This window comes from Equus asinus, chromosome 1 (assembly GCF_041296235.1).
Source record: "Equus asinus isolate D_3611 breed Donkey chromosome 1, EquAss-T2T_v2, whole genome shotgun sequence".
Lineage (NCBI taxonomy): Eukaryota > Metazoa > Chordata > Mammalia > Perissodactyla > Equidae > Equus > Equus asinus.
In genome coordinates this window covers 97,995,714-98,284,071 of record NC_091790.1, presented here as the reverse complement: position 1 = coordinate 98,284,071, position 288,358 = coordinate 97,995,714, and the positions used below count along the sequence as shown (strand labels likewise).

Sequence of the window (288,358 nt, the reverse complement as noted above, 5' to 3'; positions counted from 1 at the left end):
TTAGAAAGGGTTATAAACGTTCTTCCCATCTTCTTTCAGCCTATACCTCGGAAATGAATAACTCTCATTGATGATTGCACTAGCCTCTGTCCTCCTGGCTGAGGTTCTGCCAGATTCCCACCAGATCTCCTTTGCTGTTCTCATCTCAGCTTTGCTGTTCCCTCCACCCAGCTGTGGTCCTGCCTGTCAGAAGGTTTCTGAGCAAAGGGCTGGCTGTTGCTCACACATCAGCGTGCTGTCTTCCTATTCCTCTGCTGTTTTCAGAGAGAGAAAAAACTCACTTTAATTAAAGATTTAATTTCCAAGAATATTTAAAACATAAAGTTAACAGACTCTGGCAGAAGAATGTACTGATCCCATCATTTTATGCCTGTTCATAGAAATAAACGCCAGTCTTGAAAGGATGTATAGATTTGTTTCTTTTTGGCAGTTAATGCACAAAGACGTGTGTTTAAGAGACCATCATTCATCATGATGTTTTGACTAGTGGCTTCCACTGTAAAATCTGTGCCTAACTACTGACAATTTGATTAAGCTCTTTATTGGGATGATTTAAAAAATGATTGCTGGAAAAGCATGTGCTTCAAAATTAAAACCAAACCAACCCAAACCCCACAAGTGGCAGCAGCTTGCTCTCTAGCACTGTTCTTCGGAATGCATGCTTTTGTGGAGGACAGTTGGGCTCTGGGGGTCCTATACTCTAACCCCATCACTTGGGGACCTCACCTGAGTGTCACAGGCTGGCCGAGAAGGTGCCAGGTGTTTGCTAGAGAGGGCCTGTTTCAGAGGTGGGACCTCTTGTTAGGTTAGAACACCCCCTGCGATCCTGTGGCCCTTCACAGGGAGCCAGGGCCATTGCCCAGAAGAATTGCTTTGGGCTGGGAAGTTCAAGGAGGAGGAGAACTTGTCCTCTTCGGTGTGAGAGGCTGCACCCTGTGATTGTGGCAGGGAATAACGCGTGTCATACTAAGCCCCGCATATGTGGTTTGTTTCCCTCAGAGCAGAAAAGGCGTCACAGGGTTTTAGAGCTGGAAGGAGCCTCTGTTTAGGTCCAGGCACCGTCCTGAAAGGATTCCAAACAGTCAGCAAAGGGGAGGAGGCGAGAAGGGTCTGCTGGTGCCGGGCGGGCGCACAGAGGGGCTCTGTCCGCGGCCCCCCTCCGCCCGCTGGGCTCTCACGGTTGTCAAAACACAGGAGCATTCCTCAGCTACCCAGGACACAAAGGAGGGTCCTGGGCCTGGAGCAAGTCGCTCGCACATTTTATTAATCCAGGCAAAGTCATAAATCGCCCCCTGGAATGCTGGCCTGCCCCCGCCTCCCCCTCCACCAGCCCAGCCTGAGCCAAGACCAGCTGGCGAGTCCAAGGCAGGCTCATTTTCCTTCATTTTTACAAATGACTTTCCCGTTCACTGGAATATTGATTGTTCATTGTGGAAAATATGGAAAATACTGAAATCAAAGAGCAGAAAATTAAAAAATCATATATAATTATATAGCCACAGGCAAATACTGAGCATCTGTATATGTGTGTATACACTTAAATCTGTATGTATGTATACATATATCAACTCTCTTTACATATATTTGAGTGGGGTGGGGCTAGTGTCTTGTCTACCCTTTATTGTGAAACACAACACACTTACAGAGCATAACACATAAGACGTGCAGTTTGACCAGTAGTTACCAGATGCCTGCCATGCCACAGAAGACCCCGAGACGGTTCCGTCTAGACTGCCGCCCGCGTCTCCCCAGCAGTGGCCACTGTCCTGATTTGGGAGTTACCATCTTTTTTGTTTTTCTTTGTAGTTTACTATCTAAATGTGTGTCCCTGCACAGTTTGGTTAGCTTGTTTTTGAACCGAATATGAGTAAACTCATGTTTATATACCTCTGTTCCTGGCATCTTTTGCTCGGTTTTGTTTTGAAGATGAATTCGCCCACATTGTTGAGGGCAGTTCATGCATTCTTTTGGCTGTGGCGGATACCTTTGCAATAGTATGCCGTTTTTTATTGCTCTCTTTTACTGTTGATGGGCATTTGGGTCCTTCCCAGCACTGGACTTTGAGAAGCAACGTCACCCTGGTTGGTACAGGTTTCCAGTGGCCCACGTGCCTGGGATTCTGGGTCTCAGCCGTGCACGCCTCCGACGAGAAGTGTGGTGTCATAAGGGACCCACAGAAGATGAGGCCAAACTGCTTTTCAAGAGGTTGTGCTGATTTATCTTCTGGATGATCCACATCGTCTCCAGCACGTGTTGGTGGTGTCAGACAGCCGGGAGCTTCTCAGAGTGTCTCATTCTGGCATGCGCAAAAATATCTGACACATGGTAGGCATTCAGTAATGTTTGCAGAGAGAATGTGTGAAGTAAAGAGGTTGGGCCAGATGATCTTTAAGGTCTCTCGCAGCTCTATTGTGAATATAATTAGTTCTGTAATTGCTTACTTATATCTTACATGAAAATGTATGTTATGTAATTATAGTAGAGCCATACATTATTAACTGAACATCTATATGTACTATATTTAACTACATGTAGTTCTATTTGTTAATCAGCTACATATTTGTTATTTGTCAGTTATATGTGTTGGCTTCCTAATTCGATCTTTTTGGTAAGGAAAGCATTTTGGTTAGTACTGACAGCTTCCTTTAACTCTCTGTGCTCTGTTTCTCATTCTAAAATGGGTAAAAATCTCTGCCTGCAGAGTTGTGAGAATTAAATGAGCAACCAGACACGTCTCTGGTACACAGTAAAATGTTAACAAATGCTCATTTTCTTCCTCCTTTCTTTCTCTTAAATAATAATTGTAGAACACCACGAAACGTCTGCCCATCGGAATTTTCTGATTATTTCAATTTTAGATAAGGGCATCCCTCTTACCATTCATGTGCTCCAAACCACTGCAATCTAGGGGATTGTGTAATCTAATTAAAATCCTATTTCTTTTGAAGAAAGCGATATTAACCTGTCTCTTTGTTACTCTAGCTTCAAAACCATTTTTCTTTTTATGTGTGTTCCCGGATAACCCGTAAGTCATCCATCCTTTCTTAGATTGAACATTTGGAGGGGCTGATTTTTAAAACGTGTGAACATTCCAGGATCATGACACCCAAGAATTCTTAATAGCCAGGACCGCAGGCCCCCGGCGTGCGGATTTCCTGAGCTGCACTGAGGGCCTGCAGGCCAGATGGAAATAGCTAGATTTTGCTTTTCATGCGCCATCTTAAAGTGCTTGAAGATTAGCTGGCTTCGCTTGAATCTAATCCTGTTTTATACAGAGCTATTATAACATGAAATATTTCTAAGACAAATGATATAATTATTTTCTTATATCTTTGATTTATAATTTTGAACAGTTAAATATGACCTTTTTGGAATCTTATTAAAAAATAGACTGGTTTATATTAGATACAAGTAGAAAATTTAACTTTTTCCAAGAACAACATCAATTTTTAGTCATACTTTATTCATATTAAACATGTGGTTATTGCATTACTTAAAAATATCTAAATAATTTATAACTTTTGGAAAATCCTCAATGCTGGTCCTTATTTGAAAAAAAAAAAAAACCAGGGCGAAGGTTGGTGGATGGGGTGTTCTTTCATGGTTATTTTTTAGCGTGTTTTATTACAAAAAGCTTGTAAGTAGAAAAGAAATACTTTGTCCTTGAGTCTTACAATACGATTTTCTCTCTCCTTTCAAATTTTGAAGATTTTAACATTACACTGTTTTATTTCTTAATTAAATACTTAAAAATAAAGTCATCAATATTTTTAATTCTCCATTTCGAAGAACTGATGAATTAATATAACTCTGTTTCTTGACTTATGTGTTCTTTCCCCTACGGTGGAATTTGTATTTGGAAAAATGCAAAGATTAAGTCTTGGCAGGCTGAGAGAAGTAGTCTTTGGGAGGGGTCATGCCTAACGCCATAAAGTTCTGGAAGGCGTGCTGGAGAAGAGACAGCCCTGGTGGAAGACCCAAAGACCTGATTAAAGGAGGCACGGCACCAAATCTCTCCCGCGGGGTAGATCAGAAACCCACTGGGTGTCTGTACTTGGTGAGAACACACAGCCAACTTTCAGTTCTCATTGAACCATCTGGAATACGTTTACTCCCTCTGAACACTCTAGTCTTCCTTGATTTCTGGGACTCCAGCCCCACCTTGGTTGTCGCCTGCTTTTTTAGTCACTCCTCTGCTGCCTCTTCCTCTGCTGCCCAAGGCTGGTCCTCCAGCCCCGTGGCTCTCACTCTTCTCACTCGCCCAGGATGATCTCATCAACTCTGAAGGCTGCAGCCATGACCTACTACTCATGTGCACCCCAAAATTTACTCCCAGGCCAGGTTCTTTCCTGAACCTTGGTCCCTGAAGCATCTCCACATTTCCCCATCACCTCACTGGACCAGCTACGCAGCCTAGCTCTCATACTCACTCCACATGCATTCCATGTTAATTTCAGGCAACATGCTTCACCCAGTGGCCTAGACTTGAAGACTTTAGTCTTGTTTGTCTGCTTAGACTCTATCATCGATTCATCCAATTAGTCACTAGTTTTGTTTTATTGATTTTATTGCCTAGATTCTTCTCAAAACCATCCCTTCTTCTCTATCCCAACCCTATTCCTTAGTTCAGACTATTCTCATTATCTCTCACCTTATCTTTTTTTTTTTTTTTAAAGATTTTATTTTTTCATTTTTCTCCCCAAGGCCCCCCGGTACATAGTTGTGTATTCTTCGTTGTGGGTTCTTCTAGTTGTGGCATGTGGGACGCTGCCTCAGCGTGGTCTGACGAGCAGTGCCATGTCCGCGCCCAGGATTCGAACTAACGAAACACTGGGCCGCCTGCAGCGGAGCGCACGAACTTAACCACTCGGCCACGGGGCCAGCCCCTCTCACCTTATCTTTAAAAGAGCTGCTTAACTGCTTTTTCACTCTCCGTTCCTAATCAACAATTGACAGCACAATCGGAGATCCTTCTAAAACACAGGTCCTATCCTGTCTTTCTCCAATTAAAACGGTTCAATGATGCTCCATCTCATTTAAGAAAAGCCCAAGCTTCTTAACACGCTGATCAAAGAAAGTGCCCTGACCAGACTTGGGCCTTTCCCATCTGGCAGGACTGGCCTCTGATGCTGAATCTGGGAGACCTGGGTTAAACCGGCATGTTACCTGCCTGCACCTCTGGGCTCTGAGATTTATGTTCGTGTGTCGGAATTCACAGAGCAGAGTCCCTTACTGAAGACAACCGTGGAGCTGAGTCCATGGGCACATCCTCTGTCCATATGGAGTTTTGTACTAAGAAGTTCAGTAATATTTCTTGTAAAACCGTGGTGGAATGTATTGCCTACTACGAGGAGCAATAAATCCCCGCACGAGTTCCATTCCAGGAAATATTTAGTCTCTACAATCGGAGGCATCTGTTTTCTGTTGTCAGAAATTTAAATCTGCGTAACCTGGGCTCTCTTTTGGTGTGCCAGAAAACTTGGAATCAGATGTATTAGCCAAGAATGCTTAGCTCTGCTGTCAGAGACTCTGAACCCCTATCGCTCCCCTTAAGCGGATTCTTTTCCTTAACCCCTGAATGAAAGACGTTCTTGACTGGTTTGTTCTCTAACAACCTAAGAGACTGCTAGGGAGGAGGACTCAGAACTACGACACATAATGGCTTCTGATAACTTGGTTGTCACCTTCCAGTATTTGCCCACACCTTTTTACAAAGCTGCAATTTTCACTTAACGTGAGAAAGATCGATAAATCCTGTCTGTTCTACCTCCGCTCTGCACCTTCTTGATTCCCATTATTTCTGTCTTGTTCGGACCCCATACTTTCCGCCCAGGATAACCGCAATCTTCTGTTCCAGACTCTGCAGCCAGACTTTCATCTGCCAATCCAGCTTCCAAATTACCACGAGAGCAATCTTTCTAAAATTCATATGGTAAGTCAGCTCTCTGCTGAGTGAGGTTTTGTCATTTATGAGTTTATGTATGCATTCATGTATGAATGTGTGTATGTATGTTTGTATGTTGCATACTTAGGGAAGAGAGCTATTATGTTAAGCCTGGAATTTGCTGATGGAGGTGACGGAAGTGATGATCATCACTTCAAAGATTCTAGAAACCTCCTGGAAGAGATGAGTCGGGGACTCCAATCCCTTCTCTCTGAGATTCTAAGTATAATAAGGGGTTTAAATGAGACTTTCTCTGCTGCCTTGGCATCCAGATAGACACCCCTGCAGGCTGAACACAGTAGATAAAACTTTGTGTATTGTGTGATTTATTTTAAGACTCCTAACTTGTACTCTTCTTCCAGGATTGACAGGACAAATTGCTGGTAAATTTTTTCGGAGGGAATTGTTGGTGTGCTGTGAATTTTGCCTCCCTCTTTGGGGAGGCAAGGAGTACTTCCCCACTTTCAACCTGTCTACTGAGTGAGGGAGGGTTCAAGAGAGACTCTGGGAAAGCTGGACCTGGGGACCGAGGAATTGAGAGCAATCGAGGTCTCATACCTGACTCTCACCCGGAAAGATTTAAGGGTGAGAGGCTGGCTGGAGCATTGAAGAGTCGGTCATAGTAGGAGAATCCTACCTTCCCACAGATCGAGGGGCAAAGATGTGGGTTTCCACGGGCTAGATGTGGAATCAGGGTTGAACCATTTTGACAGGGATCTGACCAAAGAAGGTGGGTGATTGCTTTCCTCCTTCTGGGCACCAGGGAGGTTGCACTGCCCTCACACCATCTGAGGTTGGATATGGCTACCTGACCTGCCTTGGCTGTTAAAACATGGGCAGAAAGGATCTGAGTCCCTTCCATGTAAAAGTTTTAAGGACCAGGGGACAGTTTGCCTCTTTCTCTGTTATGATGGCTTTCAATGAGTATCGGTGGTTGCTCTTTCGGCCTGGGGCCTGGCACGCAGATGACACAGAACAGAGCCCTCAGCCAAACTACAAGGGTCAAGGAACATGGAATAAGCCACCGAGATGTTGGCATTTGTTTCTACAGCTAACTTGGCCTATTCTGACTGATGAAGTTTCTAGAGTTAAGGTGGCCTGAAAGAGTGAACAGTGTGAAGAGAGACGGCCTGGAGCCAGAGGTGAGGAGATCCTTGCCCATCTCAGGCAATGGCTGGTTAGCAAGCCCAGAGGTGGAGGGTTCTGAAGAATCCACAAACCTGCCTCTCTCTCTCTCTCTCTCTCTCTCTCTCTCTCGGACATGTGGCCACCTGCTATAGCCAAGGGGTATGAGCTTCAACCGTGTCACTTAAGTCAAACTTTTCAACCTTTGTCTCTTCTCCTCCCCCCGTCCTCCCTGGAGAAACCAGAAGCAAGAGTAGAAAGGAGGCAGGACAGGGAGAAGGGCAAGGCGGGCGTCTCAGTCAGCTCGGCTGCCATAACAAAGTACCACAGTCTGGGCGGCTTCAGCAGCAGATGTTTATTTCCTCACAGTTCTAGAGGCTGGAAGTCCAAGATCAAGGGTGGTTCCTCCTCAGACCTCTCTCCTTGGTGTGTAGATGGCGTGTAGATCTCCTCACCTGATTTCACCTCCGTGTGTGCAGAGAGAGAGAGAGTGGCCTCTGGAGTCTCTTCCTCTTCTCGTAAGGACACCAGTCCTATCACATCAGGAGCCACCCTGATGACCTCATTTAACCTTCATTATCTCCCTAAAGGCGACATGTCCAAATGCAGTCACACTGAGAGTTAGGACTTCAACACATGAACGTCGGCAGACACAGCTTAGCCCACCATAGTGGGGAGAGAGGGAAGACGTTGATCCTGTCTCCTTTCTCAGGCCAAACTCAGACGCAGCTTGAGGAGGAATGAGAGAACACAGCCTGAGAGGAGACCAGGCCAGACTTTTCAATACCTGGAAACAGCAGAGGTTCTATCATCTGTGTTAAAATCTTGAAACTGAAACAATGAGTTAAAGATCTTGTTTAAAAGGGTGTTAGTGAGAAAAACACAATTGCTGTCTGCTTGGACCTACCCAATACACTTTTTATTACATGAATTGGGTACAAAAGATTTTGAAACCAAATAAGATGAATCAGGTGGTCTTACCCAAGCTCAGTGGGTGGCAAACATGAAGCTAAGACAGAGTCCGGGGTCAAAGTGGTACCTGGCGAGGCCGCCACTGGAGCCAGCCAGCCTTCCTGCGTGTGTTCTGGGGAAGGGGCCATCTGTGTGACCATGCAAAGCAGGAACCTGGGAGCCCAAGGCACTTTTGACGAGCAGCTCCCTCGGCCAAATATCCCTGCTGGACCCGTCACTCGCCCTCCTACTTTAAATATTCCTGAAGCCTGGGAAGTGTCTGCACTGGCTTGAATGGCCAAGGTCCCAGCTGGAGCCTTGGGCGTGAGAGATAGTAATGGGCTATCGCCAGAGGTGAGGGGTGCACTGTGAAGTGAGGATCATCTTAGGTTGGAGGCCACACAAGATGCAACATAATCGGGTGCTGAAAACATTTTTTTGGTAATTTTTTTACTCTTAGCCTGCTGTGTCTAGCTAGGGACAATGATCAGTAACTAGGAGATGACAAAAAATAGGTAAGTGCTACTCTGCAGGTGCCTAGAAAGCATCCATGACAGCTTAGAGGAGGAATTGGCATTGGCACTATTAGAAACTGGCCAAGGAGAAAACTTTGGAAGATCGTTCCTGACTCTGCAAGGACAGAATCACGTCATGCATACAGAGTGTGTGTAGGACACTCGGGATAATTGAAGAGAGTGAGTCTGGAAACGCACAGTGGTGCCAGGTTATGAAGAGCCTCAAATGCTGGGAGAGAGTTTGGCCTTTGAGGGAACAGTTTTCAGCAGGGAACGACGTGGTCAGCTGTGTGTTGAGCCACTGCCTACTGAGTGTGAGGCAATGTGGATCTGGCCAGCAGAGCACTAGAGGGGCAGGGTGTGGGAAGGAAGGAAGCCTACAGCTCAAGTAGGGGAGCTGATGCAGGCTCGTGGGCAGAAGAGTGATGCTGCTCCTTCCCCTAGCAGGCACATCCCCCTTGGCATTGGCAAATCAAAGGGCCCTTCTGTAAATAAACTGAACACCTTCTGTGCAGGGTTGGAGCAGCTGCTATGGAGGTTGACACTGCAGAGCAAAGCCCTGCTCATTTCGGCTCCTTCTAAATTAATCAATGCTTTGCCTACTCCACCTAAAGTGGACCTTGCCAGTTGACAAAGGCAATTCACATCCACAGGTTTTCCCACCCTCTGGTTCCTAGATGTGAACAGACACTTGGGGAAAATCTGAAGCGTGAATCTGACAGACAAGATGAGCAAGGGTAATTCAGGGAAACAGAAAAAATTACCAACAACCACAAGCTTCACGTACCGTCCTTCCAGAACTGCACCTAGAAGGCAAGGGCAGGGTGCTACAGTAAAGGAAAAGTCGGAGAAAGCCTCTTGGAAATTAAAAATAACAATTGCCAAAGAATAAAGTTTAATAATTGAAATTCATCTAAGTCCTACACCCTACCCTTGATGCATTTTGTATATATATATATGTGCGTGTGTATATATTTGTTGTTACTACTCTTGTGTCAATTCCGAGTCCTAGCCACCTTAGGGACAGAAGAGCAGAACCCTGCCTGGTCTTTTTGTGCCACCCTCTCACTTTCTGGAGCTGTGTCGGACAACGCTCTGCTGCTGTTCACAGGGTTTTCACGGCCAGTTTTTTCGGAAGTGAGCAGCCAGTTCCTTCTTCCTAGTCTGACTTAGTCTGGAAGCTCCACTGAAACCTGTCCACCATGGGTGACCCTGCTGGTATTTGAAATACAAGTGGCAGAGCTTTCAGCATCACAGCAACAAGCAGCCGCCACAGTGTGACAACCCAAAGATGGGAAAAGAACCCGGGCTGTGGCAGTGAGAGCACTGAATCTTAACCATGAGACCACCAGAACTGGCTATGTGTATATACACGCAGATATAGATTTAATGTGATTTATTTGAGAGAAAGATTTTGAAAGATGTTTTATTTTTAGATATATGTGTATATATATGTGTATAAAATCTTCACTCAAATTTTTGAGACTGCTATCCTCACTTTATCGTTTCAGGAAGTGAGACCAGCAAGGTCAGCTTGCTCACTTGCTTGCCTGAAGACACAGTGATTAAAGGAAGAAGTGAGATTCAAAGCATGCCTTTCGATTCTAGATTCTGTGATCTCTGCTCCTCCCTGCCCCCTCCTTGGCAGGTCAGCAAGCTGCAGGCCGAGGGTTGACCCTGGAGTAGTCTCCGTGGGGGACAGGAGGTCGGGGGAAACAGCTCACTCCGCTTGTCCCTTGCAGACAAACCAACATGAGCTCTCCACCAACAAGCCTCATCGTTTCCATTACTGGAAGGATTCTTTTGCTCTTGGAAAAATCCAGGAGGGCAGAGATGATTTAATCTCAGGTCAGGTGAGGAAAGACACAGTAATTCTGGCTTTAGCTTTGGGCGCTCTCTGACACGTGGTTTGCGATGGAACCCTGCTGCGACCAGCACAGACATTGCTGTCCTTGCTGCGCAGCAGGAGAAGCCCCAGTGAGTGCAGGAGGGAGTCCTAGATCCCTGGCATGGAGCAGAGAGCCCGCACAGCTGCAGTCTGTGACCCTGCCGGCTTCCAGGGAGGAATGGACTCTGGCCGTGCGACATCAAATGTGAGCGCCACTGCGGATTAGCACCTGAGGAAAGTTTTTTTTTAAACAAAATTTTATGGAAAAAAATGGAGTAGATGTAAAAGGCAACACATAAAACTAGGGTACAAAGTTTTCTTTCTAGGAATAAAAATGGTACCAGATGGAAGCAGAGAGAGAGAAAATAAAAATGAAAGTAGTGGGTAGGGGAGAGGGAGGATGGAGAAGGGAGAGCAGTAAACAGGAGTTGAGAGGGAGAATGTGGGCGAAGAAAGACGACTTGGAAAAGATGGATCTGCAAGAAAAAAAAGAACAAAGCAGATCGGGGAAGAGGCGCTCGGCAGGAACTGAGAGGCACCAGTACGAGTGGTCCACGCGGCTCCACACCGGCCTGCGTGCAGTCTGCTCAAGGCTCAGTGGCAATCTGGCTCTGGAGACTGTTTAAAACATCACCGCATCTGAGCTCAAGATTCCCTGTAAAATACGCCGTTCGACAGAGAGAAGCCCAGCAGTGGGCTTAAACATTCTTTCTTGGGAGCAGGGCGGTGAGAAGCCACCTAGTGAGCAGGGAAGTGATGCAGATGTCTTCAGATGGAAAATTCATAACTCCTCTAGCAGAAGTTGCCCACAGCAACCGTCAGCTGTTGAGGGAAGTTGATCTTCCCATGGGCACTGCCCAGGTGAGGTTTACTGCAGTAATCCTAACGTTTTAATACCTGCTTGCTTTTGTTTCAAGAAAACATGAGCTGCTTTGGGCAGCTAAACACTGACTTGGAGTCACTTTATGGCTTTATTTTTGGAATGGTCCCTTTCCAGGTGCTCGTTCATTTGACACAGACAAGTAAAAAATGAAATCTATTCCTTCTTCCCTAAGGACTTACGTCAACGCAAAATGTGAATAATTCCATTTAAAATTAAGTTTGAGACAATCAAAATATTCACCTTATTAAACGCAACAGCTGTAAATGGCCTAATGATGACAGGGGATTCCTCAGTGCTGCGTCTCTGTGCTTTCATGTAATCGCTGCTGGAGCAGGGCCTGCCCAACCGAGGGCTGAGGAACGAAGGAGAAGGGCTGGAAAGGGCTGTGTTCGAAAATGTCTACCAAGGGCACCGGAAACTGCTGGGAGACATTGCTCAGGGAATCCTGATTTCAATTATGTTCATAAACTTCATAGCCCCCAAACTACCAACGCTCCATCTTGGCTAAATTAACATCTTCAAAGTAAATTCTTTAAAGTAAACATAAAAAGATCATCTTTAAATAGCACAAGAGCTAAAATATTTGAGGTTAAGGGGCCCCCAAATGGATGATATTCCATATATCAATAGGAACGTCATAGTACATTTTCTCTTAAAAATGCTTCCACTTCACTTTCAGTGGATAAGGGTGCAAAGGCTATAACCTGACAATTCTGAAAAATATTTTTAAAAAAGTGTTTTCCTTCAATAATTATTGCAGAAGTTCTACTCTGAACAGATCACCTTAATCTTAGAACGATTTCTCTAATGCTGGTGGTGTTAGCGTGAAAGGGTCACCCTCATAAACAACTGGTTACAGTATAATTTGTGCCAGACATTTTGGGATGCAATGTGGCAACATGTGTCCAAAATCATAAATATATTTATGCTCCTTGGCCCAGTAATCCAAATTCCAAGAATGTGTCCTCGGGAAATATTTCAAAAGAGGGAACAATTTAGAAGTAACACAATGCTCGCTGTAGTTATTTTGTGCCAGAGGGTAAAAGACAATCATGTGTACAGGGGTTGCAAACCATGCCCCGTGTGCCAGATCAGCCCTCTGACTGTTACAGGAAGTCAAGTTTTCCTGGAACACAGCCACTCTCCTGCATCTGTGTGTTGTCTATGGTGCCGCTTTTGTGCTACAGTGGCAGAGGTGAACAGTTGTGACACGGACTATACGGCTCACAAAGCTGAAAAGTATTTACTTCCGGCTTAATTTTTAGTATCGACTTTTTAAAATCCTAGATTATGATATCACTCTCTAGTCATTAAATTGTTCATTTTATATCCTTCTCCAAATCTTAAGTTTAATCCTAGGTATTTTACACTTTTCTTATTATTGTGAATCAAAAATGTTTAACAAATGATGTTCTTTTGCTAATAATGGTTGATATTGAAAAAGCTGTTGATTTTCAAATATTTACATTTTAACCAACCACCCTCTGAATTCTCTTTTTTGGTCAATTAATCTTTACTGGATTCTCTTAAATGCTTCATGTAGATAATCGCATTATCTGGAAGTATTAAGGTAATTTTTGTACCCTTCCTTCAATGTTTATCTTGTATTTTTCTTGTGTTCCTGAGTCACCTAACATTTCTAAGACAGTGTTAGATATTAGTGGTGATGGTGAACATAGTTCCATTAATTCTGAAACAACCTTCACCTAGTTACTCAGAATTCGGGAGCCTTAAGATCTCCCTAAAATTCCCAATTACAAAGAGTTTATGTTCCTGTAAAGAAACCCTGCCCGATCAGCTCACCTTCAAAGAAGACAACTGCAGGCCGAGAACAGCTGAGATGTTCATGCTCTCGCAGGATTTCTTGTCTGGCTTGGAGAAAAACATGACTTCTTTCTACTCCCTAGTCACTGTAGTTTGAGCTGCAATCCTTAAACTTTTTTCTCTCCAGGCACATAAGACAGGTGTGAGGAATACAGGTGTCAAAAGCTAAGCAAACAGAACAATTCTGTCAAAATAAGAGGTTACTACATAAAGTACAGAAGGTGGGAAAATATGTGGATTCTGTGCGGCCTCCCATAAGCTCGTGATGCTGGGCAAAGCTTCTGAGTCTCAGTTTTCTCAATTGTAAAATGAGAAATAATACTGGAGTTGTAGAGTTTTTGTGAGAATGAGAAATAACTCACAAGTAAGGTATGTGAGAGATTTTAGATAAATCCTCACAGAGCAACGGCAATAACAACCAAACCTCTCTCAGCGTTTTGGGCCATTTCCATTGGGCTCTCAAGACATCACCATTCTATGAATGCACGGATTGACCGTGGAGAGGGGCTGTGGTCTTTGATGCTGGCCATTTATAGGGTTTCTCTTTCAGATTCCTTTCCTCACAACCATGCAAACCAACATCCAATATCGTGAGAGCAGACTCAATCCCAGGTCTTTGGTTAAAGTCAGCCCCGGTTTGTTACAGAACAGCCTCATCTTTTCCATTTGTCCTTAGTCACATGGACATTGTTGCAGTAATCAGAGGTCATTGAATGTGACTTTGTCCAAGCACCATGGGTAGCCATTCTGATGTAAGAGGAACTGAATGGGGCAGGTTTTATGGCAATACACATTTCTGAAAAGTATTTGATCATAGACTCAACTAAGAAGTCATTGACCCAGCTGATGACCCCATTACCTATACCCTTCCTCAACATGCTATACTCTCGAGGTCTACCCATTTCATCTCAGCCAGAGTTGTCATAACCTGGGGCCTAAAGCCTCCAGTGTCAAAGGGATCCATGTACAACATTGTCTTCCCTGCTGAAGCAGGAAGGTACTCTCTGGGCTTCCCATCTCTGAGACAAGAAGGCAGAGCTTGCTTCGATTAAATGTGAGGACCACGACTTGCAGCAAAAGGCCCTGGCTGGGCAGCTAGCTCTCCCACTGGAGTGGAGCAGGTCCTGGAGAGGAAGAAGGGGGAGGAGGAGGTGGTGCAGAGGTTGCACCAGCCTACCTTTCTGTCAGTAGATCTCCTCTCAGTCCCCAACTTCGCGTGACCCTTTTGGGCATTGGACTAAGGCCCCTGGAAACCCCCAGGCCACCAAGATCTTCTTTTCCCAACCACCAGGCCATTCTCTGGCCAATCCTTGAACTTGCTGTGAACTTAATGGCGATCACCCTGCTCCCCAGTGGTGGGGCTGTTATAAATAATCAGGATGATGATAATAAAAAGACTTGTGCATGCTGCGGCACGAGGCCAACCAGACTCCCAGACTCGCTGGGGAATGAGGGATGTCACGTCCAGGGGACTGCTCTATGTACTTAGTGTTAATAAATCACAGTAATTAAATACTGGTCCAAGTTATTTGAAATTCTTTCTTGCATCCCATGCAGAATTTACAGGAAGATGAAGAAGATGCCGATTGTCCTCATTATGCACTGTGAGTGCTCGGGCCTGCTGCCTCCTTCCTGTGGCCTCCCCTACAACTTGGCCTTCATCTGGACTCTGAGCTCTCTCTGTCTTCCTCCACATGCACAGATGGTAATGTTGGCCAGGGTGATGGCCTGTGGGCATTGCCAGGGGCCACCTGGAGTCAGAGTGCTCAGAGCTGGGGCTTTGGAGAAATAGCTGCCAACACACGTTTGTCTTCCCCTGGATTAGGCGCCATGCCGAGTTCTCCACCTGTGTGACCTCACTGAGTCCTCACAGCCTCTCTGTGGCAGATAAAGAAGCTGAGGCTTACAGCCTGGTCTTGAATCTTTACTCCTGTCTTCACCAGCATGGGTATTAGTCAGGCTAGGCTGGGCTCTGCTGTGGTAACAAACGTCTCCCAAATCACAGTGGCTTTACACTGAAACAGTTTACCTTTCATGAATGCAAAATCTTGTGTGGGCCTGTGACTTCACAGGGCAGCTGTTCCCATGCAGGGACCCAGTCCTGCAGGCTGCTCCTGTGTCCTGGCTCAGCCATCTCCACGGAAGGTGGCCTTTGCTCTCACTACAAGGCGGGGAAGCACATGGAGATCTTCCACCCTACGTGGATGCTCCTGTCCAGAAATGATGCACACGCTTCTTCTCTCAGCTCAGGATCCAGAAGGAGCCACATGCCCCATCTGATTGCAGGGGTCCGGGGGTGCAGAGTGTCCTGAATGCTGGAGAGGAGAGCGGGATGTGGGGGAGGGCCAGTCCAGTCTCCACCTTGGCTCTGCTGACACCTGCGGCCGGATAAGTCTTTGCTGGGGAGACTGTCCTGTGCATTGTGGGAGGATCATCAGCATCTCTGGCCTCTACCCATAGGTGCTCATAGCAACACTCAGTTATGAAGCCCCAAATGACTCCAGATCTTGTCAAACATCCCCTTGCGGGCAAAATTCCCTCCAGTTGAGAAGCCATGTCTACACCACTGCGTACATACTACTGTGTGTCTGTGGGCAAGTCACTCAACCCTTCCAAAGATTCCTTTACTAATTTGAAGTTTGAATTCCTAGCACCCACCTTCCTGAGAGCCTGTGAGGAGGAGATGTCTTTGACAAGCATGAACGTGCACAGCACTGAATCATATGTCACTGAGGCTGTCCTATTCCTGAGGCTGGCACAAAGAGGCTCTGGGTATTGACCGAGATGGTGGGTGAAGGAATGAATGAATGACCAGGCCTGGTTGAGGGTGGTGCTCAGTGGGGGGCAGTCCCAGCCCATCCCTGATGACCTGTTTAGACACAGATAGGATTTTCTGGAACTTCCAAGGAGAGAGGATCCAAGAGAAGAGAAGGGATGGCCTCTCTGTGTTTCTGCTCCCTGAGCACAGGTGTCTCCTGGCCCCCACCCCTTCCCAGCAGGGCTTTGTTCCCATTGTTCTCACAAGGGCTGGGGGGGCACGCTGTCTCCAGGGCTCCAGTCAGTCTTTCCTGGGAAGGGACCTGGCCACAGCAGTCCTGCCTGAGAGGGTCTCCATGTACAGGGAGTTGTGCTTCTGCTTGGGAGCAACTCACAGTGCTGGACCAAGGACAAGGTGTTGTGCTATGCTGACTCTTGACCTGGGATCAGACAATCCACATGCTCAGCTGCCTTCCTCCTTTGTTATATTTTCTCTCAGGATGGTGGAAACGGTTCCATATCTTGCACGCCTTGGACATTTTCTCTCACGGTTGGGGCTATGCTTTCCCTCTTGCCCTGGTCTCCTTTCCTTAGACCCCTCGGTCTGAGCTCCCCTGCTCAGCTTGCCCCAGGTGCCTCCAGCTCTTGGTGAGATCGCCCTGAGTCTCTGGTGGCCTCTTCTCGCCGCCTGTGCACACAGCACCCCGGGCAGGTGTCTGTCCTCACTGCCGTCTCCTTCCCTGTCCTCTCTGCTCAGCTCCCCGCTCCTCCTGGCCTCTTTTCTGCACACTCTCTGTGGGGACTCAGAAGAGTGCTACGCCCCACTCCTGGGAGGCTGGTGTGGTGGGAAGAGGAGATGCTCAGGAGCCAGGCGGAGCTGGGTAGAACTCCAGCCCGCCTTCCACATTCGGAGTCCTGGGAAATTTAGGAGACCCGTCCAAGCCCCATTCTCCTCAGCTGTGAAGCGACAATAATAATGTTTACCCCAGAATTTGGACAAGATGAGATTAGATGATTAAATAGGTTCCTGTGTGTTTCTTTCCGTAACTCTGCCCACCCCATCCTGCACCGTCTGTTCTTACCACGAAGTTCTGTCTCCAAACCCTCTCCCACTGCACTGCTGCTCTCCTGCTCAATGGCTGGGGACATTTCAACAGGCCAGAACCTTCCAACCCCAAAGTTAATTTTTCATTTCCTCCAATTTTCATTAATTCTGTGCTGGGAATACAGGAGTGACACAGAATTTGAGTGTCAGTTGAAATAAATAATCAGTGCCATTGCAGGGTGATGACAAGCCTGCAATGGAAATGGAAGCACTATGTGGCTGCCCGGATAGCTGCAGCAAGCACTTCCTGCTGTGGGCTGAGAAGGACGGGGAGTCCCAGCCGTGGAGCTGGGGCTGCAGCGTGGAGGAGAGTGGGCAGGACGTCCATCTTCCCAAGCTCTGGGCTTCACTTCTGTCATCTCTTTTTGTGCCCCAGATACAGGATGATATCCTGACTGTAAGGCACTCTGTGATTCCACATATGCATGGAGCCCACGCACTTGGCTTCTGGTCGGTGAATCCTGGTCAAGCCCAGGTGGCCTTGTCTGTGTCATCCAGGAGATGGGTTACCCATCCAGGAGATGGGTTGGTGGGTGCAAAAGCTATTGGAAAATTGCCAGACCCCTACAAGGGTGATGGTCTCTTGTCCTTCTGTCAGTTGCTCCTGCTTTCTGGACCCACTCTCCTGTGTTTACTGGTGTCTCGTGCAGGCCAGGCATGAGGAAGACACTCAAGGCCCTTCAGTCTTGCACACAAGGGCTCCGCTGTCTGTGGTGAGAGGATGCTTACTCTCATCCCTTTACGACAAGGTGGACCCGCACTGGCAGGACGTAGGGACACCCTGTGTCAGCCCAGAGTAGTGGGGTGGTGAAGTCTGCTCTCCTGAAGGTGCCATGTGGGAGTTGGCCCTTTGACATGTGGCACGATGTTGCTCAGGGCGTCAGGGGAGGGGATGGAAGGGGAGAGGAAAGGATCAGAAGCAGATGGAGCAGCATGGGGGGTGGAGTACAAGATCAGGTATGATCAGAAATGACCTGCCTCCCTTCACAACGAGCTACACGCATCCGCACTGCACACAGCGCCTCAAACCTCGGTGCAACTGGTAAGGTCCAGTGTTGAAACCCAGCAGAGCCCATCTGTTTAAAGAGCCTGCTGGCCCTCGACCCAGGGTGGCCCCACGGAATCCTATTAAAGAGTGCTACTCAGAGCATTCAGAGATGAAGTCATCAGGATTCTTTCAATACAGCTTAAATTTCATGTAACTTGAAACTTTGACACAAGTAAGTTTCTTCTACGTTTAAAAAAAAAAAAGCCCAAACCCTTCCTTTCTACTTTCTCTTTGATCTAGTGACAGACAAAAGGGACGCGTTAGCCAATGGAAGCAATGGGATTTAGGTCCTGGGTCTGCCCAGTGTTTACTTTAGAATTTGCAGAAATAAAGTTAAACAGCAGTGCCTGGCTGCAAACTGGGAATGTACAAGAATAAACGAGTTAACACCAGAAGGGAGAGTCTGGGTGCCAATCCAGGTGGTCAGGGCAACCATGGGTGGAGGTTGCTGGTCCTCTCAGGGCCCTGGGGAATCCCTGAATATGATCGTAGAATCTGATGTTACCCGGACATTCTGCTCTGAGATTCCCACTGGGAACAAGGAAGGGTGGGGATGGTGGTCCCACAGGCAGGCAGGAAGCTCACAGCCTCAGTGATGCTCACAGGCCCCGTCTGCCCTCCCTCAGGAACGGGACAATCCCTTTGAGGCCCAGTGCGCGCGGCACACCCTCCTGCCCACCTCTGGGGAATGACCACAAACTACCTGAAAGAAGGAACAAAATGAGAGACCTTAAGAACACAATTGCCCTTGAAGGAGCTCAAAGCCCTGAATCCCTTAGGACCTGATACCTCAGTGTCATTGTGGGGACACATTTGTATTTGATTGGAGAGTGTGGTGGTTAATTTTATGGGCCTGGTACCCAGATATTTGGTCAAACATGATTCTGGATGTTGCTGTGAAAGTATTTTCTAGATGAGATTAGCATTTACACCAGTAGACTTTGGGTAAAGCAGATTACTCTCCCTAGGGTGGGTGGGCCTCATCAAATCAGTTGAAGGACTTAAGAGAAAAGACAGACCTTTCCTGAGCAAGGGTGAATTCTGCCTCCAGACAGCTTTTGGACTTGAACTTCAACATCAGCTCTTCTCTGGCTCTCCAGACTGCTGGCCTATCCTGCAGATTTTGGACTTGCCAACCTTCACATTCATATTGCATGAGCCAATTTCTCAAAATAAATGTCTCCATCTCTTTTCTCTTTCTCTCACTCTCTATCTGTCTCTGTATATGTCTGCCTCCTATTGGTTCTGTTTCTCTGGAGAACCCTGACAGCTCACAGCATGTTGAACTGACACAGAACCATTTTTCTTAATTCAGCAACCATTATTAGGAGTCTCCGTGTGCCAAGGGTTCTCCCTTTGACCTGCCGAGCAGAGAGGGAAAGGCTCTCTGTTCTGTAGTGTGTCCATTTCTATCAGGGATGTTGACTCGACCCCTCCTAGATGATGAATCTGCGTACGAATCTGCCCTCACTCAGCAAAACACTCTGAACCCAGGAATAGAGCCAGGAACTCATTGCTGTCCAATTGTCATCAAAAGTTCTGCTCTGAACACTATAACGTGTGGATTCATGGAGAATTGCATGAAAGTCCATTTCTTCTGAACAGTCTCAATTTCAAATTTGGATTAAAGCAGAGGCAGGAAGCTTGTATTTCAAATGCATTGTAGCTGAAACTCACATGGGCGTTATGTCAACAGCAGTGTTGAGAGATGGTATAATCAAGAGTCAAATAAGGGGCCGGCTCTGTGGCCGAGTGGTTAAGTTCGCGTGCTCTGCTGCAGTGGTCCAGGGTTCGGATCCTGGGCGCAGACATGGCACCGCTCGTCAGGCCACGTTGAGGTTGCATCCCACATCCCACAACTAGAAGGACCTGCAACTAAGATATACAACTGTGTACAGGGTGGGTTGGGGGAGATAAAGGAGAAAAAAAAAAGAAAAAAAGATTGGCAACAGTTGTTAGCCCAGGTGCCAATCTTTAAAAAACAAACAAAAAAAAGAGAAAAATAAAAAAAGAGTCAAAGCATAGATGATATCTCCCATTGGTTAAATGGATGGGCGTTGGTGACAGACAAAACCTGGTGTCTTCTGGCATGTTCCTTTATGTGTCTCTGCCTCAGTTTCCTCACCCATAAACAGGCTTTCTTACCCACTTCATAGGCTGGTTGGAACGATCAGATGAGATGAAGGAGGTAAATACCATGCCCCGTAGAGCAGGTGACCAACAGATGTTAGCCCCTCTGTGCATGTTAGTTGGGAGGTAGGGACCCAGCTGGGTACCTGAAGAAGGTGGGGATGGGAGGAAGCTTGGTGAAGAGGAGGCTGGTACTTTCCAACCAGACTGACTGGCACCAGAACTGCTTCCCGGTTCTGATTTTTACCGAAGAACCCTGCAGCTCTCCCATAAAGCCAACACAGAGCTCCCAACGGGGACTTACTCTTCCTTGCACAATTTAACATCCAGTCAGGCGTGTCTGCAACCCTGAGCCAATTGAAGGCATTCTGGCCGGATGGAGAAGGGCTAAGCCGATTACTCTGCACTGTTCTGTTCTGGTTTGGAAGGATGTAATGATCCCCATTAGTGTGTGTTAGTCAATAGAGAACAGGATTTGAATTAGGAATTCTTGATTGAAAGCCTGACTGTTTTTGAACTCTCCATAACCTGGTAAATTCTTAAATGTCCCATTAGGAGGAAATTAATGCTCTGCTGGACTAGTTATAGATGAGCAATAGGAAATCTTATTATAAAAGCGTTAGGAGATTTCACATTTCCTCAATATTCAGAACAAGCAAGTAACATCAACCTGTTTGACATTAAGCACAGAAACCAAATTTTTATTGTCATTGTAATGAACTTGTTTTTCTCTTCTTCGTGCAATGAATGACTCATTTCTGGATATGGTTGACTTGCCATAAGGGTCTTAAAATGGGACAAATATGCAGGGATACAGATGATCCAAACCAATGGCTCTCCAATGTGAAAATACTTTCTTTGTTTCTTTTTCCCTCTATTTCTCTTTATGCCTGCTTGCCTTTCTTTCTAAACATGTCTTTAGTTATAAAGTTTATTGTGGAAAACACAGTTTTCAAAAGCTATTTCAATTGAGGAATTATTGTGAGGCCATGGGTCATTACTTGGGTGGTAATCTCCATGAGATACACTGGAAACTCACTCTTTGAGGCAGTGGGGGAGGAAGAGAGCTGAGAGGGAGAGGCCAGGGAGGAAATCAGATGACAGCTGCATCTAAACCAGCATCGTGTGCAAGGCACCCTGCGAGGACTTCTGCACGCATGTGGCCAAGGCGTCCTGGGCACGGTACGCAGTAATGGTGGGTGGAGACCTCCCCACCTTCTCCCTTCTAGACTTGCTGTTTTTTAGACTCTATGCATGCATTGGTTAGGGGGAATTCTCTTTTATTCTGATAGATTGTTGGTTGGAAATTTCAGTTTCCTGAGCTATTGATGTTTTCTCAGGAATACTTTTGTGGGAATAATAAAGGAGAAGATGACTTAGGTACTGCCATCTAGAGTCTATCTGAATCTGAAAATCCCCTTTCTGAGTGATAGGTTGAAACTGGATATGTTGTGCGTAATGTAACTGCAGTCTATAAAAGCACCTGACAGCATCTTCTATGATGTCTTTGTGGGGAAAGTGGAGACATGCAGGCCGGGAGGTGAGAACACTGTACCTCATCTAAGTGTCTGCTAGCCACTGCTGACTGATAGACCAAAGACACCCAAAAACATGTATCTTGATCTTGGGACCCTCTCTTTGGTCCCATTACTTTTTGATTGTTGTTGTTACAATTTCTTTATTATATACAGCACCACAGATCAAAAGAAATATAATGTGGGCCACATACATACTTTTTTTTTAGTACCACATCAGCTGCTGTTGTAATTTTTTTTTGTTTTTGGAGGAAGACTGGCCCTGAGCTAACATCTGCGCCCATCTTCCTCCACTTTATATGTGGGACACCTACCACAGCATGGCTTCCAATGGTGCCACGTCCATACCCAGGATCCGAACCAGCGAATCCCAGGCCTCTGAAGCGGAACATGCAAACTTAACCTCTGCTCCATCGGGCCAGCTCTGCTGTTGTAATTTTTGCTTTAAACATCACACATAATTTAGAAAACTCAAGAGAAAAAGGACAGTCTTTTGTATTTACCCATATTTTTACTCTTTCCATTATTATTTTTTCCTTCTTGATGTTCCAATATTCTTCCTCTTGTTGTTTCCTTTTCTGTTTAGAGAACTTCCTTTAGCCAATCCTTTAGGGTAGGTCTGTTGGTAACAAAGTCTCTTAGCTTTCCATCATTTAAAAATATTTTTATTTCATCTTCATTTCTGAAGGATAGTAATTCCCTGGAAGTAGAATTCTGTGTTGACATTTCTTTCAACACTTGAAAAATATTGTGCCACTTTCTTCTGGTCTCCATAGTTTGTGATAAGAAATCTGCTGTTATTTGAATTGTTTTCCCCTCTCCGGAAAGGGCTACTTTCATGATTTTGTCTTTGTCTTTTGTTTTTAGAGGTTTGATTATGTGTCTTGGTGTGGACTGCTTTGATATATTCTATTTGGGATTCACTCAGCCTCTGGAATTTGTAGGTTTATGGCAGGGTTTTTTTTTTTGTGCCAAATGTGGGAAATTTTCAGCCATTGTTTCTTCAAATACTCTTCCAACCTCACTCTCTTTCTCCTACCCTCTCCTTCTGGATTTCTGATGACACGAGTGCTAGATCTTTTGTTATAGTCCCACAGGTCCCTGAGGCTATTTTCTCTGTTCCTCAGATTGGGCAATTTCTATTGTCCCATTTTCAAGTTCACTGATTCTTTCTTCTCCATTCTGTTCTTAAGCCCATCCATTGAATTTTTAATTTTGTTTGTCATATTTTTCAGTTCTAAAATTTTCATTTGGTCTTTGCATCTTTTATTTTCTTCCATGTGACTTTCTATTTTTTTCATTTGTTTCACATGTGTTCATAATTGCTCATTGAAGGCATTTACATGATGACTGCTTTCAAGTCTTTATTTTTCTGTCTTGCTAATCTGCCTTATTCCAGGTCCCTTGGCTATAGAGAATAAGCTCTTTTTTTTTTTCTGTCTGTACCTATTGGCATTTCTGGGCTGTTGGTTTCTCCAATCCCCAGTCTGGAATATATGAAGTAAGAAGGAAACCCAGGGAACTCACCAGTGGGTGGTTACTCAGGTCCTGGGGTTTCCAGCTGGTTTGCCTTCTCTCCACTCTCAGAGTCTTCGTATTTTGTTTTGTATATAGTGTCCAGGAATTTTAGTTGTGTTTAGCAGAAAAAATAGAGAAAAGCATGTCTACTCCATCTTTCCAGAAGAAGAATTTCCCGTGTGTGTGTGTGTGTGTATTGATATTTTAGTCAATGGATGGAGCTATAAGGAAAGTGTGCAAAGAACACTTGGTACAAAGATGAACATGATAGTAGAGAGCAGAGTGCTGGATGACGGACTCAGTCCAAGCATTTCTTAAGAAGCTGTGCACTTGCTTCAAATCAATAGACTGAAATTTAATCAGATCATATTCAAAAGCTGAACTGCAGTAGTAAAGAAAAGAGGAACGTGGGTGTAAGAGGAATTACTGTGAAAAAAGAAAGATTGATTGATTCTAAGCTGAATTTGAGCTGAAAGGATTTCTAGGAGGGATGGTGATCAGAGAAGCAACACTTTGATTCTCCAGCTAAAACAATGGTCCCTCTCTTCCAGCCTTTTAGAAAAGCCCTGGATGCCCATCCGAGCCTGCCCAGAGAGCACATGGGAGAGCTCCTCACACAGGACCCAGGAATCCTTGACTAATGTAGGAAGTGGGAGGTGCTCATGTGCTGAGTGAAGCAAACAGCATATGCCCATGGGAAAGTAGTGGAAAACAAAAAATAAAATCCTGCCAGACCTTCTATTTAAAAGTCAAACAGTCACACTAAAAAATTGTGTTGAATTGCCCCAACGTAGTAACTGATGTTAATGCAGTCCTTTGTAGCTAATGATTTCAAAGTACTCTACATATATTCTCTCTCTCATTCCAATTCTTTCTCTTAATCTCTCACTCTCTCTGTTGCTTTCTAAACATCCTCTCTCTCTCTTTCCCTCTCTCTCACACATACACACACATGAACACACATATATGCGCTTACACACACATACTCATATACAAACCTACAATTAGCACAAGTGAACATATTAAAATTAAATGCTAAGAGAAGCCAAGAATCAGTAAAGAATATTATAAGGCCATAAAACAAAGTCAAATATAAGATACAGCAAGAATTTCTAGTTCAACATCTTCTCTCCAAATGTTAAAGTCAATGAAGAGATCCAATTCCTTTCCTGCCGAAGAATGGCTTTTAAAGAACATGTTATAAAGGCGTTGTTTACGATTAGAAGACCCAGATGTGCTCATGCTTTTAAAAAATGTTAGGACTAAAAATGACTGCCCAAACGAAGGACTCATAATATTCTGTTCATGTGGTTGTAGCTTCGATGAAAAGCAGACTATTTATAATCCTAGGAATATTTTAGTCCTCAAAGTTGGGGTAGACACAAGGTTTTATAAAAGGAATTTTTGAATTTTGGGAAAGTGGGCAGCATAGGACTTTATGCTGTTTTCAAATTATAACTCCAGATTGACAAAATTTTACTGCAATTCCAAGCATTTCATTATCAAGCTCCTTGGCTTTAGAGTTTAAATTCTAGTTTAAAAATGGAATTTTAATAAACATACAGAAAAGCACACCAGGCATGAGTGTACCATTTGAAGAGTTGTCAAGACTGCATATAAATATACCTGTATTGAATTTTTTTTTGAGGAAGATTAGCCCTGAGCTAACATCTGCCACCAATCCTCCTCTTTTTTGCTGAGGAAGGCTGGTCCTGAGCTACATCCGTGCCCATCTTCCTCTACTTTTATTTATATGTGGGATGCCTGCCACAGCATGACTTGACAAGCAGTGGGTAGGTCTGCACCCAGGATCTGAACTGGTGAACCCTGGGCCGCCAAAGAAGAATGTGTGAACTTTGCTGCACCACCGGCCTGGCCCCTAAATATACCTGTATGGCTGTCATCATTCAGCACCCTAGAGCCCTCTCATGACTCCTCCTCCTTTTTACCCTCTGTCCTTCTCTCTTCTTCCCAAAGGTAACCACTATGCTGGCTTCTAATAACATCAATGAGTTTTGCTTATCTTTACACTTTTTATAATGGGAATCATGTATTAGATGTACCTTTGGCTGGGCTTTTTGGGTCAACTTCACATCTGTGTGACATCTGTGTTATTGCATGTAGCATCAATTCATTCACTGTCACTGCAGGATGTCCCATTGTATGAATATACCACAATGTACCCATTCCACTGTTGGGGTACACTGGTTTTCTTTTTTTGTTTGTTTCTGGTTATAACAAACAAAGCCACTGTAAGCATTTCTTTATAGGTTTTTTGATGTACACATGCTTTCATTTCTGTTGGACTTTTACTTGGGAACAAAATTTCTGGGTCATTGGGTATGTGTAATGTTTAGATTTAGCAGATACTATACAAGACTTTTCCCAAGTGGTTGTGCCAATTTTCACTAGCAGTGTATGTGCGCTTCCCCCAGCTCACATCTGGAATTGCACCATCTCCACTCTTCTCCTGAGCCGTGTCCGCTTCAATTCACAAAGAAGCTCCAGGGTGAAGGTACTTATTTTTCTATAGACGAGAATATGATCATTCCTCTTCAATAAACTATAGGACTTCTGCACACTCATTTTCCCTTGACTTTTATTTATTTTAGTGAGCTATAATTCATGTACCATAAACATCACCATTTAATGTGTTAAATTCAATTCAATTCAGTGGTTTTTAGTATTTTCATAAAGTCGTACAACCATCATCACTCTCTAATTACAGAATACTTTCATCACCCCAAAACGAAAATTTATGCACATTCACAGTGAGTCCACATTTCATTTTTTCCCCATACCCTGGCACCCACTAATCTACTTTCTGTCTCTATGGATTTGCCTATTCTGGATTTTTCCTATAAATGGAATCATATAGTATATGGCTTTTTGTATCTCCCTTCATTCACTTAGCATAATGTTTTCAAGGTCGTAGAGGCAGTAGCATTTCATTCCTTTTTGTGGCTGAACAGCATTTGATCATATGGATATAAAGTCGCCCCTCAGTATCTCTGGGGGATTGGTTCCATGACAACCCCCTCCTACCGTAGATACCAAAATCCACAGATGCTCAAGTCCCTTAGTAGGTATCTCGTATCCACGGGTTCTGTATCTGCGATTCAACCAACTGAGGATTGTAAACATGGTGTCATACACAATCCATGGTTGGTTGAATCCGCAAATGCAGAAACCACGGATACCAGAAGGCTGACTGTACCACGTTTTGTTTTTCATTCATGGGTTGATCCAAATTTGGGTTGATTCCACTTTTTGGCTATTGTGAATAATGCTGAACATTCATGTACAAGTCTTTGCGTGGACACACATTTTCAATTCTCTTGGCTGTACATCTAGGAGTGGTATTGCTAGGCCATATGGTAACTCCATGCTAGGTCTATGGCTAACTTTTTGAGGAACCACCAGACTGTTTCCACAGCAGCTGTGTCACTTTCCAATTCTGCCAGCAGTGTACAAGGGTTCCAATCTCTCCACATCCTTGCCAGTGCTTGTTATTGTCTTTTGTTACTATAATTATTATGGCTATCCCAGCAGGTGCACGCTTATTTTGCAACTCATTTTTTTCTGGTAAATTTCTGTAAACTCAGAGAGTCAAGGCCAATTTCCTTCTTTTATTTTCCTGCAGGGAGAGAGGTTTAACACATTCCTTTTTAAAACGGAAATACTCCCAGTTAAAAGTCTTCACTTGTAACCAGCAGGATGGTCAGAATTACACCAGATTTGAAGCTGGTTCTTATAATGGTTGTGGGATGAGGAGAAGGGCTTTTCTATTGTCCTAAAGTCGACAACTAGTCCCTAAATCATGGGACCAAGAGGCATCGAGTACTTTGTGTTCTAAGGAGAATCATATCAAAATGGGAGGCAGATACTGGCTGCAAGTTTTATTAAGAGTTTACCCAACTCTGAAACGTCCATTCATCACCCCCACCCCTGCTTCCCAAACCTGTGCGACACTGCCTGCCGCCTTATCCCTCTGCACTCAGTGAGGTGCACAGCCCCACTGTATCAGCTGCTTCTTCAGGAGCAATGAAATGAGAAAATTCCTCCACTTTTTACTCATGTTTCCATTTCAATGCCTTTGGCATCTGTTCCATTTCCCTTGTGTTGTGGCCTTTCGTTACTCAATTCACAGAGATTTCTCCCAGTTTCCTCCAAGGAGCTTTCCCAACATGTTAGACGTACCTCACTGGCCTCTGTGATGGGTGGTCCTATTCTGTTTGGCCAACAGGCCCTGATGCTTTTAAGGCAAGCCTGGAGTCCCGGCCACCAGCCCTCTGAGTGATGGCCACTCCAAGAAGGTCTCACAGAAGTTTCCACAAACCTAGTGGGGCTCCCCGCCAAAGGTATTTCATGTCCACATGAGGAGTAGTTGGCTGCCAACCCGCTCTGGCTCTTAGGAGACACACCCTAAATGGGAACTGAACTTCTCCCATGATGTCAGCTCTCTTCCCAGCCTCTGCTCTTGAGTAAGTTACACCTGAGGGCTTCCGAGTGGATGCTAACGTGCCCACCCGACTCCTCGCGGAGTGCTCTACTGCTCCGTGCAGAGGGATGCTGTTGTGGGTCAAATCATGTCTCCCCGAAAGATATAGTGATGTTTGAAAATAAATTTATAAGAAATAAAAGTTAGTCAGAATCCTATACTTATGGTGTAGATATCACAGTTTAGTATGTCACAAAAATATGCACTTGATACATTTGAACTATTTTAAATTTTTCTGCTGTATCACAACTGACAAAATGTTAGGAATGCATCTCTGTAAATGGGTGCTAATTGATAATGGAAACCATTTAGTAAGGGACTTTAAATTAGTTATACAAGAAGGCCATTAGACTGAGGGGGTTCTAATGCTGTGGCTATCTGTGTGAGCAAACCAAAATCTGAGCCTGAGAACGCCCCAAGGTTACCTTTGAGGTAGGTTCCTTTGTTAGCCCTTGCGGGAGATGAGGAAATAAGAGTTCAGTGAGTGAATGGATAAAGAAAATGTGAGATACACAAACACGCACACACACACACACACACACGCATAGTGGACTATTACTCAGCCATAAAAAGAATGAAATCTTGCCATTTGTGACAACATGGATGGACCTTGAGGATATTTTCCTGAGTGAATTAATCAGGCAGAGAAAGACAAATACATATGATCTCACTTATGTATGGAATCTAAAAAACAAACACCGAGCTCATGGATGCAAAGAACAGATTGGGGGTTGCCCTGGAGGTGGAGGATGAGGGTGGGAGAAATGAGTGAAGAGGGTCAAAAAGTACAAACTTCCAGTTATTAAATAAGACGTCCTGGGATGCAATGTACAGCGTGGAGACCATAGTTAATAATACTGTGTTGTTTATCCGAAAGTTGCTAAGAGAGCAGATCTGAAAAGTTCTCATCATACGAACAAACAATTCTACAGCTATGCGCGGTGACAGAGGGTAGCTAGAGCTATTGTGGTGATCATTTCACAAGGTACACAAGCATCAAATCATCATGTTGTACATCTGAAACTAGTATAATTTTCTATGTCAATTATGTCTCAATAAAATTAAAAAGAGCTCAACAGGGTTAAGCACTTCTCACAGCTTGTCACTGTAGAGGGCGGGATTTGCACCCGGGACCATGCACTCCACTGGAAATGTGGGAACCCTCTCCGGCCTCTCACCTACTGTCTCCCCTGACATATTGGGGTTGGTGGACAAGATCCATCCCTCACTGCTGGCCTGGATCCCGGCACCCGCCCCTGTAGGCTTTGTTCTGTCTGTGTACACTGTGCCAGAATTCTGTGGAGGCCGTTTCCACAAACACCCTGAGACCTCATTTCCATGTGGACTGAGAAATTAACTCTAGTTTCTAGAGGGTCTGGGCGGGCAAGGCAAGCTTAAGATCTCAGCTCATCCTGAAATCCAGTTTCTGTGAATGAGGCGTTTGTGGGAAAATAATCAAATGCAGAAAGAAGCAGAGATGCAGCGTCGGTCGAGGCCGGGCAGTGTCCTACACCTCCTTGGATATCCGTCCCCTCAAAGGAGAATAGCCTTTCTCCCTCCCCTCCAGCCGGGAAGGCAGGTCAGAGCTGTTTCTCACAGAGAGTGGGTACCAAGTGCCAACCACAGGAGCCCAAGGCCTTGCTGAGGGGTTGTGACGCCCCTGCACGCTGTGGTTCCCAAAGCACATGGCAACTCCATCCCACTTAACTCTTTCACCTTTCTTCTGATATTGTTCTTTCAATTCTTCCATTTTCTTCTCCCCACCTCCAATTTTCATCCCTAAAGAACTAACTGGATAGCATCAATCATACCAGAGATGTGAACATACGACCAAGTCCAGGGGAGGGAAGGCTGGGTCCCCCATCCGCCCAAGCCGAGGCAGCCCCACCCTCCCTCACAGCACCCACGTTCATCTCATCCATTTATGACTGGATGTTGTGCCGTTTGCTGCCAAAGCAAGCTGCATGCCTGGGTCCTTCCCAGACTCCCTGCCCGGGAGCAGGGACAGCATCTCTGCGTAAAGTTGAATGAGCTAAACTGTGCAGCTTCTTTCTAAACCAAAACGTGGTGTAAGATAATTACCACAGTCCCTGGCACCTAGAAAGAGCCAATATTAGTTTATTACTATGATAATTACTGTTCAGTAGAGACATTGCTTTGCAGAACTGAATTTAATTTGATGGTGTGGTGCAAAGCTACCTTACAGTGCCGGGGTCACATAAAGTACCTGAGGCTGTGGGCTGGTCACCACAAACTGACTTTGTCTCGCTGGAGGGAAGTAGCCCCCAGTCCAAAGTGTACTTTGTGTCTGGGCCATGGTGCATGACCCCTAATCGGTCACCAAGTGGTGGACCACGTAACGCTTGCATAACTCCAGCAGAGCCCATGGCCACGTTGGTGGATGTTTCACCCAGGGAACTCTCTAGATGCAGTCAGTCTCTTCCTGAAGGTGGTCACATGATGGAAGATGATGATGACAGATGAGGGAGGGACATCTGGGCTGGAGACAGGGAGCTTTGTCACCTGTCACCTTTCTTCTGGGCGTCTGAATGGTGATGGGGGGGTCTGTGTACACAGCACATTTAGAGGCAAAAGAAACATCCGCTTGGTGCCTTCCACTGGACCTGGCTCCCTGCCACGTCCCCTGTGGGCCCAGGACACAGGCTGGCTGGTGGGCAGGGTGCAGAGAAGGTAATCAGCCACAGATCCTGGCAGCCAGCCTGGCTGTGTCAGGAAGCTCGCCCACCAGCCACCACGGTTGGAATGTGGAGCTGGGTGGCGGTGTGTGTATGGAGACAAGGCCAGTCCATCCACATGCAAATCATTTGTGTCCTGTGAGATTCTAGGTTATTTCTAGTGCATTCTATTCATGTTTTGTTATTCTTAGTATAGGGTCTATCTTTTCCAATATAGCATAGCATTAATTAATCATCCCACTTCTGATATAAATAGCTGATTATTTCCAGTGTTGCTTTACAACTGTGGTCCCACTCAACCTCATCAACAGCCCAAACTACAGACAAGGAGGCTGAGGCCGAAAGAGGTGGCGAGGGGCCCAAACCTCAGGATAGAAGGGCAGGGACTGGGTTTGACTTACCTTGAGTGTTTCCCCATTTAGATACTTTCACACAATGTTATTTCCAGTATGTGCTACCTCCATTAGGATGGCAATTGGCTGCTTTTAACAGAGGCCAGAAAAAATTTAAACAAGGTAAGAGCTTGTTTTTTTCTTTTTCATGAAATCAGTCTGAGGGCAGGGTAGGAGCTATGTGACTCCAAAACCATTCAGGGCCTGGGTCCTTCTCTCTCTCTGCTTTCTGTCCTCAGTGGCTGACTCCCAGTTTACAGCTTCTCAAGGATCAAGATGGCTACTGGAGGGTCAGCTCTCAAATGCTTATTCCAGGCTGAAAGCAGGAGGAAGAGAAATAGACCAAAGGGGCCTGGGCTGGGCTCTGTCCACCTCCTAAGGAACTATTCAAGAAACCTCTCCTAGCAAATTCCACTGACATCTCGTGGCCAGAACTGAGTGGCAAGGCCACCCTAGCTGTAAGGGAGGCTGCAAAATGCAGTTTTCAGCTGCTCTCCTTGAGCTCCCACTTAACACGTAATTCTGCTCCTAAGGAAGAAGAGCGAGTAGATGCTATGAAGGCAACCAGCATCTCGGTCACCTGTGCCCTTTATATTTGGTGGCCTCCATCTGTATCCGTATTTGTTTCTGATAAAGCACATAGTCCCCTTTGTAGGTAAGTGAGGTCACATATTCCCAAGTTCCAGGGTTAGGACATGGACATCTTTGGGGCCATTGTTCTGCTGACCACAGAGGTGTCAAGAGGATTCCCCCCAATTTCTCCTGAGCTCTCTCTCACTCCTCCAGGTTAGCCACTTAAATAATGTGTGCCCAGCAGGGGCTATCAGACCCAGAGGGTGAGGGATGCCAACTGTGAGTCCTGCTCCGAGGAGTGTGAGAGAGGATGGGGGGTGGGAGTGAGGAGCACACTGGTTCCAGGAGGAGTGTCTGTCTCCAGACAGGCCCGAGGCGGGTGGACGTCCCTGCAGGGGGACCACAGTCTCGAACTCCACCCCACTCCCCTTTGCACGCTTGGGGTGCAGGGACCACCCTTGGACTCAATCACCTTTTGACAGCAGGACAGACTGGGCTCAGGTCACTGTGGGCAGAGAGGGTGGTCATGGGGACCAAAAGAGCCTCTGCCGTGAGCCAGGTCTCTCTTTTCTCCTGGGAAACACGACACCTCTGGAGCCATCTCAGTTTCCCTCCTTCAGTCGCTGGCAGTTCCCAGCTCCTCCTGGTTTCCAGGCCCTGAGAGAGATGCTGAGGGTGCAGCTGTGAACATCATCCATGCTGGCCTCATGGGAGCCCACGTGAGTCTGCCCTCCTGCTCTCAAAGATCCGCATCCCCCGTGCCCACAGAACCAGTGTCTGAAGCTCACGTAATCCCTGGTCACCGCTTTGAGAGGTAAACCACACTTTCTATCCCATTGACCTAGTCCAGACCATGCTTCAGAGTGTGGGCCCCAGGCAGCAGCTTCAGCATTGCTGGGGAGCTTGCTGGAGATGCGCAGTCTCAGGCCCACCCCAGACTGACGGGATCTGAATCTTCACCTTATCAAAACCGCTACGTGATGTGTACGAAAATCCAAGTTTGCGAATCTCTGATAGGGCTTTGGAAAAACCAGTTCGTCTCCCCGCCTCTCACTGTCCTCATCTGGTGAGAAAGATGTGGACCGAGCGCCCAGTTTCTTCTCATCTGTGACGTCTTTGGCTCTTCTAAGCGGCTCGGCTTTGCAGGCCAAACCAGCCAAGCCACACACCCACAACTGGGCAATAGTCACACTGAGGGTTGAACTTTGAACATCTAAACATCAGCCTGATTTCTGTTTTACACAACGTGCCATCACGACTGAGCCACATGGTGGCTGTAGGGACCACACTACCTTCCAGGATGGCCCATGCCACACTTTCCCGGTCATCTCAACAGCCTCCTCAGGGGTCTCCTGCCCCTGCCCCACTCCACCCCAAACAAGCACCTCCAGAGCTCCTTCTAAAGCCGATGTCAGACAGAGCAGTCGTCCTAGGTCACTGAGTAAAGCCAAAGCCCCCCAACTGAGACCCCATCCAAGGCCCCCAGACCTTCCTTCTGAGACCTCCCCATACAAGGCTCCCATCTGAGACCCCCATCCACGGCCCCCAGACCCTCCTTCTGAGACCCCCATGCAAGGCCCCCACCTGAGAGCCCCCAGGCCCCTCTCTGAAACTCCCCTCTGAGCACCCTTGTCCAGGCCCCATCACTCACTAGTCTCTGCCTCCAGTTTGGCCTGCCTGCTGGCCTTCCATCTCTGCAGGTCCTCAGGCTTCTGCCTGCACTGTCCTAGCACTGAGACGCCCCCACAGTACCAGCCTCACCCCGTCCCACCTCCCTCGGGGCTCTGAAGTGCCCCTGTCTCAGAGGCCTCTGTCCCCACCTTAGCGAATACTGTAACTTTCCTTGCCTCCCACACCCCACTCCTGGTGGCCTTCACTCCAAGTTTTCCTTTTTCCATAGGAATTCTCACTTCCTAAGACAATCCATGATGTCCTCCCACGATTGTTATTCCTGCTGTCTCCCCTACTGCACGTGGAACCCTTCAAGGACTGGGGTTCTTGTCTGTTTGGTTCACTAGCATTTCCAAGCACAGGCACCCACACTAAATATTTCTGGGAGGAATGAGTGACTCAGCCATTTAAGTCCCATGGGACCCAGGCCTTGAAAGTGTCTCTTATATCCCTAGATGAGGCCTGAAGGGAGCTCAGGACAAAAGAGTGACATTCTCCCGAACCTCCTGACACAGGCGGCAGAAAGGGACAAGAAGTCCTTCAGTGTGGAGATGCCTCCTCCACAAGAGGTGGCCCCAAGGCTCAGAGAACCTCAGACTGCAGAGGGGCTGGTGCCGGGGCTGTCTTTCCGGGCACAGCCAGGCTCTGACCCTCCCAGCTCTCACTGTGACCCTCTTCTGACCCTCAGCCGTTCGGGGCGAGAGGTGTTCTGATTGTTGGAGCTGCTTCTCTGCTCTTGGCTCTTTCTCTGTTCCCGTGGCAGGCAGTTCCTTCTTTCTCCTGAGGACCGTCTGACTTTCTTTCTTCACTGTCAAGAAAGAACCGGGCATCTTAGTGCAATGGACAATCACCCTGGGAAATTGCTTGTGCTTTGGGTGTCTGAACGTCAACCAGGAGGGGTTTGTTTCATTTAATTTTACTTTTTAGTCTACTTCTAAATCTCATCTGTGGTTTGACAGGGAGCAAAGCTGCTGGACAAGAAGGGCCAGGGGCCACTCTGAGTGGATCAGCTGTGGATGCTGCATCACGGTGTCCCAGACTCCCCATGGCGCCGACTCTGGGACCTGTGATTACAAGATTTATTATGTGGGCGCAGTAAGAACATGGCTGAGCAAACGATTTATTTAAAATATGTTTTAATCACAGTTTAGTCAGGGATTTCCATGGATTTTGGTCAACTTTGCGTCCTAAAGAGCTGGAAGCCTCGATGAGGAGAGGCTAACGTGCGGGCACCATCAGAGGAACTCACGAAACCAAAGGAGGCTTGCTGAGGAAATTTCTGGTGTCAAAGGACAGACACACACTTAAAGTAGCTTAAGTAACAAGGGGATTTAGTAGAAGGAATGATCTAGAACCTGGTTATGGGAAGCATAGGCCTCAAGGGGCTGAGCTGGGAACTGCAAGGCCAGACATGGCGTGGCCGCTCTGAAGCTACCCCCTCTGACCCTCCGTGGACACCTGCTTTCCTGTGGCCCTGGGGCGGCTCCACAGCAGCGAGCATGGAGAGGAAACAGGAAGGAGCAAGCTCATCCCACTGTCAGGGACGGCCATCAAGCATCCGACCTCTGGAGAGGCAAGATTGGACAACAGGAGGGTGGGCCAAAGGCCCTGCACGAATGCGGGTACCCAGCAGAGGCCGCCCCCACGGGAGCCACTGCCCACCCCACAACTGCGTCCAGACAGTCTGTGCAGCACAGTCGCTGATATCTGGGGAAGCCAGTCCTATGGCATGGAGGAGAAAGAGAAGTAACCAAAGGGGGAGTGCAGGGTGGGCTGGTTTGGGGACGTGGAATGCAATGGAGACCCAGGTCTCCAGAAAGAAGACAGGATGCATCATGACATCCCAGCGAGAGCTCAAGGAGAAGGGACCAGAAAGGATGGGCACCAGTGGCTCTCAGGAAGGACAGGAATGGTGCTCCCAACACATGGTATGGCCTCATAAATTATTCTCCAGGAAATATACTCATCCTCTTATGTGTAAGCACATCCTGACTAAGTGACAGGGAGACCACAACGGAGAACGGAATGGAGCGTCTAGAAGGCAAGGCAGAAATGGGGGCTTCTGTTTGCTGCTCAGATGCTTGTTCAGTGAAAACCACAGATGGTCTTGAAACTTGAAGATGTGCACGCCCATATCCTAGGGCCCCAAGAAGGTCATGGGCAGATAGAGCCTAAGAGTTTATGGAAAGACTCGTATCATTACAGCCAGAAATAATGTTAAATGAGTATATAATATAGATAAATATATGCATGGAAAAGGTGACCAGGGTCTGAAAACACATCCTGCACACTTGTATCTACAACTCACACACACGTGACGGGGCCTTATGCCATCAGGACAGCCATAAGGTACTTATCAGGATAGGTTCTAATGAGAAAATTAGAAGTGCTGCTCAGAACAATGAACTTTAGAGTCTGAGCAGAAATTTGCAACCTACAAAACCTTTTGTTTTAAAAGTATAATTTAGAGTTTGTATCTTTTTCTCAAGCTATGACCTTTAGAGCAGCCTTGCATTGCTCAAGAATTTGCAGTGTGCACGCTTCCCTGCCTCCCCCTCCCCCGGGAGCCCTTCACTACCCGACACATTAGGTGGTGTTTTGTCTGCTGTCTCTCTGTCCCACTAGAAGGGAAACTCTGTGAGAGTTGGGACTTGCTTTTACTCATTTCTGTACCCCCAGCATTTACGACAGTGCAGCTCCTTACACACAGAAGGTGCTCAGAAAACAATTATCAAATGAATGGAATCTAAAATTTGAACCAAGTGAGTGTTTCTGACAATGTTTATATGTTTTTCTGAGCTGTGGAATGTTTTCAGTGTTTCTATGGAATAAACTTTTGTATTGTTTATTTCATTTGTATTTTTGTCTTATATCCCATTGCTGAAAACAATTTTATATAATAAACACTCGGGCCAAAAGTCAAGAGAAAAAAAGAAAGGAAGGAAGGGGATGGTTTTGGTGGTGAGGCCCAGCGACAGCAGACCGTAGGGGTTTGGGGAGCCTAGATGACATCTGCCACCTTCAGCCAGGTCTTTGCGCAACTCGGGACAAAACAGTACAGAGATGGCATTCTGTGCCTCACCATTGGACACAGGGCAGAATCCACACAGGACCCTCGCCCCATGTTGGTCAAGTTCATCAGTGTTGTTAGTGCGGGTGGCAAAATCAAGGTGTTTTCAGAGCAAAGTGACGCTTTTGCTTTTCAACCAAGGCTAGAAATGTACTATTTATTTTTAAACTCAAGGAGGTAGAAACAATTATCATCTGAACTTTAGGAATCAGACCACCGAGGCTCAGACACCAACAAGGGTGGGCTGGACCCTGGCCTGCCCCTGATCGTCAGATGCTTGCTGATGCGAGGGCGCCTTCTTTTCTTGTACCCGGCGGGGAGACTTGAGTGTCATCCTCCGGACAGTGCGGTCCACGCAGCTTTGTGCCCATGCAGTTTGATCAGCCCGGTTCTATCTATCTGTGAAGTTGTGGGACAATAGACAGCAGGAAGGAGGACAGGCCAGGGGTGTCTGCACGCACTCAAGTGCCTACCCCTCTGCCGTCCTCCAGCCTCCCGGAAAGAGTACCTTCTCCTTGCAATGAATACTTGTGGCGGCACCAGGGCAAAGGGACCAAGTCTTTGTTTTATTAAATGAAAAAGGCATTGTATAACCTCTTCTTTCTCAAGTGCGTATGAAAACAAATTAACCTCAGTTTGCTGCTGGGTGAGCTGTGGTATTGTTTCATGGAAAGACAGTGGATTTGCAGTAAACGTATTTGAATCTGGGATCTGTTGCTTTGGGCGCTGTTTTCTGGGGGAACTACCTAGACCTGTCTGTCTGTCACACAGGAGTGCGGATGGGAGCCCTGCCATCGAGAGGACATGACGGTGTAGGTGCAGGGCTCCTGGGGACCCCGCACGTCCCACGTCTCAGAACTCACTGGGAACTTTCATGTGAGGATTTCTGTCTGACCCTCCACTTCTCCAGCCTTCTCCCCAGGGTCTGCCTGATGACGTGCCTTCAGAATGGCCCCTACGGTGTGTTCCACCAGGGAATTTTCCAGGAGAATCAAGCTTCCTTACAGAAAAGATTTTGGATGAATTTTAACAATCTTTTAGGATCAAATTCAAGCCATGTAAGTAGCTCTTTGCAAGACCTGTTAAAGCTTCTGACCTCTCACTGGTGGCTCATGGCATCTCGCGGCAGCACCTTGGAAACCATCGAGTGCTTCCAGGATGCTTCCCAGCCCCCATTTCCCTATTCCAGCTTCCTGGCCTGGCTGTGTCTGGGGTTCTATGAACATATGCCCCCACTCCCTGGAAGGCCCCTGGGCTGCTCTGAGGCCATCCTTTCATCTGTATGGAGCTACCTTTCAGATATCTTTCAAAGTCTCTAATGCAGGTAAGAAAAATTCTCTTCTTCTTCAAGCACCCAGGCCAATTCCAGGTCTCCCGCCCTCCACTGACCACCCCCAGCCTCAGCGGATGAGCTTCTTCCACTGAGAAAGGATGAGCCATGAGCCATCACCATGCCCTGCCCTGACCCCAACCGCAGCCCCTCTCCTGACTGCGGTCAATCGTTCCTCCTCCTCCACCCTCCAGAATCAAGCGGAGAGGCGTTCCTGTGCCTGTGCCCCCTACCTGAGCTGGGGCCGACCTAGGCCCCTCCTCTGGCTGCTGCTCTGACAAGTGCCCCTGTCTCGGTTCTTAGCTTTGTTCCTCTCCACTGTGAATGTGCCGGGCCAGCACCGAGAGACCTGCTGCTTCCCGGGTGGGCTGCATGGAATACTCCTCGGCAGACAACAGCTGGCTGTAGGGCGTGAGCATCCTCAGTTTCCCTGGATGTTGCCAAACGGCCCTGTGCTGTGGTCCCCTTGATTGACAATCCACCAGCAATGCTGGGGTCTGGAGGAGTTTCAAGGACCTGTGATCATGGATACTGTGGATTCAGCTAACACAGAAATACCGACGTGATCCAGAGGCATGCTCAGGCTCTTAAAGGCGGCCCCGGAAGGAAAGGAAGTAATCCTCTGCACAGCAGTGACAAACGTAAGGAACTCCTTAGTCCGAGGTCATGTGGGTTGACAACGTAAATAGCTCAAGAAAGATTAAGATCCTTTCCCGAATGATAGATGAGCAGTGGGTCATTAGGAAGATCTGAGCTCATCTTTAAGCCTTTGTTTGCTTTTTCCATTAAAAATACATTTTCATTAAAAAAAATCAGAAATGTCCAGTTAGAACTGAAAAATTAAATATGTCCAAGTATCAAAATATGACCACTATTGTTTTCTGTTCTATTTTCTTCCAATCTGTGTCTATGTAAAGGCTTGTTTGTATAATCAAAGCTGTGCTATATAAGCAACTTATGACCTGCTTTATAATCCAACATCATATCATAAATATTTCCATGATGTATTTAAAACTCTTTGCAACCCTTTTTTAAATGTATGCAAAACAGTTCAGGGATATTTAGGTTATTTCCAAACATACAAACATATTTCCAAACAAACATTCCAAACGTGAATAACTTTGTACATAGATTTTGGGCGGTATATTTAGAGTTGTTTCTTTCGGTCATTTTTTTATACACTAAGTGTTTTTCCTTTGGTCAGATTTACTGACATGGATCATTGGTTAAATGATATAAACATCAGGTTGAAATGTATGGATATATTTTATGGTTCTGAATGCCTATTGCCAAACTGCTTTTGAAAATAGTTGTACAATTTATCCATCTGCCAGCATCACGTGAAGTTCCTTGACTTTACCAGCACGAGGTATTATAGTATTTTAAAAGTTTGTGATAATTGGAAAGGCAATGAAAGGCATCTCCTTATTTTCATTTTCGTTTCTTTGATTGCCAGTAGGGCGAACATTTCCCCAATGTGTGTGTTCCCAGATTCCTTTTCTTCTGTTGTGAATTAGTCTGTCACTCACTTGCCTATAGGGAGTTGATTTTCACAACTCGTATGAGCTCTTTGTGTAACAAAAATATCCAGCCTCTGTGGCATTTCCCTGGCCTGAATGCCAATGTTATTGTTCCACAGCAGCCTGTGCGCCCCTACAAATGTGGTTAATGCTGCTGCACGCACCCCTGGCTGAACCAAGGAGAAGTGTCTTGGTCTTATTTCTTTGCTGTCTTCTCTCCCTCTGGATCAGATTCACCCTTTATGAGCAGGGTCATGTTTATTTTACTTTTCACTACAATTTATTAGAATAAGTGAGTCTCTGTTTTTCCTAACTGCCCACTTCCTCCTTCTTCCCCCAAGGAAAACACAGATAATTGGCGTATCTGGTGCTGGAAAGAAGCGTGCACCAGGGCGGCTGCGCCCCGAAGACCCTCCGCAGCCTCGTTAATCAAACCCAAATGAAGCGCACCGGCCCTGACTTGGCCTTTTCCTACAGACAGAATCAGGTTACAGCGACGGCAAGGGCAGCCTCCGCGGGCAAGTCGAATGGAGGAGAGGCCTGTCCACTCTTGTCGGGGAGCTGACGGAAGGGTTGACGAGAGACGTGTGGTTATGGGATGTGCACTGCGCCGTGCCACACTTTGTATGCAGGCCACATACAACCACCACGCAAGGTAGGAATCGTTTGATCCATTGCGTAGACAGAGAAGCCGAGTCTCAGAGAACTGGAGTGCTCTGGCCACCAACTCAGAACCAGAGATGTGCCTAGAGGGGATTCGATCCAGCTCTGCCTTCTCAAGTTACCATGATGTTCCGGTTCCTCAGGTCTTCCAGCAGAAGAGACAAACCTGCATCCAGTAGATGCTCATGTACCTGAGAAGATCCTGCATTTCTGGACCCATCAACACATGAAACCATCTTATAGTTTTAACATCAGAGGAAGACATTGATGCTGTAGCAATCAGACCCTAAAGTGTCCTGGGGGAAATTTCTCCTTTCTAGCCCAACAGATTCGCTCATTTTGATTAGAATGAAACAGAATGACTAAGAAATGCTGGAAGCTGGTCTGATGGCAGATAAATTCAGAGATTCATCTGTGCAGCAAATGGTGATTTTTAAATGACATATCTTAAATTAACGCACAATAATATTGACTTTTTTGTGTGTAATTCTATGAACTTTATACGTGTATAGATTTATGTCACCATCATGACAATCAGGATACAGAGCCATCCCATCATCCCCCAAACTCCCTTACACTACCCCTTTATTGTCACCCCATCCTCTACGCAACTCTTGGCAACGTTGGTCTGTTCTGTCACTATAATTTTGTCTTGTCCAAAATGTCATATAAGTGGAATCATGCCTGTTGGGACGGGCTTCCTTCACTTTGCATAATGTCTTTGAGATTCTTCCTGCTGCATGATCAATAATCCATGTCTTTTGCTGTTGATAGTTTTCCAGTTCTAAAGATGCACCATCCATTCAACTATTGAAGAGCTTGGTTCCAGTTTTTAGTTATTATGAATAAAGCAGTTACAAATATTTGTCTATGGGCTTTTGAATAAACATAAGTTTTCACTTCTTTCTGGTAAATACCCAGTAGTGGGATTGCTAGAGCACGTGGTAAGAGTGTGTTTAACTTTATCAGAATGTGCCCAACTGTTTTGCGGAGTGGCTTTCCCGTTTTGCGTTCCCACTACCAACATGGAGAGACCTGTGATTCCGCGTCCTCACCAGCACTGGTATCGTCAGTATTATCACAGCCATTCCAACACGTAGGTAGTAGTACGCCCTCATGCTTTTAATTTGCAATTCTCTAATGGCTAATTACTTTGAGCATCTTTCTCGTGCTCATTTGCCAACTGTCTGTTCTCTTTGGTGAAGTGTTCAGGTCTTTCCACTAATCTTTAATTGGGTTGTTTCTTTTTTTACTGTTGAGTTTTGAGAGTTCTTTACATATTTTGTAGTCTTTTGTCTGATTTGAAAGATAGATGTTGATTGATGGTTGACAGGTGCCTGACAAGTACGGGGTGCTGAAGCCACAGCCGACGTCAAGACCGCCCCCAGGGGCCTCCAGGCGGCGGGAGGTGGGCAGGCCAGTGAGTCTTCACCACTGAGTGGAGGAAGGGCTTTGGGAGCAGGCAGGACGGCACCTTGTCCAGCCCTGGGTGGTCAGGCATGGCTTTCCAGGTGAAGGTTTCTGAGCTGATTTTTGAAAGGTGGAGGAGCGAGCCAGACTTCTCACACAGTTGTCTGTACTTGCTGTTCCACCTCCTCACCTCCCGTTTCTACTCTCTTTCTCACCTCTAGGTCATCTCAACAAGAACTCTGTCTTCAAATACACAATTACCCAATCGCCTCTCTGAATCTCTGCTTCAACGTGGAATAGGATGACAACTGTGGCAGAGAACTCTCAGTTTTTCCTGTCCAGCCTTCCCCAACGTGCCATAATCTTAGGATCACATGGACTTCTGTCTTCCCTTCACACGCGTATCTAATTCATCCTGTGAGTTCCATTTCCAAAGCATATCCTGAATCAAACCACGGCTTCCACTCTCGTGGGCTGAGATCATCTCCATCTAGGGACCTGCCTGTTCTGGCCTCAGTAGCTCTCCTCCCTCTTATCCTTCCTTCTCCTGTCCCCAAGATCTCTGCGCAGCTGCCTTCTCATCGCTCAGTTTTCTCTTGAGTGTTTCCTCATCCTGATATTATGGCTACCCTTCAGGAACTCTCCATCATATTATCCATTTTATCTTCACAAAACTCACACATTTCTGAAACATCCTGTTGTTTGCTATGTGTCTGCTGTTTGTCTGTCCCTCCTGGAGTGTCTGCCCTGAGAAGGTAGGAGCTCTGCTTTGCTCATGCTGCACCCCGGCTGCTAGTACCAGACCACACGCATGGTAGGTGCTCGGTGCACCTTGTGGGGAGAGAGAGTATGACGCTGGCGAGTCACCAGTAGATTAGTATGGCTGGATCCAGGGCAATAAAGAAGAAAGAGAGCAAAGCCAGGTCCTGCAGGTAGAGGGCTTCAAGCAGACTTTGAACAGTCAGATTTTCATCCCTGAAAATTAACTCTGAGCTTTGACTGGAAAATGGATTGGAGAGTGGAAATACCTGAGCAAGGGAGACAAGATAGGAGGATCCAGAAGAAAGACTGTGATGCTCTAATTGTGGTATTGGAACTAAAGACCCTGATCAGGAAGTGAGGTCAAGAGCTAACAAGGAAAGTAAATCCCTAGGCTATTTTAGATGAGACCTGAGAAGTCAAAGATAACGTCCCGGTGTCAATCCCCGAGAGGGGATGGTTGGAAGAGGAAGAGGATGGGTGAAGACTGGACCAGGTGGAGAACAGCAAGGGAGGCATGGGAAGATGCCCAGTAGGCCCATGGGGCCTGAACCATCAGAGGCATCTCTGCCAGCAGCCCATGACCAGGAGGGCTCCTCTGGGCAACAGACAGTTTGTATATTTGATCTAGCTTGTAGGATATTAAATCTTGTATGTACAGGGGAATTATAATGAACCAGTTTTCTTAGGGGGAAGAATAAATTCCTTAGAAACAGCCTTCTTTCACAATCTTTATTTTTAAGCAGCAGACTGATTTTTTTCTTTAGCCTATTGATGTAATGGATTGTATTAACTGATGTTTGAATGTTGAACCAGCCTTGCCTATCTAGAATAAATCCTACTTGGTCGTGGTGTATAATTCTTTTAATACGTTGTTGGATTGGATTTGTTAATATCTTGTTGAGGATTTTCACATCTATGTTTATGAGAGATATTGGTCTGTAGTCTTCCTTTCTTGTAATGTCTTTGTCTGGTTTTGTTATTAGGATAATGTTGGCCTCACTGGATGTGTTAGGAAGCATTATCTCGGCTTCTATTTTCTGGAGCAGATTGTAGAGAATTGGTATAATTTCTTCCTTAAATGTCTGGTAGAATTCACCAGTGAAACCATCTGGGCCTGATGCTTTCTGTTTTGGAAGGGTATTAATTATGATGAAATTCTTTAATAGATATTGTGTTATCTATCTCTTTTTTAAATGAGATTTGTGGATTGTGTGTTTCAAGAAATTGGTCCATCTGAGTTATCGAGTTTGTCAGCAGTTGTCCATAATATTCTACTATTATCCTTAAAGGTCATGGGTTATAACATTTTTAGAATTATGTCACTAGTTTTGTTCTTTCTTTTTAGGTGCTACGCATTCGTTTGTTCATTTATTTAATAACTATTTATGTATGCTGTGTTCGGGCGCTGGGAACCAGGGGTAATAGCGGGAAACGTTGCTGGCTGGTGGACCTAACATTAGACTGTAGGAGACCATTAAACACATGTGGCATCATTCCTGGCTTTGGTGGGGAAGTAGACCACGGGAGAGGCATTACTCAGAGTTGGTGGTCCAGGAGGTATTCTGGAGATAGGGCTGTGCCTTGGGTAGGGCAAATCTGGATGAGCATTTTTATCCTTGGGTGTGGGGATGAGTATCCTTTTATCCTTTAGTTTTATCACTAGGAGCAGTGGCTGGAGACGCATCAGGGATGTTGCTGGCCATTACTATGTAACTTTGAGACAGTGACAGGATGATGGCTTTAGATCAACATATACAGGGATACTTTGGTTTAATTGCTTAGTAAAACTCAGATGAGCCTATACTTAGAATGCTGGGTAATGGAACTGTTGAAAGGGGTGAGAAGGTTTATCCAATACAACTGAACAGTGTGTTTCTTTGTTGTATCTGTTGTGTTTGTTTGGCTGTGAACGGTAGCCCACCCTGGCCACCTCCAGGGAAATGGGCTCACAGAACAACTTTGGCAGGAGGCTGTGATACTGGGCTGGACGGGCGAGGCCCATCGGCTCTGCATCCTTTCTGGGAGTGAAACTCCAATCGTTTTCAGTCTCTTTGTACTGCTGCTCAAGATTCATGTTTTGGGGATGCTGTATCTATCTGGGGGTGTCCTCACCCCTCATGTAGTTCACTCATTTCTACCCAATGGCAAAGAAGTTCTACTGGATCTATGATTATTTCTTTAGGATGTGTTTTGACAAGTATAATTACTGAATCAAAAGGAAGGTCCATTTAAAATTTTCCCAAGGTTTTGTTGATGGGTGCCTGTCATTTTAGAGTTTCCTGGGGAAGTAGGTTCACCTCCCCCCTCCCCCTCTCTTTTATATATGTGTATATATATATATATGTATGTACATAACCATTTAAAACAGTGGTAGACATGGGTCAGCCCTGGTGGCCTAGTGGTTAAGTTTGACATGCTTTGCTCCCGTGGCCTGTGTTCGGGTCCTGGGCATGGACCTATGCCACTGTCAGTGGCCATACTGTTGTGGCAGCTCACATACAAAAAGGGGAAGATTTGCAACAGATGTTAGCTCAGGGCGAATCTTCCTCCGCAAAAAATAAGTAAAACCTGCCTTCCAATATAAAAGAGGTCCACCTTTTAAAAGAAATAAGTAAAACAGTAGTAGACATAATGACCTTTACCAGCAAATATCTCACCAGAGATAGTCTCCTGTACAGCCATACAGTCATTATCATGCCTGAGAAATTTAATATTGATTAAAATGTTTTTCTTTGTCCACAAAATGTCTTTTAAAGGTTTTTAAAAGCCAAGATCCATGCAGGATCTCACAGTGCATTTGACTGTCCTGTCTCTTTAATCTCCTTTAAGCTAACAGTCGCCACTACATTTTAATATTTCATAATTTTGTTTTTCAATAGTCAAACCGTAAGCCAGTAACAAGGTCAACTCGTTTATGGAAAATCAACTATGTGCTGGAAGTTTTACAAGGCTCGGCATAATTTAATGGTATATTTTAAAATTTACTTCCCGATTGCTTCCCTTCCTAGTTGAGATCCACCAGGACAGGAGTCATGTCCAGGAGCAGACCCTGAAGACCTGCTTGTGGGTAGAATAATTTCATTCGACTCTGTGAATGATATAGTAACACCTAATGTTGAGGGCGACTGCAAGATTTGCCCAAACCACTGAGACCTGGCAAAATAGGCATTGAAATCAGGACCTCTGATTCCAAGCCTAAGTCTGTTCAACTTGGAGGCAGCCTCTCCTTTAGAACTTTAGTTTCCCCGTAGGGAGATTAGGGAATTAAACTATCTCATCTCAGAAATACATCCCAGCTCTTGATGTGCTGAAAGTCAGAATATTTAGGAGCTTCGGCAGGCTTAGGTCTTCAAAGCAGCATGGCTTAGTGGAAGGAGCGCGTTAAGATCCTGGGCTCCAAGCCTGGCTCCCCCACCTACCATCCATGGCCCCGGGCAAGGTGTGGAACCCCTCACAGGCTCCCGGTGGCCTCACGGAGGTAATGAGGTAACAGTATCTGTCTAAGCTGCGAAGGAGAAGAAAGTGAGACAGGGTTGCAAACACCAGGATGGTGCATGGTGCATGGCAAAATGCTCCTTAAACAAGATGGAGTGGGAGAAGTCGTAAAATATGAGAGGGAACAGAGAGCAGGCAAGAGTCGAACAAAAGTCACATCGGATAGAAGCCTAAAACAGTCAACATTTTCTGCTTAATGAAAGCTCTCTGTTTCTCACATCCTTCCCCAAAATAAAGGTCAATGTCCTGCCTCTGGTTATGTACTAAGAACACCAGCCAGGGAGGAAAATGTTAGCATTTGCTCCTTCCTGGGTGACTGCTAACTTCTAGGCGCAGAGTGTCTGAAGAACACAGACAGCACCATTCAGGGCAAATGGAATGAAAACCAGATGTGACCTGGGAGGCTGACGCCATAATTCATCCACACTCTGCCCTCCCAGTGGCTTCAGTCTCTGCCCTGGGTTGTGGCTCAGAAAATGCATTACAAGAAGATATTTGACATAGTTTTGGGATGACCAGGTAGAAGGTTAAAACAGGATTGAAACTTACTTTAATTCTTGTCAATGGATCACTATGCACGTGTCTTCCAAGTTCCAGGCTAAATAAAATAGACCAAAAAAAAAAAAAAAAAAAACCAGCAAAATGTTCTTAGTTGCTAAGGATTTATGTTTGGGTGAAAACCATCCTGGTCTCATAAACTTTAAATTATTTTAGATTTCAGGAAAACACGCTTCATGGGTTTTTTTTTTACTTTTTATTAAGATTATGATCGTTTACAACCTTGTGAAATTTCAGTTGTACATTATTGTTTGTCAGTCGTGTTGCAGGTGCACCCCTTCACCCTTTGTGCCCACCCCATCCCCCTTTCCCCTGGTAACCACTAATCTGTTCTCTTTGTCTACATGTCTAACTTCCACATATGAGAAAACACGCTTTATTTTGATGGTGAGCAAATGGAGATTTCAGACTTGTGCCTCGTGCTGTCCTCATATTCTAGAGAGAAAACCGTCGTGCTTCTTCTGAAGAATGGAGGTGAAGGGGGTCTCTGAAAGCAAAACTGACAGCCGGTGTGCCACGTCATCAACAGGGATCCCAACGATCTTCCCGGCTGGCCTGGAGAGCTCACTGGGCGGAAACCACGAGGATGCTGCTGTAAAAATCCAGGCGGAGAATGAGGTGGCTGCAACAAGATGGTGATAAATGGCAGAGAAGCAGTGTGACAGTTCCAGAGGTCACCTCAAGGGGGCTGATTCCTTGATTGAATGACTGGATGGAGAAGGCGAGCTGAAGGAATTGGGGAATCTAGGAGGAATCCAGGTTTCTGGATTGAACTGTTGGGCGGATGATTGCGCCATTCACTGTAAGAGGAAACTCAAGAATAAGGAACATTGTGAGGAAAATTATCCAGCTTTTCAAACCTTAGTTTCCTCCTCCATAAAATGGAGAAAATATCGTGTATTCTACATGCATTAGAAAAACTGAGAAGTTCTATTAAATATCTAAAAGTGCCTGGAACATAGACTGTGTTTGTGAAATATTCTCTTTCTCCACAACACGTCCTCCTCCAGCCCCCAGGCCCAGTGGTGCTCTGTCTGCCCAAATGAAGCCTTTTCTCTCCCAACCAGGCTTTCTCCCTTCTCCCCTGCACCTTATCAAAGGAGTTCATTTGTGGAGGACCGAATCGCCCTTGGCCGGCTAACATATTGATTAAGGAGATAAATCATGGTCATTCTCATGCGAATGTAAATTGCTGTTGGAGGGCAGTCATTGCACGGTGTGGGGAGATAGTGTTTCATATTTTTTTCAGAAATGGATCAGGTTCTTTTTGCTCTCTGCCATTTCCCTTCCTTGTGCCTCTTTCCCTCTCCTTCGTTCAAGCAAATAGTTGGATCTCCCTTGCCTCTGAGAAAGGATATGCTAGTTGGAAAGCAAAGACGACAATAACAACACTCCTGAGCCCCAGTGTTGATTTCTCAAAGCATATCACCCAGAGAATTAAGATATGAGAAAAATGGGCACACGTACACACAGCCCTCACATCTGTCTCTTCTTTCCATAACCCATGGACGCAAAGGGATATACTCCTCTTTTTTCTTCATAACTCTGCCCAAAGGTTGTGGGCATGTGTGTGTGTGTGTGTGTGTGTGTGTGTGTGTGTGTGTGTGTGTGAGAGAGAGAGAGAGAGAGAGAGACAGAGGCGTGTCTCCTGAGGGACCAGCCCCTGGCTCCTGATCCCTGGGCTGTGATCTAGGGGGTGGCAAGACCTCAGAAACTTCAGTGTGCAGACAACTGACCAACAGAGGAGGAAGCGCCTTCTTTGGTCAGATACTTGGCAGCAGCCAGAGTCAATGCCCACCACTGCACCATGCCCAGGGGTGCAGGTGGCCGGGGAAGCAGGAGGATCCATCACACAGCACCACTGCGTGTGTGGAGCTCCATAGAAGCTGGGAGGAGGGACTGGGCCTGGCACGTCCGTGGGCGTGACCAAGACCCGGATACAGAGGGGTGGAAGTGCATGATGAATTCAGACTTCATCTGGAAAAGGATGAGACACTCCCAAATTGTAAATGGGGCTGATTTGAAATGATCTGTTTTATGAGAATAAATTGATCATAGACTATATTGATCTATAAATAGTTTTACCCTTGATTTCTGAGGGAATAGACACACAGAAGGTTGTGATTGAGTTAAAGTTGACTTTTGTTTTTGAGAAAATGGTATGATAGTTAGTATTCTTTCACAGGCTTGCCCTCTTGGTCCACCAGTGTCCACAGCTGACCGTACCGCTTTTGAGGTGTGTGGAAACAACTCCAGCTCTTTCACCAAGGACAGAGGCAAAGCCAGCCCTGACATGATCATCTGCTTCCTTAAGATCTTTCCACCAAACTCCATCCTATCTTCGTCCTGTGCCTCGTCCATCACAGGTTGATTACTCTTATTAAAACAAAGGGATGATTTGATTTTTCCAGTGAGCTTCATTAGAATGAGAAAAAATTAAATTTACCAAGGAAAGGAGGAAATGGTTGAATAAAAAATACGACAAGTAATTGAATTTTGGGTCCATGAATGCCCCCATGTGATTCAATTCTGACACATGGAACAAGTAATGACAGGATGAAGGCCTCTCCTTCCATGCAGAAACCCGCTAATCCGTATAAATAAGCCTGGTGTTCATGGTCATCTGGTTCCCTTAGTGACATGTGGCTTGTTCACTTCACAAGCAGAATCTGGTCCTTGCAGAGTGGCTTTGGGGCCCATGGACATTACTGAGAACTTTCAACACCCCACAGAGTGTGACATGGTTAACATCCCACTTAATCCTCAAAGCCCAGAGAGGAGGATGATACTGTTTCCATTTGCCTGTGAGATAACAAAGGCCCCATGGGGTTGGAAAAATAATGCATTTAGAAAGTGCCAGAGCTGGGATGTGAATCCTGTACTTCTGACTTTAAACTGCATGTCATTTCTACTACACTCATGGTAACTTCTAGAAGGATGCTTATGTCGAGGTAGAAAAGGACCCAGTAATTCTGTTGGGACCAGTTCATCCACTGACTGAACTTCTTGTATTGGCTATTGTCCTTCCTGGCCTTTCTTACAATTCTAGCCAGTATGAGGGGAGAAATACTCTCATGTTTTGAGAAAGGACTCAAATAGCCAATTCATAGATGGTCGATTTACTCAAGAATAATTATCAGTTTTTAAAACCCATCAATAGGCACATTTTTTTTTTAAAGATAGCACACCCTGGATAGAGAGATTGCAATGAAATGACACCTTAAAACCATGTTGATGAGAGTGTTAATTGCCTTAATTTTTCTAAAAAGTGATTTGGCAACTATTGTGGGTTAGATTATGTTCCTCTAAAATTCATATCGAAGTCCTAGTCCCCAGGTCCTCAGAACGTGACTGTTTTGGAAACACGGTTTTTGCAGATGTAATTAAGTTTAGATGAAGTCACAGTGGAGCATGATGGGCCCCTAATGCTGTGTGACCGTGTCCACATACAAAGGGGAAATTAGGACACAGACACACGGAGAGAAGAGAATGTGACGATACGGGGAGAAGACAGCCATCTACAAACCAAGGAGAGAGGGGAACAGCTCCTTCACAGCCCTCAGACGGAATCAGCCTGTCAACACCTTGATCTTGGCCTTCCAGCCTCAGAACTGTGAGACTATACAGCTCTGTCGTGGCACTTTGTCATACAGCCCAGCAAACCAAGTCAGCAATACACAGTGAAAATCATAAAATTGAGAAATCTTAAGAAAAAAATCTTAAAATTAAAGTCTAAAAATACCGTTTGATGCAAGAAAGACTTGCCTTTGATTGTCTCCTAAGGAATAATGCATATTGACATAGATTCATACACCATATTTATTTATTTAGCTAGCCTTTCCTTCAACCTGCTATTACAGAAGGCCAATTTCAAAGTCCCCTCCACTCTGACTTATTTCTGGAAGTTCTCCAGGAGCTTGAGCATCAGCTACCAAGAGTGCTCTCGTCAGGTTTTTCTCTCCCTATCTGGCCTCCTTTACTGAATCAGCTGGCACTTCATTCTGCTGGACATCACTGTCCCCAGGCACTGCCACTGCCCGCAGCCCTTGCGCTAGATTCTGGTCACAGTCAGAGCTAAAGGTGAGTCTCTCCTCTCAGGCCCAGACCCGAGTGTGCGGGACAGCTGGGCCGGGCCCTTGGGTGGGCAGGTGGCGAGAGATGTCGCAGTGACTTCACAACCACGGAGGACACTTCCTCTCTCACAGCCCAGCCTTTGTGACTGGACCTCCCCTGTGTGCGGTTTTCTCATCTTGCAGACGTGAGTCTCCAGGCTGTCGACCACTGGATTCTGAGCAGTCTGGTCCACCAGACACGTCCTCATCTTGGTGTTGACCACGGCTTGGGCACAGCTCTTGCCTCCTCCACTGTGTGCATATCACGCTCCAGTGAGCTCTCCCAAGTGTTCTCCTCTCACAGCTGATGATCTTTCACCGGGCCTGCTCAAGTCTTGTTGCAGAGAGGTAGCTCCAGCGACCATTGCATTGGACAGTCTGCCCCTTGCAGTGGGCAGACCCTGGACAAATGCCTTTCTTTTTCTGATCTCAACTTACCGGATGTCCTCTGCAGCAAGAGACAGGACAAAAGGTGGGACCCCTCTGATATGTGCCAGTTGACCCCGGTGCTTTGGGAACTTACGCAGGGTGAAAGGAATTCTGATTTTAAACAGCATCTCATTGTGTGGGCTGTTTGCAGAGCCACACAGAGCCAACTGGAGCAGCCCTGTTGACCTCTGACCCTTGGCCTTCTAACCGAAACAAGGTGAGTATTTCTAGGGCGGCTGTGGCCATGGGAGGAGCAGAGAATAAATCTGAACCTATTTACATTCTCTTTCCCTGAAGGTGATGAATGCCCCCCAAGCCCCTCCGGGCTCTTTTATTCGCTGCCCTGGTTTTAAAAAGCAGAGGATGTATTGAGTGCCTTTCAACTGTTTACCAGCAGAAGGGCAGAGATCACATTACCCGCTCAGAGCGATTCATCTTTTCTCCCAAATCAAAGCCTGTGTACACAGAGCCTGTGTCCACATTCGTTCCTTGTACGTCTTCAGTCAGTCAGGAGCAGGCGGCCAGGACAAAGGCCCAGGAGGAGGAGAGATGGAGTAATTAGGCCTGCGGACAGGGAACAGCATGGGCCCTTTTCGTGCCTTCACATTAGGACTTTAATGGAGGTTTTTGTTTTCTGTTTTTGGTTTTTTAACAGAAGTGTCTCTGATTTCCTCACTGTCGGGCTAATTAATGATGTTTTTCCTAGGCTCCTGCTCTAGGAAATGCTTTAATCTGAGAGAAGTTTCCACCACAAAAATATGCATTTACGTTTATAAGCATTAACGTGGCAACTGTGAGGACCAAAATTCATATTTGAAAGAAAATGTGAGGCTGTGCTCTGGGTCTGAGACAGACTGACGCCATCGAAAAATATGGAACATTTCAAACATACAGAGAAGTATAAAGAATGGCATGGTGAACACCTATATGCCCACTCATAAAATTCTAACATTTTGCCATATTTGCGTCAGTTTTCACTAAGAAATAAAACACACAGAGACCATAGAAACCCGTCTGTGCTTCCCCCGCTGTCCTGAAATTGATGTTTCTCACTCCCAGAATGTTACTATACTATTACTATAGAAGAATGCATCCATAAACAGTACAGCAAAGTATTACATTTTTATGTGCATACGTCACTCTGTAACAAGCTTTTTCTCATTCAGTGTTGTTTTTGCTATTTAATAATATTGACAAATTGGCATAATCCATTTAATTTAACTAGTGTATAGCATTTTACTTCATGCATATTGTACACTTGAATCATGGTGATGACGGATATTTAGGTGGCATCTGTCGAGAACTGTGAAGAGTCTGAGATTTCAGTGCTCTTACCAGCTAACAAGTTAGGCTGCCCCGTGAGATTCCCGGGTCAGAGATGAAAGACTTTATTGTCCACAGCCAAAGCAGTAGCCAGTGTGCCAGCATATTTGCACTGGTTCCCCAGCCTCATGCCCACAGGGTGACATGGAGGGCCAGATGACAGCTGCATGTGTATGGGCTGAGTTGCAGGAGAGGACCCCTGAGCTTGCGGATCCTACGGATTTAAAGAAAGCAGCAGGCAAGCTGCTTCTTTGTCCTGGAGTGAGACGTTGCCTCATCCTTTGAGGTTCCTCCAGGCAAATACAGCCCTGAAAAGTGGCCGGGCAAAGGGCAGCCAGCGCTTTGCAGTCTTGGCGCAGCCAGTAAAGCATGCGGGGTAACAGGAAGCCCAAGGAGGATGGTGTCTCCCCAAAGCTTCCAAGTGCTGGCTCTTACAGACGGGCAAACAGTACCTCCACCTGCCTCCTGGTAAAGCATTTGAGAAGCAGATTTGCTTCTCTCCAAATTGTTTTTCACAGCGACTGCAGGAATTGATACTCTCCAGTAGCATACAGAGCTTTTCTTGCTTCTTCATCTCTTGATGGACTCCTGGGTTGTCAGATGTTTTAATGTGTACTAAGCTGATGGGCACAGAATGATAACGCAGGTTGTTGTAATGTGTTTCCTTGTTTACTGACAAGTTTGAGCATCTTTTCATTTGTAGCCTTCACCATTCACTTTCCTCTTCTGTCCTTTGCCTTTCATTCCTTTTGACTATTTTTACAGATTCGCCCTTTTCAAATTGATTTGGAGTTGTTCTTTGTACATCCTGTATATAATTATTTGTCAGTCATGTGTATTAATAATCTCTCTCTTACCCTGTGGCTTGTTTTCTTACTTTGTTTATAGGTTTTTGTTTCAGAGAAAATTTTTAAAGTTTTGAACATGAAAGATGAATTAAGAAAAAAAATTTACAATAGCATCAAAAAGAATAAAATACTTAGGAATAACTTTAACCAAGGAGGTAAAAGATTTGTACAGTGAAAACAAAAAGACATTGATGAAAGAAATTGAAGAAGACACAAATAAATGGAAAGATATTTAGTGTTAATGGATTGGGAGGATTAATACTGTTATGTCCATACTACCCAAAGACATCTGCAGAGTCAATGGAATCCAATGGCATTTTTCACAGAAATAGAAAAAACAATCAAAATTCACCTGGATCTAAACAGTCACAGCACTCTTGAGAAAGAAGGACAAAGCTGGAGGCATCACACTTCCTGATTTCAAACTGTGCTACAGAGCCATAGTAATCAAAACAGTATGGTGTTGACATAAAAACAGACACACTGACCAATGGAACAGAACAGACAGCCCAGAAGTAAACCCATGCGTTATGGTCAACTCATCTTTGACAAGGGCAACAAGAACACACAATGGGGAAAGGATAGTCTCTTCAATAAACTGTGATGGGAAAACTGGACAGCCACAGGCAGAAGAATGAAGTTGGATCCTTATCACCCATCATATATAAAAATCAGCTCAAAGTGGATTAAAGACATAAACATAAAACTGGAAGCTATAACTCTTAGAAAAAAGCTAAATATAGGACTTAGCAATGATTTTTTTTGAATATGATAGAAGCACAGGCAACAAAAGCAAAAATACACAAGTAGGTTTATATCAAACTAAAAAGCTATTGCACAGCAAAGGAAACAGTCAACAAAATAAAAAGCAACGTATAGAAAGGGAGAAAGTATTTGCAAATCTTATATCTGATAAGAGGTTAATATCTAAGAACACTTACAACTAAATAACCACAACAACAAAAATCTGATTAAAAAATGGGCAGAGGATCTGAATAGACATTTTTCCAAAGACATACAAATTCCCAACAGACACATGAAAAGATGCTCAACATCGCTAATCATGAAGGAAATTCAAATCCAAAACCACAATGAAACTGTCACCTCTCACCTGTTAGGATGGCTATTATCAAGACGACAACAGACAAGAGGCGCTGGTGAGGACATGGGGAAAGGGGAAGCCTTGAGCACTCTTGGTGAGAATGTAAATTGGTACAGTCATTATGAAAAACAGTATGGAAGTTCCTCAAAAAATTAAAAATAGACCTACCACGTGAAGCAGCTCCTGGGTATAAAGCCAAGGAAATGAAATCACAGTTTTGAAGACATAGCTGTGCTCCCATGTTTACCGCAACATGCAGTTACCAAGACATGGAAACGATCTAAGCGTCTGTCGAATTGATTAATGGATAAAGAAAATGTGGTACATATATACAATGGAATATTATTCACTCACTTTTAAAAAAGAAGGTAATTCTGCCATTTGCAACAAAATGGAAGAACCTTGAGGACATTATGCTAAGTGAAATAAGCCAGCCACAGAAAGACAAATACTGTATGATCTCACTTACTTGTGGAATCTGAAAAAGTAGAACTCACAGGAACAGGGTAGAATGGTGATTACCAGAGGATGAGGGTGAGGTAAACGGGGTCAAAGGGTCCGAACTTCCTGCTATGAGATGAGTAATTTCTGGAGGTCTACTGTACAGCACGGTGAGTATAGTTAATAATAGTGAAATTTGCTAAGAGAATAGATCTCATGTGTTCTCATTATATACACACACACAAATGGTAACTAGGTGAGGTGATGGGTGGGTTAATTAGCTTTATTTCACAATGTATATGTATATCAAATCATCACATTCTGCACCTTAACTACACATAATTTTCATGTGTAAATTATTCCGCAGTAAAGCTGGAAAACAGTTTTAAATAATAAAGTTTATTTTCAATCTTTTAAATTTTGTTTTAAGGAAACTTTTCCTAAATAAGGCCATGCTATTTTTTCCTGTTTTTCTTTTAAAAGTGTGAAAGTTTTGCTTTTTTTCTTTTAGGTTTTAAACACATAGGGAACTTAATCTTTTGTGTAGTATGAGGTACGAATCTAATTTACTTTTACATGCGGACAACTAGTTGTCTCATCACCATTCAGTGGATTCCTCATGGACATGTCGAATATCCATTCCATCGTGCGTATGTCACTTGACCAGTTGCTCAGGCTGAAAACCCTGGGGTCACGCTGACTCTTGTACCTGACATCCAATCCATTAGCAAATCTGACAGCCTGCCTGAAAACAGAGCTCCCCAAGGCAGCCATTCCTCATCCCCCCAACACAGACACTTGGCGCCAAACCACCCCACTTTGCACCTGCATACTCTATGGCCTCCTAATCATCCTCTTCTTTATCTCTTGCTCCCCTACAGCTTCTTGTCTAAACAACTGCAAAGTTATGTCTTTAAAAACGTTTTTGATCATGCTGTTCCCTGCTCCCACTCAGAATAAAATTCACAATCTCACTGTGTCCACAGGACTCCCCATGATCTGGATGCTGGCTGCTTTCTTCATCTCATTTCCTCCTTCTTTCTCTCTCCTGCAGACACACTTGTTCTTCCTCTCACACTCTGTTCCCACCTCAGGTCCTTTGCACTTGCCATTTCTTCTTCCTGCCATTTTTCTTCCACAGAGAGCTGTACAGTTTGCTTTAACCTCATTCAGGTTCTGATCAAATACCTCTTTATCCTAGCGAGCCTTGCCTGTTCACCCGCTCTAAAATAGACTGCTTCCTATCCACTTACTTGGTTTTTCTTCATAATATTTATCACTACCCACTGTTGTAGCATATTTTATTTGTTTATTGCATGTCCCCTACTAGGAGGTAAGCACCCCGAGGACAGGCATTTTGTTGGTTTCGTTCATTGATCTATTTGCGAAGCCAGGATCAGGGCAGAACAGAGCCTCAAACACATGCAATGAATGAGGAAATGAATGAGTCAAGTTTTCAGCTGGGAAAAATACAACCCTTTCTTTGGTAATAGTCTTACCGAGTTGAGATTTAAGTCCCTCCATTTTATTAACTTTATAAAAATTGCCTTAGCTATTACTCGCCTTGTTTCTCCATTGGAATTTTATGATCAATGTATTAAGTTCCACAAAGACTCGCATTGGTACTTTGGAAATGCGTTAAACATTAATTTGAGGCAAATGTCCCCATTTATTCAGGTTTTCTATACATTAATTTGAAGTGAATGTCCCCATTTATTCAGGTTTTCTTTCAATAATGATTACAAATTTTTCTTAATAAAGGGCATGTGCATATTTTCTTAAATTTGTTATTTGGTATACTCATGCCCCCCCCCCCCACCTCCACACACACATACACACAGTATATCTTTTTCTTTTGCATTTTCTTCTTTTTTTAAATAGTTTTATTGAGACCATACTGGTTTATAACATTGTGTAATTTCGGGTATATATTATTATTTATCAGTTTCTGAACAGACATCACTGTGCTCACCACCGGTAGTCTAATTTTTGTCTGTCACTATACACATGTGCCCCTTTACTCCTTTTGCCCACCCCAGCCCCCTTCCCCTCTGGTAATCACTAATCTGTTCTACTTACCCGTGTATTTGTTATCTTCCACAAATGAGTGAAATCATGCAATATTTGTCTTTCTCTGTCTGGCTTATTTTGCTCAACATCATATCCTCGAGAACTGCCCATGTTGCAAATGGGATGATTTTATCTTTTTTTATGGCTGAGTAGTATTCCATTGTATATATATATATATCACATCTCTTTATCCAAACATCTGTAGAAGGGCACTTAGGTTGCTTCCACATCTTGGCTATTGTGAATAATGCTGCAGTGAACATAGGGGTGCATAAGTCTCTTTGGATCATTGATTTCAAGTTCTTTGGATAAATACCCAGTAGTGGGATAGCTGGATCATATGGTATCTCGATTTTTAATATTTTGAGAAATCTCCATATTGTTTTCCACAGTGGCTGCACCAGGATGCAGTCCCACCATTAGTGCATGAGGCTTCCCTTTTCTCCACATCCTTTCCAACATTTGTTGTTTTTTGTTTTGGTAATTACAGCCATTTTGATTGGTGTAAGGTGATACCTCATTATCGTTTTGATTTGCATTTCCCTAACGATTGATGATGTTGAATATCTTTTCAGGAGTCTGTTGGCCATCTGTAAATCTTCTTTGGAAAAATGTCTATTCATAGCCTCTGCCCATTTTTTTATTGGGTTGTTTTGTTGTTGTTGTTGTTGAGTTGTGTGAGTTCTTTATGTATTTTGGAAATTCATTCCTTGTTGGATATATGACTTGCAAATATTTTCTCCCAGTTGGTGGGTTGTCTTTCCACTTTGTTCATGGTTCCCTTTGCTTTGCAGAAGATTTTTAGTCTGATGTAGTCCCATTTATTAATTTTTTCTTTTCTTTCTCTTGCCTGAGTAGACATGGTATTTGAAAAGATGCTGCCAAGACCAATGTCAAATAGTGTTCTGTCTATATTTTCTCCTAGGAGTTTTATGGTTTCAAGCCTTACATTCAAGTCTTTAATCCATTTTGAGTTAATTTTTGTATATGGTGCAAGATAATGGTCTACTTTCATTCTTTGCATGTGGCTGTCCAGTTTTCCCAATACCATCTATTGAAGAGACTTTCCTTTCTCTATTGTATGTTCTTGGCTCACTTGTTAAAGATTAGCTCTCTATAGATCTGTGGGTTTATTTCTAGGCTCTTGATTCTGTTCCATTGATCTGTGTGTGAGCTTTCGCGCCAGTACTATGCTGTTTTGATTACTATAGCTTAGTAGTATATTTTGAAGTCAGGTATTGTGATGTCTTCAGCTTTGTTCTTTTTTTCTCAGGATTGCTTTGGCTGTTGGAGTTCTTTCATTGTTCCATATAAATTTTAGAATTCTTTGTTCTGTTTCTGTGAAGAACGTCATTGGGATTCTGATTGGTGTTCCATTGAATCTCTAGGTGGCTTTAGGTAGTATGGACATTTTAATTATGTTTGTCCTTCCAACCCATGAACATGGAATATCTTTCCATGTCTTCTTCAGTTTCTTTCAACAATGTCTTATAGTTTTCAGTGTATAAGTCTTCCACCTCTTTGATTAAATTTATTCCTAGATAATTTATTCTTTTGTTTGTGATTGTAAATGGGATTATATTCTTGACTTCTATTTTTCTTAGTTTGTTATCAGTGTATAGAAATGTAACTGATTTTTGTAAGCTGAGTTTGTACCCTGCACCTTTGCTGTAGTTGTTGATTATTTCTAATAGTTTTCTGATGGATTCGTTAGGATTTTCTATATATAGATTCAGAATCATGTCATCTACAAATAGTGGGAATTTCACTTCTTCCTTTCCAATTTGGATTCCTTTTATTTCTTTTTCTTGCCTAGTTGCTCTGGCCAAAATCTCCAGTAGTATATTGAATAGGAGTGGCAAGAGTGGGCACTCTTGTCTTGTTCCTGTTCTCAGAGGGATGGCTTTCCATTTTTCACCATTGAGTGTAATGTTGGCTGTGGGTTTGGCATATATGGCCTTTATTATGTTGAGGCACTTTCCTTCTATACTCATTTTATTGAGAGTTAATCATCAATGGATGTTGGATCTTGTCAGTTGCTTTCTCTTCATCTATTGAGATGATCATGTGATTCTTATTTCTCATTTTGTTAATGTGGTGTATCACATTGATTGATTTGTAGATGTTGAACCATCCCTGTGTCCCTGGAATAAATCCCACTTGCTCATGTTGTATGATCCTTTCAATGTATTGCTGCATTGGGTTTGCCAATATTTTGTTGAGGATTTTTGCATCTATGTTCATCAGTGATATTGGCCTGTAATTTTCCTTCTTTGTATTATCCTTGTCTGGTTTTGGTATCAGGGTGATGTTGGCCTCATAGAATGAGTTAGCAAGCATTCTGTCTTCCTCAATTTTTTGGAATAGTTTGAGAAGGATAGGTATTAAATCTATGAATGTTTGGTAGAATTCTCCAGAGAATCCATCTGGTCCTGGACTTTCTCTTTTTGGGAATTTTTTCACTACTGTTTCAGTCTCTTGTGATTGGTTTATTCAGATTCTCTATTTCTTCTTGATTCAGTTTGGGGAGGTGATATAAGTCTAAGAATTTATCCATTTCTAGGTTATCCAATTTGTAGACATATAGTTTTTCATAGTATTCTCTTATAATCACTTGTATTTCTGTGATATCTGTTGTAATTTCTCTTCTTTCATTTCTAATGTTAATTATTTGAGCCTTCTCCTTTTTTTTCTTGGTGAGTCTGGCTAAGGGTTTGTCAATTTTGTTTATCTTCTCAAGGAATCAGCTCTTAGTTTCATTAATATTTTCTACTTTTTTTTTTAGTCTCTATTTCATTTATTTCTGCTCTAATTTTTATTATTTTCCTCCTTCTGCTGACTTTGGGCTTTGTTTGTTCTTTTTTTTCTAGTTCTCTTATGTTCAGTTTAAGATTACTTATTTGATATTTTTCTTGTTTGTTGAGATGGGCCTATATTGCTATGAATTTTCCTCTTATAACTGCTTTTGTTGCCTCCCATAAGAGTTGGTATATTGTATTTTTATTTTCATTGGTCTCCAGGCATTTTTAAATTTCTCCTTTGATTTCTTCATTGATCCAATGGTTGTTCAGTAGCATGTTGTTTAGTCTCCATGTATTTCTGAATTTCCAAGTTCTTTTTCTTCTAGTTGATTTCTAGTTTCATAGTATTGTGGTCGGAAAAGACACTTGAGATGATTTCATCTTAAATTTATTGACACTTGCCTTGTTCCCAAACATATGGTCTATCTTTGAGAATGATCTGTGTGCACTTGAGAAGAATGTGGATTCTGCTGTTTTTAGAAGGAATGCTCTATATACATCTATTATGTCCATCTGATCAAGTGTTTTGTTTGAATCTAGTATTTCCTTGTTGGCTTTCTGTCTGGATACTCCGTCCACTGATGTAAGTGGGGTGTTCCACCTACTATTATTGTGTTGCTGTTAATTTCTCCCTTTAGGCTGTTAATAGTTGCTTTATGTACTTTGGTGCTCCTGTGTTACGTGCATGTATATTCATAAATGTTATGTCCTCTTGGTGGAATGTCCCTTTTATCGTTATATACTTCACTTCTTTCTCTCTCATTGCCTTTTCAAACTTGAAATCGGCTTTGTCTGAAATAAGAATGGCAATATCTGCTTTCTTTTGTTTGCTGTTAGCTTGGAGTATCATCTTCCACCCCTTCACTCTGAGCCTATATTTGTCTTTAGAGTTGAGATATGTTTCCTGGAGGTAGCATACTGTTGGGTCTTATTTTTTAATCCATCCAGCTACTCTGTGTCTTTTGATTGGAGAATTTAACCTATTTACATTTAGAGTGATTATTGATATATGAAGGCTTAATACTGCCATTTCATGTTTTGTTTTCCAGTTCTTCTATATTTCCACTGTTTCTCTTCCTTTGTATTTCTTTCTTTCTCTCTTTTTCATATTAACTAATTTTTTTGTGTGAGGAAGATTAGCCCTGAGCTAACATCTGTGCCAGTCTTCCTCTACTTTGTATGTGGTATGTCTCCACAGCACAGTTGATGAGTGGAGTAGGTCCACACCCAGGATCTGAGCCCATAAAACCCAGGCTGCTGAAGTGGAGCACACAGAACTTTAACCACTCAGCCTCACGGCTGGCCCCTCTTCCTTTGTATTTCTGACTGCCATTTCATTTTTGTGATTTTCTGTGAAGAATTTCTCAGTTTTCTCTTCATGGCTCTGCTCTGATTTTCTATTTAGTGATTACTGTGAGGTTTGTATAAAAGATCTCATAGATGAAACAGTCCATTTCCTCATAGCCTCTTATCTCCATTAGCCTAAGCAGGTTCCATCCCTTCCCTCTTCCCTTTCTGAGTTATTGTCACAAATTATTCTGTTTTGTGTTGTGAGTTTTGACTAAGTTGAAGTGGTTATAGTTACTTTTGATGCTTTCCCTTCCTTTAAGTTATAATTAAGTATTGCTGCCCTGTTCTGGAAGACAGCTGTGTTTTTTTTATTCTGTCTGTCTATTTATCTCCTTGCTCAAAGTTTTGTAGCCCTTTGCCCTTTTTTTCAAGTATGAGGGCATCCTTGATCAGTTCCTGTAGGGGAGGTTTAGTGGCAATGAACTCCCTCAGCTTTTGTTTATCTGGGAAAGCTTTTATTTCTCCATCATATCTGAAGGAAAGTTTTCACTGGACAGGATATTTTTGGTTGAAAGTTTTTCTAGTTCTTTTATGTTCAGTTTAAGATTACTTATTTGATATTTTTCTTGTTTGTTGAGATGGGCCTATATTGCTATGAATTTTCCTCTTATAACTGCTTTTGTTGCCTCCCATAAGAGTTGGTATATTGTATTTTTATTTTTTATTTTTGTCTTTCAGTATTTTGAATTCAGTATTTTGAATATATCAGTGCATTCTTTCCTAGTTTGTAAAGTTTCTGCCAAGAAATCTGCTGAAAGACTGGTTGGGGTTCCTTTGTAGGTTATTTTCTTCTGCCTTTCTGCCCTTAATATTTTTTCTTTATTGTTGACTTTTACCAGTTTTACTATTATATGCCTTGGAGAATGTCTTTTAACATTGATATAATTAGGTGTTCTATTAACTTCATGTATTTGTAAACCCAGTTCCTTCCCCTGGTTTGAGAAGTTCTCAGCTATTATTTCTTTGAACAAGCTCTCTGTTCTTTTCTCCCTATCTTCTCTCTCTGGAATATCTATAATCCTTATGTCGCTTTTCCTAATTGAGTCAGATATTTCTCGAAAAATTCCATCATTTTTTAAAAATCCTAGTTCTCTCTCCTCCATCTGTAGGATTTCCATATTTCCATCCTCTGACTCACTAATTCTTTCCTCCATATCTTCAGCTCTACTTTTTAAAGATTCTAGATTATTTTTTATTTCATTAATTGTGTTCTTCATATCCAGAATTTCTGCTTGATTGTTTTTTATAGTTTCAGTCTCTTTGGTGATCTATTCCTTCTCATTAATTTTGTTTCTGAGCTCATTGAACTGTCTTTCTGTGCTCTCTTCTAACTCATTGAGTTTCTTTATGACAGCTATTTTGAATTCTCTGCCATTTAAATTGTAAATTCCTGTGCTTTCAGGGTTGGTTTCTGGAGAGTTGTCATTTTCCTTCTAGTCTGAACTGTTGCTATAGTTTCTCATTGTGTTTGGTGAATTAATCTTTTGTTGGTGCATTTGTGGTAATATTAGGTTGCAGATTCCATCTGCTACCACTAAATGGAAGCAGGAGCTGAGCTTCTGATCCCACCCTGTTTTCTGACAGTTGTAGGGGTACTAATGCTGGCCTGGAGAACGTTCAGGTTCATGCATAGACTGTTCTTGGTGGGCAGGGCTTCCTTGTGGGGTCCAAGCCTGGGCTACTCTTTGGGCCACAGGGGCACGGTGGGTTCTCCCACCACTGAGAAAGTGATCAAGAATGGGTTAAGGGCTGCCACTGCCTCTTCCTACAGTTGCCCAGGGTGCGTTCCCACTTTTGTGGCACAGCAGTACTATGGGTGCTTACGCAGGCTGGAAAGTGTTCGGGCATGTGCACAGGCCTGCCAGGGAAGGGCAGGAATGCTCACCCATCTCCACCACCTCCTGGAGGGCCAGTTAATCCACCTTCAGATGTATAGCTGCATGTGTTTCTCAGGCATCCTGTTGTGCTCTGTGAGTTTCCTCCATTGGTCAAAGACTGTCCATTTAGCTGTAGTTCAAAGGGAGAGAGATAAAGGGAACAGCTCACTCCACCATGTTGCTGATGTTACTCTTCTCTTTTGCATTTGCAAATTACTGATGTATAGGGATATTACTCATTTTTGTATATTGATCTTCTACTTGAGAATTCTTTTCAGTTGATGTCTTAATTTGGGGAGTGGGGTAAACAAACATGTCACCTGAAAATGAGGAGTGTTTTTCTTTGTCTCTTATTCTGATACTTTCTACATTTTTTCTTATCTTATTACATTAGTTCTGTCAACAGGACAGAAGTAGACATCCACGTCTTGTCCTGTATTTTAATAGGAATGCTTCTAGTTTGTACTATTAGGTATGATACTTACTATTGGTTTGGAATAGCCATCTAAGTTCTCTTACTACTATCTTGCACAGATTTTATGATGAAATAGTGTTGAATTTTATGGATTACTCTTTCTCATTCAATCTGTAATGTGGTGGGTAACTAATATACTCTCTGATTAAATCATTGTTTCATCTTTAAGATAAACCTTACTTCTCAAATGTATTATTTTTATAATACATTTATACACTGTTGAATTTGATTTTTTTAATATTTTGGATTTTTGAAATGATGTTCATTAGGAAGATTGATCTAAAATTCTCACTTCTTATGATGCTTTTACCCAGATTTTTAAAAATCCATATTATACTAGATTCATAGAACAAGTTGCTTAGGTTTCCCTCCTTTTAAAGTCTCTGCAACAATTTGTATGAAGTCATATCTATTTCTTGAATGTTTCCTAAAACTTGCTTGTGAAAAATGCTCTGGAGTTTTGAGTACCACTAGATTTCTAATTCTACTTCTTTAATGTCTATGATTTAGATTTCCTGTTTTTTCTTAGTTGAATTGATTCCAGTTTTCTAGAAAATATCTAATTCACTTAAGTTTTCAAATACATTGTAATACAGTTGTTCATAGTACCATCTCACTAATTTTTGAGTCTGTATGGTGTCTGAATTTATATCTTTTTATATTCTTCTTATTTATTTGTGATTTTTCTCATTATTTCTATATCAATTCTGTTAGAGATTTGTCTACTTTTAGCATTGTTTTCAAAAAACCATCTTTTGGGCCTGCCCTGTGGCCGAGAGGTTAAGTTCATGTGCTCCGCTGCAGGCGGCCCCGTGTTTCGTTGGTTCGAATCCTGGGCGCGGACATGGCACTGCTCATTGAACCATGCTGAGGTGGCGTCCAACATGCCACAACTAGAAGCACCCACAACTAAAAATATACAACTATGTACTGGGGGCTTTGGGGAGAAAAAGGAAAAAAAAATCTTTAAAAAAAATCTTTTGACTTTGTTGTGTTTCTTTACTGTTTCTTTGTTTTCTATTTCATTAACTTCTGTGCTTGTCTTTTTTATTTTTGTATTTTACATTCTTTATTTTTATTCTATTTATCTTTCTGTAGGTTCTTGAGTTGAACATTAAAATTATTTACTTAAAAATTTTCCTACTTTGTAATAAATGTATTTAAAATATAATTTTTCTTCCAAATACTGCTTGAGATGCATCATAGAAGTTAATTTGCATTATGATTTCCTCTTTAGTCATGAGTTATGTAAGTTATTTTAAGTTTTCAGTCATATGGTTATTTTCAAATAGTTTATCTTTTTATTTTTTAATATAACTAAATGGCTGCATTATGATCAGAGAATGAGCTCTGGACAATATCAACTATTTAGAAATTTGTTGGGACTTCTTTTGCAGCATTTGCACAGTAAACTTTTGTAAAGGATTCACGTGACCTCAAAAATAATGTATACTTCCTTTTGTTGAGTATACAGTTTCATAAAGTCCTATCAGATCGAGATTAATATGTTTATCCAAATCTTTTCTATTTTACTACTATTTTGTATACTTGGTCCTTCTTTTTAAAATGGAGGTAAAGTTGTCATTATATCATTGTAATTCTTCTGACTTTTGCTTCATATAATTCAAGACATTTGTTGGGTGCAAATAAGTTCATTATTGACTATTCTTTTTATATTTCTCCCTTTTAATATTTTTTGCCTCAAATTCTATTTTGTTTGGTATTATTATTGCTTTCTTTTGGTTAACATCTGTATAGCTTTTTTTTTTTTTACTACTTTCAACATTTCTATGTTGTTTTGTTTTAGATGTGCCCTTTATATACAGCACACAATTGAATTTTGTTATTTTAAAATCCAATCTGATAGTTTCTATTAGCAACAAGTTTAATTACTCATATTTCTTGTTATAGGTCACATATTTGGACTTTTTTACAAATTTTATCTTTTGTTTTTCACTTTCTCACTTCTCTGTTTTTCTTTTTAAAACTTCCTTTGTGCCTCTGTTGTACTGAAAATGTTTGTCTCTTCTTTCCCCCTTTTACTGGTTTCTAAGCACACACACGATCTGTTGGTAGCTATCCTTACTTAATATGTAATATAGTATATATGCTAGGTATATAGTATATCCTTACATATACGATATTTCATTAATTCATTATACAATATATATGTGTGTATATACATATAACTTAACTGTGATTCAGTACTACATTCCTCCCCTACACCCAACAGCACACAGCATCTGCTACCACCTGTTGAACATCATCCACCTCACGTGATTATTTTTGTTTAGATTTTTAATTTATCTTTTTAAAAAAAAGTATTTATAAGCCACAGTTTAATTTAATATAATTTGTCAGTCCTGCCCTCACCTTTGGTCTTACATACCATGACTTCTCTCTGGGTTTGCTTTTCTTCTCACCAATGCACAACTTTTCGTAATTCTCTTAGTGAATGTCTGCGGGTAGGAAATTAACATAGTCCTTATGTGTCTGAAATGTCTTCCTCTTGACCACATCCTAGAATGCTAGTTTAGATGGTATTAGATTCTAAATAATTGATATTTTCCCTCAGTACTTTGAAATTATCACTCGAGTGCCTCTGGCCTCTAGTCTTCCTGATGAGAAGTCTGCTGTGGTCTGGCTGACATCTGTTGTATCTTACCTTTTCTCCTTCCTCCGGTAGCTTTTAGCATTTCTCTTTACCTGTGACACCTGAAGCTCCTGTACCAGGTGTCTAGGTTCGGACTCACTGTCATTCAGGCTGCTTCATGTTCAGTGCACTTTTGACCTGAGGACTCATGTATTTCTTCAGTGCCTAAAATTTCTCAGCTATTTTATCTTCAAAATAGATTCCATTCTCTTTGTTCCCTTTTTCTGGAAGTCCACAATATGCCTGGAGCCTCTTGTTGATGTGTTTTATTCTCTCTGCTCTCTGCTAGAGAAATGCTGGGGAAATGCTAGCATTTGATTCACTTTTCTTCTGTCCAGTGGTATCTAATTTAGAGTTTATCTTTCTTGTGTCTTTTTTTATTGTAATGGCGGCACTATACTTTCAATTTCTTAGATTCCTAATTTTTTTAATCACATATGTTTAATTTTCTTCTGACAGTTCCATTTCATAATACCTTGTTTTTTTAAAAAATATTATCTGTAACGAGTTCCTATATTGATTGTGGATTTCATTGTCTTTCTTTCTTAGCTTCAGGCGCTTGGAATTTTTGGTATCATCTCATTTTGAGTGGGAAGTTTTTGTTTAGATTTTTTTCATTATTTTTCCCTCTCTTACTTACTGCTCTCTTTCTAGTGATTTTGGGGTTCCCCACGGGGTCCCCCGGGCAGGGAAGAAGCAGTTCTTCTCATGCTGTTTCAGGAAGGCTGCCCTTGGGGTCATTGCTGGATCTCAGAGCCGGCCCCCTTGCTGGCCATGGATCCGGTGGTGCAGCCCCCGTCCTCCCTGGGCCCACAGGGCTATATTGCTACTCATGCCTCCTTGCACGAAGGGGCTGGAGCTGTGGGGAGCCCGGTTGCTAGGTGGGCGTGCAGCTGTCATGCTGGCTGGCCCCAGGCCCTGTCTCTCCAGTTGCACTTGTGTCCCAGCATCCTGCAGGAAGTGGCCTGCTGCGGGATGTGGAGCCCAACGAGCCTGCTCCCCTTCTGCCCTTCTGACCCCTGGCTGGTCCTGACCTGTAGTTTGGTTTACCCTCCTTACACTTGTCTGTCAGTGCTGTATCTGGAGCAGAGGTGCTTGCATCCGGGGAACCCCCATGCCTCGTGGCATTTTGAATAGAAGAGCAAGAACACATCCCTTAAACATTTGCCTACATTAGGCCCTTGTCCTTTATTAAGGGGCACAGCTGAAGCAATGAAGGTGTGGAAGCTAAGAAAGCACAGGGCTGCCCATCGTCAATCTGCAGTCAACGGGGCCAGTTGAGAGTGGTGCCATCATCATATGTCATTCAGAGCCTCTTCTAGAAGGTTCCACCCTAGAGACTTCTTTCAAAATCAGTGCCCTGGAGACTGTTTTCCTCTGACGTTCTTTCTAACAGCACGGGCTGTGTACCTGCAAGAGCTTCCTCTTCATCGTGGCCACCAGCAGCTGAATTTCAGCATTTTATTTTCCTCCAGGTTGTCATTTGCTTTCCCCTCCATGATATTTATTTCCAATCTGGTTTAATAACTACCTCATAGTATTGACATCCTTCTCTATACACCATGTCAATATCTTTTTTTTAAATAAGGAGAGGTCAGGAATAAAGAGAAACAGAAAAACACAGAGCTCCCTCCTGTATGTGATAAAAAAGTGTTTTTAAAAAAATTCATCTTAAAATTTAGTTTTTTATTGAGATATAATTGACATATAACATATTAGTTTCAGGTATACAAGGTAATGATTTGATATATGTACATACTGTGAAATGATCACCAAAATGACATCCATCATCACATATAGTTACAATTCTTTTTCCTTTTGATAAGAGCTTTTAAGATCTACTCTCTTAGCAACTTTCAAATATGCAATACAATATTATTAACTATGATCACCATGCTGTACATTACATCCAAGGACTTATTTCTTTCAGAGCTGGAAGTTTGTAGTTTTGACCGTTTCGTCGCTCCCACCCCCAGCTCTGGCAACCACCAATCTGTTCTCTTTATCCATGAGCTTGTTTGTTCTTTTTTAGATTCCACATATAAGCGAGATCATACAGTATATGTCTTTCTCTGTCTGACATAGTTCACTTAAAAGCTGTTTTTATAAAAAGAAAAATTAAACCTAGAAGCTATTTTTCCAGTTTTCTCACGTATGACTACACCACCAGATTTACAGAAAAGGCCCCATTTTCCTCGTTCTCTCCTCGCTAGCTGATGACGCTGCCATGAGGTTCCCACCCTGTGACGTGGAAACAGGACCCCAGGTCTAAGGGACAACAGCTCTCAGGGTGCGTGTTAAAACTGGAGGTGAGAGAATCTGATTAGCTTTGCCAAGCAGCACCCCAGAGGGACCCATGCAGCTGGGAGCTCAGCAAGGAAATAATTTAATTAGATATTCTACAGGACGGGGTGAAATGAAAGGCCCTTTTGAGGAAATAACACTGTTTCTCAGATAAGTAGGGAAGTGCCCGTGGGAATAGCATTTTCCAAGCAGCTGGGGCACTCAGCGAATTTCAGAGGTCCCGGGCATCTGGCACCAAGGCCAGGCCATGCCCCTCTGAGCCAGCTCTGACCAAGGAGCTATTGGGACCTTGATGGCTTTCTGGAAAAACAAAATGGTTGCACGTGCAGAATTTCACAGCTAACAAATCCCTTTTGTACAGACGTCCTCCTGTAGCTCTCCTCCTACACTAGCGAGAACATTTCATCGTGTTTATTTAGCAGAGAAGTTTTACATTAGCTCACAGGTTTCCAGTGCCAATTATGAGCCAGAAATGGATAAAAACAAGAAATCCAGCTCCCTCCACCACCTCAGGAGGTAGGAGAGGTGTCTACATTTTACAAATGGGGAAACCATGTCTTCTGGAAATCAGGAGTTGCTGAAGTTTAACACAGTGTGGAGAAAGGGCCTGACCTGGGCCTCTGACCCCACAGCCTCAGTACCTTCCAGGCCCTATGCAACTCTACCTGCCAAAAATGTGCAATATTCCAGAATTCTAAAGCTTCCAACTCAACCAATGATTCCCAACCATTGCTAAAAATCACCATGACCAGCTGGGGTACACGCAGCACACTGGTGCAATAATAGTGCCATTTCTCAAGGTTGTATTGAAAAGTTCCTATAACACCTTCCCCAGGGGTTTGGTTCCCCGATAATTTTACCAACCAGAACCTTCCCCCAGGTCCACTCATCCAGCAGCCATAGAAAGCCCACTAAGGAGTCACATGGACAGTTGTTTGGAGGGCCAGCCCCACCACTTACTAGCTGGGTGACCTTGGGCAAGGTATTTGACCACCCGTGGGCCTCCGGATACTCATCTGTGAATTGGGTGCTGCCTCATGGAGCTGTGACGATTATATGAACTGCATTGTAGCCCTTAGATGATGTGCTGGCTCATAATGGGCGTGCGGTTCCCCTCCTGCTGGAGCTACTTGCCTCCTCTACCCTCTGCTCCCAACAGCTGGGGTTAGTAAAGTGCCCCCGAAGGGTTCCTGTGCAGATTAAAGGACAGAACTCACTGTGGGATGCAGAACGATGGCTCCTCCCAAACACGTCCACATCCTTATTCCGGGGAACCTGTGAGTGCGTCTCCTTACACGGCAAGGAGGGATTAGGGCTGTAGGTGGAGCTTGTTAACCGGGAGACCTCAAAATGGGGAGATGACCCTGGACTATCTGGTGGTCCCAATGGAATCACAAGGGCAACCCCCAGAAGCCAAAAAGATGAAGACAGATTCTCGCTCACAGCCTTGGAGGGAATGCAGCTTGATTTTCACCTGGTGAGACCCAGTTCAGACTTCTGGCCTCCAAAACTGTAAGATAATAAATTTTTGCCATTTTAAGCCACTTAGTTTGCAATAATTTGTTGCAGCAACAATAGGAGACTAATGTACTCACGGAAATGCCTAGCAGGGGTGTTGTCCGGAGAAAGCTTCCACACGTGGTGCCGTCATCTTTTTCATCACTGCATCATCATGGGCGTAGGCATCCAGAAGTTAAAGTGGGGCTTTAATGGCCTCTAACACACCCTCACTTAACTCCCTCTGTCCCCATGTATGGATCGCCTCCTCATCCAAGCCATGCAGGGCAACAGAGAAGAGCCAGCAGGGCCACTCCAGGCACGCTTACTTGCCCTAACCTGTGTCATACGTATCGTGGGCAAGGTGACAGCCTGTCCATCTCTCCTGCTCTGGGACCTGCCCTGGCTGCCTCATCTGAAGCTGTCTGTGGGCTTACCTCCTCCCCTGCTGGAATAGGTGTCCTTCAAAGTGGGCGTGCTCAGGAAATGTTTTTGGAATGAGTGAGTCAGTGAAAAGAAGTCTGTCAAACCATAGCCTGGGGAGTGAAACAAGACGTCATTTAACGAGGATATATTTCATTCATCTCGAGACTTCACTAGGGGAGGGAAGGGTGTCCTCGGGCAACCGACAGACTTTTTCATGTTTCCACATGCCAGGCGACACTGGCGCACCGGGGGTCTCCCAAGTCTGGATGCCCTCTCATAATTCAGAGAGATAAAAATGGGCTATATCCCCCAAGTAAATTAGCCTAACAATCACACATTTTACTCTCAGAGGAGATCTCTGTTTTCTCAAATATACAAACACACACAGAGAACAACGCGCCAGCTTCAGTCAGATCGGCAGCACCGAGTTGCCATTTGCTGTCAGGCGCCGTGCTACGCGCTTTACATGAATTACCATTGAGTCTCATAACATTCCTTGAGGTAGGCTCCACTTCACTCCCACCTTGCCCAGAGGTAATCGTTCTTCAAGGAGGTGGTGCACCTTGCCCAGGGTTCTGTGTAGTAAAGGACAACACTGAAAGTCTCCCCCAGGTGAGCCTGACCCCAGCCCCTCCCAATCTGCAGCCCAGACCTCAGAGGCCACAGCAGCGACTGTGTCTATCCCAATGCCAAAGGCATGTCCACACCATTCACCTGCTCCCACCCTCACTTTTTTTTTTTTTGGTGAGGAAGATTGGCCCTGATCTAACATCTGTTCCAATCTTCCTCTATTTGATGTGGGATGCCACTACAGTGTGGCTTGATGACTGGTGCTAGGTCCATGCCTGGGATCTGAACCTGTGAACCCCGGGCCCCTGAAGCAGAGTGCACGAACTTAACCACTACACCACCAGGCTGGTCCCCTACCCCCCTTTTAATGGACTCTAAACCAGGCATTTTGAAACTATTTAGAATCCAAAAACATCACCCTGCACTCCAAATTCAACAGTCTCCTTAGCAGATTCTGATCTGAGCATGCAGGCTTTTAAATGAGTTCAAAACAGCAGCCCAGCTGACTTCAAAGGGTCGGTTAGAATAACTGTTTCATACTGAATTAGTAAGTCAGGAAAAATGAGAGTTATTAATCTGGCAAGATTCAATTGCTAACTTTACAAAGGAGGAGTTTATTTCAGAAGCCTTATTTAAAAATCAGAATCCTATCTCGGTCCATTTCATTGCATTTATTAGATTTATGCCACAACTTACAGGAACAGAGACTCAATGGAAGAAACAAAAATTCCACAAAATAAGATTTGAGTCTTTTGACACTCAGCCAGATTCAGTAATACGAACAAACAAACAAATACAGTGGTACACAGCTCTAGGGCCACTGGGAAACGAGCCATTTGGGAAAACAGCAGAGCTGGACCCCTATCCCAATCTGAACTGCTGGAATGACCATTTTTAGTGATGGTCTGATGACAGATAACATTGATTTGAAACTTACTTTCCCACTTACTTATGTGAATTGGAACAATTAAGAACTTCTGGGAAACTTGGCTTTTCTCATGTGTAAAACAAGGATGTTTGCTAAAATTGGTTGCTGTGTGAGTTAACTCAAGGAGTGTTGGCGAGCACCTTAGCAGAGTGCCAGGCCATCCTAAGTCCTCAATGCCTGATGGCTAAAAAGAAAGAATGGAAAAATCTTACACTGAAACAAATTCCAAATCAACCCGATATATGTAGCGGAAGGAAAAATAAATCAATATTATATACTAGTCGGATGGGAAAGGCTCCATGAAGCACAGCCCCGGGGGCAGAAGCTGTGAGCAAAGGCAGGAGGTGCATAAGCAATTCAAGTCTGAGACGTCTGTAAAGTGGAAGGTTCTCTTGAGAGACAGGACAGCACAGTGGTTAAATGCTGGTTCCACAACCCAAGTGCCTGGGTTAACATCCCAGCTTCACCACCTCATAGCTGTGTGACCTAGGAATAATTATTGTACCTCTCTGTACCTCACTGTAAATGGAAATCATAATAAAACCTATTTCAGAAGGTTTTCCTATTGCATGATGCTTCAAGAGTTAATATTTGTAAAGAACTTAGAACAGTGCCTGGCATGTGGCAAGCAATAAAAAATATATATAGTTTCTTAGTATTAGCTATCATTGGAAGTAAATTTAAAAGGCAAAAAATGGACTAGGTAGAATATTTAGTATTCTCACTGCTATTTGCTGAATTGCGTCCCCCTCAAAATTCATATGTTTATGTCCTACAGCCACCTCTGAGTCAGTACCTCAGAATGTGACTGTATTTGAAGAGGAGAAAAAAGTAGAATGAGGTCACTAGGGTGAGGCCTTATCCAATGTGACTGGTGTCCTTATGAGAAGAGCTGAAGACACAGACACACACAGAGGGACGATGCAGGGAGAGGCTGGCCGTCTACACAGGCAGGGAGAGGCGGAGAGAGGCCTTGGGAGCAAGGAGCCCTGTGACACCCTGACCTTGGATTGCCAGCCTCCAGAACCAGGAGGAAATAAACTTCTGTCCTTTATGCACCCATCTGCGGCACTTTGCTATGGCAGCCCTAGCAAACTATGACACTTACTAAAGAAAAATCTCTTAAAATCAGACAAAAAGGTAAATATCCCAATTGAAAAATGGGCCAAATACATGAACAGGCAATATACTAAAAAGAAAAAAAGTGGTTAGGGAAATAATCAAAGAAATGTGAATTTTCAACAATGAGCTACTAGTTATCACATCAGACTGACCGAGATGTAGAAGGCAGCTAATCCCCTCCATGGGCCACTGTTGAGAGGAAGGTAGATTGCAGACCTCTCATCATGGGAAAGTAGATTGGACAAATCTTTCTGGAGAACAATTCAACATAGCTATCAAAGTTCCATCTATGAAATATATTTTCTCTGATCTCGCCAATTTTTTATTTGGGTTTTTTCCTAAGAATATAATTCAACAGGTAAGCAACACTTGCTCTGCAGATGTTGGGCCAGGCCCAGAGGCCGTGCTGGCCATCGAGGGGCCGGAGACCACGCGGCCCACGTGGAGGGCACATGGCGAGCACTGCAGGGCAGAGCTTTGGGCTCCCCCCGCCTCAGCGGCCGCTCTTCCAGTTTTGACTTGTAGCCTTCCTTCTTCCGTAGACACAGACATGTGTCCCTGGGTTAAGAATAGGAATCACACCACCAAGTTCGCTCAAGATCACTGTTTTTTAAATAGTTTCTTGAAGTATATTGGACAAACAACAAGCTGTTCATGTTTAGAGGGCACTATTTGATATGTATACACCTGTACAACCATCACTGCCGTCAAGGGAGTGGTGTATCCATCACCCCCAAATGTTTCCTGGCTTCCTCTGACCCCTCCTTCTAGTAGCCTCCCCAGCCCCAGCCCCAGGCAGCCATGGATCTGGCTTCTGTCACTATACATTTCTTTGCATTTCCTAGGATTTTGCATGAATGGAATCACTCTTTTTTTGTCTGGCTCTTTTTGCTCAGCCTAACTATGGCGGGGTTCTTCCTCCACGTTGTAGTGTGTATCAGCAGTCCATCCCTTTTTATCGCTGAGAGGCATTTCATCGTATCTCACAGGTTCTTTATCCATTCACCTGTTGGTGGACAATTGCGTTGTTGGCATTTTGGTGCTATTACAAATAAAGCTGTGATGAAAACCGGTGTGCACATCTTTGTAAGAGCAGATGCTTTCATTTGTCTCGGGTAATTACACAGGAGTGGAATGGCTGGCTCATAACTTCTAATAAACTGCTTCCAGATAAGATGAAGTAACCAAGGCTGGATTTATCCTCCCACCTGAGAAAGACAAAACACAGAAAAAATATATGAACTAGCGGTTATCAAGACACCAGACATTGGTAACAAAGGCCAGTAATCGCTCAGAGACAGGAAACAAGTGTGATAAGCTCAGGATGGTCCAGTTCTTTGTGGAGTTTCCAGGCTGCAGTTCAGGGAAGGGGCACCCAGGCAGACCCAGGAGTCTCCCTGAGCTGGAGGATGGAGATGAGGGTCTGCAGGCCTCGCAGCTAGAGTTTGCAGGAGAGAAGGCCAAAGAGAAAGCTCCAGAGATCTGCAAGGGCCCCATTTGAGTGGTCATCAGGCTACCGATTGGAGAATGCACAAGAGGAAATTTCGCCAGACTGGGGAAAGAGAGGACCAGGAAGGTTAGAACAGTGCCTGGTACTCACACAGGCTGGAATAGAAAACCTCATCGCCCATGAGGTACCACGTAGCATCTTCAGAAGGGTCTAGCCTCCCTAGTGGGAATAATTAGCCTGACATTAAAGCTGCCCATGTCTCGTCTAACACATCTTAAAGCAACGGTCAAATGGCTCAAACTCCTCCTGAGTAACGTGACAGCATCCCAGAACACAGCTCACGAATTTTTTATAGGAATACAAAAATATCTGGTTCTCAACAAGGTAAAATTCACAGGTGTGGTATAAAAAAATATCAAGTATGCAAGGAAACAGAAATGACCATAATGAGGAAAAGTCTCTCAATTAAAGCTGACCCAGAACTGACAGAGATGTTAGAATTGGCAGGTAAGAACACTAAAGGAATTATTACAACTATGTTCCATGTATTCAAAAACTAAGTTAGACACATGAATATGTTTAAAAGAAAAACAAATTGAACTTCTAGAGATGAAAATTGCAATGTGTGAGATTTAAAAAAATATGCTGGATGGGATTCAGGGAAGATTAGACACTGCAGAAGAAAAGATTGGTGAACTTGAGGATACAGCAATTTGAAATATTCAAAATGAAACACAAAGAGAAAAAAAGATTATTTTAAGTGAAAAGGACACCAGTGAGCTGAGGGACAATTTCAAGTGGCCTAATAGACAGGTAGTTGAAGCCAATGAAAGTAAAGGAAGGGGTGCCAGGAAAAATACCCGAAGAAATAATGTCCCCAAATTTTCCAATCTTCATGAAAACTGCAGACTCTCAGATCCCACTTTAAGCAAAAGCCATGCATCATACACGTGAAGAAAATCACACCAAAGAACATTATAATCAAACTGCTCTAAAAGCAGCTAGAAAAAAAGTCACTTTACACACAGAGGAACGAAGATAAAGTGAAGCAGAAACTGATGGAACCGGGAGAAGCAGGCAGCCCCACAGCTGCAGTAGCTGATATCCGTCCCCCGTCTGCTGCTTGATGGGACGAGCAACTGTAGGAGTCTGGAACAACACTGTCAGACATCTTGACCTAGACGGCAGCAGAATAACCTTCTTTACAAGAGCAGTCGACCATTCTAGATCATATTCTGGGCCATAAACCAAGTCTCCGTAACTTTTGTAAGATTCAAGCCATGAGAAGCATGTTCTCTGACCACAACAGAATAAAATTAGAAATCAGTTACATAAGAACATTTGGAAAATCCTCAAATACATATAAACTAAAACTCATGGTTCTAAATAATCTATGGAGTCACAGAAGAAATTGAAAGAGAAATTAGAAAGTATTTTGAACTGAAAAAAAAAGAAAACACATCCTATCGAAATCTGTGGGATGCTGCTAAGCAGCCCTGGAGAGAAAATTGTAGCACTAAATGTCTATGGTAGAAAAGCAGAGGTCTCAAATCAATAACCTCAGCTTCTACCTGAAGAACTATAAAAAAATCAAATTAAACCTGATGTAAGCAGAATAAAGGAAATAATAAAGATCAAGACAGAAATTGATGCCTTGAACAAAGAGAGAAAGTCAATGAAAGCAAAACTGGTTCTTTCAGAAGATCAATAAAATCAACCTCTAGCCAGACTGGTGAGAAGGAAAAACAGATACAATATCCACCACAGAACACATCTTTTCCTAATCATCACATTTCTGGACTACTGATTGTAATCTAGGGGGACAAAAAGTACAAATGGAAGAATCACCAGGCAGGAGAAGAGTCTCAAAGCAGTGTCACAGAGGGATGGTAGGGGTGGGGGCAGCGTCATGTGGGATAATGGGGGTGGGAATAATGTCATATAGGGATGGTGCGGGTGGGGGCAGTGTCGTGTGGGAATGGTGGGGGTGGGGACAATGTCGTATGGGGATATAGGAGTAGAGGTGGAAGGTGGTCAGTTGGGGGAAAGAAGACTCTAGAAGTCTTCTTCTAGAAGACTGGAAGATAGGAGAGAAAATCAAAATTTCCTCAAATATGGCAGAGACTATCTTGTGGAAAAAGATTAAATTGACTAGTTTTGACTCCAGGGCAAAGGACTTGTGTCTGGTGCAATTTGCAGAGCAGGTTATGGCTCGGCATCAGGAGGGGAAAAATAAATTTTAAGAGTTGAAGTTACTTAAGATCAGAGTAAGGAAATACCAATGAGAAATGCAGATGAGATGACACAGACCTGGGGAGTCATCCAAAAATGTTATAGTCTACAGGTTGGGTAAAGATGAAGAAACTATTTCTCTTACAAATAATAAAGCAACTTCTGCCAGTGGATCTGCTCAGTTCTTTCCCTAGGATTCACCAACTTCCAGTGTAGTTAAACCTGGAATAGTGACCAGGGTTTTTAAATGCAATTGTTGTATCACTGATATGTAGGAGATGGACGATTAAAAGAGTTACACTGTCATCCGCATCTTGTAGGATAGAATTCTCAGTCCCATAAGCACTGGCCTTCCCTTGTCACTGTTTTCCCCGATACAGCACACTGCGGAGGGTGGAACCCAGTCCTCCTGCTAACCTCAGAGGCAACTCTGTTCTTGAACCAGACCTATGTGCAATGCAAGGCAAGACGATTTTAGAAGGAGCCCATAGAACAAACAGTGATGGCCTATCTTTTTAAAAAATGAGACTGAGGGGCCGGCCAGATCCATAGTGTAGTGGTTAAGTTTGGTGCACTCTGCTTCTGTGGCCTGGATTCATGGGTTCAGATCCTGGGTGTGGACCTACACAGCTTGCAAGCCATGCTATGAAGGCATCCCACATATAAAGTGGAGGAAGAGTGGCACAGATGTTAGCTCAGGGCTAATCTTCCTCAAGCAAAAAAAGAGGAAGATTGGCAACAGATATTAGCTCAGGACTAATCTTCCTCAAAAAAAAAAAAGAAAAGAAAAAGAGAGACTGAACTAATAAGTTGTTACATTAGTAACTAAATTAGGACTTTTTGTTCTGTAGAGAGAATCTTGACAGTCTTTGAAAATATATTCCTTAATAACCTTAACTCAATTAAGTACCCTATTTGGTCTAAAGAATGCCAGAAGGGCACCATTGTCGCTGCACAGCTCCACGAAGGTTTCCATTTAGTTTTTGGCTGGGGCAGCAACCTTGGATCCAGAAGTGGAAGAAATGAGATGCTGCTGACAGCAGATGTCCTGCCGGTACCTCGGACGGCTGCACGTTCAGTCAAGCGGGCCCATCACGCTAGAGCAGAGATCAATTATGAAGCAGTGCGTGTGGACTGCGTGATTCTTTGGTCCCTGATGGACTCAGTTTTCCTTGTCAATTTCGGTCTGGGATATGATGCTGTTCAAAATACTGCTGTCTTTCATGGCTAAAATATGCTGAATTGCGTTGTTTCTAAAGAGCAACTTGTCAGCTAGCTGAACTCAAACGTCAGGAAGGGTGTTTCACACGTCAGGCAGAGCTTCCGAGCCTCTCTGGCTTGCCCGGATTCTCTGATCATTCTTCCCCCTCATTTCCTCCTGCTGTTCTCTGGAGATACCGGGTTACTGACATAAACATGTTACCCTGACCCCAAATAATCCAGAATTTTTGAGCTTCCAAGAATGACTCTACCTCTGCAGACTCTACCAGGGCCCAGGATCTCCCTCCACCCTCTCTGAGTCTTAGTGCAACAGAAAGTGGAAACAGATGGTGTGGGGCCCAAGACCGCGCTGAATTTCATTAGGCAGAAATCAGAGCGACTCAGGACATCCACCCACTGGAGGGTCTCAGATGGCTTCATGCTCTGGAACTTTCACCCATAAAAGACAATCAGGAAAAAGGATAAACCCGGGGTGGGGCTGAAGGAAGGAGGAGTCAGGCAGCAGCTCATGTCCTAATGCACATTACTGATGGGTTACTCTCTTGTCTGCTAGAAAAATCATTCAATTTTTAATTAACTTTAAGTTAATACCATTTAAATTCACATTAATCTTGCATGTAATAGAAACTTTAAATTATTTTTAAATTAAATATTTTTTACTTTGAGACAACTGTAGATTCATATACAGTTAAAAAAATTATACAAAGATCCCGTGTACCCTTTACCGGTCTTTCCTCAACGGCAACATCTTTCAAAACTACAGGACAAAATTTCAACCAGGATATTGACACTGATACAGTCAAGACACAGAACATTCCATCACCAAAATCCCTTCTGCTGCCCTTCCATAGCCACGCCCCCTCTCCCTCCATCCTTTAGTCTGCTCTCCATGTCTATGATGGTGTCATTTCAAGAACGTTGCACAAACAGAATCACATGGTTTGGAACATTTTGAGCTTGGCTCTTTGAACTCAGCATAATTCTCTGGAGACTCACCCAGGGATTGCCTGCCTCATAGTCTGTTCCTCTTTATTGCTGCATAGTATTTCATGGTGTGATGGCACCTCAGTTTGTTTAACCATCCAATCAGTGAAAGATATTGAAGGTTTCCAGTTCAGGGGTATTACAAATAAAGCTGTGAGGAGCATTCATGCACAGGGTCTTGTGTGCATTTCTCTGGGATAAATGATCAAGGGTATCATTTCTGGGTCATAAATTTTCATGTTTCATTTTATAAGAAATTGCCAAACTATTTTCCAGAGTGGCTGTACCATTTTACATTCCCACCAGTAACGGAGGAGTGATATAGTCCCTGTATCCTCGCCAGCATTTAGTGTCACTGTTTTTAATTTTGGTCATCCTCATAGAAATTTAGTGATTTCTCATCGTGGTCTTGCTCTGCATTTCCCTAGTGGCTAGTGATGTCCACATCTTTTCTGTGTTTCTGTACATTCTCTTCAGTAAAATGTCTATTCGTTTTTTGGTCCATTCTCTAACTGGATTATTTGCATTTTTATTGGTAAGTTCTGAGAGTTCTTTATATATTCTAAATACTGGTCCTTTTTTGAATACATAGTTTGCAAATATTTCCTTCCAGTTTGTAGACTGACCTTTCATCCTCTTAACAGGGGCTTTTGCGGAGCAAAAGTTTTTAATTTTGATGAGGTTCAGTTTATCAATTTTTTCTTCTATGGATCATGCTGATTTTCTTCTTTGTTTTTCAAAAATATTATAGTTTTATGTTTTTCATTTAAGTCCGTGATCCATTTTGAGTTAATTTGTGTATAGGCTGATGTGCAGGTTAGAGTTCTTTTTTCACTTCTGGATGTCCCGTCGCGCCGGCACCATTGTTGACAAGGCTATTCTTCCACCATTGACTTGCTTTTGTGTTTTTGTCAAAAATCAGTTCAGCCTATTTGTGTGGGTCTATTTCTAGATTCCGTGTTCTGTCCCATGATCTCTGTGTCTGACCCTCTGCCACTACCACACTGCTCTGATCACTATTGTCATACAGCATAGCCACCTTCTGGGCAAGCATCAAGGCCCTCCCTCTGCACTCTGACTCAGAATCCAAGAAACCAGCTGTCTAGGAGAATGATAAACTTTGTCATCCACAGCTTCTGAAGAAAAATGCTCACTCTCTGCAGGGCACTGGGCGTTGCTAAGGTCCTTCAAAGTTCAGCTCACATTCCTGAACTTTGATAATCAAGTTTCCTTGCTCCTTGCCTGACAACAGGGCCAGGAAGATGGCAAAAACAATGCAGTAACTTATGAAAGTAGAGACTGCAAGAAGGAAGCCCTGGCAAGCACGAACCTCTGGAAAATGATTCAACACAGACCAACTGCAGAGATGGTTTTTTAAGGTCCCTACGTTTTCAAGACCAAAGGCTAGTATTTTAGTGCTATGTAACCAGTTCCATTATTTGGAAAATCTGTAATAGTGAGAGGCATCAGGGAGAAGTAGGTCAACCTTGGAATATGGTTCTCCAAGCCCCAGAGATTTTCACAGCTTCGCTCTACATTTCCTTGAATTCTGAAGATCCCATCAAATAAATCCACACACTGGTGCATGAGTGGTGACATTCTTGGGTGTGGCACACCCGTGGGTGCTAGCTGTAATTTGGACCCTTTCTCTTTTACCCAAGAAGGATGTAGTGGGAGGCCAAGAAAGGAGCATGCGGTCCAACAGGGAAACTCTTCAATCTGTTCTTCCCCTCCCCTTGGTCTCTCTTAAAACCATTTATTTGCCAAGCCCTTCAACTTCGTGTTGCGTGATAAGTTACTCAGGATACATTTAAAGGTGGCAACATCAACGTATGAACTGCTGCACCAGAATTTACCCAAGACAGACACTTCCAAGGCCCTAGGGAAATGGATTCACTCTTTCACTGAAGGTGTCGTCTTGTTGACCTGGATGAGGGATGTCTCCACGGGATTCTAACGTGGTATTCCCCTTGGGAATGAATTGCACACTCACTGGGGAGGAGGTGGGGAGGAGGTGGGAGGAGCCCCTGACCTCAGAGCCTCCTACAGCATCGTGTCCTACCTCTCAGGAGGGCACTGAGCACACAGACACCCGTGTGGCTTTAGGGGACACCCAATTGTGTTCCTCTTTAAAATTGCTACTTAAAAGGGAAAAAAAGAATTCATTTTTGGTCATTACCTGATCTTTTTCAGAGTCAAAGAACTCAGATGATCCATTTGTTTTTAATTTTTATGGTCATCAACACGTGCTAACACCCAAACGTCATTTCCGTGATAGCCTCCCTGAGTGGAGGTCTACGCAGAGTGAAACAGTGAAAGTTGGGGAAAGTTTTTGTTTTACTTTTGTCAGGTTAGTGGAATTAAGTTTCTCGAAAAGTTGGAATTAATTATAAATCATGTAAGCCTTGTCTTCAGCTGTCTATAGTTGCTTAAACATAGTTGTTAGGGTTGAGTCGTGTCGCCCACAATAGCAATGTTGAAGTGCCAACCCCCAGGACCTGTGAAGGTGACGTTATTTTGCAAATGATCAAATTAAGATGAGGTCATGAGGTCAGATTAAGATAGTCATCCAACATGACTGTTTTCTTATTAAAAGGGGAATTTGGGATGCAGAGACATGCACACAGGGACACATCATGTGAAAACTGGAGTCACGCTGCCACAAACGAAGGAAGATGAGGAGCGGGGAGAGAGGCCTGGGACGGGCCCTCCCCTGGCCCCTTCAGAGGAAGCATGGCCTGGCTTCTAACACCACCATTGTGCAGTCCGGGCCTCCAGAACTGGGAGACGATACCTTCCTGTGGTGGGCTTTGTTGCTGCAGCCCTTGCAAATGAGTCCAGTATTTTACCTTTTTAGGTGAATAATTATAGTTTGTAAGACTCCAAGCTGAAACAGAAACTTTTTCAAAAGGAAGCCAGCTGATAGTGCATTTTAGTTGTTAAGAATTCCACTTTCTTGGCTCCCACTAGGAGAGAATTTGATTCAAGTGAATAAATTATGTCTTCATAGTAACACAGAAGTCCTGGTTTATATCCATAGAGCTTCAAGTGCTATTCTAGCACACATCTAAATAGAAAGGGATTAACGATAATATTTCAACTTTGTCGGAGCTGTGTCTGCCAGGAAGGAATGAATCAGCCACTACAAAAATGTCCCTTCTGGTGAAGTTATCACGAGCAGACTTAACATAATCCATGGAAGCAGAGAAAATTTATCTCAGAAGCCTGTCTGCTTCAACATTTCTGTCTGGTTATTTCCACTTCCAATGTATTAAGCATTTGTAAATCATATCTAAATAGTTCTATGAAATTTAATTAGTTTTTCTTGTGACGTCCATCTAGGGAAAAATTCCAAGATATACTTAGACATATAGAATGCCCTAGAAGAAAACAAGAACCATGAAAACTAATCATGTCTCACAACCGTGACTCTATCATTTTGTCATCTTTCTACTTGCTTAATAATATTATAGCTCCTTCTTAAAAAACTTTCCATTTGGAAATAATTTCAAACTTACAAAAAAGTTGCAAGAATTGTTCAACGAGCTCAACGAGTTCAATATACCCCTTTCTCAGAATCATCTGTTAACATTCTGCTCTATTAACTTTATTTTTTGCCCTCTTTCTAGCCATATACATATTCCAGTGGCTTCTTTTTGCTGAATACTCAATTTACCACGTAAATATTGACATGAATATTTACATACATGTTTACTGAGTCCCAGGCTCTGTGGAAAGCACTGTGGCAGAGAGAGAGTGAATGAGACATACCTCGGCCAACAAGGGCGGGTCAGCATCACTGTCAGTCAAATCCAGGAATCATCTGGTCCTCGCATAGCTAGTGAATCTTGGGAATTAACAGGGATGTGTTCTGCCTGGGCAGCCTCATTTTAATTCAATGTTTGTATCATTAAGGGCCTCTCTCAGCTTCCCACGAAGAAACACATCATACTGCTGATCCAAACGGGCACAAAAGTTGCCCAGAACTTGGCCTGTAATTCTGCGATCTGTATTTACCAAGTTCCAAGAATATTGTGTCTTCTTGGTGGATATGGTTAGTTTCAAGTCAATGTTGCTCATCACTGGACTCCCAGCCCCTGGAATTGTGCCTGGCACAAAAATACTTGATGAATGAATGAATCTTGGAACTCAGTTTTAATAATCATATAAGAAACCCATAGAGAGCTCTTCCTGTGTGCAGGCGCTGACAGGTACTCCTCTCAGTGGCCCGGTGGGAAAGCCTCCACAAGTGTCCTTTTACAGAGGAGGCCACTAAGTTGTGAGGAGGTTAGGTCATTGTCCAAGGTCCACCAGCCAGTGGTTAAAACCAAATCTCACTCAGCAAAATCTCGACCATCAGACCCACTTTCCTCTCTAGGGCAACCGTACTTTCTGCATATTCAGGCCGAGTTGATATTTTTGTCAAACAAACCCTTCGCAGCCTGTATTCTCTTCAAGGATTCAATGTAGTGTGTTCAGAGATCTTGCATCATCAGTTAGAAAAAAATTTTGAGTCACTGAAGATTCAGTAAGTTGGGTCTATAGAACCCAACTATAATTACAAACACTGCTGGAAATGAGCGGGAAGCTCAGCAAATTTCCTTCACAGTCAGGTTTCTATGATGTGGGCTGTCAGACTTACTGAAAGCCAGGTCCTGTAAATCTCCTTCAAGATACCCCACAAACTGGTGAAGTGAAGAGAAGAAGATGAAAGAAAATCCACCTTCTTGATGGCCTCCTGTGTCCTGCATAATAATGACCCACAGGGCTCACAACACAAACCTCTCTGAGACTGAAGGCTGGGGACGTTTGGGGCCACCAGTGCTCTCTGCAGACACACAGCGACTGTCACAGGGACTCTGGATTTTGAAAATGAATGCAGATTTTCCATAGCTAGACAGAAATTCCCAACTGCCCTCCTGGCAGGTGGGTGCTAAGGAATACTTTTTTTTAAAAGGACCAAAATCCGCTCAGGCAGACTGTGTAACCTGAGGTCAGGATGTTCCTGACCTTCTGAAGGCTCCTGCCTTACTCAATCATATTCATAAAAGCAGATCAACAGGAAAATATGTGAGGAAAAGCCATTCTGACATCTCTAAATTGCATTGGCACTCTCAGTGGCCTGGCCTGCTCCAGCAAAGCAGCGCATCCCACGGGGTGGTGATGAGATCTGGGTATCAAAAAGAACCTGGGAAGGGGTCGCCCAGGGGCCACAGTCCTTCTGCTCAGTAAGAAGCACCCACTAGTGTGGAGCTTTTCTCCTGATCCAAATCAACATAGCTGAAAAGAAAGAAAGCCAAGGAACGTTATGGGAGCCGAGCTGGCGAGGGGAGCGGCAGACGCTGGCAGCCCCACAGCATTTCACTCCAGTGAGTCACTCAGAAAACACAAAGCACATTGTGACTTGTAGGTGGTTATAGACACCTCCAGGCATCCAATCCTTCCAGTTTATAAAGATACAAATCTTAATTATTAATGGTTAAGATGAAAAAACAGCTGCCCTGAAGTTAGGAAATTCAAACGCTTGTTTCCTCAGATCACATCACACAAAAGAGGGTCTGTTCCGTGAAGTCCAGTATGCTGGCCTGTTTGCAGGCCAAGAGCCTTCCTGCTTCTGCCCACTCGAGGCAGCCAACCTAACGCTGCAGGAACTTGAGATCCACAGGCCCGGACACACCGGGGCCAGGTGACAGAGGCTCGCCCTGGCAGCACTACACCTGTGACAAATGCCTCGTAAAGTGGTATGCCCAGGAAGAATTGTGTTTCCCATGGTACAAAATTAAGATTAATGATTGCTCTGCTGCTGAACCCTTTCCACATCATAAACAAGAACAGTATGTTGAAAGGGCAAAGACACAATGGCCGTCGGCCTCCATGCCCATTTGAGTGAAACTGTTTTCTAACCCTTAGGAAATGAGGCTAAATGATTATAGGTTGTGATTATACATGGACTCACAGTGGCCTGTGCCATGTACATAAAGGACTACCAACCATATTATAAGTTTAAATTGAAGTTCCTTCCAGCTATGAGCTATTAAATGTATACACAGGATAAGTGTGCTTATGGGAATGAGATGAGATAAATCCCCTAAGAGTGTTGTTGTTATGGGACTTGTGCATCGACAATCTGTCCCTGTCCTTAACTCTGACAATGTTTCGCATATTGTACCATTAGACACGGCACTGGCTTTTAACTTGAGGTATATTCTTGTCTTAAAAAAATTATGTCAGTGCTATTTTCACCGAGTGCATTTTAAAAATTAGGAATGGATTGAATTTCATCAAATGCAGTCATGGAGAAAATCAAATGATAGTTTCCTCCATTTCTTGGTGAAAGTTATTAATATATTCTCTAATATTAAAACATGGGGCCAGCCCTGTGGCTGAGTGGTTAAGTTCACACGCTCCGCTGCGGTGGCCCAGGGTTTTGCTGGTTCGAATCCTGGGCACGGACATGGCACTGCTCATCAGGCCATGCTGAGGCGGCATCCTATATACCACAACTAGAAGGACCCACAACTGAGAATATACAATTGTGTACTGTGGGCCTTTGGGGAGAAAAAGGAAAAAACTGAAATCTTAAAAAAAAAGGGAAAAAATCCCCAAAACGTTGCTATTCCTGATTTAAAACTCATATGACTGTGGCATATTCTTTTAATCTGATGCTGGATTCTATTTGCCAATGTTTTTTTCTTTTGATGCTGAATTCTTTTTAAAAAAAATTTATTTAGGGGCCAGCCTGGTGGTGTAGTGGTTAAGTTGGCACACTCTGCTTCAGCAGCCCAGGGGTCGCCAGTTTGGATCCTGGGCGCGGACCTACACACTGCTCATCAAGCCATGGCGTGTTGGCATCCCACACAGAAGAACTAGAAGGACTTACAACTGGGATATACAACTATGTGCTGGGGCTTTGGGAAGAAAAAAAACCCTTTTATTTAGATATAACTGATATATTAGCTTCAGGTGTACAACATAATGATTCAATATTTGTTTAGATTGTGAAATGATCACATTAGGTTAGTTAACATCCATCACACACATTGTTACAAAATTTTTTTTCTGGTGTTGAGAACTTTTAAGATGTACTGTCTTAGCAACTTTCAAATATACAATGCAGTATGTTTTTTTAAAGATTGGCCCTGAGCTAACATGTGTTGCCAATCTTTTTTTTTTTTCCTCCCCAAAGCCCCCAGTACATAGTTGTGTATCCTAGCTGTAGGTCATTCTAGTTCTTCTGTATGGGACGCCACCTCAGCATGGCTTAATGAGCGGTGCTAGGTCTGTGCCCAGGATCTGACCCACGAAACCCTGGGCTGCTGAAGTGGAGCGTGTGAACTTCACCACCTAGCCATGGGGGCGGCCCCTACAATATAGTATTACTAACTAAAGTCACCATGGTGTATATTACACCCCCATGAATTATTTATTTTATAATTGGAAACTTGTACCTTCTGACTCCCTTAGCCCATTTCTCCCACCCCCAAACCCCGCCTCTGGCAAGCACCAACCTGTTCTCTGTATCTGCGAGCTCAGTTTTTGTTGTTGTTGTTTTGCTTTTAGATTCCACATATAAGTAAAATCAAACAGTGTTTGTCTTTCTCTGTCTGATTTACTTCACTTAGCTTAATGCCCTCGAGGTCCACCCATGTTGCCACAAATGGTAAGACTGTATGCTTAGCTGAGATCATAACCTCCAATGATAACAATATTCTTCTGAGAAGATACTAATACCTGAAGCTCTGTTTCATGATTTCTAGATGCGTATTTCTAAGAAATCAGGATCAACACGCACAAGGCATGATGTTGTAATGTAAACCTGGCTGACCTGCTCATTCATAAACCACTAGCTCTATGAGAGGAGGGACAAGCGTGTTTCATTGCTGTAGTATTTCAGACCATGCAATATGCTCAGCATACTGAGCGTAAATATTAGTTCAATATTTCTTTTTTATTTTGTGAGACTAATCTCTTGATTCAGCCTTTAACTTGCTTCATGTACTTTGGGAATAAACTTGAATTATCTGCTTTTCAATTTCCTCAATGATAAAATAAAGAGGTTAGATGTGACTCAAAGTAACTTTCTGATAGGAGAGAACCATTTGTTCTATTGAATTCTTCGGTAACCCAACATGTGAAGTGTAAAGGACTATTTTGATTGAATCCAGGAGTGGTCATAGCACCTTGATCTCCTGGCACCTTTTCCCTCAATGAAAAAATTAGTAGAATCTGTTCATTCCAACTTACTCCAACATCTACATATCCTCAGGGGAGAGCTCCCTCCTTTGGAGAAGGTCCACCTCCCCCTCACAGGGGTTACGAGAGCCCGTCGACAAACATGAAGACCATGGTGCCACAAGCTTCCCGTCATCCATCTATAGGGGATGGAAGGGTTCCACATTTAGGGCAATACACAGTTCCCTGGTGTCCTCAGTTCCATTAATGGGGGTCAGGTGGGAACTCTTGCCAATGTTTTATTTATTTAGTTTCTTGGTATCAAAATCAACAAGACTGGAATGTAGTTGTTTGGTTTTGTCTTTTTAAATCTGGGATATTTTGGTCCAGTTTTGGTATCAATATACTGCTTTGTTTCATAAAAACACATTTGGAAGGTTTTCTCTGTCCCTATGTGCTGGAACAGATTGAAGAGCATTTTGAACTTACGTATTTCTTATTAGTTTGCTGTTTCTCACCTGTGAAACCAACTGGGTGAACCTGCTCGTGGAGGGTGGGCCTTCACATGCTGTTTAAGATCTCTCTCTCTGCTCAAGTCATTTGGTGTATAAGGAGTATTGATAGCTGTTCTCTCTTTCCAAATGTTTTATTGTTCATTTAACTTCCTTATTTTCGCTTTCTCCTTTTTATTTTGTATATTTGTTGTACTCACTTTTTCCATCATACTTAGCAATATATTAGCTAATAACCTATCTATTTCATTGTTTGTTAAAAGAATCATCTCTTGGGTTAATTCATTTTTGCTGCTGATTTAAATTACACTTTCATCTTACAAATTCCTTTCTTCTGCGTTGCTTAGTTTGTGCGTGTGCATGCGTGCATGCATGCATTGTGCATGTGTATTTTTTCCTCGCCTCCTTGAGTTGAATACATACTTAGTTTATTTCGTTTGTTGTTGCTGCATGACATACACCATAGATTTCCCTCTAAGCACCAATTTAGCAGATACGTTGTCCTTTATTTTCATCCTACAATCTAGAAATAACAATATTAACCTTATGGTATAAATATAAATGCATATAGCGATCTTCCTTCTAAAATAGTTTATTGAAGTTTTTCATTTTTTTTTCATATTACAAAGATAATAAGTGGTACCCTGTCTTTTTTCCCTCTATACAGATTCTTTTTCTTCTAACTTTTCTACACAAATAAACATTATATTTCCTATTCTATAAAAATTGTTTTTCCTATCATTTGCCCAATTTCCTACTGATATGCACATTTAAATAGTTTTTAATAATTTAAGTGGCAATTAATAAATAACCCTTAAGCAATTTTTAATCACTTGGATGTGACGATTTCTTTGAGTATGGAGGGTATCTGGATGTCAATAGGATTCTTTATTTTTTAAGTCCAGTAACTTTATTAGGATTTGTTCTTGTTTTAATAGATTTGAATCTATTTCTTTCTTGGGGTAGAACTACTTTTTGAATATATAGATTCAGGAAAGTTTTCTTAAATTATATCTTTAAGTATTTTTTTCTGTTCGTATTCTCTGGGCTTTCTTTGGGGGTGGAGGCAGACACTAATTGCACATCTTTTTTTGGCTTGTGCATATTCTTCATCTGACTTTCATGCATATAATTTTCCCTAAAATCAATTTTAACTCTGTTTCTTTAGATCTCATTTTGCTGAGTTTTCTCAAATCTGTCATCCATCTCCTTTGCTGTCTTTTCTGTGAATCTATTACTGTTTCTGTCCCTTTGCCTGTATTTCTGGCATCTTTCTTTTTATTTTCCATTTCTTTTCTCAATTCTATCAATTTATTTATTGTCTTTTTAGTTCATCTTTTAGCTCTTTCATCTTGGCTTTGCACTCTTATTTCAAAGAGGTCATTTTTTCACTAGTGTACTTTTGTGTGTAGAGAACATTTTGGTGACAGTCTGACCTACCTATGACATTTGTTTTCAAAGGGCTGATCTTCATCTCCTTCTCTGTTGGTCATTTTTGTTTGATTGGTTTTTCTCCCTAAAGCCCCAGGGCATGGTTGTATATCCTAGTTGTAAGTGCTTCTAGTTCTTCTATGTGAGCCGTCACCACAGCATGGCTACTGACAGAAGGGTGCTGTGGTTCTGTGACCAGGAACCAAATCCAGGCCACTGAGGTGGTGAAAGCACCAAACTTTAACCACTAGGCCCTCAGGGCTGGCTCTCTGTTGGTCATTTTTAACTACCACTTTCTCCTGCAGCATCTTTGCACACACCCAACAGCGACTGCTCACCTCTACAGAGAGAGTTCATCTTTGCCTGAGGGGAGCATCCTTGGTGGTTGTTAGTAGGACCAGAAGGGGCTGGGAGTGAGCCTGAGTAGGAGGCACCCCAGTTCTCATCTTCGCCAGGGAGCAGTCTCACTGCTACCGGAAAGTGTGATAATGAGGGCTCTGGGCTGCAGAGGATCTTTCTGGATCTCAGGGAAGCCCCATTAGAATGCACCTATCACTGGAGACAGGCACTCCTCTCCCTTTCTCACTGTGTACCTAACCCTGGTATGTGGGTCTGCGTGACTCCAGGTCTGTGGGCCACCAACAGACCCTCCTCTGGTGGCCACATCAACAGACCGTTTCTTACAAAGATGGCTTTCCTTCAGTCCTTTGTCCCCAAAAGTCTGTGGAGTTGGGGTTCAGGAAGATTCCTTTAGCTCTTTTGTGTCCTATTCTCTTTTCTTCCAAACCAGGGCCCTTTGGTCAGCCCTCTGTGTGTTCTATTGAGGTCAGAGAATGCTGTGTGCTCTTGGAAGTGGCAGTGTTCTAACGGTCACTGTGTTTGGCTGCCATTCTTGGGATTCTTGGTCATGTTCTGAGTCATAGATATTTCTTAGTGGCTGGGAGGATAGAGTTTCCACTTCTGTTTCTCTTTGTTGATTCCAGGTGCAATCAGAAGTAAGGAAGCAGACAGATGTTTTGCCATCATTTCAAGCTGGAAGTCACATCATACATTTTACATTATTGAGCAGTTCTTCAGTTCTGGCTGGAGCACTTCTCACCACCACCACTACCTACCCTGAGAGAATATTTATGCAAATAGGCCTCATGATTTACAATAGAATTTTTAGGACTTAAAAATCATTTTGCTATAAAAACATGATAAAAAAAATTTTTCATTTGCTTACCCCAGTAAGTTGGTAAGCAGAAACACCCGCCAAGGGACTATCTTCTGACCCGGCCTCCACCGTATCACTGGATTGTTGTTCTAGAAAAGGGGGTTGTAGGCTGTCGGACAAACCAGTAATCTTCAGCAAAAGCTCATCTAACAAATCTGCAAATTCATCGAGGTAATAATTCTGAAGGGAATAAAATTAGATTAGTACGTGCATTCAACAACCTAATTTTTCTTCTTTCCTGATTTTTTGAAGCATTTCGTGGTACCAACTTTAGATGGTATTGCGTTTTGTTAGAAAACACACTGGATCCTGGAGTCAGGGAAGCTGGTGCTGGACCTGAATTTCACACCTTAGTTTCCTCATTCATAATGTCATATATAGGTACGCACATTCATACCTCATTCACGATGTCATATACAGGCATTCATATCTCATTCACAATGTCATATACAGGCATTCATACCTCATTCACGATGTCATATGCAGGCATTCATACCTCATTCACGATGTCATATACAGGCATTCATACCTCATTCACGATGTCCTATGCAGGTATTCATACCTCATTCACAATGTCATATACAGGTATTCATACCTCATTCACAATGTCATATGCAGGTATTCATACCTCATTCACAATGTCATATACAGGCATTCATACCTCATTCACGATGTCATATACAGGTACGCACACTTGTTCCTCATTCATGATGTCATATACAGGTACGCACATAAGTGTTATGGTTTGGAATGCCTATACAAAGGACTATTAAATGGATTTAAAAGAAATAGTGTATGGAAAGTACATGATAAAGAGTGAAGCTCTATAAAATGCACAATATCATGATTCCATGTCCCTGACTTCAGAACTGCACTGGGTGATGCCTGAATATCAGCCATGGACAATAGCTGGGCATTCAGTGTGCCAATACCTGCTTTTACATATTTGCATTCATGTCTGGGGTGACTACACTCAAACACTGTGCCTGTCTTCACATTTTGGTAGAAGTTTCTATACCAGCTCAACACAAGGTTGACATAAGGGAAGCCATATTGTAGAAAAGAAGCCATATTATAACTTTGAATACCTCTGATTAACTAGCCCAGACAAGCTCTGTAGATTTTGTGGGCCCTCCCAGCTGCTTTAAGATGATAACTTTGTTCTTTTGAGTTCTCTAGGAATGTAATGACCTCTGGGCAGAGAGCCTATGCTGATAGCCATCATCAATGACAACAGAAAGATCCTGGTATAGGGGCGTGTTCCATTCTCTGATGTATATCCAGTAAAACAAAGCACTATCAGGACCTGGGACCAGATGTCTACTCCAGCCAGAGACTAGCTGCCTCCCCCACCTGGAGAGAAGCCCCCTATATATCTGGCCTACAGTCTTTGTTTTGTAAGGTGGTTCTTTCGGACATGAGTCAACCACCTTCTCTCTTGCTAGCAAGCTGTAATAAAGTCCTTTCTCTCCTACCACCTTGCCTCCTGACTATTGGCATGTCTTGCGGTGAGCAGACGACCCTCCTTGGGCAGTAACAGTTTGGGTTTAGTAGCAGAAACCAAAAGCAAATGACTAACTCTATAAGGACAGAGTTGGGGGTGTGTGTGTGTTTGTTGTAAATTCCATCTTTCCAACTTTAGAGGGGCATCTAAGGATATAAGGAGTTACTGGAAGAGAATGTGCTTGGTAATCTGCAAAGTGCTTTAGAATTTCAAGTAGGTGCTGGCTCTGTGGCCGAGTGGTTAAGTTCGCGTGCTCCGCTGTGGCGGCCCAGGGTTCGGATCCTGGGTGCGGACATGGCACCACTCGTCAGGTCATGTTGAGGCGGCATCCCACATCCCACAACTAGAAGGACCCACAACTAAGATATACAACTATGTACCAGGGGTGTTCGGGAAATAAAGCAGAAAAAAAAAAAAAAGGTTGGCAACAGTTGTTAGCCCAGGTGTCAATCCTTAAAAAAAAGGAAGATTGGCAACAGTTGTTAGCCCAGGTGCCAATCTTTAAAAAAAAAAAAGAATTTCAAGTAAAAATTCTATGGCTTTGCAATGATATTTGGCACAGAATCACAATCATGCTTCAGTAACTGAAAGCAAAAGTCTGCAATGAAACCATCATCTTGAATGTGCTACTGCGCTCAGTAATCCAAGATCCAGGGCTTACATGGTTCTCCACCATCTCAGTCTCGTCCAACTTTGGCCTTTCCAGCCCCAGAAGGGTGAGGGTCTTCCCCACCATGTGGGCAGTCATGTCTTTAAGCCTCACAAGAGATTTGCTTTGAAAAGATTTTCTTTTTCGGCCAAGAGTCATGAGGAAACCTCTCAGCTAGGGAGAAGAAAAACAGAGACAAGTTTCATGTTACCAGACAAAAAAAAAGCTTTGTTAATTTGACAGACTATAAAATGGAGATTACGTCCGATGACGCTATTTTATGACCTTTCAGTAAGACAGTAATTGCTTAGCAAAAAATCAGGAAAGTATCTTTCATGAATTGAACTAAATTACAGCAAGATGAATTCAGCAAAGGAAATTAATCTTATTATAAAGGAGATTTTCAATATCTAAAAGTTGAGGCCGAAGATTATTAACATGATGTGCATTTCCATACGTAAAATCTGCGTCTCAGTTTCGGGGTCCTCTGGCAAAGCCCGCAGGGTTGTGGGTGGGCCCGGAGAGTGCATTATATAAATGATCCCCAGGTTGTTTGTTTCTTCACTGCAGGCTGAGATCTGTTGGCTCCAAAAGCCTGGGGGCACCAGACTCAAAATTGTACACATTGAATTTTTTAAAAAATAGCCCCAACAATCAAAGTTTTAGCCATGTAGAGCCTGCTTTGCATACCTTGCAAGACCTCACCTGTTACCCATTGGTAAGAGAGGGCCTTGCAGTTACAAGACCCCAAAATGCTGCTGCCCTTGGGAGCTCTCCGACCCAGGGACCTCCTGCGTGTTGCCAGGTGACAGACGTTCCCTGCACACGTAAGACCCCTCTCTGGCCTCCTCCCCAAGATCTCCCTCGCGCTTCTCCCCTTCTTGGTGATGGCCCCGCAGTGCAACCTCTGGACGTTCCCATGATGTGTCCTAGTTGGAAAGAGAGTAGGCTTTTCCAACCCAGAGTCTTCAACAGGAACACCTGGAGGGGTTTCGGAAAATCAGGATGCCAGGCTGCACCGCCAAGATGTGGATGCAGCAAACCCGAGGTAGGACCTGAGGAGGAGCTGGCTGAGGAGCACTGGAGCAGGTGGCAGAGGAGGAGAAAGCTGAGGTGGGCAGGGTCGCCAGATAAAATACAGGCTGCTCACTTACATTTTAATTTCAGGAAAACAACAAAAAACTGTTAAACATAGGTATGTCTGAACTACTGCAGGAACATACTAATACTAAAAAATTATTCATCATTTACTGAAATTTGACTGTAACTGGATATCCTGTATTTTTATTTGCTAAATCTATTATCCCCACGAAGGGGCGACAGGGGCAGGTCAAGCAGAACCTCTTCCTCCATTGAAGGAATTTAAGGTGGTGTGTGTGTGTGTGTGTGTGTGTGTGTGAGACATGACTAGGTCTGCAAGTGTCAGATCCGTAGGAGGGCCGGAACCAGGGAGCCCCATTCCTAACTCAGCCCCCAGAGCTGAGAACACGTCCAGTGAAGGCTGACTGATGGAGCGAACCTTTCATAAAATGGAAAGATTGCGATAACAAGGCCAGAGAGAGCCTGCGGCAGCAGCAGCGTGAGACTGTGTCAAATCAGGTTCAGAGAGAGAGAGGGTGTGGCTCGGTGCCGTGGGGGCTGCGGAGGCTCCCTGGAGGAGGCGGCACTCTAGAGTGGCTGATTGTCCTGCTGGAGCTGTTCCAGGCCACGAGAAGTCCAGGCGACTGTGTTAAGCTCCTGCCCAGTGCAGGACAGATGGGCAGGGAGTCATGACCGTGAAGACTGGCCTGCAGCGTGAACCAAAGAGCTTTTGACCCTGACAGCATTTGAAACCTTTAACAATCCCTGACTTCGAAATCTGGAATGTGAGCACGTACCATTCCAAACCACAGAGTGGTCACTGCTATCAAAAAGGCCCCGTAGCAACAAGCCATGTCCCGCCTGTCAGACTTGGAAAGGCCAAAGAATGTGTCTCTTTGGCTTCTTCCTGGAAAATGAAACAGCAGCCCGTGGAAGGAGTCTGAGAAGGCGCCAGAAGGGAGAGCCCAAGCCGAGAGCAGAAATCCACGCAGGTGGGTGTGGGCAGCCAGCATCAGGACCCCCGCCAGCTGCAGGGAGAAAAACCAGTGACAACTGACATTCTGGGCACCGGTTTACGGGAGGCTAAAATAACGAAAAGCTTGGAGTAGCAGTTTTTGGAGTGTTGATCACGTCAACCAGATTTAAGAACTAATCCCCAAAACGCCCGTCTCTGTCTGGCGCACCCTCTCTGCAGCCCTGCTCCCGCTCCTCCCCACTCAGATGCTCAGGAGTCCAGTGTCCTCCTCTCCTCCTCTGCCTTCCACCACCAGCATCCCCTCTTCCCTGCCCTCTGCACCCCTAGTTCCTGGAGGCTCAGTAAAATAAACCACTTAAGAAATGCCGGGAAAGGGTAATTTTGAGTTAACTTGAGTTCAGGTGAGGCTTTGTGGTCTGTTGTTGTAACAGACTGGGACTTGTCTCGGAGTGTCAGGGCTGTATCACAGCCCCAGGATATACATGATGCTCCCTCCATCCACCCAAACAAGCACTGGTGCTGACCACCATTTTCTCGCCTGCACAGCAGACCATCAGCCAGTTGTTAGAGGTCCATATGGGTCTGCACTGCATGTGGACCAGCCATCACAGGGTCCCCCACCAGGCTGCAGCTACCGCCATGCGCTGAGTCCCACAGAGATGCCCGCTGGCCTCCACTGCCCCTGCTCCCCACTCTGGCCCTGCACCCCAGACCTCCCTACAAACACACTAGAACTCACTTTAGTATTATTTATTCCCCAAGTGGAACTGCGTACCATCAATGGGACTCAGAAGCAAGAAAACGCAACCCATGAGTCTGTCATCTAGACTAGTCAAACTGTGTGGCTCCCCGTCCTCCTTTTAGCCCCATCCGTACGCATGCATAATTTCTGAACTGTTGGAATGCTGCTGCTTAATTTGGACACAGTCTATTCATATTCCAGGCTTTTTTCTTAACAGAGACATTTTTGCATATTGCTAAGTGATATAATAACGACCAGTTTAACAGCCAGATAAATTCCACATACACATAATCTCTAAGCCCCGCAGTAACTTGCCAGCCACATACCTTAGATTCGTAACTGGCCCATGGTTGTGACAGTGGGTACAGCCGGGGCCCGAACCCAGGTCTCTCTGACTCCTTGCTCTGCTCTTTCTGCCCTGGTTTGCTGAGTCTGTCCCACCAAGCCTAAGGCCAGCAGAGTTTGGGGATCTGTGCTTGGTTCCCGTGTGCTTTGTGAGAACCAGAGCCTCCAAATCAGGCACCCAGCCAGACCCTCCCTCTGCCCTGATGACCAGGCGCTCTGGAGGGGGCACAGGGCCGCACTGGGGCCTGCCAGGCTGAAGCAAGCTCTTTCCCCACGGGGGCCGGGTCAGACTCGCCACACCCCAGGAGCTTTGTCAGGGCCGCAAGCAGGACTCTGGCCCTCCTGATTCTGGACTTCACCCACCTGAGCAGACTTAAGGGCCAGCCCTGGCCTGCCCTGGGCCCCCAGGGATGGAGTTAGGCTTCCCAAGAGCCTGTGCCCACAGGTAAGCACCTGTATATCTGCTTTTGTTTTGTTTTTCCTGACTGCGTTGTCTTTCCTCTGGGTCCCACTGATGGTGTGCAATTCCACTTGGGGAGTAAATATACTAAAGTGAGTTCCAGCGTATTCGTAGGGATGTCTTGGGTGCAGGGCCAGAATTAGGAGCAGGGGCGATGGAAGCCAGCAGGAGCCTGTATGGGACGCAGTGTGTGAGGGAGAACCGGTGCTTTGGGGCCCAAGGCAAGCCTTGTCACTGCTCTCAGCTCCTCACTCCTTCCTCTGAGAAAGAGTCAAGACTTCCCTCAGCGGGGTTAGGGTAACTAACTGAGGTAATAAAAGAGGCCACACGCGCCCTTCCGGGCACTAAGATAAAGCTCAGCAGGTGACAACTACTTACGTTAGTAATAATAATATGCCATGGGAAAGTATAGAACAGACCAGGTGTTCAATCAATCGTGGCTACTGTTGTCATGGCCATAACTCATTATATAACGACTGATATCAGTGACCTAAAACCACCCCGGAACGGTAAAAGGCTGGAATCCTAGATGCTGTTTCACCTTGAGAAGGGGCTAAGTGAAGAGAACGCACTGGTTGCATCCGTTTACTGGGGAGGGCACTTGGAAAGGGGAGGATTCTTACCCCCGGAGCAAAGATGCTGGAGAGCGAGCGGCGCACAGTGAACGAGCAGGACGCCATGGTGTTTCGAATGCCAGGGAGATAAATGCATTTCAGTATCAAGAGGAATGAAAGGATTCCCTGGAGCCATCGCGCCCTCTGAGACAGAAAAACATAGCAGTTCAGGGTATCATACCAACCATAAAGGTACACAGACGTATTCACACCTGTGGGCCATGCGTGAGGGAAATGGGCCACAGGTGTGCATTGGATGTGACTAAGTCCTACAGACGACAAACCTCCGAGGGCAGGTCAGTGTCGGATGTCTGCAGAGGAGGCTGAGTTGGAACTAGGAGTAAGTACAAGTTATAATGCATTTTCAGAAAGGCCTTACTGACCTTACTGTGTCTGTAAAGATCAGGACAGCTCAGGCCTGCATTCCCTTTGTCTGAGCCTCAGTTTACTGAGCTGTAAAAAAACAGCCCCCACAGAGGGGACATGGAAAACACTCAGTGCTGTTGGTTCCTTCCCCTCCTTTAGATGCACAGAATATGTTACCACTTAACAACGCTCTTCATGCATGTATTTTTTAACTTAATCTTTATAAAAACCAAAAGCACTCCCATTTTCTACCTATTGAGTTTATGGCTCAGAAAAACAAGATGATAAAAGGAAAGCCACCTCACTGGAGAAACAGCAGATCGGTTGATACCTGGCCTCCTAGGTTCACACCCAGCCTCCCAACTCCGTGTCCCACATGCCCCTCCACACCCCCACGGGGCCTCCTCTATGAAGGCCACTTACCTATCTACAAGTGGGCTCACTGGAAAAGCACTTTTGGGTGTATGCTCTCATCTATTCTCACCAAGATTATAAGTCAAAGAGAAAGAAATGCAAGCTGGATGTTTTAAAATCTACATGGGCAAAGGATCAAGGCTTTTTATTTTGTTTTCTCACTAATTGGTGCAAGGTCAACAACGGCCTCTGACAACCAAAACCCAGACAGGCTGTCTGTGCTGTTGCACCCCTGGTTCCCTGCAGAGCGGGCGGGCACGGCCGAGCCTGGGAAACTGGCATGCACCGGCTGTAGCCAGCACTGAGCAAGACAGACACCGTTCGAGCTACAGGTGGAATGGGAAATTTTCCAGTTGCGACATTTAAAAAAATAATGAAATTTGTTTCATAACGTATTTTATTTCTGAAACGTAATTTCTAAAACATTATAATTTCAACATATTCAGTGTAACAGTTATTAATGAGATATTTTAAATTCTTAATTTTCATACTAAGTTTATAGTATCCAGTGAGTGTTTCACACTTTCGGCACACCTCAATTTGGACCAGCCACATTTCCAGTTCCCAGGAGCCTCATGTAGCTAGTGGCCACCGCACTGAACAGCTGGACAGCAGAGTCCCATGTGCACCATGGAAAGGTTCCCTTTCCTGCCATCACTTGATTTGAGGCCTGCCATAAAGACTGCTTAAGTATTGTCATTATTATGACTTTCATTTACAGAACACTCACCAGTGCCATGCTCTGTGCTTAAGGGATGTGTATGTATGTCCATGTTTGGACAAATACACACACACTCAGATCCTAACAGAGCACTGCCGGTTGTGTATCGCAGCCCCATCTTATAAAGGCCTAGAGAAGGTTAAGTAATTTGCCCCAGGGCATGAGGCTAAGAGGAGCTAGGATGAGGTTTCAGGTCGGCTGGCTCCGGAACCTGTGTATTTCCCCATCAACTGCCTCAAATTTGTAGCCTCTGTCCTGTGTGTACGACTCTAGCATTTGAAAATCACTGGTTTTGTCATGAGCTGCCTGGAAGACAGCTTCAGTGAACTTAAGACAGAGCTAAAGTCCCTCTGACTGCCTCTGTGGGGGTCAGTTTGATAACCTTGGGGGAGGTGCCCGCAGAAGTGGAGTCAAGAGGGAGAGCTGCAGTGGGGCAGGCCCAAGATGCCAGCATGGAGAGGGGCTAACCATCTACATGGCACACTTCCTGAGGGCCGGCCCTGAACGCACAACAACATAGCAGCAGAACTGAATGGCTCAAGCCACAGGCTTCAGCCTTGCACATCCCTGGGCCAAGACACAGTGGACAGTGTCCTCCTAGAGTACGTCCACTGCATTAGAGCTCAGAGGCTTAGGCATGTGGTTACTCAGGTCCCTGAGACCATGGCCAAGCGGAACCAGCTAGTAGGAAGAGGGCAGACACGGAGTGAAGGGTGGAGCAGGAAGCCCCCCATCCACCTCAGAGAGTCATGCTCACGGACAGTTAGGAAGCGGGTCATCCACCTCTATCCCTCTTGGAGCTTCCAGCCTTGCAGGGGCCCATTCCCTGGGCAAGGGAAATGCAAAACTTTTAAGCCCAACTGTCCCCATGGTGGGACCCAGGCCTCCCCTGAGCCTCAGGATCTTCACTTGTACAGAGGCGCTAATACCACCTGCATCTAGGACTGTTGAAGAGAGAAGACAGACATGATGCATCTAAGGAAGTCCATGCTAGTTCTTCCTTTATGTCACCTCAAAACCTGCTTCCTTCTGCCACTTAGGGCCACGCAGAGTCGTGGGAGTGATGCCCTGTTCTTGAGTTCTCCCACAGATTACATACGCCTCCAACTTGCAACACATGTCTTAAGGATTCCAGGCCCTTCTCTGTCCAGGTCACCTTCGTCTGCAAGCTCAGAGCATTATCGCTCAATATGCAACAAAGCCCTCATGTTGAACCTTGTACAATGTGTGTGGCCTCCTTTGGGAAGCATCACAGAGCATGGCCCTTGTTTGTATTGCCCTGAGCAGCCTGCCATACCTGATTCCATGCTGCCAGATGACTGAGGTCTGTAAACTCTTGGAAAAGTCCTCTGTGGAACTGGTCGGTCACCTCCCCAGCAAGAGTACCCAGGTGTCCGGAGGCTGCGGAGTAGGTGAGAGCTGCTCCGACTATGGAGAGCTGCAACATTGGAGAGAGAGGCCATCAGATAGGGGCCAAGGATGGGCTCACATGGCTCCCCTGTGATGTGGAGTGCAAATTAACTGCACAAGCTCTAAATGGACACTGATCTCAAGTGCGATTTTGGCCTTAACAGGACCAAGGGAGAAAAGTGTAATGAGGTTGGAATTAGCTAATGTATAATCAATTTCCCATTAAAATTTTTTTGATTTTCAGATAAGTATTTTACTATTATTATTTTTCGTGAAGAAAATGACACGAGAGGCTACCTCCAGCCAGCTTCTCGGTTTTCGCCAATAGTTGCGGACGCCCTTCTCCGTCATGCCGTAGAGTTGAAAGCAGAGGTGAATGAGGTTGAGCACCAGGAAGAGCAGCTGATGGAGGGAACGTCAAGAAACAACATAAACACAAATACTGATAAATTGTTTTCTGAAGGTCTAAACTCCTGGCTGGCGCCCCTGCCAATCACCTTCTGAGTAGATAGGATGCAAGCTAACTCCTTGCTCCACACAGCTCTGCTGATGAACTTGCTTTCTGCAGGCTGCTGGGGCATCTGTACCTTTTCAGGCCACAAGCTCTCATAGAGACCCCACCCCCAATGAGCTCGCAATGCGCCCCTCAGGCACTGAAACCCTGGAGTGGGAATATGGCACAGCCACCCAGCAGGTCTCCTAACCTCCATGCCAGCCCCTCCCAGTCCTTCCTTGCAATGCAAGAAGGAAGGAATTTTCGTCTATTTGTGAAATATACAAAATATGAAATATATATATTATCAGTTTCCTCAGCCAAGTAAAACCTTTAAAAGATCCTGTATAAGGAATTTCTTCAAGTTCTGTTTGTGGTTCTTTCACCATTGATGAGTTACCCATTCATTCATGCCTTCATTCATCATTGAGAACAAGGAGGGAAGTGACGCTCAGTAATAGTGGGAACTAAACCCGTCTGAGGTCAAGGCAGGCTCCCAGAGCTCCTGTGGACCCTTCAAATTAACACTTTAAAGCTAAAAAAGGCTCTTTCGGGATCCTCCTCCCTCCCACCCTCCAGGAGTGGTGCTGGCACCTACTAACATTTATCCCAAAGCAAAGAAAGAGGAGGGCACACTGAGAGCCCAGCACGCGTCAGGCACTGCCTCCCCGGGCCATGCCAAGCACAGAATGGAGGATCTACTTCCCAGAGCATGGTCTGAAATGAGATCACGTGTGTGGAAAGCATTTTATAACCACAACCACGCCGTAAACACTGATCTTAGGTTTAAACAACCGAGACTACTCCGGGTGCGTCCAACCTTCCTGCTCCCACTACCCCAGCTCACTATAAGGCGCTTTGTGCCTCTTTGACAATCACGAGCCCAAACTCAGATTTGTCATGAACTTAAGAGGGACTGAAGCACGCCAGCAGGGGCTTCAGACACGGTCCTGTCTGTCCTCTTTAGGAGTCATGGGCAGTTTAGGAGTCTGAAAGGCCCGCTGTCAGAAGCTACAAACACAGTCAGAGCAAAGCCCGTTGGTAGAGGTCAACAAGAAGGTGTCAGCAGTAGCACTGGGCCAGGCCACACTGGAGCCTGGGGCAAAAGGAAACGCCAGTAACACTGATCCTGCCTTTGCTCAAAATTCTGATATTTTGTCCATCACGAATTTTTTTGCATGAATTCTGATTTTCAAAAGTATTGCACTACAACATTATTTATCTTGCTGACTGTTCTGATGCCCCTAAATTCGGTGCCCGAGGTGAGTGCCTCCCCTGCGGAGTGGCCGACTCTCCTCACCTCCCCCTCCCTTCCCGCCACCCACACCAGCTCTGAGGCTCTGCTCACAGCCCCAATCCAACTGTGTCACTCAACAGCCCTAGAGTCTAAGACCCCACACCATCCCCCCTCCACTCCCAAGGCAAATTGTGTTCCACCTGGAGTGTCAGCAGGTCTTAGCTCTTCATAGCAGAATAGTGAAATATAGGCAGAAGCCAGCAAAGTTGCTGAGGAAAAGTTCAGAGTGACTTTTCTTGAAAAAATGACTTTCATTTCTCAGTGAAGCTACAGGGGTATATTCCATCTTACCAAGACCCATGGTACTGAAGGTTTGTGCCCCCAAAATCCATATGTTGAAGCCCCAACCCCCAGTGGGATGCTATTTGGAAGTGGAGTCATCTTTGGGAGGTGGCTGGGGTTAGATGAGGTCATGAGGGTGGGCCCCATGGTGGGATTAGTGTCCTTATAAGAAGAGGAAGAGAGACCAGAGCTCTTTCTCTCTCCCCGTGTGAGGACACCATGAGAAGGCGGCCATCTGCCAGGCAGGAAGAGAGCCCTCACCAGCACCCCACCATGCTGGCACCTTAATCTCAGCCTCTCAGCCTCCAGAACTGTGAGAAATACCCAGAGCATGTATTTACTTATGGCAGCCTAGCTAAGACCTCTGGGAAGGCTCTGGATCCCAATCCTCCTACGGTGAATTTGCACATGGAGATAGCTCTGTATCTGCACTAGCCACGTATATGTGTCAGGTCCCCACCAGGGTCTTCTTCCTCTTGTGCCCACAGCTAGTGGGCCGCTGGCCACATGATAGGGTCATAGCAGGCATGTGGGTGGAGGGCGGGTGGGCAGGTAGGCACGAGGCCTGTCTGGTGGAGGGTGCCCAGACCCGAGGGAAGTCCCCGTGCTGTGCAAGCAGGCCTAGGGGCTGGTGAACTCACCTCAGGAAGCATGAGGTGGTACCTCGCTGAGTTGCTGTAGAAGATGTGGAAGGACTCCACCAGGGAGGAGAGGGCGAGCCCCCCTGTGGGGAGCATGTTGGCGTTCAGGGACACACTCGAGAAGAGTTGAGTTGGAGGGTTATAGAGGGTGAAGTGCACCAACACGGCCCTGGTGCTGCAGTCGATCCATCTGCTGGCCCTGAGCCTGGTCAGCGCTGCTCGGGCTGCAGGCCTGCAAAGCGGTGCAAGTCAGAGCAGGGAAGGCCTCTCACAGAAGCCTCCAGCCCAAGGCCCCACGCCGGGACGCCTGATGCAACCCTTGGGTTCACAGGGCTGGACAAGGGACCTCTCTGTGTCTTCCAACCCCTCGACAGTCCTCTGTCCCTCTCTCCTTGCCTGGGACCCTGGCAGAGGGGATTCTGGAGAAAGGAGGCAGGCAGTTTCCCAGGGGTACCTCACGGGGAGAGGTGCCCATCTCTCTGTGCAAACTCTAGAATTTTTTTTTTTGCGATGGACTCCATTATTGGAAAGAAGCTGCCTTCTACCAATCTGCATTTAGTAAAAATTCAATCATTTGCCTTTTTTGTTGTTAGTATTACTCAGACGCACACATTATTGTAACTGTTGTAGGGCTCCCTATCGGTCTGATAATCTGTGTCACCGCTGGTGTTAGCACAATCCCACACCAACGCGGGCTGTGTGCTGCACCTGCTAACCAGGGAGGTGGTGAGGGGGACAGTGCCACTGGCAGGACGGACCAGGCTGGCTGACCGCAGACCGTGGCTGCGCTGTGGGTGCCGGCTCTGCTTGGGTCTCTGTTCCTCATCTGCATGGTGCAGGACAGGAGCGGGGCTGGCCCTACTTCATAGAGTGCCATGAGGACTAAATGAGGCCCTATAAACACCCTGCTTAGCACACGACAAATGTCCATTAGGTTCGTGAACTTCAGACCTTCTAGCAAATTCCGAAGGAATGTTCGGCTTTGTCTCTTCTCATGCACATAGAGACTGAAGGCCTGAGTTTGCATTTTACTTCTGTTGTGACTTAACTACCTGGCCCCGGGCAAGCGACTCCCATCATCTCACAGTAGTAATAGGCCTTGCTCCAGCCTTGGCCCTGGCGTGCCGCCTCTTGTCCATGCACCAGCTCCGTGCTGGAGTGGACAACTGGCAAGTGTGGATGGAGCTCACCCCCTGAGCCACACTGACCTTGTCCTGCCCAGGCTGAGCACACAGTCCTCCCTGCAGCCCCCAGGGCCACTCAGGGCCACTCTTTGGATCTCTGGATCTATCACAGAGGGACATTCAGGGCTTCCAACCGTGGGGCTATGTGTAGGAAGAGAGTCTTCGATGTGCGCTGATGGCGGGCTGGGAAGCTGTAGGAGAAACCACGGATTGAAGAATCAGATGCATATTCCAAAGTCTGCCCTGCATCCTGGGGTTTCCAAGCCCTGGCACACACGGGTACATATGCCGTCCTGAAACATGGCCCCCTGCTCCCTTCAGAGGCCCCTCGTGGTCCCCAGGCTCTAGGCTGCACCAGAAGGATCACGGCTCCACCATGGTGGCCGCACCTGTGGCGCCCGCCAGCCTTGGGCTGGGATGTCAGCAGGGTTTCTGTCACCGGGTGGTACAGGTAAGTGCTCCTCTTCACATACCCCGTCCCCGTTTGGAAAAGGTATGTGACAGTCTATTTTAGATATTTCAGATAGAAATGTCCTGGTTCTGCACAGACAGCCAGGACAGGAAGAGGATTTGGGGAAGAGTTTGGCGAGAGGAGAAGGGAAGGAAGGCGAAGGCCGGCTCTCCCCGCGTGGCTGACGGTCCCCGTCACAGCCAGGCTCTCTCCCAGGAGAGTAAAATGGTCTGCTGGGCTCCTGCCCAACGTCTCCTAGACTTTCCTAATTCAATTTATTTTTAGAAGTAAAAAGGAAGAGAGCATCTCACCTCACATAAACTGCCAGGAGGAACTTTCATCTGTTTAATGACCGAAGGGCCTGTTAGGTAGAACTTTCCTCCAAAGGCTCCGGGCTGGAAGAAGAAGAAAAATGAAGGTGGCTGGCTGTCCTGTAGACCCGGAACATCGCGACCAGCAGCGCTAACAAGTGGTGTGCTCTGGCCAGCTTCAGCGCCCAGACCAGAGGCCAGGCTTCACTTTCCTTTTAAAACACTCTAAGGACTTAACAACGTTCTCAGGAAGACGCAGCTTCCTCCCTAATCTTTGCATTAACTCAGAACATCTTTCTATCTTTTTCTAATGTTTCTCCAGTGTCATCCAATGCAATTACCGAGAATACAACAAAAATAGAATTAGCACTGAAGTGTTTGAGGAATGCAGAACAAAGTCATTTTATTATTTGTTTTTTAAAGTGGATAATAAAAGATAAGCAAGGAATGGGGTTAGCACACAAAATGCATATTCACTGAGAACTTTTGTTCGGAATTTGGGAAAAGACTTGCCTCCTTCTGGAAGCTTCCTGGATGCTGCCATCTTAGCTGTTTGCTCCTTCTCTGCTGTCCCTGCGTCACAGCATATTGCATAGTGAACGAGCCTTCCAACTGCACCGGCCCAAGAGCTCCTGTGGACCCGCCACACCTGTGCACCCAGCTCTGGCCTGGCAGGTGCAGGAAGGTAGAGAAGCTTGTGCAGCTAAGGGGGTGGAGCAAAGGCATGTGGGGCCCAGAAAGGAACAGGAGCTCTGGTGTGACGTGCACCCAAGCGGACAGCTGCTGGCCTTGCAACCTAGCAATCATTCAAGAAACCACACAGTGTTGCAGGTTGAGTATTTTTTTATTATTTTGCCCCACTGTGACATGGCTTTCCTTTGACGTCTCTGTGGAGAGCAGATGGAACCCACCTGAGCGCCCGGTGCGCCGGCTGTGACGGAGCTTTCCCGGTACAGGCTGTCCAGCAGTGTGGTCAGGCTCCAGTCCCACCAGTCATCCACGCTTCTCAGGCTACTGAAGGAGCTCCTGGCACTTCTTAAGGCAAGGCCAGCAATAAATAGTTATTTTCCTCTAGTATAAATTTCAGATACTCTGCAGGAATTAAACCAAAGTCATCTGCAGTGTGAGGTACAAAACCCTGGGATGCACTTTGCTCCTTAGTAGCAGGTGAGCAGATGCAATAGGGGATTCATTCCACTAACAGTTCATCCACTCAACAGACGTTATTGTGCAATGACTATGTGCCGGCCGCTCTTCTAGGCACTGGGGAAATAGACAATCAGATCCCTGCCTCCTTTTGGACAAACAAACAAGAAACAACAAGCAAAACATATGCTATGTTAGTAATAAACGTTAAGGAGACAAAACTAAGCAGGAGAGACAGAAATGGTGGGTGGGCAGGCGGAAATTTTAAAAGTTCAGGAGGTTATGGAACAATTTAGCACGAGATGGTGTTTCAGCAAAGACCTGAAGGCAATGAAAGGTGAGCCACAAGGACAATTGAGAGAGGGTGTTCCAGGTGGGGGGGCAGGAGACGGTGAGGCAAAGGCCTGGACGGCACGTGCCTGGGAGCGAAGGAAGGGGGTGGAGGCCGGTGTATCGTGAGCGCTGGGAGAGGAGCAGAGAGCCAGGAGCTGGGACCCACAGGTGGACACAGTCCTCTCTCTACACTACTGCCTGCTGGGCATGGCATTTGTCCTTCCTTTCCCCAGCCAAAAAAAAAAAAAGCCCAGAACAACAGCAAACTCCTGTCTCCCAAGACGGCTGTGAGTGTTAGGGGAGAAGGCACAGACCAAGGGCTGCGTTGGCTCATCGTAGGGAGTCAACCAGAGTAGTCTGTTTCTTTCCAATTAACTTACTTATTATGCCTGTCAAATATTGGTTTCGTTTGCCAACCAGGCACTGATCTAAAGGAGCACTGAAATCATTTCAAACTGACTAGATTGATCATTTGAGCTTGCTCAGACAGTGCGAGAAAGCCACACGCATGGGCCGGAGCTGCACAGAGCAGCATTCGGAGCATAGGGATTTGGCTCCAAGCTGCGGACAAAGGGAAAAGGAAAAAATAAATTTCCTCAGAGAAAGTCAAGTACTTCTCATATAGCTCTAAAAGTCTTCCTCGCTTGTGGCTTTGCGCTAAGGGACACCAAGTAAAGGCAAGGATAGCGCGCTCATCAACACCCCACAGCAAAGAGAAGGGGGTCTGATGTGGCTCTTTCATCCTGGCCTCTCTCCATGGAATAGGAAGGCGACCAAAGTACTTCCCAGGGAAAGCAATACTGTTGGAAAGTGAGAAGGAGTTCGAAAAGGATATAAACTCAAGTCATCCAAGTACAGATTTTAACTGTCCTGTCTGTGCCAGCACCCAAATCTAGACCACATCAAACAATGAACCGGCTGTGAGTTCTCCAAGTGGCACGGTGGTTTGGTTAACTAGACTGGAGAGCAAAGTGGAGCTATCCTCAGTGGGGTGCCGGAGCCAGCTCCAACCAACTCCAATCGGCTTCAACCAGCTCCAGTCAGCTCCAACCGGCTCCAACCAGTTCCTGAGAGTCAGCTGTGCGCATCTCTTCCCAGCTCTGTGCTCAGTGACGTCCCGCTGGTGGTGTGAACCAGACCACGGTGGGAGTATTTACACCACAGGGAGTGGCGGGCAGATGCTACAGATCAGTGCTTTTGTTCCCGTCGAGCCAGCTGTTAAACCTTTTCCAGCAGACCATGGAGACTATGTTACGGGCAAGCGTGGGCAGCAGATACTCAAGATACTCATTGCTGACTGAGGGCCGATTATGGAGATAAATTAGAAGTGTTTTAAAACCTGATAGCCATTATAGTTGATAACACTGTATTGTGTAATTGAAATTTACTAACAGAGTAGAACTTCAATGTTCTCACCAAAAAAAAGAGATAAATATGTGAGGTAAGTGAGGCGATGGATGTGTTAACTAGTTGGGAGGAGTCGTTTCACAATGTTTACCTATATCAAACCATCACGATGTACACTTTAAATATCTCACAATGCTATTCATCAGTGAAACCTCAATAAAGCTCAAAAAACCCTGATATTTGTGACAAAAACTGGACAATATAAAAGGGAAAGAAATCAAAGACAAAGAAATATTATGTTAGTGATATGTTAACAATATGTCATTACTGTATAGATTAATAGAGAAGCAAATAATCTTAACCACCAATTTATATATATTGTAAATATATTAAACACTGTCCACAGCATATGGAAATAAAAGTGTGGTGAGCTAACTTATCTTACTGGTCTTATTTCTGCTTCCTTACAGAGGCATCATCTCCCATCCTTTCACGACCTTGAGTTTTCACTGGTGTACACATTTTTACGCATTCCTTTACTGGGTGCTTGTTATCAACTTTCCACATCACTCAGAAACCTTGGTCAAACTATGTGTCAAATTCAGAGAAAGCTGGAGACCTGCCAGAGCATCCGGAGGGTGGGGTAAGGAAAGAGGCACTCAGGAAGGAGAATACACGAGAACATGGAGATGGGCGGCATGACGGAAGTAGACATAACCCCATGAATATTCACAAACTCATTCAGGGGAAAGATAAGAATGGATGAATCAGAGGGGCAAAGAGAGTGGGAGCCAAGGAAGAGAGAGGAGAGAGGTGAAGGTGGTGGCCGATTTTCAACAGTCTTAATGATCTGCTCTGGGAAGCAAGACTATTTGACAGACAAACTGTACATTTATAATGTGCTCCATAGTCTGCACTTTAAAAAAATATAGAAGTATAGACCTTTAAAGCCATGTTGATTCTGCACAATTTGGGGGGAAATATTATCGCTTTGCAACACTTGCTCCCTGTTTGGGATGACATTAAAGAAACGAAGTCAAGAAAGACTTGAATGTGACCCAGAGACAGGCATCCCACACTCAGATTGTGTGCATCTCACATCTCGTTTATGACACGCTTGAAGTGCAGGAGTGAACCAAACCATCCAAGAATATTCTCCTGCTCTGTTAATCAGAGCATTCAATAAAACAGGCCTACAAAACTAGCTCAACAATGCAGATCATAAAGTCAGCAGTTGTTTTCCGTTTATGGCTCTTGGATAGTGTGACTATTTCATTTATCTGTGCTTTATTTGGTGGTTTATTTTTGTTTTACTTGGAATTTCATGAAGACTTTATTGAGTTCAGAAAGACTTCAAGTAAAACTTAGAGACAGAATCCAGTAGCATGATAATTTTTTGTTAAGACACAGGAAATCAAGCAGCCCAACCGCCTCACTTTATGGCTGAAGATACCAAGGCCAGAGTCAGAGGACTTGCCAAAAGTCTCCTGGTGACTGGATTGGAGCTAGAAGCCCAGCCCCTGATTTGACTTAATCCATTTCCTACTGTGCTTTAGCTCTATCTAGGATGCCGGCAAGTATTAAACCCTAAGGAGTTGCTCATGGTTCAGGATCAGGTCCTGGGGGAGGGGAGAGGGTCAGCTTTGAACAACCCATTATAAACCAGGACACATAAATATCCCTGCCCGGTGGACAGAGTGTCTAGAAGTAGTGAGATTTTGATTCCTGGGGAAACACTGGTCTACGCAAACCAGCGGGGAGTCAGCCTCTGAGCCATTAACCCAAGCAAATCTACTGCTCGGCACATGAGACACCACACAAATATTATCTCAGCTGCAATATTTCTGATTTGAGTATCAAGAGGCAAAAATTCATATGAGAAATACATCAAGTAATGCTGACTTACAAAATGTGAAATAAAAAATAAACTGGCAAAGCCAGAAATTTTTCAGGTTTAGAGTCTCATTTCCGGAGAGAACCACCCAAACGGTCACTTTGTCTTGCACACAGCGCCACCTGCCGGCACAAACTGTGCACCTGCACAGGTGGGAGAGGTGAGAAGTTGGCCATTAACAGAAAGAGCTGCTTGCTCTTTTTGCAAATGAGGAGGCAGAAAATACCACTTCATTTTACTGCCAGAATGTTCATTAGTAAAAAGTTGGATTACTGAGTTATGGAGAGTCCAGACTCGTGAACAAGAACTTACAGCTCCTACTTTACTAGTGGATCCGAAATCTACACTTGCTCACCATTATCTGGGTGGGTATCAGTCATCTTCTCTCTTGTAGAAGATAGAAATAAACATGTCCTTAAATAACAGATAATATTAAATAGATTTGCTGGCCACCTACCCATGCCAAAAAAATTCAGCAAAAATAATTTACGTAAGATTAAATTACTTAGTCAAAGGCAACATCTTCACAGGAAAACTGCAGGAATGTGTTTTTAAATATTCTCCAGAGAAAGTAAACTTTGGAACACATTATTTTATTTCCTGCCTCTGAAACTATAGTAAAGAGTTAATATGACTTCACATCATGCACTTCACTGCTTTGAAAGAACTATCAGACTGACTATTTTTGACAGGTGAAAATAAAGTCTGACCATTGATTGAATAACAACTTTCAATAACAAAGGAATGCTGTACTAAATGTACGCATGGATCATAGCTCGCCACCCAATTTCAGAAACACTGACGTGGAGAAGAAATAGGACACAACACAATGTTGTCAGTGCTTGCCTCTGGGTGCTACTATGTTGAAAATTTTTCTGCTTTCTAATTTTCAGTTCTTCCATGTTTACCTATGATGAACATTACTACTCTATAAAGTAAGAAGAAACAGATGATTTTATTCTTTTTGTTGCTATTGTAAATGGGATTGTATTCTTGATTTCTATTTCTGCTACTTCATTGTTAGTGTATAGGAATGCAACTAATTTTTTAAAATTGATTTTGTACCCTGCAACTTTGCTGTAGTGGTTGATTATTTCTAATAGGTTTCTGGTGGATTCTTCAGGGTTTTCTGTATATAGAATGATGTTATCTGCAAATAGCAAAAGTTTCACTTCTTCCTTTCCAATTTGTAATCCTTTTATTTCTTTCTCTTGCCTAATTGCTCTGGCCAATACCTCCAGTACTATGCTGAATAGGAGTGGCGGGAGTGAGCACCCTTGTGGAGGTGAAAGATCTGTACACTGAAAACTATGACATTATTGAAAGAAATTGAAGAAGACATAAAGAAATGGAAGGATATTCCATCTTCACTGGTGGGAAGAATAAACATAGTTAAAATGTCCATACTATCTAAAGCAATCTACAGAGTCAATGCAATCCCAATCAGAATCCCAATGTCATTCTTCACGGAAATAGAACAAAGAATCCAAAAATTTATATGGAACAACAAAAGACCTCAAATAGCCAAAGCAATCCTGAGAACAAAAAAACAAGCCTGGAGGCATCACAATCCCTGACTTCAAAACATACTACAAAGCTATAGTAATCAAAACAGCATGGCACTGGCACAAAAACAGACAAACAGATCAATAGATCAGATTTGAAAGCCCAGAAATAAAACCACACATCTATGGACAGTTAATGTTTGACAGAGGAGCCAAGAACGTACAATGGAGAAAAAAAAGTCTCTTCAATAAATGGTGTTGGAAAAACTGGACAGCCACATGCAAAAGAATGAAAGTAGACCATTATCTTGCACCATACACAAAATTTACCTCAAAATGTATTAAAGATTTGAATTTAAGACCTGAAACCATAAAACTCCTAGAAGAAAATATAGACAGTACACTCTTTGACATTGGTCTTAACAGCATCTTTTTGAATACCATGTCTACTCAGGCAAGGGAAACAAAAGACAAAGTTAACAAATGGGACTACATCAGACTGAAAAGCTTCTGCAAAGCAAAGGGAACCATGAACAAAATGGAAAGACAACCCACCAACTGGGAGAAAATATTTGCAAATCATTATCAGACAAGGGGTTTATCTCCAAAATATATAAAGAACTCATACAAATCAACATAAAAACCCCAAACAACCTGACAAAAAATGGGCAGAATATATGAACAGACATTTTTCCAAGGAAGATATACAGATGACCAACAGACACATGAGACGATGCTCAACATGTCTAATTATTAGGGAAATCCAAATCAAAACTACAATGAGATATCACCTTACAAGTGTCAGATGGCTATAATTACCAAGAAAAAAACCAGCAAATATTGGAGACGATGAGGAGAAAAGGGAACCCTCATACACTGATGGTGGGAGTGCAACCTGGTACAGCCACTATGGAAAGCAGTATGGAGATTTCTGAAAAAATTAAAAATAGAAAAGCCATCTAGCTATCCCACTACTGGGTATTTATCCAAAGAACTTGAAATCAGTGATCCAAAGAGATTTATGCACCCCTAGGTTCATTGCAGCATTATTCACAATAGCCAAGATGTGGAAGCAACCCAAGTACACTTCTATAGATGGATGCATATAGAAGATGTGGTATATATATATATATATATATATATATATATATACAATGGAATACTACTCAGCCATAAAAAAGACAAAATTGTCCCATTTGCAAGAACATGGATGGGCCTTGAGGGTATGATGTTAAGCGAAATAAGCCAGACAGAGAAAGACAAATACTGCATGATTTCACTCATATGTGGAAGATAACAAATACATGGATAAAGAGAAAAGATTAGTGGTTACCAGAGGGGAAGGGGGCTGGGGGTGTGTGAAAGGGATAAAGGGGCACATATGTATGGTGATGGATAAAAATTAGACTACTAGGTGTGAGCACGATGAAGTGTATTCAGGAATTGATAAATAATAATGTACACCCAAAATTACACAATGTTATAAACCATTATAATCCCAATAAAACTACTTGGAAAAAAAGAAAGCAAAGACTTTAAAAAGTCCTGAAAATAAAAAAAATTAAAAAAAAGAAACAAAAGAACTCTTGAGAAATGCTAGAGAACTAGAGGGAGTATTACAACTGTTTGAAATTGGGTGTCATTGATTGCGAATTGCAATAACATCCTTTGACTGAAGAACTCGGATGTCTTCAGCAAAAAAGAAATCATGATACCCCATTTTGGCACAGCATCTAGGTTCCCCCACCTTAAAGTACTTTTGAAATATCATTGTTTCACTATTTACCAAAATGAGATGCTATGAACATGCCCGAAGTCTGCAAATGGAGGTCTTCTATTAACACTGGGAAAACAGTGTCCCCGACTCAGTCTGACAACCTTTTCCACGTTTCCTGTGAGGGACAGTAGAGAAGGGTCTTCTCTGGGCCTCCGTCTTGCAAAGGTGAACTGTCCCAAGGGAGTGATTGCACGGTCTGCAGGGTCCCTTCCTGACAGTCTGTCTGTATTAGCAAAGATACGACTTGCTTAGAGTCACCCTCGCTCTGGAACCCTGAGCTCTGGGCCCCCATGGGCATACGCTCGCCATGGACACATCATTCCTTGTGCAGTGGCCCCAGGACCAGACAGGTTTGCCAAAACTTCTTACCTTGTAAATTCATTTTGGATGGCTCGATTGAGAGAATATTCATCCCCAGAGAATTTCCCGTGAATTATAAACAAATGCAGGAGCAGCATGAGGGTGTACATGCAAGTGTCTCTACAAGAAAGAAATTTTAAAGTTAGCATCCTCACAGACCTGGCAAAACATTTTTAATGGAAGTGGGTTTTTAAATGTCCAGGTGGAAATTTTTGTATAAAGTGTGAGATATGTGTGTATGTGCAAATAACATCCAATTTTCTAGCACCATTTTTTTTTTTTATTTTTTTATTTTTTTATTAATGTTATGATAGATTACAACCTTTTGAGATTTCAGTTGTACATTTTTGTTAGTCATATTGTGGGTACACCACTTCCCCCTCCGTACCCTCCCCCCACCCCCCCTTTTCCCTGGTAACCACCGATCAGATCTCCTTTCTAGCACCATTTTTGAAGAACCCTCCTCTTTCTCCATTGGGTTGCCTCTGTGCCTTTTAGAATGAGCAAATTTGTATGGTCTATTTCTGGCTCTCTATTCTGTTCCCGATCTACGTGTCTGTTGTGTCGCTAATTCCATACTGTCTTCATTACTGTCGCTTTGTAGTAAGTCCCGTAGTCGGGTAGTGTCAGTCCTTCCACTTTGTTCTTCCCTTTCAAAATTGCTTTGGTTAGTCTAGTTCCTTTGTTTTCCACGTAAATTTTAGAATCAGCTTGTCAATACCTATAAAAAAGCTTGCAGGATTTTTGTTAGGGTTGCATTGAATCTGCAGATCAAATTGGAAAGAACTGACACCTTGACACTTCAGCCATGCACCGCATAATGATGTTCCGTCAACCACGGACCATCAAATTAGTCCCATATAGCCTAGGTCTGTAGTAGGCTATACTATGTAGGTTTGTGTAGACACGCTCTATGATGTTTGCACAATGACAAAGTTGCCTAAGGACACATTTCTCAGAATGGAGCCCTGTTGTTAAGGAAAGAGTTACTGGATGTATTGAGTGTTCCAATCAATGAACACCGTATCTCTCTCCATTTAATAGGATCTTCTTAGATTTATTTTGTTAGCGCTTTGTGGTTTTCAGGATACACATTCTGCATGTTTTCTTAGGTTTATATCTATGTACTTCATGTCTTTGGTGCTATTGTAAATGACATTGCTTTTTAAATTTTAAATTCCAGTCATTCATTGCTGGTATATAGGAACATGATTGACTTTACGTTGACTTTTATCCTGCAACCTTTCTAAATTTACCTTTTAGTTCTTGGAGCCTTTTTCATAGATTATTTGGGATTTTCTGCATAGACTATTCACGTCATCTGCCAATGAACTTCTTTATTTTTTCCTTTCAAATCTGTAAGCTTTTAATTTCTTTTCCTTCCCTAGTGCACTGCTTAGGACTTCCACTATGAGGTTTAGTAGGAGTGGTGAGAGAGGACAAGCTTGCCTTGTTTCTGATCTTAAAAAGCACTCGCTGTCTCGCCATTCAGTCTGAGGCGAGGTGTAGGGTTTTCATAGACACCTTTTATTAGTTTAGGGGAGCTCCCTTCTATTCCTACTTTGCTGAGAGCTAAGGTTTCTTTTTTCACGACCGAATGTCCAATTTTGTCAATTGCTTTTTTTCTGCATCTCTTGAGATGATCATACGATTTTTTAAACTTCATCTGTTAACATGGTGGATTACATTAACTATTTTCTTCTCATGTCTCTTTTACTCTATAGGTAGCATTTCCATCTCTTTTTGATTTCTTTGCAGTTTCTTTGTTGAGAAAACTGGCTCTTTGTGCTGTAGATCTCTCACAGGCTTGTTTCCCGTGAGGACCTGCTGAGTGTGCTCTCACTGAAAACTGCCAGTGGGCACAAAAGCTCGATCGGATGAAGACCGGGCTGTTTTGAGCAGGTTACCCCATAGGTGATGTATGTTTTCGATCAGGAGACACACAATGCCTGATTGCCTCTCTCTTTTTTATATTGGCTGTTGTTGATAAATTAATGCTTAGACTCATTCATTCATTAAAGGTTGCAAAAATGGTCAGGTTCTAATTCGATCATTTTGGCTTCGTCCATTAGCTGGAATATCTCTATAATGAGAAATACCCCCTCTCCTTTACGCGATTTCCCGGGGGGCGTATTTGCATAGGAAAGATGGGGTTGATACTTCATCACCAGTTTTTTTAAAGTTGGTTCCTGAACATCCGCCAACACTGATCAATTACATTTTTGGCATCATCACAAACTCATCGCTTTATGTACATTTGATGTTCGTTACAGTTCCAATTCGTTACAGTTACTGTTCCTGATTGGATGTCAAATTACCCCGTCTTTGACCCAAGTGAACCTCTACAAATTGGCTTCTGACTCCAGTAGTCATTAACTGCTTCCTTGCTTAAGAAATATTCCAGACTTATCTTCTACATTTTCTATCACAGACTTGAAATCAGGAATTCCAATGATTCCTAGTTCTTTTTGGTGGAAAATGGTATTTGTGGACCAGGGGGTGCCCACTGCTCCTGGGTTGTTTTTAGACCTTTTCTTAGCAGACACACCTGGAAAAACATTTTTTTCCTTAAAAAAAAAATATGATTTTGTACTTATAATTTCAGTTCAAATTCAGGACTACAGGGTTTTAACTCTTTTGAACTCAAGTCTGTATCTCCTTTCTCCCACACCAAGAATCCCACTTTCAAGGTTACCAGGAACGGCAGAATTAGAAAGTCACAGAATTCCTCATTTGTTTTATCTCACAATGAATCAATAATCAGAATAAAGATACCAACTCTCCCCTAACAATACAGCTAGTAAAAATACCTGTACAACTTTTTTCCCTGGGTGTTTTTTTTTACGTCCTTAGGGACTAGACTTTTAAAGTCAAATTTTTAAATTTTAACACAAAGTTTTGAAAATTATATTCCTTCCCTCCCCCTATAAGTAACTATTTTCTAAAGTGGTACGGGCTCTCTCTCCTTGTTTGTTTTATTTAGGATAAGTGGATGCACATGAATTAGATGTCTATCTTCTTCCACTAAGGGTTGGCAGCACCTGCACCTTCCTCTCCACCCTGCCTCTCTCCTGGAGCAGACTCCGGAGAGTTCTCCCCAAGTGTGCACAGATGGTCCTCGTACGTTTTTATAGCTGAGCAATGCTCCACTGCGTTCTGGTCCCCTCAGAAGAGATCTGGGTTATTTCTAGGCTATTCCTATTATAACAGGTCCTGCACCACTTGTCTTGTGCCTGGGTCCTCTCGTGTTTTTGCTAATTTAAGAGTGATCCCTAAAAGTGGGCATGCTGGGTGAAGGGTGAATGCTCCTATAACTGTGTTGGAGATTTCCAAATTCGCCCACAGGGGCGCTACCATTTTACCTTCACACCAGCACTGCGGGATGGCACCTGTTTTCCACAAGCTCACCAACCAGAGAACGTGGTCAAATTTTGGATTTTCAGTTTTAATTGGCACTTCTCTTCCTGTAAGTGGAGGTGCCATTTGCATTTCTTTTTTTCTGTGAACTGTCTATTCACTTCTCGAGCCCATTTTTTGTTCTGAAGAGTTGTTGGTCCTTTTCATTTTTTGAACCTTTTTATATACTCAGATGAGACCTTTGTTACAAATATTTTCTCCTTGTCATTATCTTTACTTTGCACAGTATCATTTGCCACCGTTTGGTTTTCTTTCTTCTTCAAGTTTTATGTCACCAACTTATTTTTCTTTTCCCTTTTTGTTTCTGGATTTTTAGTCATATGGAAGTTTTTCTTTTTTTTTCTTTTAAAGATTGGCACTTGAGCTAACAACTGTTGCCAATCTTTTTTTTTTCCTTCTGCTTTATCTCTCCAAACCCCCCGCCTCCCCCCCCCCCCCCCGCACACAGTTGTATATCTTAGTTGTGGGTCCTTCTAGTTGTGGCATGTGGGACGCCGCCTCAATGTGACCTGACGAGCAGTGCCATGTCCGCGCCCAGGATCTGAACCCTGGGCCGTCGCAGTGGAGCGCGCGAACTTAACCACTCGGCCACCGAGCTGGCCCTGGAAGTTTTTCTCACTCACAGGTCACAGAGGAACTTACTCATGCTTTCTTCTAGAACTTGTATGGTTTTGCTTTTTACATTTAAAGCTTTATCCAGTTGGACTTTACCTGTGTATGGTGTGATGAAGCATCCAATTTTATTGTTTTCCATATGAGTATTCAGTTATCCCAATTCCACTTATGAAAAATTCCACCTTCTACAAAGGGTAGAAGGTTTGCGATGCCACCTTATCACGTATTCACTTTGGCATTCGTGTCTGGGTTTCCTCTTCTGCTGCATGGAGCTGTTGTTATTCAAGTGCCCAAGGCCCCTCTCCTGGAGCAGAGGCCTGCAGCCCACTTTACTGTCATCGAGCAGAGCTAGCCTCACCTCCTTGCTCTGCCTGGTCAGGGTTTCCTGGCTGGCTATTCGTGTTTGTTCTTCCAAAGTAACTTTATAATTGAGCAGAACTAGGAAAAAAAATCTGATGGCATTTTATTGGGATTGTATTAAATTCATAAATGGATTTTAGAGAGAACTTAGGAAGACATGACATTGTGTCTTCCTAGTCAAGAACATGGAGCGTGTTTCCTTTGTTTTTGTCTATATTTGTGTTTTTCAGGTCTTCCTATATAAGTATTGTACATTTCTTCTTAAGATCATGCCTAAGTGCTTTCACTGTATTTTATTTATTTGCTGCGTTGAATGGAGTCTCTGTTGCATCTTTTCCTGGCTTGCACTTGGGTACAGAAGGATACTGGGTTTTGTATTTTAATTTTATAACCTGCTTCTTTACTAAATTTCCTTACTGTCTATAGTATTTTGTTTGTTTTTGTGCGATTTTCCATAATTTATTGCTGTCATAGGCAAAAAGGCTGGTTTGCCTCTCTCCCAGTCTGCCGTCTCCCACAGCTCTCGCTGGGCCTGCCTGTCCTGCTGGGTCTGGGCGCTGCCCCAGTGTCTTCCCCTCCCTCTGTGTGAGGCGGGGCCTGGGCATAGCCGGGCTTGGTTAATTTCTAGGGCTCAGCTGGCTGGCTGGCTCCAGACTTGCAGGCTTGCCCTCACCTGGGAGTGGGAGTCTCAGAGGAACCCCCCACATTGCCCATGAATAATGCCTGTGGTGCCTTGGGTCCTCCAGTTCTCAGGCTGTCAGCACCCCAGCACTTCCTTCTGCCTGGTTCTGTAGAATGCCCAGCTACAGGTCTCCGGGCGCTCACTGGTTTGTCCCACTTGCCTTTGGGGGCCTGTGGAGGACAACTCCTCATCTCGTTTTGTTAAAATGCATGTGTTCTGTGGGTTTTGTTCTGCTATCTAATTGCTTCATTTTTGTGGGGAGATTTGGCAAGATTAAAACCCTTGCCACAGCTCCACTTCCTCTTCTTCCATCCTCTCCCACTCTCCTTTGAACGTGACATTCTAATGGTGCCCCCACACTGTACTGAAGGAATCTTTAAGAAGACAGCTGGAGGTAGTTCCATTGCACGCTTTAACTAAACTACATTTGGAAAAATATCAGGAATTCCCAAATCCTTGACCAACTACATCAGAAGGATTTGAGACACACCAAATAATGTTTGGAATTCAGAAAAAGTTTCAGCTAGTGTGTATATAAGGCTCCTTACAGTAGTTCAACCCAACATCCACCATGGATGAGGCGGGAGAATGGGTACCATTGAGAGAAACGGGTCTGAGGTCTAAGCTGCAGAGGTTTGTCATGAGCGTGATATTTCTTAAGTTTTGTGTTTTATCTAAAAAAAATCAAGCAGATTTCGCCTTGAGTACCATAATGTATCTGTGTGTATTTTAACATTAAACTATTTTATAAATATTTGTCATTGGGCTAAACTGATGCCCCAGGAAGAGGTGTTTAATTTTTCTTATGTCTTCCTGCACCCGTGTGTACCCTAGTTGGACAAGCAGAAGTCCCCAGCAGCATGCTAAGTATAGATATGGTGGGGATCAAATCTGATTATGTGCGTGAACATCTGCATTGATAAGGGAGCTGAGGCCCAGAGGGGTAAATTTCTTAACCAGTTTCTCAGCACTGCTACTGGCAGAACCAAGCAGTTCAGTTTCTCCGCATCCCACGCACTGGAGGGCTCGGTGGTCCAGCTGAAATGGTGGCATTGGGGCCAGCAAGGCTTCCCACCTGTGCTCCCGACTCCCAGATGCTGATGGCCCTCCCTTTGAAAGGGGAGCTGGACCAGAGCAGCCATCGCAGGCCTCCACCCACCTCAGCTCCTCTCGAGTTCGCATTTCTCTTCTCATCCTCTCCCTGGTGACTCTGAGCTGGGCTGGGGACGGCGGACATGCCCAGCGCAGGCGGCGTGCTCGTTGTCGGGCAGCCAAGACCTGTGGGGATGAGGGACCCCTGAGCCTGGGGCTGCGGGGAAGGGAGAGAGGCCCTGGCATTCCCGCCAGGCCAAGCAAGGGCAGCATTGCTACCTTTGCACTGGGACCAGGGTTTGAGGACAGCGTTACTTTGTGCGGATCCCATATACCAGGTTGTTGGGCAGCAGGTCGGGGAAAGGAGTGAATCCGTTACAAACTCTGCTCCCGTCCTGGGCCAGCCTGTTGGCGGGGGTCCCAACTGCCCCATCACACACAGTGGCTGCACCTGAGGGGCCTGTTTGCCACCGTCAATCACAGGGGACATTCTTTTGGCATTTGCATGGTATGTTCTCTTAGAGATGCTCAGGGTGGAAAAGCCACTTTCAAGTATGGTCTTAGCAAGAAATGACCTCTGTTTTCCTTTTTTTAAAAAGCACCATTACTTTCATATTAAATTTGTGTCTGGTGAGGGCATGGCAGCAGCCAGGGAAGGTATTCATTTGTTTATTTCTCACTCATTCAATCAACACACGTCTCCTGAGCCAGGCACTGGGTCGGGTACTTGGGACAGCTCAGAAATCAGGGGCAGTCTTTTCTCTCAGAAATGTATGGCAAGTTCACAAACAATGAAGATTAAATTGGGAAGTTACATGTGCAGAACCTTCCGGAGTCCTGAGGAAGGACAGGGCAGGGCTGCTGGACACCTTGGGAAGTCAGGCGGGGCACCAGCACCGGATCAGGGCTGCATTCATGGGAGGGTCTTACCCCCGAGGCTGAGACTATAGACAGAGAAGGAGTAGACGGCAGCACAGCAGGCGCAGCGGCACACGAGACAGAAAAGGAAAGAGAGTCTCTGAAGAAGACGGGAAAGTCCAGATCCGAAAGGTGGAGGGAAACCAGGACAATGCGGCTTCTCAAATGCCACTGGGCTGAGGGTGCAGGAGAAAGGGGTGAGATGGACCGAGGTTTGGAGCCCAGACTCGAACTTACTGCTCATGAGCCTTAGTCTAGCTACTTGACGCCTCCAGGCTTCAATTTTACTCATCTTCAAAAGGGGGTGCAACACTGCTCCCACTTTGTAAGGTGTTGCAAGGAATAAATGACGCCATAAGCGTAAACAAAGTGTGTGAGAGAAGCTGAGCGCAGAGTTGACACTCACCGCACATTTATAATCAGCATCAGGCGTCCCGGGTAAGGCTGGGAGTTACAGGGGAGGAAGCCTTCGGACAGGTCACCACAGCAGCCATTTGGCCAGTAGGAGCTCATGGTCTCCTCTGAGAGGATGGGAGTAGGGATGGGGAGCCGTGGGGATGAGGTCTGTCCCTGAGTGACCTGGGACTGTGTCCTTGGTCAGAGCCGACTACTAGTCATTCCACACAAGTACACAATGCCTACTGCAGGTCATTGCCCTAGGTTAGCAACAAGCCCGTGCACTTATTTGTGAGGGCCCAGAGACCTTTCACTTCCTTCACGGCATCCACACTGTGCAGGAGAACTCCACACACACAACAGGAAAGACTGACTTTCGGAAAGAAGTAAGGAAGGAGGGAGGGAGGAAGGAGTAACTTTTCCCTGTGTCCACCGAAATGCATATGACTTAAAAATTCTCCAAAATCATGGCCAAGAATTACATGTCCCATTTGCTTCAATACTTTAAAGTAAGCTCATGTTCTGGGTGCTCCGATTTCTCTGGGATTAGGGTAAGGGTAAGGAAATAGATCCTACGTGCTTGCTATCACATAGCATATGCAAAGCAGCATAAGGAATTAAAATGCATCCACGCATCTCCCAGAACACAACCGAATTTGAATTCAAGAATGAGTTCAGATACGCACGATGGGGACATAAGGCAGTTCAGTAAAGCCCGGTTAACATGCACAGACTGTATCCTCACTTTTTCAACCTCACTTGCACAGTCAGGAGTGCTGCAGCCTGAAGAAAGGGGCAAGCGGGTCCTGGAAAGTTCTTCCAGTTCAGAGTCCAGACCCTTGGTAGCTTCACGTAAAGACTCAGTGAAGAAGTGCTTGTCGTCTTTCCTTCTCCAAGCAAAGCCCAATGCCGCGAGGCCGATCTGGAAGGAGACAGCGACACACGGAGTCACCGCACCACGTCTGTGCGCCCCAGAGCTGCCCTTGTTTCCTGGTGGGACGGGACTCTGGGCCTAGCTTAAACACACACTAGTGTGTCACCTGCGTTGGTTCTGACCCACTCACTCCCCAGGCGAGGCCTTGGGCCAGAGCCTCTGCTCCCCAAGTCTCAGGGTCCCAATGAAAGACGGGGGGTGAAGAGGCTCCCTCCCGCCGGGATCTGCCTGAGGACTAGCTGAGAGGCCCACATGCGGCTCCACGCAGGGCCTGGCTCCCAGTTTTTCCCCAACACACCTTAGTCAAGCTGTGAAGAAAAGCAATACGTCACCAAAACGGAGCCGCCATCCCCCTTCCAGGCCCCAGTTGATGGAAAGCGACTCCAATCTGGAGGGCGCTGCTCACCATAAGCGGCTGGGTGATGAAAACACAGCACGCCACCGAGAGGGCCAGCAGGTGCAGCCACTGCAGACACTGCGTGGGGCTAAACCTGTCCCCAGGAAGAGAGCCGCCGTCAGCACCCTATCTAAGCACAGGGACACAGGCTGGAGGGCCCACACCCTCGTGACAGTGTGACGGGGGCAGGAGTGGGGCTGCAGTGGGGAAGGGGCAGTGCGGGTGGGCATCGTGCTGTTCTGCCCAACAGAGGGGAGTCTCTTCCTGCAGAGAGGGGACGTCACCTGCCCTGAAGCTGCTGAGTGGGAAGGAGAAATCCCACACACAGAGCGCAGAGAGGGGACGCGGAGGAGAATGGGCGGATGCTAATAACAGTGAACTTCGCACCTGCTGAGCACTGAGCGGGGCAGGCGCTGTGCTAACAGCATTGCACTGAGGGCTTCATCTGCTCCCCCTAAGACCCTGTGAACTGGGCGCTAGGAATATTCCTGTTTCACAGATGAGCAAACTGAGGGGGTTTTAAGTAAGTTGCCCATCATCACAGTGATTCAGTATATGCAATTGGGAGAAAGGAGAGTTGGGAGGAAAGCGTCTTGGTTTTGCGGTTACTCTTCACAGTTTAGGTCGGTGTGGGTCCACGGGAGCCACACTGAATATCCTGGGGTCCTGACGGTGGACCCAGCAGCCCAGGAACCAGATCAAGAGGCAGCGGCTGTGGTGGGACAGAAATGGAATCTATGAAATACGCGCCACAATCTCTGCCTCGCAGGGTCTGCTTTTTCAAGTGACGGGGACCATTAAGGACATGCTCTTTGCCTGTGTACCCGGCTCAAAGCCGGCCCTCTAGGGAGCTCCATAGCTGGGTTCCCTCCTTCCTGAGTGAGGGTCCTGCAGCTTCTTGCAACATCTGAGACTCCATCCAGGCCGGGCTGCCATCCTAGAGTGGGCCAGGCGCATATGTTTCTCTTCACCCCCAGGGCGGTGGAGCCGGGAGGAGAGAGAAATGAAGCCTACATCGGCAACAGCCACATCTGGGCTTGCATTTTCTGAGTTGCCAGAAACACAGGGATTTCCTTATAAATGCCAGACTTTCCACCCAAAGACCTGAGGATATTTGAAAACCTCTATGGCTCACCTGTATCCTAGAAATCCTGTCCCTAAGCCACAGGCCACAGACACCATCCCGCAAAGGACCCACGCTGCAGAGCCAGACCAAGGCAGAGGTGCCCTTGGCCACCGGGGAACGGTGAGTTCTTCAAACCCACCACCAGGGCCTAAGAAAGAATAGGCAGAGGCACACACGTTAACAGATCTCATCATTTCCCTGCACCCAAGGGCAGTCGCTAATTTTATGTGTCAACTAGACTAGGCCATGGGGGTGCCCAGACATGTTGTCAAACATTATTCTGGGTGTTTCTGGATGAGATTAACGTCTGACTGAGTAAAGCAGATGGCTCTCCCCAATGTGGGTGGGCCCCATCCAATCAGGTGAAGGCCTGAATAGAACAAAAAGGCTGACCTTCCCTGAGTAAGAGAGAATTCGTGGGCCTGACTGCCTTCAGAGTGGGACATCGGCTTTTTCCAGTTGTAGGATGTGAACTAGAACATCATTTCTCCTGGGTCTCCAGGCTGCCGACTGCACACCTTGGGACTTGTCAGCCTCCATGATTACGTGAGCCTGTTCCTTACAGTAAATCCCTTTCTATACAGACATACACATATCCTATTGGTTCTCACTCTCTGGGGGACCCTGACTAACACCCAGAGATTCCTAATTTTATTGCAGTGGGGTCTTTACTCTCTTCCCATTTCTGTCTCATCTGACAAGCCCAACATTCCGCCATCCCTCTGCCTTCTTCACAGATAACAGGCCTCCTGTACTTTTAACATTGTCTTCACAAGTTTCATAGTTTATGGAATTTGCATTTCTGCCTAGAGTTGCTGGGTCTACGTGGTAGACCAATGCATTTAGTAACCGTCCTCTCCAGCCTGGGTGAAAACATGCGATCATTCTCAAAGCCAACTGCTGTGTACAATCAGCATGGTCCATCCAGATTACGCCACTGTCTGGGCTATTCTCTGTTGCTCTATCTGCCCCACAATTTGTATTTTTCACTATGCGTAGCAAGGAGGCGGGGGAAGGGGCAGGAAGGAGGGCAGGGGCCAGGGCAGAGGAGGGGGCCTGTCCCAGGCGAGCATCGACTCCCGTTCACGATTGTGTAATTTCCCAGGAGCTGAGCACGTAATCAGAGTTGCCCCCATACATTTCTTTGTCTCTGAGTGGAGGTGTCTGGAGCCCCATTTTCTCAGGTGATTGCTTACAGGTAACCCCACTCAGGGCACAGCCAGAGGCAGAGGCAATGTTACTCCAGGGCAACCCGACACAGAGAGTTTAGGGGGACTGAGGAGCGCCCGCCCGTCGGGAAGCTGGCGTTAGGCAGACGAGGGACACTCGCTGCACGTAAAACAAGACATGTTGAAAACAAGACAAGAGGCCCCAGATGGAGTCGCTTATGCTAAACTCCACGTCATCAAACAGAGACTCGACTTAATTACAGTTCTGGCTCTCCCAGAAGTGGAATCTTAAACCAGTCAGTCAGGAATCGCCTGGTCAGCACTAGTGAGGTCATCTGCCCGACAGCCCCTGTCGCCCCTAAGGAAAGCAACTTTGCCACAACCAATCTACCTTTTGCCTGATACGACTTCCCCGTTCCCGCTCCCTTCTGCCTGTCTGTCTTTCATTTGGCACAGCTGCTTTCTACCTGCTGGATGGGATGCTGCCTGGTTCATGAAGCATTGAATAAAGCCAACAAGATCTTTACGATTTACTCTGTTGAATTTTGTTTTTTAACAGCTGGAAGGCAGAGCAGTCCTGAGCCGTACGTGTGTACGTACTTTCTAGATACCTCATCTGTATCTGGTCTGTCAGGGGTGAGTCTTTGTACTCCTGCACCTGCCCTCCTGGCCCTGTGCTCATGTCGAGCTGTCGTGTAAGGCTAGTGTCCTTGGGCTGAGTTTGCCCTCCAATTCCCAGCTGGTACTGGCGCCTGCACCAACGGCTCACCCACCTACCTGAGGGCCCAGCCACTTGTGGAAACCAAATTTTTTATGCCTCCTCAGAGTGAAGGGTGATGTGCGTGTGGGCCCAACCAGACCAGGCCTCCTTGGGCTGCAGGCATGGGCCTTGCCAACCCTGTGCCATAGAGCAGCATTCACAGCTAGCGCCCGAACCCAGTGCTCGAGGACCTGGGTGACCACGAGCCGCGAGAATTCCCTGTTCCTTCACCACACCACCCTGGGCCCTGCAGCCATGTCCTGTAGCCACGTGCCCCTGCCAGGCCAGCCCTGACACAGACCCCTTTGGACAGTACTGAGCAGGTATGTGGCTGCCCTCCTGGGACCCAGCTTGCAGAGGGTCAGCTTCTGTGCACACAGCCCCTTTTGATCCTGCAGTTCCACTTCCACTGGCTCATTGCTGAGCTTTCAGCTATGGTCATTATTCACTCTAATTTGCATCAAAAAAATGCCAAGCTTCAAATTTCTTAACTTAAAGAAAAGCTAAGATACTATTACTGAGTTTTTAAGATATGACCAAACTCATGTAAGTATATGGCAGAAATCACCAGGACTTTAGAGCAAAGCTGCAGCCTCAGTTTCAGATGGGCCTGGGGTAGATGTGACCAGAACATTCAGTCACACTTGACCCGACTCCCGCTCCGCACACCCTGCCTCTCCGGACGAGCTGCAGGTTGGGCTCCATACCTAGCACTAACTCACCCTGTAAACTGAGAGTGCAGGGGTCACTCTCCTCCCTCGGAGCCGGCTGGCTGAGGTCAGCCCTGTTGGCCTCTGGTTCAGGGGGGGAACAGCCTGAACCATCACTGCTTGCCGCCCTCCTCGGGGCCCCGCCATTCTCTGAAAGAACGTTATGCTAGAAAAGGCAAGGTGAGGATGAGGTTAATGTCTCAATACACAGGGTTTTCCATATAGTAATGCAGTTTGTGAGCCCCCTCAGGATTTGAGCACAGCCCAGCCGACTTTGTCAAGCCTCAGGCCTGGAGATGGGTTCTGGGGAGGAAGCACAGGCAGTCCCGGGTGCCAGCTCCTTAGCACCCTGCACAGCCTACGAAGGAGTACCAACAGGCTCCGCACAGCCAAGAGCAACTGTGCAGCTGCCCGCTGGGAGGCCGACCTGGACCCGGGCAGAGCAGAGATCAGCCCAGAGCAGTGGATGGGGTGAGGTTCAAGGCAGAAGGACAGAGAGCCAGCCTGGGCTCAGGGAGTGGACACGCTTCGAGAAGGAGAGCGGAGGGGAGAGCGGGCCTGGAACGCAGGCTTGGGGACGGAGCGCCACGCTCAGGAATGGCTCTGAACAGGGAGTCAGAGCTCGGACAGCATAGGAATCACATGCATCCTGAAACACTTCCACAGAGAAGAGTCCACTTAAGCTAAAGGCACATCCTGCAGATCCAGCGAGCTGAAGTGGAGAACTACTTAGAAACTGCCTTCAACTCGCCCTGTGTCACAGGCGGGGTCTGTGCACGTGGGACCTGGAATGGAGTGCACCCAGCATGGGGGTAGCTTCTCCTGTCCCTACCTCACGGGGGTCTGAGGAGCAGCCGAGCCAACACCCGGGGCTCTGCCTCACAGCATCTCTCCCACTGGATCTGCCAATGGCCCCTGTCAGGCCCAGCTTCTAAAATGTCACTGTCAAGCCAGCCCGTGGCCTAGTGGTTAAGTGTGGCGTGCTCCACTTTGGTGGCCCAGGTATGGTTCCCAGGCACAGACCTATACCACTTATCAATGGCCATGCTGGCAACGGCTCATATACAAAAAAAGAGGAAGATTGGTAACAGATGTTAGCTTTAGGGTGAATCTTCCTCAGGAAAAAATAAAAGTCACTGTCTGTACATACATGGCTTTGCAAATTCTGCAGGCTGCACCCCTGCCCATCTGGCCTCTCCTAAGATTCCTGGACAGCTGCCCCCATGGCCTGCCTCCTGGGAAACGACCTTCTGTCTTCACAGGACCCGCCACTGCTCACTGGCCCCAATGGGCACGACGGGTTCCTGCATATCTTTCCCTCATCTCCATCCACCCTTGCTCTGACCATCCGTGGCCAGACCACAGCCAAGAGAGGATGCCAGAAAAACCTAATTGTTAGAATTTTATGCCAGAGAATTAGCTGCTGTGTGTAATTATATTTACCTTGTATGTCTTCTGTGCGTCTGGCATCCTTCTACTCGAATTAAGGCCTGATTAAAAAGAAATCAAATTTATGATGTGAAACCAGGGATTAAGGGTTCCTGAGGAGAGCACTTTCTTTAGGAAATACTCTTGCCTCCGACTCCACCAGGACGGGCCTTCCTGAGACACAGATGTGGCTGCAAGGAGGACTTTCAACATCGCCATCCTGCTGTCGCCTGGACAACCCATCGAAATGGCTTTTAAACATGAAATGAAGCTCAATTTTCCTCGTAATGAGCACAATGCAATGGCGAGTAGGACATGCAATGTCTGTCCAGTAGACTGGCCAAAAAAGATCAGCTGCGATGGGCAAGCGTCTTGAACTCTCGCCTTCCAGACTTCATCATTTTCCTGTTGCTGTGTTTTTAGAACAAACAAAATCACCTTTTAAACTTTTTTAAGTGCACACTTACCCTGAGCTGCCTCTGTCCTCACTGCTCTCAGGGGCAGGCGTGGCTCTTCTCCGGGAGGCCCTCTGGCTCCCTGCAGAGGTATGGAGGTTGTTCAGAGAGGGCATCGGGCAATGAGGGCACCGCCCAGGAGAACAGGGTCATGCAGACCAGTTGCTGGTACCTGGCTGAGCCTGAAGAACAGCGACAAGAGCTGCGCCCCCGGAGAAGCCAGAAGGGTGCACAGGAAACCCGTCCAGAAGGATCCAAGAGTGACCTCAGTGGGGCCGACATCCAACATGAGCTGCAATAACCCAACGGCAGCAATCACATCGCCCGAAATGAGTCCGACTTAAAACATATGGTCATTTTGTAATCACAAAGGTATTTAATGCGATAGCTACTTTATACTTAACCAAAGTTCGCTCTCCCTGAATCTTTGACCTTCTACCTCAGGAGTGAAAAAGAAGAAAAAAACAGGTCATAAGAAATGTTTCGAGGGCACCGGCCCCGTGGCTGAGTGGTTAAGTTCGCGTGCTCTGCTTCAGTGGCCCAGGGTTTCGCCAGTTCGAATCCTGGGCACCGACATGGCACTGCTCATCAGGCCATTGCTGAGGCGGCATCCTACATGCCACAACTAGAAGGACCCACAACTAAAAATACACAACTATGTACCGGGGGGCTTTGGGGAAAAAAGAAAAAAAAAAAAGAAATCCTTTGGTTTTTCTCCCGTACAAATCTTTTGGACTGAACAAATGTCTGTGGAACGCCCACTTTATGCCAGGCACACCACATGCTCAGCTGACTTAATCCTCACTACAACTGGACAAAGAGAATCAATACCCCCGATGTACTGATGAGCACAAAGACAACTGGTCGACCTCAGAGGACAGAGCACCCTGAGGTTTCCTGACTGCAGGCCCCGTTCTTCAGGAAGCTGTTCCCTTCCTGCTACTTGATGATATTTCTTCGTCATCTTCTTACAAATGCCACACGTATGTCACTTTAGTAAAAAAATCCTGCCATTTCATTACTGTTATTGCATGAACTCCAAATACTTGTGCTCTCTGGTGGATGCACCTCCTGAGCCCCACCTCTGAGATGGACCCCTCAGCACATTCCCAGCCACTGGGGGCCCATGAATGGCCATGAGGTTGTCATAAGAAGCAAATCTGACCGTTTGCCCTCACCCCAACAGTCATACTGTAATTTTTGCCTCAGGAGAGGCAGGGCCTCCATTCTAACTGCTTGTGCTGATTTAGAATTAATCTCCACATCTCGTGAGGGTCCGTTAGACCAGAAACACCAAAAGGCATCCCAAGGGCAAATGTGGCTATCAGAACTGTTCTCTTTTTCAGTCAGAGGATGTTTAATTTGAATTAATTGCCAGCCTCATAAAATGATTCAAGAGCACTCTCATCAGACACTCCAGGCTGCTGACACCTGTGGAGAAGCCATGCTCTGTGGCACGGGGGTCACAGGTTCACACAGGGAGCAGTCAGCTGAGGCAGGCTTGCGCCTGCTTCCCCCGGAGCCCACTGCCCTGCAGACCCCTCCTGATTCCTTCCAGGCCCACGGGTCTCTTCCCCTGCATAAGCCTCTCCCTGAGGACTGTGCATTTTGCTAATTCCTGAGTCAAGAAGGCACCACACTGTAGGTCTGGGAGTGGGAGGCTGGAGCCTACCTGCTCCTGTCCCACAGTGGTGAGCAGGGCAGTGAGGCCTGCGTAGGCGCAGAGCATGGCGAAGGCCACGGTGAGGCGCGGGGTGTGCAGGAGGCCACTGCCCGAGGGCCGGCTGAGTACAGAGGTCCAGACGTGGAAGTCCTCCAGATACTCCGTGAACTTCCAATACCAAAGCTGAAACCAACCAAACAAGAGAGACGCTCAGCGACATCGGGCATTCATACAAACAGCATGAAATCTCGGTTGACAATCAACCATTTTCCGCATGGAGACGCCACAGTCTCATGGCCCTCCGATCCCAGTTCGTTAGCCCCAGGCCCTTTGCAGCTGGCTCCAGCCTTCCAGCCTTGTCTGCAGCCCCTCTCTCTGACCTTCCGCTGGGACCCCCGGAGCTTTGAGACAAACTGTCCCTTGGCCGCCATGCTTGTGTCACCTTTGAATGCCTTCACACCCTTCTCTCTGGAGCCTCTGTTTATAAACCCTCACCTGGTGGAATTGATCACATCTTTCCTTGTGTTCCTAAGAGATGGTTAAAAACCCTCCATTCCTAGCATGTTCCCCTGCAACACGGTGAACTTTGCTGGGCTTCAAGCACACTGCGGGCTGGGAGCGCGCTCACCCACCTCTGTGCCCTGAGCAGCCCTGCAGGGTTGGCTGCAGTGGGCAACATGCTGCCTTTGGAACTGCACCGAGCTCAAAAGGTTCAGTTCAACTCCAATAACGCTCAGTGCTCAATGCTGTTCTAGAAGAAACAGGATGACCAGCAGCAGAACATAGAAGCAAATATCAGCAAAACAGCTTCAATGGGATGAGAATATATTTTTATATAAATGGACTGGCCAACAAAGGTACAGCATTGATTCATAGCCCACAGCCACATGTGCATCCATATGACTAAACTAATAAGTCTACGTTTCTCTCAGAAAGTTCTCAGACAAAACAGCTGGAGAACAAACAAAGTGACAATATTTAGTTATAATTACTTAGAAATAATTGTCAAAAGGAAAGTCCCGGTTGAATCAGGCCTTCAGTGTTAAGCGCTGAAGAATTTCCATATGCTGCGGCTGATTAAAAGTTCTATTTCAAATTCATTGTGATCATTTTTCTTACTAAATTAGCAGCGTCAAGACTGAAAATGCCAAAGTGGTGAGCCTGGCCCTCTCTTCCATGGCAGGTGGCGATAAGGACACATTAGAAAGAAAGGTCCAGTGAAACGGGAGGACATCAGCACCCACTGGCCGCCTATCTCTATCTGAGACAGCCTAGGACACTGTGCACCAGAAACACAAGGTCACATGGGAAGGTGTTTTCTATTATGAAAATAAACAGAAGAAAACTGTAAATGTCGAATAGGTGGATACTTGAGCAAAGACTAGCGCAGTGATGATTTTTTAAAGAAAATTCATGATGAAATTTGCTCTAAATGTTAAATTAGTAGAAAAATGCACAAGCATTATTATTACAGCTATTGAAAACATATTCATGTATAGGGAAAGACTGGAATACGCAAAGATCAAGTTTCACGGTTGGTTTGTGAGATTATAGGGGATTTTGTCTTTTTTCAGGATCCCCAGCCACGCTGCCCCCATTATGCCTGTATTCTGTTCATCGGTTATCTCGATGTCAGGATATACACAGTGCACTCAAAAGTCTTTACTTAGTGGCCCCTTGGACACCACAGACCACAGGCAACCATGAAGTCTGTAAGTGTTATTATAGTTACAACTAAAAGAAGAAAAACATTGCTACGATAATTAATAAGTGGCAAGGTAACTACTCCAGGCTTGAATGGCCACTTGATGCATCGTTTAAGACACGGTTATCTTGATATTAACTAAGAAAAGAATGAACACGCCTAACTTTAGAGACATTAAGTAAACAACTGCCCAGAGAAGCAGAGCTGGGCATTCTGCCAGTTGGCCAGGGATGCCACCCACCTTCCGGAAGCCCGGGCCCCGGCACAGGCAGGCCAGCTCCCGCTCCACGCGGCCGTCCCACCTGCTCACTGCCAACCAGCATTCGGCGGGGAAAAGCCAGCTCTGTCCCTGTCCTGCACACAGCTCCTTCACCATCACGTGGCTCACATACCAGGCGGGAGAGTGTCCACGGCTGTCGTGCCAGAGGCGGATCTTCCGGATCGGGCCCAGAGGAGCTGGAGCACTGAGGACACACAGCGGCTCATCAGGCAAGGCTGCGGGGCAGTGGGGCCCGGGGTGCAGCACCAGCCCTGGTTCTCACCCTCAGGGGGTAGATGAGACATGTTAACAAATAAGCTTTATGCAGAGCAACATACAAATCCCCCTGGGAACCCAGGAGAGCGGACGGTGAATTCCCACAGGCCCCTCTCGTCACTCAATAGCAGATGTTCCTGGTTGTGCGGAGCCCAGTGGTGGCACGCAGAGCTCTTCAACGCCTCCCATTCTCTGTGCTCAATGCACTCAAAGCTCATTCATGTATTAGTGACTGGTGTGGAGCAGTCTGAAGCTAACCTCCTCTCTCTAAACGAAGACATAATACTCCAAACCAACAAATATCATAAATGGAACTTCCCAGGAGAAAAAATATTTAGTTCAGTTCTTTTGTATTTTCTGAGAACGTCAGGTGCTCGTACTCCTGGCTTGATAAATTATCCCTCTTCATCCAACCCCACCATCTCTGCATTGCCAGGTGTCCTTGCTCTTCCAAATTTGGGAAGAATCTAATTAATTTAAACAGGTTCAGTGACATGGAGAAACACTGTGGTTGGGAACCTGACTAGCGTGTAACATCAATAAATCCGACTGCCCCTGCCTCCTCCTTCCTTCCTGCACACACATAGTGTTTAACCTACTTCAGATAACAAACTGCAAGCCCTTTACGAAATTGTTCCTACGTAAAGTGACGCTCCCTGTCAGAAGATAATGTTCTGTATTCCCACTTTACGGATTGTGAGAAGTGTACGCCAGGTCTGACCAGCCTCCTTTTCTCAAATTGTGCAGTCAGAATATTTCAGATACCTCAGGATAAAAGTGTGTCTGGAATTCCTTTCAAACAGGGGCTTCTCCGGGCAGTAGAGTTCTTTGGGTTCTGAAAGTCCATTTTCACCACATAAAACAATGTAAACCTCAAAACAAAGACACAGGGGTAAGAGTTCATGATATGGACCCTACAACACTAACATGCTGGGCAGGGGATTCTGTACCCCTCCTCTCAGCTCCCCATTCTTCCAAGACCATCCTGGAAGGCCAAGCGCCCCAGCGAGGACCCAGGGGGCCCAGGGAGCGCAGCCTGTGGCCTTCACGCCCCCCTGCCCCCAGTTAGGAGAGGTGCTAGAATGTGAAGAGAACACAGCAGGGGACTCCCCAGCAGGTATCCAGGCACATTTTGAAGCTGGAGTAGCTGAGACAGTGCTGTCAGAGGGACCAACAGGTGCCTGGGATGGACTCTGGTAATTCTCTTACATTCTTGCATTCTCTTCCACAGGAATTTTAGAATCAGTTTTTCAAGTTCCACAAAACACTTTCCTGGAATTTTTATTGTATTTCATTGAATTTAACCTCTCCATGTTTTAGTTTTTATCTGTAAAATGGGTATATTGACAGAACTTAATTCAAAGAGTTTTTTGAGGTTTTAGGGGAGTAACAAATGACACATTGCAAAGTGTCAGTTCACATAAGCTGCTGTTACTATTATTAATGTTATTGATTAGTTTGGGAGAAATGACAAGGAAAATGAGTTTTCCCATCCATGAACAAATATCGCTCTTTATTTAGAACTTTTGTGCATATTGTGCAGATTTTCTCCATGACGGTCTTGAATGTGTTTGGTGGATTTCCTTCCAGGTATGTCACCATTTTGTGACCGTGATGAGGAAGATCGCGTTTTCAAGTACGTGTTATAAACGGTACTGCTGTTCTCTAGAGACGCCTTTGATGGTTTTTTCTTAATCATGTATCCAGCAATTTTGCTTTTTTATTACTTCTAGTTTTTTGACTCAAGAGTCTTTTGCATTTTCTATTTAATAATCATATCAGCAGCAAATAACAATTCTTCTCTCTCCCCTTCCAAATCTTATTTTCTTGTTTTGGTTCTTATTTTATTGTCTCCCCTGGAGTTTCCAGTGGTAGAGACAGTAGCAGACGTTGTCTCAAGTTTCACGATTAAATGTAGTGTTTGCTGTAGGGAGACAGCCTCTGTTAGGTTAAGGGGATCCTCTTCGACGTGCTATGTATTGTCTGTGAGAGTGTATATCTATCTGGTAGACTATGTAAACATATAGTGAGAGACTAAGGGCTGATAGTGGGCAAGGATCACACAAGCTTTAAAACACATGTCGTGCCCCGATCTGTTCCGACACTGCTGCACCCTTCTCCCTCGCTCTCCTCTCCCTCTTCCTCCCCTACCTTGTCCAGACTGAGCCAGCTTGTTTTCTCACTATGGGTTCCACAAAGCAGCCTGGCTCCCTGGAGAAGTGCGGGTGAATTCCAGGCCCAGGGGGATCCCTCCTGTGGGATCCATGCAAGCACACACCTGCGCTCACACAGCCGGCTGGATGGGCTTGGGTTCTGCCTGCAGCCTCACCTCTACAGCCCCGCCTGGGCACACGGCCTCCACGCGGCCAGTGACAGACCGTCTCTCTCCACCTCCTGCACTTTACCTCGCTCCTCATCCATCCCCTCCTGCCCTTCCTCCATCAGCAACTCTGCGGAGACTGTCTTTACCCCAAGCTCCCAGCCAGCCTCGTCCCTGCCAGTCCCCAAAGTCAGTCTGGAGTTCTCCCCCTTTCTCCTGCGATCTCCCTCTGGGTGGTGGTAAGGGTTCACACCCACTAGAAGAGCACAGTTTGGTTCTCAGAGTCTCGATGTGCCACTCAGAGACACAAGTGGCTCTGCGCTGCTTTCCTCAGTGAAGGTGGAAAGGGGAAAAGGGGTTGAGGGCAGTCTGCATCTCACTCTTACAGATGCGCGTGGCCAGGGAGAGCCCAGAGGAAGGGCAGACAAGCCTCCCGAGAAGTAAGATGGGGCCAGCTGTGATGGGTGACAGGTGATAGACAGGACGGCCAAATCATCAAACCATCACTCATACCCGTCCACACCCTTCCACACCACAAGGTGTGTCTCCCAGGATGACCTGCTTACCTTTGCAGTAAGGTGGGCCGGAGCCCGGAAGCCTGTGTCCACGACAACTGCGTACAGCTGGTGGTCCGGCGGAACGTTTTCTTGCAGAAAAATGTAACCAGTTTTCTTTTTTTCGTGACGATCTACACGTCTGCTTTTAGTAACCAAAAGTGCATAAAGAATTGTAAAAACCACAATAAAAATAGTGGGAAGTAGGTTTTCCGGATGTCTGTAAATAAAAGGACAGAAGTAAACAGTGAGTTACTCAGGAATATAAATATTTAGACAAAGACTGATGAGTGCCCCCCACACTGGTTAACGCAGACACGAACGCACACATATAAGACTAACACCTGTATACACATGTACGCAGACATGTGCCCCTACTGGTCTTCACTGATTTGTTTTTAAACATTTGCTTTGTAACTGGGAGGAGAAAGTAGATTTTTATTAGGGAAAGTGGCCGAGAAGGGAAAGTTGGAGGGGTGGAGTGGTTTCTGCCATCTCTGGGTGTTAGGACGGATCTGAGCCCCTTAGGGGAGAAGCTGCTTGAGGCTGAATCAAGAGGCTCCTGAAGGCACAGAGCTGCCTCGTGTTCCAATGACTAGCACCCCATGAGCATGGACTCTGGACAAAGAAGCCTTGTGATGACCAGCTTCTGCATCTGAAAAGCTGCACCATGTCAGCGACTCACATCCTCTCTCTGAGGAATTTTCTTCATGAAATATGGGTAAGAATGCCAATCTCGCTGTTATCATGAAGAGTAAGTAATAAGACACATATCAAATGCTTCAACATGTAGGTGTGATGAATGTTCCCTCCCTCCAGCAGAACAAGGAGGAGATGCTCCTGTACCTGCCCATCCCAGCTGCCCCTGTGGGTGGGGCTGCTTGCTCCCCACCTGCACCTCACACTCCCCTCCTGTTCCCAGGCTCCAGTGCTGGCTGAGGGAGAACACTGAACCCCGCAGACCCACGGAGTGGAGTCCACATCAGGGCACTCATGCAGGACCCTAACCTGATAAGGTGTTCTGCCTGGACTCGAGTCTTACAGACCCCTGACGGGGTTTCAAAGGGTCAGCACGAGGTCCATGCTGCAGGAGATGTCATCCTCCCACTCCCATCACTGCACTTTGACCCTGTCTGAGGGTAGAGGTTCTGCTCCTGGTTTCTCTGCCGGACACTCTCCTCCTCGCCAGAACGGAGACTTGTTCTGAGCCTATGCCATCAGCTCAGCAGGAGCTCATGGCTCTCTGGTTCCAGCCTGTCCTTCCTACGCCTGGACTACACCCAGAACCTCCCGGATTCTGCCCCCGCACGGCCTCAGGTGTGGTTTTCCTCTAGACATCGCCCAGGGCTGCCCCTCCCCAGATGGACCCCCTGCCCCCAGTGCTGTCAGAAACTGCAATTGAGCCTGCTCTCTGAGTCCTGATCACTGAGTCCTGATGACCCTCACAGTGACCAGCATCTGTAGCATACCTAACTAATGGATCCACCTACTTGTCTGCAAAGTAATCAACTGTTTGATGATTGATTACATAATACAGTAAGTAGCATTCCCTATTACATAAACACAAGGGAGACAAACGTAACACCCAACACTTGCCAGAAAATGCAGACTCTGCCATCAATACTCATTCAGCAAATATTTACTCAGGTCCTGCTATGGGCCAGCCTGTTCTCAGTGTGGGGCGACTTTGACGAATGAGACAGAGAAGGTTCCTGCCGGAACGAGTTTACCCTCTACCTACCTATATTTCAGAACCTGAACGTATTTGTTCTATAAAACAATGGCTATAAAAATAGGGTGAATTTTAAATTTATCATTTAAAATGGGACACCTTTGAAGAGGAAGAGGGCGCTATTATTAGACTATGACAACAAGCATAAACCAGGACAAGCAAATCTGACAGAATTGTCACTATAAATACTGACCCATTCGATCACAACTGACCAGAGTCACACTGAACTAAAGCTAAACTCAGAAGTAAGAAAAGTGTTTTGACTTTCTTGCGTTTATACATCTCCTGTCAGTGAATGTTTTTTGGGGTTTTTTTGTTTTTTGTTTTTTGAGGAAGATTAGCCCTGAGCTAACTGCTGCAAATCCTCCTCTTTTTGCTGAGGAAGACTGGGCTAACACCCATGCCCATCTTCCTCTACTTTATATGTGAGATGCCTACCGCAGCATGGCTTTGCCAAATGGTACCATGTCCTCACCCCGGATCTGAACCAGCGAACTCTGGGTCTCTGAAGCGGAACGTGCGCACTTAACCTTTGTGCCATCAGACTGACCCCAGTGAATGTAAGTATAGACAGACAGACATAGATAACTATATAGTATTGCTAATATGCAGATTCCAAAAAGCAAAATGGTACTAAGTAACATGGATTTCCAGCATCTGCTGAATTATACGTGAGCATCCTGCATTGGGCATTAGTGTAAATAAAATTTTGTCTTGATTTAGAAAACAGAACTTACCCCTGTAACTGGGAAATGTCACTCGTTTCAAAACTGGCATTCAGCCTTCTTCTTGCGACAGAGAATGCTGCGAGGCGGTCATAGCTAGAGGGGAGATGGGGGTTAGGCCTCCAAATGTGTGGTGAGAGCAGGGTTTACAGTGTGATGGTGAGCGAGTTAAAGGAAGGACATAAAGGATGACGAGCTCCAACAACTCCAGCTTTATGATTTAGATCCGGTTTAACATATTCAGCTAAAACCCAAGTTAGAATGAGGGACTCTGTTCTGAGGATACACCAGATGCCTTCACATCCGAGGCTTGAGCACACAGCCGCCGCGTCAGCCCTGGGACATGAGCTGTCCTCACTGTGGACTTGGGAGTCTGTTGGGGACATCTTGATGACGACAGCCCCCTACAGTCAACTCAAGGCCAAAGACTGTGAGGGTCAAGTCACAGCCCAGTTGTGGACCAACAACTGGGAAACCCATCAGACTCTGTGCGCCTGTCCCTGAACGCCAGTCCTAGCGTTACAGGTGTCCTATCACTGGGACTCTGGCCATGACAACCATCATCAACACTCACTTTTCTTAAAAATAAAATCTCTCTCCCTCATTGTCTTCCAGGCAGGTCCCATGTTGTATTCATTTTTGTCCCTGTAGCAGCGAGTAGGATGTAACGGAGAATAAACATTGTTCATTCATAATATTCGTAACACTGTTGTTCAATAAGTTTGATGTGTTCCTAGCAATGGCATCATATAAATTAAAGAGTGCGACATAAGAAAAGCAAACAATGGCTGATGAATCGCACTGATACGTGGTAAAATCTGGACATACTCACCTCCTAAAAGGCAGCCACAAAATGCACTTTTTATGACAACTTTTCTTAAGAAGGAAATGACTATTCCTATTTTTAAATGTGCCTAATAATTGTTTATTCTCTATTCTTTTTTTTTTATTTGAAGATTGGCACCTGAGCTGACAACTGTTGCCAATCTTCTTCTTTTTTTTTTCTTTCTGCTTTTTCTCCCCAAATCCCCCCAGTACATAGTTGAATATTGTAGTTGTGGGTCCCTCTAGTAGCGTGGCCTGATGAGCAGTGCCATGTCCGCTCCCAGGATCCAAACTGGGGAAACCCTGAGCCTCCGCAGGGGAGCACACGAACTTAACCACTCGGCCACGGGGTCGGCCCCCTATTCTCTATGCTAATAAAAAGGCAACAACAAAAGCCTCTGACAGAATTGTCAGTTCTGCAGCTAGAGGATAAAAAATTTCTAGTTTAGTGACATGACGGGCAGACCCAAAACTCCTGAGGAGGCTGCTCCTGGTCTGTGTAGAGACTCTCCCTGCATCACAAAGTTCACCTTCACACCTGTGCTGGGAGGGACGCGTCTGTGGATGGGGGGATGGGCGCACAAGTCACAGGGCGGGGAGCTGAGCCAGTGGATGCCGGCTGCCTGACTACCGAGGCACCCGGAGACCATCGGACGTCTACCAGAACAGCCGATCAACACGGGTACTACCATTCACTCATCGACCATCTCTCCAGCAACATTTGCTGATCACCTACTCCATGCTGGTCACCTTCGGGAGGGGCGGGGACAAAGAGAACCGGAAAACCAGACCCTGCTCTTCCGGAGGTGCAATATCGCAGGGCCCAGGCTGACATGGAAGGTGGAGGAGGCATGTGCCGACAGAGTCGACAAACAAGACTGCTCCAGTCCTTACAGGTGGACAAGGCCAGGGAGGCCTCCAGGCGCTGCGCCAAGCACGGGAGGAAAGGCAGTCGCTTACAAAAAATCTCAAATCCTTTCTCAATAGTGTGTCTTTACCTGCAGTTCACTTTTTCTGGAGAAGTTCCTGGTTGTGGAGAGAAACTTTCAGATTTCCACTCTCTTGTGTCCCAAAACAGGCATCGGATCCACTGGAAATGCACGGCATAATTCACTGACTTGGCCAAATATTTGTTCAGAGGTTTTCTGTCATAGTCAGCATCTAGTAAGGATAAATATCCCAAGTTGGTGTCTAAAAAGAGAAAAAGATAAATTAAGAAATACAACCTAAAGTTTGCAAAAAGGCATAACTCATTCCAAATACAGATGGAGCAGAAGACAGTTGGACAAGGAGTGGGAGCTGGGTGGGGCCTGGGAGAGCAGGTGAGTGCCGGCCGCTTCTTCTCCCCAGCACTTAAACCCTGAACTAAATGCGTCCAGTCGAAGCTCTGGCGTGCTGGTTTTCATCTTGGGGCGAGGGGGGGCGGGGAGCAGAGTGTTGGGAACGCTTCCCTATGTCCTGAGTCCCTCCGGACATGCTGAACGGGTCACCCCACTGCCCTGGGGGCACAAGAGAGTGAAGTCAGCTTCTCCACCTCCCACCCAGACCCCTTCCTTGCTTCTCATCGGCTCCATCAGCCAGCCTGCCAAATATTTGCATGTCCTATGTCTGCAGCCACCCTGGTGAGGACACAATAACCATGTGGTTTTAGCCTATCATTTTTGGATAATTTTTATGTTTAGAAGCAAAAATATTTAACATTATATCTATTTAAAATGTATCCCTAAAGCTTTTTAATAAATGATGTTGGGACAACTAGATATTAGCCATTTGTAAAAGTGTGATATTAGATCCATATTTCATGCCACATACAGTAAAAAACACCAACCAGAGATTTAAATGTAAAAGAGTGGAAGGGTAAAGGTACTAAAAGAAAATATAAACATGAAGGACTTCTTTTATAAGCTGGGTATAAGGAAGGAATTCTAACATGACTCAAAATCTAGGAGTAATAAAAAAAAGTAATAAAAATAGATAAATTTTGCCATTAAAAAAAAAACTTTTGAAAGGCAAAAATCCCAATAAAAACAAAGCCAAAAAATTATATGAATCAAGAAAAACCAAACTCAGTGGAAAAATGGGTATATATGAACAGTTCACCAAAAAAAAAGTAGATAATGGCCTTCAAACATATGAGAAATGCTCAATTCATAATATCAAATGCATATTAAAACTACTATTTCTCAATTTTCCAACTGGCAATATTCAAATGCTTGAAAATATACTCGGTTGGCCAAGCTGTGGGGAACAGGCCCTCTTCCACACAGCTAAAGGGGAATTTGCAATACTTCCCCACACTGCACACGCATCCCCCTTTGACCCAGAAATGCCATGGCTTGGAACGTACCTTGCAGATCACTCCTACCCCGAGTACATTACAGTATCTGCACAAGCGTGCCCCGTGCATACACGGGAGCTGGTTGAATAAACATGTGCAGTGGAGAGGCTGCAGCAGTAAGAAATAACCAGGGGATTGATGAATGAATATGTATGGAGTGATTTCCAGATGAATAATTTAAGTAAGAAAAGCACAACACAAAAGAATGTAAGAAACAGGAGAAATAAGAATGTGTGTGTGCGAATGTAGGCATATTTTCCCCAAAAGAAACACATGCACGCACATGCAGTTATTGAATCTATATGCTGAACTGGCTTAGAAACAATGACATTTGGTGCATATGTCTTCTATCCTACATGCCATTCCCTATCAAGAAACTGAGGTTTGTGAAGAAATGCCTGGTTAGAGGAAGGGCAGGCAAGGTGTGGATATGCCTGGAGTGCCCTGGTGTTCCCAAAGGCAAGGAAGCACCTGAAAACTCCTGACATCATGTCAAAAATATTCAGGAAGCATCTTGAGGGAGCTCCCACTGGAACAATCTGAGCATCAAAAAGTAAAGTGATGTAGTGGGCTGGTCTCATGGCATAGCGGTTAAGTCCAGTGTGCTCTCCTTCAGTGGCCCAGGTTCATGTGTTCAGATCCTGGGTGCAGACATACACCACTTGAAAGCCATGCTGTGACAGTGACCCATATACAAAATAAAGGAAGACTGGCACAGATGTTAGCTCAGGGTGAACCTTCCTCAAGCCAAAAAAAAGAGGAAGATTGGCAACAGATGTTAGCTCAGAGCAAATCTTCCTCACCCAAAAAAAAAAAAAAAAACCCACTAAAATGATGGAAATGAACTAAATACACTGATTTTAAAAAATCTGTGCATTCATCAAGACAAGAAAGCAAGAGTGAGAGAGTGAGACAGGAGCTGTTCTTTACTGAAGAATGCCAGCTAAATTAGTTATGAAATCAGAAAATCACCATTGAAACCTGCGTTGCATCACGAGTGGAGGCCCAAACCACAGGGTTAAAGGTTCCAGGGAAAGGAGGTACCACCCAATTAACCACAAAGGGAAAATGTTCTATTACAATGGATAGATGGGTGGTTATCTCCTTAACCCAATTACCAGACTTGGCATCGCCTATGGGTTATCCACCAAACAGCCGGGAGCTGAATTTAATCATGAGGAGACAGAAGGAGTCCAGAATATGAGACATTCAAAACATAACTGACTTGGGCTCATGAAAAAGTCAGTGTCATGAAAAAAAGACATAAAATGGGGGAGATATTCTAGATTTTAAAAGGATCACAAGCACATGGCAATGAAGTGCGCTCACGAACTTTGACTTAATTCTGAATCGCAAATATAAAGAGCTATAGAAGGCATTGGGGGTCAACTGCAAAAATTTCACTGTGGACCACAGAGCAGATAAGGGTCTTGAACTGACACTGATTCTTTTAGTGGAGTGGAGTCGAGCTGAGTAGGAGAATGTCTTCCTTTTTCTGTGATGCATGTTGAAGGCTGGAGGGACGTGGTGTCTAAAACTTTCTCTCCCCAAAGAGCTGCACCCCCCCTTACACATGCACACACACACACACACAGATACAGTAAACGTGGCAAAACGCCAACAAGTGGCGAATCTAGATGAAACAGATGCAAGTGTTTGTGTTCATTTTTTCCCCACTTTTCTGTCAGTTTGAGATTTCTCACAATAAAATACTGTGGGAAAGGAAACATCAAATGCAAAATTTTTTAAATTGCCATTGATAATTTGAATTTGCTTAACAACAATGTTTGGTCTATTTTTAAAAGAAACAAATAGCAGTGAAGACTGGTTCTGAGAGGAAAATAATCATATCCCATAAAAACGTAGCACATGGAGAGGACGGGACAGCCCGTGCACCTGACTGTCAATGCTCCATGCTAAGGCCACAGTGTGCAGGCCCAGTCTGAAGCGTGTTTATAGTCCAGTGTGGATTCATTCAGCACTTTGAGCCTCAATTTCTTGCCCTTCAGAGGAGGACAGAGACTCAGAAGCCGAAGAAACCAGGGGCCACCCATTAGGGGGTGAGCCCAGAACCAATTCACACAGCCACCTCAGGGTGTAGGGGCATGCTCTGTGCCCACCACTGGTGTGCACTGACAGAGGGGTCCTGCAAGCTGCAGAGAGAGCCTCAGGGTCACAGTCCCTGACACTGGGGGAGGCAGAGCAGCCAACAGGAGAGGCAAGCTCAAGGTGCCATAGGAACAGCACAGGCAGATACGCCCTGGGGTCAAGGACAGTCCACCAGGAGAGGTGACAGGAGAATGTTGAAGTGAGCAGAGGTCGGTAGGAGGTGAGGAAGGGGAGGCTCTGCAGGCACAGATGATGGAGCAGCACATGCAGCTTGGTGAGGAGGAGGAGTAGCCAAGAGGGAACTCAGCTCATGGGGACTGCAAGAGTCCTGGCGATGGGCAGCCTGTCCCACACGGCTGCAGAACCAGCCGGGTCAGACTGCGTTCAGGTGTGTTCTTCCTCTGAAACAGCTTGACACTTTTGTCATGAACAAAATCAAGCCCCGCTCTGCAAACGTATCTCCTAGCAGGTGTTTTCATCTCAGAGTGACAGGAGAGCTTGTCCACCAACCTTTCAGTGACACAGCAGGCATGTAAATGTGCACGATTTGCTCATCCCAGAAGTAGATCTGTTTCACAAGAAAATCAGAAGGAGTAGGTTTCTCAGAGAACCTATGAGACAAAAGCAAAGCAACGATGTCTAGTTTTGTGTTGTTTTTTTCCCCTCAAAGACTTTTATCAGACAATTTTGTGCCAACATCCTTTTCACTACAAGGAGGCCGACTGGGACTAAATGCTTATTCCACGGCACCCCTGGGTCTTTCAGTGAGAACTCCATGGCACTTTCATTTCTCATTTCACTAAAAAATAAAAATTTCAGTACAAAACAAAAACCGTAACCAGCCCAGCTTGCAGGAGTAAACAGCACAGCCTCCAGGTGGTTGGAGAGGCGGGCCCTGCAGCCCAGATGTGACCTCTTCCCGGGAACGGTTAGTAGTCAGGAAGTGACAAACGAAGGAGAGCAAGCACAGGGTTGTGAGACTGAGAAACTGGTTGGAACCAATTCATCTTTTTTGTGTGGGACCTAAAGAATTAAGTTAAAATCCAAACTCTTCAAGCAAATAGTCATGTTTTGGACGCTTAATGGCTTTGCTCCTATGGTGGAATGAGAGTCGAGCCAACAAGTTTACACTGAACCCCGTGCTGAGCGCTGTGTGGCTATCTGCCCGCCTAGGATACACCTGGCTGACGTGCCCCCGGAAAAGATGAAATCCTTCTCATGTGGCCGAAATAGGTGGGGACTCAGAGGAGAGAATACGCTCTCCAACAGAATCCTTTGCCCATCCGGACCTGCTACAAACTCTAAAAACTGCTGGTTTCTGCTAGCGTTGTTACCGCATGATTCCAAAGAAGCTTTTCAACACTCATTTTCGTGTTCCTGTGTAACTCAGTCATAAAATGGGGCCTACCCATTTCACAGGCTCAACCTCACCAAGAGAGATGACTCATTTATCAAGTCTCCTCAGAAATATCAGTTTGAACACAGTTTTTTCTTTTGGAAAAAATAAAAGAAATAAAAAATAAGAGAATTCTGGCCCAGGTCTACACTATGAGAGAGAATTAGATTCCCAAACGAGGCCATCTGTGTTATCACTGACAATTCAGTTATTTCTCACTCCAATAAACTTAGCAGGCAGGAAACCAATCTCAAAAAAAAGAAGTAGGGAAGCTTATTCCCTCAACAGTAGACTATATAACATAATTTCTTTGGATAATTAGCCTCATGACTGCTTTAAAATGCAGTTTCATTCCCTAATCTTTTCATAAGACATTCGCAAGGGCGACGTCTCCTTCTCCAGCCTGGTTACCACGGTAGCCACAACGCACCTTACCAGCAACATGACCGGGAAAGCTCTTGTAACAGGCTTAGAAAATTCTATTCTTATCTGTAGAGATTCCTGGGGGTCTTCAGAAGGCCCAGCGAACTGATGAAAATTCACTTTATCCCGAAGCAAAACAAATGTGCTGCTATTTCTCCTGTTATCCTGTCATCAAATGAAAAACAAGTAAGGAAAATTTGCCTTTGGAAAAATAAGTGCGTTAAAAATCAGCCAGCGCAGCTGAAATGCAGCAGAGATGACTGGCAAAGGCTCTCCTTACCGGGCCACCTTCCTCCTCGAACTCCAGGGTCACGGGTTTCCTCAGCCGATGTCTGCTGAAGGGTCTTCTGCTGGAGCAGTTGTACAGAGAGAGGTGGAGGACTCTGCCCATCTGGGGAGACAAAGACCGCCTCAGAGAGGTGACAGCCAGCCGTCAATGTCAGTGAGAGAATCAGGAGACCACGTCTAGCGATGCTGCTGTTACAGTAGCAGAGATTATGGTCCTGATGTTGGGGATAACGCAGAAAAATACAGCTAGTTTTACCAGTTAGAATGGCAGGATCTGGGGACAATGTAATGCCTCATTACTGCTACTCTTATTAAAATTAATAATTTTTGAAGTTTTTAAAAGTATTTTTTAGTTTTTACCTTAAAAGCTCATACAGAAAGAAGTATCTGCCAATGTAGATACTCAGGAAGGCATATAGGAGAGTAAAGTGTAGCTGGCTATAATACCACGGCTCAGAGAAAGCCTATCTGGAGATGTCACACTTGAAATTTTTCTATGCGCTGAGTACATACTGAGCAATTTAGTGCTCTACATTTTTTTTGCATAAAATCTTCCAAAGTCACTAAAATTCCCTGGTTGACATAATTCTAACTGGCTATATATGGATTAGCATAATTCATTTAAATAACCGGTAAACTGTACCCCTCTATTGAACATTTAGGTATATTTCTATTCGGGTTATCATAAATAATGTTGTTTTGAATAAATAAATAAAACAAAACATCTTCCTTTGAATAAATCTTTTCTCATTTCCATGGTGCAGATTCCTACAAGTGTAATGATGGGGTCCGGGTATTTGAAGCTCCTGGTGCCTGTGACAAAGTGCTTCTCACAAAGCTTACAGAGTAGACACCCTGGCTCTCTCACTCACTACACTCCACAGAGGTCAGCCTTTTTAAAGAACTACACTTTTGTAAGTTAAAAAAGTCATTTTAATTTGTTTCTTTATTGCTTGTTAGTTTGAATTATTTTCATATGCTGATTGGCCATTTCTAGCTCCCTGAAAAAAAAAAAAGGTAAATGTTTTATACAATGAGCAATTTTTTTTTGGTGAGGAAGACTGGCCCTGAGCTAACATCTGTGCCAATCTTCCTCTATTTTATATGGTTTAATGAGCGGTATGTAGGTCCTTGCCTAGGATCCAAACCAGTGAACGCCAGCCTGCCAAAGCAGAGGGCACGAACTTAACCACTACGCCACTCAGCTGGCTCCATGATGAGCATTTTTGACCAAAATAAGATGTGTATCATGAATTTGTACACTCATTCCTCAGGAATTTATCAGGTGCCCAGATGAGCCAGGTACTGGAGAACACCTGGCGGTACAGAAAATACACACAATGCTGGCTCCCTGCCCTCCCAGCTCCTGGCGAATCTGGGATCATTCATGTGGTTTCCGATGTTCACAGGATCACCAAGTGAACAAAGTCCTCCCAACTTCCCCATTCTCACACCCCCTCTGACTCTGGGCCCTTCTTCTGCCCTACCTCCCAGGGACCCAGCAGCCACCCTGGCTGGTCCAGCCTAGATGGACCTGTCATCTGAGCATGGAAGAAAAGAGGTAGGTTCCAGCAGGTCCACAGTAGCCCCTTCTCAAGTTTCATTCGAGCTACTCTTTATTTGATTTCAGAACGAGTAAACCAGGAGATTACTGACTGCAATGCCTGGCACAGTCGCTGTGCCCCATACTCTACCCCACTCAGGCCTTTGACTCCTTGACAATGGGTTACAATGGCCCCACAGGAACTACTCATGGGCCCAGTTACCCACACACCAGAGAAACCTAGTTTGGCTAAGATTCTCTGGAGAAACTGTGATCTTCCAGGATACGCAGAAATAGCAGCTCGTTCTAAGTGGCCCCTCTCTTGGAACTGAAAAACAGGTGCAATGTGCCACCCTGGTCCGTCTCTTCATCATCAAAGCACAATTACTGCACATGTCAGGTGGTCATTAGAAGGGACCAGTCAGCTGTTGTGTTGTACCTCGCCAGCTCGTCCCCCTGGATACGGATTCTTCTTGAAGAGCATGAGCTGGCTAACGTAGCATGGGCTCTGCATTCCAGGCCCAGCAAGACTCTGCCCAGCCAGGTCTCCGGGTAAATGCACCTGGATGGGGCCCAGGCTCTGCACGGAGCCCTGTGGCTCATGATGAAGAAGCGTGAGGATCTCCATCTGCCCAGTGCTAATGTGGAGCTGACGCTCGCTGTTTGAAGACAGGCGGTCCTGAAACAGAGCAGGGAGAGTCCCACATGTAAAGTGCACTCGAGGAAGCCATCTTGAGTCCAGAACAAGGGAGAGGCGGAAAATAACTGAAAAGGTAGCCCTTCTTCTCAAGGTCGTTTGGATTCATTGCCTGAGCAAAGATTTGGGTATAAGGACGTGAATGCCAGAGAACAGTAAAGCACAATTGTCTCCTTTTGTTTCAACATTTTATTCATTTTGCAACAACTCCTATGCTCCTTGGGATCTCTTAGCCCACCCAAAGGGAGTCTGGATACCGTGATTATTTTAGTACCATATGGACTTGACCATAACTTTGAGTGCAGTGCCTTGGGGCCTAGGGCAGGGTGGGTGCTGGGTGTGCAGCAAATATTTCCAAATGTATTAATTGCTAATCATGGTTGCTATTACTAGGTTCAGACAGAGCATTTATCAACTCTCTAATTTCCCAGATATTACACTAACTATCAGTTAAATAAACCAGAAGGTCTGTGTGGGAGGAAAGATAAATGGGGAGGAGAGGAGAGACAAAAGGTGCCTATTAACTTCTGCCTCTTGAAAGCACTGGCGGTTTCCTACAGTGAAAAAACCCTGTGATCCCTGAGACAATGCCCATAGTTACCGTGGCAGAAATAAATGAAATAAATGTTGGTGGGTTTTTTTTTTAGCGGTTATGTGTCAGCAGGGCCGCTTTTTAAATTAATGCATGTTAGAAATCATTTGCATTACTTCACTTCCTTCCTCAAAGAACAGAAAGTGTCCTGAGAAGTGATGTTGCTAAGTCAAACACCATCCCAAACATCCCAAATGAAAACCAAAACCGAAAAAATAGAACAGAAGCAAAGTGTCGTTGAAACGTGATAATATTCATATTCCCATGAAACACTTAAAATTCAAAGTGAAACTTTCCAAATACCAAACTACCACCCAGAATAATAAACACAGCACCTCAGGAACCAATTATACTTTTGCTTTCTAGAAACAGCTGCAAATACAGGCTAACACCCTGGGGAAGGGAAACAGTTGCATTGTCACCAATGAAGAAAAAGTCTGACTTACCAACAATAAGTCCGAGATGACCTTAATTCCTTCGTCTTGTAGGTAGTCTGCATTCCTCGATTTTTCTCGGTCCAAGGCTTCTAAGACCCCGGAGACAAGAAGGATGAGCTCGAGCATCTGCTCTTTGTCCACCACAAAACTCCCCAAGAACGGGCTTCGAGCGTGGAGCACCCGGGCATACTTGATGATGAGCGCTGCGCTTGTGAAGCTTAGCTATGTGAAAAGAAAAGATGTCAATGAAATGTTTCACGGCACATGACGCGTACACTCTTGCCCCCTTCATTACTACTGGAAATTAAAATCACTGAACTAGGGCTCAAGAGAACTGGACGCAAGTCCAGGTCTGGCGTCTAGCCAATTACTGGCCAACTTCACAAGTAACAATTCACTTTTTGATACTGTTTTCTGACCCATAAAATGAGCAAAGAAAAATAAATGTTCTTTAACAGCCTTTATGCTAAGGTGCTATTTAGTCTGAACCCCAACAACCACTTCACAAATCCCTTGATGACCTGGTCCCATCTCCCTCTGCAGCATCCTCTCCTCCCACTGCCTGTGGACATGCTGTTCCCAAGCCACACACCCTTTTCCGCCTCCCAAATACTCTAGGCCTTTACCTGATAGCATATAATCCCCTCTCTGCAATGCTCTCAGCCCTGTCCTTGCTAGCAAAATCTTACTTCTCTCTCTCTTTTTCTAACTAATATGGATATTTTCAAACATACATGGAAGTAGAGAGAACAGTGTAGTAGTACAACATGCCCATCACTCAGCTATAACAAGCATCCTTCAATGGCAATATTTTTTCTTCTATCATCCACTCAACATCTAAAAAAATATTTAACAGCAAGTCTCAGGTATTTCTATCAATGAACACTTTAGTATACACTGCTAATAGATAAGAACTCTTCCTAGACACATGGCCACAATGCCATCACCATGCAGAACAGAATTAATGATTCTTTCCTACTTATCTTTTAAAAACAATTTCAAATGTCCACCAGACAAAATGGGCTGCACCGATGCCTGTGTTTCTGCAGAATTTTGTCATTCTCCTAATGAGAGGACTTGGCCCATTATTGAAGTCTATCTGTTTCCACATCTAGCTTCATCCATCAGTGCCTGAGAGACGGGACTAAAGCTTTTCCTTCTTTGTGCCTCAGCAGCTCCTAGAATTGCTAAATAAATGCATATCCAATGAACTGAAATTAAGATTCTACTTTGTGATAGTCATGCTTGTTTAAGCAAAATATGCCTTAGAAATTCTTCCTAAAATCAAACTCTTTCATCAATAATAAAATTAAACTAGTCTGGAAATACATTGAAACTACTATTAAATGCCCCATATATCCAGATGGCATCATCAAAATAGACTCAAAATAGAAAGAACAATCTTTTATGTAAACTAAAACAATTGCAATAAAGAACACATCATGTTCTTTAAAACCACATGTTAAAGAAACCCCAGTGTGGTTTTTATTTTTTTTGAGGAAGATTAGCCCTGAGCTAACATCTGCCACCAGTCCACTCCTTTATGCTGAGGAAGCCTGGCACTGAGCTGACATCCATGCCCATCTTCCTCTATTTTATGTGGGACGTCTACCACAGCACGGCTTGCCAAGCGGTGCCATGTCTGCACCCTGGATTTGAACCAGCGAATCCCGGGCCACCGAAGCAGAACCGTGAGAACTTAACCGCTGTGCCACTGGCCCGGGCCCCCTGGTGTGGTTTTTATACTGGCCATTTTTTTAACAAAAAATATCAGAAATGGTTACTTTGGGAATGATAATCATGTTCAGTTTTCTCCACCACTCTGAGCTAAGAACTGTGGGCAGCTCCTGGGTGCACAGAGGGCAAGAGAGGGGCCTGTGCAGAGATGTTTGGTTTCCACCAGATTCATCTCCCTGACCCTCGTGCAGGGTCATTTTGGGAAGTCATTCCATTTCCCAGGCCTCTGGGATCCAAGTGTGGCCTTGAGTTGGGTTCTCACCAAGGGATGAGAGGAGAGTGAGGTACGGTGCCTCCAAGCAAGATCATCAAGTGGTGCACCTTCTCCACGCCCTACTTGCTGATGTAGGAAGCCAGAGCGGAGGTGCTGGTGGCAGGAGATGAAAGGAGCTGGCATCCTTGAATCACCACGGGAAGACCACCTGATCAACACATGCCAAGGAATGTGTGTGGAGGGGGAATAGACTTCCATTGGGTTAAGTCATTGAGATTTCAGGGCTTATCTGTTACAGCTGTGAACACTTCTTTACCGAATATAGCTTGTGACCTTAGCAGGCTAAGCAGTCTAGATTTGGAAGACAGGTGTGCAAGAAATAATTACAAATCAAACTATAACAAAGTATACTCCAATTGTGCTATAACAAAGTCATGCACAAATTTGTCCAGAATAAAACAAATTCTGCCTTCAGGACTCTGAAGATTTCATGGAGAAGGTGAGAAGCTGGTATGTGAATCTAGCCTAGAGGAGAAAATACTGCTTTCCCAGGGGAAGGGGGCAGGATCATTGCAGGTTAAGGGAAAACACACTATTCCAGGGACGTAAGGAACATCCAGTGACTGGAACTTGGAGGGTGGATACCCGGAGAGATGTGCAAGGTGAAGGGCAGAGAGTAAGTTGGAGCCACATAATGTCCTGGCATGAGATGTGGTAGAACTGGGTTTTATCCTGAAAGTACTGGGAAGCCATCAACGTTTTAAGGCAAATGAGCGACATGAGCTGAGGTGTTTTTATGAAGATAGCTCTGGCACAAGTATGAGACTGTGTTGCCACAGGAAGGTCAGCCCTCCTATCCAGTATCTTGGTCACTGTAGTTGAGCAATTCAAGATGATGACACTGTGACTCAGGCAGGAGGGATGGGAAGAAGTGACAGCGTCATCCGTATCATTCATTCATTCATTCATTCCCCATCTGTCTTCTGAGCTGCACTAGTGTCACGGCTGTAGTCATGGTGAATGGGAATGAAAGGTCCCGCCATCGTGGGATTTATGCTCCAGAGAGGGCAGTGAGGCAGCAGACAAATGAATAAGACAGCTGGCGACTGTGAAAGTCCTGAGGGAGGCGAATCAGGCAAGAGGAGGAGGGTGACTTCAGGTTGAAGATCAAGGAGGACTTCTTCAGGGATGTGACATGCGAGCGGAGAACTCGAATGAAAGCTCTCTGTTGTTCAGGGCCAAGGACAGGGCATGGAGCAACTGCACGGGCCCTGAGCTAAACACACCTGATGGGTGGTTAGGGGGAAAAACTAAGAGAGGAGAAGGGAAAGGTCAGAAGGAGTGGAACAGCTCAGGCGAGGTGTCTAGATCTGATTACATGGTAATGAGAGTCACACAGAGCTTTAAAGAAGGGGAGTGGCATTCACTGATTCAGGCTGTTAAAATGATCCTTTGGCTGCTGTGTGTGGAGAGAGCAGTAAGGTGACAAGAGAGGAAGCAGACAGAACAGTCAGAGACTGTCAGCCAGCGTGAGAAGTGACGTTTGCTTAGATTAGAGTGGGAAGTAGTGGCAATGAGAGAGGTAGGAAAATTCTAGGCATGTTTCTGAGGAAGAACTGACAAGACTTAACTACAAGTGATGGATGAGGAACAGGGGGGAGTCTTTGATGGCACCTGGGGTTTTGACTTGAGATTGGGGGGTGGAAGGTGCTGCTCTCTCTGGAACGGGGAAAGTAGGATGAGTGGGGCAGGAAGGAGACGGGGCGAGGAGTGGAGGAAGGAGCTCTGTTGCCCACGCTGGTTGTGAGGTGCACACCCATGGCCATGTGGAAATGGTAGGCAGTTATGTGGATGAGTCTGGAGCTCTTGGGAGAAGGTTGGGTTGGAGATATAAAGTGCAGAGTCATCATCACCTGGATTTAATGTAGAAGGATGTGATGAGACCCCCCCAGGGAGAAAGTGGAGACAGAGAAGTGTCTGGGGTTCAGAACACAACCCTGAGGCACCGAACAAGTAAAGTAGACAGGGAGGAGCCAACAGTGGCCAAAGAGACTGTGCCCAAAAGGAGGTGCGCTTCCCACAGAACGTCGCTGACAGAGAAGAAAATCGAGCAAGGAGGGCATGCATGGATTTGGCAGCACCAAGGTTTTCAGGCACTTGCACAGAGCTGTTTCGCTGTTGAAGTGGAGATGGCAGCCAGATTTTGGTAGCTTAAAAATCCATGAGTGACAGCAAGTAGAGAACACAGCAAGGCAGAACTCACTTTCTGCTGTAAGGAGGAGCATGGAAATGACGTGGTGGCTGGGAGACAGTATAATTGCACCAGAGGCACTTCTCTTTTGGTGAGGAAGATTAGCCCTGAGCTAACCTTTGTGACAATATTCCTCTATTTTTTGTATGTGGGATGCCTCCACAGCATGGCTGACGAGTGGACTAGGTCTGCACCTGGGATCCAAACCCGTGAACCTGGGCTGTCGTAGCAGAGCATGTGGAACTTCAACCACCCGGCCATGGCGTGGCCCCCAGGTGGACTTTTTTTTTTAAGTAAGTGAGACTCTAAGCACGTTCGGGACCATCCAGCAGAGAAGGAGAAAAGGAAAAAGCAGTAAAGTAAAGGTGATAAATCCCAGAGAAGGCAAAAGGGGAGGCAGGACTGTCAACTGAAGCCACACGGGGCCCTGAACAACTCCAGGGGGTGCCAGTCCCAAGATTGACACAAGGGGCCATGACGTGGCCCTAGATGGGATTCTGAGCACAAAAAAGGGGTGAGCCCCTAATGGGAGTAGGGACCTCCATGCCATGGTGACCGAGGGGGGCCTGGAAGACAGGCCAGGCCGTGACTGGATTTGCAGGGTGGTGGAGACAGGGATTCTATGGGCTCTCTTCTCACCTGCCAACATCAGTGCAGTGAGGACCTCAGCGAGAGCGGGGAGAGGGCGCTGGAGATTTGAGAGGAAGAGAAGTGGCGAGGATGGGAAAACCCAACACCGCAGATTAATAATAAATAACAACCTCCTTCCCCAAAGTATGTGTGGCATGGATAACGCTGGTTTTAATCCACTTCTGTTTTGGGTTTTCAAATTTCTGTATTAAGAGAGAAGGTTTTTTTTTTTCTATTATACAATCTTTATTCCAGAAGACACTGATGTTTCTATTACTAGGATAATGAAGCCCAAATTTCATGATTGTTCTGTTTGGGTTTTTTTAAAGTAATTTTATTGGGATTGTAATGGTTTATAACATTGTATAATTTCAGGTGTACATTATTTTTTATCAATTTCTGAATACCCTTCATCGTGCTCACCCCCAGGAGTCTAATTTTTATCCATCACCATACACATGTGCCTCTTTGTCCCTTTCACCTATCCCCTAAGCCTCTTCCCCTCTGGTAACCACTAATCTGTTCTCTTTATCCATGTATTTGTTATCTTCCACATATGAGTGAAATCACGCAGCGTTTGTCTTTCTGTCTCTGGCTATTTCACTTAACATCACACTCTCCAGGTCCATCCATGTTGTTGCAAATCAAAACTACAATGAGATATCACCTTATACCGGTCAGAATGGCTCTAATCACCAAGACAAAAACCAACAAATGTTGGAGAGGATGTGGAGAGAAGGGAACGCTCATACACTGCTGGTGGGAATGCAAACTGGTGCAGCCACTATGGAGATCAGTATGGAGATTTCTCAAAAAATTAAAAATAGAAATACCATACGATCCAGCTATCCCACTACTGGGTGTTTATCCAAAGAACTTGAAGTCAACAATTCAAAGAGATATATGCACCCCTATGTTCACTGCAGCACAATTCACAATAGCCAGGAGGTGGAAACAACCCAAGTGCCCTTCTACACATGAATGGATAAAGAGGATGTGGTGTATATATATATATATATATATATATATATATATATACACATGTATACACACACACACACAATGGAATACTACTCAGCCACAAAAAAGGACAAAATTGTCCAATTTGCAACAACATGGATGGACCTGGAAGCAAGAAGTTTTTCACCAATGATTTGAGGTGGGCAATGCTATTCAAATAAATTCTTAGGGAAAGTCATGCTTCTAATTTAAGTGTCAAAAATAACTCTACCCAGTATATTCTTGAAGAACTGATCAAGGTCCTCATACTTATGTGAAAAAGTAGGAAAACACACCTGGAAAGAAATAGCACTCACCTTGTTAGGGAAGTGTATGAGGTCCCTCAACACAAGAACAGAATCATTCATTTCTTCCTGACCAGGAGAAACAAGCGAACAGACGAACAAACAAACAAACAAAAAAAAAAAAAAAAAGGAGAGGGAAGAGGCATTAGGTCATCTGGTCTAAAGCTGCACAATTCAGGTTCCTGATGTAGAAACAGAGCAGATCCATGTTTGAGCTAAGAGACCAAGAGATGCCAACATTCTTTGGAGAGACCACTACCTTGCTGTCACATTTTTCCTCCTAGTGACCAAGTGCAGCATCTCCCCTCTGGGTGTCTGCTGTCCCCCCTGCCCAGGAAAGCACCATGAGGAAAGAGCAACTAGGGAGACAGCACCCAGTGAAACTTTGGAGAAGCATAAGAGAGAAAGATGGAGGAGGAAAATACATTAGTTCAAGTGAAAGTGTCATGATTACCATGAAATAAGGTGTATTCTTAGATGCGAACATTCTTAGTGACAATGATATGACAGGAGTTGCAGAAACACTGTCAGCCAGGACAGTAACATGAATATATGGTCATTTCCTCAGAGTTGCACATAATCATCAACTTAATTCTCTGGTATATGATTGCCGACAAAACAAAATCAGATTAGATTAACATAATTTTTATTTACAGAATTATCAGTAGTAATGATCGGCTTATATCAGTCTTTCTTTTATAAACCAGCAGCATTCATTTGTGTGGCACATGAGCAGGGAAGAGAGGCCACAGCCATGCATCAGAGCCACGCTGCCTGGTGCCCCTGGTCTCGTTGTTTGACTGTGTTTCATAAGCAGGACTACTTGCTGGTGAGCCAACCAGTCATAGGCCCTTCTACACTGAAACAGACTTACACACACTGAACTCGCCCTGCTCTGGGCCATACCTGATCTGCGAAAGCTAATCTGCACACTGAAGAAATTAATGCCTCCTGTATTCGTGACCACTGGCCACACAAGGGACTTCTGTCCTCCTTAGCCCAGCGACTCAGCACCCTGGTGATCATGGTGACATAATTCCTGATTTCCGTGTAACTCCCCATCAGCTGCAGAGTAGACAGGGTTTTCAGGCTGGAATTATATCTGAAGGAGACAGAAGAGTTATCCCAATTGTTCCAACACACTGCAAAACTCTTCAGCCTGCCTACCTAGAGCAGAATGGCATTTGTTATAGAAACACTTCTTGGGTGGGTCAGAGCAGAAACAGAATGACTCAAAGGAGAGTTGTCTGTGCCGGGGGAATTCTAAAAAGACACGGTGAGGCAGAATATCAAGATTTTATAAAACACCTTTATCAGAAATGAAATAGGTACAAGATGCCAAAAAGAATGATACAGAAATATCCTGGTAAATGAAGGAATATGGTGCGTAGCTAGACAAAGACACCACATGGCTGGAGCTGGTTGTAGGTTCACGAGCATCCTAATAAGTAGAGTCAGCAGTTAGTACCCAAACCCACAGTGGAGTGGACACTGGCACTGCACTCGGATGACACACCATGGCCAAATGGGGTCTAGCCCAGTGGGGTCTATCACACAAGAGTGATTCAAGAACGAAAATCAATCAACGTAATATACCATATTAATAGACTAAAGGACAAATCTATTGATCATCTCAATAGATCTAGCAAAATCATATGACAAAATCCAACACCCTTTCATGATAAAAACACCCAAAAAACGGGGCTGGCCCCGTGGCCGAGTGGTTAAGTTCGCGCGCTCCGCTGCAGGTGGCTCAGTGTTTCGTTGGTTCGAATCCTGGGCGCGGACATGGCACTGCTCATCAAACCATGCTGAGGCAGCGTCCCACGTGCCACAACTAGAAGGACCCACAACGAAGAATATACAACTATGTACCTGGGGGCTTTGGGGAGAAAAAGGAAAAAAATAAAATCTTTAAAAAAAAAATAAAATAAAAAAATAAAAAAAAAAGAACACCCAAAAAACTAGGAATACAAGGGAACTTCTTCAACCTCACAAAGGACATGTACAGAAAACCTATAGCTAACATTACACTGAATGCTTTCACATCTAGACTAGAAACAAGACCAGAATTTCCGTGTTTGCCATGTCTATTTATCACTGAACTGGAGGTTCTAGTCAGGGCAATTAAACAAGAAAAAGAAATAAAACATATCCAGATTGGAAAGGAAGAAGTAAAACTCTATTCACAGATGACACGATTTTATGCACAGAAAATCCCAAGGGGTGCACTAAAAAACTGTTAGAACTAATAAATGAGTTCAGCAAGGTTGTAGGATAAAGATCAATGTATAAAAACCAACTGTATATCTATATGCTAGCAAGAAAAATTAAAAAAAAAGAAGGAAACAATTCCATTTACAATAGCATTCAAAAGAATAAAATACTTATGATTAAATTTAACAAAAAAGTTCAGCACTTATGCACTGGAAACTATAAAACATCGCTGAAAGAAATTAAAGTCTAAATAAATGGAAAAACTTTGTTCAAGTGTTGGAAGACTTCATATTGTCAAGATAGTAGTACCTCCCAAAGTGATGTGACAGTTCCTCAAAATGCTAAACATGGAAATACCACATGGCCCAGCAATTCCACTCCTAGGTAAACACTCAAGAAAAAGGAAAACGTATGTCCACACCTATGTTCATAACCGTGTTATTTCTTTTTATTTTTATTTTCAGGAAGATTAGCCCTGAGCTAACATCTGCTGCCAATCCTCCTCTTTTTGCTGAGGAAGGCTGGCCCTGAGCTAATATCTGTGCCCATCTTCCTCTACTTTATATGTGGGACGGCTACCACAGCATGGTTTGCCAAGCGGTGCCATGTTCGCACTCAGGATCCGAACTGGCGAACCCTGGGCTGCCAAAGTGGAACATGCTCACTTAACCTCTGCACCACAAGGCTGGCCCCTATAACAGCATTATTTCTAACAGCCAAAAGTGAAAACATGCCACATTCCCATCAACTGATGCATGGATAAACAAAATGTGGCATATCCATAATAAAACATTATCTAGCCATAAAAAGGAATGCAGTGCTGACACAGGTAACAACACGGTGAACCTCAAAAATGTTACACGAAGTAAACAAAGCCAGTCATAGAAGACCACACAAGGTGTCATCTATTTGCATACAGTGTCCAGAGTCAATAAATCTGTGCATAGAAAGCAGACTAGCGGTTGTCTGGGGCTGGGAGTTGGGGGTAAGGGAGGCGACTGCTAATGAGTACAAGGTGTTGGGGGAAAGATAGAAATGTTCTAAACCTCGGTCATGATGATGGTTGCACAGCTCTGTAAGTGTACTAAAATCCAAGGGACTGTACACTTTAAATAGGTGAACTCTATGGTGTGTAAATGATGTCTCAATAAAACCATTTAAAAAACAGAAGAAAGTGCTCTCCAGGCTCCGAGGCACGTGCACAGACAGCATTCGGATCTGAGTTAGGATTGTCACGGCAGAGCTCTGGCTATTTCTTTTGCCCATCCTGAGAAGATGAGTTTCCAGGAGCCACTATTTACTCCACCTTGTTGCCAACTTGGGGGAAGGCCATCTCCCAGGGAACAGGGACCTGCACTAGAGTGTCTGTGAGGCGTTACTCACACGTCCTCGCCGGGGCAGTGATTCCCTTGGAAACGGGGCAGCACAGTCACTGCCACAGTGCAGGGCTGTACCTGGGAGCCTTCACCGTCTGTGATCTCCGTGGACACCAAGACTGAAATGGAACATGACAGAGGAGGGTCAGCCTGGACAATGGCCACAGGGATGTTTCTGTGCATGCCGACAGCAACTGAATGATGGAAGATGGGCTCAGTGCTGGCTCAGGAGGAGATGAAATTGCAAGCTAGCTTCCCTCTCCAGTTGCTGACACTGTGGCCATCAACAATTCAATAATCAGAGTCTTTGTTGGGCTGATCTATGTGCCTAGGATGGTGATAGGTGCTCCAGGGGGTACCAATATAAGGCAAGGAGATGGAACTGAACTTGAGGCTCTTCCATCCTTCTGGGGAGGCCCAACGTTCCAACATAAAGCACAGCACAGGGCAATGAGTGCCAGAGAGACAGGGAATACAGGAGTGCTGACAAGAGCGGAGAAGCAGAAGTGACCACCGTGCACCGGAGGAGTTAGGAAATGATTCATTCATTCACATGCTGTCCCACACTATTCATTTGACCTGCAAGCATCGTGCATCTGCAACAGTAGAAGAGGCCACAGGTGAACAGGACTGGTCCCTGCCTCAAGCATCTCCCTGACTGTTCAGGGTTACAGACATGTCAAAAATGTGATGACTGCTGAAACAGAGGTAAAAGTGGGGGCCGTGGGAAGCCCAGAGAGAAACACCAACTCCAGGATGGACGGTCAAGGGGTGGGGTAATATTTTAATCAGCTCCTAAGTGATATACAGAAATATGACAGGTCTAGAAAAAGCTGAAGAAGAATTCTGACTGAGGGGAAGTTTGTGTGAAGGAGCATGGCAGGACATGGCCTTTTTGGGGACTCTAGAACTCCTTCCTGTGACATGGGCGCTGGTTTGTGGTGAGGAGACCTGCAGATGGCGGCCAATGGTGAAGGGCCACAGGTCCAGTTGTGTGAACCACCCAGGAAAAGCAAAACACAGATGCATCCTGTGTCTCTGTAAAGCATGCTCAACTTGAAGCACAAGGCCAAGGATTTGGGACGTAATTTTGTAGGTCGGTTCTTCCCAAGATGTGGTCCATGAACACTCACGTCCCAATTGCCAATACAGGCAAATTCTGGGCTCCACCGTCTCCCCAGGATTCTGAATTAGTAGATGTTGTGTGGGCTCCAATTTTAACTGCAAAAAAAGCTGCAACTTTACAAAGTACTCCAGTGATTCCACTGCAGGTAACAGTGGGTCCTCTGAATTGAGATTGAGAATGTAAGAGAAGGAGAAGAGTTCAGGCAAGACTCAAATCTGACACCTCAGGTTGGAGCTGTCCATGTAAACTTCATGAAAGAGATGGGACAAGATGTGATTAAGTATCCATTAAAATATATTTATTTTGCTTATATTTACCCTCTTATAAATCTTGAATTCAGATATTCATAGAAGTTGACCATTTTGATCTTGACAATTACAACTCATTGTGGACTCATTTGGAACGATCTGAGTGACGTCACTCACCCTGACACTGCTGTGTGACTGTGGCCTGAAATTTGGTTCTACAAGTTTATTCTAAGAAATCCTTTCTTCTAATACAGAGCTGAAGCCCTGCCCTAAGGTCCTTCTATTTGGATGTCCACCCAGCCCTGTGGTCTGCAGATCCTGTGGACAGGGGTCACATACGCCCCTGCAGGCTGAAGTTTGGCAAGGGCCCTCCCTGGTCTGAATAGAAGCGGCTGCCTCGAGAAGGATACCCTCGTGGTTTTGGCTTCCTCCCCTCTAAGGGTGAGTCCTTTCTGACCCAGCTCTCAGGACAGAGCTGCATGTCCAACACCAAGAAGTGGGGGAGCCTGGGGTGAGCACCCACTTTGAGGGAAATTTCCAGAAGACAGAGGGTGAGTGCAATTTCAATCTTGAAGAGCTTATGAGACAGGCCTGTGAAAACCACCTCCAACCATCAAGCAACATGTCCTGTGCTCGCTGTGACACCAAGTGGACGTGCCCGCCCTAAACAGTTACGAAGTGTCCTCCTCAAAACGTCTCTGCTCAATTTCACTGATCTGCACCCGGAAGAAGGTACAAGTGTTTCTAACTGGGGGTCAGGCAAGGTGTCAGGAAAAAGGAAACATCTTAGCTGGGCTTAAGGGAGACGTGAGATTTAAATAAATCAGGTGGATGAACTAGTTCAGACTTCAGGCTGAAATAATCTCACTAGCTCAAGTCAAAGAAATTTCTAGATCAGTGACTCTCAACCTTGCCTCCACATTGGAATCATCTAGAAGTTTAAAAAGAAAACACCTCTCACTTCCAGAGATTCTGGGCTGGGTTCTACAGACCCAGATGCCTTCCTAAATGGCTGTGCCTCGAATGTGCTCAGTTGAGGCAGTTTCTGGGGCTGGTTTAGGACTGGAAGGGGCCGTAGGGATGGCGGTCAGAGGAGAAAGCTGTCAACACTAAGGACTTCACTTTGTTCTGAGAGTAGCACATGCTAACCCAACACTCCCCACTCTCCGCCGCAGCTTCCTCTTCCACCTCGATTTGGCTTAGTCTATGACTAACGCAAGATGCACCAGACACGACAAATTTCATGAGTAAATGAGGGACAGCTTGGTCTCAAATATTTAATTCATATATACAAGACATTCTTTGGCATTTATCATTCACATTATATTTCAGTTATAATTTAAGACATAAAAACTTAATTTTATTTATAATATTACTAATGTTCTTTCTGCTAAAAAGTAGGTAATCAACCTAAACTAAAAAGCATTAAACTTATTAAGATGAATAAATAAGAATTTTCTTTTCTGGAGACATAGTTTTAACAATTTTTAGTTTTTGGAACCAGGGGAAAAGGTTTAGGACTGTAAGTAAGCGTAGTCAGTGACACAAATCCACCAGGACTTACCTTTATAATCGTCCAAGGGCTCACCAGCAGGCAGTGCAAAATAATACTGACTGTCTCTCCCGTGGTACAAAGTGCGTTTGGCGGCATTTCCTATCTGGTAACTAAATTCATAACGAAAGTCCTACGATTCGTTCCATAGAGAGCAAAAAAGAGCAGAGATCAACAAACTGAATTACAGCCCCAATAAACGCATACCTGCATCTGTCACTCCACCTGAGGACGTTGTTTAGACAGGCACAGGGCAGATAACAGCTAAGAGTCCCCAAATACACACCCACGTGGGGTGACCTCCCACCTCCAGGGCCCCCCTTTCCACAAAGCCCCAAGGATTCCAAACAACAGCTGTGTCTGTCACTCAGGGTTGTGTGCTCTCTGGGCCAGGGACCCCCAACAATCATGGAAGCACAGACCCTCTGGGCCTCCTCCAGGTGAAAGGGATGTGGCTACACCTCCGATTTCCATTGGGAGCACAACAGACAGGACACAGGAGGGGGGCGCTCTGCCAAACGTCTTGGTGATAGAGCAGGGCATCTGAACCGGGATTTGAATGAGGATGCATGTGGGTTTCTGAGAGAAGGAGCAGCCTGGGCAGGACCTGGGGCAGGAACAGATCAGGTGTCTACACCAAGAGGATGGAGAGCCAGGTCGTTGCACTCCTGCCTGACCCCAGGGTTGAGCTCTGCATCCCACAGCATTTCATCCAGAGACTGGCCACAGCCTCTGAGGTTTTGCAGGGCTGCAGCTGCCTCCAGTCCTTTAAGACAGATGCAGGGCTGCCAACCTTACCGGTCTCCCTGACATGCAGAAGACGCTAAAGATGGTGTGTGCCTCGAGGCCACGATGGGGCTGCACCTGACAGGCCACGTCTCGAGGAGCTTGGTTGGTGGTCAAGTACAGCTGAGCTTTCCCTAGAAAACTGTGCTTCGAAGCTACAGAAAAAATGAAACGGGGATTAAAGCCATGATGGACATTTACAGCAGCATCGGATCCCATTTTTATAGCACAAACCTCATAAGGTTGTCAAGGTGTGGGCCGCAGACTAGCAGCATCAGCATCCCCTGGGCCTCACCCCAGACCTGCTGGGTTGGAAACCAGGGGGTGGCACCCAGCGATCTATGTTAACACATCTTCCAGGGGACTCTGATGTACACTGGAGGTGAGGACCCCTGCCATGAAGCATCCGCTAATATACACATATTCACTGGGCGCTCACTACACAGGGCAGCCACAAGCCCAGGTAGGGGGAGATGGAGTGGATGAGACACACCAATTTCCCACCTGGGAGTGAGACACCAGCCAAACCGACAGAAATCAGTCTAGAGCCGAAGACACTAAAGAACACAGCACTCCAGCAAATCAAACCCTCCCCACTCCATGCGTTCTCCTAAAGCTTCTTCCATAAACACATGTAAGTATAACTTAGTTGAATTTATAGTACTAATACAATTTAATATTTTGTTTTTATTAACTGCCTTAATATTGTAAATATTTTCCATGTTGTCAAGTAGTGTTCAAAATCACTGTCGTAAATAGCTATTATAAATATACTTTAGTATGCATAACCCTCATTCCCCAACAATTAAACATTTTATTTTCTAATTTCTGCTATTATTAATCACTTTATAATGACTAGTCTCATATATAAAGTTTTTGGTTTTTACTTTTGATGTCTTTTTCTTGAGATAAATTATAGGAGTAAGATGTATATGTTGAAATTGTTTAAAATTCTGATGATGTTATGATGAGGAGGAGGAGGAATCATTTGCTGAGCCTCTGCTCCACACCAGGCACTGGGCTAGATACTGTTCATATATTATCTTATTCAATAGGCACCTCAATCATGGAAGACAGATCCTGTATGAGTGTAAGCTCAAAAAGGAAGGAGTGACTACTTCTGAGCTGACCAGAGACATCCTCACAGCAGGAGACCCACTGAGCAGTCTTAGCATGTGAGTCGTACTGGATTAGGACAGGGATGTGGGGAAAGAATGGACATTCCCATTGAAACAACCACGGGCAAGACCTGGAGCCATGGAGGGCCTGGGGTGAGCAGGAGGGTGACAGGAGGAGAGCGCTGCCAGTGAGGGTGGGCACAAGGAGACAAGGGCTGGCGCCAGGGCTGCACTGGGATGGTCTGGTGGCAGCAGAGGGGCTCTCAGTCTCCTCCCCCAGCGTCAAATATGACGGATCCGAGAGAAAGGCGTTTACACATGTTACTTGGACAAACTTCAGAGGCAAAAGAGAGCGAGGTCTTGCTTTGGCAAAAGGCATTTGTGGAAACAAAAGGAAATGTGGTCCCTCTTGTGGCAAACATAGGACCTAGGGTTTAGTTTCTAAATGCACCATGGGAGGCAGGAGGATGTTCATAAAGATGTCAACAAAAACAGTGAGGATCAAACCTCGGGGGCCTTATTGAGCTCCACTGCCATGCTTTCAATCAAAAGTTAACCTTGGGTTTCTTCCTTGAGAGAAACCAGAGTCAGTGTGGAATGCAAAACTGGAAATGCATGAAGGGTTTCAATTAGTGCAAAAACGTGGACACTGAACCAAACTCATCTGTAGATGAAATCTGTTGAATGCTTTGTGCTTGTCATATGGAATTGGAAGCCTCTAGAAATGGGGCAAGATGTCTAGAAACTACCCAAAAAGAAGATGTCAGATTGAGTCATGGAAACGCCAGAAAGAACATAGAGCAGTGGTGAATTTCAGCAACACTGACTCTGTAGAATGACAGGAACAACACCTGGCTGGGTTTTAAATATATGTAGAAGTTATCGACTAGTTTGCAGGGAAGGAGTGAACTCACGCAATTGTCTAGGACAAATAAAACACATGTGTAATTAAAAAAAAAAGACAGCCGTCTCAACCTTTACCGTGATCTGAACATCCACGTGATCCCTTAAGGAAGAGTAAACTTACAGGGGCACACCCGGATCTCCTTCCCCCATCCTCTAACATCAGGAAGTAACAATGAGCAGTGAAGTGACAGTGAGGAAGGAGGGGAGCGTCAGGACAATCTGGAACAAGAGCCCAGGACTGTCAGATGTGACTGCAATTCCCAGGAGAAACATATGAATATAGCACAGCCTTATCATCCCCCACACCAGATCTGGCTGACAACTTAACATACCCACAGAGGCTTGTAGGACATACGTCTCCCCAGGGCTCAGTGAGTACGGCTTTATGGTCACAGTTTGCTCCGTGATACCTATGGGAAAGGAAGGGCCACATGGAAACAACCGTCAGTGACTCTGAAGGACAGGAGGTCAGACAAAACCCTTGGCACAGGTTTCACCCTCACTCCAGAGGTGAAGGGGAAATAGTACCAGTTAAACATGCTTCTTGCTACCTGGACATGCCCGTGGTTTGTTCACCATCTGCCCTCTTTACAGAGGGAAGAGCTCATCCCCTGCCCAACAGAAGCAACACTGAGCAGGGACCAGTGTGCCCTGGCTCAGGAAAGACACTCACCTCCCTGGCAAAAGAGAATGCTGGTAAGAGCTTATTTTATATATTTATAACTAGGTTCTGTGTTTAATTTGACTATTGTATAAATGTAGTTTATCCATAAAGTATGATTAACTTATTTCAAAGCAATTTCTAAATCTTTGCAGGATATTGGTTGTGAAATCTGGGTGTGACAGTGGACCAATGGTGACTGCATGACTTCCTTAGCAGGGAGAGGCTGACCCTGTACTGCCTACCCTGAAAACAGGAGATCCACAATGCAACACTGATGAGCTGAACACGGACAGTTTAAACATCACAATTTAAATCCGCGTTTCCTGAAATTCTTCAGGGGGAGGGTGAGGAGGCAATCATTTCACAATAGTGTGATACCTAGAGCCTCAGCTGAGGGATGACATCATTGTACGTGTTACCATGAAAGGCATCCATGCAATAAATTGAGCAGAACCAAAAGTCTGCACTGGCAAATGGTTAAAATTCAACTGCTCTGCAGGAACAGCATCATTGTGCTCAACTGTGGGAGCACTCGTCCCCATCATGAAATGCCCTAACAGAATATGTGCACAAAGGTGTCTGGGCACCAGTACTCTGGGCCCTCCAATCATGTCAGTTTAGCAGGCTCTTCCTCTCAGTCTGCAAACAGGAGGCTCCTGGCAGGCACCAATTCTACCTTTGATAAAAGAGCTCTGTGGTCCAGAGAGGTACAAACACAAGCTGAGAAGGTACCATGACCCCAAACACTTCTCTAGTAAAAGGAAAAGTTGCAGAAGAAATTGAGAGGCTGGAATCCAAGCCCTTATGAAACAGCTGTAAATTCTAAGACACAAAGAGGGTGTTCATACCAGATGAGGTGTAGCCGTGGAAGACAGCTCGGCGAACCAGGGACTTGGGCCAGTCCACCACGAGCACAGGCCTGGCACTAACAGTGGGGAGGAACGGGCCCAGCAGGTTGTCCCCATCACCGTGGCTCTCATCAGCATTCACATTTGGTCCTGATCCTGGGAGGTTGATGTTGGTCCCTAAGAAGATAAACCAAACCAATGGATGGTGAAGAAAAAAGTTGTAATGATCCTCTTTTCATTTCACTCTCTTCATGTTCAAAGTCGGTATCGAGAACTATTTCCATTATTGCTGGATACTGCATATCTAAAATTGTCTTTAGCAACTGAACATATTCAAGAGAAGAACTTCCTCATCATATGATTAGTGGTATAACTACATATTCCTTCCTTCCTCCCTTCATTTATTCAACAAATATTTATTCTGGTCTACTAAGCCCAGGTACCAGTCTAGGGACTGGAGATGCAGCAGTAAACCAGAGGAACAGAGTCCCTGGAATTCTATGGTGAGCAAGTCAGAAAAAGAACCAAGAAAATACTCACAAAAGTACTACAAAGCCAGGTAATGATAGCGCCGTGAGGATAAAGCAGGACATGTGGGATGAGAGAGAGAGAGAAAGGATCGGGAAGGGGCTGTTTTAGAGATGGTGGTCAAGGAGGAACCCCCTCTGGGAGGGGCTCAGAACACAGACTTGAATAAGCTCTTTGAAGGAACTACAGTGGGAATGATCTGCAATATGGGTGGAGGGAGTGAGTAAGGGGAAGAGGGCAGAAATGAGACAGAAGAAATTGCCAAGGCCCTGGCTGCCGCCCCGAGTGTGGCATAAGGCCACAGGAGGGATTGGCCAGGAGGGACGTTCTGGTTTGTGGTCCTAAAAGTGCTCTGGCTGTGCAGGCAGATGACTACAGGCAGCAAGATAGAAGCAGAGACAATGAAAGATTCCTGCACGGGCGAGGCAAGAGATGAGGCTGGACTTTGCTTAGGGAAGGCTGATTTGAGACTTCAAGTAAAGGTCATTGAAACGAGATATAATGACAAAGGGCATCAATGTTGGGGGATTAGAATGGATGCTCAACTGTCAGGAGGAGTAATTTTATGAATGCAATGTTTTTTCTTCATTTAGTATTATTTACTAAGCACCTGCTGGGAATGTAAAAGCGAGCCCCCAAAACAGATGTGTATGGCAAACAGGAAGGGGCACAGAGGCTGCAGAGACCATGGCTCTGGAGGCAGTTGAGGACTGTGTAAGAACACACTGAGTAAATTAGGTAAAGAAATTGCTCACTGCTCAATCATCTATTCATTTCACAAACAATCATTCACTGATCATCCATGTATTCCTTCCATAGATAAATCAGTCATTCACTGATCATTCATTATTCATTAGATAAATAAATCATTCATTGATCATCTATTCATTAGATAAACAAATTATTCACTGCTTATCCATCTACTCATTCAATAGATAAACTGTTCATAGATCATCCATCTATTCATTCCAGATACAAATAAATCATTCACTGACCATTCATTATTCATCAGATAAACAAATTGTTCACTGATCGTCCATCTATTCATTTGATAATAAATCATTCACTGACCATCCGTCTATTCACTCGATAACACGCTCATTGCATGCTAATATGCCAGGCTCTGTGACAGGTCTGGGGACGCAAGTATAAACTTGCCATGGAAGCTTTCCTTGGCGATCTCAGAGTGGGAGAGACAGACATAGAAAGTCAATGAGTACAACATGCCACCTGCTTTAAACAGGTGGGAATAATACACTGCACTGCTGGCGGGGAGTGTCACAAGACAAGAAGGAGGGGGACTTCCCAGAAAGAGGGAAATGGAAGCCTAGCAGAAAGGAGGAAGCTCTCCAAGATGACTACCTGGGAAGGACACTGAGGGAGGCGTTTCTGGTAGATGACCCACCATGGATCAAGGGATAGGAGAGAGACAGTGTCTACCTGGGCCTGGGGCTAGTCTTGGGTAGGGTACCAGAAGCACAGGGGACCCGAAGTACAGAAGTATGTGAGTTAGAAATAAAGGTTTGGGTCAGATCGTGCTGTGCAGAGGAGCTTGAACTTTTCCCTTTGACTCTGGGGCTCTCTGTGGTCTTGGTAAGGGAGTGGTGTGGTAAACGTAGATTTCAAAAGAGGGCGTGGAGGGACTAGAGTGAAGGGACATGGACACAGGGGGCTCCAGAAAGAGGCACCAGTCATAGACTTACAGTCACCCGGCTGTCTCCCTTTGGATGGCATTGCTTCTTGGATATCACTGTAATAGGCTTCAAAATCTACATGAAAGGACAAAATCATAACGTTTCATTTAAAACCACACACTCCCCTGAAATTAATACTGACTCTCCTGATGGATCACTAACATTGCCCCTGGTCTGTTTCTGGAATCTGCATACTGTTTTGTGAATTACAAAGTCCCTAAAAGGTAGTATTTCACCACATCATCATGACAGCTGGGGGAGACAGGTGTCATTGTCCCCAGGGTCCCCAAGAGGAGCTGGCATTCCCAGTAGGTGTGTGGCTTCCTAAAGATAACCTGGCTAGTAGGTGTAGGGAAGAAGGCCCAGATGCTCTCTTCAAGCGTGCTTCCACTGTTCTTTCAGAGAACGCTTGGTACTCTTTTCTCTCAGAGGGAGAGAAATAGACATAAGAGCATCCTGCTGCAAATGTCAATTTTCTGTCCCCTCAGCCCTTCTCTCTCGAGGTCTGAAGATTTCACAGAGGTCCCCCCACTAGCTAATCCTTCTCTTCCGAAGTCTGAGGATTTCACAGAGGTCCCCCACTAGCTAATCTGAGGCTGGGAGCCCTGGGGTGTGGCGGCCAAGTGCACAGGGCAAAGAAGGCACCATCCCCTGACTGTGAGTAGCCAAATCAAATGGCGTCACTGAGAAGGGACAATAAGGGGGATGGTAGATGCTGGGCCAGAACCTTTCTCACTGACAGTGAACTTTTCTCTTAATTTTTTAGGCACAAAGATAGTTTCTTTCCAACCTGAAAACCAATGGTAAAGTGAACCAGTCGATCACTAGGGGAGAAGTGAAAGGTGAGCAAGCTGACGTGGATGGATCACCTACTGCAGCCCAGACTCTACGTGTTTTCCAGGTTAGAGAGGAGGAAACAGACTCCACGAGCATCACACACAAGTTGTGCGTGTGAGGTCAAGGCCCATGTGGGTGTGATTTCACACCTAGACCACCAGGGACAGGCACTTACCAGGGAGGTGAGGGGCTGGGCTCTGTGGGGGCGAACTTCTCCCAGAGGGGCTGGGCCTCGGGGACCCCTCATGCTGAGGAGTCCCCCGTGGGGCTGCAGGGCTACCAGCAGTGGAGCCCCGATACACGCTGACCAGGGACTCCGTGGAAGTTCTCCTCAAGGCTGAAAGGGCAGGCTGGCTCGGGGTCTTGGGCCATGGCTTCCATGAGGATGGGGTGGTTGTTACATAGGGAGCTGCCCTGCGTGGCTCCGGGGACAGCAGATCAGACCCTGACACCTTCGAAATGGCTCCAAATCTTGAGGATCCAAGGAGCCCCACTGTTCGACAAAAGGGAACTTAAAAAAACATTTAACAGTGTTAAAAATGGAGACAAAAAACCCACTTGGCTTAAAAAGCTCTGTAGATTATATCAGAAGGCTTGTTTTAAACAAATCTGACACAAATGCCATGGAGCAGCTGTTTTCACCTGGTGGCGTGCAGAACAACAGTAGGAAGCAGACATATGGAGCAGGACGCCGGCTCGCACGACCATTGCTCCTGGGACCTGCTCTCCCTCAGTCCCTGTGTGAACTGAGAGGGGCCTGCCCCATCCGTGTGCCCCGGCATGGGTTATTCGTGCATGTTCTAGAAGCAGTCTGGGCACATGGAGTCTCTCCTAATCCTTTATCACCTGTCAGTGTCTAGTATAACAATTCTAAAAGTTATCGGTAAAGGATCAATAACAAAGAAAAAAATTTCCGAGGATGTAAAAAGCAATGTCTCAATAAAGTAAGCATTCACTTTCCCATGAGAGAGCAAGATTCTTTGGCAATAAAGGTTGAGATACACCAGTCTAGGGACAATCCTTTGCTTTGCTGCAAAGTTTAACCACTGGCTGCGTTTCCACTGCAAGCTCTTCTAGCACATTCAGCACAGGCTCTGATTCAGAAATTCAATTTACCTAAAGAATGTGGGAAGGCCCCCCTGCAAAGAAGGGCACAATCGCCTCTATGTCTTCAGGTCCCTTCAGCCGCTGAGGTCAGCTCTGCTCAGAGCTCTACATACGGGCGCTTTGTACGGCCCCATTGAACGGATAAAAAATAAATAAATGTGGGTCTCTGAGGGCTTGGCACAAGCTTCGGTTGTAGGAGCCAGCCGTGTCCAGCTCAGAAATAAAAGCTCCTCTGTTTGCCGTTCACAAATACCACCAGTGAGAACTCACTTCACTCCTGGTTCTAACCCAGGAGCTGACGCACCTAGAGGTCCACATCCGGCACCAGGGCCCGGGTGTCTTCACACACGATTTTATTCAACCTTGCCACCGCCCTGTTTAGAGTTATGATCCACATTTTTCACCCAAGAAAATTGGGTCTTGGAGAAGTGCTTGAAGTCTCAGCTAGCGGTGCTGGAGCGAGGAGCGGCCCCAGGCTTTCCTGCCACTCCTCTGCTCAATCCCAGTGTGGCCGCCCCAGGGGACAAGTGAGGGCTGGAAGGACAGAGGCCCTGGAGGGGTGAGCATGTCATGAGTCATTTCAAATAGCCATGACTGCCTCCATGAGTATGGAGTCCAGTCTCCTTCCGGCTACAAGGCTGAGAAGCAGCATTTGAACACTTCTCTTCTGTGCTGTCACAGCATCCACACGAGTGTAAAAGAAGAGGAAGTGCGGATGCAATGAAGTGGTGAGCAAGACCACAACACTGCTTCAAATGAATCAGATTTTGCAAAGTTTTAGCAATCTCAAAGTAACTCTGAGTTTTTCCTCAGATAACAAAATAAAGCCAACAATCATCTTTACCTTTTACATTGTGCTTTTCTGTTGCGTTGACTAAAAAGAGCTCCCAGGAGTAAGAGAGAGTGGATATCGCACCACACCCTTCACACTCAGCTTGAAGAGAAAGTTCTTCATTCCAGTTAACAAAGATGTCTCTAAAGTTGACCCAGGAAATGTGGACAAATCTGGAACATGCAAATCAGGTTTGAGATTTTAGGAAATTAACTGAAGTTTCTTTGGCCGCGTTCATTCATGTCTGGCATGTTCAAATCGCTACCCATTGAGCCTGTATTTCATGAATGCAATAGCAGTATCACAGCCAACACGACCGAGCATCCACATGTAGCCACGCCTGCGCCAAACTTGACCCAGCCATACCTCACGCGACACTGGCCAGGTCCTAGGAGGCTATGCACTGAGCTCAGAGAGGCTTTGCCACTTCCTCCAGGTCACACAGAGCTCAGGGGAGAGCCAGGACCAAGTAGCTCCAGGCCTGGCTCTGGCCAAGCTCTCCACACAAGGCAGCCTGCGTTGTCTCCTCACCTCACCTCGGGCTTGCTTCTACCACTCCGAGTGAGGCGGGACTCGGCCACAAACCCAGCCTCACCTGGACACCCCCACGGCTGTGCACATTTGTCATTCCCACTGGGCCTTGGGAGCTCAGAGGGAAAGATACCACCTTGCCACAAGGCCCTGCCTCCTCCCTTCACGGGCCCTTGGTCATGCGGTGCCCCACACCCCACACACAAAGCCCCACGTCCACTTCCCTTGGGCCTGCATCCCTGCGGCTCCTCCTAACTCCTTCTCTAGTCTCTTTGGCTGACCCAGCCCTCTCCAAAGTGCACTGTGAGGAATATGGCTCTTTAGGACATCACATGGGGTCTGGGATTGTTGTGTTGGGTTGATTCAAGGGATTTCTTTCCTGCGGAATGTGGGGAGCCTTTAGAAGGCCAAGGCAGGGAGGGACCCTCTGAGAGGGTGTGTGGTGCAGGCATCTCCCACGTGAAGGTACCAGGCCCTGGACGCGTCTCAGACTGCTGCCTGCACATGTAGCTCCCAGCCAGGAGACCAGGGAGGGCATACATGTCATCGCCTGGCCCTGGGCCAGCCTGTCCGTGTATGTGTCTCTGTGCAGGTGTGTGTTTCTCTGTGTGAGTCCGTGTGTGTGCATGTATGTGTGTGTTTCTCTGTGTGTGCGTGTGCATGTCTCTCTTCATGCATGGTGTGTGCGGGTGTGGTGGGGTAGGGTAGGGAGGGGATGAGGTGGACACGGCCAAGGAGAGGCCCAGCTGGCCTGAGATCCCCCCAGGGACATTGTCAACAGGGGCCAGATAATTTCTGATGGGACTGACAGATGTTCACCCAACAACTTTATACATGGTAAATGAACATTTTAAAATAAATTCCGTAATTATTTTGTGAGCTGCTACGATGGGAGGGGCACCTCCTACTCGGAGCCCCTAATGTCAGCGTTAGCCTAGCGAGCTCCACCCAGAGGCCAGCCCGAGAGCAGGGTCACTCCTTGCCCCTTCTGACCAGTCTCCCCCCTCCTGAGCAGCAGGGATGCTGCGTGGCTCCAAGCGCAACCCCTGTATGCACAGCAGGTTTCTGTGGCCACTCTCAACACCAGCCGGGTGCAGGGTGCAGGAGGGCAAACCCCGCGGATCTGCACTGTGGTGGTTGCAGTGCAGGTGGTACCTGAGTGCTGAGTCGGGGCGTGTGGACAGGAACACCTGTGCCTCTGAAGAGTTCCGGCCGTGGCTGGACACTATCAGCGTCACTAGAAACTGGTCATAGGTGTCGCTGAGAGAGTTGGCTGCAAAGGAAAGCGTGGGAGCTGAGGCGTGCAGGCCATGTGGAGAGGAGGACGGGAAGCAGAGGCGCCCAGGGGCGCTGGCTGCGGTGCATTTCCAGTGATACCTGTGGGAGAGGCATTGATGGGCTGAAGGCGACTGCTCTGGCCAGTCAGAGGACAATGTTGTTGCCAAGTGGGCTTTCCCCGGGGCTGCAAAAGGGAGCATGTGGGCTGGGGAGATAGGATGTTTCCCTTACTGTCTGGTGTAAGCGGGGTGGGAGGTTCCAAAAGTGGGAACAGAACCACCAAGTCAGGGGTCCCGGCCCAGCCTCACCAAGCTCACTTGCTCAGAGCCCTGGAGACCTCGCATGTGGCCCTGCTCCCCGGTCCCTGAGTGCTTCCCATCCCCTGGACAGCCATGTGCCCTGGTCATCCCCTCCTTCCACCCTGCCCTGCACGGAGGCTGCCTCCCACCTCCATCACATCTCTGCACCCCACCAAGCCGCGCTTCACAAACTGCCTCTGAGCCCACAGCTCCACAGGGCAGACAGGCAGGCCGCATCCTCCCAGCTTTTGGGAGAAAATGCGTTCCGAGGGCCTAAGGGGAATAGCCCAGTCCCAGAAGTTCTAGTGACAGGAGACTGCAGACGCCTCACCTCCCAATCTCACCATCCTCTGCAATGTGACATTGCTGAGTTCAACAATCAGAAAGACAGCACCATCCCCACCCTTCAGCGGGTCTTACTCTAGCAGGGGACACACACTGAAACAAAGAGCCCCACCTAGGGAGAGAGGCAAGAATGGACGTGCGTGCCTGGAGGGGAGGTCTGTATGACCCCGCAGCAGTGAGCCCCGCACAGGTGCTCCCTGAGTCTCTGAAGTGCTGTTCACCTGTCAAAGTGCCATTTCCTCATCTGGACTGTAAGTGATCTGAACCTGGAACTAGTTCTACACCTCTCTTTCCAACGCCTGCACGAGGCGGCAGCATCGCAAAGTTCCGTTCATCCCTCAGCTGGCAGGAGCTCAGCCCCGCTCAGCTGGCGGGTCCAGCGCACACGCACTGCGGAGCATGGTCCTCCAGGGTTCAGCTGGAGTATTCTTCACTCCCAGGGAGCAGATTCAGCTCATTGCAGTAGACACACGCTGAGCTCTTGTCTTCGGGCGCCCTACTGGGTTCTAGGGGGAGGGGTGCAGAGATGAACAAGACCCAGTTCTGTCTCCTGAGGCTGGGGGAGGGGAGGTACACAGCCAGCTGTGTGCTTTGTCCGAAACACGTGCTTGAGAACAGCTAGGGGACAGAATTGGCCAGTCCAAGAGGATGCCTCTCACCTCCACCAGGCTTACAACACACCAAAGCCCCCAGTTGGAATGTAGCAAATGTGTGTGTGGTCATAGGAGTTAAGGGAATAAAGAGGCTTCTCTATTTATTTATGAATGTTCATTGAGTACCTGCCATGTGCCAGGAACAGGGGATATAGCAAACCGGAGCCCTGTCCTCCTGGAGCTAATATTCCAGAGGGGGCAGAAAATTAACAGTGATCATAAAAAGTGAGCAAATGATCGGATGTTAGAGGAGAAGATTGCTTATGGAAAAAGAAACAGCAGAATCAGGATAGGATTCTTGCCAATTTTTTTTTAAATATATCACTTTTTTTGGTGAGGAAGATTGGCCCTGAACTAACATCTGTTGCCAATCTTCCTCTTTTTTTTTCTCCCCAAAGTCCCCTAGTACATAGTTGTATATCCTAGTTGTAGGTTCTTGTAGTTCTTCTATGTGGGATGCTGCCACAGCATGGTTTGATGAGCAATGCTAGGTCCATGCCCAGGATCTGAACCGGTGAACCCCAGGCTGCCATAGCAGGGCATGCAAACTTAACCACTGGGCCAAGGGGCCGGCCCCCTCTTGTCACTTTAAATGGGGTCATGGGGGTGCTCACTGGGAAGGTGACTGAGCTCAAATGCAAGGAAGCAAAGTGGTAACAGATGTCAGTGCACTGAAGGAGGAGATGCAGAAGGCACCTCCCTGCAGAGGTGCTGAGGGAGAAGCAGGCCCCCGGATGTCAGAGGTGGGCAGGGGCACCAGCTGTCTGAGAGAGAGAGAGCAGGAGCAGGAGGAGAGAAAGTCCAAGGGTAAGAGGTGGGGGCAGGTCACCATGGGCTTCACAGGCGTTGCAAAGACTTGGCTTTCACTGAGTGAAAGGGCAGCACTGGAGGGTTTGGAGCAGTGAAATGACATATTCTGATGTGTTTTATTTTTTATTTATTGACTTTTTTTTTTTTGCTGAGGAAGATTGGCCCTGAGCTAACATCTGTGCCAACCTTATTCTGTTTTGTATGTGTGTCACCACCACAGCATGGCTGACGAGCAGCATAGGTCCATGCCCAGGAGCCGAACCAGGGCTGCCAAAGTGGAGTACATTAAACTTAACCACTACGCCACTGGGCTGGCCCATAAAAGACTCTGTCCACCTGCTCTGTGGAGAATGGACTGAAAGGGGTGGGTGGAAGCATGGAGACTGGTGAGGAGACCTTATGGAAATAAGCCCAAGGTGGTGACGGCTCAGACCAGGGAGGAACCAACAAGATTTCCTGACAGACTGGACGAAACAGGAGAGAAAAAGAGAAGCCAACAATGCTGCTCAGGTTTCTGTCCTGAGCAACTAGAAAGATCCTTCCCTCAGCAGAGACAGGAAGGCTGCAGGGTAGAAAGCGGGTCTTGTGGCTGATATTTCTCTCTAGGCACATGGGAGAGGATGCCGAAGAGATGATGGGATCTCCAGAGAGTGGGGAGTGCTCTGGAAGGAGGGAGTGTGCTCGAGGTAATTGGTGCATGGATGGTGTCCATGGCGGATGTGTGTTCCAGGTTATCTGCACATGCATGGTGTCCATGGAGGATGTGCGCTTGAGGTTACTGGTGAGTGGATATAGCTACAGCAGGACACTGGAAGAGGCCACCTGGGGAGGGGTGTGGCTGGAGAAGACCAGCACCTGAGCCATGGGCCTCTAATATCAAGGGACTCACCCATTTAGAGAGGTGCAACACTTAGAAATCAAGCTTCCTATGCACCAAATGCACCTTACAAACCAAAATTTTTAATAATAACCTATTTGCTATGGACTAAATGTTTGTACTCGCTCAAAGTTCATCTGTTGAAGTCCTATTTCCCAAGGTGATGGTCTTAGGAGGTGGGCCTTTGGGCGGTGCTTAGGTCGTGAGAGTTGCGCCCCCATGAATGGGATTTGTGCTTTTACAAAAGAGACCAGAGACCCTCTCACCCCTGCACAGAGGGAGGATGGTCATCTATGAACCAGGAAGCAGGTCTCATAAGATACTGAACCTGCCGGCACCTTGATCTTAGACTTTTAGCCTCCAGAATTGTAAGAAATAGCTATCTGTTGTTTATAAGCGTCCCAGTCTATGGTATTTTGTTACAGCAGCCTGAACTAAGACAATATTTAAATCTCACATCCCAAAATACCAACTTACAAAGCTACTCCTGTTTATTTCCACCCCTTTCCTAAATTCCCTGATATTTTGACATTACGTGAAACATCAGTTCAGCTAATAAAATTTGAGGTACTTAAAATTTTTAATTATTATGGCAGAATTCTAAGACCAGCTCTCCCAACATTCTGGTGCCCAATTTTGGAGAGGGCAGAGGAGGAAGAGAAAGGCCTTGAGGAGAGTGAGCAATTGCACCCAGTCCTTTAGTGCTCACCTGAGAGGTGCCCCAGGCTTGTCCGGGTCGTAGGACAGGAATCCCCTGAGGATGATGGTGGTCGAGGGGGTCCTCGAGACAAACAGGTGTGTGCCCTCGGAGATCACGCTGACAGGGGCCCGGGCTCGCACCTCCACCCCCACGCAGTAGTTACTGTGTACCGCACTGCCTTCCACCTGAACCTGGAACACCAATGACAGGGACGTCACTCAGGGGATCGGGCTCGGGCAGGATGCCCACAGGAGGCACATGCTTGTCTTAAAATTAGAAGGAAACTGGTGAGTCTAAATGCAGCATCAGCTCCAACTAGAGGCTTCGAGCACTGCACAGAAAGACAATTATTTTCAACTCCCAATCAAACTAAACATTCCACTGTGTGCCCATTGGAGACAAAGTGGCTGGAGCCAATGAGAGTAGGAACATTTTCCTAACCAAGCCTGTATCAACACACAAAGCTGGGGTTTCCCTAGGTTTGTGACCGTAACAACACCTTAGATAACAACTCCCCAAGTGTGCACATATTTCAGATTTCAAACCTGCTCCGCCAGCAGTAAATTTTCCCATGGTCTCAGATTTCATTTATTTACTTTCTTTAAGCTGCCTTTTCAACCCCCAAACATATTATGGACTTAAAGAAATATAGATGAAATTTAAGACAAATACGTTTAAGCTCAGGAATAGTGGAACCTTTTATAAATACTGCATTCAAAAGCATTTTTTTAAAAGTTTGATGCAATTTGAAAAACTACAGTCTAGCACATGCTTTTCTTTCACTGGTCTCGGCCTTGCTCCTTTGTGATTTCCTTCATGAAGATCCTCATGGTTCCCTGCTGGTGGTTCCCCTGCGTGGGTGCCATGGCCGTCTAAAGATTGTGTGACAAAATTCCCACATGCCTCCAACCTCTGCTTGCTCAGCTCCTCCAGCCCAAGGAACCATTGAGAACGTCCAAGTCTGTGAAGGATGGAGGAAGTGCGGGCATGAGCTACGTGTCAGGATGGCAGCATGGTGGGAGCTCTGGACATCTGCAGCTGTGACCACTGAATGCAATATGTGGCGGCGAGCTCAGATAGCAGCAACGGCGCCTTACCAAATCTGATCTCCAAGACCTGGAGAAAGACACAGCCTGGGCCCACTCAAGGGCAGTGATGTGGCTAATGAGGAAGTGTGCCAACCAACAGAGCCATTGAGCACAGAAGCTTCAATCTCAACTTGAACCTTTCTCACATGGCCAGGGGAGGGGTGCCTGCAAACCTACTATCTACGGTCTAGGGAAAATGAACTATCACCAGCTGGACGCACCAGGCTCCCAGTGCTCGGTCTTACAACCATTGCAATGCCCATCTTATGCACCTTATCCAACAGCACACATGCTCTCAGAGCTGGTGGATGGAGAGGAGCTCCCTTGGCTCCACTGTTCTGTCCCTTTCTCTTCTTGCCAGGTCATGTAGCACTCTCTTGTGACCTTATACAGTGTAAACCAGCCCCTGCAAGAATGACCATTTTTTCCTAACGTGAAAACAGTATTTGTGGTCTTCAGAGTTGAGGGCCAGACCACAGGTGGTTGGATGCCCGCGTGAGGCCTCCTGGGAGGCTGGCCAGACAGCCTGTCTTGGGACCATCCTCCACCCCATTCACCTTCAACTGGACACCAAGAAGGTAAGGTCGGTGGAATACACCCCATACGATGACCTCACAGGGTCTGTTCCCGGACCACTTCAGTGTGGCTTAAATCTACTGTCATAGGAATTGCTTCCCAGGAACCTCGGTGCCAAAGTGACTCCACGATTAATCATAGAAACAGAACACCTACTTGCCCTTATCAATGTGATAGTGGGCAGTAAAAATTATAAATTGAGATGAACCAAGAAAGAATACAGACTGAATCAGGAGCAAGTGATTTTTTTAAAGAACATAACTAATAACACATTTCTACTATTTTAAAATTAAACTTAAGTAACTCTGGTAGAAGGGATCCTTATGATGCTTATTACAGAGATGCCAAAACCTTGCCTCCTTTTCAAGCTCTTTCCCCGTCCCCTGAGGACACTAGCTGCTGGCCGGGCACTCCTCACGTTCCCTCCCCAGGCCCCAGCAGGAGGCTGCGCTCCCTGCCTTGCTTCGCCTCCTTTGCTTCTCCACTCTGCACAGACAGCTCCAAACAGCTCCGCCCAGCTCCCGCCCTTGACCCCACCTCTTTGCTGGACACGCCGCCTGAACATCCTCCTAACAACGCCAACATGACTCACTGAACACTGAAGCCATGACCGTACCCTATATCCCAACAGTCTGCCTTCCTATCGTCTTCAGAAGAAACCCCCAGCATGTTGTCAGCCTCATGTCCCACCAATCACCCCCACAAATGGTACCTGCTTCAGCCTGATAGGACCACTGCCCCCGCCATCATGGAACACTTCCCCCAACCTTCAACACTCCAATTACCAAACATGGCTAACCCTTCCTCGGAGCTCCCTTGTCATGTGGCCTGTCTCACATCGTCTATAGTTTGTTGGGTTCCACCTACCTCCCCCACTGGATGATGGGCTCACCTGTGCAAAGGTCTTATTTATCTTTGCACCCCTCCCTGGCACAGAACCAGACACAAATAGATGCTTATTTTCATTAGGAAAATGAAGAGCGGCCTCATTCTCCTCTACTCCTGCAGTCTTACAGACTTTTCTCTGATTTTCCCATTTCATCCTTACAATTAGTCACCATGGCAGGTCAATTGCTCCCACCCATCCTGAAATCCACCCTATATTTACCTGCTCTGTGCTTTATTCCCACTGCCTCTATCCTGTTTCAGCCTCTAATTGTCTCTTGACTTCACTATTAGAATACTCTAGAGTTTAGCATTAACAGAGTAAAAGTGAGTACTCTAGAGTATTAGTATTAGCAGGTTCGAGAGTAATAGTGAGTACTCCGGAGTTTAGTATTAGCAGATTCTCTAGAGTAATAGAGAGCACTCTAGAGTATTAGCATTAGCAGACTCCAGAGCAACATGAGCACTCTAGCACATTAGCATTAGCAGACTCTAGAGTAACCATGATTATTCTAGAGTATCACTATGAACAGATTCTAGAGTAACAGTGAACACTCTAGAGTATTAGTAACCGCATACTTTAACAGTAAGTACTCTAGAGAGCATTTTAATGGTGAAGTCCCATGCTTCAATCTGTTTCCAACTCTTTCCCAATTATTATTTCCAAAGGAGAGTATGGATCATGCTCTGTTGCCTCTGAATTTTTCTATTACCTTCATCCGAAACAGTGCTACTCAAAGCATGGTCTGCAGCCCTCTGTCACCTGGCCCATTGTTACAGGCCTGGCGCACAATGAGATAAGAACAGAAATTGAGAGGAAGCATTTGGAAACCCTTACCACAGTTCAGCACTGCTGCGACATCCAAGTACCTCATCAGTGCTTCCTGGAGCAAGGTCTGGGCCAGCCTGGGTGTTGATGAACTCCTGTGTGAGCCATGTGACTGGGAGCTGGCACTGGTGCACACTGTAGGCCCACGTGTCCACGGATTAAAGAACAAAGCTCCCTCGCTGGAGCGTTTGGGCGGCACTGCACTGGTCTGGTCTCAGGTCCACCTCCCCAGCCTGGCCTTTACCACCTGGCAATCTGATCTCAGATTCTCCCTTCAGGGTCCACTCCCTACCTGCTCCACTGAGCTCACACCCCAGCACAGAGCCGTGGTCTCCTTCCCGGCCTTGGCCAAGCTGCTGCCCCCTCCACACACTTTATATGCCTATGAACAGACTCTCCTGCAGGAAGCCGGCTTCTAAAATGAACTTCTTGATCGTCTAAGCCACATATTTTCACTATTTTTCCAGCACTAATGCACCGAGCACGTGCAGAGGGTCACCAGGGATGCCCTCTCCTGGCCCCGCTCTCTGACGAACATCCCGTTTCCTTTCCAGGCAATGAGCTCCTTGATGACACAAATATTCATCTGAGATCCTGGGACCATTGCAGTGATATATCAAAGCAGGTGCACGGGAAAGTTTTGTTAAATAAATAAGAAGGAGTTTTTAATTGATTACTTTGCCAGCATTTGAACATAAAATCTGTTCTCTCAAAGAAATTAAACATTTCTCTTGAAATCCTAGCCACAGTTTTTTCAAGAACCCCCCTCTCTGAGACAGAACAGGTTTGGAGCTATAGGTGTTGATCTCCTGCTCAAAGGCGGGTGGAAAGGAACAGTTTCGTTGTGCAAGTGGAAGTGTAAGCTGGCCAGCCCACCTTGGCAAGTGCAGTGTAGTTCCCGGGTTCCAGAAAGTAGCTGGGGACAGTGATGGTCTGTTCATGAGTGTTCACAGCAGGGGGCAGGGGCACCTGCGATCCTGCAGAGTTTGTGAAGCTCCAGGTGTAGGAAAGGCCTTGGGAGATGTCACAGAGAATGGCAGCTTCAAAGGTCACTCCCAGTTTCACAGGCTGAGACCGCCACACCTGCATAGGAAAGGGCAAAGATGCCTCATTAACACTCTCATTACGCCTAATACCAGAGGAAATCATGAAAAATTCACTCTCGGCATAGAACTCCAATTATTGTCTGTCTAATCACAGGATGGGATTCTCAGAGCTGGAATTTAAAGCACTAATAAGAAATAGTACAGGGGCCAGCTTAGTGACATAGTGGTTAAGTTTGCGTGCTTCGCATCAGCAGCCTGGGGTTTGCAGGTTTGAATCCCGGGTGTGGACCTACATACTGCTTGTCAAGCCATGCTATGGCAGCATCCCACATACAAGATAGAGGAAGATTGGCATAGATGTTAGCTCAGCAACAGTCTTCCTCAAGCAAAAAGGGGAAGACTGACACAGATGTTAGCTCAGGGCCAATCTTCCTCACACAGACACACATACACACAAATACTACATCTATTTTATAGACAAAAATAAAAAGTCAAAATATAAAAATAATGAGAAGAAAGAACAAGTATTTATACTTATATACTCATAATGAGAAAAGAAACCCTTCTAAGCATAAAATTGATGGGGAAATATGAAAGGAAAAGATTAATAGATTTGATAAAAATTTTTAACTTCTAAATGTCAACAACATAAATAATTTTAAAAAGCAATTTTAAAAAATCAGAGAACAAAGAGAATTATTTGCAAAATATACAATAGAATTAATGTCATTTAAAATCAACAAGAAATTTTCAAAGTCTCCAACAGGAAAATGAACAAAGACATGAATAAATGAATTAGAAAATAAAATATAAATTAATACTTTACTATAAGATTTGGACTACAAAATCATGCAAATGTTTCATATATCAGAAAATTAAATTAAAACAAAAAAACTCCAATCTGATAACTGGAAACAAACTGAAAGAAAGGAATATAACAATATTTCAAGCAAGTTAATAGAAGAAAGATGTATTTAAAATGACTTTAATATACACTATTTTGAGGATATATTCTAAGGGCAAAAAGAACTACAGATAAATCTGAAAGCTTACTAAGAAATTTCATTTCTGGTGGTAATACTAAAATACTTACTTTGAAAGTATTTCACGTATTTATTAGGAAAAATGCTAATAAATAATGATGTTAAAGTCATATAAACTAAGATTTTAATATGAGAGAATTCAAGTATAAAATTTTCTTATTGTAAATTGTATATAAGTAATGTTTTTGAATGTGAAACATCAGGTGAAATCATTATTTTACTCGAATTTGCATGTCCCACGAGTAGCTTCCATGCAATGACAGCCCAGGAGCAGTGAGCGCCCTCAGTGCCAGATTTCTGTGTCTAATCGCCCCTCAGAAGGCCCAGGGCTGCACGGTGAGAGGCCGCTTCCAGAGCTGAAGCAGTTGTCAGCCAGAAGGGAAGGAAGCTTTCTAAGACTAGCGGAGGGGTGTGGCAGAAGGCCCCAGACCCAGGCCCCAAACGGATCACTTGGAGCATCTAAAGATCATCTCTATAATTGATTGACTAAAATTAACAACATATCGACAATGCTAGAAGAGAGAGAAGCTTCCCCTGTCCCTCCACACAACACACACAACTCATCAGTCAGCATCGGAAGCAGCTAGTGCCCCGACGTTGTACTATGAACACTGGGAATAAAGGGAAAAAATCTAGCATTTATTCTTGCTGTCCTGAGCAATCATATTTTAGGAAACGTTACAGATCTAGTTGAAGAGGAAAAGCTTTTTAAGTTTTTTCTTTTTTCTTTCTCTCTCTTTTTTTAAACAAAAGAAGTTTATGAATCCCAAGTCAAACAACTGCATAAAAATATTTTGGAGACAGAGAAATTTGATTATGAGCTAGATTTAGATTATATTAAGAAATCATTGGTAATTGTTGAGATAGCATTATGTTTATGTAAGAAAATGCCCTTAAGTTTCTAGAGATATATATTGAAGCATTTAGGGGTTAAATGTCATATCTAAGAAGAATTTCAGAATATTTCAGCAAAGAAAAGAATAGAGAAAACAAATATGGTGAAATTTTAATGATTGTTCAACATAGGTGATGAGCTCATCACACTATTATTTCTCCTTTTATTTATACTTGAAAATCTCCATAATAAAATCTTTTACATGTAGTTCATAAATATACAAAAACATATTTGCTAACATTAATAAGCCAAAAAGGACAATGATGCAGGTGGAAATATTAGTGCCTGAGTCCACAGCCCCACCCCTCCCAGCCACTCTGCCTTTTCCAAGCCCTCTCCACTCTCCCCCGTCCTCTGAGAAGGCGCCTGCCCATCCCACCCTGCGAGCCTGATGGCAATCTGTGAGGACGGAGGAGCGAGGACGGCTCAGGGACCGGGGTGGATATTCTGCCCGGCCACCTCCTACTCTGGGGCAGATGATGGTGCCAGGGCTCCCCCTGGAGGACAGTTTGATGAAGGTCTCCCATAAAAACTGGAAAGGGCAAAGACATGTAGGAGCTGGGAGGTGAGATTTGAAGACACACTGGTATTTGTTATAAACGGAATTTCATTTTCGGCTTTCTTTAAGTGACTTTAGTCATGATTTAAATTGTGTTTTAACTATCTTTATTGTTTCTACTCTGAATATGATACCAGTCTAGAATTTGTCACAAAACTGCCCAGATTTATATCAGTTATAGCAAATGGTAACACTGAGGTGCCAACTTTTAACCCATTAATAATAACAAACACACAAAATTATGAAATGCCTGGGGGATGAGCCCTGGTTCTAGGATGCTGACACGTGTGTTGCCACAGGAGGATTTCTGGCAAAGCTTATCCAGGTCCTAAAATGTGTTATGTCCTGTGGTTCAGTAATTTGTAGAAATTAATCCTATGGAAATGCCATAGACAAGCAGAAAGATGTGTATACAGACCATCGTCTCCAGTTATTTGTAGTGCTGCAAAATTGGAGACAGCAGATATTCAATGACAAGGACACTGTTAAAGGATGAATAATTTGTACGTATGGTTTAACGTTACGCCACCATTAAACTCATGTAATCAAAGACTACTTAACAACAAGAGAAAACGGTCACACCATAACCCAGTGATACCGATTCTGTGATAACACACATCCACACGCACACACACGCACACACATGCACACATGCAACTCACAGACATGTACATGCTTGCACAAGCACACAGGCGCGCACACACATATGTACCACACATAGAAAACCTTAGAAAAACACAGGAAATACAGTATTTTTAACCTAGGAAGAGGCTGTGTCCCACGGTTCAACAGAGAGCAGAGTCAGGACTGAAACCCAGACCCCTCTCCCCGAGGTCCGTGCTTCTGTCAGCCTCCCCCGTTAGCTCTGGTATTCTTGACTGTTGCCCTTCTCCCAGCCCCAGATAGCCCACTGCCCCGGCGCACAGAGCTGCCTGACAGCATGGGTGCCCGCTGGCCTGCTGGCCGGCCCTGGACGTGGGCTTCCCAGGGACCACCGGGCCTTGCCCTAGAGACTTTTTGTGTGCCCCTGATCTCCACTGCCACATCTGGGCGGGGAGGTGCCCCAGCCTGAGATTCACAGGGGCCCAGCAACTGACCTCTGGGGCTATAAAGCCACAGAACGCATTCTGGCAAAGAGCTAAGTCACAGATTTTAATTTCCATGTGTCATTTGAGCACTTTTGCCTTGAAAAGCGAAATTGCTCTAAATCAGAGGCCTCAAAGGAATAAAAGAGATAAAAAAGCAATTCCATTTTTCGTAACCCATAGTAGGTGCTAAACAAGTAACTGATTATTTCCTTTGATTTTTATATCACATATATTCAAATACTCCTTTCTCCCGAAAATGCTATAGTTCTTTGCACAAGCAATTTTAAAAAAGCTCCTCGAAGAGGGCTGTGCTGAATGGCAGAGTAACAGAGGCGAATAAAGAACCGATTCAAGCCGGAAAGCAGGCTTTCCCTCCGGTCTCAGGCTGGGTTGGGCTCTCTCCGCTCCAGGACGTTCAGGAGCCCTCACAGGAGCTCCTTTGTGTCAAATGCAGCTGTATAAACGCGACAAAGCCGCGCTTCATTCCCCAAACCTCTGCCCTTCCTAACTTTTCCTAACATTGGTGCCAACTAGGAGGAAACGCTGGAATGAGCCTGGTAAACGAGCCCTACCTGCACCTTCCCGGGCCCCATGTTCTTCACTGGGGGTGGCTGGCAGGGCTGGCGCACGATGAAAAGTTGCTTTTTGAGGGAGGCAGAGCTGACGTTATTGAAGGCAAGGACCTGCACGGTAAACTCTCCTTCACTGGAAGGGCAACAAGGCACAGAAACAAAGACATTGATTCTGCCACGTGTCAGTCTTTCCTGAATTCCCCATAGCCATCCTACAACTGTATAATTACAGGATTTGATGGTCAGACAGCCCACGAACGGGAACAGAGGAGACTCAGGTCATGAGGTTGATTTCCACAGAGGCCATGTGTTGTCCAGTGAATAGACTGGCTGCCCACCCAGCGCAGGGCAGGACAGGCGCCCAACACCCAGACTGATGCCATCTGTTGTACGAGAGACAATCATCCACTTAAGCACCCGCGCCTCCCTCCCTGAACTCTCCCAGCAGCCATGACCTGCCCCTCTGTCCAGCACGGGGTAATTCTCGGGTTCCCTGCATGATGGGCACCCCAGACCCGTGACTGGGGATCTTTGGGCACAAGCTTCCTGTTCTGTTCCCTACCCCATGGATCAGTCTTCCTGAAAACCCCGGAGGCCCAGGATGCACCCCACAGCCTGGAGATGAGGCCAGCCCAAGGAGGTCCAGAGGGTCTGGCTGCGGGGAGATGCAAGACAGGGAAGGAATGTGCCAGGCAGTTCCTGACCAGCAGGCCGTGTTTTACTAAAGAAATGCACACAGGTTTTACAAATGATGCAGGATGGACCACCATTCAAGACTTCTCAATTTGAAGCAGAATAGTCTCCATCAGAGGACCAAAATTTGAGCATGCAAGGACAAGAGTGTCGCTTGCGATCCTGGAGCTTCAGGAAAAAAGGCAGGTCCTACTGACCAGAGTGAAGGCTGTGAGATCCCTCTCAGGTTCCAGGTGGATGGAGAGCCCCCACAACTCTAGAGAGGACGGTGGAGGCCCGGAGCTGCCTATGTCCATTTCTATAGGCAAGAAAATGCTCCTGGGCTGCAGAGCCCATTCCCGGGCGCCCAGGGCCCCCAGGTGCCCACCTGGGTCTACCTGGGCACTATTGCTCAATTCCTTTCTTATGGGAAAAGCGATTTCCAGTGGAGAAGTCAAAAATCGGAAGCTAGTGATGGGGCCATCCAGGTGTCCCCTAAAGCAAGGAGAGGCCACGGGGTGGGTTCTCATGGAAGCCCTGCACTGAAGGAGGTCTGCAATCTTCCCCTGATGCCACCAGCCCACACACGCTTAGTTTTCTGGATACATCTACACATTTTGAGATTTTATTACACCAGCGCAAAAGGCTCCATGCCAGCCTGAGGCTCAGTTCTGCCACACTTACATCTCCACAGCTGTGGCAATGGGCACCCACTGGTAGACCTTGCCCACTCTGGGTCCAGGATAATCCTGACCCTTCATCAGGGAACAAGAGCCAAGAGGCTGGACTGGGGATGAGTGGCCCTGGTTGGTCTGCACTTCATCACTCTCTTAACCTTGAGACGTGGCAATCCTGCAGTCTGCCCCTGTGGTTTCATGTGGGCATGCCCACCTCCCCCAAGAAACGCTCCATCTATCTTGGACAAAGGCAGGCACACCTCTTTCCTGGATGTCCACAATACTTTGTTCCAGGTAAACAGGGGATGCCCAGTAAACACGGAATCAAAAGATATTGCCCAGGCTCTTCTGGATGGCAGTGAGGCCCTTTACAATCCTTCCTGAGGATTTGCTATCTTTATCTGCCCACTTCCCCACGTCCCATCTGAGATCCTGCCAGCACTGTATGCCTCTCCATGTCCTGACCCGGCTGCCCCAGGGTCCTCCCCTTGTCCCTCTCCCCAGGCTTTCACTTGTCCCTTTGGCAAATACCTGCTCAAGATTTAACGTTCAGATCATATACAAACATGACTGTGAGCCGGCAAACACAACTGTGAGCCGGTTCTCCAGTTTTCCAAAGAAGAATGAGCTGCCCCCACACCTCCTCGGGCCCCCTTTGTAGCACTCAACTCCTGTGCTCAAAGAGTCCATTCTTCTCTTGTCTTCCCATGGGCCATGAGCCCGTTGGAGGCAATAGCTGGGTTTTAATTTGTCTCTCTTCAAAATCGGTCCACTGCATTGACTGAAAGGCAGGTTGGTTGTGGAGACCCCAATGGCTGGTGCCTTGAAATGTCCTGTGCCGGGGCGGCTTACCTACTGTACATGTGACTGGCAGAGCTGTTCCCCAGGCCAACGGCACCATCCCCAAAGTTCCACAGGTAAGCAACATCGGTGCCAAAGTTGATTCTGCACTCAAAGGTCACACTGGCATTCACCAGAGCTGAGCTAGTGGATGTGAGCCGATTGGCGACAATTCTCCTCTGCACCCTGATGCGGTGGGGCTCTGAGGCCAAGCTGCTGATCCCGTTGGAAGCTGTAACCATCACGTGATACCTGTGAGGTGGGGCCAGGCGGGCAGGAAAGACAGATGGGAAGACAAGAACAAGGTCAGAGGTAGAGAGAATCTCCACATTACTTCAAGAGAAAGGCAGAAGCGTGGCATTTAATTCGTAGGAATGATCACAGCCCCCATGATTTCCATCTTACTGGGGAAAAGGGGGAGTGACACTTTTTGACCTCTCATTCTTCATTAATTAATTCACCTTTCCAAGGGATGGAGTAACACTGTTACCTTTTCTTAGATGAGGAATTTGCTTAGGTCTCACTGGTTGGATGTGGAGACGGGATCTGAACCTAGAATGGTCTGATTTCAAAGCCCCACCCCTTTCCTCCTAGTTCAGACTGAAGGAAAGGAAGTCCTGTTTCCTTTAAATTTACATTTGGCTCAATTCATAGAAGTGCTTAAGTGGCACTAAGTGCGAATGTCACACTCTTAATAATATTTTAGTCATTTTAGTAGCAAGACAATAATCTCCAGACTGAGTTAAGGCTGCATCATGAGCAGCCACCAATTGTGAGGACCATTTTTACAGACCACTGGGGAAGGCTGAGTCTTTTCTTAACGCTTCTGGAAGTTGTCCTCATGGGTGGATCTTCTCCAAAATACCACACAAACTCCAGGGGAGTTGTTTCCTTGGTAACAGCTACAAAAGTGATATCGGTGTCTGTGGCGAACACAGTTCCATTTGTGTAGACAGAGACAGCTGTGACAAAGGAAAGGGAGGTGCAGATGCTTCATCACAGAAGGGCTGGAGTCTTTCCAGAGAAGTTAGCATCCTCACCTTCCCACTTAATCATGGCCATGACTGATGGGAAAGGAGCCTGCAGGTATGAATGTAGGACTGAGCACAGGGACGCAGCAGGAAGAACCCAGCAGGCAATATGAGCCCGAGTTCAAGGCCATCAAAGTAATAGCTCATAAAATGATATGGCCAATTCCTGTGGAATTCTACTGGAAAGGGTGTGGTACGGGGAAGTTAGCAGATGATTCTGCATGATAACCCACCTTCTCATACCTCTAGATTGAAGCCTTAGTGTCTGTGGTTTCTAGAAAAGTCATAGAACAAACTGCAGGTGAACAGAGCTCGTTCAAGGGCAAATGGGGACCTCAGCAGCACTAATCACAGAACCCGTGCTATCTGTGGCCTCTGTGATCACCACTGATTGCATGAGGAAGGTTGTGTTGAATCTAGAATCAGAATCAAAACGTACGTTGCATCTGATACCAAACAGAGATGCTGGCCCAAGCCTGGTTGTCTCCCACGTGGGTCCGAGAAGTAAAGGACACATTATATGAGGAAAAGGATGGAAAACAATGCATAACCACAGTGCCTGGAATGAGAAAGAAAGAGGTAAGGGGAAAACAGTCTTAAAATTAATTCACTCATCTCACACAACACATGGTCAATATTTTCACTTTTTTACTTTCTTCCTTTGAATTCCAATAAATTTCAAAATTCAAAGCATGTGTTTGGAATGAGACAGACCTGAGAAACATGAACTTTGTCACAAAATTTCTCTCATTAAAATTTTCTTTAAGTGTTTTCTCTATCTCTCCTGAGAATGCCTTACATAGAAGTAACTACATTAATTCCTTTGAAATAAGTTAATTACTTCTCTAGATGGTTGTTTTTAAAGCATTTCTCCAATGTGTACACTAAGCAGTCTTTCACTTCACAGTAGTTCTTAAACGGGGTCCACAGGGAAGTCTTGGGCTTTCAAACTCTCTGAGATGAATGCAAACTGTTGCTTACATGTGTATACGTCACCCACACACACATAAACACACACACACGTGTGTAAGTACTAGGAGGACAGATACCAAACGTCTTGTCAGGTTCTAAAAGAGGACCATGATGTCTAGGAAGATTTAGAACAGCTCATTTATCAGAAAGGGATGTTAAGAAAGGAGGTGGGTATTTTTAAAAACATTATTGTTGCTCTGTATAGTATTTCTCTTTATAAAGAGAAAATGCTTATTTATAATAGTGATACAGTGAAATGGATATTTCGTTCTTCATCAGTGCATTAGAATTTCTGAAAAAAAACTATCCCATGACTAAGAATGACATCAACTCATTAACAATGGCTGAAACTTAATTCTGAGCAGAGTCTGGTAGTCAGCAGTGCGAGGAAAGCACCAGATCACCCAGTTAGCGATCTGTGCCAGCACTTCCATCCTAACTCGAAGGATAGGTTCCTGGCATGGAACTGATGAAGGGCTTGTCAAGATTGTAGTTTCACACCAGCTATACAGGCTGCTTATTTATTTAATAAAGTTTAGACAAGACTGGTCAGTACGAATGACTAAAACCCTCCTCTAGGTGTAATGTAATTTCTTGGACAGAGTTGCTCACAAGGCTAAATGTCTGGATAACATACAGTCAGTGTGTGGAACGAGTTATAAAGACTATCATAAGAATGACTTCATTGAGACACGTCCCCTACTGGCTTCTCTCTTTTCCTTTTTCTGGAAAATTTAACCAGTAACTCCACCTACTTAGGCTGAACGCTCTGGGGTTATCTTTGACTGGCAGCCACACTGGCCCTGCTAAACATGGTGGGACGCTTCCTTCCACATATTACTGACATTTGGTGGAATCCTCCATTCCCACCCCACTGGCCTCCAAGCTTCGGGTTCCTCTTCTATAAAACTGAGATGAAAGGGAGCCCACCTCACAAGTAGCCGTGGGGATACAGCAAGGTGATGCAAGTGGAGCATTAGCAGAGCGCCTGGCACCCTGCGAGGGCGCAGTGAACTCCAGCACCTGCTGGGTCTCGTCTCTGTGCTTTGACTTATTGCCACGTTGTTGGCCCAAAATGCTCTCCCACACCCATTTCTTCACGGCTCGTTCAAGGCTCATCATGGATGCCAACTCCCTGCCCCACCCCCAGTTACACACAACTCCCCTCTGGGAAATCTCCCAGCCCTTAGCCGTGTCCTTCTTAAGGCATGTTTAAGTCCTAGCTTATATTTTCATAGGCATATCTTAATGCCTTTACTAGATTATAAATTCCTCAAGACCAGGACACATATGACTTCATCTTCATGTCCCCTCAGAGCACAGATTTGTGCATAAATATCTTCTGAATGAGGGAAGAGTAAGTGAAGAATATTGTGTCTGACTGGGGCACTGTTAACTTGAACATGCAGCTCCAGCAGAGTCATGCCTCATCCGGAGCTGAGGTCGGGGGCTCAGCCTCCAATGTAGGTCTTACTTTTCTGATCCGTGTGGGAGCTGGCAAAGACCAGAAGTTCATCCTTGTGGACACTGCTGGAATTCATGAACACGGACATGGCCTCGTGGCCAACTTCCACATAATAAGGCCCAAGCTCCACTTCAGTTCCGTAAAACTCACTGTAAATAACCGCCCTGAGCATATAGACTCCTTCTGGAAAAAGAAGAATGGCCGTTTAATGACTTGTTAAAAGCATGCACAATTTGACATTTGTAAAATGGTGATGATGGGTGACTAATGCTGGAACTGACAAAGCAAAGGTGACTTTTCTTCTCCTTGTAGCAGTAGGGCCATTTCATGGGCGTGAGACCCCTGCAGACGCACAGGGCCCCACAGTCAACAGGGCTCAGCATGTGGTGTAATGATCTGTTGTCTTGAAATTCTTAAGAATTTTTTCAATAAAATGTGCTGCATTTCATTTTGCCCTGGGCCCTGAGAATTATGCAGGCAATCCTGTGCAACAGCAAATATTCGCAAGAATGAAAATAGATATTGGTCATCCCACAGCTAGACAAAAAAACACTTAAATAGTCAAATGGAAATACATCAAAGAAGTATTATGGCAGATTACAAAAATGGCCCCAAATTCTCACCCTGTTTTCACATTCTTATAATACAACTATGACGTGATTTTGCAGCTCCTTCCAACAAGTGGTGGGGCCTACTTCTCCACCTCTAGAATTGGCGTTGGTCTTATGGCCAATGGATTTGAAAAGCGCTCGTGCGTATGCTCTCACTTGCTTGTCTCGGGACTCCTGTTATCGCTCCACTTGAACAAGGCTGGGGAGGCCGCTGAATGATGGCATACCCAGGAGTCACCCCCTTCAAGCTACTGAGCTGACTGGCAGCTGGCTGCAGATCCACAGATGTACCCGTCTGAGACCAGCCCAGGCTCGAAGGACTCCCAGCAGAACCATGGGTTAAACACTCAGTTGTGTTCTAAGGGACTAAGTTTGGGGTGGCTTGCTACATACCAATAGATTACTGACACAGCTCCACTGGACTGAAAAGCCCTTTAGCAATTCTTTAATCCTAATTGCCCACACAGTATTTTTCCATTGGTCATTTGATCCCCGAACTTTAAAATGTTAGGAGATTCCTAATGTATCCCAGGATAAAATCCTCAGCTGGGCCCTTCACCCTTAGCTGAGCCGGTCCCACTTGCCCTCTCTGGCTCCCTCATGTACACACCTGACTCTTCACCCCTGCAGAGCTAGGCCCCATTCTCTATCACTCATCTGCACCCATGCACAACCTTTCTCTCTGCTTACAATGTTCCTCTTCACACCTCTATTTGGCCAACTTGCACCTACCTTGAGCCTTGTTGGATGACCCAGGGAGAAGGAGTGGCTCCACCCGGCATTTGACCACAGAACTTGGGTTGTGCTTCCCTCTCAGGACTCCCCACACTGTCTGTCTTCTTTGTCCCACAACCTCAGCACAAAGCACTTAGTAGACAAACAATGAATGTTGACCAAATGACCAATCAAGTTTTTCAGAATGGAAAACTGAAGCTCAAAGAGGTTAAATAATTTGTCCAAGGCATGGAGTATGCAATTATTTCTTAGGAATTAAGATAGTCTTTCCTCTGTTCACTTTCTGCATCTAAATTATATGGAGTTAATATATAGATCTAGGGAAAGCTGCAAGTACTAGTGCACTAAGAAGCTGAAAAGAGGGAATGACTTTAAAGAGCAAAGCATATCAATGAGGAAGAGCAATAAATGTGACGATATACAGAAGATTTTGGACTACACACTGTGACGAGCCAAGGCCAGATAGAAGGGCATCCCATACTATGCATGGGTCAAGAGAACATACATGAGAAGTGGGGACACTTTCCCAAAATGTAATCTCTCTTGGAAGCTACATCTTAAATGCCAAGACATCATTTATAGAATTATTCCAGCTGTCTTATAACACCGCTTCTCATAGTTGCGTCCAGACAAATTCTGCACATGGATTTTGATGATAAGGAGAAAGTGAAATGGACACCATGCAGTTCACCATGCCCATGGGGATCAGCATTTAATAAAGAGCTGTGCTCTGTGTAAATCAATAAATTGCTCATGGTTCATTTTAAAAGACAGAGTTCATGACTGTGAGTTAGGAAAGGCAATTTATGTACCAGCTGAGAGAACTCTGTGGGCTCAGATGAATTTGGCATTGGAACCTCATCTCTACATTGCAACCAAATCTTGGGCATTCTTGAACCACAGGTTGACTTTAGACTTAACTGCTACTGGGAGTTGTGACACCAATTCCTTATTTTAAAGCAACAAAGAAAATAATTAATATGCATTAAAGTTGTAGATGCTTAAAATTAATCGGACATTTTGATTTGAATGTGGAAGTATAGTCAGCATTCCACTGCATCTTCTGGGAATTAATCCCGAAGCAAAACAGAAAACAGCAAACAAAATGCAATTTTTTTTTTTTTTTTTTTTAGTGAAACTAGGAGGTAACTAGCATGTTCAGAATCCAAAATAGATGTAAGAGCTGCTACAAGCAGCAAAAATCAAGCATGATGAACAGGAATCCTGCAGGAGGGAGAAAAGAGAGAAAGCCCTGGAGTGAGAGCTCAGTAGCAAGAGGACTCAGTGGCTGTGAATATCAGAACACATACATGCACAAGCACACACACATGTGCACACTCACACTGCCCTTCTGTAAAGTGAGCCGCACACCATTTGGGGCACAGCGGGGGTGGAGCTGAGCTGGCTGAGATGAAGAGTCTCTCTGGACTTGGTCTGGTTCTGAGGGGAGGGGAGGGAAGAATCGTACAGATGAACCATATTTGTGAGAAGCACTCTGCTTCTGTGGGAGAAGAGGGGAGGAGAGTCTGCATGGCAGAAAAACCACCTACTGCCTACCTCCATTAGCTAGAGGAAAGACAGGTTATGTAAACACAAATCCCTGTTTTATCAAAAGTCTCAATTAGTCTGTAACACAGCCTTGACACACACATGTGCTTACACACACATACACACACGCCACCTGCAAACAGCTAGTTCGAGAAAAAAGCAACTCTTTTAATTATGAACAATACTATGAAGGAAGGAAGGGAAAGATGGAGGGAAACAGGAAGAAAGAAAAGAGGAAAGAAAGAAGGAAGGAAAAAAAGAAAGAGAGAGAGGGGCCGGGCCTGTGGCCGAGTTGTTAAGTTTGCGCACTCCGCTTCAGCAGCCCAGGGTTTCGCTGGTTCAGATCCTGGGGGCGGACATGGCACCACTCATCAGGTCATGTTGAGGCGGCGTCCCATATAGCACAACCAGAGGCACTCACAACTAGAATATACCACTAGGTACCAGGGGGGCTTTGGGGAGAAGAAGAAAAATAAAGAGACTGGCAACAGATGTTAGCGCAGGTGCCAATCTTTAAAAAACAAAAACAAAAAAAGAAAAGAAAGAGTGAGAGAGGGAGGAAGACCATTTAGGATACACAAGATACTATAAGAGTCAATATGGGAAATTTAGGAGATATTCATAATAGGTTAAGATCATTTATCCATTTATCCCAAAACATTACCCATGGGAAGATAAAGGGATTTAACTTAAGGAATTAGTAGCTTCTATGCTGCAAGACCATAGAGCAGAAATGCAAGAAATGAAGGCAACATTTCAGAGAATAATGGAAAATAGAAACTATAGACCACAAAAGAAGAGGTATAGGGAAAAAATGAGAAGTGCAAGCAAGATGAAATAAAAACAAAGAACAAAAAGGATTACAAAAGACAAAAGATCTAACACATGCATGACCAGAACCTTCCAAAGAAGAAAGCTCAAATACTGGAACAGAAAAATATCTATAGTAATAAGATATAACTAAATAAATCATCTCTGAAACAAAAGAAAACAATACATATCTACATAGGAAATGTATACTGCGTGCCAGAGAAAGCTGACCCAGAACGGTCAACACTGAGACATGTTCTGGTAAAGCTATGGGACTTCAAATATAAACAAATAATTATTTTGAGCCAGACAAAGGCATCAAGTCATCTACCAAGGGAAAAACAGAAGCTGGCCTTAGACTCCTCACAGCGTGGGGATGCACGGAGAGTTACACTGAGAGCTTCTGAAAGCACAGATTCCTAGGACCCACCCCCTGGGTTTCTGCTTCAGGACGTGTAGGGTGGAGTCCGAGAATCTGTGTTTCACACACATCTCAGGTGATACTGACAATGCCGGTCCAAGGACCACACTTGAACAACCACTGCTATATGCCAGAATAGAGCAAAGAAACAACACACTTCCTCAAGAAAAGAACGTGAGACCAAGGATTGAAAAGCCAGCAAATTGTCATTCAAATATAATAAAATTTTGATACTGCTAAAGGACTTTTATCCAAAATATACAAAGAACTCTTCAAACTCAACAACAGGAAATCACACAACCCAATTAAAAAATGGACCAAAGACCTTAACAGATACCTCACCAAGGAAGATATACAGATGTCAAGTTAGGCTATGAAAAGATGCTCTACATCACATGTCATCAGGGAAAGGCAAATTAGAACAACTATGAGATTTCATTACATACCTATTAGAATGGTCAAAATTTGAATCCTGACCATACCAAATTCTGTGAGGATGTGGAGCAACAGGAACACTCCTTCACAGCTGGCGGGGATGCAAAAGGGTACGCCGCTTTGGAAGACAGTTGGATGGTTTCTTACACAACTAAATATACTCCATGATCCAGCAACCACGCTTCACAGTATTTACCCAAATGAGTTGAAAATGTATGTCCACACACAAAGCTGCACATGGATAGTTAGAGCCGCTTTATTCATAATTGCCAAAACTTGGAAGCAACTGAGATGTCCTTCAGTAGGTGAGTGGATAAATAAACTGTTGTATATCCAGACAACAAAATATTATTCAATGTTAAGAAGAAATGAGCTATCAAATCATGAAAAGACATGGAGGAAGCCTAAATGTATATTACTAAGGGAAAGAAGCCCATCTGAAAAGCCTGCATAAAATTCCAACGATACAATATTCTGAAAAAGGCAAAACTATAAAGATAGTAAGAAGATCTGTGGTTGCCAGGAGTTGTGAGGAGAGGGGAGGGATAAATAGGCAAAGCAGAGAGCATTTTTAGGACAGTGAAAGCACTCTGTAAGATACCATAATAATGGATGCGTATTTGTCCAAACCCACAGAATGTAAAACACCAAGCGTGAACCCTAACATCAATTACAGCCTGCGGGGGATGATACGTGTCAATGCAGGTTCATCAGTTGTTGACAGACATCCTCTCCTGGGGAGGGGGATATTGACAATGGGGGAGGCTGCGCATGTGGGGAGCAGGGTATGTGGGTAATTTGTGCGCTTTCCTCTCAATTTTGCTGTGAACCTAAAACTGTTCTAAAAAATAAAGACTTTATATTAAAAAAAAATCTACTAGTGGGCAAACTTCAAATGGGAAAACTATGGCAAAAGGACTAAGGGTGAGAACTGAATCAATTTAACTATAGAAATAGAACTAAAACAAATGTGGGGAAGTAGTTGACAAAGAATGTAGGTATCATGTGTCTGACCATGGAGAAATTATACAACAAACCCAAATGGGAAGGGAAAGCCAGCAAGAGGTGGGAGGTTGTGGAAATGCAGACTGCCTCATATGTAATGCTGGAAAGTAGAAGGCATTGTCCACACACTTAACAAAACAATTAACAAAGGTATAAGCATATTTAAGAGTACAAAGGAAAATACTAATAAAGATGATTTAAATGATTAAACTTGGGTGATGAAGAAGTCAGGGGCAGGGAGGGGAAGAAAGAGAGAACCCACGAATTTCATCATTGCGTGGAGTGGGTAAAGAATGGATACTGTGAAACAGAAGGATGAGGACCTTGATGGAGTTATAAATAAAAGCATCAACTAAAACAAGGGTGCAAGCCTCCCGAATTTCAGAACACTAACTCAGACAAATATTTAATGAAATATATCTTAAAATGTGTACAGAGCCCATAACGTAAAGGATAACAGAGCTAAGACCAGATATCTGTCATTTCAGTCAAGACAAATTCACTAAACTCACCTATTAAAATAAGACTACCAGAATGGATCACACACAGCAAAGTCAACTCCCCCGTAGACGAAAGAAATACTGAAAACAGTGATTCTAAAAGGTGGGAAATGAAAGAATGACCAAAACTGTAACAGGCTGCTGTGAGGAGTGCAGAATGTGCCCGAGACTGCAGGAGCCTGAGAATGGAACAGAACACACTGCTTTCATCACACACTTATTAAAGAAACTGGGGGCACAGTCGAAGGAAGGGCAAAGAGGGCAGGGTTATCTACTTAGGGCAGGGTGCTGCCTCATGGGAGGATCGCCCTGAACCCTGCCTTAGGCAAGGTCCTCCCCTCTCCCTCTCCCTCTGTCTCTGTCTCTCTCTATTACCTCTCTCTCTCTCTCACACACACACACACTCACACATGCCTTCCCAGGATCAGAGCTGAGGGTGAGCACAGGGCTCAGCAGATGGAAGGTGCCCGGAGCCAACAGCCTTGGGGTTGAGGGACACAGGGCTGGGACTCTCCTATAACCCGCTGTCTGTCATGATTTTCATTTCTAACACTGACCACATTTTAAGCCACAAAGACAACGTCAGAACTTAAAAAATTAAAGAGGGCACAAGAGTGGAGAAAATATTTGCTTATCATGATAGAATAGTACTGTAATAGTGAAACCAGCACACAAAAAAGCCCATATGACATGCAGAAATTTTAAAATTTAAACAATAGTAAATAACTTAAGTATCTAACTCAAAATGGCAAACAAGAACAAAAACAGTTTAAAGATAAAAGCAGAAATTAATGGGGCCTGCCCCATGGCAGAATGGTTAGGTTCAGCACGCTCCGCATCGGCAGCCCAGATTTGTGAGTTTGGAACCCAGGCATGGACCTACACCACTGGTCAGCCATACTGTGGCAGCGATCCATATACAAAATAAAGGAAGACTGGCACAGATGTTAGCTGAGGGCAAATCTTCCTCAAGTAAAAAGAGGAAGATTGGAGGCAGGTGTTAGTTCAGGGAGTCAATCTTCCTTTTAAAAAAACAAAGCAGAAATTAATAAACTTATGGGAAAAAATGTAATTAACAAAATTCAAAAGCTTGTTCTTTAAATAAACTAGTGAAAATTTATCCAATTTAATCAAGAAAAAGAGAAGAGGAGAACACATAAAACAGAAAATAAGAAATGACAGAAAGGAAATAACATAGAGACTGACCTAATTTAAAGAAATATAGGAGCCTGTTTTGTTCACTTCCATGCAAATAAATGTGAAAACCTAGACTAAATGGATACTTTTCTAAGAAACTATGACTTTAAAGAACTAACTACAAGAGAAACAGAAGATCTCAACAGATGAATTTCTATAGAAGAAATAGAAGAAGATATCATAGAAGAAATAGAGTTAACAAGAAAAATGTACCAGTCTCAGATGGTTATAGGCAAATTCTCCAAAATAGAACAACTATTTCCAACGCTATTTAAACTATTTCAGGACAAATGAAAAATAAAGACAATCTCTAAATAACATTGAGACCGGTCCCGTTTATGATTACCAGTGAAGAATCATAGTAAAATGTTAGAAAAATGAACTCAGTAGCACATTCATAGAAGAATACACCAAAATCAAGTGAGTATTTCCCTCCTAGGACTTCAAAGATGATTCAATATTAAGATATTAGTTAATATTTGTAGCTCTAAAGAGGAAAAAAGATCATAAGATCAGCTCCACAGATGTTGAAAAGGATTTAACAAATTCAGCAACTTTTGATTTTTAAAAAAGTCCTCAATAAAGGAGGAAAGATGAAATCTTCCTTAATCTGATAAATTACATCCACCCCAAATCCTGTATCAATGTTAATGGGAAAAGACTAGAAATATCTCAAGACAAAGATGCCCACTATCATCTCTCCTATTTAACCTTGTTTTGGAAGTACCAGCCAATGCAATTAAATAAGAGAAAGACACTAAAGCTGCAACATTGGCAGTGTGAGGCTGACAAATCACCATGTGTAAATATGTTTACGTAACTGAAACACTAAAGAATAAACTTCACGATGACTAAAACAATATGAGAATTCAGTACAATTGGAGGGTAAAAAATTAATAGCAAATATCGTCAACTTTTCTACACCCCAATGACAACCAATTTGAAGATAAAATGAAAGAAAAGATCTCACAACAGCACAAAAATAAAATATCTTACAGAAAATATATAAATTCCACATGGAGAAATTTTTAAATGCTTCTAAAGACACAAGGAAGAAATGAAAAGAGAGGGCATTTTCATGAAGGGGGAGACACTTCAGCATAAATATTCCATATAAATTAATTTAGAAATTTAACATTATTCAAATTAAAATGCCAATTAGATATTTTTATACTAGTCAGTGTGAGTCTAAACGCCACATGGAAAAATGAAGAAATGAAAATAACCAGGATGATTTTAGAAAAGATGAGTAACAAAGGGGAAGAAACCCTAGATGGAGCAGAACAGAACCTTAGATCAAAATTGCCTGAGAGCTCAAGGAAATTAGGCGATACCAGGGGCGCCCTCCGAAGCAATGAGGGGTCAGGAGGCAATGGGTGGACGCTCAGAAAAATAAATAGAATCTACACCTCAGACTTTATGCTAGAATATACAAATGTATCAAATATTGAAATGTCCAAAACGGAATTATAAAAATACTAGAAGAAAAGAGAAGAGAATTATTTTATAAACGCGGAGTAAAGAAAGCCTTCCTACCTATGACATAAAACTCAAAAATCATAGAAGAAAGGATTGATAAAGTACACTTAATAAAAATTAAAATTTTTCCATGAAAAGGAAAAAACTAGAAGCAAAGCCAAAACACAAACAACAACTTGAGAAAAGAATACAATATTTGCAACTATATAGTAGTGGGAGGACTAACTTTCGTAATTACTAAAAGCGTTCATACAAACACTATATCAGGTTGAACCACGAAAGTGCTCTTTTTCTTGGTAAAATATGGTCAAATGTTGGCAATTTCACATAGTTGAACCTAGAAGACGCAAATTAAAACCGGGGAAAGATAAGTTTTCACCTTTCATATTGACGTTGGCACTCCTCACAGGAGTCTAAACTAGACGATCCTCATTGAGAGCGGCTTAGCAACGACTATCAAGTTACAAACGTACATAGCATCTGAGGCAATAATCCCTCTTTCCTATGAAATGGTATATACATGCGATTATTCACCACAATGTTGTTTGTAACATTGGAAGATTCAAAAAAATCTCAACATCTGCCAAGAAAACAAAATGTTAAGGAGATTTGGCCCATTAAATTGATGGAATATTCTGCAACTACACAAAAGAACAGGGAAGCTCCTTCTGTGCAGATATGGAAATACCTCTAGGATGTGGAAGCACATCTAAGTGAGCAGGGAGCAGGAATCTGTATGCAGGAGACTTCCATCTCTGTCCAAGAGGGAAAGATCACATTCGTACTCGCTTATAAATACATTAAAGATACAAGAAACAGAAGCAGTGCTGCGTGTGGGGAGAGACCTGGACAGTTAGCAGGAAGAGGACCTTTTACCAAGTATCTTTCTACAATGTGGGGATTTGAACCTTGAGAATGTGCCACGTTCAAAGAATGATTCAAAAAAACAAAAAGAAAGAAAAAAGTTAAATTCTGCTGGTAGGCAGGAAAGCATCTGAATTCTCCACACGTTCCACACCATCAGCTCTGTGGACTTAGCAGTTGTCTAAGCAGAATGGTTCCAATGCTGAAATGTTTGTATTAGGACTTTTTTTCCTCACTGTGGTCTAAATGCAAAGTATTCAAAATTTTAACGTAAAAGATTTAGTGCGCAATGTTGTGTGCCCGTGTGTGTTGCACTTGAAGGACAATATAAGTGATTGACAACAGCAGCTTAGAAGTTTCTCTCTGTAGGGGAAGTAACTAGGCTGCATTAGCTGTGTGACCTCAGGACAAACCCCTTGCCCCTTCCAGCCTTCGTGTGCTCCTCTAAATGGAGACCCTGATCTACCCCCAGGGTTGACAGGAGGATTAAATGAAAGTACATGAACAGCAGGCACAGGGCAAGTTCCTCGAGCCTTTGTTATCAGAACAGGGAAGGTGCAGATGGGTCTAGAGCAGCAGAAGGCTCCCAGCACTGAGGTCTCACCATATTCAGCATTTCCTTCCCGTGTTCCTGATACTGAAACCATGAACCCTACCTTTCCCATACTGGTGGTAGGCAGTAACTGCCATTTCCTCAGACACATTGCAGATCCTCATTCGAACCCCAGAACTGTCTCCAAAATCCACCACGAGACACAGAGCCCCTTTGGAAGCCATTTGAACCCGGAACCCCAGACTCTGAGGTGCCTGAGTGTCAGTTTCTGTTGAGCGATGGATGACAGGATCCACTTGGTCAGCAGGACCTTGCACTGGGATGACTTCAGGATGACACTGAGTGAGGGGACAGGGCTGCTTGGGACCAGGTTGGGATGCTGAGAGGCTGCGGGTGCAGTGAGCTCCAGGAGGAAGGCCGTCGGAGCTGTGGGAAGAGAGGCAGAGCACTTCAGACATCACAACAGTCTGACAAATCCCTGGAACCTGTCACCAGGAGGGACAGGTAGCAGGAGAGAGCAGCCACTCTGGAGGCCATTCAGCTGAAAGTAAGGTTTGTGGAACCTGATGACAAAGATTACTTTTGCTGGTTCCCAAAGTGGGGTCCCAGGGCCAGCAGCGCCAGCATCACCTGGCACTTGTGAGTGATGCTAGTTCTCATGCTGCACCCCAGCCCACTGAGTCACCCCAGCCCAGAGTCAGAAGCCTGGGGTGGGCCAGCAAGCTCCCAGGACACTAAAATCTGAGAACCACTGTTCTAGCTGCATTAATCGCAGCAATAATGTAAATATTTCCCCTCATCACTGAAGTAATGGACATGAAAAGTATTTCCCCCAAAAGGCACTACCTTTGATGTTTTTGTAAAAACTCTCTATGTGGGTTGGGTGCCATCATTTCTATGTGCAGCTCTTTGTGCTGTGAATAAGTTGAGGAGTCAGAAATAGTCTAGATGACTCCACCTTCAGCTTCCAATAATATAGGACTTCTGTGATCCTCCAATATTTGTTAAAATCTGTTCAGGGTGATGCCTGTGGTGTTGGCACAGTCAGGTAGCCAACAGCATAAACTAGAGGATAGAAAAACCTTAACATAGAGAGAAAACTTTCATGGAATTGGGAATGATTTAAGTATCTTAATGATCAATCTCCATGCTCCCTGGGATGTCCCTCCTTTGCACGTGCTGTGCATGTCCCATTAGAAATACACATATACACTGTATGATCTCACTTAGAGGTAGAATCTAAAAAAACTCAAGCTCATAGATCCAGAGAATAGATTGGTAGTTGCCAGAGGTGGGGTTGAGGAGGGATGAAATGGGTGAAGGGGGTCAAAGGGGACAAACTTCCAGTTATAATATAAGTGAGTCCTGGGATATAATGTACAGCATGGTGATTATAGTTATTAATGCTCTGTTGCATATTCGAAAGCTGCTAAGAGAATAGATCTTAAAACTTCTCATCACTAGAGAAAAAATTTATAACTATGTGTGGTGACAGATGCTAACTAGACTTATCAAATCACGTTGTGCATCTAAAACTAATACAATGTTATATGTTGATTATATCTCACTAAAAAAATACACATGAGTCTTTAGTCTGGATATATGACTGTGTGGGGGACTGGCATTGGCCACCCCAAGATATGTCTCTTTGGCATGAGGATTATTTGGGGCTGGTTACTTTTAATAAACTGCAGACTGGAAGGAGGCTCTGAGGAGTGAAACTTGCTTGCCCTTTGTTAGGAGACATTTACATTGTAAAGGAAATCTCCATCTGTAAAGGTGCCTCCCTCTCTGTACCAGGAAGAAGCGGGGAATGACCTTATCTCTAGAAACTCTTAATCAATGCCAAAGGGAAGGACTTAAATCTGCATTTGTTTACTGTACTTGTGTGGTAATCTCCCATGATCGACTCCCCCTCCACCCCCAACATCCTCCTTTGTCGTTAGCTGAAGATGATATTTAAAGTGGGGGCTTCAGCCATTTTGGCGAGTTGCTCAGCTTGCCTGAGCCTCTCCCATGTATACATGTTATAAAGCTTATTTAATTTTCTCCTGTTATTCTGTGTCATGTGAATTTAATTTGTTCTCTGGCCAGAAGAACCCACAGTGGGTAGAGGAAATGTCTTCCTCCCCTACAACTGATTCGAAAAATAAAAGAAACCAAGTAACATGGGCTCCAATGGGAAACAGTGGCCAACTGCATGGTCACTCGCTACAAAGGCAACTGCCACTGAAAAGAACAAGGAAGATATTACTATCTTCATAGCTGATTGAGCAGGGCTCCTAGATCTGGGTCTGGAGGGGACACTGGCCTTCATACCACACTGACGCTACCTGCTGGGCAAGGTGAGAGAAGGTGAAATCTGGGGGCTGATCTGAGCAGATGCAGCCACTCTGATGTCACCCATCGTGACAGTGGTCGATGTGACGTCAGTCCCAGGAAGCAGCTCTGCAGCCACGTCCTCTGCAGAGTGCAGTGGTCCCATGGCACAGGAAGGAATTTCCACTTTCAAGCTACAGGGGCCCGCCGCAGGACAGGTACACTGGAATTTAAAAATTTGATGACAGTGAGGGGTTAGGACACACCCAAGTTTGCCATCAGTACTAGTGTTTCTCCAAGGTCAGAAAACCAACTAATAAGGAGCCTCAGTGAAGCTGAGGGCTCCCTTATTTGAGTGGGTTACTACAAACTGGCCCCATGCATTGGTAAGACATTGAGGAGGAGACAATTCCTACTTTCCAGCAGATCAGCCAAGAGAGCACTCAGCTGGTGCCAGCTGGAACTACAAGGCATGTTTTATCTGGCAAGGATTCTAGGGAAAGATTATTATCAGAAGTTCACGCTGCTCCCCCAGCTAAGCTAATAGAAAACGACCTATTTTATAGGGTCAGCTACAAATTGAAGTGGACAGCTGAGAGACGATGCTCTTGCAAACAGAAAAAATGTGACATATATTTTCCCTTATTGCAGAGACAAATTTTAGTTATGCTTTCAAACTGCCTGAGCAGTATCCAAAGGACTAGAAGTTCAAAATATTGTTACCAACAAACCCCGAGGGCCGCCTGCACCCACCCGCAGCTCTCTGATGAGACTCGACCTCGTGGGTCAGACACCAACCTGGAGCAGATCACAGAATGCACTGTTTGCTTTCCCAACTGCACACATCCATCGGCCATGGGGCCTGCAGCCACTGCTGTTCCAGAAGCTCATGATTCTAACAGAAGTTTCCTGGGGGCTTCTGAATATGAAGGGAAAAGGCAAAAAGAGCAGGAAAGCTGGCAGCGCCTCACTCACTCACTTGGCACATCTGATTACTACTTCCACCCCAGCTTTCCTGGAAAGGCTAGCACTGTGCCAGGTGCCTGTGTATGGATGGGCCGGGTGATGCTCAGGGGTGTGACGCACTTAGAAACTGAACCAGCAAGTGCTGCCCAAGCATTTGGTGAGAAGTTTCACTGAGGAGTGGGGCATTTTTAAAGCTATTTAGCAAAATCTGTGCCCAACTCGGACCCTGCTTCAGAGTGTTCACCCAAAGAGCAGGTCACTGAACATGCTCTGCCATCCAGGGTCTGCAGCCTGGGCTCAGGGAACACTGAGCCATGCGTGCTCCCTGTGGCAGAGGGGGCTTTGACAGAATCGATCTGTGACTAGGGTTGCAGAGGGAGGCCTGGCAGCTGCTCCCAGGTCGTGGAAACTGCTTGCCAGTCTGGTGCATTTAAAGGTTCAAAGTCTGGCTGGGAATGGGATGCAATGGGCATGACCACAGCCAGCAAGGATGAGGACCACTTAGAGGGTCCCCTACGTGTCCCATTGTCATAGGACCCTGAATGACAGCCAATGTCATAGGCTGAAGAGCCGAGGTGGGCCCTACACGAGGGATGCGCCAAGGCCCATCAGGCCTAAGGCACTCAGATGTCGCCCCCTGACCGGGTGGCGATTCTAGGTGCTGTGTCCTCAGGGTCCCTCCTTTGGCAAGACCAGCCTCACTCCCTACCCCTCACTGAGGCAGGTGAAGCTGAGCATCTCACCCCAGGCTGTTCTAACCGTGGGCAGGCTCACTTGGCCTTCAGGGTGTGGTCATGAGTCAGAGGGGGTGGACGCAGGCCCTGAAGAGGCTCAGAGACCTCAGGTGGGCTGCCTGGTGCCTCGGAGCCCCATCCACATAACAGTGATGGTTCTATTGCCTGCTGTCTGGATTTCAGCCTAGCTAACATCTACTACCAGTGTCTGAAACGTGCTGGAAGCTCTGAAGACAAGAAGCTTGCCCTCGTGAAGAGGATGAAATACTAAATGTGGAAAATGCTCGGTTAGCTTCAGAATGCAGCACAAATGCCACAGGCCCTGTGAGCTCACTGTCCCCGGACAGCTGCCCGGGCCAAGCCCTCCCCGGGTCTGTCCCCAGGCTCTGTCTTCACCATGGCCTCACTTCCCCATTCTGGAGCTCTTGGCACAGGGACACCCCATCTCCATACTCTATCAACCAAACCAGCTCCAGTTGCTTTCAACGGCCGTGTCCCCCAGAAGTGACAGCCTCAGTTACTGTAGCCATTCCTAATGTGACATGTTTCCTAAGGATCTGTTCATCATCCAGACTTGCTTGCTTCCTGCTTTTTTCTTTATCTTCCTTTAGTTCTTAATTCAGTAATGTTCTCAAAAAGGATCCCACGGTCTTCGCTGAGCTCCAGGAGGAAAGGGAGGGGCCATGTGTGCCCGCCAGGTTAAAACATAAAGGACTCAGCAAGGAGCTGGCGCGGGAGGGGGGTGGGGTTACACTGCAAACTTCCAGGGACAGACAAGGAGAACCTCCTCCAACGGTTTTATTCAAGCCTCAGTTTCCCGTGTTTTCGGGGAGGAAGGCCCCCCTCAACCCAAGCACATCAGCCTATGGTTGCCCCCTCAACAACCTCTGCTTTGCTGCAGCTGAGGACCAAGGATGGACGGCACCAGCGGGGCAGCGTGGGCCATGGGGCAGACGAGCTCCAGCACGGGCAGAACCCCAGACCTGCTCTCATCTACCTTGTTCATTCGCAGGCCCTGATTTCGCTCACAGGCCAGGGCAGAGAGAAAATAATTACATTTTGCATGGTGGTACACAAGTAATGTTAATTCCAGTTGGGCTTTTCTCTTTAACTGAACACATTTACTTACACATTGGCTAAGTTTCTAAATCATTTCTCAAAAATAAACCAGGGAATTCTTCACTGATTTGCCCTAGCGGTGGAGAAAGAGTGAGTTTTCAGTTGGGGCCCCAGAGGACGCCACAATCTACCCAGTAGGATCAGAGAGGGGCAGGGATTTCACACTGAGGCACCACCCTGAAATGTATGCTGCAAAGAGGACAGACACCCAGAAAGGCCTGAGCTATCAAACCCCCGAGGCATGAAAGGAAGGCTATCGCTAGCATGTAGACTCCAGAAACAACAGCCCTGGGCCCACATGTCCAGGGCACTGGCCCACAAGGTCACCTCGTGGGGTCTCATTCTCCCCAACATTGTTGTGAGCAAAGATGAGGAGGCTGGAAGAGCAGGGGATGGGGGCAGGTATGCGGAGTGGGTGGCCCTCATTCATGTTTCTTTTCCTGAATTTCCTTGCAGTGACTGAGCGGGTTTGTTCCCATGGTCACAAGTGAGACCAGGCCTTGGTCTCTGAGCACATGTGCTGCCGTGTTTGTGTTCTGCTAGATTTGCTCCCCTCCTCCACCCCGGTACCCCAGTCTGCTCTCTGCACTGTTAGGGGAGCAGAGAAGGACATGTGCCTCTGCTTTGTGCTTTACTCCCTCTTCCGTGCTTGCTGTGCAAGAACAAAACATAAACCTGACCCTGTCACCTCTGAAGCCTGCATGCCTACAAGTGCAGAGCAGAAACTGCAGCACGGCTCCCAGCTCCAGAAAACACGCCCGCCCCATCTCTCCTGCCTAGCTTCCCTCCCTGTCCAGTCTCCCCCACCCGACAGGTAGACTGAGTCATGGGCCCCAGCCTCTGCAGTGACTCGTGGCATTCCTAGGAGAGGCTGATTCAAGGATTCAAGGGCCATCATGAGGTGCCGCCCTTGCTTTTTCTCTGCCCAAGACAGGTGGGGTGCATCTGCACCCAGGGCGCTCCTTCAGCTGGGTCCCAGAAGGAAGTGGTCATGCGCAGAGCCGCATCTGGGCCCCACGGACGTGGAAATGAGCCTCTGCTTCTGTTGTATAAGCCTTTGTTATCTGGTGTTATAAACCACTGGGACCGAGTGCTTTGTCCCTGCAGCACAACCCAGCGGAGGTGGCTGATACACACAGCAATTTACCCGCTTTCCCCAACTGGCCACTGGCTTCCACAGGCCTGCTGTCCTTGTGTTTGCTGGGATGACTCCCTCCCTGCTCCACCTAACTGAGCCCCACCTAACCCTGCGGCCCAATTCCAAGCCCTCCGTGCCTCGGCGACAGCCCAATGCCCCCGAATGGACCCCCAACGGTTTGGAGGCCCTGGCACGGCTTCATTCACCATGTGGATGACAGCTGTCTCTTGCCCCAAATTTGGGGTCCCTGAAGGGGGACTGGATCTTATTTACTATTACTAGTGACCAATAATAACACATAACATAGAATCTACCATCTCGATCATTCTGAAGTGTACACTTCAGCAGTGTTAAGTGTATTCACATGTTGTGAAACGTCCCCAGGACGTTTCTGTCTCGCAAATCTGAAACTCTGTCCCCATTAACCACCAACTCCTCCTGACCCTCCGCAGTCTCTGACATCTACTTTTCTACTTTCTCTCCCTGGGGACTTGACTACTCAGGCGCCTCATGTGAGTGGGATCACACGGTGTTTGTCTTTTTGTGACTGGCTTATTTCACTAAGCATCGCGCGCTCAAGGTCCATCTAATGCTACTGTTTTAAAGTCTATGGGTTTCCCACCATGAAATAACCAATTCTTATAGTATGTAGCACTTGTACCCTGGTAAGTCTCACTATGTTCCCAGATTTCACAACTGTGAGATGACAAAATGTTATATGGCGCCATCTTGTATGGCTTCCAACATTTCGGGTTAAGTTGGTCATATTGCCTGACATAGTTCTATCAACTAGCTTCAAATACCATTCATTTTTCCATCACAGTTAAGCATTCTGCACATTCTTTTTAATCTTCTGCACCCCTGAGGTGCACTTTCTAACTCACCCTGGCCTGGGTAGGTGTCTTTGCAAGCCCATGTGCGCGTCCAAAACAGCAGGGTCTCAATTGTGGTTTATTAACATACCTGTGGGCATGGTTACCCCGATCCAGAGCTGCTTGTGTTCTCCCATTAACAACACTTAACACTGCTTCACTAGTTGTTTCCAAAATGCTCTGTGGGGGAAAAAAAATTTGAGCACTGCTTATAAAGACCTCAAAAATTTGGCAAAGTAACATTATTTCATTCGGAAAATCACAGTTGGCCCCTACTACGTGCCAGGCTCTGCGCTGGGCTCCAGAGAACCAGCAGCGAAGAGAGCAGACAAGCCCCTCTTCTCATGTTCTTGGGGATGTCAGGGAGGCCTGTTGGCTGCAGCTGCACGCATGGGCGCCAAAAAAGCAGGGAGGTGATGTGCGAGTTAGGGAGGTCAGATGGGGTCTTCAGACCACAGGGACTCTGAATTTCATTCTGAGTGAGATGGAGGTTTGAGCACAAAAGTGGCATAATCTGACCTATGTTTTGGAGGCATTAGTCTGGCTGCTATATTGAAAAATGATTGTGGGAGGCAAGAGTCTCAAGGAAGCCTTTTCTGAATTGGTTCTCCAATCTGATTGGAGTTAAAGACACTAATGGCTCTATTTCTGGTAGTAAGAGAGCACTGATGGTCCATGATGCGATGTGGCAATAGAGATGTGCAAAACATCACCACTGGATACCCCTAATCAAATACTTACTAGAGGCAAGGCACCTCAGAACACTTCTGTCAAACCAGCGAGTACAGTGAGACTGGCTGGTTGTCCGTAACAGCACTGGACAAAGCAGGTAAGGAAAGGGGGAGCTCAGGGATGGGATTCCCAGCTCAGGCGCTGCATAAATGATCTATGTCTGCCCCAATGAAATCCTCTCTCCTGTAGCCGCAGGGCTGAGACTGCTGAAAATCAAACCCAGAGGCTCATCCTTGGGGTATGCAGCCATGAGGGAAAGAATGCGGGCACTGGAAGCTGGGGGAGGCACAAATTTCCCCCTGGAGCATCCCAGGGGGTGACCCGGCCCATCCTGATTTCGGCCCAGGGAAACTGATCATACAGAATACATTTCTGCGGCATTAAACCACCTGGATTGTAGTGATTTGTTACAGCAGCCCTGGGAAGCCAGACCAGGGCCACTGGATCAGACATGGTGGCCACGATGAGGGGGTAGTGGCGGAGCCAATGAGGAGGAGTCAGTTCTGGACACCTGTAGAAGCCAAAAGCTAGGATAGGCTGCTGGACTGGAAGCAGGATTGAGCAGAAGGAACTCAAAGATAAACCAAGGGTTGGCCTGGGCAGGTTCAAGGCTTGGGTAGGGGTAGGGGCGTTGAGAGGCAGGCACCAGGCACCTGGAGCAGACCAGTGCCATGATGCTTTATTGAGCAGCTTCCTGCGAAAAAAACACAATTCCCAGGCTAAAACAGCAAGGAGGAGCAGGAGGAGGGGGGAGGGGTGTCTTAGACCTTTCCCAGACTTGCCACCTCACTGTCCCCCACACACAAAGCCCTGGCCCTCAGACAGTGATCCCCTATAGATATGTATAAAAAAGTAGCCACCATCCCCAGATTAGGGGCCTAAGCTTCGTTTTGCCTCTTGACATAATTTTCACGGGAAGTAGTTTCAGTCGATTAATAAGTTGGGACCTAATAACCAACAGCCCTTCCCCCTCTCTAGGACCAAAGGCCGCTCCCCTCTCTGAGAGTGCTCCTTGAACTGTCTGCGTTGCTCTCTACCTGCAGGCCTCTCGCACTGTGACTGCAGGACACAAGATGTTTCAGCTCCCCAGAGAAAACCACACCAAGCTGTAGAGAAGGCCAAGGCGAAAGCTGACAGATACCGGGAACTCTGGCCCTCTGCACCCCCACCCGCCCCCCAGTGTGGGCGGCACAGGGGAGCCCATGCCACCTGCCAGTCTGCACATGACTAGGGGAGGGTCCTGCCCTTTCTCGAGGATATTAAACGCCAGATTGAGGCAGCTTCCCTTCCTGAGAGCCCTGGAAGGGGCCAGTGAGCTGCTGCCGGTGAGCAGCCAGAGGGAAAGGGAGCGGGGATGGAGCCAGGAGTCCTGGCCACGATGGAATCCCTGCTGCCACCAGCTCCTGGGCCTCCCCTTAAAGCTCCATCTGCAGTTCCCAGAGTCCAGAGTCCTTTCCAGAAATTCTACTCTTGAGCTGAAGTCAGTCTCTAATAATACAATTTTAAAGCCAAGGACTTCATTTCCAACTCTAGTTACTTACATGAAATATCCAGAGTAAGCAAGTCCATAGAGACAGCAGATTAGCTGTTGCCAGATTAGCTGTTGGAAGAAACACGCTGAATGGGATTGGTGTTTCCTTTTGGGGGGACAAAAAAGCTCTGGAACTAGATAGTGGTAACGATAGCACAACAGTGTGAATGTACTAAATGCCACTGAATTGCACACTTTAAAACGGTTTAAATAGTAAAAAAAAAAAAAAAAAGGGAAAAAGAACAGGAAAAAAGCCATGTTTCATATTAAATAAGAACACTGGCTATGGGAATCTTTATAAACCCTCTGAGAATTATACAGTTCTTATTACATCTAAGCAAGATTACAGCCTCGTAAATTTAGCACAAGTCTTTTAATCTATCCCCGCCTATCTTTCAACTTCACTTCCGTCCTTCACCCACCACATATTTCACTAACACCATTTATTTACTACTTGTAGATCCTCCAAAACATCATGCTACTTTTTGCACATAATGCCTTTTCTGAGTTCTTCTGTGACCTAACCCTGGATCAGCACAGTGGCTCCTGGAAAGGTGCTCCATGCCACCCAGCCAGGCTTCATACTCTCAGGCACGCAGCCGGGCACTGTGCAGCCCCAGAGCAGAGGCCCTGACAGGACAGCATTCCATGAGCTCTGTGCTTTCCTCCCTCCCTAGGCCATGAGCTCCTGGAGGGCAGACCCTTGTCATTGTCACTCTCAGGATCTGTGGGCCTCCATTGTACAGAGTGTACGCGCATCTGTGCTGGTTTCTGAATCAATACACAGAAAGCCAGTGCTCCGCATCAGCTGGTGCTCAAGCTCAGAACTAGTGAGTTTCTTACCTTCAGGATACAATAAGGATGCTTGTGTTTTCAACAGAAACAGAACTCAGAAAGTGGAGGCCCACAGGCAATGCTGCGCTGCACAGGCCCAAGTGGATGGGGCCGGGCTTCGCAGACCGCCGTCAGGAGTCTGCAGCATTAAGACCACTCAGGAAGCGAGGGCTGAGTGTCCCTAACGTCTGACCACAGGGAGCTGCCATAGGAAATAACACTGTCAGCCTTCAAACACACAGACAAAGGGAGAATTCCACTTTTTCTTTTTCTTTTGGTCTTCCATGTGCAGCTCATACTTCTGAGAAAAGAGTAATATAGTGCATCCAGGAAAATGGAGCTCCACTTGATGAAACTCAGGAAGTAACATTCTAGAAAGTTTGTCAGACTTGCTAAAGGTATGCATTTGGGTAACTGGGTAAAGGGTGGAATTTGGGGGGGCAGTGACAGTGCGTGTGCTTTGTGTTACACAGCACGACCCGCCTCAGGATGTGAGCCTCTCTCCAGGGAGGGACATTAGGTCAAAGAACTCTCAAGAAGAACCTCAGAAAAATTTGTCTAGGTAGCTACAAAGGTATAAAAGTATACTTACAAAGGTTGAATTCTACATTTATACACATTTTATATTTACAGCACCCATCAAATTATACCAATATATCACAAAATAATTCAGCAAGTGCAACTTTAAAAAACCGTTTGTCTTTGAAAAGCTTGAAATGTCTAGACACCTTCTGGTTGTCAGCAGGGGCCACACATCCCAGCTCGCCTGGGAAAGCCCTGACCGCGCCTCCCGCTCTCCGAAGCGTGCGGGCCCAGCAATAGTTTACACGGCACGCTCTCCCTGGATAGGAAGGGTTTTCCGACCAGGACTAAAGAGTTGTTAGCAGACTACGTTGTTGGAACAGTTGTGCTAAAGGCAAACTTGAAGAAGCCCAAAACAGAGAACCCCAAGAGAACAACAGACAATGGGGGAGGACGCATTCAGGCTGGTCATCGAGACGGCACTGTGCGGGGAGGGGTGGCCGTCCACGCTCCTCTTTGACATTGCAACACTCGCACGCCTGAACCACAGGCCCCGTGGCTGCAGGGGGCAGTGATGATTACTGTGGAAATGTTATTAAAGGTACCAAATATTTTTGATCCAGTATTAATGAAAATTCAATTCAGATCAGGGGCCACAAGCTTCAACGGGAGCAACAGTTTTTAAGAGAACAGGAAACTCTGAGAATGGAAAGCACTAACCCAGCCCATATCATTTTGTCCGGAAGATGAGAAAGAAGGCCAGGGGGGTGTTAGCCATCACTACCCGAAAGACCCTGGAATGTACTGAGAGTCAGCGCGGGTGAGGGCCGTCTCAGGCATGCCTGTGCTGTCTGTCCTGTCATCCTAAGCCCAAGACCTGTTTCAAGGGAGTTGTTCCTCATCTTCTACCCAAACCACGGCAGTTTGTTCTATAGCCTGAACCGGGATACTTACTTTCAGTAAGAAATGTGTTTAGTATCAGACTTCTCCTTATTGGAAAATAAATATAATCTTCGAATTTAACAATAAAAAAGAGGGGCTGGCCCGGTGGCGCAGCAGTTAAGTGTGCACACTCCACTTCAGCGGCCCAGGGTTCTCCGGTTCAGATCCCGGGTGAGGAGATGGCACTGCTTGGCATGCCATACTGTGGCAGGCGTCCCACATATAAAGTAGAGGAAGATGAGCACAGATGCTAGCTCAGGGCCAGGCTTCCTCAGCAAAAAGAGGAGCACTGGCAGCAGATGTTAGCTCAGGGTTAATCTTCCTCAAAAAAAAAATAAATAAATAATAAAAAGAAAAAAGAAACTTCACTTACTCATTTTATGTTTGTTCTGGAAAGCTGAATTTTATTATTAACCCTATATGTAACATTTAACCTACTATGACTTTTACCTAATCTTGTTATAATCAACTCCACCAATAGAAAATACTCTTTGTATCCTGCTGAAGTTAGAGAGCCATCTCTGTATTTCCCCTTGCAGCAAAAGCAATTTACAAACTCCATGCAGAATCTCAACCTTGCACAACCCTATGGTACAACAACACCTAACTATCAAACGGGTCCAGGGCCTTGGTTCACAGGCCCAAGTGGCCATCGCTTGACCATATTTGACCCTGGCTTGGTCCTACTCCACCGGGGTTCTTGGGGGCAAAGTTGTCAGGTGCATGTAGCAGTGAGCTCAAGGTTGACTGGAAGCACAGAACCACGGAGACCCCCATGGCACAATCAGCAGGACCAAGCCTTTTGGGACACGACGGCTGAACTCTTATGGCATCTGTTGTGAAGAAAGCAGAGCTTCTGGGCTGGCCGCACAGGAGAGTCACCTGGGCAGGTGCGGGGAGTAGGAAGAGGTAGGTAATGAGCACACCTCTCGGGACAAGCCAGGCTGACTTTATTAGCATCCTCAGAGGCAGGCATGGGGCACCGTTTGTTCGTTAAGCGATTTTGTGTGGCAGCTCTGCAGCGGTGCAAGAAGCTGAGGTCACTTGTGTCTGGAGGCAGGAGGGGAAGGTGGCTGAGAACCTTGGGCAAGTCTGCGTGTGGCTATGGACCCTGTGTAATATGGGGAACAAGTAATCTCACCTAAAATCAAAACTGTGCCGACCTCCTGCTCTTAGATTATTAGAAATCCATCTTTGCCAACATCGTTTCTTGTTAACCTGAACACACCCCTTTGAACTCTCCTTTCCCAAAGCGGCAGCTGAGCGTGGAAGCTCCAGACAGAAACACGATGGGCTGAGAGGATGTTAACTTTCAGACACAAAGGCTGTCTGAGGCACTGTGAGCCTGGGGAAGGGCATGCGATGTGACCTCCTTGAGGAACACTGCAATCGAACTGCAGGATGACCTCTGCCAAGGTTGTGGAGGTTCCAGGAGCTTCTGGAGAACAGGCTCCTTTGAAGTAGAACATCAAATGCAAGACTCTGGGCTGACTGCATTTGTCTGTTTGGAGTCAGAGCTCACTCTCCGCAAAAAGAACGTCACACATGGGTCGTTTTGTGCTGCAGGCACCACACCGCACTTACTCGCTAAGACACTTCCTTGCTTCTCTTCTTGCACCACGGAGATACCTGCCCCCTTCCCAGCCCTTCACAGCCCCACCTCCCTCCGTTGGCCATTCTGATAACCAGATGTAAGTGCTCATACCTCTGAGTAGCCCAGTCTTATCCACAGAGGCCTACAAAGAGCCCCTCATGGAAAAATAACAGGGTTTCTGTCCTTCGGGCAGCTGCAGGAAGCCTTGCTGAGGTGGAGCCCTCTGGGGTGCATCCTATCAGCGCGCCCTGTCTCCGGACAGTATCCAGGTTTGTCACAACAAAATCAAGGTTTTACAGCTTAACCTTGCTTCACTGACACAACACACGTAATAGGAAACCATGTCTGATCCACCACTGCAGAACCCTGGAGGCTTTCCTGCACTGCGCTGGACACGTATGTGCGCTGTTTTGGGAGGAAAAACTTGATTTCTCCAACATGGAAGTACTCGCACTCAGGAATACCTTCTCCCATGAAGCTGACGAGGTCGGGTTCTCTACTTCCACGTCGTCTTCCGTCCCTGTCGCAATGCCTGGAGGACAGCTCAATGTCCAGTCACTCACAAAACGCGCATGATCAACGCGGACCTCTAGAGAAAAAAGAAACAAGGTCTGAGGAGTGCAATGGGGGGCGCAGAGAAGAGGCTCAACTCTTCATGCTTATAAACAGAACACGAAGACACCAGCCCACGAGGCTAAGGCCACGTGGCTTCTAACAGGCCAGTTACGGAACCCTGTGCCTCCGGGGCGCTGCTGCGTCCTGCATCACATCTTTTCTTTTTTCCCTTGCTTCCTCCAGTGTCCTGGATATAAGCATATACCAGGCAATGTCAGGAACTCATGCAACCGGGGTCTACACTCCGGAGAGGCACACTCTGGCCCTCACCCAGCGGCGGTGCTGAAATGATGAGGGCTCAGGTCCCAAGTCAGGGAAATGTGTGTGAGCGGGAAAGGAACCACAGTCCAAAGGGCCAGCTGGGGATTTGCTGGGCAAACATCACGAGGAACAGACACCTCAAAGTTTAAAAGCTAGGATGTCCTGAACGGGCCATCTAGACACTCCCAGAGGAAGCCCCCTCCCCATCTCTGAGGCCCAGCGAGGCCACATTCCCTCTGCACACATCTGAGGGGAGCAGATGAAATAAGAATTGCGCACGGGTGAAGACTGTTGAAGCTGATGACAGGTTCAAGGGTATTCACGACGCCATTCTTTCTACTCGTGTAGACATTTGAAAATGTCTGTAATCAAAAGTTAATGAAAATACTTCCACTGAGCCCTGGCCCTGCACAGAGCCGTGAGAGCAACAAGCTGAGCAGCTGCCTTTGGCACAAGAGCCCCTTTGCTGCAGCCCCACCCTCTACCCAAAGCACCTGCAGCTGGCGGGGCCCCTTCGTGGAAAGTCCCTAATCCCCAGAACGAGGGCACTGCCACGATGGAACGGAGGCGGGTGCACTGGTTTTCTGTCTGACGTGAAGCCGCTTCTGTCTAAGCTCCTTCAACACCCAGTCTCTGGTTTCAGCCAGCTTCACTCCCAGCGGGAGGCCTGCCAGCAGCCAAGAGCAGCAGTGGGCTGGGCCGTCTAACAGAGGACGTGTCTCAGACTTTATTCAATCAACACCAGCACCACCCAAGCAGGAATATGGGCCTTTGACTCCCCCCAATTTTCCAGGACAATATGGAATTCAAATTAAATATTTTGATTCAATGCTACTATTTACTCTCAAGAGTCCAGTGTATTAAGGGGCTGGCCTGGTGGGGCAGCCATTAAGTTTGCATGTTCCACTTTGGTGACCTGGGGTTCGCCAGTTCAGATCCCGGGTACGGACATGGCACTGCTGCTTGGCAAGCCATACTGTGGCAGGCGTCCCACATATAAAGTAGAGGACGATGAGCACAGATGTTAGCTCAGGGCCAGTCTTCCTCAGCAAAAAGAGGAGGATTGGTAGCAGATGTTAGCTCAGGGTTAATCTTCCTCAAAAAACAAAAAGAATAAAAAAATAAATTAAAACAAAAAGAAAGAGTCCAGTATATTAATATCTTGTGCTAATAAAAGCTGAAGAAAATTAGTCTAAGGCCATGTTCCTGAGCATTGTCTAAAGTATGTTACAGGGGCCAGCCCTGTGGCCGAGTGGTTGAGTTCGCGAGCTCCACTTCGGCGGCCCAGGGTTTCGCCGGTTCAGATCCTGGGTGTGGACATGACACAGCTCATCAAGCCATGCTGAGGCGGCGTCCCACATGCCACAACTAGAAGGACCCACAACTAAAAATATACAACTGTGTACCCGGGGGCTTTGGGGAGAAAAAGGAAAAATAAAATAAAGTGTGTTACGAGCGTAATTGAGCTGCCAACCACAGGCTAATATACCAACTTAGGTATAATTTCCCCAACTGGATGTGTCCATGAAGAAGAAATATTTAGAAAATTTTTGTGAATAATAAAAAGTGACTTCTGTTTCTCTGAAACCAATCAATTATCAGAGTTACTGTGGCCAAATTATCTGAAGAAAAAACGTCTGATTCCCTAAAACATGCTAAAATATCCCTGAACAGGAAAATTACATTAAAAACTATAAAAACATAAAATCATAAGTTACGTAAAAATAAATCACTGAAGATAAATAAATTAAATGAATGAAATTAATTCCACATGCTGTACACATAAGAATCCCCAAAGAGTTGTTCTGCATTGTTTTGAACACTGATGCCAGGGCACCCACGCACACCATTTAAATCCGTCTCTGTAGTATTTTTTAGTTCCTCGGATCTATCAGATGTGTAGCCTGAGTTGAGGACTCTCTTGAGTTTGGGAATCCCAGGAGAAGAGGGTAAGGAAGCAGGCTTTGAGTTCAGACAGGGGTTCCTAATCCCAGTGCTGTCACCTTCTAGGGAGCGTGGGGCAAGCTGTCTGGCCTCTTTTATTCTCTATTTCCGCATCTGGAAACTGAGCTAGGAGTCCCTCTTTAGAGGGTGTGGGTGGGGATGAACTCAGCACGTGTGGACTTTGCTGGACACCAGCCCAGGGGAGCCCCTGTGAGTGGGCTCTGACACCAGTGTTCCTTCCAAAGGCCTTACCGACTCGCACTCCTTCGGGGGGAGGACTGAGGCTCTGGCTACAGAGTCGAAGGCCTCCACTTTCCTCAGCTCTCACAGACGCTGTGCTCTTCAAGGAAGGGGCGCAGGCCGTCCAGACACACCTAACAGGGGTGGTAACAACGGGAGGGATGAGTGAATCAAGCGCCATCATTTTATCCGTGACCATCTTGTGACGGATTTTCTATCCATATCCACATTTCTTTCATTAACTAAGCACACAGTTGACTCCCACACCAATGAAGAGAAAGCTGTTTCTGTGGTTTTTTAACTTTGTGTTTTCCAAATTTGGGGCCTGTTTTCAAACGCGAACTGAAACAGAGTCCTCATCTTACTATGAAAATAGTCTCACTGCCTCCCCCACTGCTCCTTCCAGGCCTTCCACGCTCAGGTGCAGAGGGCAGAAGCTGTCATGTCAGTGCCTGAAAGCCTGGGCCTCCGGGTGGCGGATGGGGCTCTCCTGCCACTCCACCCCTGCTCCAGCTGTTCGCACTCAGCTCCTGAGACCCCAACTGCAGACCATGTCCTTTCACCCCTGCGTGGACCTGACACACTGTGGAAAGAAGAACGTGGAACCAGCTGTTACAAGACTGTGGACGGCCTGACAGACACGAAGCAGGCACTCCATCAGGCCTTTCCGGTTTAATCTCCACCACACATCTGGGAGGGGAAGTGCAATTACTTTTTAAGATGAAATCAATCACGGAGACCCTAGAAGACAAGGCAGCTTGGCAAAGCAGCACGAGTGTTTAAAGCTGAATGCCTCCAGAGCTGAGGCCAATTCCACTGCTCCTTCCTGCATGTGCTCCCTAGAGCAGACCCCTGCAGAGTTCCAGATGCAACTCCGCAGCCCCCGCGCCATCTCCCGCGGCACAGTGGTGTGCATGTTCTTTCTGGGATCCCTAGGCCTCTGCTCTGATGCTCAGCAGCTGGCGTCTGGCCACTTCCCTACATGCTGTGGCTCCTCAGGGCCAAGGGTACCTGGGCCTGTGTCCACTAGGCCACTGGCAATCTAGAAAGATCTGTATGCAGCAAACTAAATAGCCCTAAACCGAGGTGTGGGGACTGGGATCTGGTCTTTACTCTACCAGGCAGGGGTGGCATGATTTGGGTATCTCATCCACACCCAGCCCCCACCACAGGCTCTCCCACCTCCTGTTGTGGCCACGGGGCCAGGCTCTGACACACCCCTTCCTAGACAGACTTGAGGTGTCTCCTCCTTCTTCTCTGTAAGACAGGAATGGCACGCTGGCACCTACTTCAGGGGATAGCCTCCAGGACTGTCCCCCACCAGGAAGGGCTGCCTTGTGCTGAGCACTCCTTGACTGGCAGGTGTTCATCTCACTCCTAGAGACGGGGTTTCATCTCTCCCATGAAAATGCACTCAGCCTGGTATCATGCTTTTTACCTCTCCTGGGTGTCTGTGAAATCTGGAGGACATATATTTTCATTTAAACAAGGCTTCCACTAAGAGAAAAGCCTATTTTTACACACCTGGTTCTAGATGCAATGACCAAGAAGCTGTCACCAGAGGGCAGACGAGGACACTATTTAAGGAGAATTGGGGAAAATTGGTGGGGGGTGGTGCCGGTGCAAGGCTCTATTTTGACAAATGAAGGTGGTCCCTGGGCAAAAGGTCTCCGTTAAGCTATTGAGTAATTCCAAGAATTTCCTTTCTACCCATCACCACACTTGTCTTCCAGAGACCAGGGAAATGAGGAAATGAAAAAATACAAACGGGACAACTCCAGAACCAGGCACATCACACTGCAACACTTAAAGGAATTTCTGCCAAGATCTGGGGGCAGATCACATGGGGGAAAGGGCCGTCCTAGCCTCTGCCACTGCCAGGGACCCCACAGCTCACAGCTGCCGGCGCCCACCAACTGCCGGCCCGGCACAAGGTCACGGGACCCTGGTGCAGAGCTCCAACGTGGGCATGACTTCCAAGAGCTAACAGGGAGCCAGCTGCCACAAAGGACCCCCTCCCTCTGAAAGGGAGCATGAGAATGCCAGCAGCTGTGCCCTCACAGGATGCATCAGGATCCCCTGGGCTCGTCCTTGAGTTCTAAAATCTTTTCAAATAACACAATGAGGGGGGGGTGAAAATTTAATTTAAATACACCCCCATCAGTGAGGAGGATCTGGACCCCAGGCTCTGGCCATTTCCAAAGAGGGACCTCTGCGAATTAATCTGCACCCTCAGCTGAGGACAGCAGTGCTGCTGGCGGTTCACACGTTCTCCTCCGGGGCATCTTGAAAGCCACTAGACTCTTTCAATTATGTTATCAATCTTTAAAAATTGCCCTGCGAGTGAGCATTTCTGAGCGGCAGCGGAGGACGAAAGCATTTCGCTCTCTCAAGAGTAGAGCTGAGCACTCATCTTGAAGGAGCGAGCGCAGGCTCCAGCCCCTGTCCCACGTGGCTGCCTCTCCTCCTAGGAGGCGGAGGCCCCCTCTGCCCTGCCTGGCCTGCCCATTCTCCAGGGCATAAGGGCTTAGCTCTGCAGGGGGACTGCCGTGACTCGGCTGCCCCAGGATGGTCTTCCTCAGTGCCTACTCGTCTCATTAGAAGTTGATATGGGGGAACATGTTTGCTGACCTCCATTACTAAGTCAAACATTAACAAGCCTGAAGCCACAGAGACCTCACATTCAAACAGATTTAAAACAAACTAGGCAGGTAAGCAGAAAACTGTCATCTTTCTCGGTGTCTACTGTGGGAATCTGCCATCAAGCCCTCAGATGGAATCTTGAATGGCAACTTGCATGATGGCTTCCTTCTGTTCTTTTCATTTGTTTATTCTTTTTATTGCCTCAACTAATTGTTTACACTGAGCATTGTTACTCTGGGTTTTTTTTTTTTCTGCTGAGAAAGATTTGCCCTGAGCTAACATCTGCCCCAATCTTCCTCTGTTTTGAATGTGAGATGCCACTACGGCATGGCCGCTGACGGGTGGTGCAGGTCTGTGCCCAGGAACTGAACCTGGGCTGCCAAATCTGATGCACCAAACTAAACCACTAGGCCACGGGGCTGGCCCCATGGGAATTGTACTTACTAAGGTCCTTCAGCAGCATTTCAACTCCCCATCACATCTCCACAGTAAAGTTTATATACTGTGAGATCCTCAGGGGACACTGGAAGTCTGATGCCTCTGGCTTAGAGATGAGGGAATGTGCACATTCTGGTTAGACCATTCTGGCTGTAAATGGGGGTCATACCACGGAAGAAGGTGGGCTTGGAAGGAGATAAAAGAAGAGCGCACACACACTCTCATACAACTTCACACACACAGTCACAAAACATGCACACAAAGACACATACACAAACATACATACACTCGCACGTGTATACACATGTAAATACACAAACAGATATGGTACATTCATACCCAAGCTGACACACATGGCATACACACTCACGTATACACAAAATCACACATACACACATTTTAAGCCTAACTCCACGGTATGGTGGGCATAGTATAACCAATGAAACCTCTTCTACTCCTGCAAATCAGACCAGCCACTCCACCTTAATAACTCAGGAGACCCCAAAAGGCCACAACTTCAGAAATGGCCTCTTCATACCCATCACAATGGTTACTGCATCCATGAACCTATTTTTCTCTGCAATGTTAGAAATATATAGGTAAAAAATTATGATAAAGTCGATGACTCCCCCTCCTCGATTTATCTTTTCCCTTCTTCCTAAGGAAAAAGGGGTAATTCCTTGCCAACCGATAACAGTGACGTGTGTGTATCAAATAGTGCCAACACCAAGGCTTTGGGAGTTGGCAGGGGCTGGGGCATTTAGAATAAAAGAAAAACGAGGTAATAGAAAAATCAAGGAGGCAAATCTGTAGCCCAAATCAGCCAATTTCTGGCAGCAGTGACATGACACAACACAAAGAACTTTCCCACCACGATACAGCAGGCCCATCAGCGTGCGGCCTGAATGTTCCCGGCCCAGCCACCATCTGTAAACAGACACAGGCAGCCATGACAGGCGGAAATGCCCACACAAACACTGACGACGGGAAAGATCTCCTTTCATCTTCACAAGGACCCTGTGGAGTGGGCACATGAGAAAGCTGGGGTGCTCGGATTCTCAGGATGGGAGGCCCGGGTGTAAGGAGAAGAAGTGACACGCCAAGGTCCCCAGCTAGGTCACGGGGGCACATTCAGTCCCAGGCAGTGTGACTCAGAGCTTGCAGCAGCCACTCATCCACAGGAGACCAGGTCTGCAGGCTCGGGAATCCCCATCCCAGAGGCAGGTCACCTCACTGAGCCTGGGGCCTGGGGAGGGGTGTGGAAGGGGCTGTGCCACATAACACAGCCAGCAGGCACTGGATGGCAGAACTTATGGTGTCACACTGCCTCAACACAACATGTGTGTGCTGGCGGATGCAGAGCATGGAGAGGGAGGGTTAGAAGTAAGATCTGTGGTCCCTGTGATGTCTCACTTGTGTTGGGTTCCACACCAGGGACTTGACAGTAGAAAGACAGCTTGACTCTGGCCGCTGCCAGGCAGCAGGAGGTTCTGGGAACTCTGAGCCACCCTCCATTTGCAGAAGAGTGAAGGGCACTTCTCAGGGATGAAGGCAGCCCTTGGAGGAGTCCCAAAAAGACCTTCAGGATAAATCCATTCTTGGCACAGAGTCCCATCTCAGAGCTCACCTCCAGACAGTCGGCGCCTGCTCCCTCAGGGTCTACTTCGGAAACTGGCCCCAAGATCCAGGAGCTGTCACCTCCCTCACCAGAGCTTGTCCAGAGTCCCCAAATAAACGTGAGTGTCACTCAGGAGATGACTGCTCCAGCAGTGACCTTAAGAGCTCGCGTGATACCAGATTGCCAGGTCTGAGCCGATACCCTTTCACGGCAGCACAGTGGAAAAGTGGTAGACTCAGGATTTGCCTAAATTAACGAAGACTGTCAGTGTCTGGAGTTAGTCTTTGCTACATCACAGGCCAGGCCTGGAGGCCAAAGTCAGGGGCACTCTCCCAGCCTCAATAGGAGGACATCAGTTGGGTTAAAACTTAATTCTGCATACAGTTCTTTAATCTGGGCAACTCCTTGAAAAATCATCATTTCTTTCTCCACTAAAGTAAAAGTGGAATATTCCTTTTGAAAGAAAAATTCCTGAATGTATACCGTAAAATACAGCTTATCAGAGTCCCTGAGAACAGTGGCAGCTTACCTTTCCCGCTCACGAGAAATGCCTTTAGCTGAGACCCGGGACCTGGGCACCGAGGACTTTCCCAGAGTCTGTCGGTCACAACCACTGCAGTCAGCGAGCCGGCCTCCTCCTAAATCCCCTAGAAGACAGAGAAATGGAGGAGCTTAACGCTTCCAACTTCTGCGCCATGAGCACCTCCTATCAGGACACACGTCACACACAGGGAAAACACCAAAACTGCCGATAATATTTTCCTGATCAAAAATAGCTTTTTTCCTAATACTTTCAGAAAGCTCCTCTTATTGAGCTTTAAGTAGGGGTGTTTCTGTGTCTGCCTGAAATAGACCCAAGGGAGAGAGTGCAAACGGAAGCTGAGAAGGTCTGACCACGGATCTTATTCTAAACCTCTCTCTCCATGCTCTGTGTCCACCAGCACACACATGTTGTGTTGAGGCAGCATGACATCATAAGCTCTGCCATCGACTGCCTGCTGGCAGCGTGACATGGCACAGCCTCTTCCACAAAGCCGTAACTGTAGACAACGACATTAGGGAACAGGCCACCTTCCAGAAAAGTTTTCACAAGAAAGACTAACAGGGGGCATGTAGCTGGCCCTCCGCTCCTGGTATGTCCTGAGCCTTCTCTCTCCACCCACCTCCACCCCTCCTGTGGGACCAAAGAAATGAGCTGCCTCCCACCCCCTGGCCTGTCTCCTCCTTTGCAATTTGGAGAGCTGGACGGAGTCCTCTCCATGATAAAATATTCTTTCTTTCCTTTTTAAGTTTTTGTTAGTTCCTGTAATTCTTTATATCCACATTTTAACAACAAAGATATTACAAAACTTCGTTTTATTTTGTGTTTTACCTAGAAAACTAGATCGTTTTTCCCTCTACTCCAGAATTGTTTATGAATGAATCTATAACTGGAGAAGAAAGTGACACCAAGCAGTGGGAGTGTTTGCTGGCACATGCTGGTTCCCAGGCGGGAGCACGGAAGGGTCCCGGAAGGATGACTGAACAGCCTGCGGGGGCTCGGGCTCAGGCAAATTTGTCTGAATCCCGTGTTTTCTAGACGTTTGCTGCAGGCCTGCAGACAGGCCATGAGCAAGCAGAGCCTCTGCCTGGTGAGTGTAAGGGCAGTTGCTGTTGGGCCAGCACACAGGTCCTGCACACACGGGCCTGCTTGCTCCCTCCAGCGCCGCAAGTCTCCTCAGCCATCCACGCCAGCACCTCTGGGTTCCTTCCTGCTGTGCTTTATGGGGGTAAATCTCAGAGATCTGGGGAAACATGTACTGTCCTATTTTACCAGTGACAGAAAGAAGGATGTGCAATCAAATACCCACAAGCTAGCAAACAAAGGCCCCTTACAAAAGTCTGAGGTTTCTTCTGACTCCAAGGAAGTCCATTTGTCACCTTTCTGTCAAATAGGAAGCCCCACTTCCAAGTCACCCACCCTGCTGAGCTGGCACCCACACCCAAGCCCGTAGCTTGCTCTCTAGCCTTTTCCTTCAAGGGGTGGGGGCTGGGAAAAGGAACACACATATTCATAACAATGGCCCAGGGTGCAAGTTTGTAAGGCCACAGAACTGACCCAAGATGCTAGGAAATGATAAGGGACAAAGAAGTGACATGACTGAAGCAAAAAATACCCCTATGCAGTCCAATGTGCTAGCCATAACCACATGGGGCTACGTGAGTTTAATTAAAATTAAGAAAGATTAACAATTTGTTTCTCCATCCCATAGCCATATTCCAAGGACTCAGTGTCTGGATACAGAACATCCATCATCATAGAATGTTCTAGTGGCCAGTGCTGGTGCAGGCAGAGCTGACAGCATCCAGTCCCCAGGACCCATCATGGTCCTTGAGGGGCTATGAGGCTGGGGCAGCATTCCTGCTCTGCCACATCCTTGGGCCTGACCCCCACGACCTGGGGTGTGCCTTGCACTTCATCTGCATGGCAAGAGCATGGACCAAACCTAGCTCCCTGCATCGCTGTGAGGATGGAGGGATATGCCAGAAGGCAAGACTGGGATAGACACTCTAAAGCAAACTGGTCAATGTCATGTGGAGTATTTCAAGCTACTTTAAGTACAAATATTCCGAATGAAATTAGTTAAATGGCTTCCTTTAAAAAATTACCATCTAAGCTCCTTATTAGGAACTGTCCAAGATGCACCAGGATTTTATCAGTCCTTGATGAAGGGAGAAAGGACAGGAGAAAAACTGTTTCTCTGCATGAAGTCACTGAGCCAGAACAGAGCCCCTGGCTGGCAGGAGCCCTGGGAGAGCCTTCCAGAAGGAAAAGCACAGAATACAACTATTCACCTCTTCTTTGTTTTTGCTAAGTTTTGATGAATAAAAGCCACCTATTTAGAATTTTTTTTCCTGAGGAAGATTGGCCCTGAGCTAACATTTGCTGCCAGTCCTCTTTTTGCTGAGGAAGATTGGCCCTGAGCTAACATCTGTGCCCATCTTCCTCTACTTTATATGTGGGACACCTGCCACAGCATGGCTTGATAAGCAGTGCGTAAATCCACACCCGGGATCCAAACCAGCAAACGCCAGGCCGCTGAAGCCAAGCATGCGAACTTAACCACTGTGCCACTGGGCCAGCCCCGAGAAAAGTTTTTTTAACCAGCAACTGTATTTCAGATTTAGTACTCAATTTTTGGTACTGCTCCTGAGGTAACAGTTTACTAAATAAGTCCTGCCTTTCTCCACAAAAGATTTAAGTACTTAGGATGTACATAGTTCAAAAGAAAAAAACAGCTACTTGAAAGTGGGTAACAGTTGTCTGAAGAGTTTCAACAATCAAAGCAGAAAGGCAACCACAGCTATTCACACAATTCACAGCATGAAAATGGCAGGGACAGCTGCTGTGTCAACAGGGTTCTTCCTGAGGGGAAACCTGAGGAATTGTTCTCCTCTGGGGCCTCAGGTCATGAAGTGCCAGGTGGCATTTAAATGGTGTGTAGTTTCAGATTTGGGGGAGCATTACATTTGCAACTCAGACAAGTGTATACGTAAAATATACAGTGCAAAACAATTCTAGAATGATATTTATCAGGAGTAATCAACTTACTTCTCAGCTCTCAATGCATATCCAGGTTCTAACCGTTATTACTTCCTGACCTTCATGTCTCACTTTCCTCACCTCTAAATGGAGCTTACATGGGGAAGCACCGGGCAGGCCAGCATTGTGTGACTTTCTCATTGCATGAGCAATTGCTATGCCTGACATTTCCCTTCTTAGATAGCAAAACTGCCAGTCACTTTCATGTCCACTCTGCTCCTAGAGGCATCTTGGAGACACTTCCTCATTTTCTATCTTTAGATGCTCTAACTCTCCTGTATCACCCACCCCACTCCACCCCTGCCAACACTCCCCATCCCAACGCACACAGAGCATCAAACAGTGCATGGGCAAATTTTGGTAACTAATTAAATTGTGGCAAAAATAGGGGAAATTGCTAAGATCTTGGTAAATATCAACTTACCTTCCTTTGAGCTGATCCCAGGAATGGGCTGCACCCAGACCAGAAGGGGCAGGGCTCCGATTAGCACCCTCCACCCTGGTCCCACACAGGCTCCCATGAGGCCTCCTGCTTAGCACCCCAGATCAGAGCACATCAGGCAAACAAGAGCAGGTGGGAGAACACCCACAAATGGCCCTAAGCCACAGGGAAAGCCCTTCCTCAGTCCCAGGAGGGGCAATGAACCTCCCACCCCAAGATTAGCACCTTGACAATTGGCCAATCATGAGCGTCCCCGGAGAAACACGCCTCCTCCCAAAAGAGCCACTCCCACATGCTCCGGGCTGCTTCTGGGCTGATGGGTATGTCCTAAACAGTGTTAATCTGCAGGGAAAGTATGTAAGCCATCTGTGAGTCCCAGTAGCAGCTCCACTAAAGTAAGCACAGTTGTTAAAATATGGTGACTGCGTGACATATCGTGGGGCACTCTGTCATTCGTAATGGAGGGCCATCACAGGACACTTTTAAAGCCATTTTTCAAGCTGGAGAAAACACAAATTTGCTATACCTGGGACTAAAAGTAGGAACTTTTGTCTTATACAACTTGTAAATAATTGTTAAATTAATAAATGGAAGCTATCTCTTCTACAATCTCCCATTTTCCCCATTGGCTTCGAAATAAAATTAAATATCCATAGGTCGGTATTCAAACTTCTTGATAAGTTGACTCCAAATGCCTTTGGTCCTTTGGCCACTTGAAGTGTAGGAGATGATATCCATTCTCCAGTCTCTCCCTCCCTCCTCCTTCTCCTTCCTCTCCCCCCCCCTCCCCCGTTGTTCCCTCCCTCCCTCCCTCCCTCTCCCCTACTCCCCCTCCCCTTCCTTGGCCCCTCCTCTTCCTCTCTTCTCTGTAGCAATCCCACTGAAGGGATACAATGATTGTAATAATGGAATTGATTTTTCTGCACTCAAGGGTTTGATGATCATTTTGATTATTCTCTCTCAAAAATGCATTATGAGCAGGAAATTAACATAACCACTTTTGCTTTAATCGTGTGCCAATGCAATTATTAAGCAAAGCTCAACATACGTAATCTATGGGGGAATTGATTAGGCTCTAGAATACGTGTCTTTAAATTTGAGTAGCAGATGATTGTCAGTATCATCTCAGCCCCATCCCATGCCCACCCCTAACCGCCAGCCTTGCTTTCAACCTTTATCCTTTATCTGGAGTAGTTTCTCTCCTAAAGCCACACCAACTAAAAATGTTATTTGATACAGATAACCGATATCATAAAATATGAATAAAATCATCTTTAGAAACCTTTGCTATTTATGTCAATCTAGATCATGCGATGTAAATCAAATACTGCATTTGCCGTGCAAGGCAGATTCAGGACAAGGCCACGGTCCCTGGCCAGACAGCCTCTCTAAGCTCCCCTACGGAGGTGAGCTGGAGCCACCAGTTTCTCCTGTTTATTTCAGAGGCGCCCAATGTGAAAGGAGGTCCACCTATGTCATTTAGGAACAGATGAGCCACCAAACACTCAAAAATCACACTGAGCATTACACTGTGTGCTCTAGACTCTGGCGAAGACCAATGGAGGGCTGCTTGGGGGCCAGTGAGGGAAGGCGCTTGTCTCCCTGGGGCGAGGGTTAGCGGGGCTCCTGCCCCACCTCCCCTGCTGCCCCCCATGCCCCAGGTCCTCGGCAGGTTTATTCAAACACTGAAAGAAGGAAGAGGAAAGTGAACAGCCTTAGGTGAAGCCCTAGACCTGGTCTTGTCTGCTCCTCCACTTCTCTTCCTGTGAGGGGAGGAAACCCACTCGGAAAACCTGACTTGGGCTTCCCTCCCTCAAGAAGCCACCTAAGTGTTTTCTAAGAGCCTACATGTTGAACTCTCCGTCTGCTGGAACCACAGGGCTGTCCTGACCTGGTGCTGGGAAGCACTGACCAAGCCTGCCTGGGTGCCACTGGCCATGGCAGCCACCGGGTGGCAGCCCAGACTCACTAGGACAGCCCCATTTCTCATGGTTTTACTGTACTTCACAATTCAGAAAAGTGCCCGGGCCTGCACTGCCTGGACCTCTCCCGACCGCCGGTGGGGAGCAGCGTTAGTCACAGGTACAGACGCCGGCTCTCTAAGACCCAGGATTAGGATGCTAGAAAGGGCCAGCGTCTCCCCGACATGTGGAATCAGGGCCCTTTCTGTGCCGAGCACAGTTAATTCAGCTCAGTCAGGGGAGCGTGACAGCAGAGAGGACAGGATCTCAGGAAGGTTGCTTCTGTTCTTCGTGCTACTGCTGGGGTCATCTTTCTTGTCATTGAGTGACCGGTGAAGTCCCTGGTCTACCGTGTCTCCCTGAGTCCCCTAGCCTGTAACCTAGTAACTGGTCATTCTCCCCTCACTACAAAGACTTCGGTACACACGCTGACTCGGCCTCATTCACCCTGGGGCTCAGAGAAATTATTTCACGATGCAATGTTACCTGATTGATCCAGACTCAGTATTTTGAACCTGTTATAATTTCAACATGACTAATAAAAGTTTAGTTTCTACTTATGAAAATAAGGATGTGCTGTGGAAATTAAGAGTCTAAAGTTCAATGTTCAGGGAACTGTAACTGCCCGTTGATTATGTACTGCATTCAAATAATAAATATTACTCAGTCTCTTAAAAAATAATTTATTTTTTGTTACAAAGCTGATTATAAAACTTTTACAAAATACTTAAGTTTACAAAGATTGAAATAAAACATCCAGAAATAATCAAGTTTAAATATTGCTGTATATTTTCCCAATCTTTTTTATCACACATATATTATTATTCTCCAAACTGGGATCAGACAATATATACTAATGTCTGACCTGCTTTTTAAAATTTATGTAAGTCATAAACATCTTGCCATATCAGTACATTTTTCCCTGTAACATTATTTGAGTATGAAATATGTGTCAAATCATAGATTATTTAAACAATCCCCTTTCAGGTTTTGTCAGTGTAATAGTACTAGAATATCTTTGATTATTCTCTTTTGTAAATTCCTATAAGCAGAAGTATTGGTTCAAAGGGTAAATGCTTTCCATTTATAATAAATACCAAACTGGACTCCTGAAAAGTGATGTATCAATTCACACTCCCACCAGCAGTGCCTGAGGGGCCTCATGTATTTCCCTAATTATCTCGGGGATTACTGGTCATAACAAGTGATTCTTACCTCCTGTTTCAAAGGCTGCACTGAGCAGAAGCTATAAAAACCCAGAGATGCTCAAGCTTCCTTTTAGACCCTCATTAGAATCCATATGTAAGGACAAAACTGCATCTCTTCGGGGGCCGGCCCCATGGCCCAGTGCTTAAGTCTGCACGCCTTGGGCGGCCCAGGGTTTCACTGGTTTGGCTCCTGGGCATGGATATGGCACAGCTCATCAAGCCATGTTGAGGCGGCGTCCCACACAGCACAACCAGAGGCACTCACAACTAGAACAGACAACTCTGTACTGGGTCTTTGGGGAGAAGGAAAAAAAAAAAAATTGGCAACAGATGTTAGCTCAGGTGCCAATCTTTAAAAAAAAAAATTGCAGCTCTTCACAATGATGCTCTGCTCATTTGGCAACGTCCACCATGAATGTTACTAAACACCTTCAGTGCCTGCAGCAGAGCCAAAATCCCAACCCAGGACTAATGCTGAGGCCACATTCCAGGTCCCCAACAGTGGGGTCCCCCATGGGACCATTGTGGTTAAGCAGTTCCCTGCAGGGAGGATGACAGGCACACAGATGTTAGTCATGAGCTGCTGGATCAGAGACTCTTAAAGATCCCTGTCCCGGCACAGGATGGTTCCAACACTTAGCTTCTGACGTGGCTCCCGAAGGAAGGCGGGCCTCAGCACAGCACCTGTGACAGTCCTCCACACAGCAGACTCTTGCACCACTACGGCCAGCAAAGTGTGTCTCCCAAACCCAGAAAGCTATTTTAAAAAGACCTCAACACTTTGAGATGCTGGTCGTGAAATAAGTTAATTCTTCAAATTATGTTCATTCCTCTAAATGGACTAAATTGCTATTTCTTAACCTAACAAAAACTTTGCCTTGGTATACTATTCGATAAAGCAGCGCTGTCCATTCCAGACATCTGTGGTTTCTAGTAGCCCCTCGGGCACCGGAGGAAAGATCCACCTGTGTGTGTTTGAGGCTCTCTGAGAGGCAGAGGCGGTCCTGCCGAGAGCAAGAAACAGACCCAGGCTCCTGACTCCTGAGGAAGGCCCCTTTGGCCACACCCACACAGAGAAAAATCTTGAACCATCCATACAGTCATCAAAATTAGGTATTACTTAAATAAACACTATACAGACCTGAGGGAAAGTACATCTGGTTTCAAGTTTTAAAAATTGCATGTAAACCTACTTTACTACAAGCAGATTTAAAACTAAGACACTCTTTCCAGATTCATAAAATGATTGGTGAATGCTAACTTTGAAAAGTAGGATTCGTTATTCTGGTCACTTAGCAGGAGAGCGTGGGAAAGAGTTATTGGTCAGAATTACCGATTCTAATCCCATCCCTGCCACTGGCTGTGTGGCCTGGGGCAGGTCACCTAACCTCCTCTGCCAAATAAAGAAGCCACACTGCAGAATCTCAGAATGGCTGAGGTGCTCTGATGTGCACAGGTCCTGCCCAGGAGTCTTTCTAAGGACCACCCAATAACAGAAAGCCAACATATGCATGTTAAAGTCTTGTGAAAAGAAAACCAAGGGCATTTTGTGTAATGCAGATGAAGACATATGTTCTTTACTATAAACTTACACTACAAAATAGTATTTTATTTTCATTATACATTAAAAAATCATCATTTAAATAATCAGAAGTAACCAATTTTCCAGATTGGTTAGTCACTAACAGACTTTCTTTAACAGAAATCTAAGTTTCATAAAACTGTTTTCAGGTATTGCTTCGACGTGCATCATGATTTTTAAATTTTATCATGGCAGCGGGAATTACTTTTCATATAAGCCAAAGAAAGGAGAGAGGCTTCAAAATTAAAATGACATTCTGATTTTATAGTGTTAGTTTAACAAAATATTATATCCCATCTGAACTAACAGTAAGCATCAGAAGAGTCATCCCAATGCACTGGTTTTACCAAATAGTAGGAAAAAGCCATAAAAGAATTTTTCAGTTTTGCTGATTTCTCATTTCTTCCTCTCATCCTAAGCAACTGCCTCATTTCTCAACTTTGTAACGTGACATTAAGACAATGTTTATGATGTCCACCTCCACAGGACATGAGAGATTCAATCATAACAGGAAATATGATGGAATATGCCCCAGGGAGAATGAGAAAGCAGATCCACTAGGACCCGAAACAACTGGGACATATAACAGGAATGTGGTCCCCTCACTGAACACAGATACTAACTGAGAAGTCTTGTTTGTTCCTCCTCTAAAGACATGGGTGTTCCCTCCAGAATGACAGACCCAACACACTGAGGAAGCAAGAAGTATAGGGATTACAATCTGGGACCAACACCAGCCTCAGGGAGATGCTGGGAGCTGGGTTGGCTGCGCCGAAGGGGGAGCTCTCGTCTTCGCCGAAGGGGGAGCTCTCGTCTTCAAGGGCATCACAATAAGGCTCCACAAGCTGCAGAGGACACCCCACGACGCTCTCAGCAACCAAGGTGGCAGAAGGGCTGTCCTTGTCTTATCAGGCTCCAAGGGACGGAGCCAGGTGAGGTAAGCACAGGGAAACCTAAGTTCTCAGGTCTGTGTCTGCAAAAACTGACTATCCACTACAATACACCGAGTTGGAGATAGGGCCTTGGGGAAAAAAGTGCTCAACAAACTTTTACAAATTTTGACTACTACATCAATTCTAAATACAGGAGGATTTTCACAACTTTAATAAGAAAGTGCTATTTCAAGTCTGGATAAATTCTTTCTTCTCTTTTCAATGTCTTAAAAGCAAAACAAAACAGACATGAGAACAATGAAGTAACATGAAGTAATATGTTTATCCAATATGTTTACATGTGTTTCATTAACTCAATTTTTAGTTAAAATATTATAGAGGGAAAAATAAGTAAAATGTGTAGGATTTGTGCTGTAAGGACACAGACAAGTGACTTAGAACACGTCACCCTCCTGCCTCTCCCGTCATGACCAAGGTCCCTGAGCTCCCAAATCCAGAAAGTGGTGCTATGACAACGCAGGGATGAAATACTGCAGGGAAACATCTTCATGCAGCAAATCAAAATGCACAATCTTGTTATTCACAATATCTAGGAAGAGAAGAAAACCCATGACTGTAAAGACCCCTTCCAGCACACACTCCACCCCAACATGTGAGACCAGCTGTTCCCCCTGGGCAACCATCAAAGGTGTCTTAATGGTGCTCTGTCCTCTCCCTGAGCACCGGGTTCTCCGGAGGCGAATGGTTTGTGGTCTCTGCTCTCCCCCATTACAGCTTAGTTCCTGCTGAATGACGGCCTTGCTCAGACGGGTTCAACCACAGCCAGTGGCGAGAGGAAGAGTGAAGCTGGGTGCCAAGCCTTTGGTGAAAAACCCACAAGGCAGACATCTTGGCAATCACATTTACTCAAATCAGCGTCCTTCCAGGAAAAAGCAGCTTCTCGCCGGTGAGTGACCTAAGTGTGCTGAGAAAAGCCTAGAACCCGGCTGTGCCGCAGAGAGCCCAGTCATGGGAGAATGGAAGGTGAGGACAGGACCACAGAGGACCAGCGGGAAGACAGACTCCCCAGGAGAGGCACTGGACACAGAGGCGGTAGGTGGAGTGAGGGTATCAGGGAGAGGACCCCAGAGGCGGAACACCTAGAGGATGCCACCCACAGAGACAGAAACGACGGGCAGAAAAGGAGGTTTGAGGGACTAACAAAAAGGTAGGAGAGATTCAATTTTTGCTATGTCACTATTTGCTGGTCCGCCTCTCTGCTACATTCGGGTACACCAAAGCCACCTTTCCCAGAGCACAGGTGGCTCAGTCGGCTGCCTCGCTGATAACAAACAACTCCTCTGTCTCCTGGCCACAATGTGCTCAAGGTCTGACACAGTGCAGCTGGGGCTGCAGCCCCCACGGTCCGTGATCCATGATGCAGACGGGAGGGTAGCCGACACTCTTGCTACTCAAACCGTGGCTGCCAGGCCCAAGAGCACAGCACCAGCAGGAGTCTGTTAGCAATGCAGAGCTGGGCATACGCACCTGCACTCAGCAAGATCCCCAGGGACTGCTATGCACGCTGGCGTTTTGAGAAGCCCTGTCTTAAATCTGTAAGGACCCTGCGCTGAAGCATGGCTCCCACCACTCGCAGCCATAGAAATGTGCCACAGTCCATGCCAACGTTTCTCAAGATGCAGCACGGGCAGACACTGGTACCTCCCCCTAAGAGTGCCCCGAACGCAGCCATTCCAGCTCCTCATTCCCTATCCCTGGCCCATTGTCCTCTGCACCACCTCCTCCTCTGCCCTATCCCCTATCTAATGCCTTTCCAAAGCAGTAAATGCCTTCCTATGGTATCTCCTCTCTGGTCTCCTCTGCTTCTCTGCGTGTCTCTCGTTCTAAAGGACTGTCATTCCTTGAAGAGCCCTAGAATTCTCTATTCCTTCTCCACAGAGTGCTGACGATCTGATGATTATTAGGTATACCTCTGGGCCACCCTTCTCAGCTCTGTCCACTGGTGGCTGAGAGTAGTCATATAAAAGGTGTCAAGGCCACGGCTCCCTTTCAGTTGCTGTGATCTTAGTAGCAGAGACAGACAGAGCCTTGAAAAATTCTTGCCAAGTGAGTCCCGCCTCATGTGCAGGCAATGAATGAAGGGTGCTAAGGAGGTGTGAGGCTGAGAAACACAGGCCAACCAGAATCAAGAGACTCGCTGAAAGCCAGGAGTGGAGAGGAAGCACAGACACTGAGATATGGGACAACTGTAGAAACTGCTCAGGCTTAGACACGGGGAGGCAACAAAGCATCATGCTGGGAACTTCAACCCAAGCCAAACGGCATGAGGGACTCCACGTGCATGAGGTTAGAGTACCATGGCAGGACCGGGACGTCAGCACCCATGCTCCCAAAGTTTCTTTCCAGGCACAGACCCACACAGGACGGCCAGTGAAGCAGCCCAGACCCGTCTGCCAGGCCCACACAGCTCCAGGCTGCCAGGAGCCAAGCGCCCGCAGCTGTTTCTTACTGCACCTCTAGGTACTTCTGAATCTGGGAAAACCCAAAACACCTGACTGCCCTAGAAACCTGGAGCCCATGTGACTGAGCTGTATTTTGCATTCGCAAGACTGTATACAATGGGTGAGGCTATGGCGGATTAAAATATATGAAAGCTGAAAAGCAAATGGAAATGCAAACTCACTGCATACGGCCTTTGTAGGATTTGCTTGTTGTCCAGCAAGAAACTGCAGGAGCTTCCTAATGTCTATGTGCACTTCAGCCATTTGTTCTGGGTTTCTAGCTTGGGAAGCATTTTCAGAGGCTAAAACGACAAGAACGACATTTTAAAATACAAAGTCTTCAGAAGTAATGGAACCCAGAGATAGCACAATGACCATTTACTTAAATAAATGATTTACACTACCACTGATTTCAGCAGCCTGGAGAAATACAGCAAGATGTAAATGTAGTCATTCATTAAGCCCTGACTCTAAAAATATCCTGCTAATTTCCAGGGAATCTCCATTTACAAGGACCTGAAATACGACCCAGTCTCTCCCTTTAGGTAAAAAAAAAATGTATCAATTAGTCCTCTCAAACATATTTAAAATATGAAATGCACAGAGCTAATGTAAGGCCTCTCTTCTAAAGGGGAATGAAAAGAAAACGTACTTTAATCTTCTGAGAAAGTATTAAAGGTAAGACCCTCTCTATATTTAATAAAATAAGCAAAACAAGCAACACCAAAATCAGTCATTGCACAACTTATCAAAGCCTTGATCATACAGACTGATTTTGCTGCAAGGGTACGCCCATCACTATAAAGTAAAAACCTTTCATATGCTATGCTAAAATGTGTCTGTAATAAGCAAACTGGTAGTAATAAATTTTAATTCTACAGTGGCAAGGGCCTATTACACCTGTTTTGGAACACGTGCACGTCTAAACCGGTTTTCACGTTATTAGCGAACACTCTTCCTGGTCCTTCACCTCGCTCCGGGCTCGAGCATCTCTCCAACTGCACTGCCCACCGCTGGGAGCTCTGAAGCACTCGATTCTAACCCCCTGAACTAATGCGGTCAATCACCCTATCGGCCACTGCTTACTGAACTGATTCTGTAGTCCCTTATCACCTTGTATGAGACAAAAATTTGATCACGTGAGAAAAGTTTGTATTTGCTAATCTAATTTTGTAAGTATTAAAGAGACCAATGTAGGAGAAAATAAGAAATGTGGTCTACCTTTCTGAGCACATTCCAGGTAAGAAACCAAAATCTTTAGTAGCAGAAACAGGAATTTAAGAGCTGAAAGGGCTCTTGGAGATTATTTAGCTGGTGCCCATTTTCACAGACCCTGAGCCAGTCCCTCAGCTGCTCAGCGGCAGGCACAGCTCCTTATGCCCAGGAGGCTAGTCTTCCACTGGCTGCACTGGCAGATCTCCAGTCTCAATTCTTGGTTCTCTCCCCAAGTGTGAAATACAGTCAACCAAATTTGAACCTTTTCTCATTAGAAACTTCAGTAAGGTGTGTCAGCTGAAACAATTTATCAAAAGCAAAACATAACCCACCAGAAAACTTACCTAATGGAGGATTTCCAAGATCTTTAAAATGAGTTGTAACACACACTAGTTCAGTTTCTATTTTCAAGTTCAATTCTCCATTTAGGTTTGCTTCAATAATCTGCAAATTGAGTATTTTACACAATCTTAAAAAAGAAAAGGAAAGCAAAAAAAGAAAACAATGGATATCACCTTCCACCAAACCAGGGACAAGGAAGTCCCACAAAACCCTACAATACTTCCAATGGCACCAAGACCCATGCAGCATCAGCAACAGAGAGAAGACAAGGCCTGGGAAACAGGAACTCAGAAATCTCCAAAAGTCTCCAAAGGAGAAGGGCCCCTCAGAGTGGAGAACTCAGCAGGGAGAGCTGAACACAGGTGGAGCTGGGGGAACTCTGTCTGCCAGGAGACTGACAAGGGGGCATCAGGGGAGACCTGGCCCCTGGGCTCCTGGGAAGAGCCAGAGGGAGCTAAGAGGAAATCTCGGGAGCAAAAGCCCCAGGTGAACAGGATGGGCACCTGGGGTTGAGACGGAGGGAGGGGGAAGAGGGCGAGGGCTCAGCCAGTCCTGGAGAGGCGGCTGTGGAAGAGACTCGGTGCTTTCACAGTCTGTGGTGACGACGGAATCAAGAACCCCAGAGTTATGAAGCCAGACTAGCCTGGTCCACTCCCACAGCTGAAACGAAAACTCCTCCTAAAAGGGGATTCCTAAAAGGACTGTGGTCAAACCCCAAACCAAGATATTTTGAAACGAGACAGAAATAACACTGGCCAAAGAGCACACTTGGAGACAAGAGAGCCACGCACAAAGCAGATGCAAAGTGTAACTCAGGATTCCAGAAGGAGCTGGAAGAAACTAAGAACAACGGAAGCTGCGAAAGGACAGGTAAGTCAGAGTTAGAGAAGCTCAAGAAATGAGATGACCAGCCTGCGTGCAGACCAGCCTGCATGAAGAACTGACAGAGCTCAGGAAATAAGTGGAAATACAAGGGAAAATGTCAGAAGCAGAAACTAAACTAGAAGGAAGACATGTGCACGCACACACCACAGCGAGCACAGGAAGAGAAAATGAGGTGGAGAGGCGAAAAACAACAATCACCAAACCGAATCAGAGAGAAAAAGGATCTGAAGGAAAACAACAGATAAGATAGTGAAGAAGAGCCCAGCGCAATAGGAGTTCCAGAAGAAAAGCACAGCACAGGAACACAATTCATGCTAACGACTATCCAGGAGCCTTCCGCACGGGGAGGAGACTTGGACAGACGTGGGGAAGGATACCACACATGGGGAAAATGAACCCGGAATGGCCAAACAACTGGATGCCAAAGGAAAGGGAAAAATCCCCCGGGGATCTATCAATGCCTCCTTCCCCCATGAATAAATCCAAGCCATTCACAAGTGAGACCGAATCAGAATGGAATCGTTCTCAGACAGCAACACTCCATACTGGAGACAATGGGGCACGGGGAAAGAAAGCGTGAGCCCAAGACTTCATGTCCAGCCATACTGACATGGTGAAGCCGTGAAAACGAACGAACCACTATTCCCATAAAGCCCTCTGGAGCAATCTGCTGGAGTATAGCTTTGGAAGACATGTGTGAGAGTTATCTTCCCCTGTGCAGCCAAAACCAAATGGTGGGAGTTGAGGGGGCAGAATAACATGTAATTATTATATGCTCTGACAAGGTAGACATTATGCAACTATTACAAAATGGGAGGGGGGAGAATGGAGAGAAAGTGGAAATTAGAATAAGCTCGCCGATTGCTTTAATTTTATAAATGGGCCAAACTGTTTGCTATAACTACAAATTTAATATAGCCATGAAGTCTCTAGAATTTCATGAGAACATAACCTTTTATTTAAAAAATAAACTCGGGGCTCAGCCTGGTGGCGTAGTGGTTAGGATTGCGCACTCCGCTTCAGCGGCCTGGAGTTTGCAAGTTCGGATGCAGACCTACACACCGCTCCTCAAGCCATGCTGTGGTGATGTCCCACATACAAAATAGAGGAAGACTGGCACAGATGCTGGCTCAGGGCCAATCTTCCTCACCAAAAATAAATGAATAAATAAAAATAAAACATAAACTCAGATACTAAAAAGTGAGATTTCCAAATTCAGAAAGATCTAGAGATGCTGTCAGGTCTCCAGCACTTCAACAAACTGCAGTGTCATGTCGCCAGTGCACTCTCTGTACTGACAGTACAACTGGCTTGCTGACTGATACCAGCCCCTCCCAACTCCACACCTCCCACACTCCCCAGGCTCTCTCCACCCCTCATATCTCCTCTAACAGCGTCCGCCTCCTACTCTGCTCTCCCTTGCCTGCGACTTCTCCACAGATCACAGAGGGGCCCTTTCTTTTCAAGCTCTGCGCTCCACTACCAACCCATGGGTTCTTTCAACTGGACAGAATCTAGAAATGAAGTTCAGGGAAAGATACCTATACTACTAACATGGTTTAAGATTTGGCTAATCTGCCAATGGCATACTACATTTCTCTTTTTAATGTTGGTATCTGCCCATTTCTAAAGCCTGGTAAATGTTTGGAAAGCCCATGCAGCAGTTTGCAATTCCCTTTTTGCTCAACTAGTAACACAGGCCTGCCACCCAGCCACTGGAGAGATAAAGGCAGTCGTCCCAATTGGTAGGAGCCAAGCCAAAGGTGCAGCAAGGAGACATGGGGGCTGGGAGACAGTGGAGGATGCCCTGCTCTGCACACTCTGCTGCAGCTAAGTCTGTCTATACTGAGCGAGGAGAACTGAAGATTCCTCATTCTTGTTCCTTAAAATTGGTGAACTGCATATTTCTCATTCTAGAAACAAAACCAAAAATTTTTTTAACTTGGGTGAGCTCTTATTTCTGAGGTTTTTGACATTAAATAGAAAAAGAGCCCCCCTAACTTACTTGCTATATAATCTACTAAATGTACCTTTGAATGGGAAGTATTCATTGTCAGCCTTATTCTTTCAAGACCCACAAATATACTGTTGTATTCCTAAGTCCACTCTCCTATAATCCAGAAACAATCCTTGACTGAAATAAAATATATACAACAATCCTTGTGAATATTCTGGACTGCTTACTGGGGCTCTGTAAAGTTAAACACAATGTATGCCCATGTGTCTCAAATGAGCACACATTCAATATCTACCTGTAAATTCTCGTTGCTTTTGAAAAACAGTGGTTTTATCTAAGTAAAGATTTATTCAAGAAAGCAGCCTGCGACTGTCCTAGACTGACTTCAGGCTTAAATGTTCTTATGTTTTCTTCAAATTCCTAAAAGTTTGATTCCTGAGCAATCAAACATCAGATTCCATCTCCCCTGACCGTACACAGTGTCTGGTACACGGCAGCATTCAATCAAAACTCACTGAAGGAATTAACAAACAACTAATTCTTGAAACCCTAGTCACTCATGTCTATTTTGTGATTGTTACCCAGAACATTACTCGCACTAACATCCTCTATTTCTTAAGAATCTGGATAAGATCTTACTTCTTTCAATGATTTCCTTAATGATAATTTTCTACCATTTATGGAATACTGACTAAACGTACTGGGCATCTAACATAGATTACCTCTCAATTTACAAAAGGAGCAAAGCCTCTGTGCTGGCTGCACTCTCCTCCCCACTTTGGGGAACACCCAGCACCAGGGCACACACAGCTGAGTGGGGTGGCTGGGAGTGACTCCAGGCTCTGAGGCTAACTTTCATCCCAGGCCCATGCAACAATGCTTACTACCTACTGAGTGGCAGTCCCACCGTGGGGGGCTGGAATGAAAGACGGTTAAGACAGAGTTTCCCTTTTCAAGAAGCAGGTAGTTCAGGAGGGGTTCCAAGACATTACCAGGTAATTTATCATGCAGCACGGAACAGAGTAGCTCAGTGGAGAAGGGTCTCATAGCCAGGGCGGTGGGGAGAAGGTCTGGGAGTTACGGAGTGTCTGTGTGGCTCCAAGGACTCACCTTGGCTACTACATCATGGTGCCTCTCACCCATACACCTGGATTCCCTTGTTTTACCCACCAGGCTGATCCTGTGACACTCTGAGGCAGTGTTTCTGAGACAATATTTAAGGTATAACATAGCACAGCTCTTATTACAAAGCACTGCTACCCAATGTGGTGCAAAGCCAGGCAGGGTCAGCATCTCTGAACCTGTCAGAAACTCAGTCTCCCGCCCAGCCCAGGGGGTTCCCATGCACGTTAGTATTTAAGAAGCAATTTCTTAAAACATGATGTAGATTCCCAGTGTCTGTGCTCACTTTTCCTGCTGCTACATGAGTCACACACACAGCCCACCCTCATCAGTCACATCTCATTAAAGGAAGTAAGGGAAAGAATGAGAGTCTCAACGAGGGTGGCTTGAGCATCTCCCACAGGATGGTGGATACTTTTAATGTGTTGAGTCCCACCCATTTTCCTTAATTCTCTGTAATCTTCAAACACAGCATTCTGGTTACCCAGGGAGATCTCATTATGCACTTGGCTACTCTAACTTTCTCTACATTTGATAACTTTCCATTTAGTATTCCAGATTGCAGTAGCCACTCTACAAAATTTTTATTTGTTTTTAAGCACTCCAGAGAGAAGAAAAATACCTCTGATGACTTTATCTATCTAAGCTACTTTGCTGACTCATTTCTATTGTACTGAAAGAACAAACAATTAGATCCTTGGATTAATTGCCCTGACTTTTCTCTCCTGGGCCTCTCTGAACCTCTCTGAAGGTCCTCACGCAATCCCCAGAGGAAGCGTTCAGGCTGACAACTGGATCAACATCAAGGCAGTCACAGGAGAATGCCAATGTCAGCAGAGCGCACACTGCTTCATGGGAAGCTGATTGTAAATTAAAATGAAATCCATAAAGATTAAGTTATGAAAGAAAATTAACTCTTAAGTGAGCACAACTGTGGAGACAAAACGGCCCATAAATATTTCCCAGGCTTCAGAAAACTGCTCTAATTCCAAAGATCTCTTGAAGCTAAACTTCATCCCAGGCCCATGCAACAACACTTACTACCTACCTACTGAGTGGCAGTCCCACCGTAGGGGGATGGAATGAAAGACGGTTAAGACAGAGTTTCCCTCTTCAAGAAGCGGGCAGTTCACGAGGGGTTCCAAGATATTACCAGGTAACTCATCATGCAACACTGAGCAAAGCAGCTCAGCGGAGGAGGGTCTCACAGCCAGGGCGGTGGGGAGGAGACCTGGCAGTTACGACAAACAGTGAGAATGGCTAAGTGCTTTCCAGGGGAAGATGGGAGAGAAGAAACTGAGTGTGAGTGGGAGAGACAGAACCTGGAAAGAACTGACGTCGTGGGGAAGGATCGAGTCCAGAAAGGTTCTGCAGGGAGGGTGTGGCTATGTGACAGGAGACAAGGCCTGGCAGATGGTGAAGATTGAATGTCTACACTTCATGAGGTGGACAGTGGTTTTTAAAAGACTCAAGGACATCATCAAATGCGTTTTTGAGGGGTGAGTGAAGAAAGAATTCAGGAGAACCCAAGCTGTGAATGAGGATTATCCATACAATTCACCGTCAGTCACATACTGTAGCATTTCATGACATTGGCAGACCTCCACAAAAGTAAAGAGAGAAATAAACGTGCCTGCCTACTTGGCATGAGAGCTGCTTAGAGTTAAGATGGGTGTGGTCTGGGGGATCTTTGTCCTGGGCTCGCTGAGACATTTGGCAAATAGAGAGGACACGCAACTCACGGCCACTATCAGTCATAAAAAAATACACATTAGCAGATAAAACGTGTAATCTTCTGTCCAAAACATAAGGAAAGAAAGCCGGAACTGTCAAACATATTCTTAAAATACTACAAATGTAAATTTAAGGGATCAAGGCAAATACAAAAGCTTTTCCCAGTGAAGGAGAGTTGGAAAGCACTAGAACAGGCTTCTAAGGGCATCTGTAAAACTGCAGACTCTCAACAACAGGCCAGGACCCCAGAGCAGGCCTCAGTGAGGGGACCCTGCACACCTGTGCGCACCACATGGCAGCATCCACACCTTGGGCAGGCAAGGTTTCCTCTCAGGACACACAGCTTAAACCAAATACTTCAAAGCTCTTTTCTAAAGAAATAACAACTTACAAGATGATTGCTGATGTTTTTCATTTTTTCCACAACGCTCTTCATGGTCTTCAAGACTGGTAAATAAATACTAACCTACACAACCAATGAGAAAAATCAGAAGTATTCAAAACATTAATATGGTCAAGTACTGACAGGCGCTTACTACCTATGTTTGGACTCTGTGTATGCTTAGAAGTTCCAGAATCCTATGTTTTTAAATTGTCTCAATAAATTTTTTTTTAAATATGAGATGAAAAACAATTTTACACTTTCACTAACTCATGCCTGCCTGTGGTTACCTCGGTGACAATGGCCGTGTGGGCATTCTCTGGTTCCAGGACTGCAGTCCTTCCGCTGAGATGCCCCCATATACCCTGAGGAGAATAAGACTCAAGCACCGGTGGGAGGCCTTCCTCTGAGGGATGCACACCCACTCAGGGGCCTTTCTCTCCTCTGAAGAGGCACTGTGAGAATGCCCTGCATCAGCACTCAGAGCAGGCTGTAACAGTGCTTGATATGATGCTGGCTTTATCCCAGGGTAGACGTCTTTTAGTAAAAGTCAAGGAAATATTCTATCCAGTATATTTTCATAATTTCTTCTTCAATAAATTACGAGCAAGAGGCAAAGGACCCTGTGGCATCATTTTTGTTTTCGGTGGCTCCAAGATTCCCGTAGTAGGACTAAAGCAGACTTTCCTCTTGGCTCTTACACACATCCCGGACATGGCTCCTTACAGGACGAGGAAAATCAAGGTCTGTGAGACCCAAACTGGTGCCTAAGGCCATCACTCCCGATAGAAATGACTATCGTCCAAAGTACTACTTTAGTTTTGCTGTATTTAAGCACTACTAGTAAGCAAGACACTCTCCTATCAGTAAAGAGTATGGTGTTTCTATGATATGCAGCACTGTTTTAAGATGTTTTATGTAAAGAGGAAAAGGCAAGTATACCAATTTTTTTCTGGAGTATCCTTTAAATATGAGTATCACTTTCTTTACACATACAATGGAACTGTCAAACAAAATATACTCTAAGATTGTAACTAAAACCAGAAAATTCAAATCACACCATTTAACATGTGATGAACAACAGAACTCCAGGCATCACTCACATCAGAGTCTGGGACTGTAGGTTCTTGCAAATCCTTCCATAATCTTCTAGGAATAACCTTTACGGGAATGTCGTGTGTCACGATGCGACTACTGCTCGACACAGATAACTGCCAAGGGAAGAATTAAAAAATATTTTTATAACATCAATATTAAAAGAAAACAGAACTGAAGGACAAAAAAAGTTGATATCAAATCTAAATGGGATGTTCTCAGTTCATTCATAAAAGTCCATTCAACAAATATATGGCATGCCTGTTCTGCGCTGGGTCCTTTTAGGAGCTGGGAAGCGTGATGAATAAGCCAAGGTCCTCAACATTTCAGTGGTACAAATGGATCAATAAGCAAGAAAACAAACACATGAAACTGAGCTACATACAATACACAAAATTGTGATGGCCTTGAGGAAAAGCAAACAGCAACCAGGTGAGCACGTGAGAGGGTCTTAGACTGGGAGGTCAGGAAAGGCTTCTCTGAGAGGTGACATTTCACATCGTACCAGAACAAGGAGGAGCAGGCAGGCACAGGAAGATGGGGACTAGAGGGACAGTGTCCCAGGCAAGGGGAATAGCACATGTGAAGTCATGAGGCAAAAGAAAACTTGCTATGTTGAAGGAACTTCAACACAGAAGAGACTATTCTGTGTGCACAGGACATTCAGCGTGCTGCATCTCCACAGTGCTGAAAGGATAAAACTATCTATATCTAGGTCCAGGGGCTTCTATGAGACTCATAATAAACCAAAGCATCCTGTACTCTTAGATAGAAAAGCATTATATGTGACTGTCATGCTTTTCCTTAAGCAATTGAAGAAACACACCAAACTTACATTGTGACATGAAATGCTATGATTAGCTCTAAGAACTGCCTGTCTGCAGAGTTATGAAGTTGTGAAGAAAAGCTGAGGACCCCTCTTCCACAGAGACCGTTAAACTGAACACAAGGCTCACACGTAAGATGGCTACAGTACACACAACACATACAGGAGGGGAGGCCAAGATGAGGGAAGGCCAGGGAGGAGGCAGTGCTGGCACTGAGCACTAAAAGAAGATAAGGCTTCAAACAGCGATAAGGAGAGAGATTCCCAGTGGAAGCCCCAGCATCACTCGAAGCCCCAGCATCACTCAAAGCCTGGGAGGTGGAAAAGAATGGGACACAGCCAGGGAACCACTCAGAGGGTAGTAGTTGGCAATTTGGCTTCAAGATAGACTGGGCCATAGGTGAAGGGCTTTGACGTTATGTTAAGAAACATGAACTTCAGTCTGTGAGCAGCGAGAGCCTGTGGGGGGTGTTCTGAGGAGAGCTGTGCATTAAGTTCCTCTGGGAGTAGTGTGGAAGACAGATATGCCACTCGAGAACAAGAGGTCAGGGAAAGGCCTTACAGTAGATGTGGAGGGGGGACACTCCAAAGGTGAAAATGGATAGAAACCATGATTTTTAACTAGGTGACAATACCCCTAAAAGAAACGGAGATGCTGGGATATGGAGATTGAGAAGAAAGATACAGAAGTATTACTGTGTAGGAAAAGACAGCAACCTGGTTGAATGTTATATGATCACAATGCCATTTAAATATGAGGAGGAACCGAATCCAATGGAAATTTTCATAAAATTTAATTTAAATAAAATAAATTTTAAGAAACTTTATATTAAACATTTTAAATAAAAATTTTAATAAAATTAAGTTAAATAAAATAAAATTTCATTCTGATAAAACCAATTAGCTTTCCACATACTGTTAAAAAGCCTAGGCTGATACCCACTTCTACGCCTTCAGGGAAGTTTCACAAACGCCCCCTCCTACTCACCAGCTCTATAGAGACTGTGAGACAGGGATAGTGTTTATTAGTCAGCTTTATTTTCAAGGCTCTGGCATTCTGGGCAGTTTTCAAGGCTCGAGATAAATTCTCCGATGTTAGCTCTAAATATATCTCATTGTTAGCTGCGGAGATACCTTCCATTTGAAATTCGCTGAAAAAGTTCTCCTAAAGGGAGAAAAAGCAGGGACATCAGCGTCCTTCCCAGCGCGTTCGGGAGAAGTCCGCAGGCCCCTGGGGAGCTTCGGCTCACCTGCTCCAGCTCACACCACATGCTCACCCCTCCACTGGCCAACTTGTCCGAGAGGATGAAATTCAGCTTATCGGGGCTGATGCGGAGAGTGCAGATTTTGGCAAGCTTGGCTATCATGTTACTGACTCCTACAGCAGGGGCACAAAGGAAGGATTTACTAAGAAGCACATCCAGTGTCCCCGGGGCCAACTTAGTTTGCAGAAGTAGTTCAACACGGTGCAACTTCCCGGTGGAAAGAGAACGGTTTACAGTGACATCCACTGGACAGCACTTTAATACCGCTGAAGTCATGTCAGCCTCCCAACAGCCCTGCGAGGGACGGGGCACACACCATCAGTGCTGGAACAAGGAAACCAAGGGAACCTAGTGGACGGACTCCCTCGTTCGCCACTCGCTTGTGGCCCACCGGGCGCTGTGGCACAGAGGCCAGCGCAAGGCTAGGCGCAGTCGGGCGAGGACCAAGGGGGCCGGACCGTGAGCGGGTGCCTGCGCCACATAACGGTGTCTCCTGGGCCAGCGGCCGGTTTAAGAAGCAAAGCCAGGAGATCCGAGTCAGGTTTCAGAACAACCCTCGGGACCTGCTCTCCGGCCCGCGAGTCGCCACCCGCGCCCACCCCATCCTCCGCGGCCCCGCGCCGCCCCGCCCCGAACGCCCCACCGCGCGCGCCGCCTCCTTTCGGTCCCCCCGCCCTTCCGTCCTCCTGTGCACCGCCCAGGGCCGCGCTCACGCGTGAAGTGGTTCAGACAGGCCGCGTCCACGATCTTGGCTCGAAACTTCATGACGGGACACGGGCCCGCTCGGGACCTCCGTTGGTGGCGGACTCGGCTCCCGCCCTAAGCGTCCCGCCGGAAACGCCTCGGCGCGCCCATTGGTTCCGCCCGGCTCAGCCCGGCCGGACACGTGGGCTGGGGTCACGCCCCGGGGGGAGGCGGAGTTACGGGTCACGCCCCGGGGGAGGCGGGATCCAAGGTCCCTTCCCTGTAGGAGGTGGTGTCCCTGGGTCATGCCCCAGGAGAGGTGAGGTCCCGGGTCACGTCCCTTGAGGAGGCGGGGCAGGGGGGCGGGGTCCCAGTATTACGCCCCAGGAGAAGCAGGGTCCCAGGTCACGCCACCCGAGGGAGAGTGGGTCCTCGGATCCCGCCCCAGGGGAAGCAGGGTGACAGTTCACGTGCCGAGAGGAGGCAGTGTCCCCGGATCACTGCCTAGGGGAGGCGAGGTCCCGGGTTACTCTTCGAGTCACGTCCCCGGGGTAGGTGGACTCCTCAGGCACGTCGCAGGGGAAGCGGGGGAGGGGTCCCTGGGTCACACTCGGGGTTGACGGTGGGGTTCCTGGGTCACGCTCCGGGGTGACGGTGGCATCAACTTTTAGTGATGCGAGAGTCCTCAAGCCCCACGTATGGAGATTGATTCTGAAGATCTCCATACATTTTGAAAGAACTTTGTGACACCCATTTCTGATTGTGTTTTAAAACATCAAAAACAAAATCAATCAGGGCTGGCCCCGTGGCCGAGTGGTTAGGTTCGCGCGCTCTGCTGCAGGCGGCCCAGTGTTTCGTCGGTTCGAATCCTGGGGGCGGACATGGCACTACTCGTCAAATCACGCTGAGGCGGCATCCCACATGCCACAACTAGAAGGACCCACAACGAAGAATATACAACTATGTATTGGGGGGCTTTGGGGAGAAAAAGGAAAAAAAAAATCAATCTATTTATAAAGAATTAAATAAAATTATCACTTAAATGTACACCTCAGAAAGCTTTAGAACCCTCTCTTCGCTCAAATGGTACTACTGGTACCTCAGTAGTGTAGCGCCATGTTGGATTATGGTTCTAAATTTACATTTTTTAATTGTAAAGACAGGATGCTTAAAGAACATTGATGGTAAGTGATAATTCTGCAACTTTGTCTCAAGGTAAACTTTACCAGCTCCTGTTAGAATTCTAATAGCATAAACGATATAAATAATATAGAATTTTAAAAAGCAATGGGAAATAGAATAATTGTATACAACTGAGTTTTCCATGACAAGATTATCCATGTTAAGAATGTGTTATCTTTAATGTGCTTTGCATATAGGAACCTACAACCTTGCTTTTAACTTGATGTAGAATCAAGATATGAGAAATAACCGATTATTTTAAAAGTGCAAAATACAAAAATTACAATTTTGCCTATTTTAAGACTACCATGAACCTAAATTCTAGTCTACATTGTTACATACAAGTGTTTGCCAAGCCAAATAGGATACAATGCCAATTTAAATTTTTTTGCTAACAAAACCTGCTTTTTTATTGCTTTACTAATTAATTTTAAAATAGATAAATTATTAAATGAGGTGGTTGCTATGGAGATCATGAATATGATTAAAGAATGTATCTGGGGGCCCACCCCATGGCCAAGTGGTTACGATTGCGCTTTCCACTTGGTAGCCCAGGGTTTCACCAGTTCTGATCCTGGGCGCAGACCTACCACCGCTCATCAAGCCATGCTGAGGCGGCGTCCCCCATAGCACAAGCAGAGGCGCAACTAGAATATACAACTATGTAGTGGGGGGCTTTGGGGAGAAGAAGAAAAGCTAACAGACCTTAGCTCAAGGCCAATCTTTACCCCCCAAAATGAATGTATCTAAATAAGCTTAGTAAGCAATGTTTCATAATATATTGATCTTTACTTTGAATCTTTTAATTTTATGTGATCAAAAAACAATTTTTAAAAACTTTCTTAGAAGACTTGTGTGATTATCCATTCTGCCCAGATAATATAGGGAGTTTTGACCCAACAAATATAAAATTAAGCTACAATGTTCTTTTCTTGAAAGAGAAAAGAAATCTTATGTACTCTTTCCGTTTTCTTAAACTAAATAGGTTTAGCAAATTAATAATAATAATTTCAGTATTGATAATTAAATATATTGACACTGCTTCCCCACATTTTTTCCAAGTGGTTTTGAGACAAGAAACAAGATCACCAGAGATTTCTGGAATCCCCGGGCTACTGAGTTTTCTAATGTGATGTATATTCACATTGCTGTCAGCCTAGCTAGTAAATAGCCTTCTGATTTAAAAAAACACCAAACCTCGGGTGTTAGTAATTCAGTCACAGGGTGACCTGGGGAACAGTGTTGATGCTGTTCATTATATGTGTTTATTGTGCGAGGAAACACCCTCATCTCGTCTTAGAAACTGACATATAATTAGAGTGAAACGTATAAAAAAGCAGTCAGGATGTGGAGTTGGAAGGAAGGGCACTAACCTGTTTATAGCTGCAGAGGCAGTTAATTCTACCTAGATAAGTAAGATGCATTTACTAGCTGTCACCCAAAGCTGCATCTGCCCCGCGTCTGTCGGGTGCTTGCTTGTCTTCCCCGGTCCCTGGGGGAGGACTATTTGCAGTCCTGTTGTTACCAGTTAATGTTGGAAAAATTACCCAAGAGGAAAGACACCGGCATAGCTCAGAGGTTCTGCATCAAAGTAGACAGACAACATTTACCCTTTTTTTTCTTTTGCATGAGAAAACTGTAAAATGAGGGTAAGCGCACTGTCGAGGTAGCATGAGTAAATGTCTGAGAATTGTGCTAGTTTAAGGGATGGGTTTTGCTTAAGCAGCTCTTCAAAGACTTCTCAGTTTTTAGATGGAAGAATACTTCAATAAGTTTCATAAGTATTTTTTAAACTAACATCTATGGAGCCCATGAGAAATATCAGGCATAGTGCCGAGAGTGGGGCTCTGAGAAGGGCACACCCACCACCCAGGAGGAGGGAGACCAGCGATTGTTGGGTACTTACTGTGTTTCACTTACGAAGTCCTGTTTAAATATTATCCATCAGCAGGGTGAGGTAGATAGCTACCACTTGTATAGCACTTTACACTGATATTATCACTTTGACGACAAACACCCATAAGGTCAGTGCTATTATCCCTATTTTAAAGATGGGGAAGAGAGAATTAGAAATGTCCTACCACACGCCCTTTATGGGAATCTGTGTCACAGGTTGTGAGTGGACAGTGACCCGTGCCCTACTGCTGACTGGACAGCGGTATACTTGACCTGCAGGAGAGCAATTGATAGTGTGGGAATAAATGAAGACCACCCCAGTGAGAAGAGGCAAGGCTGTTTGTTCAGGATCAGCCACCATCACTTGCAGTTTAGCAGAGACTCAAAGGCGGCCGAGGAGAGGGAAAGATTTATTGTGGAAAAAGGGGAGGCGGAGGTGTGCCCTGGTGGGACTGTGGGCCTGGGGAAGCTGGAGTGGCTGCTAGAAGTGGGGTGTCTCATGGGATTGGTTAGGGGAGCATATTTGGCTCTCTCTGTTGGTCCAAAGTTGGAAGTGGGGCCAAAACTTAGTGAAGCTGTCAGTTGTTGATCACATCCTGGTCACTGGGGGCCAACTGTTACAGGGGGCATTGTTTGGCTTCCTCATCTGATTGCTAGAGACAGTGAGCTGACTTGTAGAGAGCAGGCTGGTGCCCAGGCTGGTTACTGGAGATGATGGGTTGGTTTCCTAGGCAGGTTGCTGCAGGCTGTGGGTCAGAGTTCTATCTTTCTGGTCCAACCATCGTCTGTTTGTACATTCAGACTCTCATTAGACTGCCAGCACTTAATTAATAAAGAGAGCTCTGCTATTTTGGAGTCCTCTTTCAGGAACTGGGACTGACATGCTGAGAATTTGTAGCAACCTAGAAATGGAGAGTATGTCAGTTACGTAGTAGTGTGTAAGAAACTACCCCAAAGGTTGTGGCTTCAACAACAGAGATGCATGGTGTCTCACAATTCTGTATGTTGCTGGGCAGTTCTGCTGCCTCCATCTGGGTGTCCTCATGAGGCTGCATTCAGCTAAAGGTCTGCTGGGCTGGAAGGCCCCAGGTGGCCTCACCCACACGCCTGACAGTTGGTGCCAGGTGTTGCCCGGGGCACCTCATTCTCCTCCCCGTGGCCTCTCATCCTCCTGATGCCTGCTCAGCTTGACAAGGTGATTCTGGACAATGGTCCAAGGAGATGGTGGAAGTTGCAAGTCTCCTGCGGCTTAGGCTCCAGAATTCTTATAGCATCACGTCTGTCACATTCTATTGGTCAAGGCAAGTCATAGGCCAACCTGGACACAAGAGGGCAGAGAAACACACCTCTTCTGGCTGGGAGGAGCAGCAAAGTTGCATTGTCAAGGGGCATACATACCAAATGCAGACAGAGGAATCTGTGCCCATTAAACAGCCTAGTCCCAGGAGCCTGGCTGGCGTTGGAGCAGCTGTACTGGCCACGTATAAGGCTGCAAAGAACACCTTCAGCTCCAGGCTGGTTCCTGTCCTCATGAGGTCTGGCTACATTTCATTTTCTCTCCTTGTGTTTCATGACCTTCTGGTAACTTTAGAATAATTCTCTCCCACTTTTACTGCACTCCTTGTAAGACTTTTCTCTTATAACCAAAAATGTCTTTACTGGAACACAAAGTCACAGCACTTGTTAGCTTTGAAAGTGATCATGAACCTGCATCTCCCGATTTCAACCATGCACTCTATAATTTATATCACCCTAAGGAATTAGTATTCAGCAGTTGAAAGAGAATTCTATACTCTTCCCTAACCTGGGGAGGGCCTTGGGAGCACAAAGGGATGCCAACGATGCCAACATCATTACTGCCCAGACTAATTGCTGGGAGCAGGCTAGTTCAACTGCCCTAAAATACTCTCTCAAACCAACTTCCACTTTGGTAGCTTGGAAGTGACTGCATCATTTACTCCATGAGAGCAGTAACCACTTGTGACTCAGAATGGATTCCATCCTAAATGACCCACTGACCTCTTCCATTGTTTCCATTCTCTTATCTCCTCTCTCAGTTCTGTTCATTTCCCTCCATCCTGCTGTTCCACACACAACTGTAATCCTCATCCTGGACAATGGCTGCTCTGGTCCATCTCCTGATGGTGCTGGACTGACATGTCTAAACTCAGATTTGATCCTCAATGGCTACAAATGCATCTCACTCCTCAGATAAAGTCTGCAAGCTTTCATCTGTTGTCTAGCTCCATCTCATGTCACTGTAGCAAAGCTCTTGAAGTTCTTTATTTCCTCAAAATGCCACACACGTGTGGCTTATTATGGCAACAAGACCATCTCTCACGCTGCTCCCCCAGTCCTCCTTGCCCCCCTCCACCACCGCCCGACATGGCTGGCTCCTACATGGCTTTCATGGTTTCATCTATGAATGGATGTGCCATGTTTCAGGTGGGCAATCTAATGGCTGGTAGGAAACACACACATCCACAGAGTATTGTTTACCGAAGCTTCTGATTCATTTAGCAAAGGGACAGAAACAGCTATAGCTGGGTGGCAATGTTCACAGGAGACTAGAGCGTCTCATGACCCTGAGCAAGTGGACCCTATGCTCAAGGGAGGGCTTGGAGTGGAGGACCTGAATGTTGTGCTGAAACATTGCTTTTCTGTGGTGAAATGGAGGGCTGATGTTACAGTGCCTCAGTAAAAAGCCCCCAGGCCCTTTCTGTTTTTACACCACCCCCATCTTTGCCACGTCCTCAAGTTCAGAGAATGTGTAGAGAGATCCCTGGTGTCTCTGACTTCTCTACTTCTGTCTTTCTGGCTCTCTGCTGTTTCAGAAGGCCTGTGGACTTCCCTCTTGTGATGGGGTAATTCTGACAGAGTCCAGTCTGAGGACCCCATCACAAGTCTCTTCCTTGCCAGGAGCTTCCCTACTCCCCTGGCTGAGACCCCTGGTTTTCTGTGTCCATGTCTTTCTTTTTTTTTTTCCCAGCAGTTGGTGTACCAGTTCTCTATTGCTGCAAACCCATTTCTTGTATTTTGTTTTCATAACTTGTGTCACTCTTTACTTATTTAATATCTACTTTTCCCCCTTGACCATTGTGAAATAAAAGAAAATACATATATTGGTCTCTGCACCTCCCTTCCTGGCCCCGATCTCCTAAATCCCTCGGAATTTCCTGAGTGGTAGGAATGCCTTTTGTTTAATAAAGCAGCTCTGGGTGGACTCCTGAATGGGGGCTGGTCACCAGAAAGACCCAGTGATGATGAGAAGCTTGGAATTTTCAGCCCCATCCCCACTCTCCAGACAGGGGCTAGAAATGGAGTTAATGGTCCATCGTGCCTACATAAGGAAGTCCTCATAAAAATCCCAATAGGGCTGGTTCGGACAGCTTCTGGGTTGGTGAGCACACCCAGATACCTGGAGAGTGATGCACCCGAACTCCACGGGGACAGAAGCTTCTGTGCTTGGGACCTTTCCAAACCTCACCCTATGTATCTCTGTGTCTGGCTATTCATCTGTATCCTTTATCGTAACTTTTATTACATAATAAACTGGTGAATATAAGTACTTCCCTGAGTTCTGTGAGCTGTTTTAGCAAATAATTGAATCCGGGATGGGGGAGGTGGGTCATGGGAATCTCCAATTTGTAGTGAAGTCAGGCAGAAGTCGTGGGTAACCTGGGGACCCACTACTTGTGTCTGAAGTGGGGACAGTCTCATGGGACTGAGCCCTTAACTGTGGGGTCTGAGCTCACTCTGGGAAATCAGTGTCAGAATTGAATTAAATTCTAGGACACCCAGCTGGTGTCACAGAATTGTTAATGTGGGAAAAATTCACACATCTGGTGTCAAAAATGTTGTTGAGTGTGGGAGTCAGGTGAGAGTAGAGGAGAAACATGCAGGAGAAGCGAATTTTTTCTTTACAACCATTATGTAAGAAAACAAGAGACTATGTCTTATAAAAAATGTTTAATGGCTGAAGAGGTGATACTTTCACTTGGCTTGAAAACAAAATATTATACAGTAAACCATTTTGCTCCCACCTATATGGGAGCCTCTCCTGCCCATTTCTCACCTCATTTATTCCCTTTCCTCCTGGTAAACACTGCAGATGAGTAACTTTTTGTGTGTGTGTGCTGAGGAATATTCACCTTGAGCTAGCATCTGTGCCAATCTTCCTCTGTCTTTTAGTATGTGGGCCACCAGCACAGCATGACCACTAACAGAGCAGTGTAGATCCATGCCCAGGAACTGAACCTAGGCCGCTGATGTGGAGCACCCTGAACATAACCACTAGGCCACCAGGGCTAGCCCCGGATGAAATAGCTATTTATATGTGGTATTCTGTACATGACAAGTTGTTGAGTGGAAGGGTATATGCATCTCTAATTTTGATAGATTTTGCCAAGTTCCCGCCACAATGGTTGTACCTATTTGCATTTTCACCTGCGGTGTGTGAGAGAGCCTCTTTCCCCAAGGCCTCACTAATAAAATGTTATCAAACTTCGATTTTTCTAATTTCATTCATGAAACATAGTACCACCATGTCATTTTTGCCATCTTTCTTAAAATAAATAAGCTTGAGTACCTTTTCATATGTTTCTGTGAACAATTTGTTCATACTCTTTGCCATTTTTCTGTAGAGTTATTGATATTATTATTGCTTTCTTGAAACTCTTTACATATTGGAAGGATTGGTCCTTATAATATCAATGCCAAATACTTTTTTCTATTTCATGTAAGGTTTCATTGGTCATGCAGAGGTTTGTTTCTTTTTATGTAGTAGAATTTATTTATTTTCCTTTTGTGGCTTCTGAAGTTTGAGTCATATTTAGTCATATTTCTTTATCCAAAGCCATGCAGGAATTATCCCAAGTTTTCTTATATTTTTATGCTTTCATTACCTACCTATAAATCTGTTATCATATTTGGAGTTTGTCATGTTGTAAAGTGAGAAATACGGATGCAATTTTATTTTCTTAATGAATAGGTAATTATCCCAGGCCATTGTTTTGTTTTTCCCATCCCCTTTTGAGATGCCACTTTTGTCATATATACTATATTCCCACATAGCTATGAATCTATTTCTGACATATCAGAAACAGGCTTTTTTGTCTGTCCCATTGGTCTGTCAATGTTCCAGTATCACACAGTTTTAGTTATTGTTTTATATCTGTGTCATTAAGGATTCTGGGATACCAATTCCAATATGTGGGTTTTTCTCCACATCAAGCATTCCCCAACATTAACTGGGTGTCCTATAATTCAACTCAGTTCTGACACTATCTATCTGGAGAGAGCATCAGATCCCACAGGTTAAGGGCTGACAAGAGATGTTCACATATTGAGGTATATAGGGCAACTATTCATGTTCAAAACTTATTAGACTTGAACTAAAGAAGACTAGGGGGTCCAGCCAAATGGCCTAGTGGCTAAGTTCAGCACATTCTGCTTTGGAGGCCTGGGTTCATGGGTTCAGATCCCAGGTGTGGACCTACAATACTCATCAGCCATGCTGTGGCAGCAACCCACATATAAAGTGGAGGAAGATGGGCACAGTTGTTAGCTCAGGGCTAATCTTCTTCAGCAAAAAAAAAAAAAGAAGAAGAAGAAGAAGAAGAAGCAGCAGCAGCAGCCCCAGCCGGACTTATGGCCTATCAGACATACATTGTGTATCTGCTTTAACTAAGAATGTATACTTCCCCTCCTACACCCTATTGGTAATACCCTATTGGTAACACAGCCCATATTGGTCCCTTTCCTGACATCAGGGCCCTGTTGACCTGCTAATTTGCAACTAAATACCTCTTTGAAACTTTGACGAAAATGTATCCTGGGTGTGTTTAATGTATGCTCTTTGTTCTAACAAGATGGAAGACTGTACTGAAAACCGTGTTTCTCTGGAACACTTTCTAAGGCCTTCCCGGGTTATAATCCTCACTCTGCTCAGTAAACGCATCTTATTTTTCTTATCTATAGGATGGTTATTGGTTATTTGACGTCAGCAGGGCTCAGTCCCACAAGACTGCCCTCTCCCCCACTCCAGATGCCAATCACCAGTCCAGGTTGTCACCGGTGCTTCCGACTGACCCGCTATAAACTGGGCCTCCCACGATCCTCTCTTTGAGTTCTATTAATTTGCTAGAGTAGCTCACAGAACTCAGAGAAACATTTTACTACTAGATTGCTGGTTTATTATAAAAGGACGTAACTCAGGAACAGCCAGAGGGAAGTGATGTGAAACTGGTAAGCAGTTGGCCAGTGATGATTAGGTAGGCAGTAATTAATTTTTTTCTTTTTTGCAATTACTGATTATAGTTTTTAGTTCTTCCCCTGCCCATTAACTGTGCTGCTGAGGCAATATGCTATCTGACTCCCACTAGCTTCCTATAGATAACATCTCCCTGGTGCCTGGGTCACCATGGTAATGGGTGCTTGAGCTGTTTTTCAGGAATTAGGACCCCTTGTCCAGTTCAGGCCAGTTGAGACCAGCAACACATCCACTGGGCCCATGCAGATGCATGGTAAGTGACCTTTTCACATCAAGAGGCTAAAACCTCCACCCTCAGATCATGCTAATGCCGCCATTTTGTGAACAAGCATCCTGTGAAGAGGCATGAAGCCTGGCTACACTTTTGCAGATCATCAATGACCTCACCTCTCCTCACCTCCAATCACCTCTCTCCACACTTCAGACCACTTTGCCCTCTACCCCATAAGTATCCCTGAGTCCCCATTTTCCTGGAGGTGGATTTGAGACTCATTCTCCTGTTTCCAAACTTGGCTGCCTTGTGATTAAACCCTCTCTCTGCTGCAATCTTGTCTTCTCAGTGTTTGACTTTCTGGGTAACTGGCAAAAATGAACCTGGTTCCATAACAGTTGCATAGGGCAAGGTATTAGGAAAGGGCCTGGACTTTCCATGCGCTCACCAGGAGCCACTCTCCCCGAATCTCCACATGTTCACCAACCCGGAAGATCTTTGAACTCCATCCTCTTGGGTTTTTAATGGAGGCTTCATTATGTAAGCATTATTGATTTAATCATTGGCCATAGTCGATTGATTCAACATCCAGCCCCTCCCTCCTCCCCAGAGGTTGAGGGTTGGCAGGGTAGGGGGGTCCAGTGATGGGGGGCTGAAAGTTCCAACCATCTCATCACAGGGTTGGTTCTCCTGGCAACCAGGCCCCCATCCTTAGGTGAGGTCAAAAAGTCACCTTATTAACATAACAAAAGACACGTTTATCATTCCCATCCCTTAAAAAATTCCAAGGGGGGCCCGCCCCGTGGCTGAGTGGTTAAGTTCGTGCACTCCGCTGAGGTGGCCCAGGGTTTCGCTGGTTTGGATCCTGGGCGCGTACCTGGCATCACTCCTCAGGCCATGCTGAGGCGGCATCCCATGTACCACAACTAGAAGGACCTACAACTAAAATATACAACTATGTACTGGGAGGATTTGGGGAGAAAAAGCAGAAAGAAAATAAAAAAAAGGAGATTGGCAACAGTTGTTAGCTCAGGTGCCAATCTTTAAAAAAAAAAAAAACTGTTAAAAAAATATTCCAAGGGTTTTAGCTCTGTAGCAGAAATAGGGACAAAGACCAAATATATATTTCTTATTATAAACCACAATATCACAGTCATAGAACTGTTTCCCTTTGTTGATTGTCTTCTTTTTCCGGAGCTTTCCTGGCTTGCTACAAAGTTCATATTTCCATACGAACTTTAGAATCAATTTGGTTTAAAACACAACTCTTTTGGTTTCTTATGTATATTTGTGTTTTAATCTTTTAAAACCTTTCTAAAATTGAAAATATCAAACATATATAAATGTAGACAGAATAGTGTAAGTGAGCCTTCGTGGATCCCCACCAACTTCAACGATCATTTTATAGCCAATCTTTTTCATCGATCCTCCCACTCATTCTCTCCTCTTATATTATTTTGAAACATATCTCAGATACATCATTTCACCTGTAAATATTTAAACATATAAGTCTAAATGATAGGAATTATTTTTTGCAACAAAATCACAATACCATTATCCCACAGGCACCTAAACATTCTTTTTAACAATAATTCCTTACTATTCCATAATAGTCTCATAAATACCCTAATTTTTTTCTGGTTTTTAATTGAGATCAAACTGAATTTGTAGATTAACTTGCAGAGGACTGACATCTTGACTGGAGTCTTTGCGTCCACAGATAAGTTAAGCCTTTCCATTAGTTGAAGTCTTCTCTTAGTCATCCATGCCGTTTAGGTGTTTCTTCATACAGGTGGTTTAATTCTTTTGATTTTTTTTTCATCTTTGTTGTGGCTTTTGTAAATTATATCCTCTAACTGGTCCTTGGTTGTATTTATGAATGATGTTGTTTTATATGTGATCATTTTTATACACTAACTTGCTGTGGTTTCTCCTAGTTTGTAATGGATTTTTAAATTGACTTGATTGCATTTCAAGGAATTCATCTAATTATCTGCAAATAGTCATGGTCAGAGTTCCTCACTCATTTTCACCTCTAATTTCTTTTGCTTACCTAATTGCATTGACCAGTGACTCCAGATCAGTGTTAAATAATAATAAGAACAGTGGACATCCATACCTGGTATGGGTGAACGAATAAATGAAGACAAAGATGCTGTTATGAGAAAGACTGTTGAATAACACCATCTTCTTTTAAATACAAATTCACTGTTCAATGCTCCAACAACATAATTCATCCTCAGAAGCTAAACTACCACAAGGAGATTGAATTCACTTTCCTACTTTTTATTGGTAAAATTCATCCACTTTTTACTGGTAAGTATGAAACATTGTAAGCCTTCCCTCCCACTCTCAGTTTTCGATTCCCATGGGTGTGGGAAATCTAAGAGGATGGGAATACTTGAATATTCTGGACCTGTGGTCACGGCCTTCTGCACCAGTTCTCTAGGTGTCATCTCCTGGGGTGCCATGGACCCTGAATCTATATAAACAAGTATACTTCAGGTGTCCCCAGTTGCTGAGGATTTTCAGTTTCACACATAATAAAGATTCAGGAACTTTATGCTGAAAGTAAAGAAAAGGTAAAATTAATGCCTTATAGAGAAATCATTTCAAAGAATATCAAGGAATGCTGATCCGATGGAAAATTAAAACCCTTCTTTCCTTCCTAACACGAGTAGTTTCAAATACTGATTTCATGGATGAGAAAATGAGGTACTGTGAGTAACAAGCTCACAAGAAGATAAACAGAAGGGAGGAAGATAATATGGCGGTCTAGACACCCAAGTGCCTCTCACTGCCCAGTCATGCCCCACAGTGCTCCTGGTTGGCTGTGCCAGGGAGGGAGGGAGGCAGAGACGGCATATACAATCAAACATGAAACTCTACAAGTACATTCATTTCTAACACATATATTGTTTTCAGCTTAGATGTTCTCACCATTGGCCAAGAAGTATCATAAAAAAGCTAATGAGAAATAATGGAATGCATATACCCTAATAACTTTCAGGGGATTATATGTTAACAGCTGCTATTTTTTTCCCATTGAGTTAGGAAGAGAAGTTTTACTTGTATTATCTGGTGTTGAATATTTATTCCATCTTCCTCTGAGTTCCTCTCTGCCTCCAACTGTCTCATACCGCACTGTCAGCCCCATCCCCTTTACCCGAGGAAGGTGAGAGAGGGACTATCCAACCTAATAGTATCAAGGGAACCGAATAGGTAAGATAAGGACTGAGCAAGTGAATATATTTTTAAAAAGTGATAGCAAATAATGAAGAATTACTCTTAGAAATTGCTTTTGTATTTGCCTGTCTTTTTCAATAAAATCCATGCAAGCACTGGGAGCTAAGAATTGAAGTACAGATAAGCCTTGCTTACTCATACTTTTATCATCATTATTCCCACACCACTTTGCACCAAGCAACCACAGCAAACCCATCCCAGGGATGAACCACTCATATCCTAACCAGGGATTTCATTACCTGGAGCTCAAATGTTTGAATGGTGGCTCCTGTTCTGTTATATACAAACTGACCTAGGAAAATTTCTTCTCCTTCACATTGTTTCGACATGCCCTATAAAGAAAGCAACAGACATGGAGGTTGTAATAATGCACGCTTGGTGAAAATAAGTGGAGACAGTTGTCTGTTCAAGTAGCAACAATTCGCCACACATTTTTGGGTGTCCACCAAGGGCAGAGTGCTGTGTTAGGTGTTTAGGCATTTAACTCAGGGGGTTGTGAGGCAAGAGACAGGCTGATCACAGGGTTGACTAGATAGATAGGTAGGTAGATAGATAGTAGATACACGATAGATAGATACACAGATACATAGACAGATGGTTGGACAGACGGCAAATTCCAGCATTAACTCTGGCCAAATAAGTGTATTTGCTATACTTCAAATAAAATGAACCAAAAATGAGTCCCCGTGTTGACCCAATGTTTTCCAAAATGAGATAAACTTAACCCAATTGCCAGAAATTGATCACACAGATAATTCTGTTCCCAAAGTAAACTTTTGTTGACTGAAAGAAACTATTCATATTTGTATGCAATTTCTCTTCTCCATCATTCAAATTGAAGATTTTTGAGAGGAGAGTGCACTGGTGGAAATTAGTTTATTTTGTGAATCTAAAGTTTCCTATTAGGTTCCTTAAATCATAGTAACACAACAAAATAGTTTATTAGACCAATCATTTTATAATGAAAATATTAATATTGAAACCATTTATACAATTTTATTAAAATAATTAGATAAATGATGATTAAAAATGCACCCACAATTATATAAATATAAGTATATATATATATGTATATAAAACTCAAGCCTCATATAGTTCCATTAGCCTAACATAGGAGTGCTAATTTTATTGCCACCTTCTTTATCACCTGTTTTAATTTCACTTGGTTCATAAATTTACTAATATAAGAGAAAAATGATGAGAAGTACTTTTTATTACTAAAATGATTCTAGCCTGAAGCGTTCACCCATAATTCCTCTGTAATGAGCAACAGTATGCACCTTTCTGAGGTGGTGTTTGATCTGCCCCAATGCAACCTAACTCAACCTAATCTAACTCAACTACAGGTGTCAGCAGACACCTATTGTGGGTGGCAGCAGGTTTGCATCAAAGGATAGTGGTCTTCTTCCTGTTTCATAACCGCAGAATCGTGGCATTTAGAGGCATTTGAGTGATGCACAAGGTTGGCTAAGCACCATGTTTAACTCTGAGCCCTCCTCCAGAAAGGAACACCAAGAGATCCAAGTAAGGCATACCTACAAGGAAAGCATGGGTGCAGACACTAAGACAAAAAAAATCTGGTTTAGTGGCCTGGAGAAAACACAAACTACCCTGACTGGAGGAGGGACCAGCAGCACACTGACCCCAGTGTACACTCCAAGTCTGCGGAAAGGGCCAGAGATGAGGCCATGGGGTAGAGGCGGAGCATGGGGCTGCAGGGGTCCCCAAATGCTAGGGGGCGCTGACAGCCTTTTCAAGAAGCAGTTAGACTCCCAGTCCCTGGCTAGTCATCACTGCTGTCCTGGCCCAGCAGAGGATTATCTTCTTCCTCCCAGCTCTGGGACACCGGCCTCGGGAGCACCTGGCAGAGACAAGAGGTGAAGGCATGCTCTACACACTGAACGGTGGCCCACGCACTCTTCTCCCAGCAGCGCCCGGCATGTTGTTGGCCAAGTGAAACCTCCTTGGCACAAAGTTACAGGATTCCTCCCAGAATCAACCTGCATGATCCCACATTCTGGGTCTCCAGAAGAAATGGCCCAGCCAGACCACTCACCCCTGAAGCTCCCTGTCCACGTGCCCCACCCTGTGTACAAATTTTCAGCCAGCTTTTTACCCTTGAACTGTTAAATGCAACTGATAAGCATCATCAGACACTTGAGAAAAGCACCTAACAAGAAAGACAGAGCCCCAATCAACAGGGGAGGGAGCAGAAGTACATGAAGCAGAACTGCAATTAATACACGTTAATATCTTCTGAGACTTAAGAGAAGACATTGCATCCATGGAGGATGAAATTTACACTCTAAAAAAGAGAATATTTACAGAAAAAAAAAGCCTTAGAATAAATGTGACAGCAGAAATAAAAACTTCAACATAGGGGTTAAAATATAACCCCTGAGAAAATCTTTCAGAAAGTAGAACAAAAAACGAAGAAGGAAAACAGGAAAGAAAAATATTTTAAATAATAGATTAGAAGACCAGTCAAATCTTCAGCATGTGGAAATGAAATCGCCTGGTACCAGTTGTGCATCAGACCTAACTAGCAACCAGGCAGATTGAAGCAGATGGGCAGAGTGCTCCAGAGGGATGGCTCAAAAGAAAAAAGAAAAGCAAAGAAAAGAAATTTATAAGTTATCTGAATGAATGAACATAATAGGAAGAAATGTACACATATGAAGAAGAGGTTGGGAATGTGTTAGGAATATAGGAAATTAAGCAAATTAAAAAAAATGAGACGATTATTATCCTCAAGAACATCAAAAATTTTACACAAAGAAAATAGTATTCAAGTACACTATAAGGGTAACTGAGTACAGTATTGTCCACAAACACCAATGAAAATATTAAATATTTATTGAAACTAACAGTAAGATACACAGTCTTTCTAGCAGTGCCCCAAACATGAAACATAGAGTTCCCATGTGATCTAGCAATTCCTCTCCTGCTATAGATGCAAGAGAAATGAAAACCCATGTCCACCCAAAAACTTGTACACAAATGTTCATAGCAGTAGCATTCATAATAGCCAAAGAAGTGGAAACAACTCCAATGTCCATCAACTAAAGAATGGATAAATAAAATGTGGCCTATCCATTCAATGAAATATTAATCAACAATTTAAAAAAAGGAGTACTTACACATGTTCTAACATAGATGAACCTTGAAAACACTAAGCTAAGTGAAAGAAGCCATTCACGAGAGACCACACATGCGATTCCATTTATATGAAATATCTGGAATAAGCCAATCTATAGAGACAAAGTAGATTAGCGGTTGCCTAGGGCTGGGTGAGGGGAATAGGGGGATAGGAGATGACAGCTAAAAGGGACAGGGTTTTTGGGGGGAGTAATAAGAATGTTCTAAAATTGATCATAATGATGGAGCACAACTCTGTGAATATACTAAAAGCCAGTGAAGGGCACACTTTAAATGAGTGAATTGCGTGCGGTGTGAATTGTATCTCCATAAACCTGTTTTGAAAAAGAAGGTAAACATAAGCATTTTGGGATTATGGAAAACCATAGAAGAGAGCTAATCATTTTCCATCAAAGGATGTCAGTAGATAACCAAAACTGAAAAATCAACAAATAAAACTGAAAGGAAATATGACAGCAAGTACCCAAATAAGCAGCTAAAACTGTAGCAAGTGGAAGCTTCCAGAGAGTAAAAATCAAGGGTAGGAGAAGTGGGATGAGGAAAAGCTGTGTTTCATTATAAACGTATGGAAATGTTTGACTTTTTAATTGTACATGTAAAACTTTGATGAAAGTAAAAAGGAAGATTAAGTAATAGAAATCATCTGGTCCAATTCTCTCACCTTGTAGATGACAAAGCAGAGCCCAGTAAATAAGTGACTTACTCACAGTGATACAAATGGTTCGCTGCACAGTTCAGATGAGATCCCAGCTCCTAATTCCTAGCCAACCACCTTCTATCGCAACCCACTCAGAACAAAGATTTAGACAGCTTCTCACATAGACAGAAAATTCCTTGGGTGCACTGGAGATGTCTCCTGAGGGAGACACCTTCTCTGAGATGTGCTCCATGGTGACAGCAGTTGGTATGATCTTCATGGCAAGCTTGATTAGGGCATGACCTTGGGAACCTGGAAAGGCCCAGCACTTTCCAGGGTGGACATCTGGCTGGAAAGAAAACACTGAGTTAACCTCTTATCTGGTTATATAAATCCACCCCTACAATATTGGTCAGCTAATCACTATTGATCACAGATCTCAGTTATGCCTATAATTTGAAGGCATTGTGTGGGATACATATCAAACAGGAAAACTTCCAAGATACCCATAGATTTGGTTATTCCTTCACAGCACGTTACGTTTATATCAATCAGAGCCCTTTATTATATGAGTATTTTTTTTTTCATTGCTCTAACTAGACTGTAAGCTGCTAGAGGCAGCTAGTTGGTACGAGTGGTGATGGTGTGTTGATGGTGCTAATGGAGGAGAAGATAGTGAAGGTGGTAGTAGTGAGATGGTAGTGGTGATCATTGTGGTATGGTGATGGTGGTAATAGTGGTGATGGTGGTGGTGGAAGAGGTAATGGTGATTATGGTGTTGGTGGTGATAGTGATAGTGGCGATGACAGTGGTGGGTGTGGAGATGGTGATGATGTGGCGGTGGTGGCAGCAGTGATGGTGGTGGTGGTGATGGTGTGATAGTGGTTATGGAGGTATAGGTGGTGCTAGTGGGGATGGTGGTGGTGATGGAAATGACAATGGTGGTGATAGTGATGGTGATGCTGTTGCTGGTGGTAAACAAGAAAAATGATGTTTACCATTTTTTAGACCTAGACTACACTCTGGAATGTGATCCATATGTTTGCCCCTGAAGGTATTTCTAAATTGGAAATGTGTGTAGACTATAGTTAAGAAGGCTCTACTATCTGTGGAAGTGTAGTGTCTTTTGACTTGAACTGAAATGTTAGTGGAAACCGTATTTGGAAATTTCTTCTGTTATAATTGGACTTTATAAGAAGGTGTTGACCTGAATAGCAGGTAGCACAGTACTGGCACTTAGGAGGCATGATCTTTCAATAAATGTGTATTGAGTGACTGAAGTTTTCAATGAAAAAGGGAAGCCAAAGACTCAACTTAAAGATATGGAATTTGTATGTTCTATTTGAGAAGTAAATTCTAATTTACTGATCTTAAAATAATTAATTATCAATTAATTAACCATAACTTACTGACCATAAAGTATGAAATAGTTCGTGTAATTTGATAACTACAAAAATGCAAGGAGATGGTTTCAGGTTCTGTGACAAGTTCAGAGGCTCTTATATTGCCTCCATTTTATTTTATTTTATTTATTTATTTTTTTAAAGCTTATTCCCTTTTTTTTTGAGGAAGATTAGCCCTGAGCTAACTGCTGCCAATCCTTCTCTCTCTCTCTTTTTTGTTTTTTTTTGCTGAGGAAGTCTGGCCCTGAGCTAACATCCATGCCCATCTTCCTCTACTTTATATGTGGGATGCCTACCACAGCATGGCCTAGTCAAGCGGTGCCATGTCCACACCCAAGATCCGAACCGGCGAACCCCGGGCCGCTGAGAATCGGAACATGCGCACTTAACTGCTACACCACAGGCCGGTCCCTATTGCCTCCCTTTTAGACATTAATATTTTCATGAGAAATAATTGGAACAAAATCCTAAAATATAAACAAGTTACTCTTAATCCAACTTTTACCTGAAGAATAATATCTGGAGGCATTTCATAATTTAAGAACCCAATCCCGTGCCAGTACAGTTTTGCTTTACTATTTTTGTAACTTTCCGAGGTCCCAGCTTCAATGATGGAGGCTCCTAAAATTATAAAATAATTGTCAAAATAAAAATTTACCCAACTCAAAACACATCATTTAGATTTTAATAATGTTGTTGGAAAACTACTACTGGAGAAATCAGGAATAAGGTAAAATTCATATTTGGGAATTAGTAGGAAAAGTCTGACATTCAGTTTTTAGTACCACTGAAATTTTGTCACTTTGAGAAAACCATGCTTGCTCTGTGTAGTTTCACAAAATTTCTGAAACTGGTATTATGACAAAAAATTGACTTCTGGAGCAATTGATTTAGAGATGGATATATTATGTGGATTGTGTTTATTACCTAAAGAGACTCATAGACCTCCATATTGTAACAGTTCCTGTGATAAACGAGACTTTCATGTCAGCCCAATTCACTCGAAAACGAAAAAGCAGAAAAAAGTCATAAATATAGTAACAAGTTATATTTATAATAGCAATTCTGCAGATTCGCTGAGCTTTAATTATAATCAGAAATATGAAATATACTCATCAAATATTATCCCTTTACCTTACTTCATTTTAAAAGTAAAATGTATTTTTACATAAGAAATAAGGAAAGTGCACGTCACTTCCTCAAATTCTATCTGGATATCACAATACAACATCACAAAGACACTTGCCTGACTGAATAGCCAATTACCAGTGCTTTTTCTAAGATGTCACAATTTGAAATAGCGCACGTGTACCTAGGGTAGCCAGATTGAGCAGGCAAAAATACAAGACTTCCAGTTAAATTTGAATTTCAGATAAACAAGGAAAATTTTTTTTTAATACTAATAAGTCCCATAGAATATTTCGAACATGTTTATATTAAAAAATTATTTGGTGTTAGCCTGAAATTTAAATGTAACTGGGCCTCCTTTCTTTTACCTGGCAATGCTGTGTGTACCTTGTTTTGAGTGCTGGAACTGTCTGCTCAATCAACCAATGGTCCTACTCAACAGACTGGACAGGGACTAAACTTTCACATGCTAATGTAAGAGCCAACTCCAGCTCCCCCATAATCTATTCAAGAAAGGATTTAAATTGGGGTATGTAGAGTTTTTTAAACTCATTCATATTTGTTCACTTTTTTATTCATTTGTTGTTTTATTTTTTTAATCAGCTTTATTGAGATATAAATCACACACTATGCAATTCACCCATTTAAAGTGTACAATTTATTGTTTTTTAGTATATTCACAGAGTTGTGCAACTAAGATCACAATATTAGATATTTTCAATCAGCCAAAAAGAAACCCATAGCACCTACCAGCCACTCTTCCTTTCCCGCCAACCTCCCACGCCAGCCCTGGGCAATCACTAATCTACAGGCTATCACTATAGATCTGCCTATTCTGGACCTTTCCTGGGTGTTGTAACGAGTACCCATAGTTCATTTCTTTTTATTGCTGAGCCGTATTCCACTTTATGGATATATCACAACTAGCTATGCGTTCATCTGTTCACGGACATTTGGGCTATTTCTGGTTTTGGTGATTATGAGTAAAATGGCTATAGATATTCTCATATGATAGATATTCAGATATTCTCATACTATAGATGTTGTGAAAATAAATCTAAATTTCCCTTAAGTAAATATCTAGAGGTGGGATTGCTGGGTCAAAGGTAAGTGTTATATTGAACTTCATAGGAAATCGTCAAACACTTTTCCAAGATGGGCGTAGCATGTTACATTCTCACAGCAGTGTATGAGAGTTACGGTTGCTTCCCATTATTCCCAGAACTTCCTATGTCAGTTGCTGTCAGTTTGTTTGCTGTTCTAATAGGTATGTAGTGGTATATCATTCTGATTTTAATTTACATTTCACTAATGTACTTTTTTTAATAGTCATATATTTTCTTGGATAAAGCGACTTTAAACTCTTTTGCCCATTTTTTATTGGGTTGGCTGTTTTCTTATTATTGAAGTTTGAGAGCATTTATAAATTCTGGATACATTCCTTTCTCAAATATGTGATTTGCAAACAGTCTCTCCCAGCCTGTGACTTTTCTTTTCACTCTCACTTTTCACTGTCTTTTGCAGAGCAGAAGGTTTTAATTTTGATAAAGTCCAAATTATCTGTTCTTTTCTTTTTATGGATCATGTTTTTGTTGTCATATCTAAGAAATCTTTTCCCAATTCAAAGTAACAATGATTTTCTTTTATTTTTTCTTCTAGAAGTTTTATACCTTTAAGCTTTATGTTTAGGTCTATGACTAATTTCCAGCTGAGTTTTATAAGGTGGGAGTGATAAGTCAAGGTTTAGTTTTGCATTTGAATGTCCAGCTTCTCTAGCACCCTGACTTGCCTTTTCTCTTTTGTCAAAAATCAGTTCATTGGCCTGGCGCCATGGCCTAGTTGTTAAGTTCTCTCAATCTGCTTTGGCAGCCCAGGGCTCACCAATTTGGATGCTGGGTGTGGACCTAGCACCGCTCATCAAGCCATAGTGAGGTGGCATCCCACACAGAACTAGAAGGACTTACAACTAGGATATAAAGCTATGTACTGGGGGCCTTTGGGGAGAAAAAAAAAAAGAGGAAGATTGGCAATAGATGTTAGCTCAGGGCCAATCTTTCTAAAAAAAATCAATTCACCATGTATGTGTGGGATTATTTCTGGACTTTCTATTCTGTTCCACTGATGTTACCAATACCACACTCTCTTGATTACTGTAGCTTCAGAGTAAGCTTTAAAATCGGGTAGTGTGAGTCCTTCAACTTTGTTCTTCCTTTTCAAAATTGTTTTGGCTATTCTGGTTCCTCTGCCTTTCCACATACATTTTAGAAACAGCCTGTAGATTTCCAAGCAATTCTGCTGGAATTTCAATTGGGATTATATTGGATTAATAGACTACTTAGGGAAAGTTGCCCTCTTAACATCTGTTATCGCCAAAAAAGGAGGTTCTTCTACTCGCCACAAGAAAAGCCAACAGTCAAGAGGCAAGATGGTGGGAGAGAAGGGGCATTTATTAAGCAATAAACTAGCAAATCGGAAGATACGGTGACTAGCATCCTAAAGAACCATCTTACAGAACAAAGACTATAGGCCAGTTATATAAGGGCTGCTTTCCAGGTGGGGCAGACTTCTGCTCTGCAGGTGGGGCAGACGTCTCATTTCCAGGTGGAGCAGACATCTTGTCTCCAGGTGGGGCAGACTTCTGCTCTGCAGGTGGGGCAGACTTCTGCTCTGCAGGTGGGGCAGACATCTTGTCTCCAGGTGGGGCAGACTTCTGCTCTGCAGGTGGGGCAGACGTCTCATTTCCAGGTGGAGCAGACATCTTGTCTCCAGGTGGGGTAGACTTCTGGTCTTACTTCCTGATAATCTTTGTTTTACTGGATATGCATCAGAGACCAGAACAACGCCCTATACCCTGATTTAGCTTAAAGATAATAACAATAAAATCTTTAATACGTACAGTAAAGATTACTGTTTACATGAGTGGCACCAAAATATTGATGCTTCAAATCTGCAAACGTGGTATATACCTGTCCGCTTACTTAGGTCTTCTTTTATTTCTTTCATTCGTGGTTTTTCTTTTTAGTTTTTAGCACACAGATCCTGTGCATATTTTGTTGGATTTATACCTAAGTATTTCACATTTTTTATTGCTGTTGTGAATAATACTGTTTTTTAAAATTTCTTTTTCCAACTTTGTTTTTGGTGAGGAAGATTTGTCCTGAACTAACATCTGTTGCCAATCCTCCTTTTTTTCGCTTGAGAAAGATTAGCCCTGAGCTAACATCTGTGCTAATCTTCCTCTACTTTATATGTGGGGTGTCTCCACAGCATGGCTGATGAGTGGAGTGGGTCCACACCCGGGATCCAAACCTGTGAGGCCAGGCCACCAAAGCAGAGTGCACAGAACTTTAACCACTAGGCTACGGGGCCAGCCCCCTCTTTTTCCAAATTTTTATTACTAGTATCTAAAAATTGTACATACACAACTAAACTTAACTTCACATATTAGTTCTGTTATATTTTTTGATGACTTTCTCTCTAAATAATCCTGTTACCTGTGAATAGAGACTTTTTGTTTCTTCTTTTCCATTTTGCGTGCTTTTTTTCTCTCCTCCTTATCCTGCCTCCTCCTCCTCATCATCTTCTTTCTCCTCCTCCTCCCCTCTTCCTCCTCCGTCTCCTCCTCTTCCTTCTCTCTCACTTCCTCTATTTCTTTGATTCTTGTCTTATCTTGCTGGTTAGGAGTTCTATTACAGTACTGAATAGGAATTACGAAAGTGAACATCCTTAGCTGTTTCTGATCTTAGAGTCGAGCATTTAGTCCTGCACCAATAAGTGTGAAGTTAGCTGGAGGAATCTTGCAGGCATCTTTTATCAGGTTGAGGAAATTCTTTTTAGTTTGCTGAGAGTTTTTTTTTTTATCACAAATGTGTGTTGAATTCTGTTCACTGATTTTAGTGTATCTAATTTGAGGATCATATGGCTTTTCTTCTTAAGTTTGGTCTGTTGAGATCACAAATGACATTGATTTATTTACAAATGATAAACCAGCCCTGCCTTTTCAGGATAAACCTGACTTAGTCATGTTGTATTATCACTTTTATGTATTACTAGATTTGATTACCTAATATTTTGTTGAGGGACATTACATAATGGTGAAGAGGGTAATTCATCAGCAAAAATAATAATCCTAAATGTGGTTACATCTAAAAGAGCTTCAAAATAGGTGCAGCGAAGTCCTCGGTTCGTGAGGTATACTGGCCTATATACTTCCTTTCTTATAATGTCCTTGTCTAGTTTTGGTATCCAGATAACGATGGCCTCATAGATAGTTCCCTTCCTCTCCTACTTTATATTTGTGTCCTAATACTATGCTTTCTTAAACGTTTGGTAGATGTCATCAGTGAGGCCATCTTGAGCTTGGAATTTTCTTTTTAAGAAGATTTATAACTCTAAATTCAATTTATGTAATAACTATAAGTTATCTACTTTGTGTTGAGTCAGCTTTGATAATTTGTGTCGTCCAAGAAATTAGTCCATTTCCTCTAAATTGTCAAATTCGGGGGCATGAAGTTGTCCTGTTCATTTACTATCTTTTCAATCCTACAGCGTCAATAATGATGCCTGCTCTCTCATTCCTGATGTCAGTAACTCATGTCTTCTCTCTTCTGTTTTCCCCCCGTTGGTTGGTCACGCTAAAATTTTATCAACTTTTCTTCAAAGAACTGATTTCTTGTTTAATTGTTTTTCTCTATTTAAATTTTATTGATTTCTATTCTTCATTATTTACTTCCTTTTCCTCACTGTAGGTCCTACTACCTTAAGGTGGAAATTTAGCCCATTGACTTGAGAACTTTCTTATTTTTTAGTATAAATGTTTGTTGCTATAAATTTCACTCTAGGTTCTTCTTTAGCTGCTAACCATAAATTTTTTTTTTTTTTTTAAAGATTGGCACCTGAGCTAACAACTGTTGCCAATCTTTTTTTTTTTATTTTTCTGCTTTATCTCCCCAAATCCCCGCCTTGAACATAGTTGTATATCTTCGTTGCAGGTCCTTCTAGTTGTGGCATATGGGACGCCGCCTCAGCGTGGCCTGACAAGCGGTGCCGTGTCCGTGCTCAGGATCCGAACCAGAGAAACCCTGGGCCGCTGCAGCAGAGCACGTGAACTTAACCCCTCGGCCACAGGGCCGGCCCCCCAACCATAAATTTTGATATTTTATGTTTTCATTTTAATTTACTTTAAAATATTTTCTCATTTCTGTTGTAACTTCCTCTCTGACTTGGGAGTAATTTAGAAATGTAATTTAATTTCCAAATATTTGGGTGTTTTCTAGATATCTTTTAGTTATCGATTTCTAGTTTGTATTTCCATTATAGTCCGAGAACGTACTCTATATGATTTCAATTATTTTAAATTTATTTTTGCCTTATGGTCCAGAATATAATTTATCTTTGTGAAAGCTCCATGTGCACTTACAAAGAAGGTATATGTTGACGTTTTTTGGTGGAATATTCTATAAATGTCAATTAGATCAATCTTTTGATAATGTTTAGATATTCTATATTCTGACTGATTTTCTATCTTCTTTTTCTATTAATAAGAGAGAAGAGTGTTGAAGTCTCCAACTAAAATTGTGGATTTGTGTATCTATTTTGATGCAATCACACTTAGGATTGCTGTGTCTTCTTAGTGAATTGCCCTTTTTATCGTTATATAATGATAGGATAATATTTTATTACAGTATAATAATAATAATATTCTGTATCCTAAAGCTTACTCAGTCTGTTATTAATATAACCACTCCACTTTGTAAAAAATTATGTTTTGCATGATTATATCTTTTTCCATTATTTTACTTTTAACCAATTTACATCGTTATAATTAAAGCTGATTTCTTGCAGACAGCATATATTTGAGTCTCGCTTTTTGTCCAATCTGCTGATGTCCTTTAATTGGCATGTTTCAGCCATGTACATTTAACATGCTTACTCATATGTTTGGAATTACATGCTTTCTTTGGTCTCCTCTGGTTTTCTTCATCTAATGTCTCTTTCCTGCCTTCTTTTACATTAGCTGACTTTTGAAAATTCCGTTTTAATTTATTCATGGGATTTTGGATATCTCTGCATTTCTTTTTAGAGGTTGCCCTAGCCATTATAATACATACCTAACTCAAAACCAGTCTATTTTGAGTTAATATTTTACCATTTTGTGTAAAATATAAAGTCTTTAAACCATAGAGGTCCCTTTAACTTCACCATTAGCCTTTCCTCTGGAGCTGTCACATGTATTATATCTTCATATGTTAAAACCTCACCAGATAAGGTTATAATTTTTCCTTTCAACAGTCATACATATTTTAAAGAACTTAGAAGGAAATCATCATTGAATATTTACTCAGATATTTATCTTGTCTGTTGCTCTCTCTTCATTCTTGAAGTTCTGTTTCATTTTCTTTAAGCCTGAAGAACTTCCTTTAGCAGATCTTTTAGCAAAAAATCCTGTTTTCCTTCATGATGAATGACTTCATTTCACTTTCATTTTTAAAGGATGTATTTGCTGGATCTAGAATCCTGCGTTGGCATTTCCTTTACCTCAGCACTTTGTGATGTAGTTCCTTCCTCTTCTGGTGTCATTGACCCTGACAAGAAATCTGCAGTCCTGTGTGTCACTATTCTCCTTTACGTAATGTGCCTGTGTGTTTTCTCTAGCTGCTGTCAAGGTTTTTTCTTCATCTTTGATTTTAGGCAATTTAATTATGATATGTCTGGATGTAGTTTTCCTAGAGTTTAACTTGTTTCTGATTTTCTGAGTTTCCTGAATCTGTCCATTTATGTTTTAAACCAAATTTAGGATATTTTCAGCCATTATTTCTTCAAATTATTTTTCTGCATTGATGTCTTATCTCCTGAGACTATGAGAACAAGAATATAGGCCTTTTTATATTGTCTGATAGGTTTCTGAAGCTTTGTTCATTTTTTTTTTTCAAAATTATCTCCCTTTCTGGTCCATTCTTCAGATTGGATAATTTCTATTGATCTTTCTTCAGTTTCACTAATTCTTTTCTCTGTCATTTTCCTTCTATTATTAAGCCTATAGTGAATTTTTTCTCAGATACTGTATTTTTTAGTTTCAAAATTTTCATCTGGTTCTTTTCTATAGTTTCTATCTCTTGGCTGAGAACTTGTATCTTTTCCTTCATTTCAAGTGTGCTTACCTTCACCACATGAAGCACAGTTACACTAGCAGCTTCAAAGTTTTTGCATAATTCCAACATCTGTGTCGTTACAGGTTGGCATCTGTTGATTTCTTTTCCCTTGGAAATTGGTCGCGTTTTCCTAGGACTTTTTATGTCAAGTAATTTTTTTTTTTAAAGATTTTATTTTTTTCCTTTTTCTCCCCAAAGCTCCCCAGTACATAGTTGTATATTCTTCGTTGTGGGTCCTTCTAGTTGTGGCATGTGGGACGCTGCCTCAGCGTGGTTTGATGAGTAGTGCCATGTCCGCGCCCAGGATTCGAACCAATGAATCACTGGGCCGCCTGCAGCGGATCGCGCTAACTTAACCACTCGGCCACGGGGCCAGCCCCTATGTCAAGTAATTTTAAATTGAACCTTAAACATATTGAATATTATACTTGAGACTCTGAATCCTATAATAATGTTTGTTTGTTTCATCAGACAATCAACCCAGAAATCTTCAGACCACCAGTGCTCCCCCCTTTCCTGTGGGTGGTGATTCCAATCTCAGTTCAGTTTTCAGAACCTTTGCTCTAGGTCTCTTCTGCCCAGGTGGTCAGTCTAAGACTTGAACCATGGCTTAAATCTTTGGCAAATTTTCAGTCTTTGCCATGCTGCTGTGGGGCTGTCCTCAGGAATGAGCAGCTAGGAGGTAAGCCCAGAAATTGGCCACATACATACATGAGAGCAGGGCATCTCCTCTCTAGCTCTGTCTTCTCTGGTTTTCACTACACACTGTCTGGCCCACAGGACTATTTTGTTCTGGTCATTTCTAGAAAGCTGGAATTTCTCTCACAATTTTGGCCGCCCACCCCACTGCCACTGCTTTGCTCCTCTGTGACTGCAGCTGGCCTCAACTCAAGCTGCGGGAGAAAAGACAGCTAGTAAATTCCCCCCACACAGGCCACTTTTCCAGGTTTTGATTCCTCCACAATCTTTGTGCTTTTGTTTATACTTCATAATATTCAGGATGTTGCTTTTCATATTTTGTCCAAACCTTTTTGTTGTAATCAGCGGGGAAGAGGGACTGACATGGGCTTTCTCCATCTTGGCCCAACCAGGAGCTGATATTGTGTTTCATGCTGAAATTTATTGAGGACCGTAGCATTTTCTGCTTTTCCTTGTTCTACCTGGGATGTCCCTTGACCTACATTTGTCATCATAGCTTTTTCAAAATGGAAGTAATGAATACGTTCAATAGAAAAGAAGGAAGAAGCACAAAAAGTGTAAAAGAAAGCCAAGACTAAACAAATGAAAAAAACACTCTATAAATTTGGCTTTGTCAATTGATACAAATTAGTGTTTCTGTGTGTGCTTCATAATTTGTCTCTCCATCTCTTATATCCTTTCTGCCTCCATCTCTCCTTCCACATTGTTCACTGAACACAAACCATATGTAGACGGTTGGAGGCAAGGCCTTGTAGAGAATATTAACGTTAATGAGTCATAGTCTAAGCCCTTAAAAATTAATTTTAATTGGAGGATATTAAGACTATATACACAGTCTTTAAATACTATAGTTTAATCACTAATAATACCTTTAGATTAGTTATTATCAGTGATTTTAGGATGTAAAATATAAAATGTTATAATGCTTGTGATGCTTAAGCTATTTTCTGCATCCCCAACATCACTGTGGTGTGTCAGCTCTCTCTGTGGTCCTATGCGATGCATACTAATGAAGCTGCACAGTTTTTGCTTCCTTTCAGATTTGTACCCAGACAGCAATCAACTACGACCATTTCTATTCTCTTCTTTATTGTCTAGATTTGGTCCTTTTTCCTCCATCTCAAGTTACCAGATAAATATGTTTTCCTAATAAAGAAATACAGAGAATAGAGACACTGGCCTTTTCAACTTCTTTACTCACCTGCTGACTTAAGGGCATAATCAGCCGTCTGGACTTGGTCTTCTCTCAACTTTTTAAGTACATAATTTACCAAATTTGATATTTCCTGTACAAATTTAAAACAGAGTTTTCTGTTAACAGTCTCTGCCAACTGCTTGAGTTTTGACAATTTACTTTGTTGATTTGAACCTAAATTCCCAAATCTGCAAAATAATAATGGTGAACATTTACCACGCTGCATTGCACAGATTTCTGATATGACCTTCTCGGGCAGCTGAGGTCACTCAGCTGAGGTGTGTTGAGTCCCTCCCCAAGGTCGGAGAGCAGAGTCAGACCTAAGACCCCTTCCAAAGCCCCCAGCGATTTCTCCATTGTGCTCTGGCAGGGAGGCAGTCAAATGAGGCTGTGTGCATCCTGCTGTGTCCCCTCCTTCATTAGTGTCTCTGCTTAGTAATAAAGACTTGGATGTTCTACAGGTATTTGGGGATCAGGGCAGTTTACATAGACACCTGATGGCTTATATTAGAAATTATTCACCCCTTTGAACTTTTTTTTTTTTTTTTTTTTAAGATTTTATTTTTTTCCTTTTTCTCCCCAAAGCCCCCGGTACATAGTTGTATATTCTTCGTTGTGGGTCCTTCTAGTTGTGGCATGTGGGACGCTGCCTCAGCGTGGTTTGATGAGCAGTGCCATGTCCGCGCCCAGGATTCGAACCAACGAAACACTGGGCCGCCTGCAGCGGAGCGCGCGAACTTAACCACTCGGCCACGGGGCCAGCCCCTGAACTTTGAAGGACGTTCTAAAACTGCAAGTGTCCTAGAGGACATAACAGTTGGAGTCCCAAGTGACACAGCACTTTGTCCCAGGGGACAAAATAAGCCAGGAAGGCAGGAGTGGTCAGTGTCACATTTTTGTGCCTCTCACAAAACAGAGGAAAGGAAAGAGCTCGAGCTAGTGGAGGGAGAAGAGAAGCAAAACCAGACTCATGGATGTTCATCACAGTGTTGCCTAATCTGGTGTGGAGTAGATAAAATACACAAGCTGTAGGTCCATGAATAAAAATACTTTGTTATTTAGGTATTTGTGTATAGACATTCAGAGACTGCCATTTCTCAATGATCTTGTTTTTGTTTTACTGGAAATTAAAATAGAATTATTTATTTTGGTGGGGAGTAAGTCCCATTGCAACACAAAGTCTTCTCTGTGACACAGCAGTTAGGAAAAAAGTGGTTTTCCAGGAGCAAGTTTTAGTGAAAGTAGATGAAAGTAATGTCAGGGAAGAATTTTGAAGGGGAAGACACGAGCCATGTATCAGTCAGCACTCCATTTCTCCATGCAAAGAAGCCATGGAATGTGACACCAGAAGGAAAAGTTAACCACACTCCCTGCCACGCCCCCGACCCACCTTACCTCATCCATGACCTCTGTGTGGTTCTGAACCTCAGTGGGGTCTCCGTCAGGGTTCCAGCTGTAACTGTGCAGACCATTCTGCATATCTCTCAGTAATGCCTTCAGAACATCTATTTGTTCAATTAAAAATAGAATTTCACGAAAGTTGTTCTCCAAAGTCCGGCTTTCCTTCCTGTAAATGGAGACCCCCTAATGTGAGTGGAGGAAGGTATGGGCTCCTGGCATCAGCTGGTGCTGGGCTTGGAGGCAGCAAAGCAAAGAGGCACTTTATGTTGGAGAAGAAATAAACTCTTGCATGAGGAGAGCTCCAGAAACACCCGGTTGTGTAGAACACTGCATTTCACCACACTTGCAAAGCAAAGACATTCGGAAGCTGACCTGAGGGCATCCTAGGGCTTGAAGTGTGCTCTGCGCAGGCAAGTGGGCTTAGCCAACCTTGCACTCAAGTAACCTGACATATCCCTCGTCCCTCGGGGGCTCTGCTGCCCTGACCTGAGGGTGGGTGACTTCACAGTGGGAATCCTAAATCCTGGCTCTCGTCTGCTTCAAATCAGAACACCTTCATTTCAAGCATGGTATGAGCCGTGATTTTCACACTGAGCCCTGAGGCGCTGTGGACGAGCCCTGAGCAGAGGGGGGCTGGAGGAGCAGCCGGGACGGCAGCCCGTCACCTGTTTGACGGCATGGGGTTGCCAGAGTTTAGTTTGGAAAAATAGATTCTGCTACTTTTACAGTTTGAAAATTACTGATAGAGAGAATATGAAAATGTCAAGCCAATAAGTATTTTTTTATGTTGAAAAAATGTAAGCACTACTTATCTAGTATTTTTTCCCAATTTGTAAAGCAAAACATGTTCACAATTTGAAAAATACAAAAAAAAAGAAACTGTTAAATTCTGGTGTGTTTATAGTAGTTTTTATTCTATGCAAAAAACTTTGTAACAAAATAGAGATAGTATTTATAATTTTGTGTCCCACTGCAATTCCGAAATCATTAAGTATATTTTAGAATTATTCTAATGGCTTCAGAATTCTCCGTTACATGGATATACTCCAGTGTATTTGACCTTTGGCTTGTTTTTCTTATCTAGGTCATTTTCCCTTTTTAAATTGTAAGTAATATTGAAAACACCTCCTAGTGTCTATGTCCTTAAAGCATGATCCATAGAAATAAAAATGATTTTGTTTTAAAATTTTGCAGTTTGGAAACACATCAGAAAATTGCACATATCGGAAAATCTCACTTACTTTAAAAGTTCCGCTTGTTCTTTTGGCATACGACGTCTGGCCTGAAAAAAAAAGACAAATCATTCTGAATCCACCTATTGAAGTAGAGTTATTCTTGTTGGTGAAGGGGAAAGAAATCACACTGACACCCTTGATATACACGTGTGACGGGTGGGACACAGGAGCACGCTCTCAGATGCCTCCCTCTTTTTCAGCCTTTCCTGTACACAGTGCTCATCTTGGGAGGAGATGAGGTAACAGCCAAACCCATTTAGTGACGTGTAACATTGTAGTGGAGCTCTAAGATGGGTGTAACATTCCCTGTTTCATAAGGTTGTGAGAGAGCTAAACGCCTTCTGAGGACACCAAAAGGAGGGAGAAGGGGCAGAAGGAATGGACTCAAAGGTCTGGAAGCCTGGAGGCAGCGGGTGCAGGGGTGGGGGGGGGCATAAGGGAGGGGAGTGAGGGAGGCAGGGGATAAGGAGGGAGGGGGAAGAAGAGGGGTAAGGAGGGGAATGCGGAGGGGGGAGGGAGAAAGAGGTAGGAAGAGGGCAGAGGGAGCACATCTTCACATCAGAGGGCCCTCCTGAGGCCTTAGGCTCCTCCCTGTAGTCAGTGAGGGCATCCTCTTTCTACAAAAAGGACCCGATTACTGGATTCCATTAGCAATAACATCACTGGATTCAAAGACTTGCAGACATTTACCTAACGCTAACAAGCAATCTGGAAAGGACCATCTTGTGTTTGAATGGTGGCTCCTGAGCAATGCTGAGAATGACCAGGGCACTAAAGCTGCTGATAAGGATATGCAGGGCCACAGGTGGGGGCATCAGTGAGGTGGTCAACACAGGGCACAGGAGACAGCTGCCACATACCGCGCTTCCTCTGCTTGGCCCTCATCTCCTTTGTGCCCTCAGCTTCACATTCTGCTTGGGTTCCAAGCTCTCCCACAAACGGCTGCAAACCCAGTGGCTTAAAACAACGCTAATCTATTCTCTTACAGTCCTGGAGGCCAGAAGCCCTAGCCAAGGTGTCAGCCGGGCCTTGCTTTCCTCTGAAGCTTGAATGGAGATTCTATTTCTTGCCTCTTCCAGCTTCTGGCGGCTCCTGGCCTTCCTTGCTTGTGGTCTCTGCTCCAGTCTCTGCTTCCATCTCCACACAGCCTTTTCCTCTGGGTGTCTCATCTAAGGACACTTGTCATGGGGTTTAGAGCCTAGCCAGGGAATCCAGGACAGTTTTATCTCAAGATCCCTAATTATATCTGCAGAGCCTCTTTTTCCAAATAAAGTCCACATTTACAAGTTCTGAGGGTTAGACTGTGGAAATAGCTTTCTGGGGGTCACCCTGGAACCCACCACAGTGACCATTGGTATGTTATCTGGGAAATAATGGTCTGTCTTTCTCTGCAGACAAATCTGCTTTTCTGTTTGAAAGACTCTTTCCGAGCCAGCCCTGACGGCACAGTGATTAAAGTTTGGCGCTCACTGCTCCAGTGGCCCAGGTTCAGTTCCGGGCAAGTAACCACACTACTGGTGTGTTAGTAGCCATGCTGTGGTGGCAGCTCACATAGAAGAACTAGAAGGACCTACAACTGGAACAGACAACCATGCACTGTGGCTTTGGGGAGGAAAAAATAAAATAAGGAAGATTGGCAACAGATGTTAGCTCAGAATGAATCCTTCCCAGCCAAGAAAAAAATAAAAGGCTCTGATTTCCTACTGGCTTGCTATGCCAAAAATTGTGCAACATACAGGACCATCCCATCAAGGCAGTTGTGTGACGATGGCATGGGAAAGGAGCACAGTACAGCACAGAGAAAAAAATTACCTTGCTTTTTTTTTCATGCTGAGCAATTTAATTTTGTCTGGGCTCTCCTCAACACTTTCCTTTTGACAAGGATGTGTATTTCAGAGCTCAGTTTTGCTACACAGAGATCCTTATTTCTAGTTTTTCAGTTTCTGTGTAAGTTTCCCATCAGTAGGGGCAGTGTTTTCAATTTCTGTTTCTTTTTTCTGTTCTACCCTTTAAAAAAATACAGAAAATACTCCTTAATTAATTTGGTGATAAATGAATTTGAGAGTTCCTTGAAAACTAAACTTTCCAGACTTTTAAAAATATTTTTTATTTTGCTTTCTTCCCAAAAGGATTTCAGGTGGCTTTTCTATAGGAACAAATATGGTATAAAAAGACGTAGGACCAAAAAAAAAAACACTGAGGAAATAAAAGTGAAGAGGAAACAAGGATTGGAAAAGATAGCACATGAAGGATGGGGTTGGCACATACCTATGCCTTACATTCCTGGAGGTTATTAGCTGTGAGTGGTACGTTTGTTTCTGAGCATCATAGCAACCAAACTGGGGGGTCGATGGGAGGGAGTAAGGATGATCAGAAGTCACAGCATCCACAGTGTCAAAAAAAAAAATATCAAGGTGTGGAGAGGCTGCTTTGAGTACAGATGGTGAAATCCCATCCGCAGTGCTCCTGGTAAGAGAAACCAGGTGTTGGGTTCCTAAGGACCTTCCTGGAGTTCCCTCCCTGCAGGCGGTGGGCTTCCCCACAGATCACACCTGAAGCACTCAGTCAGACTGCACAGCATCCAGAATACTGTTTTCTCTAACAAAGGTCCTGAGGAAACACCTGCTGCCCCGTCCTGACAATGCCCGTGAAGGGAGGCCAGTGAGCGTTTGCAGTCAATGGAGAAGGTGTTGAATCGACAGCCTCCTGAGAAATGAAGGGTGGAGTAGAGATAGGCAAAGCTGTGGGGAGAGCCACAGTTTTGTTTGTTGTTGTTGTTGTTGTTGTTTTTTAACTACTTTACTCTTAAAAATATGAACACTTAATGAGTTTGCATGTCACCTTTGCACAGTGGCCATGCTAGTCTTCTCTGTACTGTTCCAATTTTCGTGTGTGTGCTGCCCTAGTGAGAGCTGTTTTGTTTTGTTTTTTCAGGTAATGTTGACTGAGACCCACAGTTTTACGCCTTAGAACATGGCTCTAGTAATTTGAGCGGGGATGAAGTTGATGCAAGTGTTTACAAATGCCTCATGTGGCCATTTTTTTTTCTCTTAACAAAACTCTCATAAAATAACTAAACCGTATCACTTTCAGGCGTCTTAGGAGATATAGTGGTTGCAGTTTGTACCCCTGGGTAAATAATTAAGCTTGTTTCTTTATATAAGGGTTTTAGACATAGACCATTAAATGTTTGGATAAGTCATTTGCAATCATTGGTCTTAAGCTCTTTATTGTGACAGAGATTATATGGTCATTGAGGCTGTACAGTGCGACAATAAAACTGTGTCCTCAGCGTCAGTAGTGAATGGTACAGCCTGGCGGGCCCAGTCTCACGAAGTCTGGGTCTGAATTTCAGCTCCAGAATTTACAGCCGTACTGCCTTAGGCTCACACATTAATTTCCTTAGTTCTTCTGATCCAGCTTCCTAACCTATAAATGGATTTAGTAATACCCTTATTAAAGGATCATTTTGAGGATAAACTGAAATATATATTAAGGTGCTTACAATCACTCTGGCACCTAATTATCATCTGGTCCTCCATGGGAGATGGGTGTGGCACATCTAACTTTTTGCAAAACAGTACTGTCTTTAAGATTCAATATAGAAAGGTCGCCTAAAAATTGTGAATATTCTTTGTTTCTCCTCCTTTTAGGAGTTTATCCTAAGTAAAAAATTAAGGATGAGTGAAACAAGTTAGCAACAAGGATGTATATGTTTACAATATTGAAAAATTGCAAACAACTCAATTGTTTGGAAATAAGTATTTACTGAATATATTACATATTCATTGGAATACTAGTCAGCCATAAAATTCTGTTATAAAATAATCCCTAAAGACAAGGGAACATGTCTAAAATTGATTGTCAATTGAATAAAAACAAGCCACAAAACAGCTTCTATTGCATGTAGCTCAGGAGCTATAAAGAGTCGCATCAAGATTACTCTCAGGTGCTTTCTAACAGAGCTCTCTTCTCGTGAAAAACAGTAACACTGGTCAATAGTGAAACCACCGTAGCAAGATCTCATCCTCATGAAAAATACCGTCCTTAGATGCTCAGCCCTAGAAACTTTTAAGGGGAAGGCACTGTTGAGTGTGTTGATCTGTCTAAAATTGACAGGCGGAAGAGAAGGGTGTCTTTTGAAAATGGGACAGACAACACTCTCTGATCATTCATTCATTCATGTTGATACTCATGGAGACTTCATGTACCTGGGGACCGTGTTAGGCTCTGGACAAGCTCCTGCTCATTACGTTTTAGTAGGCAGGGGCGAAGGCAGGAAGAGTCAACAAGTCGAAGAAGTGTCCGTGATAAAGTAAAGGCAACACTGGATGTATAGGATGCTGTCATGGGTATCTGGCTGGTCACAGAAGCCTCTCTGAGGAGGTGACATTTGAGTTGGGCTGGAATGTCAGGGAGGAGCCGCCTCTGCAAAGATCTGGGGTAGAATATTGTAGGCAGAGGGGGAGGCCAACGTTCAAGCCCTGGCAGAAGCTGACAGAGAAATTTATGAGTGTATTCATCAGGGTTCTCTGGAGAAACAGAACCAATAGGATGTGCGTATATGGAGAGAGAGATTGATTTTTTTTTTTTTTTTTAAGGAATTGGCTCACATCATTGTGGAGGCTGGCAAGTCTAAAATCTGCAGAGCAGGCCAGCAGGCTGGAGTCCCAGGGAAGAGCTAATATTGTAGCTCAAGTCTGAAAGCCAGCCCGAGGCAGAATGTCTTCTTTAGATGACTTCAGTCTTTTTCTCTTAAGACTTTCAACTGATTGAATGAAGTCCACCTACACTTTGGAGAATAATCCACTTTACTCAAAGTCTGCTTGAGTAAACTTCAGAAGTAAAAAATACTTTCACGGCAACATTTAGACTGGTGTTTGACCAAACATCTGGGCATCACAGCCAAGCCAAGTTGACCCATAGAATTAGCCATCACCATGAGGGTTAATCACAAATTGGCAATAATTGGAGGCCACCATTGTCCACTCTCATCTCTGTTTTTCTGATGATGATTCAACTATCTGGCCTCTGCTCCCGTGGGCCTGGGTCCTGGTCTTTGATGTGAGGGCCTTGCAGTATAGGAATTATCTCAGGCTGACCTTCTCTGTGGGGTTTTCATACAGCTGTTCTTTTGTCCAGATTCTGGTGCTCACAGATTCTCAGTATACGCAGAGCAAGCAACATCCTTGAAACTTGGAGCAGTTCCAGGTATCAACCTATGACTCTCTGGGGAACAGTCGTCACTGGACTGAAATGATACTAGGACTGTACTAGCAAAATCTCACCTTTAGGGACTTCACATGACAAGACACATTGAAATTCATCAGTTGCTGGATGAGCTAGGAAGAAGAGAATTTTAGAACCCTGAGGGAAAAGGGCATGAAGTCAGGTCTAAGGTCATTGAGTGGGTTGAGTTCGTTGGTCTAGCCCTTCTTTTCACAGTGGCTAACGAGGCCACAGCTCCTGTCATTCTTTCTTCCTCTGGTCTTCAGAGACCAGAAAGTAGGATGGATGAGGCTTGGTCTGGAATGCTGGGGAGGTAGAGATGAGGTGGACCACAGAGAGAACATTAGTGTCTGGCCTCAGTCTAAGCCCATTTAGATCTAACGAGCTTCAGGACAAAGGGGAGGCTGTCTGCTCAGACCATCCTGTGTGTTAACAATAAAATTCTAGCTGCCATTTTTCCACGAGCTGAAACTTCCCTTGGGGAGCTGTCTTAGTCCATTTGGGCTGCTATGACAGAATACCACAGACTAGGTGGCTTTATTTCTCACAGTTCAGGAGGCTAGAAGCCCAAGATCAAGGTGCCAGCAGATTCAGTATCTGATGAGGGCCCTCTTTTTGATTCATAGACAGCTGTTTTCTCACTGTGTCCTCACATGGTGGAAGGGATAAGGGAGCTCTGTGGGGTCTCTTTTATAAGGGACTAATCTCAGTCATGAGGGCTCTACTCTCTTGACCTAATCACCATCCAAAAGCTGCTCCTCCAAACACCTGGGAATTAGGTTTCAATATATGAGTTTTGGGGGGATGCAAACATTCAACCTATGGCATTATGACCCTGGTCCCTCCAAAATTCGTGTATTTCTTTCATGAAAAGTACATTCACTTCATCCCACAGCCTCAAAAACTTAGCTCATTCCAGCATCAACTCAAAAGTCTAAAGTCCAAAGTCTCACCCAAATATCATCTAAGTCAGATATGGGTGAGAGTGGAGTTACAATTCATCCCGAAACCAATTCCCCTTCAGCTGTGAAGCTGTGAAACCAAAGAAGTTTTATGTTTCCAAAATACAGTGGTGGGACAGTTACAGGATAGATGTTCCCATTGCGAAGGGAGAAACAGGGAAGAAGAAAGAGGTAACAGGTCCACAAGCATTCAGTCTACGGCAGGAGCCTGCAGGGATCACAGACTGTGGAGAATTTTTAGGGTCTCTTAGCCATAAAACCACTTAATAGAACTCTGGTCTCTCTATTATTTCTATTAGATATTCTCATGCAAAACAAAGTTAATATATTGTAAGTTCAACTTGCCTTGTAGCATATTAAATTGTAAATGAGTGACACATAAAATGGTTTAACAAAACATCACCTGGTAGTTATAAAGCCTTGAACCATATTCTGCAATTACAGAATAAAATGGTCTGGATTTCTGAGGAAATTCTGTTTCTTTAAGCCACATGTGATTTCTAAGTCCTGTTAAAGAAAAGACCAATTCTCATTATCTGAAAACATTTATAAGATATTTTACAGGTATTAATAGAAATTTCTCTCAGCATGAAGGATATATACAGTCTTAAAGAGAATATCAGATCCTTGAGTGACAATATGGAAGATGGCAGTATAAGGTGCTCAAAAAAACCAGTCCTTCATTGAAACAACCATAAGCTGGCAAAGACTAACAGGATCAATTTTTTTTTTTAAACTAAAATCTAATCCAAAACTTACAGCAACCAGAGGACTGAAGAAAAGAGCAGATTGTTTTTGGTTAAGAGAGCAATGTGGTATTATTGCTCACCTGCTTATCATCTCCCATTCCCCAGTATGGTGGCAGTGGCTGTGGGGATGGCAGTCTATATCCCTGGTGCAGCTTACTGGTGCAAAGGGGCTAATATAGACCTTGTTCTTAAAAAACTGTGACTGTGAGTTTTGACCTGTCCAGTGTTCCTTTGATTAGCTGGTGCAGAGGCTGACCTTTGTTTTATCCCACTCCCTTGGGCCAGAGTGGTTCTCTTGGAGATGTCTGTTAAAAGATTTAAGGCAAACTGGCAAGGCCCCCCTGGATAAGGGGCAGTGAATAGGGCAAGTTGTAGGCAGACTCAAAAGCATGGGAGACAGAAGGCAAAAGAGGAAGTCTCCTCTGGGAATAAAGGCTTATAAGGGAAAAGGGAATGCAGTGTGCATGTCCAGGACTAGATGCATGCTCAGAAAATATCCTAGAGAAAACTCTAGTCTTGCACCTTAGGTGGGTCCGTGGGCTCTGTGCAAGCAGGAAGTGAAGTTTAAGGCAGAGTTGTGGGTGGTCCAGCTTAGCCTTGAAAGAGTGCCCCAGCTTAGAGCCAAGAAATCAAGACTGGCAGAGAAGTTCCCATTGTTTTTTTCTCATTGACTCCAAGAAGTCTCTGTCAAGTCACTGGTTAACCACTGAGAGACCAGAACAGTGACCATCACTAAACAAACAAAGAACTGCAGCCCTCAACAAGCAATACCAGCAATCCCCGGCAAAGGGGAAAAATTCAATTTCCAGAGTTCCTACATTACAATATTGAAATGCTCAATTTCCAACACGAAGTTACAAGGCATACAAAGAAGCAGGAAAGTGTGGCCAATTAAAGTAAAAAAGAGATTTGACTGAAAACACTCCTGAAGAAGCCCAAACATTGGACTTAGACAAAAATTTTAAATTGATTATCTTGAATATGCTCAAAAACTAAAGAAAATCATGAAGAAAGAACTAAAGAAAACTAAAGAAATGATGTGTGAATGAAATGAGAATATCAATAGAAAAATTATAAAAGGAACCAAATATAAATTCTGGAGTTTAAAAGTATAATAACTGAAAGGAAAACTTGCTGGAGGGGCTTGACATCAGATTTGAGCAGGCAGAAGAAAGAAACAATCAACTCAAAGATAGGACAATTGAAATTATTACGTCTGAGCAGGAGGAGCAGAAAGGAAAAAGAATAAAGAAAAGTAAACAGAGCTTAAGAGACCTGCAGAGCATCATAAAACATATCAAAATATGCCTTATGGGAGTGCCAGAAGGAGAAGAGAGAGAAAAGGGCAGAAAAAATATTTGAAGAAATAATGGCTGAAACTTTCCAACTTGATGTAAAGCATAAATCTACACATCCAAGAAGCTTAAAAAACTATGACTAGCATAAACTCAAAGAGACTTATACCATTCAAAAGCCAAAGACAGAGAATCTTGAAAGCAGCAGAAGAAATACTACTTGTCATGTACAAGAAATCCTCAATAAGATTATGATCAGATTTCTCACTGGAAACCATAGGAGCCAGAAGGCAGTTGGGATGACATATTTAACATGCTGAAAGAAAATAACCCTGCCAACCAAGAATTCTATGTCCAGCAAAACTATCCTTCAAAATGAAGAGGAAATTAAGACATTCTCAGAGAAACAAAAGCTGAAGGAGTTATTGCCAGAATATCTGCCATACAAGAAATGCTAGAGGGAGTCCTTTAGGTTGAAATGAAAGCAATGCAAATTAAAACCACAATGAGACAGCACTTCACATCTGTCAGGATGGTTACAATCTGAAAAATGGAGAATGACAAGTGTTGATGAGGATGTGGAGAAAAGAGAGCCCTCGTAAACTGCTGGTGGGAATGTGAAATGGTGCAAGGACTGTGGAAAACGTTGTGGTGCTTCCTCCTTAGCAATTTACTACAGGGTTTATACCCTTCAAGAATTGAAATTAGGGACTCAAACAAATATATGTACATCCATGTTTATAGCAGCATTATTCACACCCGCAAAAAGGTGGAAACAGTCAATGCCCATCAATAGATAAATGAATAAACAAAATGTGGTCCGTCCATACAATGGAATATTATTTGGCCACGAAAATGAATGAAGTACTGATACATCTACTACATGGATGAGCCTCAAAAACATGATGCTTAATGAAAGAAGCCAGGCAAAAAGGGTCAAATATTGAATGATTCCATTTATAGGACATATTCAGAACACCTAAATCCACAGAGACAGAAAGCAGATTGGTGGTTGCCAGAGTCTGGAGGAGGGGAAATGTGGGGCAGCTGCATATGGGTACATGATCTCTTTTTGGGGTGATGAAAACGTTTCGGGATTAGAAGTGGTAGTTGCACAACACAGTGAATGCACTAAATGCCACTGAATAGTTCACTTTAAAATGACTAATTTTATATCACGTGGATTTCACCCCAATAAAGAAAAAAGGGTCTGAGTCCAGTTTAATACCACTAAAATGGTTTACGTATCAGTGGGGTCTAAAATGGATCTGGCACATTTGTGGGTGAGTTGGTAAGCTTACAATGGGAAATACAAAGAAGCAGTTTGCATCCACTATGGAGATGCATATAATTCAATCTTAAAAGATGTCAAAGGAATATGGGGTACAATTTCCAAAATGAGGAGAATCCTGAGCACGAATGGTTCTATTGCTCACGCCGTGTGCTCCTGACACAGGCAGTGAGGTAGAGCCTAAGAAAAGCAGGCTTGGCTCACTGTACATGGATCTGGGGTAGAGCTAGGAGAAAATTTCATCCCGGAGGGGTCATGAGATGGGACCAGCTGCAGCAACGTGGGGGCAGCCAACTCAGGGTAAGTGCCCGAGGTCAGCAGAGATGAAGACAAGATGGCCCAGAAGCAGCAAAGCCAAGCAGTATGCAGTTCGAGAATATTCAAGGTCTAGTCTAAAGGTCCACTGAGATGGAATGCGGACTGCCGGCAGCCAGTGGAAGGAAAAGCCGACTCGGGCTGGTGCAGGCTCAGGAGAGCCAGAGGTCCAGGTATATGTGTGCAATCACAATGAATTAGCACCTCAAATATTGCTATACTATAAAATAGAATTTCATGGCAATAACTGGGTTGAAACATTGATTTTAACAGGCCCTCTATGCTTTAAGTTGTCCATATATTAAAGAGCAATTTTCCAGGGCACTAGGGGTTGTGATGTGTGATACTGGCAGTTAGACTACTGCAAACTGCACGTTCACAGTCATTTCTTCAAGAATCCTGTCTTTGCTTGTCAAAATCTCTCAAGCTGAGTCCCCTAGAAACAGTCAATTATATGTGTTTGCTATAAAATAGTAAGGATTCTTAACTTAAAGCAACTTCCGTGATTTTAAACAATGATTCTAAGAGAAAAAAAAGCACTTTCTCATTTTCCATAAAGAAGCCTGTATTACTTTCACAACTGGTGATAAAACCTATACACACACACATAGAACGCTTCAAGAATGTGCAGTGCAGTCACTTCCAGTGCTTTCCATGGCATTTATTTACAAATGCGAATCATTCCGTTGAGCTCTCTCTTACTGCACAGCAACATCCTGTGAAATGGCTTTAAGAGTCATTACTTAGTAAGACTTACCTATAAGAAGAAAAGTCAATATAAACGCCATACTTATGATAATCTTCCATGATCCAGTTAACCTAAAATGAATAAAAACAACAAAAAGAACTTAACAATAATTCAGCATTAACCTTTAATTTGAACTGTAAATAACCACTACAACCAAGTCAACAAGCGTGTTTATTCTAAGTGGAGTCTGAGGATTAATTTAATTCCTAATCCATGATCTTTGAAATTGATAGAAAATAGTTTTCATGATGTCCCTCACTTTCACACACATTTCTGTCTGCCCTTTTATAAGTCGACAAATGCTTGTAAAGAAGAAAACAAAGGAAGTTATCCCAGAAATCTGGAATGTAGAATGAGCTAAAAAAGAAAAAAAAAAAGTCTGAATTTTTTGGAAATTAGGTATTAAGCTAAAGAACTGACAATTAACAACTATCTGATAAAATCCTTTAAAGTAATCATAATTTTCCCCCCACATTTTATTGCAGTGCAACACACATATAAGCAGGGACACAAATTGTAATTGCACTGCTCAGCGGACCTTCACAAAATGAATACATCCTGTCACCTCACCCAGAACAAGAAAGAGAGCATCCACAGCCCGTCTGCAGCCCCTCTCGAGCCCCTATCAGACCCTGTACTTCCCACCTTCAAAGACCATCTCTCTCCTGACCTCTGCCCCCACCAGTTAGGCCTGCGTGGTCTTGAACTGCCTACAAACAGAACCGTGTGTGTGCTTGCTCTGCTCCATGTGTTTGTGAGAGTCATCTGTGCCCCTACGGTGTGCGGTGGTAGGTCCTTCCCTCTCGTTACCGCATAGTAACCACTCCGAATACACACGTGAGGATCCGTTGTAGTGCTGATGAGCATTAGGGGCTATGATGATCAATGCTTTATAAATATTCTTATAAACAATGCTGCCTTGAACATTCTTAGACGTGGTTTTTGATGAACATATGTAAGTATTTCATTTAGGTATATTCCCAAGAGGGACTGCTGAGTGATAGGCTATGTGCATATTCAGAATCAGCAGATTCTGCCGACAGTTTTACAAAGTGGTTGCAGTTATTACCTTTTCACATCCAACTCTGTAAAGGGAAAATGAAGAATAAAGAAAAAAGCTAAAATAGCTTGATCCAGCTAAGACAGAGGCTAGGAGCTTCCGGACAAAGTACTCCAAGTTGGCAAACTAAAAATTTCTACTTAAAACTTATGAAAAACCAGATTAAGATGGATCATTCATTAGTTACAGATAGCAGCTTGATGGAGCAGGAGAAGCACAGGGTCACAATTCAGAAAAGGGGGCGGGCCTGGTCCCAGAGTTCCAGCAAGTCACTCGGCAATTTGGACTTGGTTTCTGACTAGTCTCCATCAACTGAAGGGCCCAATTCCCTACTCCAGGTCTATGAAGAATCGCTGAGAAAGTGACCTTAAATCTGGAAGCTATTTCATTTATATTTAGATATGCGTATTTCTTTAAATTTTCTCTTTAACTCTATGTACAAATGACAGTAAACAGATTACCTATATTAATTTTTCTTAGTTGACCAAATGATGTATGAATTTACTCTCTTAGTGATCTCTTCCTGATCTGCATTGTCAGTTGGGCCTGTAACCCTACAGTCTAAGAATCAGATCAAGCAGTGCAGGGAGTGTAGACTAGACTTAGAATGAGCCACCCCAGCACAGGATCTTTAAGCTGCTTCTCTTTCTACAAAAAGCAATCACACTTATTGACCACCCAGGGCTGTCAGACTCTGCTAAAAGCTACTAAGGTTTTCTCCACTCTCTTCTCTCCAAATGGTGTATTTTTGAAACTACTTACCCGACTTTGTGCATCATTGGTCATGTGGGGGTCCACTGTCTAAAGAGAGTTATCCAGAGGTCATTTCAGCCCAGGAGAGCCATGGTCTCCTGAGCGACTTAAATGAAAATTCTCACATTATCATATTTATAAAGGTTAATTAAGTTTTTTGATAAAAACTCTGGCTGTCAGGCTCTAGTTCACAAGCTCCTCCTATGCCTACCCCCCACCTGTGGAATTCTGCATCCGCCAGACACAGGCGTCGCTATTGGCGATCTTGGTTTTCAAATGCTGTCTTTTTGTCTAATAACTTTGTAGCACTCCTTTTATCTTTATGGACAGTTTGATTTCTGGGCAAGAGCTTCACTCTTACCATTGGAGTGATTATTTCATCACTTTCCAGCTTTTGTTTTCCCAGCAGGCAGCGCACAGGGGGCATGTAAAGGGGCTTTGGTCTTTGGCCCCCCCAGTTGTGGGCAGGGCTTCATACTGTCTCTTTTCAGGCAATATTCACGTGTTCTCTAATGAGAGGAAACCCAGTTATAGCTCAAAATGTGTACCCACTAACATCCTTCCATCACACAAGGTTGTAATGAATGCCACTGTGTATCTAGAGTCCTAAACTGTGGTGCTCAACACTGCAAACCCCAGAGACTGGGCAAGCCAGGCCATTGATACAAAAGTGAATAACCGTAAGGTTGCAAGTTAAAACAGTAATCTCGTGCTGCTGAGGTTCATTCTCTTAAAAAAGATGGCTTCTCTTGCATAATCCTTGTCCTCAGCCCGCTGTAATTAATCTAAATACTTCTGACATAGAAAGAAGACGGTCCGCCCCAGAAAATATTGTAATCAAGAGAAACCTTCAGAGGAAAGTGTTTGGAAATTATTTTCTCCAAAAGGAAGAATATTTTTATTGGGTTATTTTCCAAGTAAACAGAGCAGTATGACATATGATGTGCATAACATAAGATCTCATGGAAATCACTCTGCAGAGGTACCTACCTGTTGGAGTCAGGGTTTCCGTGCTCTGAGAGCACAGTGTCACTACTGGAACTGCTGCTGGCCTCTTCAGAATGCACTCTAATGACCCTGGCACCCTTTCTCGACTTTGGTCTTCCACTCATTTTCCCCCACTGAGTAACAAATTGCTGGTAGAAAGAATACCATTGGTTTTCTGTTTTCTATTTTATGGAAAACATGACGCTATACGTAGTAGGTTTGGGTTTGCTTTGTTTTCTTGTCTTCTTGCTTCACGGGTGTTTCTCCTTCAAGGGGGAAACTGTGAGTGAGCAAATCTTGAAATGCCTTGGGCTCTTCTGTTGCATCACTCTTCTGTGACATGTCACAATGGCATAACGCCCGTGTCAGGTGGTGTCCACACAGCCACCTCTCCACCTGATGGTACCTCATCGTGACTGTATGTTTAAAACGCTTTACTGCAACACCTTCCAAATATACCACAGACTGCCAAGGTCTCCTGTACCTACAACTCAGCTATAGCACATCAAAGTTTCCCTGTGTTTGCTTCAGAATTTTTTAAAAAAATAAAATACTACGAATACAACCCCAGACCCCAAAATATCATTCCACGGTCTCACTCCTCTCCTTTCTTTCCCATAGATAGCCACAATCTGAAAATTGATATATGTAATTACCATGTATTTTTTGATATTTTATCACATAAATATGTATCCATACCTAATACTGTGTTCATGCTTTAAACTCAAATGACATACCTCTCTCAGTTTTCCTACATCATCTGTCTTGAGATTTATTAACTCCAGCTCACTCACTGTAACTGCTGTGCTGTATTTTACTACACCACATCATAATTCCTTTGCCCTTTCTTGTATAAATGCACACATTGGCTGTTTTTAGTTTTTTAGCAATGGAAATAACGTTCTAGCCTGTTCGTGTACATGCCTCATACACACCACGGGAGCTTCTCTAGGTGTTCACCTAGAAATGGAATGGCTAGATGGAATGATAAGCACATTTATTTGGGGTATAAAGTTCCAGAATTGCAATTATTTTTCTCTCAGCCCTTTGGAGATATTCCTCCATGATCTTTTGGAGTTGACTGTTGCTGATGAGAATTCTGCCTAATCTTCATTCCTTTTTTTTTGTTTTTTTGGCAGTTTGGTCTTTTTCTTCTTGTAGTTTTCAGGATCTTATCTTTGCTGTTCTTCGGTATCACTTCAGTGTACCTAAGTGTGATATTAGTTTTTATTTTTTCCTCCTTTTACTCAGACACTTTATACATTCAATTTGAGTACTCAAGTATTTCTTTAACTCTCGAAGTTTTTCAGCCATCAGTTCTTCAAATACTGCTTCTCTGCCAGTGCCTCTATTTTCTTATGATGACCCAACCAGTGATATTTGTGAATTCCTTTTTAATTTATTCTCCATAGCGCTCAACTGCCCCTTCATATTTGTTTTTGTTTTTTTTTCTATTTTTACTCTATGCTGTTTTCAGGGTAAACACGAGTGCTATTTTC

At 44.9% G+C, this 288,358-nt stretch overlaps 3 protein-coding genes and 1 non-coding gene across 5 annotated transcripts; all 4 read right to left on the bottom strand.

The window, feature by feature from the left end:
- Nucleotides 1-87,339: 87,339 nt before the first annotated feature.
- PKD1L1 (polycystin 1 like 1, transient receptor potential channel interacting) lies at nt 87,340-224,994 on the bottom strand. Its single transcript, XM_070511923.1, has 60 exons — nt 224,853-224,994; nt 219,509-219,626; nt 214,293-214,414; nt 211,685-211,809; nt 205,157-205,245; nt 201,035-201,155; nt 200,251-200,459; nt 197,979-198,343; nt 190,663-190,671; nt 190,448-190,545; nt 188,527-188,641; nt 187,769-187,942; nt 185,762-185,881; nt 185,085-185,253; nt 184,304-184,543; nt 182,103-182,235; nt 177,776-177,982; nt 173,531-173,712; nt 169,715-169,936; nt 168,041-168,201; nt 166,265-166,600; nt 165,262-165,327; nt 163,031-163,207; nt 161,851-161,928; nt 159,507-159,649; nt 158,721-158,841; nt 155,790-155,901; nt 153,096-153,291; nt 152,202-152,258; nt 146,063-146,275; nt 144,767-145,006; nt 142,777-142,887; nt 142,504-142,661; nt 141,188-141,288; nt 137,229-137,421; nt 135,418-135,501; nt 132,961-133,168; nt 130,840-130,946; nt 129,781-130,003; nt 127,844-128,017; nt 126,344-126,463; nt 126,184-126,253; nt 125,732-125,778; nt 124,301-124,454; nt 121,659-121,797; nt 120,533-120,617; nt 119,938-120,114; nt 117,946-118,064; nt 111,722-111,832; nt 104,262-104,385; nt 103,351-103,434; nt 102,613-102,779; nt 101,405-101,636; nt 98,989-99,093; nt 98,579-98,719; nt 95,790-95,924; nt 93,441-93,671; nt 91,576-91,737; nt 89,420-89,590; nt 87,340-89,226 (listed from the first exon to the last, which is right to left on the bottom strand). Exons 1-60 carry the CDS (start codon nt 224,992-224,994, stop codon nt 89,125-89,127), a joined length of 8,895 nt encoding a protein of 2,964 aa, XP_070368024.1. The 3' UTR covers nt 87,340-89,124.
- A 639-nt stretch (nt 224,995-225,633) lies between these two features.
- On the bottom strand, nt 225,634-242,843 carry HUS1 (HUS1 checkpoint clamp component). 2 transcript variants are annotated; one of them, XM_014828392.3, is made up of 8 exons: nt 242,686-242,843; nt 241,958-242,085; nt 241,696-241,872; nt 239,890-239,997; nt 238,796-238,870; nt 232,709-232,808; nt 231,332-231,451; nt 225,634-229,237 (listed from the first exon to the last, which is right to left on the bottom strand). In XM_014828392.3, exons 1-8 carry the CDS (start codon nt 242,735-242,737, stop codon nt 229,155-229,157), a joined length of 843 nt encoding a protein of 280 aa, XP_014683878.1. In that variant the 5' UTR covers nt 242,738-242,843; the 3' UTR covers nt 225,634-229,154. The 2 variants fall into 2 exon arrangements, with proteins under 2 accessions (XP_014683878.1, XP_014683877.1); XM_014828391.3 differs by having other exon boundaries at nt 241,958-242,266; nt 242,686-242,803.
- Nucleotides 242,844-254,498: 11,655 nt separating this feature from the next.
- SUN3 (Sad1 and UNC84 domain containing 3) lies at nt 254,499-286,984 on the bottom strand. Its single transcript, XM_070487520.1, has 10 exons — nt 286,863-286,984; nt 284,069-284,130; nt 280,065-280,168; nt 273,477-273,517; nt 272,242-272,401; nt 270,841-270,925; nt 261,167-261,282; nt 259,440-259,607; nt 255,702-255,794; nt 254,499-254,781 (listed from the first exon to the last, which is right to left on the bottom strand). Exons 1-10 carry the CDS (start codon nt 286,982-286,984, stop codon nt 254,662-254,664), a joined length of 1,071 nt encoding a protein of 356 aa, XP_070343621.1. The 3' UTR covers nt 254,499-254,661.
- Nucleotides 276,277-276,383, bottom strand: LOC123289627 (U6 spliceosomal RNA). Its single transcript, XR_006533692.1, has one exon. It is a non-coding gene; the product is annotated as a U6 spliceosomal RNA (small nuclear RNA).
- Nucleotides 286,985-288,358: the final 1,374 nt, after the last annotated feature.

What these genes read in the sequence shown, in the direction of transcription:
- PKD1L1 (XM_070511923.1), bottom strand. Translation starts at nt 224,994, where the DNA reads ATGAGAAATGGGGCTGTCCTAGTGAGTCTGGGCTGCCACCCGGTGGCT. An exon ending in CGCCCCGACTCAGCACTCAG is followed by an intron (nt 168,202 to 169,714) that starts GTACCACCTGCA and finishes TGCATGTTCCAG; the next exon opens with ATTTGTCCACATTTCCTGGG. An exon ending in CCACTCTGTGGTTTGGAATG is followed by an intron (nt 91,738 to 93,440) that starts GTACGTGCTCAC and finishes TCTTCTCCCTAG; the next exon opens with CTGAGAGGTTTCCTCATGAC.
- HUS1 (XM_014828391.3), bottom strand. Translation starts at nt 242,248, where the DNA reads ATGACTTCAGCGGTATTAAAGTGCTGTCCAGTGGATGTCACTGTAAAC. An exon ending in AAAACATCAGCAATCATCTT is followed by an intron (nt 232,809 to 238,795) that starts GTAAGTTGTTAT and finishes CTCAATTTGCAG; the next exon opens with ATTATTGAAGCAAACCTAAA. An exon ending in TCTTGGAAATCCTCCATTAG is followed by an intron (nt 231,452 to 232,708) that starts GTAAGTTTTCTG and finishes TTGTCGTTTTAG; the next exon opens with CCTCTGAAAATGCTTCCCAA.
- SUN3 (XM_070487520.1), bottom strand. Translation starts at nt 286,984, where the DNA reads ATGAGTGGAAGACCAAAGTCGAGAAAGGGTGCCAGGGTCATTAGAGTG. An exon ending in GGAAACCCTGACTCCAACAG is followed by an intron (nt 284,131 to 286,862) that starts GTAGGTACCTCT and finishes TATTCATTTTAG; the next exon opens with GTTAACTGGATCATGGAAGA. An exon ending in TTATGCCCTTAAGTCAGCAG is followed by an intron (nt 261,283 to 270,840) that starts GTGAGTAAAGAA and finishes TTATAATTTTAG; the next exon opens with GAGCCTCCATCATTGAAGCT.